At 42.0% G+C, this 243,268-nt stretch overlaps 1 protein-coding gene across 1 annotated transcript; it reads left to right on the top strand.

Moving 5' to 3' along the window:
- Positions 1 to 40,106: 40,106 nt before the first annotated feature.
- TMTC1 (transmembrane O-mannosyltransferase targeting cadherins 1) lies at positions 40,107 to 219,449 on the top strand. The gene is given in 21 exon segments (XM_032221138.1): positions 40,107 to 40,552; positions 62,320 to 62,497; positions 68,472 to 68,545; positions 69,953 to 70,129; positions 78,408 to 78,614; positions 112,532 to 112,613; positions 113,702 to 113,805; positions 120,427 to 120,616; positions 135,855 to 135,976; positions 155,066 to 155,230; positions 158,208 to 158,321; positions 179,293 to 179,436; positions 198,220 to 198,328; positions 207,799 to 207,874; positions 207,877 to 207,900; positions 212,260 to 212,395; positions 213,266 to 213,410; positions 214,043 to 214,180; positions 215,480 to 215,602; positions 217,188 to 217,265; positions 218,229 to 219,449. Coding segments are annotated over 21 exon segments (2,817 nt in total). The 5' UTR covers positions 40,107 to 40,256; the 3' UTR covers positions 218,364 to 219,449.
- The last annotated feature ends 23,819 nt before the right edge of the window (positions 219,450 to 243,268 follow it).

The following is a 243,268-nucleotide window of genomic DNA, read 5'->3' as shown; positions in this document are numbered from 1 at the left end:
ACTATTCTGATTCCTAAGAGTGTGGCATGCGATCACGCAAACATGCTATCAAAATAATCTTGTCAGTTTTCTGATGAGCTTTCTTCTCTAACTGCTTTGTTTTGCTTGTCCAAGCGCACACAAGATTGACAATCAATAGTGAGTTTCTTTGCAAAACACTTATGTAAAGCTCTATCAAATATGTTTTCCCGATACACACAATCATTTTTGTTTTGCACCAAGAAAACTCTGGCACCTTGCCCTCCCTTAGGAGTAATCAAAAACCATTTGCCCTCCTCAGGAGTAATCTAATGCTTTTTCTTTTGAAATGCTCATCTACTCACTGTGCCTATACTTTGTATGCAACGAAATTTCATTTTAATGGATGTTGATTAGTGTACATTCAAAGTGACAATGAAGGGATGTGGTGGCTCAGTGGCTAAGATGCTGAGTTTATCAATCAGAAGGTCGGCAGTTCAGGGAACTGAGTCGGGAACGACTAGCACATATGTGTAAGGGGAACCTTTACCTTTACCTTAAAGTGACAATAAAGTTAGACTAAGTCAGACCAGTTCTGGAGAACCGGTGGAGGAAATTTTGAGAAGTTCAGAGAACCGGTAAATACCATCTCTGACTGTCCCCGCCCCCTTCTATTCTCTGCCTCACGAGTCGTAGCTGATCTGGAAGAAATGGGAATTTTGCAGTAACCTTCCCCCGGAGTGGCCAGGGAATGGAGATTTTACAGTATCCTTCCCCTGCCACGCCCAACCAGCAATGCCTACCTAGCCACACCCACAGAACCGGTACTAAAAAAAATTGAATCTCACCACTGGTCTAAGTCTCTAAGTCCCAGTGTTTCTCAATCTCAGCTATTTTAGGGACTTGAACTCTAAATTCCCCAGCCCCTGCATCTTAAAGTTGTTGAAGTTGACAAACACTGCCCTGACCTAATGGAATTAAAACAACCCACCTGACCCAACCAGATTAAGCTTGCAGATAGCAGCCAGCAGCACCTACATATACACTCTTTCATTTTCCTTCCTTTCTTTAGGTACTTAGGCTCAGCAAGGCAACTTTCTTAGAGACAACTGATGGTTAGATGGTTAGACATAGTCCTCAACTTACAACCATAACTGAGACCAGAATGTCTGTCATAATTCATTACAGTTGTAAGTTAAATTGGACTCAATTGGGTGACATGGCGGTCCTTAAACCAATCCCATCTTTTCCAATCGGCAAAAATGGTCGCAGATCACAATCACAGGATCGCTGGACTCTGCAACTGGTTGCAAATGTAAGCGGATTGTCAAGTGACCGAACTGTGATCACATGACCATGGAGCGGTACAACAGTTGTAAGCACGAATGCAGGTTGTATGTCACTTTTCCCCGAGGCCATCATAACTTTGAATCATCCTCAAATAAATGGTTGTGCCAAAGACCACCTGCACAGGGAATCTCAGACATTTTATTTTGACTTAGGGCTTCCCAAAATCATGAGGCAGACTCCTTGTCCCGACAAAACCCCTTTTTATTAAGCTAATGTGAATTCCTCTCATTCACATCCAGCAAAGTCCCGGCAAACAGTCTTTCAAAGGTGAATTTACAACCACAGACCTTATCAGACTTGGAGAGCTGCCAGGCTGATATCTTCCAAACAACACTGTACAAGAAAATACTTGGTAAGGTGTCTCTGAGAGTCACGAACAAATCTTCACACTAAGTAAATGAACAAGTTGTCTCCTGCAAACTCCTGAAAAAAATCATAATAAATTTCATATTCATAAAAGTGAGTGAGGGTGGGGGGAATCCCTACATGAGTAGAAACTTTGGTACAAAATCCTTTTTTTCCTGGCCCAAGAGGCTTTCTTGTATTAAGGCTACGCCTTGGGTTCACATTTCATAACTTTCTTTTTATCAAGATGGATTTGGCACATCCTTCAATGAAATAAGAAATGCATGTGTTTTTTTGTTGAAAGAATCAAAGAAGCAGCAGCACATGATAAAATTAGAGGAATTGGCTTTTAAGATTCCCAGTGCTGGAAGTAATTTAGCATACAGACGTATTATCAACATGAGTTACTACTGAAGCAGACTGAAAAACTACTTTATTCCCTATGTGGCAGAAACCAAGATCAAGCTTTGTGTTCTTGTGCATGTGGGATTAAGGGTAAGAGAAAAGGATTTTTTCTGATATGGCCCCAGAAATCTGATAAGCCCACCTCAAATCAGTACACTTTTCCTTCTGATTCAGTCTCTATCCTGGCTTTTCAGCAAGAAGAGAAATCTTAGTGAAGGTCTGAAGGTCTTCAGAGCTAGTCAGATACAATTATTTCACTTTATACCTCAGCAGTCCACCCAAAGTCTTCTCAAATTGCTAATAGTTTGAAATATAAATCAAAACCCCAGAAATCCCCACCCCACCCTCTATAATTAAATCCAGTCCAAAAAGCTTGAGTAAAAAAGAAAGTTCTTGGCTTCTATCTTGAAAGCAGGAAAACTGGACTAACCTCGATGTGAAGGATATGCATTCCATACCTTGACGAAGTCCCTGGAATGTTCATTCGATAATGTTCCGATGACAAGTTTATTTCTGACATTGCTGCCTTTGTTTAAAAGAACGAATTCCTTCAGAAGGGTTTTCCGCAACCATTTCAACAGGTTGAGTTGGAAGAAGTGCAGGAGCAGCTTGACTAACTCCTCCATATGGTATGTTTCAGCTCTCTTCAGAACAGAAGGGTCATCTTGGCGGCCATTCCAGCTGCTCAATGACAGAACAATTATAGAGTTTATAATTGAGTTGAAGTGCCTGAATATACTTTGGGCTTTAAAAAAAATATATCCTAAGAATAACTTGCCTTTGGTCTTTCTCAACTGTGCTTCCTAGTAAGTGTTTCATCAGGCTAGCTAACCGAATCTCTGTTTGTACAAGAACAGTAGAAGCCTTTATTTATTTAGTTAGTTATTTACTTACTTACTTACCATGTTTTCCCCAAAAATAAGAGAGGGTCTTATGACCCCCCCCCAAAAAAAAATAATCGCTTCGCCTTATTTTCTTATTATTTTTGAGTTGCAGGAGGTGGCGAGCATGGTCACCTCTGGCTACTGCTGTGTTGCAATATTTTCAGGGCAGGGCTTATTTTCAGGGGAGGGCTTATTTTAGTGCATGCACTCAAAAGCCCAATTAGGCTTATTATCCGGGGAGGTCTTATTTTCAGGGAAAGGGTACTTATTTATTTATTTATTCAAATATTTATTTATTAGAATTTGTCAAACAAAAACGAGAACAGAAGAACAAAATAATAAAATGACAATGACAGGGACGTCCCCTCTACTGACCACTTAAGTACGAAGTAAGGTCCACGGAAGTCAATTTGCGACTGAAACTGTGAAAATGTGTAGCTGAGACAACTGAGTCAGGTAGGGCATTCCAGACTTCGACAAACTCTATGACAGAAATCATATTTTTACCGGCAAGTTTAGAACCATTTGAATTGAGCTTAAAGTTGTTCTTCACGCGCTTATTATTGCAATTAAAACAGAAAAAGTCATTTACAGGTAAAGCATTAGTACATATATTTTTTTATGCAATACCTAGGTCATTTCATATTTCATTTCATTTCCCTTTATTTTTATGCCGCCCTTTTCCCTGGGGGGACTCAGGGCGGCTCACAGTTCAAAAAGGGGGGGGGGGAAGGACAAACAATTTTCCGACATGAAGACAGTACAACATATTAAAAGAAAAAACAACAGTCACACAATTCGGGTGGGGTTAGAATCTTAATCCCAGGCCAGCCGGGATAGCCAGATCTTTAAAGCAGCGCGATCTGACCACAAGCGACACAATTCTAAGTTATCCAAACAGAGAATTTTAAGCCTAGTAGCATAGGTCAGGGGTCAGCAAACTACGGCTCTGGAGCCGCATGTGGCTCTTTCCTCCCACTGCTGCAGCTCCGTCACCAGTTAGTGCCACAATTTTGAGAGGAGCTTCCGGTGGAGGGGGGGGAGAGAAGCACAGTGCGCCAGGAGAAGACTCTATGGCAAGGGGAGGGGTTTTCCAGTTGTCTCCACAATTGATAGGGCTTTCGGTTATGACAGGTAGAGGAAAAAGTACATCATGCTAGAAGGAGACTCTATGGTGGGGAAACTGAACTTCCGGTCACCTCCAGAATTGAACAGGGGGCTTCCGGTTAGGACCTTTGTGTTTTCTGTGGGAAATGGGTCCAAATGGCTCTTTTGAGTGTTTAAGTTTGCTGACCCCTGGCATAGGGAATTCTATTGTGTACAGAAGAGTGCAAGACTTTTCTCGTGAAATACTTCTTGATTGTACTGATGTCAGATGAGATTTTTATTGGGCAAATGGCCTATCCTATTTACAGAGTTTTACAGCAGATCCAGATGCGTGACAGATGCGTGATAGTTCCATTGCTATTGTCACAATTATTTCTATTTTGTTCAGCCTACTGTAGATGATTGGATTCACACCTTGTACTAAACAACAATATGGATTGTTTCATTAATCACTTAGAGAAATGACTGCAACTATCCACTGGAGCTTGAAAATCGCATTTAGTGCATGTATCTAAACTGGATGTTCAGTGATTAGGTAATAAGATGCATGAGCCAAGTCATCATAAATAACTCTTACATGACATAATTGTCTTCTGTCTACCAGGATATTGAAAATCAAAGTTAGTGACAACATTCAGAAGGGAATTAGGGTTAACTTAAATAATGCAAAATTGATGTGTTTGTATTGAGCATCATGCTGTCCCCCTATCTTACAATATTAGGAATGGGCAATTACCCAACCATGAGCGAGAGGAAAGTCTTAGTGTTTCATAATAATTGACTTTGGCCTTTTGAGCAGGACACTATAATCCTCTCAGACTTCATTATTAGGCATTGACTCTCCAGCAACTCAGTCCTACATTCACAAATTTAACAAGGTTAAATATGATTTGCAAACTGTGTATGACTGTGTGTATCTATTTCTCTCTCCCTCCCCCTCTCCTCTCTCCCTCCCCCTCCATGCCCTGTCCCCCACTCTCTCGATGGATGATAGATAGATAGATAGATAATAGATTGATAGATAGATAGATAGATAGATAGATAGATAGATAGATAGATAGATAGATAGATGATAGAGAGAGAGAGAGAGAGTGAAGAGAAGCAAACACATCCCCCTACACAAGATCAAGCCCTATAGATACATAGATACAGTACATGCATACACACAAGTCAGCCGTAGAATTTAAATCTTAAATCTTTTCCTCCTACTTTTTCAAGTACCGGTAAATAGAATTCTGATTACTCTTTTTCCTTGCCTTGAGATTCAGACTTATCTGCTCAATGTTTACATAATGGTTTTGCCCAGTGATGGGTTTCAAATTTTTTTTAGAACCTATTCTGTAGGTATGGCCTATTTTGTGAACGTGGCTTGGCGGTCATGTGACCGGGTGGGAATGGCCAACTTGTAAAATGTGGTGAAACTCATTTAACAACGCTCTTGCTTAGCAACCAAAATTTTGGGCTCAATTGTGATCATATGTTCTCTTTCTTTTTCTTCCTTCCTTCCTTTGTTCCTTCTTTCTTTCTTATATATCACTCTCCCTCTTTCTTTCCTTCCTTTTTCTTCCTTCCTTCCTTCCTTTCTTGTGTGTCTCTCTCCTTCTTTCTTTCTTTCTTTCTTTCTTTCTTTCTCTTTCTCTTTCTCTTTCTCTTGTGTTTGACCTGGACAATGCTGGGGTGGGCGTGACCGAGGTGGGTGTGGCCAGCTCAATGTCTCTCATGTCGGGGGCACCTGTGGTGGCCAGGTGGGGCTGGGAGGATTCTCTGCAGCCCTCTGCCATTGAAAACTGGGCTCTATTTTTGGGCTCCGTTTTTGTTCGTGACAGTGTCCTCCAGCATTCTGCCAGCAAAACCAGCGCTCAGGAGGGCCATGTGCACCCCTCCCGAGGTTTGTGTTCACTGGCAGAGGCACTGTGGGCTGGTCCTTCGTTATTTCCAAGGCAGACCCACAGGCCAGACCTAAGCACCTTGTGGGCTTCATTCCGGCCCTTGGGCCTCGAGTCATCCAAATGCCAAGACTCATCCAAATGCAAATTTACAAAGGCAAACAAATAGGTCTCATGCTGGTTGTCATAACTGTCCATTTCCCCCCTCCTCCAAATGATTTTTAGCATCTTTAGCATTTTCCTCACCTGCTGATTTTTAGCAATCAGAACCTTGTAAACTGTAGCTTGATTATTTTTTTCCTACAGGATTTAATTAGTTCTCATAAGATTTCAAGGCAGGCTGGCTGTGCTGCAAGGTTGTCTCTCTAGTTGCTTTAGTGCTTGTGGCACATAAAATATTGTTGTATAAAAGAAGCTGTTGAGAAAGAAGTGACATTGTTCATCTGGATAAATAATTCAATGTAATCACTTAGACCTGTTTCTTATATTTCTGTCACCATAGTAGCAGCTGATTAAAAAAAGTGCCTGCATGGTTAGAGATTGTAACTTCACATTTACCGGGGTGGCAAACTCACATCATCACGTGACGTATCACGACGTTTCCCCCCTTCGCTAAACTGGGAATGGGCGTGGCCAGCATGTGATGCATCCAGCTTGTGGGCCGCGAATTTCACGGCAATTAATAGAAGATGTTGGTTCCTGACTGGCTTTGTGATATGCTCTAACCTTTGTGGGTGTAAACCCAGAAATCTTGGAAGATCTCTTAAGAGTGAAAAATTGATTATGCTCCTGCTGCAACACTAAATCCTCTCCTGATCTGGAAATCCATTCCTTTTCCTTTCGTATTTCTACATAGCAATAGCAGTTAGACTTATATACCGCTTCATAGGGCTTTCAGCCCTCTCTAAGTGGTTTACAGAGTCAGCATATCGCCCCCACAATCTGGGATGGAAGGCTGAGTCAACCCTGAGCCAGTGAGATTTGAACCGCTGACCTGCAGATAGCAGTCAGCTGAAGTGGCCTGCAGTACTGCACTCTACCCACTACGCCACCTCGGCTCTACATGTGTATGGCTTGGGGGAAGGCATGGTGTAGTAGTCATTTTTTACAAAATAACATTGATCCCTTCAATCATCCTGGAGGGCAGATTCCAAAATATTCCAAGATTTTAGAGGACTTCTGCCTTTTTTTTAAATTTTAAGATGACAGCTATTCTTTTAAACAAAAAGTCCTCGTGAGTCATGCAGAATGATTATATGTAAACTGCCTTATAGCACACAGCTACAGCGCAATCACCTCCTCCTTGGAAAATGTTTACTCCTTAGAGACATAGAGATGCAATGAGAAGAGCCGAGGTGGCGCAGTGGTTAAATGCAGCACTGCAGGCTACTTTAGCTGACTGCAGTTCTGCAGTTCGGCTGTTCAAATCTCACCGGCTCAGGGTTGACTCAGCCTTCCATCCTTCCGAGGTGGGTGAAATGAGGACCCAGACTGTGGGGGCAATATGCTGACTCTGTAAACCGCTTAGAGAGGGCTGAAAGCCCTATGAAGCGGTATATATGTCTAACTGCTATTGCTATTGCTAAGAGCAACATCATGGAAAAGAAAGTGTATCTACTTGCTTACACATGAACATTTATTGAATGTCTTATTATGCATTAGGCCTGATGATATTGGATTGCTGGTAAAGTTTTGTTTTGATTTATAGCAATAGCAGTTAGACCAGGGATGTCAAACACAAGACCCAGGGGCCAGATCTGGCCCATGGGGCCATCCTGGAAACAGTGAAGGACCGGCCCGTGGTGCCTTTGCCAGTGAAAATGGAGTTTGGGAGGGATGTGGGCAGCCCTCCCAAGCTCCTTTTCATTGGCAGAGGGTTGCAGGAGCTCAGGAGCCCATTTTCACTGGCAGAGTGCTTGGGCTGCCACAGGTGCCCCCTACATGAGTGATGTCGAGCTGGCCATGCCCAACTTGGCCAAGCTCACCCCAGCCCCCAAGGTCAAACACAACCCTGATGCGGTCCTCAATGAAATTGAGTTTGACACTCCTGAGTTAGATTTATAGATTGTTTCACAGCCCTCTGTAAGCAGTTTACACAGTCAGCCTATTGCCCCAACAATCTAGGTCCTCATTTTACCCACCTCGGAAGGATGGAAGGCTGAATCAACCTTGAGCCTGGTGAGATTCGAACTGCCAAATTGCAGGCAACTGACAAGCAGCAGAAATAAACTGCATTACTGAATTCTAACCACTGCGCCACCATCGCTCTTATATATGTAACATTTATGTAACATTTGAATAAAGAATTAAATGTATTTCTACTATACAATTTTTAAAAAGTCGTTTCCCCATTCTACTACTTATGTGTTGCTTAATCCTTGTCGTTGCTTACAACTATATCAAGGCCTGAAATGCACAGACAAAAAAAGACATGCATTTTTTTTTTGCAATAGATTGAAATTGTTAAAATGATATGAAAATAATAGAATGAAGCAAATCAGTGGTGGGTTCCTACCGGTTTGGCCGAACCGGTACTGGTTTGGCAGCCTGGGTCGCTGGAACTGGCAGTGACCCAGGCCTGCCACCCCCCCGAACCGGTTTTCTGGGTGGCATCATAGGTGGCGCCATCTTGTTTTTTGCTTTTGCGCATGCACAGAACTATTTTTATTGCACTGTGCATGCGCTTACAGCGCACCCATGAGCAAAGCAGTAGTAGTGCCTGCCAGAACCCACTCCTCAACCCAGTCCTCCAACTCCTCATTTGGAAAAAATAGACACTCAAATGGGCAGGTTGGTTTATGGCTATTTTCTCTCTACATCAAAATATGCAAGTAGTAAATCTTGGATTATTTTACTTCCATTCAAAGCATTTTTTTTTCAAAATAAACTTAAGCATATTTTTCTACTATGATTGAATAAAATTTGAAGTCAATTTCAGATGGCAACCGCTTCCAGGGTAAACTTTGCTTTTTAAAATTAAATGATCATAATTTTAAATAAATGAAGAATAAATTAAATGTTTAATTTTCTCTTAATTTAAAGAGAGCCATTGACTTTTGATAATCCCGCTAGTCACAAATGAAGACAAATGAAGGATTCCTCTAATCATTTAAAGAACTGTAAAAAGATAAGAGATAACAGTATATATGTCCAGTTCAAAGCTAATTAATCATCAGAAAGGAAAGCAGGAATTTACCAATTATCCACCAATTAGTACAGATAGCCCTCAATTTATAACCATAATTGGGACTGGAACTTACATCGCTAAGTAATATGGTCATTTAGTGAGCCTGATTTTACAGCCTTTTTTTGCCAGTTGTTAAGCAAATCATGTGGCTGTAAGTGAATCTGTTTCCCCCCATTGACTCTGCTTGTTGGAAGCCACATGGGAAGGTCACAAATGGTGAACATGATCTCAGGATGTTACAAATTTCCAGCTTCTGGCCACCTCTTTCTCCAAGCAATAATCACGTACCAATTATGAGCTGCAATATGTGAAAAAGAACTGAATTTGATGAGCAACTCCCATAATCCTGCTGAGAGTTGTCTTCTATGAATTCTGGGAATTATAATCCCTATATATTCAGAGGGCAGTTTCTGGGGGAAGATAGCCATATAATGCTTACTGATTACATAGAATGGAAGTGGGTCTCATGTGTAACCAGGGGTGGGCTGCTCCAGGTTTGCCCGGATTTGGGCGATCCTCTAGGCGAAGACTCTGCACAGTTCAGTGAACCCCCAAATCCCACTCCTGGCTGGCCCCACCCACCCCTCCCCTCCCAGGAGTCTCCATGTGGCCCATTTGGATAGGTAAGTGCAGGACCCACGCGGAGGCTTGGGGAGGGTGAAAAATGGGCCTCCTCGAGGCTCCGGAAGGCTGGAAATGGGTCTGTTTCCGGCCTCCAGGGAGCCTCCGGAGCCCGGGGAGGGCAAAAATGCCCCCCTGCCATGGTGCAGAAGGCTGACTAAGCCACACCCACCATGGTCATGCTCACCCAGCAGCGAGGTAGAGAACCCATTGCTAACATTTTTGAAGCCCACCCCTGTGTGTAACATCTATTTTGGCTCCGGATATCAGATGAATTTATATGGCAGATATTTCCCTTCTTTGATACACAATCCCACCACAGAATGCTTGGCCAGTGAACCTTGGAGAGCACTGCAATAATTTCCACAGATCTAACATTCATGTTTAGGCTATTTTGTAAGAACCAGGTGGATTTTGTGTTGTCTTGGCAAATGTATAGCACAGCTGAGGAGGCCTCTCCTATAAGAATGCTTGTTATGGGGCAGTGGGGAGAAGGTGGGGTGGAAGTCGTCCCTGCTGTAAAATATCCAGTAAAATATCCTTGTTATGTTTCATATGTTTCCATTATAACATGAACATTACAGCCAAGAAATCTGAAATGGTACCCAATGGATTCTGCAGCTTTGAAGCACACTAGGTCAGTGATGGCTAACCTTTTCCGGACCGAGTGCCCAAAGCGTGCATATGCGCGAAACCCCAAAATGCAATGTGCGTGAGGCCCCCATGCATGCGCTCCACCCCCGCGCATGCACATACAGCCCCACACATACCCCCTACACCGTCCACGTGCGTGCACAGGTCCCCTTCCACGGCCCTGCACATGCACCCCATGCCCCACTCATGTGTACATGCCCCCCCTGCATGCCCCCCACCCCTCATGCATACGCAGCCGAGACCCGATGACCAGTTGGCCGGCAGAAGGCAGCGCGCATGTGTGGTAGAGCTGAACTAGGGCAACGGCTCACATGCCTAGAGAGAGGGCGCTGCGTGTGGCACGCATGCTATAGGTTCACAATCACGGCACTAAGTCTTCTCAGTTGGTTCTTCCCAAGGCTGTTCAACTTCTGCAAAGGGTCATCTCTTTCTCTGAACATGTTCAACTTCTACACATTGTCATTGCTATTTGTTCACCTGCCTTCAGGCTGGTTTTACCATTAGGAAGGTTGGAGGTGGTTGCTCCTGCCACTGATTTAAGTGCCCTAAAAAGGGCTGCCTTTGTACAGGTAGTCCTCCAGTTATGACTACACCTGAACCCCAAATTTATGTTGCTAAGTGAAGCATTTGTGAAGTGATTTTGCCCCATTTTTACGGCTTTTCTTGCCAGTGAATCATTGCATTTGTTAAATTAGTAACAGGGTTGTTAAGTGAATCTAACTTCCCCATTGATTTTGCTTGACAGAAGGTCACCAAAACTGATCACATAACTCCAGGATACTGCAACCGTCATAAATATGAGCTAGTTGACAACATCTGAATTTCAATCATGTGACTGTGGGGCAGAGGTGGTATTCAGTAGGTTCTGACCGGTTCTGGAGAAACAGTAGCGGAAATTTTGAGCACTTCGGAGAACCGGTAAATACCACCTCTGACTGGCCCCGCCCCCATCTATTCTCTGCCTCCCAAGTCCCAGCTCATTGGGAGGAAATGGGGATTTTGCAGTAACCTTCCCCTGGAGTGGGGAGGGAATGGAGATTTTACAGTATCCTTCCGCTGCCACACCCACCAATATAGCAATAGCAGTAGACTTATATACCGCTTCATAGGCCTTTCAGGCCTCTCTAAGCGGTTTACAGAGAGTCAGCATATTGCCCCCAACAATCTGGGTCCTCATTTTACCCACCTCGGAAGGATGGAAGGCTGAGTCAACCCTGAGCCGGTGAGATTTGAACCGCTGACCTGCTGATCTAGCAGTAGCCTGCAGTGCTGCATTTAACCACTGCGTGGGTATAGTATAGCCATACTATACCCACCAAGCCACGCCCACAGACCGGTAGTAAAAAAATTTGAATCCTACCACTGCTGTGGCCATACTGCAATGGTCGTATGTGTGAAAAATGGTCATTACACAAGTCACTGTTTTCAGTGCCATTGTAACTTTGAACCATCACTAAGTAAACTGTTGTAAGTTAAGGACTATCTGTATTAAATTTTACTTATTAAATTTCTATACTGCTCATCTCAGCCAAATGATTGGGGGGGAGAAGATTATTTATTTACTTATTTGTCACACTTATATGGCTATCATTAAAGAAAAATCTGGAGCCAACATAATTTTTTCCGCAGCTGAAATAAGTACAACTTTGCCCCAGGAATAAGAATAACTGTTGCTTTACAAAAACATTCTAATCTGGTTGTTGTTTTACAAGTAGTTGAGGCATGCATTTGGAAAAACAAAACAAAACAAAATCAAACAACAGAAACCATTAGTCATGGTTAGATATATTTTTTTCCTGAGGGTGACAAAAGCTGGCATTTTAAGAGAGAGAAAGAAGGGGATGCATCTCCCATTTCTGCATTTCTCATTTCATTTTAACTGCCGCACCAGCTTTTATTTAGCAGTCTTTTTCCTGTATATTTTCTTTTCTGGTGGGTGGACCTGATTTTTATTTTATTTTATTTTAATTTTGGGGCAAACACAGCATTCAAAATGTTAATAAAAGCAACCGAGCAAAATACGCCGAATAATTTACTACTCAGTCATTCACTAAGTTTCCTCTTCATCTTCAGACGTTTGTCATTTTCTCCTCGATGAATCTTTTCTTCTCCTTAAATGAACAAAAAAGGCTCTTGCTAAAAAAAACAGGTGGAGAAATTATTTTGCCAGTTATTCATGTGGGCGAGATGAGATTTGGAATGTGGGAGAGAGAGGCTTTGGGCCTGCTCCCTCTTGAACTCATCTTGGCCCACAAAGTTTTCTGGGGTCATATAAAAGGGCAGCCATTAAAAATATACAAACCCTCTTTTTAACATTTTGCTGTTCCTGAAATTATGTAGTCTGGGGGGGGGGGGGGGGCGGGAATTTACAATTTGGTAAATAATTTAAACAAGGCACATGTGGATTTTAAACAGACACGTGTTTCCCCAAAAATAAGATAGGGTCTTGTGGCCCAGCAGGAGCCGTTGGAGCTGCCACCAGACTCCGACAGCGAGGGGCCCTATGAGTTGGCCCTGGAGGATGTGGAGGACCTTGAACAGGGTTCTGAATCTGAGCAGGGCGCAGAGAGACTGGTTGGCCACCAGGTGGTGCCTGAGCCTTGGATCAGTGGGGAGGAGACAAGGGAGAATGATCCAGAAACCAACAGTGAGTTGTTCCAGGATGCACGCCGTTGAAGAGCTACTCGGTGTCAAGAACAACTACGTAATTACAGGAGGTAATTACGCACAGCTCATGGTCATTAGGCTCCTCTCCACACTATAAAAGAGACTGCTTGTGCCATGCCCTTCTTGCAGAAGTCAACGCTTGGACTAAAGAGAAACTAACTTGGCAGGTTGGATTGCTGCCAGAGTTAGTCTGAATTGCTGCCAAGGTTTGTCGGACTTGCTGCCAAGGTCCTTATCTGTTTGTTTATTTGGCTTTCAGCCACCAAGATTCTGGTCTTGTTATTAAAGGACATTCCATTTTATGCTTGTCTCGGCTTTCGTTACTGGACGGAGGAGTGGGTCAGAACAGGGTCTTATTTTCTTTTGATCCCTGAAATAAGTGCTGGCCTTATTTTCAGGGAGGTCTTATTATTTTTGAGGTGCAGGAGGCAGCGATCGTGGTCACCTCATGGCTGCTGCTGTGCTGTGCGTCATTGAGCCTGCTGCTTTTTTTGCAGTGGCCATAAGGAGTACGGTGGCTAGGGTTGTGGGCGCGGCCGTTAGATAAGGGGATGTGGGGTGCATGGGGCATGTTCCCCCCTCCCTTCTCCCCTTCCGGCTGTGCATGCATTTAAATAATTTTGGGGAGGGCTTATTTTAGCACATGCACTCAAAAGCCCGATTGGACTTATTATCCAGGGAGGTCTTATTTTCAGGGAAACGGGGTATTATTTTTCATATTCTTGCTTGCAGTGTATCCTGAAAGGCTAATAGGCATATAAATAGCCTTCATGTACACACACACACACACACACACACACACACACACAAATAGCCTTTGTGTGTACATACACACACATTTATATTTACATTTTTATCTTTCTATTGCAAAAATATTGCTTGTAATTTCTGGCATCTGAGATGATAGTTGCCAGCTAAATGAAGATTAAATCTTTAAATGCCTATATGAAACCCAAAGCAAAGTAATTCTATTTATGCATTAATAGTAATGTAATTAAGAAAAGTAGTGCTAATAAACCTGGTGGCATTAACAGTTTTACATCTCACCGATTCATATATCGCTGTATCCTATCCTCTGTTTATTTTTGCAGTGTGACTCAGCAAAAGACACAAAAAATAGAAATTAAAGATTCGTTGCAGTCGGAAACAAATTGTATTCCTGTTTTTGTTCCTTCCCATTAAATTAATTTAATGTTTACCTTTTTTTGTTAATTCCAGTTTACAGTTATTATCTCTTTTATTCATTAAATATGAAACTCAGCCAACTGACCATTTAAAAATTTATCCCAAATATCATTGATTGGCTCTGAAGGTTGATACGGCTTGCTGCAAGCATCCTAGGCAGTGGTGAAATTCATTTTTTTTACTACTGGTTCTGTGGGCGTGGCTTGGTGGGCGTGGCAGGGGAAGGATACTGCAAAATCTCCATTCCCAGTTCCCAGTGCCAGTTCTCCGAACTACTCAAAATTTCTGCTGCCGGTTCTCCAGAAACTGTCAGAACCTGCTGGATTTCACCCCTGATCCTAGGTACCAACCAAGTATCTTCTTAAATTGTATGTTGTTCCTTTTTTTTTTTTTTAAATATATTTTATTCATTTTCACATTCCATTTTACAATCACTTATATACAGGGTATTTGCTATAAGAAAAAAAATAAAAAATAATAAAAAAATAAAAAAGAAAACACAACTCATCATTCACAACCCCACCTGACACTTCCATCCTCCATACACCCCATCTACCCCCTCCAACTTTCCTTTCCTCCCTCTAACGCTCCCCTCCTACTTCCCTTTCCCCTCAAACCTTCCTTCTCCCCTTACTCCCAACACACCCTCCTTACATTCCCCTTACTCCTTCCTTACTCCTCCCTCCTCTTTCCCTCTACCTCCCTCCTTGGTGTATTCCTTTATTCAAGTGTTGTTTATTATAATCTGATAAAAAGTAAAATAAACCAAGGAAAAAAAAATATAAAGAAAGAAAAGAGAAAAAAAAGGGAAAAAAAGAACAACCGTATATAAGTGCATTCTTGTTCTTATTGAGACTATATTAACACCCACCCACCCCCCTAAATCCCCATCCCTACTCCTCCCGACTTCCCAGGGCCCACACCTGGCACTGCCTTCTATCTAAAGTATCTTATGTTCGTATGGATTAAAAATAAAAGTAATATATTAAGAGAAAAAAAAAAAAAGAAAAGAACAAAGAAAAAAGAAAAAAAAAGGAAACTCTTTGTGTTAAGCTCAGCCCCCCATCTTTATCTATGCTTAAATAGTATAAATCATTCTATCTATATTTTATTCTCGTCTCTTGCTTCTTTGTTATTTACCCCGACCTCCTGTAGACTCTCCCATTCCTCTTCCTTAACCTTGTATTCAGATAAACATTTATCCAAATTTGTATAGACATCAATATACAATCTAGCTCAAAAATAATCCCTTCTAGTAAAATTTAAGCAGCGTGGATCATTCCACATATTCAGATATTACTTTACAGAAGAATAATCAAACTTTCCCTTCTAATAGGATTTAAACAGCGTAAATAATCTTTCTTAACCTTAATTTCAAACAGTAATTCAAAATAATCTGACCAAACTTTCCCTTCTTAGTAAAATTTAAGCAGAGTGGATCAAGTATTACTTTAAAATGATCCCGACCAGCTTTCCCTTCTAATAGGATTTAAACAACGTAAATCATTCCGCATGCATTTTGCCCTCATCCCTTGCTTCTCTGATATTTACCACTATCAAATTTATGCAGACATTAGTTTAAAATTTAGCTCAAAATAATTTCACCAAGCTTTCCCTTCTAATAAAAATTAAATAGCATAGATCATTCCACATATTCAAATAATACTTTCAACAAGAATCAGTTTACCTTCTATTTTAAAATAATCTCTTCAAACTTTCCCTTCTAACAAGATTTAAACAGCGTAAATCATTCTGCATGCATTTTACATATATACATTCAGTATCACCCCACCAATAAATTCCGCTTTTTCTACCGGAGAGAGGTCGCAAACCCCCATTCAATCCACAACTTTGGCGAATATTTTAGAATGTCTAAATCCTCGAACTCCGCTTTTCTGCTTCTCCGAGGGAGGGGGAGCTACCCCCTCCATCTTGCAGCCATGTGATCTGTTGCTTGCCTTCTCCTTCGGCTTGTCTCCTCTTTTCCAAGTGAATCAGGAAGTCCCGCCTTCAAAGTCTTGTAATAGAGATCTCGAGCCTCCGAAACAGAATTGAGACGAAGTCTTTGATTCTCAAATGTGACCGTAATGCCGGCTGGGGCCTCCCATCTATATTGAATCTGTTGATTTCTAAGCTCTTTAGTTAAAAAAGCATAGTCTCTTCTTGCTCTCAACATCTGGAAAGGTATTTCTTTGAAGACAATCAAGTCCTGGCCATCAACTCTCAAACTATTATTGTAAAATTTTTGCATGATCGCGTTTCTGGATTCTTTTGTGGAGAAATATATAATTATGTCCCTCGGGAGCTGTCGCTGTTCCGCTACCAACGAATTCTGGCGATAGATTTTCCGAATCTGCCAATCAAAGTTAAGTCCCGGGCTTCCCACCGCATGGCTGAGGGCTTCAACAAAGGTCTGTTTCAGATTCTCTCGCTCCTTTTCGTGGAATCCTCTGACTCTTATTGCGAATGCCTTCTTATTAAAGTTTATCATAACGAGCTGTTCTTGAGTGTCTCTAATTTTTTGTTGTAATATTTGAATATTAGTAGTCAAATTAGAATTAGCCTCCTCCAAGCTTTCCAATTTATTCTCTATTTCAGCGGTATAATCTGACAGGGCAGACACGGCTGCAAACGTATTCGCCTTCATTTGGTCAATTTTAGACTTTAAATCACCATATAACTCCAATACAAATTCCTTAATTTCTTGTTTAAAATCATTAAACATTTGAAAAAAAAATTCCTGTGTTAAGAATTCTCCAGTAGAGGGCGTAGGAGACAAGGGCTGCGATTCCAGTGTAAATTCTTTAAGTTCATTCACAGATTCTTTAGGCACATTTGTAGAGAGACGCTTCGATTTTGACCTGGGTGCCATTATAAATAAACAAATAAACAGTGCTTTTGCTCCCCTCTGTTTCCAAAAAAACCAAAAAAAATTATTTTGTTAAGGAGCGGTCTGCAGGAAGGTAAAACCGGCTACGCACATCCCCTATCAGTCACCAACGGAGAGAAATCGCCATTTTGAAGTCCGTTTAAACAAAGAAGCCTCTAAGACAAATGGTGCTGGTATTTAAGATAGTAATAAAAGCATAAATCTCACAGGAGTGGGACCCGCCCGTATTAATCCTAGCTTCAAACAACTTTGCTTTGTCCTGGGGGGGGGGGGGGAATCGCCTGTCTAGGGCTGCAAAAAAAAAAGCAGCTGAGAAGAACTGGCTGGAGATAAATGCTCCGCTCACGCTGGATCTAATCTCTGTCCACAGCCAAAAAAAAGAGAAAGGCTGTGAATTACGAATAGACCCTAGCACACAGAGCTACTCCCTGCCCCTTTATAGCCAAAAAGGGGTGATATCTATGATCTTATTTAGATATACAGACCAGATCTCTGAGAGGAGCTCGGTTGAGCCCTCCTCGGCGACAGGCTCCGCCCCCCCGGAAGCAAATTGTATGTTGTTCCGAGTAGCACAGTCTTTTGCAGTTCCGCTGGTGCTACAGCAGGAAGCTGCAATGTATTGATGTGTTTTGTAAAATACTTGCACCAAATGCCCCAATGATAATGGGTATGAACTGTTACATGTTTCATCTATAATTGCGTCGTTGATTTTTTTCCAGTTCTTTTTCTTCAACTCGGGTATCTCCTGGTACAGCAATGTAAATAAATTGTACATTTCAGTTTTCGACCACTGTGATATCTGATATGTTATGTTCCAAATAACGATCCGTCTGTATTCAAAAGTCCCAAAAGATCTTCACCTTCTTATTTTCAACAACTTTTTCCATTTTATGTTCCCATGACTTTTTGGATATTATTATTATTGATGATGATGGTGATGATGATGATGATGATGATGATGTCACTGTTGAAAGATCAACATAGTTGAGCAATGATAGACAAAGTTGCTAGAGGTTTCGATGAGAAGAGTTTTTTCTCGATGGAATGCCAAGATATCCACCCCAAATTCTTTTTACGTGTCTCATGACTTTGTATCACATGGTAAAAAATTCACAATTGTCAATTTGGCAACATGTTTTTTTACAATCAAGAAAAGCCCTAACGGAGCCGATTTAGTCCAAGACAAGTGTACAATAGGAATGAAATATATTGCAAAAGCCAGATCCAAAACAATGATTAATATTTGTCTAAAAAAGTATATAAACACATAGATCATACAGACATAGGGGCAGAGAGGGGGGGTGGGTTATTCAGTGTTTGTTTATTAACCACAAGTCAAAGCCTTGTGTTTGTTAACCCAAATGAACAGTCTAACAACTCAGGCGAGTATAATGTGGGAACATAAAATTAATATGTTCCCTCATTATGTTTGCTTGAGTTATTAGATTATGGCTAGGTTACTGAATAAATCTACAGTTCTTTCTTTGTAGTTTCATTACTGATCACCATAATGTTTACAACAGTTGAGCAAGCAACTGCCAAATTTGCACACTACTATTTGTTATTTGCTTTAGACCAGGGGTGTCAAACTCGATTTCATTGAGGGCTGCATCAGGGTCGTGTTTGACATTGAAGGGCCGGGATGGATGTAGCCAGAGTGGGTGTGGCCTGCTTGATGTCACTCATGTTGGGAGGGCCTGTGGCAACCTGAGTGCTCTGCGAGTGGCAACAGGCTCCCCTTCTGGCTGTGAAGGCATCTTGCAACCCTCTGCCAGCAAAAACGGAGCTCGGGAGGGCCAGCAACTTCATTATATCATTATGTGAAGGCCGTGTTCACAGCCGGAAACAGAGCTCGGGAGCCCATTTTCACTGGCAGAGGCACTGCAGGCCGGTACCTCACTGTTTCCAGGGTGGCCCCGCCGGCCAGATCTAAAAGATCCATCATGGTCTGGATCTGGCCTGTGGGCCTTGAGTTTGACATCCTTGCTTTAGACCATTCCTTGTGGGTAGTTACAAGAAAATATATTGATTTATAACACTGAGTCCAAGAGCCTGCTGCATTATTTTTCTGGATCCTTGAGTGAACAAAAGCTTGAAATCTCAGGGTACTGATTGAGGAAGAAAAAGTTTCTCAATTGTGGAAATGTTAAGATGCATGGACTTCAACTTCTAGAACCCATGCTGGCTACGGCAATTCTGGGAGTTAAAGTCCACTCATTTTAATGTTACTGAGACTGAGAAATACTGCTCTAGAAGCTGTGCAAAGGAAAGAATAAGCTGCCTTTGTCTGGAAGTGGAGGTAATCACAGTCAGTGATGGTGGTAATGTTTGGAGACCCCCTACCAGTGGTGGGTTTCAAAATTTTTAGAACCTCTTCTGTAGGTGTGGCCTGCTTTGTGGGAGTGGCTTGCCAGCCATGTGACTGGGTGGGTGTGGCCAACTTGTAAAATGTGGTGAAGCAACGCTCTTGCTTAGCAACCAAAATGTTGGCTCAGAAACTCTGGCATTTGAAGCACGCAAGTCTTAAAGCTGTCAAGTTACAAGACTGTTGGACCCCTAACTCTTTAGGAAAAAAAAACCAGGGATGTTCACACTTGACAGCTTTAAGATTTGTGGACTTCAACTCCCAGAATTCCTCCTCTCGCTCTTCATCTTAATGATGTGCGGACAGGCGGGGGGAGGGAGCTGGAACCGGTTCTAAACGGCACTGCAGATTTGTGGAACCTCTTCTATAGAAGAGGTTAGAACTGGCAGGAACCCACCCCTGCCCCCTATCTAGAGGTACATATTCAGGCGATGATGGAAAGATTCCTGAGACTCCTTTCTGGACCAGATTAAAGAATTTTCAAAAAAGAGAAATGTACTCAGGGAAGCTATCATGCAAATAGACCTTTCGAAACTGATGTGGTGGGAAGGGAAAAAAAATTATGAAGAACAGTTGAAGACATTAGATAAATGTCTTGGAAGGTGAACTCTCCATCAGGTGGATGTTCCTTTGTTCAGAATATTCTACCAATAGTAGATTCCTATATCAGAAAAGCAGTTGGACAATATTATCTTAAAGGATCCTTCCAAATTTTAAAATCTATTGTTTTATGAGTCGATGTAATCCTCAAGTAATTATATTTTGGACAGTCTTGGGGAAAACCATCCAAGCTACTCTGTCTTGACTCTGCCATACTTGTCAAATAAGTAGTTCCCAAAATTCACATCTTGACTGTTCAGTATTATGCAAATTTAAGTACTGTAGTAGCTCGTCTTCTAGACAATCCTAAAAGCTGTCTAGATCCAAATGAAATATCCTGCAGAAGAAAACAATATCCTGCAGTTGTAAGCGGTGGTTCTTTCTTTCTCCCTAAATGGTTTTGAATTCTGAAAGCTTCAGTCCCAATATATCTGAAGACCATTATGTTAGAAAAGTTCAGAAATAAGATAGACATGAAGAAGTTTGAAAAAGTGAGAATATAAAGTTGGCAATGTTTTATGGAGCAGTAGACAACATACCAAATTTTAGATGAAGCTATTGAAATAAAATTATGCTAGGAGCTATTCATTATTATTTTTTGCTTAACCGAAAAAATTCTCAAATTCTCTACAAGTCACAAAAATAGAGCCTCTTATTTTATGACTCTTCTCTGCAGAACTGGATATAGTATTGAAGATAAGGCTTAGCCAAACAGTAAAATGGGGTGAACATCTCCTAGGATTTGGACATTATACTTAACAGAATAAGAGAATAACAGAGTTGGAAGAGACCTTGAAGGTCTTCTAGTCCAACCCCCTGCTTAGGCAGGAAACCCTACACCACTTCAGACAAGTGGTTATCCAATTTCTTCTTTAAAACTTCCAGTGTTGCAGCATTCACAACTTCTGGAGGCAAGTTGTTCCACTGATCAATTGTTCTAACTGTCAGGAAATTTCTCCTTACTTCTCTCCTTGATTAGTTTCCTCCCATTGCTTCTTGTCCTGCCCTCAAGTGCTTTGGAGAACAGCTTGACTGCCTCTTCTTTGTGGCAGCCCCTGAGATTTTGGAACACTGCTATCATGTCACCCTTAGTCCTTCTTTTCATCAAACTAGACATACCCAGTTCCTGCAACCGTTCTTCATACTCTACATCTTGTAGAGTAGATGAAAGCTAAAACTAGATTTTCCTTTTGGGCAACCGTATCACACTTTTGGCACCTATTCAGTTGTGGGCTCCTTGGTGCTCCCTGAACTTGGTTGTTTTCTTGCAGACATTTCATTACCCAACTAAGTAACATCATCAGTGCACCAAGGACCCCATACAGTTCAACCCTGAACTACAAATATTCTCTTTTACGGATACTATATTCAATATGTAGTTCAGGCTATTCCAAAAACTGTTTCATAAGTATTGCTACCAGGCCGGGTATTCCAATCACGTTAATTTATTTTTATTACTAAATAAAAAATGATGGCCCCAATTAAATTTAATTCCGTTACTTTCACCCATTGCCTCCATTTATCCAAGTCATAAATGAAGATACGGAAGTGTTGAAGACTCGAGATTGAACTTTGTGGCATTTCTCTCAATACTTCTCCCCAGTCCGCTGAAGAACTCTTGATGAACTCTGCTTGGATATGATTTTGAGCCAAGTACCGTATGTTTCCAGTTCATTGGCAAGCTTTCCAGGCCACCCTTAACTAGCTTTCTAACCAGCATGTCATGGAAAGCTTCTCATATGTTTTCATTTGAAATCAAGATAGATGCCAGGCTTCCCGATGGAGAATCTCCTGACAGTACAAGGTTTAGCTTGACCTCTTGGCTTGATGTGGCAGAAGAATCACAGACACAGTCTGGATAGATTAGAATCTGACTGCAAGAATGAAGCCACGGTAAACAAATCAAAACATCCTAAACAAATTAACTACGCCAGTGAGTGAGAAGATGTAAATGAATTTTATACCCTTAAGAGTTTAGGCCAGTGTTTCTCAACCTTGGCAACTTGAAGATGTCCGGACTTCAACTTCCAGAATTCCCCAGCCAGCATTCGCGAATGCTGGCTGGGGAATTCTGGGAGTTGAAGTCCCGGACATCTTCAAGTTGCCAAGGTTGAGAAACACTGGTTTAGGCTCTTGGCTTCTTTCTTTAGCCCCTTCCAATTAACATATAATTATCATGGTGATTGATAGACTGGAAACCAAGCAGTTGTTGTTATATAATTATATAATGGTCTTCAAACTGCTAATTTCCATATCAATCTTCTGTAACTGTCTGGTTTGGTACAGCAGCTAAGCAGGATGGCTACAGTCTCCAATGGATAGTTAGAACTGGACATGCAAATTTTTTTTTTACTATCAAATGGGTAGTAATTGCGGCTGGAACAGGTAGTAATGGTGCCCAGATGTGGGGTTTGCTTTTAATTTATATCAAGGAACTGCCAAACAAAGCTAACAACAACCAAAGAACTTCTAAGACTACTCCCATCAACAATGACAGGACAAGCCACTAGAATATAAACTAGTGTTTCCCAAAGTATGGTATACATACCCCCAGGGGTACGGGAAGAGTTTGGTGGGGGTACGCGTTAAGTCGAAAAAAAGGAACAGACTATTGGACGTGGAACTGCATCTCAGATTAAAATTAACAACCAGGGAACCAAATTATGATGATCTGTCATCTCAACATAAACATTTTCACCCTTCTCATTGAATCAAATAAATGTTCTTTATAATATAACTTTCGTTTATTTTGCGTATGTACCAAAAAATAAATAAATAAATATATTTTGAATTTTATTAAAGCACATGTTTTTTATGAGGGGTACTCAGCGTTACAAAAATTATAGAAGGGGTACACATACGTCAAAAGTTGGGAAACACTGATATAAACTGAGAGCAAACCCCACTAGCCCTGATGATGTTACCTAGTTTGGGTAATGAAACGTCTGCAAGAAAATTACCAAGCTGAGAGAGCACCAAGGACCTCTCATTCCTGTTACTTTCATTTTCTCAACTAAGTCTTCCCTATTATTAAATATCAGATCAGGGTTAGCTAAACATCTTAAGCTGCCTCTGAAGAAAAAACAAAACTGCCAGCAAGTCAAATTTGGAATTTCCTGGAAGAACCATGTTTTGGCAGAGTTTTATTCCAACAAATGTTGGAATAATTTAAAATTGAAAGATTTACAGTTTGCTTTAGAACGCATTGTCTGTGCTTTGGCATGTTAGGTTAGATATCACCTACAATGGGGCTTTCATTTGTCCATCCGTTACTTCTTTACACAAGCAAAGTTACATAGTTTAATGTATGTTTTTAGCACATGTGTAACTCCTCCCTTTGTATTAACAATTAGCAATTGGCATCCTGTAAGGGTCGCGGTGGCTCAGTGGCTAAGATGCTGAGCTTGTTGATCAGAAAGGTCAGCAGTTTGGTGGTTCAAATCCCTAGCGCCACATAACGGAGTGAGCTCCTGTCACTTGTCCCATTTTCTGCCAACCTAGCAGTTCGAAAGCATGTAAAAATGCAAGCAGAAAAATAGGAACCGTCTTTGGTGGAAAGGTAACAGTGTTCCATGCACCTTCAGCATTTAGTCATGCCAGCCACATGACCACAGAGACGTCTTCTGACAGCGCTGGCTCTTCAGCTTTGAAACGGAGATGAACACCACCCCCTAGAGTCAGGAACGACTAGCACATATGTGCGAGGGTAACCTTTACCTTTACCTTATCCTATAATGGTTTTATTCTAGTCATAGGAACCAACCCAATCAGGTCTCTGTTATACCTATTAAATCATATTTGTTTTCTGTAATAAGATATTAAGCCCATCTTGTTTTATTTCCCATACTCTGGGCATTAATTTACTGTGCAGATAATGAAAGACACGAACTTCATAAACCATTTTACCAAATTTCTTACTTTCTACAATCCGCAAGCTGAGGTCCTTTTTTTCAATATATTCATTTCCAGGAGTCACTTTAAATCCCTTCTGATTAAGGTCGGCATGCTTTGGCCAAACACATTTTTATTATTCTATGTGAGATGAAATTCCTCTGATGTCATCATTTTGATAACTCAAGCTACTGCCCCAGGAATCAAAACACTCCTGGCAACAAAATTTGTGTAGCCAGCCATTGTCTTGCATTGTTGTCTTTCCCTTCCTGTACTTCTACCACAGACTGGAATAATGAAACAGAAACAGAATACCTACAACCTGGATCTTAAGCTTTGTTTCTAGATGTTCAAAAATGTAGGATAAGGCTCTATGTATCAGCTGAATTAAAACGATGTGGTGGCTCAATGGCTAAGTCGCTGAGCTTGTCGATCAAAAGGTTGGCAGTTCGGCGGTTTGAATTCCTAGTGCTGCGAACAGGGTGAGCTCCCGTTACTTGTCCCAGCTTCTCCCAACCTAGCAGTTCGAAAGCATGTAAAAATGCAAGCAGAAAAATTGGAATCACCTTTGGTGGGAAGATAAGTGTTCCGTGCACCTTTGGCATTTAGTCATGCTGGCCACATGACCACGGAGACGTCTTTGGACAGTGCTGATTCTTCAGCTTTGAAACAGAGATGAGCACTGCCCCCTAGAGTCAGGAACGACTAGCACATATGTGCGAGGGGAACCTTTACCTTTAACTTATCAGCTGAATTATAATTTGTCCCCATATATAGAAGAAAAGGAAGTTGATGGTAAGCATGGTAAGTCTTGAAAATTGATCTGTTGTATGCCTGATGCTGGCTTCTGGCAGACTGCATACTTCATTGGGTGAAGGGACCAGATAGCATATATTTGCCTTGAATCCCTAAGTCCCATGACTCTTCTCTTTAATTTATTATTGGGCAGACTTCCATTCTGTCTGCCCTTTAGAAATCTACCACTCTGTCTCCTATTCTTCATGGGAACAAGTAGAAAAAAGGAAGGAATAAGAATGCACATTTAACTAACTGAAATAATTATGGGCTACTTTCCAGATTACTGCTTCAAAGATAATGTAGGCATGTGATGATGCAAACTATTAAAACTATGGATGAATAATAGTTCTATAATTTTTGCTTTTGAAAAATGCCGCAAATGTTGGCTGCAAACTCTTAGAACTGAGGCAATGCAAGAGTTCCCATTTAAAAAAAAAGATAAAAGAGTTGCTAGGAAGTTTAAAAATAAATAAATATGACATGATCAAAAGTTAGAATAGAGATAGAAATAAGAGAAATGAGGAATATTAGTGTACACATTTTTACATAATAAAACAAAAGCAATAACAAGAGGGAAACTTAGAAATTGAATGGCGGTATTATGTATGATTAAGTAATATGGTGAGTGGCATTAGAGCAATATATTAAAACATGGAATAATTAAATAACAATAGACTATAATTTAATATAAATGTATATTATTAGAAATATATTAAGTTGATGAGTGTAATAACTATGATCAATTTTACTAGTTCTATTTGTATAAGAATGTATTACATCCAGATGCCACACTGTTCACGCATTGATATGTATATGTCAAATAAAATAAAACTTGAAAAAAAAATTGTTTGGGCTTGCTGGAGGCTTATCCCCCCACCCTCTTTCCTCAATAATTCTGGTGCACCCAAAGGGTCTCCCATCCAAATACTAACCGGGACTGATTCTACTTAGCTTTTGAGCTCAGTCATGGTCAATCAGCAGCTGTCATCTGCCATGGCAAATTGAGACTATCCAGCAACAAATATACTCAAGCCAGAAAGCTCACCGGTTGCTTGGGCAACTGATTATCCTTAGCCTAACCTATTTCACAAGGATAACAAGGAGAAGAGACTCGTAAAAGCTGCTTTTGAGCTTCTTGGACAAAAATTAAGACAGGCATGTAATGAATCAGACAAAACAGTTGCTGTGTCATTTCATGAAGGCATGAAATGAATTTTTCAGAGTACCAGATTGTAACATCTATGGGCAACCTGCACCTGATTTTTCCATTTAAATTTCTCATTCATCTATTAAGGTACATGCAAGCTGTTCTTTATGTTATCCTTAGTGATAGTGTTTGTTTGCCAAAGCTCTAATTCTGGATGGTTTCAGGACATTCTTAGCCCTACATTTCAAAAGAGAGCACTCAATTAATCTGTTTTCCATTCCTTAGAAAATATTTCTGGTTTTTCTTTAACGAATAAGAAATATGAGAAAACGCAAGAGTGTTCTAAACAAGAGGAAAAGTCATTTAAACACCATATCAAAATTACTTGTCTGAATTTGTTTGATTGTTTACTTGCCTATTTATTTATTTAATATGCCACCCATCTCACTATCCAAAATGACTCTTTGGTCAAAAAACAATTGCAAACACTTCCATTAGAAAGCAAAGAACAGTTCTAAATGTAGTATATGAAAGAGAAATCTAAATTACAGGTCTATCTTAATTTTTCTCCAAGAAGTTAGGATGACTGCACAATATAACTATCTTCTGAAAGTATCCTCTGGGTCAAAGTTGGATAATTTTATATTACCAAATCAAGATTCCCCTGATAATGTGGCTCAATCAGCTGTATTGTTTTTTTCTTCTTCTCTAAAAATCGACTAAATAAACACACTTCTGTCCTAAGAATTTGCAATGGCCCTATTTCAAGCTCATTCCATGCTTGTGCCATATCAACCAATGGTCTAGTGCCAAGGGTACAGGAGATGTCTTTGGTTTCCCCCAGCAACATCAATTGGCACAGACCTTTGATGAAAAGCACATATGGATGTACTCATGTTTCTTCCTTCTAAAGCAGTCGGTCTAGGCTTTTAATGAAGTGTATGGAGCTTCTCAAGAATGGTGAGGGTGGACCAGTGGTGGGTTTCAAAAATTGTTCGAACCTACTCTGTGGGTGTGGCCTCCTTTGTGGGAGTGGCTTGCCGCCCATGTGACCGGATGGAAGTGGCTTGCCACCCATATGACCGGATATGAAGATGCCGACGACACTTGTCAGAACCACCTTAAATTACCTCACACACAGCACTGGCCTGCATAAGAATATGATGTAAACTTGTTTTTTAAAAGGCATCTTTGGTTTGCGTTAAAACAACTTCAACACACGCAATGTTCTGATTGCACCACAAACGCAGTAGTCATCCTTACCTTTCACAGAGGCACTGAGTTTTATAAATATGAGCATGATAGTGTAGAATAATCATATCCAAGGACCAGTGGTGGGTTTCAAAAAAATTTGGAACCTCTTCCGTAGGTGTGGCCTGGTTTCTGGGTCCACTGGTGGAACCTCTTCTAATTGGTTCGGTAGATTTGACAAACCGGTTCTACCGAATAGGTGCGAACTGGTAGGAACCCACCTCTGGGGTGGACTGAGAAAATATGTAGGAGACTGAGCTTTTAGAATTAATAACATTTATAATTTTGTTTTTAGTCATCAGGCAAATTGTATGGAAAAAAGATGTCCCCAGGAAGAAAAAAAATACCAAATAAAAAAAATATCTTTCCGCCAGAAATACTATTTTAAAAACCCAGTTGTCAAAACATAATCAATTAAAATCAATTTAACATTAACAGTGCAATCCTTAATGGGCTAACAATATGGACACACATTTTGGAATGTGGCATATTAAGCTGAATTCCATTTTATCCCGCAAACCAACGAAGGAATTTTGTAATATCAAAAAGACCAACAAGGCACACATAAATTGTGTATATATACACAATTGTACTTTTTAATATCCACAGAAAACATGCAAACGTATAGACAGAGAGGCAATTATAAGAGAAAGGGTAAAATCAGGGCTAGTGGTAGCATAAAATCCCAAATCATTTGGCTTTGACAAAATCAGCATCATGCAATAGTAAAAGGCAGATTTACTGGGAACAGCTTACACCATTAAATATCAACATCTGGCTATCCCAGGTCTTTGGGAAGCACTCAATAGGTAGATAAAAATGCCCAATCCAGTCTAAATATCTGGCTCACTGAGCGAATCATTACATTCTACAATATCTGCCTTCCAGCAAATCTGGGTGGAGGTTTTTTTTTGTAATGTTTTGTAATATTCCCAATCAAATATAATTCTTTACTACAGGTATTCCCAACTCTGGGACTCACGAGTCATAATTACTTTTGCATAGGGAGTGAACATTATTTGAACATTTCCTAAGTTTGTGCGGCATAGAAATGTTTGGGAACCTTTGCTTCAATGCTTGTAATCCATATCTAAGAGAATCAGTTTGGGGTACTGGTTAAGGCACCGGGCTAAAAACTAGGAGAACGTGACTTCTAGTCCCTCCTTGGGTACAGAGCCAGTTGGGTGACCTTGTGCCAGTCCCTTTCTCTCAGCCCTAGGAAGGAAGCAATGGTGAACCACTTCTGAAATCTTGCCAAGAAAACTGCAGAAATCAGTCCAGGCAGTTGACTAATTCGAAGATACACCAACACACACACACACACACACACACACACACACACACAATTATTTAGACATTTTGGCAGAGCAGAAAGTTTAATTACTTTTTGGGAAGATGCAATGCACACCGAGTGACACAACTATGAAAAGTAATTTTCCTGCTTACATGTTTTTTCCTGTCTGATTTGTGCAGTGTGGAGGAAATCATAATCCATTTCCAGCTCAGTGAACGCTGTGATTTTCTTCTCCCTTCAAGAAACACGGAGAAAAAGAAGTATCTACATCAAGAGCCTTGTGATGATTTTCTCAAGGGATCTTTACCGAATGGTATGACTCAGCTTCCCCAAGGAGTCCTTCTGATGGCCTCTTGTGAGGCTGAGTGTAAACTGTGAGAAGCACATTTAGTCAATGGAAAGAGATGCAAATATATCAAATGACGACAGAGCCAGACAAGATGTTAAAATGCAATACATGCTCATTTTCTTCCCCTTCCTTCTCTGCAACGTAGTTGTGGGGTTTTGTGTCAGCACCAGAGGACCCTGTGTGGTCTAGTTGTTGTCTCATCATGTCTGTGCAGATGTCACACATAGTGATAAAGTAGCAGTCGCTCTACATGGGGCTGCCCTTGAAGAGTGTTCGAAGACTTCAGTTAGTCCAGAATGCAGCCGCACGAGCGATTGTGGGTGCACCTAGGTACACCCACGTCACACCTATCCTCCGCGAGCTGCATTGGCTACCCATTAGTCTCCGAATCCGCTTCAAGGTGCTGGTCGCTACCTATAAAGCCCTACATGGCATCGGACCTGGGTACCTGAGAGACCGCCTCCTGCCGATTACCTCCCTCAGACCGATTAGATCTCACAGGTTAGGTCTCCTCCGGATTCCATCTGCCAGCCAATGTCGGCTGGCGACTCCCCGGGGGAGAGCCTTCTCTGTTGCAGCTCCAGCCCTCTGGAATGACCTTCCCGTGGAGATCCGGACCCTTACTACCCTCCTGGCCTTCCGCAAAGCCACCAAGTCCTGGCTGCTCCAGCAGGCCGAGGGGCTTGTGAAACACCCAGCCCCACGGAAATTGTGAATGTTGCATCTTTTTTTTTAAAGTGTTGTCTTGTCTATTTATCCCCTTTCCCTTGTCTGTTGTGAGCCACCCGGAGTCCTCCGGGAGTGGGCGGCATACAAGACAAATGAAATGAAATGAAATGAAAGTTGGGTGAAAATTATTTCTCCATCTCTTCTACTGGTTACACCTTTCCTGGTCTAAAATATTTGCCTTATTTTGCTCTGCTTGTAAGACAGATGCCTGCATAATGGATCAATAACTCTGAAGGCTAAATCTTCACCTGAGCAAATAATGCAAATAAAAAAAATAAATAAGTGGTAAGGAAGTAAAGTGAAACTGAACCACAGCTTTCCATCCCTTAATATTAGAACCCAAAATATTCCAAGTTCCCCATGCTTTGTCTGTCTCGGTTACTACATTCCTGGCAAATAGTATTTCCCACTTAGGGATAAATGATTTAGAAGAAAACTGTTTTTCCCAAATAAAAAATAAGCCTGTTTTTGAGACTGATCTCTGTAAGTCAGATGCATTGGAATGGTTTAGACGTTGCACCAAGCTACAATATGACTTGTTTCCTTTTTGGCTTAGTGTGATGCAGTTTCTAAGTCTCAGTGTGAAGACAAATAGTTGTGATTTCTTCAAATAAGCAAGGCTAAAGAAGGCAAGGCTTAACACAATGTGTGAACCATGTCTTTAAAAAGACATTCATTACTCTTCTAAATAATGCCAGAAGCAGAATAACAGAATAAAAGAGCTGGAAGGGACCTTGGAGTTCTTTTAGTCCAACTCCCTGCTCTATTATTTATTTATTGATTGATTGATTGATTGATTGATTGATTGATTGTCTGTCTGTCTTGTATGCCGCCCACTTCCGGAGGACTCCGGGCGGCTCACAAAAGACAAGGGAAAGGGGGGAACAAGACAAAGACAACATATTAAAAACAAAACCAACATTCACAATTTCTATGGAGGTAGATGCTTCTCAGCTCCCCCCAGCCTGCTGGAACAGCCAGGACTTGGTGGCTGTGCGGAAGGCCGGGAGGGTAGTAAGGATCCGGATCTCGACAGGGAGATCGTTCCAGAGGGCTGGAGCTGCAACAGAGAAGGCTCTCCCCCGGGGAGTCGCCAGCCGACATTGGCTGGCAGATGGAATCCGGAGGAGACCCAACCTGTGCGATCTAATTGGTCTGAGAGAGGTAATCGGCAGGAGGCGGTCTCTCAGGTACCCAGGTCCGATGCCATGTAGGGCTTTATAGGTAGCGACCAGCACCTTGAAGCGGATTTGGAGACTAATAGGTAGCCAGTGCAGCTCGCGGAGGATAGGTGTAACGTGGGTGTACCTTGGTGCACCCACAATCGCTCGCGCGGCTGCATTCTGGACTAATTGGAGTCTTCAAACACTCTTCAAGGGCAGCCCCATGTAGAGCGCATTACAATAATCCAGTCTCTATACCAAACCCTGTAGCATTTCAGGCAAATAGTTGTCCAAGCTCTTCTTTTAAAAAGACCTCCAGTGATGGGAGCACCCACAACTTCTGGAGGCAAGTCATTCCAGCGGTTAATTATTTTAACCATCAGGTGAAATGTCTCCTTAGTTCTAGATTGCTTCTCTCCTTGATTAGTTTTCATCCGTTGCTTTTTGTCCTGCCTTCAAGCACTTTGGAGAATAGTTTGACTCTCTCTTCTTTGTGGCAGCCCTTCAAATATTGGAACACTGCTATCATGTCACCCCCAAGATCCTTCTTTTCATTGTACTAGACATACCCAATTGCTACAGCCATTCTTTACATGTTTTAGCCTCCGGTCTCCTTAATCATCTGTGTTGCTCTTCAGGAAGTGAGTGAGTTGTGAGTTGATTGCCAAGTCCCAGGACAGAGGTTAGTGCCGAGACTCCCATGTTTAGCTGGCAATGTCCAAACAGACAATATTGCATGCCACTTCAACTGCTATCGTGTCACCTGCAGAGCAAGCAAGCAAACAAACAAAAGGATCAACCCAGGCTTCTGTGGATAGTTTTGAATAGCTGCTTCCTACATTGTGTATAGGTAGGGATGGCAGACAACCAATCACCATGAGAAAGAGATTGGAAAGAATATTTTTGACAGTTCCAGGGGGAAGCAAAGCTACAGTATTGTCCTTAGGTCATAAAACACTTAGCTTATCTTAAATTTTCTTTTTAAGGGAGTAAGAGGTATGATTGAATTACTGTAGATAACTATCCCTCAGGAGTACCTGAAAATGAGGTTAGTTGGTTCTAATGAAGGATCAGTAATGGACACCTTGATCTGCCAGAAGGCATCTTGGTGAGGAGTAGGCACACCTTTTTCATATATTGGGGGATAAATCATTCCCATATTAACTGCTGGCTGAGTTTGCATATTACAGTATGATGCAGTTTGCAATGCAAATACATTTCTTTCATAAGAGCAAAGGTCCATGCACCCCAGAGGACTATCCAATTATTAGTATACCATTAGAAGAGGGTGATAGGACGGAGGTGGCTTTGATATTGTTGCAAGGGCCAATCAGTCAGCAATCTAGACCAGTGATGGCTAACCATTTTTTCCTCGGGTGCCGAAAGCTCTCATGCCCACACCCATAATGCAATGTCCCTCCCACATGCCGCTGCACATGCACGTGACACCTCCCGTGCTCACCTCCCCGTGCATGCGTGGGCGACCCCCCCATTTTGGCCTCACATCCAAAAACAGCACCAGGGAGAGGGGGGGAAGCCTCACATCCCAAAACAGCGCTGGGACTGGGAGGGGGAAACAACCTCGCGTCCCAAAACAGCGCAGGGGGAGAATCTCTGGGAAGACATGGGCAGAAAGTGAGGAGAAAGGTAGGCCTCCCCGCCCCCGCATGCGTGCATGAATCCCATGTATGCACGCATGTCTCCCGCATACAGGGCAGAGACCAGAAAATCAGCTGGCCGCTGTGCGCATGCGCAGTGAAGCTGAGCTGGGCGACAGCTCACGTGCCTGCAGAGAGGTACCACGTGTGCCATAGGTTTGCCATCACGGATCTAGATTGCTTGCACTGCCTTTTACTAGAAATAGGAGGAAGCAACTGCTGTTCCATAACTTGAGAAACTTAGAAAGTTTACATGTTTTTCTCCCAAAAGCAGAAAATGCATATAGGACTGCAGTAAACCAGCGTTTCTGAAACTTGGCAACTTTTAAGATATGTGGATTACAACATCTATGCTGAATGGGGAATTCTGGGTATTGAAGTCCATACATCTTAAAATTGCCGTGTTTGAGAAATGCTGTGGAAGATCTTTGAACGGTCTGCTGAATGATTGAGTGGCACAAGCACTTAGACAACATAAATCATACAATCAAATTTGAGCCTAGTTGGAGTGGTTAGTTTATAATTCAATGTATTTATTTATATCACTTTTTAATTTTTTTACAAATAACTCAGGGCAGCGAACATGCTGTACCCAGCACACCTTCCTCCTTCTATATTCCCCGTAACAACAACCCTGTGAGGTGGGTTGGGGTGAGAAAGAGAGTGATTGGCCCAAAGTCACCAAGCTGGCTTTCATGGCCAAGGGACAATTTGAACTCACTAGATTGGTGTTTTTAAGCACTAGACCAAACTGGGTCTCCATCCAGTTGCATCACACAAACCCAAAACATTGAAGTAAGCAAACCATGGTTCAGTTAACCATGAATAACCATGTTATGGAAATAAATCGGCAACAATGCGCTTGCAAAGCCCTTTGAGGGTAACTTCAGAGTTATTGGATAAGCAGAAGGGCCCGAAATACCATCTAATGTGATTTTTTGGGGGGATTTTCAAATGTTATAGCTTGAGGAGGTGAACAGAGTTGATTACTCGCATGGCGAACCTTTGCCACTTACTAAACACTAAGAGTTACCAGTCCGGCTTCTTTTATAAAAGCTTTCTGTCAACTTTTAGTGAAGAAACATAGTGCAGTCTTTACACTATTTTATTCTGCTGTGACATTGGCTCACACAAGCTGGATATAACTCATTCCCCAATTGGTTCTCCTGCACCTCTTTTCCCCCTCCGTGCTTGTTTTGTTTTTACGCGAATGATCACACATTTATTTTTAAACCTCCATTCCAGTTGTGGAGACTCATTCATTTTCAATAGATCTATAATAATAGTTTTGTAAGCTAACTCAATGAAATCCGCTTGGGAGACTGAATTCATTCAATCTTACTGGGGAGGTTCTTGAGCTAAGGCAGGGAGACTTTGATGCTTGCACAGCATGGCTTATTACCGTGTGCACGCTCCCGCTACAACTAGCCATGATAAACCACGCGTGACCTTTCTAATGCCTTGTTCTTTTTTTCTGCAATTGGAACACTGGTTTATTTGTGTGGAGCGCAGCCTTGTATTATAAACAAAAAGGATCAAAAATAGCTCCCATTCTATAACGGGTGGCCATGGAGCAGCATTTGCATTTGGATAAATTACCTCCCTTTTCTTTCCTCAGAAACAACAAGGCTTCCACCTGAGACCATCATGGATTCATATACTGTGGGTTTATTGCTCATCTTGTGCAAGTAAAAAAGATCATTTCTAAGCAAACCACATGTAAATGCAGTCAATATTTTACATGTAGTACTCAGTAATGGAGCCTGCCCATCACAGCTGTGAGTCATGACAGTCACCTACATAACCCATCTGATTTTTTTTGTGGTAGGAGTTAAACAAACACAGCTAAAATGACCTCCATTGTTGCTAAGCAAACCACCTGGCTGTGGCTGCTGGAACTTTGGAACTTGGTCATAAGTAAGGGAGGTCTGTTGTAACTTGGAATAGTTGCTTAGCGACTGGTTGTAAGTTGAGGATTACCTGTGACCCTTTTTTTTTAGGAAAATGAAGCCGCAGGGGTGTCAAACTCGACTTCATTCAGGCCCGCATCAAGGTTGTGTTTGACCTCAGGGAGGCGGGGTGGGAGTGGCCAGCTTGATGTCATTCATGTCAGGGGCGCCTGTGGTGGACCGAGCTCTCTGCCAGCGAAAATGGGCTCTTGAGCTCCAAGAGCCGAGGTGGCGCAGTGGTTAAATGCAGCACTGCAGGCTACTTCAGCTGACTGCAGTTCAGCAGTTCGGCTGTTCAAATCTCATCAGGCTCAAGGTTGACTCAGCCTTCCAGCCTTCCGAGGTGGGTAAAATGAGGACCCGGATTGTTGTTGGGGGCAATATGCTGACTCTGTAAACTGCTTAGAGAGGGCTGAAAGCCCTATGAAGCGGTATATAAGTCTAACTATTGCTATTGCTATTTTCGGCTGTGACAGCCTCCTGCAACCTTCTGCCAGTGAAAATGGGGCTCAGGAGGGCAGCAAGGGGGCCAGCCTGTTTCCAGGGTGACCCTGCAGGCTAGATCTAAACATCCCACAGGCTGGATCTGGGCCCTGGGCCTTGAGTTTTACACCCTTGTGATACAGCTATCTATGTTAAGCAAATAGTCCAGAATGGTTCGCAATAGAAAATGATAAAAACAACAACAACATAAACTCAAGTAAAAATACAAACAATAACAAATGCAAAAACCAATAGCCAAGCCACCTCATTGCTTACATTGGGTCTCAAACTCACCTACGTGAGGCTCTACCAACAACCTGGCTCTATAGCTGTGACAAAAGACAGGTATTACAGCCTTCTGGATGTGCAGCATGCTCAGAGTCATCTAAATCTTAACAGGCTTGCATAACATTTTTTTTAATATTCAGAAGCTTTACTTTCAGTGGTGAAATTCAATTTTGTTATTACTGGGCGTGGCTTGGTGGGCGTGGCAGGTGAAGGATACTGCAAAATCTCCATTCCCTCCCCACTCCAGAGGAAGGATACTGCAAAATTCCCATTCCCTCCCCACTCCAGAGGAAGGATACTGAAAAATCCCCATTCCTTCCCCACTCCATAGGAAGGATACTGCAACATTCCCATTCCCTCCCCACTCCAGGGGAAGGATACTGCAAAATCTCCATTCCCACTTTATTCTGGAGCCAGCGGGAGGTGGTATTTGCCAGTTCTCCAAACTACTCAAAATTTCCGCTACCGGTTCTCAAGAACCTGTGAGAACCTGCTGAATTTCACCCCTGTATTATGCGATTCCAGCAGTGGTTTGGAAGTTTCAGAAATAAATCCTGAAAGGAACCAGTTTGCTCTATTAGTTAAAAGAACCAGCATACAAACCAGGAACCTGTGAGTTCTAGTCATGCCTTAGGAATGAAAATTATCTTGGTGCCTTTGGGTCAGTCACTCCCCCTCAGCCCCAACCCCCCTCACAGGGTAGTTATTGTGGGGAAAATAGGAGGAAGAAATATTGGATATGTTCACATTCGTACATTATTTATAAAAAAATTAAAAAAAAATGGAAGTGGCTTCCACAATATAATATTTAGGATGAAACAGTCAATCATTAATGGTTGAGTGACTTCCCGCACTGTTGAAGAAACAGAGGGTGTAGATGAAGTATGCCAAACTTGATTTCATTGAGGGCCATATCACGGTTGTGTTTGACCTTCGGGTGTGTGTGTGGCCAGGATGGGCGTAGCCAGCACAATGTCACTCGTGTTGGGAAGTGCCTTTGGTGGCCCAAGCGCTCCGCCAGGCTCCTGAGCTCCATTTTCAGCTGGGATGGCCTCCTGCAGCCCTCTGCCAGCAAAAATGGAGCTTGGGAGGGCTGCATGCAGCCAGGGCCGGATTTAGATGAAAAGAGGCCCTAGGCTATTCCACTTATGAGGCCCTTTCACCTCCCATTTTTAAGTTTGTAAATTACATGAGAGACAATAAAATACATCATTACTGTGATATATCAATATATATCAATATATATAGCTGGCCTCCCGACGGAGGGCGGCTCTGCTCTGCGGCAAAGGCAGCGAGGCCAGCCGCCTCCCCTGCTGCACTCAGCTGCCCGGCTCGGCCCCCTCACCCTCACCTGCCTGGCCGCTGGTGGGCTCCGTGTCGACGGGGCGGCTACTGGGAGCGGCCGCGCCTCTCGCCCGACCGCCGGTGCCGGGAACGTGGGCGGGCTCCCCAACTGCCACGGCGCTGGAACGATCTTAACCAATACATTTTTATGTTTGTTTATTAGTCATATGCGTAGAATTTCTCCTTATTTTCGGTTCAGTGTTTTAGTGTTCACTGTTTTTAGAATAGTGTAATTTTAATTTTGCTAACAATTTGAATGTAGGCCCCTCTTGATCTTGAGGCCCTAGGATGAAGCCTAGTTAGCCTATAGGAAAATCCGGCCCTGCATGCAGCCCTCATGAATTGTTTTTGCTGACAGAGGCACCGCATGCCAGTACTTCGTTGTTTCCAGGGCAGCCCCGCGGGCCAGATCTAAGCACTCTGCGGGCCAGATCCGGCCCCCGGGCCTTGAGTTTGACATCCCTGATGGATGTTGGAGATTGTTCTAACTGTTATTTGGCATAGAATAGAATAGAATAGAATTCTTTATAAGCCAAGTGTTATTGGACACCCAAGGAATTTATCTTTGGTGCATATGCTTTCGGTACATAAAAAGACAAGATACATTCATCAAGAATCATAAGGTACAACACTTAATGATAGTCATCAAATAAGCAATCAGGCAACAATCAATATCAATATAAATTGTAAGGATACAAGCAACACAGATACAGTCCTGCAGTCATATGTGGAAGGAGATGGGTGATAGGAATGATGAGAAGACCAATAGTAATAGTAATGCAGCCTTAGTGAATAGTTTGACAGTGGTGAGGGAATTATTTGTTTAGCAGAGCGATGGCTTTCGGAGAAAAACTGTTCTTGTGTCTAGTTGTTTTGATGTGCAGTGCTCTATAGCATCGTTTTGAGGGTAGGAGTTGAAACAATTTATGTCCAGGATACGAGGGGTCTGTAAATATTTTCATGGGCCTCTTTTTGACTTGTGCAGTATACAGGTCCTCAATGGAAGGCAGGTTGGTAGTAATTGTTTTTCCTCCAGTTCTAATTATCCTCTGAAGTCTGTGTCTGTCTTATAGGGTTGCAGAACCAAACCAGACAGTTATAGAGGTGCAGATGACAGACTCAATAATTCCTCTGTAGAACTGTATCAGCAGCTCCTTGGCAGTTTGAGCTTCCTGAGTTGGCGCAGAAAGAACATTCTTTGTTGTGCTTTTTTGATGACATTTTTGATGTGAGGTATCTATTTTAGGTCTAGCCTGGAGGACTTCGACTCCCAGAATTCCCCAGCCAGCTTTGCTGGGGGAAGTCTGCAGGTTTAAAGTTGCCAAGGTTGGAGACCTCTGGTCTACGGGGAAGGGATGGGCAAAGTCAATTCCAAGTAACAGCTTTGCTGGCTGGGGAATTCTGGGAGTTGAAGTCTGCCAGGCTTAAAGTTGCCAAGGTTGGAGACTCCTGTCCTAGACCAATGTTTTCTCCAGCTGAGCAACTTTAAGATGTGTGGACTTCAATTCCAAGAATTCCCCAGCCTATTGAAGTTGAGCAATACTACCTCAGACCTTTTAATATGGCTTGTTTAAGGACACCCTGCCATTTTATTTTACAGCTTAATGTAGCTTTCCTGTGTAGCTACTTAATTTGCTTACAGTGGAGGTGGTAGGATGGGGGTCCAACACATCTGGCAGCACATCTGGACTCGCTTTTAAAAGCCGAAAAAATGGGATGTCTTTAGGAAGTGCCATCCTCACCAACCACAGTGACAGTAACAGCACTGGTGGCTTAAGTGCCATCAGGTCAGTGGCAATTCTTAGCCAGCACATTACTTCTCTTCTACTTTAGGTTGCTGCTCAAAGGGGCCCTTCTAAGGATTAGGAATTGTTAATCAACAGAATTGGATCGCTTCCCTTTCTCCTCCAGAGGAAAAGAAAAGGAATAATGTCAGCCCTAACATTTCAGGAACGAGCATTTTACAGATTTTCTGGAATGGTTCGGTCAATCAATCAGGATAGAGTTGGGGGGGGGGCCTTCAGGTCCAACTCCGTTCTAGTCCAGATCTATACTATTTCAGACAAATGAATGTCCAGTCTCTTCTTAAAGATCTCCAGTGAAGAAGTACCTTCAACAGTGATGGCGACACCTTTTTTGGCTCGCGTGCCAAAAGCAGGGGGAGCGGAGGGGGGTCGTACGTGGGTGTGCCATACCCATAATGCTTTGCGCATGACTCCAGCGTGCATGCGAGCAGGACCAGTGCTCCCCCCATTTTTGGCAGGCTTTTTTCACCCTCCCCAGGTTCCAGAGGCTTTATAGGAGCCTGGGGAGGGCAAAAACAGCCTCCCCAGCCCCCGCCCCCGCCGGTCCTCCAGAGGCTCCAGGAGCTTCTTTGGAGCACGGAAAACCAGCCCTACAGGCAATCCGGAAGTTCAGGAAGCCTCCTGAAGGCTCTGGAGGGCTAAAACCGGCCCTACGAGCAAACCCAAAGTACATTCCCGAACGTCTGGTTTGCCCGTAGGGCCGGTTTTTCATGCTCCAGAAACTTCAAGGAAGCCTCCAGAGGGCAAAAAATGGCCTCATAAGGACAGGGCAACACCTCGCATGCCCTGACAAATGGCTCCGCATGCCACCTGTGGCATACATGCTATAGGTTTGCCATCACGTACCTACAACTTCTGAAGGCAAACTGTTCCACTGGTTGTCCCAAAGGTGCTTTGGAAAAAAAATGAGCTTAGATGGACTCCAGAGAATGATAGAGGACAGGAAGGCCTGGAGAAACATTGTCCATCGGGGTTGCAATGGGTCGGACACGACTTTGCAACTAACAAGAACAACACAAAGAAGAGGGGGTCAAGTTATTTTTCCAAAGCACCAGAAGGCAAGACAAGGAACTATGGATGGAAACTAATCAAGGGGAGAAGCAACCTGGAATTAAAGTGAAGTTTCCTAACAGTGAGGACAATTAAACAGTGGGACATGTCTATGGAGATTCTCATCATCCAGGTCATGTTTCTTCCAAAGGTGTTTTTGACCCCCTGTTCTTTGTGTTGTTGTTGTTGTTGTTGTTGGCTGTGAGGTCGTGTCTGACTCATCACAACCCCATGGACAATGTTCTTCCAGGTCTTCCTGTCCTCTATCATCCTCTGGGGCCTCTTTAAGCATAAGCTTCTTTGTGGCAGCCCCTCAAATACTACAACACTGCTATCATGTCATTCATTCCTAGTCCTTCTTTTCTCTAGAGTAGCCCTATCTTAATCCTGCGATTGTTCTTCATATGTTTTTGCCTCCAGGCCTTTGAACATCTTAGTTGCTCTTCTCTGCGCTTTTCCCAAAGTCTCAACATCTTTTTTTGCGTGTCTGTGTGTAACCTGGTGACCAAAACTGGCTGCAAAACCTTTGGCTTAGAAAAGCAACGCTGACCGCCTGGATTGGATTTCTATTTGCTGGCATCGGTCCAAAGGGAAAGCAGCGAGTCTGAACTTTTTTGGGGGGGGGGAGGGGGAAAGCGCCGGTCACCCCGCCCCTCCCGTCCCAGGTCCAGCTTCCAAGCGGGGGGGGGGACGGGACGACTGAGCATTACGCGCGGAGCATGCGCGCAGGGGGAGGAGGGAGGGGAGAGGGACGGAGCGGCGGGAGGGGTGGGTAGGTGGGAAAGAGGCGGCCGCTGTTTATTTGCAGCCGGCCAGGCGGAGCAGCGGCAGAGCGCGAGCGGCTGCCTCGCCTGCCTTTCGGGGCGATGCAGGCGCGGGGCGAAGATGAGCACGGGGACCGCTCGGCGGAGCAAGGCACTTAGCCGGGCGGGTGTAGCGGCCGCCTTCACGGGATGGGGTCGGCGAGCGGGAAGCGGAGCAGCCGAGCGCCGCTGCCCCAGCCGCGGTGGTTAGCTCGAGCTGGCCGGCCCGGGCGCTGCGGGGCTGCGGCGCTTTTGGCCGCCCTCTGCTACTGGAACTCGCTGCAGGGCGAGTTCGTGCACGACGACGTGTGGGCGATCGTCAACAACCCGGACGTGAGACCGGGAGCCTCGCCGCTGGCCGCCTTCTCCAACGACTTCTGGGGCAAAGGCATGGGCGAGAACACCAGCCACAAGTCTTACCGCCCGCTCTGCATCCTCACCTTCAGGTAAGCCGGACGCCGAGCCTCGCAACGCACCGCGGGTCGTGGGAAAGGCTGAGGCGCTGCAGACACGCGAACTCTCCCGCGAAGGACCTTACCCAGCTCGAATCGTCGACCGGAGCCGAGCCTTACATAACAGCCTCCGTCTCTTGCAGTTCAGGGTATGGTCAACGCTGACCCGACTATCTGCTCCGGGACAATCAATCCCTCCCTCCTGGGATGCGTGTTTGGGTCCCGATTTCTTAGCAGGTTGTCTCACTAGACTGTGAAGTACTTTTATTTTATGTATTTATTTTGGGCTGTCAAGCATGTAGGAGAAAACAAGTACAAGTATGAATGCAACATATAAACACATAAGTATAAGCAGGAGTACGTCTATACATAAGAAATGAGTACAAATAAATGGGGACAGTAGGACCGGGACCTGTAGGCATGCTGGTGCGCTTATGCATGCCCCCGCTTTGCGGATCTCTTAGGAACGGAGTGAGGTTGACCACGGAATGGAAAGACAGAGAAGAATCTGAGTATTATGAAGTTTGGAGTATATGGTGTAAATGGCTAGATGTAAAACTACTGTATCAGGATTATGTAATAGCTGCAATAATACAACAATATATTTGTAAAAATTATTACAACCTAAATGTCTATATAATATAGAATATTAAACTATAGAAAGAGAACTTATGTAAATATGAAGGACATGAATACTGATACAGAAAGGCTGTAATGAGTGGAAATTTGTGTTTTGTTTTTTAATGTTTAAATATGTTTAATATTTTTTTTTTAGAAAGGAAAGGGGTGTGGTCCATGGTAGACAGTTTAAGGTTCAAGTTTTGGGGGTTTGAGGATGTAACGACAGAGTCGGGTAGAGCATTCCAGGCGTTGACCACTCTGTTGCTGAAGTCGTATTTTCTGCAATTGAGTTTGGAGCAGTTTACCTCGGGTTTGTATCCATTGTGTTTGCCCGTGTATTATTGCGGTTGAAGCTGAAGTAGTCATTGACAGGTAGGACATTGTAGCAGACAATTTTGTGTACTAAGCTTAGGTCAGATTGTAGGCGGTGCAGTTCTAGGTTGTCCAGGTCCCAAATTTCAAGCCTGGTGGCATAAGGGATTCTATTGCGAGCAGAGGAGTGGGGTACTCTTCTCACCATCTACTTGGTGGATAAATACACCCTGCCTCCCAACTTTTAAAGTCTTTTGGTTTTGGGGTCTTCTCTTTAAGACCCGCCTAGGAGGTAGCTGACACGTGTCAGCGTAGAGAAGATTTGGAGCCTGGGAATCACTCAGTTGCTGTCTTGCCAACTTCATTCCTAACAGCGATTTCTGGAATGTTTGCAAAGAAAGCAGGGAGTTCCCTTGGACACATCGACCCAGCAAATCACCACAAACTTCTCCATCCTTGGGTTTTCTCAAGGGAGGTGCACTCTGCACATGGTTGGGGGGGGGGGGACTGTTTTCTTCAGCCTGCTTTGCAAATCTTCCCCCTTCTTTTCCCAACACTAAATGGGCACCAGGAATGGAGAAAGTGAAAGGCTTGTTGGCTTTGCACAATAGATCAACTGGCATCAAAGCACCTTGTGCATTTTTTAGGTGCAGTTGAAAAATCCCTACCTAAAATTGGGATTGGTCATTATGGATACTCAGATGAGATGGGAGTGGGATGTATAGGATAATACGTTCTATGCAAATGTATAAAAACATTGTGTACATTTTACACAAATGTGTAGAAGAGTCTGGATGGAGTAACATAAGAGGGGTGTGTGTATGAAAGGAGGAGACGGGTCTATCTGGAGTAAGTCAAGAGTAGAAAATGTTGACTGCAGAAAATGAAAGGAAGGGCATGGGGTCAACTTTGTACCTGGCCATTGGGATCACGAGGTTTGCTAGCATAGAAATTTCTGTCTTGCTTTGAATGTAAATTGGGAAAAACACCCTGAGTGGCATAGAAGAAGTGCCTTATGGATGCTATTGGCACCCATAATATAAGGTTGGGCCAAGGGCAAGCTTAATGCCTCTCCCTGATGCCTCTTAGTCGATCTTCCTGTAGGTTTATTTGCTGCCCCAATTCTGTTGTTTCTGACTCCCCACAACTCAATGCTGGTGTGAGGGGTAAGACCTTTGCTATGCTCACAGAATACAGCTGAACCACATGCCGTCTAGTTGTGTTGTGTGAACCCAGTGTACATGTTCAATCTGTGCTTTTGTTTGTACAACACACTAAACCACAAATTATCCAACCACATTTTTGGTCTACATGCAAACACTATTCCAGAGGGTCCATATGTACTATACAAACCCAGAAAATCGTGTTTGGCATATCTAAACATGGCTATGATAGTGATAGGTGAAAATGTCATGTTAAGGCAGCCTCTGCTTCACCCAGACTTTTAAATTGGATAATAACTTAATAGCTTAAGAGGGCTGGAGTTTTGGGTTTTTTTGCTCCCTCTTTATTCTTTGTTTCTGTCCCAGGGTTGGATAAAGAAGTGTTCTTTTAAGAAATGTGGTGACCTTTTCAGAAGTATTGTGTGGCCTTGAATATTTTTCTTTGGGGAGGATTTTCGAAAAGATTAATGTCATTGTTTATTTTTTCTTTGTATAAAGATTCTTATCCATTTCCCCTTAATGCCAAAGGAGCCCTTCCTTTCCCTTAATTTCCATGGCTTACTGCTTGTGCCTCAGAGTCTCTGATCTGTTTTCCATTTGTCTTCTGGAGTCATAACATCTAAGCATAATATTTTTCTGCCATTCTTGGACCCGTCTTCATTTTTAACACTTGCCCACAGCTGCCTCTAAGGGACGTGGTGGCTCAGTGGCTAAGATGCTCCGCTTGTCGATCAGAAAGGCCAGCAGTTCAGCCGTTCGAATCCCTAACGCCGCATAATGGAGTGAGCTCCCATTACTTGTCCCAGCTTCTACCAACCTAGCAGTTCGAAAGCATGTAAAAACGCAAGTAGAAAGATAGGAACCACCTTTGATGGGAAGGTAACAGCGCTCCGTGCGCCTTTGGCGTTTAATCATGCCGGCCACATGTCCATGGAGATGTCTTTGGACAGTGCTGTCTCTTCGGCTTTGAAATGGAGATGAGCACCGCACCCTAGAGTCAGGAATGACTAGCACATATGTGCAAGGGGAACTTTTACCTTTATCCTTTTTTAAAAATCTATTTTTCGATTGCTTTCCTAATGATTCCAAGCCTGGAATTTGATTCTTTTACCGCAGTTACACACTGGATTGATGGTTTCATTGAACTGTCCATTGTAATTGTAAGATTCTTTCCAAGCTGTTCATTCCCAGCTCGGATTCTATCTATAAGAATACCGCATAGGTGCAATTTGCATTTTTGCGCCAACATGTTTCACCTTGCATTAGGTTCCTCCGAACTACATTTGAAGACCACTGATCTGGTTTCAAGAGATACCAAAAAGATACCCTTGTTATCCTTTCCAACACCATAAAATAATGGGGGGGGGGGGGAGAAACATTTAAAGGAAGTGGAGCTGGATCAGGCCAGAGGGTTCAGGGGGAAAAAAATCAAAACGATTCCCATGGACAAGATATTTGGGTAAAAGTTCAAATGTACACAACTGATCCGTTCTATGCTCTTCCTCCTCAGCTCCATGATGCAAACTGAAATGCTGCAGGGTGCGCATACAGGGTTTTTTTGTTTACTGACTATCTTGTTCCAAAGGTGCTTTTTCAGGAGGCAAATGGGCTTTCTTGTTTTTCTTTGAAGGCATTTCACTTCTCATCCAAGTGGGATTCGAACCACCAAACTGCCAACCTTTCTGATTGACAAGCTCAGCATCTTAGCCACTGCAACCTCTAAAACAGAGGTTCTAAACCTGTGGGTTGCAACCCCTTTGGGGGTCGAACAACCCTTTCACAGGAGTCACCTAAGACACGGGCGCACACTGCCCTCTTCTCTCTGACAGCCGCCTGGCTAAAAAGCCATCCCCCGCAGTGTTTTTCCCTGGGGGGCTCCGCAGAACATCCCAAGACCGATGCCACCACATCTGCCCTCTTCGGGGACAGGTCCTCTTCAGAAGAATGAGGCCCCGCTGGTCCCCTTCGCGTTCCTCGCCTTCCAGCCGTGGCCCCACATCGTGGAAAACATAGGAGCGTGCACGCCCCACACAATTACAGCCTGGAGCAGGACCAAAGTCCCTCTCCCAACTGGCCCTTCCTCCCTCGGAGGGCTTTGGTGGGGGGAAGCTTCTGCAGAAGCCCGGGTGAGTGAGAACAAGTCCCCACCGTTACGAAGTCTCTGAGGCTGTTAATTGTATGGGGTGTGTGCACGTGTCTATGTTTTCCACGGCGTGGAGCTGCGCCGAGGCTCTGGGTGGCCAGTGATGACTCCGGAGCCCATCTGCAGGGGATGGGGTCCCCCTCGCGTTCCTCGTCTTCCCAGATGGGCTCCGGGGTCATCGCTGGCCACGCAGAGCCTTGGCAAGGCTCCACACCATGGAAAACATAGGCATGTGCACCCCCCCACACAATAATAGCCTCGGAGTCTTCGTAATGGTGGGGACTTGTTCTCACTCACCCGGGCTTCTGCAGAAGCTTCCCTCCGAAGCCCTCCGAGGGAGGAAGGGCCAGTTGGGAGAGAGGCTTTGGTCCTGCTCTGTAATTGCGCAGGTTGTGCGCGTGCCTATGTTTTCTATGGTGTGGGGCCACGGCCGAAAGATGAAGAACGCGAGTGGGACCAGCAGGGCCTCGTCCTTCTGAAGAGGACCTGTCCCCGAAGAGGGCAGATGTGGTGGCATCGGTCTTGGGATGTTCTGCGGAGCCCCCCAGGGAAAAATGCCACTGCCAGGTACTTTTAACCATATGTTTTGGTTCTATGACTGCAGAATGTTGCAAAAAATCATAAATACAGGCCAGTTGTTGAGTGTTTCAAATGTGATTTGTGAGAGAGAAAGTGAGTGAGAGAGAGAGACAGAGAAGGAGGGAGGGAATCAGAGAGAGATGGACAGACACACAGAGAGACAGAGAGAGAGACAGAAGGGCGGAAAGAAGGGAGAGACACACAGACACACACACACACACACACAGACACACACACACACAGAGTGAGTGATTAAGTGAGTGAGAGACAGACACACACACACACACACAGAGTGACAGAGAAAGAGACACACACACAGAGAGAGGGAGAGAGGGAGAGAGACAGAGACAGACAGAGAGACAGGCAGAGAGAGACACACAGACACACACAGAGTGAGAAACACACATACCCACAGAGTGACAGAGATGGGGGGAGGGAGGAGAGAGAGAGAGTGATACAGAGAGAGAGAGAGACAGACAGACAAACAGAGAGAATGACGGATAAAGACAGAGAGGGAAGGAGGGAGAGAGAGAGACAAAAGAGCCACAGAGAGAGAGACAGACAGAAAGAGAGAAAGAGAAAGAGAAAGGAGGGAAGAAAAAGTGGGAGAGATGAAAGAAAAAAAGAAAGAAAAAGAAAGAGAACTTATGACCATAATTGAGCCAAAAATTTTGGTTGCTAAGCAAGAGCGTCGTTTAGTGAGTTTCACCACATTTTGTGCAACTGTGCAACGAGTTGGATGCGCCGATCAATGTTCTGCTATTTCACATTGCGCATACTGTCGCAAAATGTAGCAATGTAGTTTACTATTGTTATATTAAGACTGTTACCCATGCTTCAAGACAAAATTTCATTTATTTGTAATTAGAAATAAATATTTCACAATATATAGTTGCATATTGTTTTTGTGATTAATCACTATGCTTTAATTATGTTCAATTTGTAATTGTGAAAATACATCCCGCATATCAGATATTTACATTGCGATTCACAACAGTAGCAAAATTACAGTTATGAAGTAGCAATGAAAATAATTTTATGGTTGGGGGTCACCACAACATAAGGCACTGTATTAAAGGGTCGCGGCATTGGGAAGGATGAGAACCACTGCTCTAAAAAAGGATAGTAGAGAGCTAAAAAAATACAGCGCTCAACCAAGATGATTAGGGGACTATCCTATAAGGAAAAGAATACAGCAGTTGGAGCTCTGTAGTTTGTTACAAAGGGGAAGCGAAGGAGAGATAGTGGTGTGTAAGTGAATGCATGGCATAAATAATGAGAGAAGTTGTTCTTTTTACAGGGTAGGTCAGAGCTGGAGATCATACACTGAAACTCAGTGCGGGGAGATCCAAGGTTGAGAGAAGGAAGGGTTTTTACACGCAGCAAATGTGGCTGTGGGTACTCTACTATATCTGGGGATTTAGCATCTTTGGTTCTGGATGGCATTGCACTGCCCCAGATGGACCCGGTACATATTCATGGGGTCTTCCTGGACTCACAACTCCTGTTGTTGTGAGTGTATTTTGGACATAGTGATAGCTTCATGCAGAATCAGCTGCAGAGTAGCAGTTTGCTCTCTGGTGGCAGATAGAAAGCCTACTCTACCTTGGGCAGCAATAGGCAGGGCTAGTAAAATCATTTTGTAAAAGTGCAGGTAAAGGTTGCATTCACTAGATTATCGTTGAGACGGATATGAGTCCTTCAATCAACATGGCTTTGTCTCTACTTCAGTTTCAGCCTATGCATTTTGAGCTCACTTAGTTTTTTTCCCCATCAGTATCTTCTCTCAGGTACAGATGGGTTCACTTGTTAGAAGAAAGGGAGATACTTTGGCTCTACAATCATATTTTCACAAATGTTGTATAGGTGACTGTTCTTGTCTCTTAGACCAGTGGTCTCCAACCTTGGCAACTTTAAGACCTGTGGACTTCAACTCCCAGAGTTCCTCAGCCAGTTGAGGAACTCTGGGAGTTGAAGTCCACAAGTCTTAAAGTTGCCAAGGTTGGAGACCACTGTCTTAGACCACTTGCTATATATTTCATGGTTCAATTGTGAGCAGACAAATGGGTTTAGAAGCTGGTATCTAAGCTAGCTGGTTACCTTTCTTTTTGAATTACTAGACAAAGTTATTGAGTTCTGGGACCTTTAACGTTAACAGAGTAACAGTTGGAAGGGACCTTGTAGGTCATCTAGTCCACCCCCCCAAGCAGGAGACCCTACACCATTTCTGACAGATGGCAGTTCAATCTTTTCTTGAAAGCTTCCAGTGGTGAAGCTCCTATAACTTCTGAAGGCAAGCAGTTCCATTGGTTCATTGTTCTCACATTTCTAGGTTGAATCTCCAGCAGTTTCCATCCATTGCTTCTTGTTCTGCCTTCAGATGATTTGGAGAATATATTGATCCTGTCTTCCTTGTTGCAGCCCCTCAAGTATTGGAACCAGTTATTGTGTCACCCCTAGTCCTTATTTTCACTAGACTAGACGTAACCAATTCCTGCAATCATTCTTATGTTTTAGCTTCCAGTCCCCTAATTATCTTGGTTGCTCTTTTCTATACTCATTCTAGAAACTCAACATTTTTTTTTTATAGTGTGGTGACCAAAATTGGATGCGGTGATCTAGGTGTGGTCTTACTAAGGCTTTATAGAGTGGTATTAATACCTCACATAATCTTGATTGAACCTCTCTCTTAATGCAATTTAGGAATGCAATGGCTTTTTAGGTTGCCGCTGCAAACTACTGGTTCTTATTTAATTGGTTGTACACTAAGACTCCAAGATCCCTCTCACAATTACTGCTATTAAGCCTGATTTCTCCCAATCTATATGTGTACTTTTGGTTATTCTTGCCTTAGTGTAAGACTTTGCTTTTCTCTACATTGAATTTTTTTTCGTTCGTGAATTTGATAATTTGATGTGAGTTTACTGGATGTTTGCATAGGTTTAACCTAGATCATTTGTTGTCATGATCTGGGAAAATTGTAATCATACAAGTTTGCTAATGATAGGGTTTCACAAAATCAAAAACTTGTCATCTTCTTCTTTGACCTGTCCCATTCATTCTTTTTCTTAAGTAGATTTCCTCAATCTGTTCTTCTCAAGATTCTTATAACCTTCAGTCAACATAAAGGCTGAGGATTATGGGAAATTGGGATCCAATAGATTTAAAGGGGATCAGATTGGAGGCAGCTGGTTTAATGCATGGACAATTTGTACTGATGTTGAATTCTAATCTATGGCTTTACTTTTGTCCCATTGGTATCCCAGAGAGTTTGTACATTTGTCTTTGATGGTTAGGATTCAGATTCTCTGGTTTAATACATCTCTCATTTTGTCTTTTGGACAAGCGTATCCAATGGCAGATTGCTGCTTTTGTCACACTTTTTGATAAATGCACAATAAGAGTAAAATCAGATGTAGAGTTTTAGCCACAGGCAGTGCCAGATTTTCCTATAGGCTAACTAGGCTTCAGCCTAGGGCCTCAAGATCAAGAGGGGCCTACATTCAAATTGTTAGCAAAATTAAAATTACATTATTCTAAAAACAGTGAACACTAAAACACTGAACCAAAAATAAGGAGAACTTCTACGCATATGACTAATAAACAAACATAAAAATGTATTGGTTAAGATTGTGGCAGTTGGGGAGCCTGCCCACGTTCCTGGCACCGGCGGTCGGGCGAGAGGCGCGGCCACTCCCAGTAGCCGCCCCGTCGACGCGGAGCCCACCAGCGGCCAGGCAGGTGAGAGCGAGGGGGTCGAGCCGGGCAGCTGAGCGCAGCAGGGGAGGCGGCTGGCCTCGCTGCCTTTGCCGCAGAGCAGAGCTGCCCTCCGTCGGGAGGCCAGCTATATATATTGATATATATTGATATATATCACAGTAATGATGTATTTTATTGTCTCTCATGTAATTTACAAACTTAAAAATGGGAGGTGAAAGGGCCTCATAAGTGGAATAGCCTAGGGCCTCTTTTCATCTAAATCCAGCCCTGGCCACAGGCATTCATGGAGTAAAATGTGACTCATGACATCATGACCCAAACTTCACCCCTTACATATCTGGATGTGACATCACAAAGCAAGTAGGAAGAAGTGCATTGTGATGCTATCATTGTGTTGGTATCATTGTGACTACCTGCGGAGGTTTCTGGTTTTTAGCATTAGCAATAGCACGTAGACCAGGAGTGTCAAACTTGATTTCATTGAGGACTGCATCAGGGGTGTGTTTGACCTTTGTGTGTGTGTGTGTGTGTATGTGCAGGGTGGGTGTGGCCAGCTCAACATCACTTGTGTTGGAAGCGCCACGCAGCCCTCCCAACCTCCGTTTTTGCTGGCAGAGACACCGCAAGTCCTTCACTGTTCCTGAGGCATCCCTGTGGGCCAGATCTAAACACCTCACAGCAATAGCAGTAGACTTATATACCGCTTCATAGGGCTTTCAGCCCTCTCTAAGCGGTTTACAGAGAGTCAGCATATTGCCCCCAACAATCCGGGTCCTCATTTTACCCACTTCGGAAGGATGGAAGGCTGAGTCAACCCTGAGCCGGTGAGATTTGAACCGCTGAACTGCTGATCTAGCAGTAGCCTGCAGTGCTGCATTTAACCACTGCGCCACCTCGGCTCTCGACTCACAGGCCTTGAGTTTGACACCCCTAACTTATATATCACCCAGGGGTGGGTTTCTCGCCCCGTTCCAACCGGTTCGGCTGGAACGGGGCCGGCGGCGTCCTCGTGCATGCGCGCAGTGCACGCATGCGTACTAGCACCTGTGCAATGCTCCAGCTGCTCCTAGAGGATCGCGCAGGCGCTGTATGCGTTCTGCGCATGCGTGGAAGCGCAGAACTCGTCAAAACAGGGTAAGAAACGCGGGCGGGCGGGTGGATCCTTCGGCGTTCCCGGAAGTTACTTACTTCCAGGTTCGCCGACCAACCGGTTCGTGGGGACTGCCGCGAACTGCCTGAAACCCACCCCTGATATCACCCCATAATCCTTACAGTACTGTTTGGGCAGTTTACAATGTCAGCCTATTGCCCCCAACAATCTGGATTCTCATTTTACTGACCTTGGAAGGATGGAAGGCTTAGTCTACCTCAAACTCCTGGCTGTGGGCAGAGTCAGCCTGCAATACTGCATTCCACTCACTGTGCCACCTGGGTTTTATTTAAATAATTGTGTATGCATTAATTATATATTCAAAGATATTTATCTTGTTTCTCCTGCTGTTTTGGGTATTACCATCAAACATTACCACTGGAAGAACTATTGCTTTAACAAATCTTTTGTTTTTTTTGTCATTGAGATATCCTTACCTTTCATAATTCTGTTTATGTTTGGTATTACCTTTATTCCTAGGATTAATTTCTTTTAATTATTCACTGCAGTGCCCATTTTTATTTATTCCTGAGCCCAAGTAATCACTACCTTCAGTTTTTTTTGGTTTTCAGCTAAAAATCTAAGGACTAAATGTTCAGGTTAACATTTATTTATTTATTTATTTGTTTGCCAAACATGTACAAGATAACAAGTATAGGTAGGAACATAAACATGAACAAAGGAAGTAAATACAGATAAATGGGGACAGTAAGACAGGGACGGTAGGCACGCTGGTGCGCTTATGCACGCCCCCTTTATGGACCTCTTATGGGGTGAGGTCCACAGTAGACAGTTAGAGGTTGAAGCTGTAACAACGGAGTCGGGTAGAGCATTCCAGGCATTGACCATTCTGTTGCTGAAGTCGTAATTTCTGCAATCGAGTTTGGAGCAGTTTACCTTGAGTTTGTATTGATTGTTTGCCCATGTATTATTGCGGTTGAAGCCGAAGAAGTCATTGACAGGCAAGATGTAGCAGAGAATTTTGTGTATTATGCTTAGATCGGACTTCAGGCAGTGCAGTTCCAGATTGCCCAGGCTCAAAATTTCAAGCCTGGTAGCATAGGGAATTCTATTGTGAGTAGAGGAAATACCTCTGGACCCACTTAGTCGTGTTAATAACATTACCCTTGTTTCCTTAAAACTCAGTTGGAAAGGATGTTTTCTAAAGAGGCTGATCGTTTAAACCACTGGCCCCCAACCTTTTGGGCACCAGGGACCAGTTCCGTGGAGAGATATTTTTCCACGGACCAGAGGGAGCATGATTTCATGTGCTGCCTGCATCCCGTGGATGGCGCTTCACTTGGTTGCACGACATGGTTTCTGGCATCCCCCAGACTGGTGCAAGTCCATGGACCGGGGGTTGTGGACTCCTGATTTAAACCCTATCTTACATTTCCCACAGTTCTCCAGGACAGCAGTAGACATGAGAAAATTAAAATGGTGGCTCTAATAATTGGTACTTCTCAGAGGGGCAGTGAGGGGCATAATCCTTGGCTTCTGGAATATGATGGTGTCTGTCATCAATCCACAGTTGGTGGTACAGTCTTCAGATTTATTGAAGAAGGGAGGCTATATTGGTGTTCTTGCAGTTAATTGATCATGCCTCTTGAATTCATTTGTTAACAGGACTAGAACTTTACCAGTAATTAGCAACTGTGTCAAGAACGCATAGAAGAATAAAGGGGAGGCAGATACAGGTAGTCCTCAGGTTACAACCATTTGTTTAGTGGCCATTCAAAGTTAAAACAGCGCTGAAAAAGGTGCCATGACTATTTTTCACACTTAACAACTGTTGTAGTATTCCTATGGTTACATGATGGAAATTTGCACGCTTGGCAACTGGTATGTATTTATGATGATTACGGTGCCCAAGGGCTCACCTTTTGTGACTTTCTGATAAGTAAAATCAACAGGGAAGGCACATTCACTTTACAACTGTGTTATTAACCTAACAACTGTGGAAAGAGAGGTTGTAAAAAGGAACAAAATTCACTTAACAACAGTCTTGCTTAGCAAGAAATATTTGGGGCTCAGTTGTAAGTTGAGGACTCTGTGTGTGTGTGTTTGTGCATGTGAATGTGAGAGAGAAAGAAAGAGGGAGAGAAAGAGACATAGAGAGAAAAAGGGAGTGGGAGATTTAACTGGAATTTTTCATTTCTCTGATTTATTTTTTCTTATGCCTAGGGAACTGACTGTTTATTTTATTTGTTGGCAGGAGAAGGAAGGCTATTATTTTTTCCCCTACACCATGTACTAATTACTATTTCTCTTTCTTTAAAGGAGAATTGGATTTCTATTTTTGGCATCTCATCAGACTTCTTCATCCTGCCAAAAAAAGCATGCTGTTTTTTAAAAAAATACATGATGTGCACATTGAGACGTCTTTCTGTAGTTTCAGCACCACCAGGATAACATCTGGGCAACAAGAACCTGACTGGCCATTTGTACCAAGGTTCACTGTGTACAATAAAAAGCAAGAAAGATACCACAAAAAATCTTAGGTCAGAAAAGCTAATAGCAAGAGATTGGAGTTCTCTGTTTCTGATTGGCTATTTGGCAACTCATTTGCACTGTGACCATCTTATCCCCAGGAAGTTTTCTGGAATAAGAAATGTTTTTTCCCCCTAAAATACGTCACTGTGTGACAAGAGCTTCCACAGAACACCGTGTCGCAGTATCAGTTGTTGGGATATAAATAGAATACTCATCTGAATGCAGTCTAAAGTTTGCAATCTTAATTAGGAAGGAAGCGCCATTAATTTCACTGAAACTCATTTCCTATTTTCCTTTATCTTAACTGAATTTAAAGTGCAATTTCGTGGGCTGTCTATTGTGCCTCTTGATTTCTTTCCTAGCTTCTTCTTTGGTTTGTTTTGATTCTTAGCAGGTTTTTCAGCACTCCATCCATTTGCTCCTTTTCACGTTCTCCTGTGTCTCTTATGAAGCCAGGTTGCTAAAACTTTCAGATCAAGTTCCTTACATGGGTCCCAGTCAAGGGTGGGTTTCTCGCCCCGTTCCAACCGGTTCGGTTGGAACAGGGCCGGCGGCGTCCTCGTGCACGCGCGCGGTGCACGCATGCGTACTAGCGTCTGCGTGACGCTCCAGCTGCTCCTGGACGACCGCGCAGGCGCTGTATGCATCCTGCGCATGCGTGGAAGCGCAGAACTTGTCAAAACCGGGTAAGGACCGCGGGCAGGCGGGCACGCCCTTCGCCGTTCCCGGAAGTTACTTACTTCCAGGTTCGGCGACCAACCGGTTCGCAGGGACCGCCGCGAACTGGATGAAACCCACCCCTGGTCCCAGTGAATATTGTTGGTTCTCTGCAAAATACATGGCAAACTGATGTCTTCTTAAAGGATGTGAGAATTGCCTTAAATGTATGATTCTTCCAAGACCCAGACCATCTTCCTCAATCATTTTATTTTTGTCCAGTGTGAAGTATCCCCCACCATTTTCCTCTGTTCCCTTTCTTTCTTCCACTAAAACACAACTAGGAGACGCGGGGCTTTAATATTATGGCGATAATTTTGAACCAAGACAGTAGTGCTAATTGAATAAACAAATGAGCCATCGTTTTGTGCGATCCAGCCTATTTAGCAATTTTGGATTGAGTTTCTTTTAGTAGTTCCTCTTTACTTCCTCATTTGAAAATTAAAAGAAAAAGATTGATTTCTGCATCATTCCCAGAAAAGAAAATGAAATAAAAAGATTGTAAAGGAAATTAGTGTCTATGTTTGTGTATTTTTCAGATTTCCAAGATTTTGTCAATGCAGCTTTATAATAGAGTTAACTTAGGCAGTCCTATTTTCTGTGTAGTCTACCTGGTGAGGGTGACAGAGGTTATGAGTTCTGATAGTAGTTCTGTCAGGTAAATCAGATTTAATTACAATTGTCCTTGGTGCTCAACTGCTTTGAAATTCATTGAATTTGGTACTCAACACATTTTGACGTGAAAATTTTGTCCCGGTACTCATTGTTTGTTTGGTACTCAACGCACAAGCTAGAACTTGTTGATGTTGGCTGCCTTGTGGCTCACTAGATTATTTCTTATGGGAAAAAAATTGTTTAGTATTCATTGCTTTTGGTATTCATTGTGCTTCCCGGAACCAGTTAATGATGAGTACTGAGATAGTCCAAAACAATAGCATTTTGGAAGAGCATTTTGTTTAGCTGCAATTCTCTATCTTCTCACGTTATTCACCACATCCATCACATTATTTCCGAGCATAGCAGGAATTAAGAGCCTTTTTCATTAAGTGCCAGGAGAGACAGATTTCATTCAGATTTTGCAGAAACAGCATGGAAACAGCTCCTGGCTGGACTAGGCAGGATTGGACCTGGTTAGTACTTGGATGAGAAACCAATAGAAAATGCCAGAGCTGTGGATTAGTTGGAAAATTGAAAATCATCCCAGAAGAAGGCAATGCCAAGATACTTCCTCTGGTTGCTGGATACGTCCATGTAGTTGTCAGGCGCTAAACTTGACTTGGAGCCTTTACATTCAAATGCAAATAGGATCCATTTCTTATTAGTTTAATTTAAAACCTTGTATCAATTACCTCCCATCATTCTATGCAATAGAATACCCAATTAGACACCCAATTTATGTCCAGGTATATATTTTTAGGACAAACCTTAACCCTCTGTTGGTTATCTTTGAGAAGTCCTGGTGAAGCGGGGGAGTGTCAAAACAGGAGAAAAGCAAAAATGAATCTCTTCTTCAAGAAAGAGAATGAAAGATCCCTCTAATTACCCAACAGTGAACTTATCAACACCTGGAAAGATGTGAGAGGAGATAATAAATTAGCCAAATTGCCACACCTTGTTTGAGAAGGGTACAACTGTGATGGACAAGTGGAGTGGGTGGATAAAATTTAATTTGATTTCAGCAAAGCTTTTGACAGAGTTTCACATGGCATGTTCTCTTACAACCTGTTAAAATATGGTTTAACTAGTACTTCAGTAAAATAGATCCACCACTGGTTTGCTTTTGAGAATCTGTCCTGATGCCTCAACACTGTCGCCCCCACCAGCCCTCCATAAGCCTCCTAGAAGCTATGCATGTAATTTTTTTTACAAAAATCGGGCCCGTTTTTGCAAAAAACTGGCCATTTTCTGCTCATTTTGGGGGGGGGGGTAGATTTGGAGAGTGCAAAAAATCTTTTTTTTTTTTTAAATTTGCCTCTTCAAAACCTTGGTCTGTTTTATACTCCAGTGTGTCTTATACTCCGGAAAATATGGTAATTTCCCTTTTGACTTTTGAGATGAAACTTGATCTCATCTAGGGCAGCAAATGGTGTGCAGCAAGACTTTCAAAGTGCCCCTTGTTTGTGTAATAATTCAATAGCGGGATCCACAGAATACTAGAATTGTGAAGTTGAAAAAGACTGATTGAATAACTGGCCTATTAACAATTTCTATTGTTTTTGAACTTATTTCCCTATGCAAAGACTCCTGTTCTTCCCAACAGTTCTGAGGATACCTGACAAGAATAATAAAGATATAATTCATTTCTGTGGTAATGGAAGCCATATATTGATTTTATTCTTTCATTCTTTTTGGGACTACTCTGCAGGTAATCCTCCACTTATGACTGGTTGTTTAGCAATGCTTAAGAGTTTCAACAGCTTCAGATGGGGCGTTTTATGGCCTCACGTAAAGTATTGCAGAACCCTCCCTGTGGGTCACAGTATCACATCCCAGGTGTTTGGCAATCTTCACATTTATGACTGGTTGCAGTATTCAGTAGTCGCATCACCAGTGGTGGGATTCAATTTTTTTCACTACCGATTCTGTGGGCGTGGCATGGCTTGGTGGGTGTGGCAGGGGAAGGTTACTGCAAAATCCCCATTTCCTCTCGATCAGCTGGGACTCGGGAGGCGGAGAATAGATTAGGCCAGAGCCAGTCAGAGCAGTGGTGGGATTCAAATAATTTAACAACCGGTTCTCTGCCCTAATGAACGGCTGGGTGGACGTGGCTCAGTGGTCATGTGACTGGGTGGCCATGGCCAACTCAAAGTCACTCATGTCAATGGGTGCTTCGTCTTAGCAGTTACAATGTAATAAGGGTTAACGGGAGAGGCAGTTTCTCTAAGCAGGGCAATAAAGATTAGGCTAGAAACAACACCAAAATGTTTCCTTCCTGCCTTCCTTACAGGATTAGCCCTGTAAAGTGGAAAGAAACAAAAGGAGATTTTTTTCCAACAACCGGTTCTCCAAACTGCTTAAAAAGTTAACAACCAGTTCTCCCGAATAGGTGCGAACTGGCGGAATCCCACCACTGAGTCAGAGGTTATATTTACCGGTTCTCCGAACTACTAAAATTTCTGCTACCGGTTCTCCAGTCAAAACCTGCTGAATGCCACCTCTGCACATGACCACAATTTATTTTGCTGGGTTTTGTTGTCGTTTTGCTGGTTTCTGCCAAAATCTCTCATTTATTTAGGAGAATGTGTTGCACTTATTATATGGTCATAAAATCAGGTCTGGTCATGTGAGAGCCTTGACTTGCAACCTTCATGACTTACCTCCCGAAATTCTGGTCCTATTTGTAGTCGTAAGTCAAGGACTTCCTATATTCAAAAAGATTTTCCCAAGCAATTGACCTTCAGATGCACAGAATTTCAGTGCCTGTAATTCAGAACTGGAGTTCTCTTCTGAATTCTTTAGTGAATAGATCTAGGTAGTTTTTTTTTTTAAAGTTGCTCTACAGCTGGAGGTTCTTTAATCAGGAAGATCATGTAAATATTAAGCCACTGTTTTGTTTCAGTTGTTTTGCTAATCTGCAGTCAGATGCAAGTTGACATTGGCTGTGTACTAAGTCCAGTTTGTTTAGCAATGATTTATTTCAGAGATGTTCACACTGAGTTCCAAATGCTGTAAGCTGCCCTTTAAAGTCTTAAAAATTTAATTTCTTTTTCTTAATATTTTTTTATTTTTCCCTTTCAAATTCATTCACAAATATACATTCTTATAATTGCTATTTAACCTTTGTCTATTCATCATTAATCTCTATAATTATTTTTACAAATACAGTATATACAATATATTTTGGGTCACTTTCTTGCCACCCCGTGCCTCCATCATATTTTGCAACAACCTTGCTCCTTCTATCTTCTCAACCTCCCTTCCCTGCCTTCTTTTTTCTTCCTGTCCTTCCTCCTTTCTTCTTCCCCTCTCTTTCTCCCATCTCCTCCTCCTCCTTACCCTCTCTCCTACTCTTAATTCCCCACCCTTACTTCCTCTGCTTTCCCCTTTCTTCCTTTCCCTCCTCATCCCCCCTCTTAAAATTTTAATTTCTAATGTGGCAAAAAGATGGGAATATAATCATATTAAATATATTTAAATTTAGATACTTATAGAATAAAATAAGAATTAGCCTTTATTGTTGCCCTATTATATATATATTTTGATGGGGGAGGAGGAAGGCGATCTTTTGCATGTCAATCAAATATCTCAAGTATGCCCGTTAGCCCAGAAAATCTGGCCATTCTTGGTCAGTTGCATAAATCATAATTGGCTGGCTTCATATAACATTTTAAGTTGTTAAGTTAAGTTGTCTAAATTATAGTGTCTCTGTTAAAAATCATATTAAACCCAAGCCAGATAGAACACACTGTGGCTTAGTGAGATGATTAAATCAGTCATTTCAGCAACCTAAACAAGGTTCAGGGCGAAACTATCTTTTCTTGCTTTTTACTCATAGGGCTCCAAAGAGCTACCTTTTAAGACAGCTTGAAAATAAATCCTTGGGAGCCAGAACTGTCTTGCAATTCCCATCCTTGATCTTGTCATGTCTCGTTTATTTATACTTGCAGAGTTCTCTGTCTCTGGAGAGTAGGAGCGCATATCAACCAATGTGCTGTAGTGCTTAAGAATTTGGACTGAAGCCGAGGGGAATGAAAGACCACCCTCAGTTATGGAAAACATTTGGATGAATTCTGGCCAGCTATCGTCAGTCCATGAGCTTTATAAGTAGGGGTGACTTATGAGTAGATTTGACCTTCAACGAGACAACTACTTGGTGACCAATGTTCCCTCTAATTTTTTTTTCCAGTGAGTAGAAAAATATAGTGTTTGAGTGGCATATTTTCACGCCTGAGCACCTGAATTTTTTTCACATGTCACCCAAGACAACAACGAAACCAGTGTTATTTGAAACTCAAAGTTATGTTTATTCAAGGCACCCACTAAATTAAAAGTGTTATATAATATCAGTATCACTTATAATACTGCAAGTCTGCAATATTAAAATACTTGTATAGTGTTTACGGTAATGTACACTGTTATTCACTAAAATAAACCTTCTGAATTTCTTTTCTTGATACAAATCAGCCCTGAGTTGCCTGTCACCATGGTGTCGTTCCTTGCTTTGGCCTTACTGCACGTTGTTCTCACTTTGCCCCTCTCTCACTGTATTGTGTCCCTCCACCCCATTTCGAGGTTCTCCCCACTTTCTTTCCACCCACCAGGTCTGCCTTTACAGATCAGCTGCAACGCTTCGCCGGAACGAAAGCTCGGCAGGATCCCTCCGACGGCGTGTAGCCAGAGGAGTGAGTGTGTGTGTGTGTGTTAGGGTAAGGGGCAGTGAAGAAGCTAGATATATCTGAGGCACCAAGATTTGGAAGAGGTAAATTAAAAACAAAGTTTTTTTGCATTCAGCAGGCCTCCCAAACCCTCTGCACATCTCATTTTTTTGTGAAAAATGGGGCATGCAGAGTGTTTGAGAGGCCTGCAAAGTGCTCCTGGGGGCTGGGGGGGGGCGGGAACGAGCAAAAAACAGCCCGTTCTTTGCAAAAATGGGCCCGTTTTTTGCAAAAATACCAGGGCATCATAGGATTTGGGAGGCTTGTAGAGTGCTCCTGGGGGCTGGGGGGGGGAGTAAAAACGAGCAAAAACTGGCCTGTCTTTTGCTCATTTTTGCCCTCCCCAACCCCCAGGAGCACTTTGCAGCCCTCCCAAAGCCTCTGCACATCCATTTTTGCAAAGGGGGCGGGGTTTCAGGAGGCCAAAAGTGCTGTATTCGGTGTATAACACGCACCCAGATTTTCACCCTCTTTTGGGGGGCGGGAAGGTGCGTCTTGTACTCCGAAAAATATGGTATATTGTGGAGAAAATTGTGCATCACTTGCACCCCTGGACGAAGGGATGAAATAACAGTAAGCCAGAATGCACTGCAATACGCCATAATAAAGTTTGTCTGGTTTGAGCTTAGTGAAATGTGAATCCAATCATTGTGATTTGTTCAATAAACCATCTTCGGAAATGTTAACATGATATTTCAATCTTCTCGGAACCTGGGAAAGACCAGTAATTCCCTTTCTTCTTCAATAAATCTTCGTGAAAATTTTGTGTTCTGATACTGAAGGTTGTTACTACTATCCAGAGGTGGATGCTTTCATTTTTAGAATCTAGTTTCTTGGAGTTGCTGAGGGAGAGAGTTCTTATTTCTCTTGCTGTCCAACCTTTGATGGACAGGAGAACCAAATGGTCCATTTCCTTGATAACAGAGTAATATGCTGATGTTTAGTGCTTGCTTTGTTTTTCAAAGTGCCTTCCTCTGTCCCATGGTCTTTTTAGGCTCTTCAGTGCAGCTATCTTCAAATAGAGGAGAGTAAAAAAAAATCCTGCCATGGGAAACTGCTAAATAACAGTTCATTAGGACATGCAGTGTGGCACCTTCAATTGGATTTATGTATTTAATAAACACTAAATGTTTTAATCAGATCACATATCACTGTGCTAATTCAGGCACTAATACTCTCCTGTCAATTTCTGCAGTCACTACCATATTTTTATTCCAACATCATAGTCTAGCCGTTTTCGCATTTTGTCCTTTTCATTTCGCAGCCATGTGCTTATGCTTGTACTGCCTGGTTAGCAACTATTAAAGATACAACAGGGCATCAAATTGATTTACTAAAGATAGATTTGGGGAAAGGAGTTTCCAGACAGGGTTGGTATTTCAATAGCACATCAGAGATTCGGGGAAGAACTGAATGTCCCTTACTCCATCCCAACCCTTTTTGTCTTAATCGTCAGCAGGGGCATCTCCAGGAAAGTGTCAAAAATTCACGAAGAAGCTGACAGCCATGTGAACAAACCTCGCCCCTTCTTTAACCTAGATCATAACACTCATGTCTTCCATCTTGACTTTTGTTGATCTCCCTCACACACCTTGCTCTTCAGACGTTTAGGCCAAGGTACAAAATCTTTAAGCCAAAGCTGTATGCTTTCTCTTGATTCCATACTCTCTTCCTTCAACTGATGAGCCTCTCCTGTCCTCTGGATCCTACTACAGAGAGAGATGGGCTGCTGGGCTCACTTCTCGACAGAACTGAATGTTCTGCTTCTTTGGCTTCGCTCAGCTTCATCCACAGAAACAAAGGAGTCATCCCAGGGGAAATCATAATTATATCATGCTCATTTGTAAACATTTGTTGCTCTGCTAGCCAGGGTGGAGCTAAAATTAGTTCCATGTAGCCAAGAAAAAAGTACTTGTAAACAGAAAAGGAAATAACTTTTCCTCCTCCTTTCTATTTCAGGCTGAGGATTGGCAGAAGTGATTGATACAGAAAGGAATGAGATGATGTAGTACAGTGATGGCTAAACATTTTTGCCTCAAGTGCCAAAAGTGGGAGGAGAACAGGGCGATCGTGCACGGGCATGCCACACCCATAATGCCGTGCTCATGACCCCCAGCGCGCATGCATGCATGACCATAACCCCCCTCCGCTTTTGGTGTGATTTTTCATCCTCCTCAGGCTCCAGGGGCTTTCTAGGAGCCTGGGGAGGGTGAAAACAGCCTCCCCCCGGAGCCCCTCTGGAGGCGTCAGGAGCTTCCCTGAAGCCTCCGGAACATAAAAAACCAGCCCTATGGGCAAGCCGGAAGTTCAGGAACAGACTTCCAGTTTGCTCATAGGGCTGTTTTTTGCCCTTCAGAGCCTTCAGGGAAGCCTCCTGAAGGCTCCTGAGGGCAAAAAAACGACTCTACAAGCAAACCAGAAGTCCATCCCTGAACTTCCGGTTTTCCTGTAGGGCCAGTTTTTCGCGCTCCGGAGGCTTCAAGGAAGCCTTCAGTGGGCGAAAAACGGCCTCAAAAGAAGCTGTTTCAAAAGAAGGCCGAAGTCAGCTGGCCAGCACAACGCCTCTTGTGCTGACGAATGGCACCGTGTGGCATCTGTGGCACGCGTGTCATAGGTTCGCCATCACGGATTTAGTGGTAGAGAACCAGTAACTTGCACCAGGAGTAGTAATCACTTACCTTCCCTATTGGTTCGCAAATGGTGCGTGTGCCACGTCTGTCCATGCACTCCGCGTTCTGTGCATGCGCTTTGCCTAAAAAAAAGGCATAAATGGGATGCCATAGTGGGCGGAGCCAGCTATTATTTCCACTACGGATTTGGGCAAACCAGCCCAAGCCAGTAGAATACCACCACTGACTTGGACTGTACAAATCTCCCACAATTTTCAACCTAGACCCAACTACTTGCCTGATTAGACGACCCTTCGATAGGCAGATCAAAATATGAACCAAAGGAATTTCATATATTTGTAAATATAGTGACCCATCTCTAAATATTTGCAATAAACCAATGACTCACCAAGTCATTGTTTTAGAGATATTTCCTAACCTAAATGGAGAAACAGAATAACTACAAGTGGGCAAAGAAGCAACTTCTTACTTCCTGCCAGCTTCCCCATTAACTTCGCCTGTAGGACGCTGGCAGGGGGCATTGGAAGCGATGATCCCATGACCACAGTTGACTTCCCTGAACCAGCCACAGCTTTGCCAAATTTCAATCCCATGGGAATCATGGGCCCCAGATTTTGGATTCATTCTGTAAGTTAGCCTATTTGAGGTACATTGATTCAACAACTGTGGTCCTGTGATGCACCGTTTTGCCCAAGTAAAGGTTACAAACAAGCAGATACGGGTTTTAGCAGAATACAGAATCCCTGCGTGGGTTAATTTGAACTGGTTGTGAGTGTGTGTAGATGGAAGTTTCTGTCCTCTCTAGAACTGCATTTTCCATTCAGTATCCATTACAATTCTGACTTTGCTTTCTTACAGGTTGAACATACTGTTGGCTGGGATGAATCCCTTCTACTTCCATGCCTTGAATGTAGTCCTGCATTGCCTTGTGACGCTTGTGCTGATGTATACTTGTGACAAAACTGTTTTCAAGGATAGTGGCCTGGCTTTTGTCACAGCTCTATTTTTTGCTGCCCATCCCATTCACACTGAGGCCGTAAGTATGCAAGATCACTTTAAGCTACAAATACAATCCCGTTTCCTGGAAGTTTAGATCATCCCAGTTATAGTCTCTCCTGTAAAGATAAGTGTAATATTGGCTTCATTAAAAAACTTAATATCTTCTCAATATTTGTGATAGATCTTTGAGAGCACTTAAGACTTTAGATCCATTCTAATGTAGAGCAACTTTTCTTAGAAATAAATCCTATGTATTTCAGTGAGACTTTTTTCATACCAGTTTGCCTCCACACTTTGAAAATAATTTTAATTAACTGCCTCTATCAATATTGTATAAGGGACAGGGTGGCTCAGTGGCTAAGATACTGAGCTTGTCAATCAGAAAGGCCGGCAGTTCAGCGGTTCAAATCCCTAGCGCCGTGTAACGGAGTGAGCTCCCGTTACTTGTCCCAGCTTCTGCCAACCTAGCAGTTCGAAAGCATGTAAAAATGCAAGTAGAAAAATAGGAACCACCCTTGATGGGAAGGTAACAGCGTTCCGTGCGCCTTCAGCGTTTAGTCATACCGGCCACATGACCACAGAGACGACTTCAGCTCTTCGACTTTGAAAAGGAGATGAGCATTGCCCCCTAGAGTCAGGAACAACTAGCACATATTTACTATCTTTACTATCAATACTGTTAATAAAAAAGGCCAAGTGTTTCATGGAAGAATAACGAGAAGTTTAAAAAATAATCACACAGTGTTTTTTAAAATGTACTTTAAATGAAGACGTGCAAAATTAAGTAACATGGGAATAAACTGTTTTGGAAATTCTGAAACTTTCCACGTGATGCTGTATCTGAACCTTGCTTTTTCCCAGGAGTTGGTTTTGTGGTTTCTGGGAATAAATTATCTGAAGAAATGGCTCACGGTATACTAGATATAACATTTCAGATAAAACAGGCCTATTTTGAAGCTAGATCTCATCCAGGTCATCTTGAATCACATTTGCTTTGGAAAATCTTTAACTACCCAAAATGGCCTCCCTTAGTTAGGTTTTATTTTGGGAAAAATAATCTGTATTATAGGTACCATACAAAATGTTGGAAATGTTCCTCACACAGATGGATTTATAAATCTTAATTTTAAAAATGATTTGGCACTACACGCTTATATCAAAATATAAGCATACTGAGCAGTTACATAATGATTTTTAAGCTTATCTGAAATCAAATCTCTATTAACTCAGCCCTATTTTGTTAGAGGATTCAGAATAGGCTATGTAGTATATACAATGATCCTGTAGAATAGGTTAATATTATGATTGAAGGAATGAATCAAGGAACATGAACGTCAGCTGGGTGACCTTGGTCCAGTGGTGGGTTCTGGATCCCATTGCAACGAGTACCCTGAGACGGGGCCAGGCACACGTGCTGTGCATGCATGCACCTGCCACCGCCCTGCGACGCCCCAGCTGCTTGGTGGAGGTTGCGCAGGCGCCGTATGCTATGTGCACATGTGCAATTGGCCCGCTTCCCTCAAAAAGCGCTAAGGAATGCGGATTGGCGGGCCAACGAGCCACCATTCTGGTATGGTAGCTGCTGCTCCCAGCTGCCACCGGTACACCCGTATCGGGCCATACCACCCGGAACCCACCATTGCCTTAGGCCAATCACTCCCCCTCAGCCCAACCCATCTCACGGGATTGTTGTTATGAGGGAACTAGGAGGAGGAAGAAGTGCTGGATTATGTTTGCCACATTGAGTTATTTATAATAATTATAAAGGCAAGATTAAAAAAATATTTAAAAAGAGAAACATTTGCATACGGCCATGTAATGAATTTATTTTGAGGATGATATTTAAATCACAAAGTGATTTAAAACATAGGGTTTTATTTAGTACACTAAGCCCTTACTAAGATTTTGTTATTTTTATCCAAGGAGGACAAGAAAGCGGGGAAGTCAAATTCCAAAACAACCAAATACATTTCTGGGAATTCTGCCATGTTTTTAGGAGGGAGTTTCGCTTTGGGACTTAATCCAAAATTGTCTGTCAGGCCCTTCTGACGTGCCAGAAGCTGTGAATTCATGCATCTATTTCAATGATGGTTGAGCCGAAGAATCTGTTGGAAGACTGCCTCCTTATTAATCCAGAGTTTTTCAATTTGCAGCTAGACAGCAGGCATCCGTGATTCAAGCAAATACTTGAGCTGTGTCCACAAATTTGGTATCCCTTTTTAGCAAACCGTAAATACACTTAACGATTCCTTTTGTTAACACAAACTGAGTATTGATTCCTCACTTGTTTTTTTAAAAAATTAAAGGAGTATTTCCTCCAGTCCTTAAAAAACAAATACAAGAGTTGCAAAGTTTCTCTTCTTTTCCAGTCAGGCAATAGGTAAGACACAATTGGACATGTTGCAGTATGCATTGCTTCTATTGGGAATACCAACCTAAATGTGTTTTCTAGGCCAGGGGTTCCCAACCTTGGGGACTTTAATTCTGGGAAATGAAATCCACCAGTCTTAAAGTTGCCAAGGTTGGGGACTCCTGTTTTAGGTTGATATATAATCCTGGGATGAGAGAGAGCTATGGGGTTGGACTAGAAGACCTCCAAGGTCCCTTCCAACTCTGCTATTGTATTGTATTGTAGTCTAACCCGCTGCTCAGGCATTATACCTATACCATTCCAGACTGTCCAATCTCTTCTTACGATTCTACTATAGCATTTTTGGGAGAACAGAAACTTCTTGTATCTGACTACTGGTACTTTCTAGCTCTCTTCTGCCCCGACTTAGAGTTTGCCTTTAACTGTTTTGAAGATAATTAGAAGATATTCCTGTAAATTAGAAGGGATGTTTGCACAGATGTTAATGAAACACTGCAAAAGGCTAATTGATATTTCTGTTGACTGGTGCTTGGTTTGGAATGCTGTGGTGGCAGATGTGGGCTAATTGTAATGGTGTAATGGTTTGGGAATGAGGGATCCCTAAAATGCCTAAAATTATGTACTTTTGGGAGGGTGAAATCAAACTTTTCATTACAAGGAAGTCTTGAGTTTTCTAAGTACTTCCCGGGATTAATCAAGCAGCTTTTACATTCTCCCACTATTTAAATAGGATTAAGTGGGTGCTTATGTGTGTATATCATTAGATTTGGGGAAAGTCTACAGAAGCGTTAGTTGGAGAATACAGCACACTTGGATTTTTTAAAAATCAAAATGAACAGAGTCCAGAGGGAAGACAAACAAACTTTAGCACAAGCCAAGTTTCAAAAGAAGTCTTTGGCGTTCAAGACACTTAAGGGAATTTATAATAAAGTGAATAAATGGTTAAGAAATTCACCACTTTGGGGGACACTGACAAAACTCTCAAGTCAGTGTAGTCATGAACAGTTATGTATGATCTGGGAAATGCTTTATCTTTCATAGGGAAGCATCTGCAGAAAACCAATCAAAATGGCCACCACCCTGTATGTTAGGACCTCCCCCTTTTCCATGCGTTGAGTGTAAGACGAGGAGGGGCTTCCAACATAGAGTTGGCATTTCTGACTGCCCCTATAGCCGGGATGGGGAACCTATGGCGCATGTGCTGGGAGTGGCACGAAGAGCCATCTCTATGGGCATGTGAGCCATCACCTATTGTTCTTCTGGGTTCCGGCATGCTGACCAGCTGGTATTCAAGTGCACTGGAAACTGGAAGAGCAGCCGCGCGGTGTGCAAGCATGTGCCGAACAACTGGTCTTACGGTTTCTGGCAAGCATGCACACACGGAGACCAGCTGGCCAGTGCTCATGCGCATGCCGGAAACCAGAAGATAATCTTCCCAGCATGCACATGCGCACCGGGTGGATGCTTTTCCGGTTTTCGGCACACGTCTGCGCGCATGCGTGCTCCCGTTTTGGCATTCAGTGCCGAAAAGGTTCACCAACACTGCCCTATAGGGAAGTGTATCATAGAGAAGAATTACTGGGTTCACTTATGAGATCCAACCATGTCTGTATTTATTTACATATTACATTAGAAGAACACTCGGAACTGTTGTATGACATACGATGGAACTTATTGTTCCTATGTTGTTTTTAATGTTATGTGTTTGTTTTTGTTGATGTGTTTATGTGTTTAAAATAAAAAAAAAATTTAAAAAAAAAGAAGAACACTTGGAATACTGCATCCAGTTTTGGTCACCACAATGTAGAAAAGATTTGGAGACTCTAGAAAGAGTGCAGAGAAAAGCAACAAAGATGATTAGGGGACTGGAGGCTAAAACATATGAGGAACGGTTGCAGGAACTGGGTATGTCTAGTTTAAGAGAAAGAAGGACTAGGGGAGACATGATAGCAGTCTTCCAATATCTCAGGGGTTGCCACAAAGAAGAGGGAGTCAAGCTATTCTCCAAAGCACCTGAGGGCAGAACAAGAAGCAATGGGTGGAAACTAATCAAGGAGAGAAGCAACTTAGAACTGAGGAGAATTTTCCTGATAGTTAGAACAATTAATCAGTGGACAGCTTGCTTCCAGAAGTTGTGAATGCCCCAACACTGGAAGTCTTTAAGAAGATGTTGGATAGCCATTTGTCTGAAACGGCATAGGTTTCCTGCCTAGGCAGGGGGTTGGACTAGAAGACCTCCAAGGTCCCTTCCGACTCTGCTATTGTATTGTATTAACATTGGTAAATATTCAAGGTTTCACATCATGCTTTACAGTTAATCCTTGACCTACCACAGTTTGTTTAATGGCCGTTCAAAGTTGCAACAGCACTGAAAAAAGTGACTTGTGACTGTTTTTCACACTGTTGCAGCATTCCCATGGTCATGTGATCAAAATTCAGATGCTTGGCAACTGGCTCATATTTCTGGCAGTTGCAGTGTCTCGGGGTTATGTGATCCCTTTTTGTGACCTTCTGACAAGCGACCTCAGTGGGGAAGCCGCTCTACTTAACAACCGGGTTGCCAACTTAACAACTGCTGTGATTCATTTAACAACTGTGGCAAAAAAGATCATAAAACGGGGCAAAGTTCACCTAACCACTGTTCCGCTTAGCAACATAAAACGTTGTGGTCATACGTCGAGGAATATCTGTACTGAAAACCACAAGGGTTGGATAAAGATGATTGAGGTAAGCATTTATAAAAGCCTTCTCTAGAAAGCTACCTGAACAACCCCACCTGTTCTTCTTTTGGATGGCATTCGGAAGAATAGTTTCTGCATAAAATATTCTACAGATTTTTATCGCTATGACCATACAGTAACTTCACTAAATACCTTGGCAGTATTTATCCTATAGGTGGTCCTTGATTTATGGCCACAACAGGGACAGAAAATTTGATGTTCAGTGATATGGTCATTAAGTGAGGCAGTAGATGACCGCTTCCGATTTTACAGCCTTTTTTGATGGGGACATTACACAACTCACTCTTGGTCATTAGGCGAGATGTCACATGACTGTGGCTTGCAGTCTTCCCTGCTGGCTTCCCCATTGACTTTGCTTGTGGAAAGCCAGCTGGAAAGATTACAAATGACGATCACATGACTGCAGGACACTGTTGTAAGTGCAAGCCAAACACCTGGATTGTGATCACATGACTGCAGTGCTGCTGCAACATTCATAAGTTACTGTAACTTGTAAGCCACTTATTTTATTGCTGTTGTTACTTGGAATGGTTCCTAAATGAATGGTCATAAGTTGAAGACTATCTATAATATAGTCGGGGTGGTGCAGTGGTTAGAGTGCAGTACTGCAGGCTACTTGTGCTGATCACCCGCTGCCAGCAGTTTGGCAGTTTGAATCTCACCTGGCTCAAGGTTGACTCAGCCTTCAATCCTTCCCAGGTGGGTAAAATGAGGACCCAGATTGTTGGGGACAATAGGCTGACTCTGTAAACTGCTTAGAGAGGGTGGCAAACCACTGTGAAGCGGTATAGAAGTCTAAGTGCTATATGTACACATTATTCGCAGGAGCTTTAACATTTAGTCTTGTTGTTTGATTGCAACTGCTAACTTATTTTGCCTTTCTCTATTTTTTTTTTTAGGTAACGGGTATAGTCGGCAGAGCAGATGTTCTGGCCTGTCTATTATTTCTTTTGGCTTTTCTCTCCTATAATAGGTACCTGTCTTTTATCTTAGAATTCTTGCTGCTTTTAAATAAGACATGCGAACCTTTTGGATCTATTTTATGTTGACAACCCCAACTCCTTCCTTCATGGTTCCCCCCCCCCCCCCCGCTTTCGTTGAATGACTGGGGAAGTAAGGACAACTGAATTACATTATACCAAAACTTTGATTTAACAGACCCACGGGGTATCTAGATCTGGCCCATGGGGCCACCCTGGAAATAGCAAAGGACCACCCTGCGGTGCTTCTGCCAGCGAAAACGGGCTCCAGAGCTCCATTTTCATCTGCCACGGCCTCATGCAACCCTCTGCCAGTGAAAATGGCAGCCCTCCAGAGCTCCATTTTCAGTGGCAGAGTGCTTGGGCCGCCACAGGCACCCCTCCCCCCGATATGAGAGATGTCATGCTGGCCATGCCCCATGGCCACTCCACACTCTCCCCCAGCCCCCTGAGGCCACAGCCCTGATGTGACAGGGGTGTCAAATCGAGTTTGATACCTGTCATTGAAGATATATGATACAGCCACATTTGTATCATAATTGCCCATGGTATATATTCTTGAATATCCGCAAAACTTGAAAGTTTACCCCTAGTCACCCAGAGTTGTCCTCCTCTTCTCTACATCCTGATAGTCTTTGAATAAAAATTACAGAAAGGAAAAAAAAATAATCCAATTTTAATGGGAATGGATTGTAAGATAATAACACGGCAATAGAGAGGAAACACAATTCCTCCTTGCCTATTTATACTATGTTCCAAATCTAACCCAGCCACTGATTTATTTATTCAATTTGTAAAGCCACCTTTTTGCTAGACGACTCTGGCCAATTATATAAATTCTTACAGACAAGGAGAGTTGGTTTCTGGGTTCAAATTTTTCATTTCCGTTTCTATTTAGTTTAGATTAAGCCTGTAGGGTTTAGGAGTTGTGGTGGTGCAGAGATTAGCATGCAGTGTTGCAGGCAAACTCTGCCCGCAGTCTGGAGTTTGATCCTGATGGTCGAAAGGTTGACTCAGCCTTCCATCCTTCCAAGGTCAGTAAAATGAGGAGCCAGGTTATTGGGGGAAATATGCTGACTCTGTAAACTGCTTAGAGAGGACTGTAAAGCACTGTGAAGCAGCATATAAACATAAGTGCTACCCTGTTTCCCCCAAAATAAGCCCTCCCCTGAAAATAAGCCCTCCATGAAAATATTGTAACACACCAGCAACTATGAGATGACCACACTTACCGCCTCCTGCACCTCAAAAATAATAAGACCTCCCTGAAAATAAGGCCAAGCGCTTATTTCGGGTGTCAAAAGGAAATAAAACCCTATCTTATTTTTGGGGAAACATGATATTGCTAGAGCGATAGTAAAGTTTTCATTTCACAATTGGCTTTTCCTTCTGCCTTGCAGGAGTTTGGATCAGCTTTATGTTGGGGAACATTTCCCTCCCACTGCCTCCCCGTCCTTTTTGCTGCTTAGTTTATTTCTTGGGACTTGTGCAATGCTGGTAAAGGAAACAGGGATCACCGTATTTGGCGTCTGCCTGGTGTACGACGGCTTCCTGCTTTCACCAAATGGATCCAGATTGTGAGTAGAGTGTGTAACATACTATTCTGACATTTTTTTTCCTTTTCTTGCGGAGACAGATGAGCCTATTGCCAAATCTGTCCAGTAGCATGCATGCCCATTTACATGTATGTCATGTGTTTTGCTTAGATACAAGATGCATGTGGTCACACATCATATAATGATCCTAAGCAGCTCACAACAATCCATAGAAAGAGGACTATCCTTCTCTCCGGCACCAGACTAAAGAACCTTCCAAATCAGTTTTATTTGTTAGATTTATATCACTTTTTTCTCTCAAGAGCTTAAGGGAATTCACATGGGTTCCCCATTCCTTTTATCTCCACAACAATCCTCTGAATTAAGTTGGGCTGAGAGAGTGTAAGTGGCCCAAGGCCACATAGTGACTTGTCATGGCTACAGGAGGACCTGAACCTAGTTGCTCTGACCGAGGCTTCCCAAGAGCATGAAGCAAACTCCTGGTCCCGACAAAAACCCCTTTTGTTACTTCACTGTGAATTCGGCTCATTCACATCCAGCAAAGTCTTTCAAGGGAGGATTTATGGTCACAAACCTTATCTGGCTTGGGGAGCTGCCAGGTCGATATCTGCAAAACTTGGCAAGGAATCTTGGAGAGTCACAAACCAATTAAGCGAGCTAATTGTCTCCTGCAAACTCCACTCCCCTTTTGCTCCTCTTTTATTTCCTCTGGGAGGGGCCATTCATCGTCCACCTGTGGCCTTACTCTCAAGTTTACCCCTGTTCTTTAGCTGTTCCCTTCATCTGGCAACCCTGCCCATGCGCACACTGGGAACAGGCTCCAGCTGTTTGACTGCCTCACTGATGTCTGACTCTGAAGGCAGCTGATAACCGGTATACGGCTCTGCCCCCCCCCACTCTGTCTCCAGCACAGAGCTCTCATCAGAGCTTTCCCCAGACTCCAGGACTTGTTCCTCCCCAACCTCCTCGCTGTCCAAATCTGCTGCCAGCTCTGCTGACCACTGGCAGGCTGCAACACTAGTTCAGCATTCAGAAATGGGGCCAGAGTATGGAGTGACCCTGTCTCTAAGGGGCATCACAGCATATTGATTTGTGTCCTCGGTTGCTGAGTGGTTTTTTCTTCGTTCCCTGATTTGCCTTGTGAATTGAGCAGCTGTACAAGTTGAATAGGGCATGGCAGCTCAGCAGTTAAAGACACTGGGCTTGTCAGCTGGAGAGCTGGCAGCCTGGGTTCGAGACCTGAGGTCCATGCAACAGGGTGAGCTCCTATTCCAGTGATATGCACGCGTGCCTACCCCCATAATTTAATGCTCCCCACGCCATGCCCCCTGCGTATGCACGTGTGACACCCCCCCTGCTGCCCTGTGCATGCGCGCATGGCTTTCTTGGAGCTGGGGAAGGCAAAAATGGCCTCCCCCACCACCCCCAGAGGCCGGAAACGGCCCGTTTCCAACTTCTGGTGGGCCCAGTAGGTCCGTTTTTCGCCCTTCCCAGGCTCCAGAGGCTTTCTATCAGTTTGAAAGCGTGTAAATGCGCGCAGATTATTCGGTACCACTAGAGTGGGACGGTAACAGTGTTCCATGAGCCTTTGGTGAAAAGTCATGCTGGCGATGTGGCCCGGGAAATTGTCTTTGGACAATGCCTCGGCCAAAAATGGAGATTAGCACCATGCTTTAGAGTTGGATATCACTGGAAAGTGAAACCATTACCTTTACGTTAACAAGTTCAATGACCAAACAAGCAAGCAAAACCTACAACATACTGGCTCTCTTAGGCATCTTGATAGTGTTGGAGATAAAGGAAACCCCATTCTTTTGTGCAGTGATGAACAGATACTTGCTGAACAAAAGCTTAACACGTTTCCATACATAACAATATGTATACAATACAACACGGTGTGGCAAATATAAACATTTACAGCTTGGCTTCTAAAAGATTCCGAATGCATAAAGACATCATAAATTAGCAAAAGCACAAGAAGTGGGAAGCCAGAAAAGCTTTTAGCCTTGTTTTCTTTCTTTTCATTTGTTGCCAACTTTGCTTTGTGGTATGCACAAATAATAGGTAACAATAAGATAGAGAGCTCAGGATCAAGTTTAAGACAGAAACCTTCATTGTACAACAACAGTTCACTATTTATTAAGATTATATTCAACTTTGAACATAAAAATGTATTCAATTTTACATTTATTGGCATTGACTTTCCAAATTATAGTTAATATTGATATAATGCCTTTTCTTTTTTCTATCTTCAAAAGTCTCAGTTGAACATTAGAGTATTAATAATCTCTACTCAATATTGTATAAATGTCGCTATATCAAAATAATATAATATATTACATATGTCTTACAATTTCACAATTTTTTTAAAAAAAGCTTATATCGAATCCCTACCTTTAAAGTATAAGAAAATCTTATTACCATCTATCTAAAATGATACATTTCAATAAATATTTTAAATTTTATCTCCCCCCCCTAGAAGCGGTCTTGATATTGAACATTAAGTTCAATATTTTTGGACTTGAACTATAGCTTTGAGAGACCCATACCAAACTAAATCAAAGGCTATCATTTTTAGAACAAGTATTATACATTTAATTATGGTCGACCTCTTAGACAATTACATATAGCTCCCAAAATCATAAACTTGTAGAAATTACTCATTTCCATTTTCACGTTTATCCCTTTGTGGAGCAATTCATATGAAGACTGAAAAGTGAAGATCTTACTTTTGGTAGGTTCAGTGCAGAGGTGGGTTCCTGCCAGTTCTAACCTCTTCTTTAGAGGAGGTTCCACAAATCTACAGTGCCGTTTAGAACCGGTTCCAGCTCCCTCCCCCAGTCCGTCCACACGTCATCAAGATGAAGAGCGAGAGGAGGAATTCTGGGAGTTGAAGTCCACAAGTCTTAAAGCTGTCAAGTTTGAACACCCCTGGGTTTTTTTTTCTAAAGGGTTAGAGGTGCAAAGGTCTTGTAACTTGACAGCTTTAAGACTTGCGTGCTTCAAATGCCAGAGTTTCTGAGCCAACATTTTGATTGCTAAGCAAGAGCGTTGTTAAGTGAGTTTCACCACATTTTATAAATTGGCCACGCCCACCCAGTCACATGGCAGCAAGCCACTCCCCCAAAGCAGGCCACACCTTCAGAAGAGGTTCTAAAAAAATTTGAAACTCACCACTGGTTCAATGAAAGGAAATAGAAGTTAAAGATGTGTTTTTTAATACCTTTGAGGATGACCCTACAGTTTTGTTGGCAAGATTTTTTGGAAGTCATTTGCCCTTTCCACCTTCCTAGGTGACTGGCCCCAAATCGCTCAACTGGCTTTGTGTCTAAAGCAGGATTAGAACTTGCCATCTCTAGCCCGATGCCATAAGCACTGCACGAAACTGTCTCTCGGAAGTTAAAGTATGAGTGGGAATAAGATTGGAGAACCTTTACAGTCATCCTGAGCAATTAGAAAACTGGTGTGATAAAAATGAAATAATCTATAATTAGCACAATGAGGGAGAATATAATGCTAATGATATTCGTGTTGGGTAGGTAAAGATAAACGTGTCTAGTGATTTCATGCCCATGAAGTCACCATAGCAACAATATGGATGTGGTTTACACTGTGTTCTTTCAAGTTGGGTCTAGCTGCAGGATTATAGGGTGATGCCCCATTCAGATTACATCCAGACCTGACCCTGCTTAGCTTCCAACCCCTGATATAAGGTTAGTCCCATGCCATCACCTGCTAATAATTTAGCAACGCCCTAAATAATAATAATTGAATACTAATTATTATGTCTGATTGCTTCAGGAACATCTGGTGCCCAATATCTGGACAATAGGACTTCTAGAAATAGGCTTACGTGGCCCTGACAAGCTGTATCTTTGTACCTACAGTAAATTGTTATCAATTACAAGAGTTGTAATTTATTCAGTTTAATACATATATGTCTGCAGAAGTCCTTTTTATTTTTGGGTGCTGATTTGACGAGATGGGTTTTCTCACCATTTTTAAACAAAAAACACTGCTACTATAGTCCTAACAGTTTAGACTAATAATGCAGTACTGTCGGAAACTGCAGCTGTCATCAGGGAGGATCAATGAAATAAGAACAAAAGAAGATGAGCAACAAAATATGAACGAAAGAAAGAAAGCCCGTGTTCTCTGTTGCACAATAATAAGCCAAAAGCATTTGGGAAGCTTCTAAGTGGAGAATGATAGTTCCTTTCAGCTGTTGCTTCCTAAGATCCAGCATTTACAATATGTTATATCATTCTGAAGAGAGTAAACACCCATCAATGTTTAGTTTTAATTGCTATTAGGAACGATTAATAGCTGTTAGAATTAGCTGCCACCACTACAACTAATAATGCAGTACAGTGGTGGGTTGCAGGCAGTACGCCCCGGTACGGGCGTACTAGAGCCTGCCCGGAGCACCGGATACAGTTCTGGTACGGTGCTCCAGAGGTCTCACCCGCCCGCCCGAGCTCCTTACCTGTCTTTTAAGTCTTCGGCACTTCCGTGCATGCGCACAGCATGTACAGCGCCTGTGCGACCCTCCACTGAGCAGCTGGAGCATTGCGGAGGCTCGCGGAAGCAGTAAGATGCATGCATGCATGGTGCGCGTGTACATGCACGCTGCGCACATCCATGTGGACGACATCGGGCCCTTTCTAACTGTATCGGTTAGAACGGGATCCAGAACCCACCACTGATGCAATAGCATACACAAAGTATAGTTGTAATCAAGTTCTCATCAACATTCCCTTGGAGGTGCAGATTCCAACTGGATTCGATCAGAAATGTCAAATTCGTGTTGTCACGTTGTTGTGACATGACGTATTGCAACTTTTCTCCTTTTTGCTAAACTGGGGGTGGGCCTGGCCAGGACATGATGCATCTGGCCCATGGGCCGCGAGTTTGACACCCCTCGAATAGATGATCAACCAAAATGACATACGGCTTAAGAGGTGATAACCAGCACTATGAATTGTGCTTGTAAACCTACCAACTGTCAATGGAGCCCCCATAGTAAGAGTTTTGAACCAGCTGAAGAGCACCATCATATGGAATGAATTATAGTCACCTAGACAAGAGGAGACAAAATTATGAACGATCATCAGTAACATCTCTCACTTAAGGAAAGCCCACACCTGGTTGCATATATCAGAACTGTGTGAAGACTAATCTGACCAGAATTTCCATTTGCTATTCCAGCAGGAACCATGAATTAGATGGTGACTTTGTTCTCTGCAGAGGAGCCCAATTCCAGGTAGAGTCAAAGTGGGATTTCCTCCAAGAGTTAGAAGGATTTGAGTCCACAACCATTGAGATTAAGTCTTAAATCTATTTAACTCCATCCAGGCTCCGGAGTGGGCTTTGACTATATTTCCTGATCAGCTTGAGGTTGAGCTAGGAACAATCAACATACTGATGATTCTTTGCTCCATAGTGATGGATGACTTCTCTAGCAGATATTTAACAGTAGGGGACGCAGCCCCAAGTTCCTAGGCACCTGGCATGAAAATTCTTGAGAATTCAGCGTTTTCTCCTAACTTGAAATCACCAAGGGAGGAGGAGAAACCACTGCAGGGACAATGTTCCCAATTACCAATCCCCACAGATGGTTCAGGAAGATGATTAGGGGACTGGAGACTAAAACATATTGCAGGTTGCAGGAACTGGGTATGTCTAGTTTAATAGAAAGAAGGACTAGGGGAGAGATGATAGCAGTGTTCCAATATCTCAGGGGTTGCTCCAAAGAAGAGGGAGTCAAACTATTCTCCAAGGCACCTGAGGGTAGAACAAGAAGCAATGGGTGGAAACTAATCAAGGAGAGAAGCAACTTAGAACTGAGGAGAAATTTCCTGACAGTTAGAACAATTAATCAGTGGAACAGCTTGCCTCCAGAAGTTGTGAATGCTCCAACACTGGAAGTCTTTAAGAAGATGTTGGATAGCCATTTGTCTGAAACAGTATAGGGTTTCCTGCCTAAGCAGGGGGTTGGACTAGAAGACCTCCAAGGTCCCTTCCAACTCTGCTATTGTATTGTATTGTAAGATACCATGCATGGTGATACCGAAGCAGTCTCAACCCCATGCCTAGACCTGAGTCCCAACTGAAAAGGGTGCAAATAATTTCTTTCATCCAGAGCCCTCTGTAACTGCTATTTCACTACCTTCGGATCAGTTCACTTTTCCGTTCCTTTCCTAAGGTTCCATGCATAGATTCTGGGTTTTTTTTAAAAAAGTTGTTACAAAGTGGGTCGACATTTTTATCAAACGGTCCATTGCAGTGAGGGCTAACCTTTTTGTGGTCGCATGCTGAAAGCACACGTGTGTGCTCACACCCATAATGCAATGTGTGTGTGACACCATCACCCCGTGCATCCCGCAACCACAGCACATGCACACATGACCCCCTGCGCTCCCCCCCAAGAATGCACGTGCGCTCTGTTTTGGGCCTCCCTGCAACCTCCTGGGAGCAAAAGCAGGCCGCATGGGGTGGGGGCTGTGCCTCTCCCCCCGTGCATGAACATGCATGACTCCCACACATGAGCATGCGTGACCCCCATGATGCATGTGTATCTCCTCCATGCACCCTGTTCCCCTGTGCGTGCACGGCAGAGACTCGAAAATCAGCTGGCCGGTGGGAGGTGCATGCGCATGCACTGTGGAGCTGAGCTGGGCGATGGCTTGCATGCCATAGGTTCGCCATCACGGGCCTATTGTGATGGCAAAATCTCTTTCCTCATGAATTTCATTAATGTATCAGTGAAGAATGCTTTTTTGAGGTCAACATTCATCTTTTTAAATTTGCATACTCTGAATCAATCACCGTTGCCTTTTTGAATGCATTCAGCACTTTCGGAGAGATCCTTCTGCAACTCTTTCATAATCTCTTTTTAAAAATATATATATATTTTTTTACTACCTTGAATGACAAACTCCACAATGCTGATCTACAAGTCAAAGGCACCAGCTCCAATGCCAGTCCTCGGAGGTCTCATTTTGTGCATCTTGGTGTGAGATCTGCTCTTTTCTTCCCATTCTCTGTCTCCTTGGTAGCTGAGCTTTGTCAGTGGCTTTTGATAAGGGGTTTTGTCAAAGGCGCTTTGAAAATTCTGGTTGTACAATATTTGTTGAGTCACTTTTACCTGCCTGGCTGTTGACACCCTCAAAAAAGGTTAGAAATGTAGTAAGACAAGACTTAACCGTTGTAGAAGTTTGCTTGATTCTTTCTTTTTTAATAGCAAATTTCATTTTTCTATATGTCTGCTTGCTTTTTGTTTAATGATAATTTCAACCAAATAGTTAGATAAATGTTAGTGTTTGGGGAAATAAATGGAAGGGGAAAATGTGTAACCAAAAAGGATTTTTTAAAATAACATTTTACTTCTATTTTATTAGTCATTGTCCATCTTCTATTTTGTTTTTTATTATTTTTGTGTCATTTTTGTTTAAATAATCTGCTAAAGCACATGCAGTTAGACATACCAACATTGTTTAATAACATTAACATTGAGAGGGTACGTCTTTCAATAGTCTAATTAGCTTTTTACTATTCAGTCCAGTCCCGGTGGGAGGTGCACGCGCATGCGTAGTGGAGCTGAGCTGGGTGATGGCTTGCATGCCTGTGGCACACATGGCACACTCAACCTAGGTTGAGAAATAGTCTTTCGATTAATTTGTGTTACCTCTCACATGGGTAGTATGCAGTGGTGGGTTTCAAAATTTTTAGAACCTCTTCTCTAGGTGTGGGCTGCTTTGTGGGAGTGGCTTGCTGGCCATGTGACTGGGTGGGAATGGCTTGCCAGCCGTGTGACTGGGTGGGAGTGGCTTGCCAGCCATGTGACTGGGTGGGCCTGGCCAACTTGTAAAATGTGGTGAAACTCACTTAACAATGCTCTTGCTTAGCAACCAAAATGTTGGCTCAGAAACTCTGGCATTTGAAGCACGCAAGTCTTAAAGCTGTCAAGTTACAAGACCCTTGCGCCCCTAACCCTTTAGAAAAAAAAACCCAGGGGTGTTCAAACTTGACAGCTTTAAGACTTGTGGATTTCAACTCCCAGAATTCCTCCTCTCACTCTTCATCTTGATGATGTGGGGACGGGCAGGGGGAAGGAGCTGGAACCGGTTCTAAACGGCACTGTAGATTTGTGGAACCTCTTCTATAGAAGAGGTTAGAACTGGCAGGAACCCACCCCTGGTAGTATGCTAAACAAATGTTGTTGCTAAGCTTTTTCTCCTTGAGAACAAGACAGAATTCTTTCTTACTAATGCAAGTTTCTAATTCCTTTGTTTATTAGAAAAGATGGAGGGCTACATGAGAAGATGGCTCGGCAACCCGCAGTCTCTCTACAAACCCCCTTACATTTTCCATCGTCCAGCCGGGAAAATGGGAAGCACCGAGTGGCTCACAAGGGGACATGGAACTCCTGCCATCCTGCCTCACCCGAAGAACAACAGGGCAATGGCCATTCTGTCTTGAGAAAAGCTCCATGGGCTGTACTTAGGTACCAGAGACACATAATTGTTTAGAATATAAATGTATGCAGAATGGTAAAGAGGTGTATAGGGGTAGGAGAAGGAGAGCATGAGTCAGAGTTTTTATACTTCAGGAACGGGGAGCGATAAGGCAGGAGCGTAGGGCAGCACTCCCCAATCTTTCTGGCTTGGTGGAGTGGCAGGATGGAGAGGGGATGGTTCCGTGTGAATGGCAGGCAAACTGAGTCTTTTGCGCGCCAGCGTGATGCCTGCTGCGCATGCAGATGGAACTGTGAGCACAAGCACCCGCTCTACTCCAGTTGCGCGGCCCGATTCTGAACAGGTTGCAGCCCGGGGATTGGGGAACCCTGGCGTAGGGGATGTCAACCTGGATCATATTTTATGGGTGTAGAGAATAATGAAGAGGACCATGACAAAGATGTCTCCAGGGTAAAGCATGTCTGAAATCCACAAAAGAGAGAGAGTGTTTGTAAGCAGTTGAGATAGACATCTCATGGAGGAGTCCTGGTGGCGCAGTAGTTAGAATGCAATATTGCAGGCAATTCCTGCCCAAAGCCTGGAATTTGATCCTGGCGAGACTCAAGGTTGACTCAGCCTTTCATCCTTCTGAGGTCAGTAAAATGACGACCCAGATTGTTAGGGGCAATATTCAAATAATGCTTCTACCTTGTAAACTGCCCAAAGAGTCCTATAAAGCACTAAGAGGCTCAGTGTTTAGACTGTAGTACTGCAGGCTACTTCAGCTGACTGCTAGCTGCAGTTCAGTAGTTCAGATCTCACCGGCTCAAGGTTGACTTAGCCTTCCATCCTTCCAAGGTGGGTAAAATGAGGACCCAGATTGTTGGGGGCAATGTGCTGACTCTGTAAACCACTTAGAGAGAGCTGTAAAAGCACTATGAAATGGTGTATCAGTCTGAGTGCTAAGTGCTAAAATTTATTGCTATTTCTATCTCCCTAATTCACTGAAGTATAAGAAGGGAAAGAGGTACAGCACAATCAAACTTGCCTCACTAGATAGACCAGACCAAGAAAACCTATTCTATTCTATTCTATTCTATTCTATTCTATTCCAAGTTTAAACCTTTAAAGGCCTTCTAAAAAGCAAGTCATCAAATACAATAAAGCAAAGTGGGTCTGGTTTTAATTGTACTTGACCAAAGCCCAACCTAGTTCCATAAATAGGAGTACTTATTACACTCACTTTTAATGGGAGGAAAATTTCTTATAGCTAGCTATGAGACATTTCATACTCTGGAGAGATGCCATTAAATATATATTAACAGACAGTATTCTGCACATGTACAAATACAACCTTGCATAGCAAGAAAGGCAAAAGCAAGGTGTTATATTTATTAAATGGAGGGAAAGAGATGAAGACTTGCAAGATTCCATTATTATAACCAATCTGAATAATAGTAGTTGTAACAGACTGTGAGGATAACTTTTAAGAGAAAAGGAAGAAATGCTGCAGCCTCCACAAAACTCTGATAAGAGAAACATGAATCCAAAGCAAGAATGGGAGTAGAGAAAGCATTACAGCATTAATTACCTCCCATAGACCGATCAGATCTCACAGACTAGGCCTTCTCCGGATTCCATCTGCCAGCCAATGTCAGCTGGCGACTCCCCGGTGGAGAGCCTTCTCTGTTGCAGCTCCAGCCCTTTGGAACGACCTCCCCGTGGAGATCCGGACCTTTACTACTCTCCCGGCCTTCGGCAAAGCCACTAAGTCCTGGCTGCTCCAGCATGCCGGGGGGGCTGTTGAAGTACCCAGCCCCACAGTAACTATGAATGTTGTGTATTTTAAATTGTTGTTTTGTCTATTTATCCCCCTTCCTTTGTTTATTGTAAGCCGCCCGGAGTCCTTCGGGAGTGGGTGGCATACAAGACCAATAAACTCAACTCAATTCAACTTAATATCCCTAGTCCTCTGGAAGCTTTTAAAGGCAGAGCATCTCACCGAAGTCTGAAGGACTTTCAGAATTGCAGGATTCTGTTATTGTGATGGTTCAATACTAATATTAATATTTTGGGCAGAGATTCCCTGGTTTGTACTACCTTAAAGGGCTAACAATAAGTTTAGCCTTCCTGTGGAATAGAATACAAATCTTTATTGGCCAAGTGTGATGGGACACACAAGGAATTTTTCTTTGGTGCATATGCTCTTAGTGTACATAAAAAGATAGGATACATTCGTCAAGAAGGTACAACACTTAATGATAGTCATAGGGTGCAAATAAGCAATCAGGAAACAGTCAATATCAATATAAATCTTAAGGATACAAGCAACAAAGTTACAGTCCTGCAGTCATAAGTGGGAGGAGATGGGTGATAGGAATGATGAGAAGACTAATAGTAATAGTAATGCAGCCTTAGTGAATAGTTTCACAGCGTTGAGGGAATTATTTGTTTAGCAATAGCAGTAGACTTATATACCGCTTCATAGGCCTTTCAGGCCTCTCTAAGCGGTTTACAGAGAGTCAGCATATTGCCCCCAACAATCTGGGTCCTCATTTTACCCACCTCGGAAGGATGGAAGGCTGAGTCAACCCTGAGCCGGTGAGATTTGAACCGCTGACCTGCTGATCTAGCAGTAGCCTGCAGTGCTGCATTTAACCACTGCGCCACCTTGGCTCTTGGTTTAGCAGAGTGATGGCGTTCGGGAAAAAACTGTTCTTGTGTCTAGTTGTCTTGGTGTGATTAGTTAGTGTGATACACACAAACAAGTTGCCTTAAATACGATGATAGACCATACGGAGTGCAATTTTGTGGTTATACGTCTTTATTCCTGAGAGAATGGTCAATTTCAGCATTTTCTAATTTTTTAAAATTTGATTGGGTTTGAATAATTATCCACATAAACACACAACCGCTTAGAAGAACAGGATATTCATCTTGCAAACTTTAGGTTCTTCTTAGATTATTTCCTTGTTTTAAAGCAAAGAATGGTTATAGTATCGTAACATATCCAGCAGATTGCAAAATAGATTATTCAGGTTTAGATCTACCCTGGTTCCCTGAAAATAAGACCTCCCCAGATAATAAGACCAATCGGGCTTTTGAGCACATGCGCTGAAATAAGCCCCCCCCCAAATATTGCAACACAGCAGCAGCTATGAGGTGACCACGCTCGCCGCTTCCTGCACCTCAAAAATAATAAGACCTCCCCGAAAATAAGGCCAAGCGCTTATTTTTGGGGGGGGGGGTTCAAAAGAAAATAAGTCCCTGTCTTATTTTCGGGGAAACATGGTATGAGCAATGAGATTTTTATTTTGTTTTGCTTTGTTTTATGCCTTTGGTCACAATGTTAAATGTTGCAAGGCTATAAAACTGATGTCTTTGTTTAACCATTATTCAAAGACTTGACAATTTCAGTGCATTTGATAGATGCTGGGTGAGCTCCTGAGGTCAAATATTGTTTATATTGTGCCTTTTTGTCTCGGGGGCCAAAAGATAGCAAGACATTGCTATTTTTGCTCTTTGGCTAATGCTGGAACCAGCAGAACAAAAGGTTAGGAACAAGAAAGCTCTGTGGGGAAGCTGTAAGATTCCTTGTAATTAAATGTCCAGGATTCGCCAGTTTCTGCCTGCTTGTATAATTTGTGTAGAGACTCAAAGCCTCTGCAGGATACAAGGACACAGAAGGTCTTTTCAGCGCAATTGTGGTACAGGTAGTCCTCCACTTATGACCTGTTGCTTAGTAACAGTATAAAGCACAAAGGCCCCCCCAAAAAGATTTATGATTCAGTTTTGAAATTCTGATTGCCTCCCCCCCCGGTCACATGATTATATTTTGGACACTTGGCAACCAGACCGTGTTTGCAGCAGCAGTGGGATTCAAAAATTTTTTTACTGCCTGTTCTGTGGGCATGGTGTGGCGTTGTGGGAGTGGCTTTGTGGGTGTGGCAGGGGAAGGATACTGCAAAATCCCCATTCCCTCTTCACCCCACCAACCTGCTTTCCAACTCTGTTCTCCTGTTCAAGGCAACAAAAGAAGATCAACTGGCAGGCAGCAGGGACGGGGCCAGCCTATTTGCCGGTTCTCCGAACTACTCAAAATGTTCACTACCGGTTCTCCAGAATCTGTCAGAACTGGCTGAATACCATCTTTGGTTTGCAGCCATTTGCAGCATCTAGCAGTCACATGACCGCGACTTATGACATTTTTTTTTTTTTTTTTAAGAGAACTTTTTTATTATTTTTCTTTAAAAAAAAACAAACACAAATATGTCATCATTTGTCAATCATTAAGACATTGAAATACAATTTTTTTTGTTGTGTGTACCCCTCCCTCCCTCCACCCCCCCATCCCCCCTCCTCCTTCCCCCCCCGACTTCCCAGAACCCGTACACGGTATGGATTTTAACTAACACAGTCTAAAATCTATTGAGAAAAAAGAAATAAAGAAATTAATGACATTCTAGATTGAACTTAGCTTCTTCTTACTGAACTAACTTTTAACAGTTTAAATCATTTCTGATCTTAAGCATAGGCTAACTGGAATTTCTTAGTCCCGTATTTATTTTGTATATAGTCAATCCATTTTTTCCAGTCTCGTTTATATCTCTCATTTGAATGATCTTTGAGATATGCCGATATTTTAGCCATTTCAGCTAAGTTTGTTACTTTCAATGTCCATTCTTGGATTGTAGGCAAGTCTTCCTTCTTCCAATATTGCGCCACCAACAGTCTTGCTGCAGTTATCAGGTGCAGAGTCAAATTGGTCTCTACCACTGTAAAATCAGTACATATACCTAGTAAAAATAACTGAGGAATAAACTTTATCCTTTTTTTAAAAACATTTTGCATGACCCACCATATTTTTATCCAAAATGCCTTAACCTTTTGGCAGGTCCACCATATATGATAATATGTAGCATCGAGAGAACCACACCTCCAACATTTAGGCTGTACATTCGGATACATAGAAGCCAACTTTTTAGGATCTAAATGCCATCTATAAAACATCTTGTAAAAATTTTCTCTCAGATTTTGAGCTTGTGTAAATTTCACATTTCTTACCCAAATTCTTTCCCATGTATCCAACATTATTGGTTCCTCAATATTTTGAGCCCATTTTATCATACAATCTTTAACTAATTCTGTTTCCGAATCCATCTGTATTAATACATTATATATCCTCTTTATATGCATTAAGCTTTGATCTCTTATTTGTTTAAACAGATTATCCTCAACTTGAATAAAGCCGATTTTTTGATCTATTTTCCACCTAGCCTGTAATTGCCCATACTGGAACCATGTTTGAACTACCTTCTCCTCTTTTAATACCTCTAAAGATTTTAATTGTAATACCCCCCTTTCCGAGGTAAGAAGCTGTCTGTAAGTAAATCTATCCTGTTTTTGTGCTGTATTCATATTTTCAATTGCATGTCTAGGAATTGCCCACATGGGTATCTTGTCATTTAATTTATATTGGTATTTCTTCCAAACCCGCAATAAAGCATTTCTCAAAATATGACTTTTAAAGTTCTTATCCAATTTTTTGTTGAATAACAGGTAAGCATGCCAACCAAATACCAGATCGTGTCCCTCAATGTTCAATATTCTATCATTGGTTAAATGAATCCAATCACTAATTACAGATAATGCCACTGCATCATAATATAGTTTTAAATTAGGTAGTTTCAATCCTCCTCTCTCACGTACATCTTGCATTATTTTCATCTTTACCCTCGGCTTCTTTCCTGCCCACACAAATTTGTTGATACCCTTCTGCCATTCTAAAAGGTTCGCATCTTTTTTAAGTATAGGTAACATTTGGAAAAGAAATAAAAATTTTGGTAAAATGTTCATTTTCACTGCCGCTATCCTGCCCAGCAAAGATAAGTGCAATTTCTCCCATTTTTTCATCTCTGTCTGTATGCTATGCCAAAGTGGTTCATAATTATGCTTATATAATTTCCCATTTGAAGTTAAAATGTTAACTCCAAGATATTTGACTTTTTTAACTACCTCACATCCTAGCATCACTCCTAATTCTTCCTTTTGTTTAATATTCATATTTATAGCTAATATTTTGGTTTTTCCTAAGTTTATTTTAAAGCCAGACACTTGACCATATTGATTAATCGTATTCATTAAAACCATACTGGATTCCTGCGGTTGTTCCAATATTATGACCAAATCATCCGCAAAAGCGCGGACTCTATATTCTTGCTGCCTAATCTTGATCCCTTTTAAACCATCCAAGCCCCGTATTTTATTCAACAATACTTCCAAAGTTATAATAAACAATAATGGGGACAAAGGACAACCCTGTCTTGTACCTTTTCCAATTTGAAGAGAGTCTGTTAAACTTCCATTGACTATGATTTGTGCTGTTTGCTGTTGGTATATTGCTTTAATTGACTGTAAAAAATTATCTCCTATCTGCATTTTTTGCAATATCTTCAGCAGAAATTGCCAGTTAACTCGATCAAAGGCCTTCTCAGCATCCAAAAATATAAACGCAGCAGGGATCTGGTTGTTCTTTCCCAAATATTCTAATGCATTAATAATTAATCTGACATTACTTTTCATCTGTCTCCCTTGTATAAAACCTGTTTGGTCCGTATGTATCAATTGTTGAATGACCAACATTAACCTATTTGCTAATATTTTAGTAAAAATTTTATAATCTACATTCAGTAATGAAATGGGTCTATAATTTTTGGGTTGAGTAGTATCTTGATCTTCTTTGGGTATCAAAGATATAAACGCTGTCTTCCAAGATGGAGGGACTTTACCTTCCGTTTGAATCATATTAAATAATTCTCTAAGAGGTTCTACCATTTCTAACTGTAAGTTTTTGTAGTAAACCGCTGTCAAGCCATCTGTACCTGGTGCTTTCCCTGGCTTTAATTGCTTAATTACCTGCAGGATTTCCCCCGAGGTTATTGGTTGATTCAATTTTTGCCTGTGTTCTTCTCTAACTGAAGGTATTTTCTCCTTGTCTAAATATTTGTCTATGTCTAAACCATTAATTTTATCCCCTTTATACAGTTCTGTAAAAAATTCCCAGAAAGCCTTTTGAATCTCTTCCTGTTGGAACACCTCCTTCCCTCTGTAAATCAGTTTAGATATATTTCGAGTTTTCCTTTTTTTCCTAATCTGATAAGCTAACCATCTGCCAGGTTTGTTTGCATTACAAAAAGTATTGTGTTTTGCATATAATAAATTAGTAGCTACCTGGTCAGAGATCAACATGTCAAATTGAGATTTTAATATGTTAATAGCTTCCTTAACCTTTGTATCGTCTGGTTTCCTTGTTAACTCCAGCTCTTTTCTCTTAATTTCCTCTTCCAGTTCTGTTCGTTTTAGCCCTTGCTTATTTCTATGTGTTTTATTTATATTCATCAAAACTCCTCTCATATACGCTTTGCTTGCATCCCATACAAATTCCATAGATGTACCCTTATTCATATTCAAAACAAAATATTCAGATAGTAATTTTTTACAATCATTAATATAGTTTTCATATCTAAATAAATTTTCATTCAGTCTCCAAAACCTTCTTGCCTGCACTACCCTTCCCAACTCCATCCAAACTGGGTTATGGTCCGAAAGGACTCTAGCTGCAATCTTTGTTTTCTTGACCCTAGAAAGCAAATCATTAGTGGTTAGAATAAAATCGATCCTTGAAAGGGATTGATGCCTGTCCGAGAAGAAAGTGAAGTCATATTCCTCTGCATTTCTTTCTCGCCAGATATCTCTCAATTCAAAATCATCCATAATGTCAAAGAAAGATTTGGGTAACTTTGCTCGCATCTTGGTATTTAGGCGGGAAATCTTCTTATCTCTCTTAGTGTCTATCACTCCATTCCAGTCACCCAATAGTATACAGGAACTATAGTCCCACTGTACTAATTTAGCATGAAGATTTCTATAGAATCTATCTTGCTGTTGATTGGGAGCATAAATTCCCAAAAGTAATGTCTTTTTCCCTTCTAAGATTAAGTCTAAAGCAATATATCTTCCGAAGGGATCTGCTTCTATTAATTCAGCTTTCATATCTTTTCTTAAGTATACAACTATACCATTCTTCTTTTCCATAGCAGAAGCTGCAAAATGTTGACCAAGTTTTGAGTTGATCAAATATTTTTGATCAGTTGACTTGATATGAGTTTCTTGCAAACAAATTACATCGTTCTTAAACTGTTTAAGATAATGAAATATTTTCTTCCTCTTCTGTGGAGAGTTCAGTCCATTGACATTCCATGTTAAAATCTTAGTTGTCATCTTTGGTTGGTTGAAGCATTTTTAGAGCTTCCTGCACGGCCTGTTTAACCTTAGGTCTAGCTCCTCCCACTGCTTCCAGATTTGTTGTTGTAGTTCCTTGATCGATGGCCGATGATTGTTGATGCTGTTGCCTCTTAGCTTGTTTCTCCATACGTCTAGTAGTCATGCGGCTAGGTCTTGGTTCCATAGCACCTTGCACTTCTAGAGAAGAGAGATGCTCCATCTTGTCTGGTGGTTGTGTAGTTTGCTGTCTATCCTGTCCTTCTTGTGATCTTTCTCTAGGTCCAGATGGTGCAGGGTGTCCGGCCTTCAATATATTATAATAAAAATCTCGGGCTTTCCATACAGAGTTGAGGCGGTACCTTTGCTTATCAAATGTAAATATGATGCCAAATGGTGCATCCCATCTATACTGTATCTGACGATTTCTGAGTTCTTCGACCAAAAAAGCGTAGTCTCTTCTGGCTCTTAACATTTGAGGTGGTATCTCTTTCAAAACAGCCAGGTCTTGACCGCCAATTTGAAGCTTAGTGTTATAAGACGCTTGCAGTACCATATTTCTGAACTCTCTTGTAGTAAAATATATAACGATGTCTCGAGGAAGCTGCTTCTGCTTTGCCAGCCAGGAGTTAACGCGGTAAGCTTTGTCAATTTGCCAGCCTTGGTTGGTCCCTGGTCTTCCCATCAGGCGGTCAAAAGCTTCCGATAGGATCTGTTTCAGGTTCTCCTGTTTCTCCTCACGCAGCCCCCTTACTCTTAATGCGAACTCCATTTGTCGGTACTGTATCATAATAATTTCTTTTTCAGCATTTTCCACTTTTTGTTCCACCACCTCTGTTTTCAATGTCAAGTTAGCATTGGCATCATTAAGAACCTCTAGAGTATCTTCCACTCCAGAAATATGTTCTGTTAATACAGTTACAAGACTCAGCATGTCGTCTCTAATTTTATCAACCTTAGCCTCAAATTTCTCATACAACTCCTGTTTAAGTCCTTTTATTTCACTTTTAATTTCACTTTTAATTTCTTCTTTCATTTCTTTTATTTCCTCTTTTCTCTCCTCTCTATTATCTCTAAATTTATCTTCCATTTTAATTGTCTGTGCATTAAAAGCCTCGCTTAGATTACTCAGAAAAAATTCTTTCGTTAACACATCCCCAGCAGGGGGCGTAGGAAGTGGAGGCTGCAGCTTTGTACCAGGCACTGAGGTTGTGCCCCTGGAAGTAGAGGGTGACGACTTCAAGTTAATATTTGGTTTTGAGGCCATTTCAAAATTTGTCTGCCTGCAGTTAATAAAACTCTATTGCCTAAATATACAGCTTTAAGTAAAGAGGCTTTTATTTTGAAATTTAAGGCTTGGCAAAAGTTTCAGTGAGTAAACATTGTAACAAGACCGTTCAACAGATTCATCACCGTTTAACTTCCAAATAAGCAAAGTTAATGAAGGAGTAAAATTCTTCTATTGTGAAACCAAAACATGTGATAAGCTATCTCTTTTGTTTTGAATTCTTTTGAAGTCTTGTGAGAATTAGCAAAAAGTGTTCGTTATTACCGGAGAAACCAGCCTGCTCGGCGCCATTTTAAAAGCCTCTGAGTAAATAATTTTTCGGAGGAGAAAAAAAAGAAGAAGCTAAAATGTTGATAAGCAATTATTGTCCTCGCAGTAAACGGATTCAGCTCGTGATAAGATTAAATCAAACAAAACTTAGAGCAGAGTGGGAGAGACCTACTTTGTCCTGCACAAGGCAGTTTGAAGTTCCCAGCACGGACAGCCGTTCTGCCTTGGGCTAGCCCCCCTTTCCTTGCAAGCACAAAAGCTGCAAAAATCGAAGAGCATTTGCCAGCAAAACAGTTTCTTCTTTCCCTCTTGCCTGAAGGATAAGAAAACCTGATAAGACGTCAGATGGAAGATCCTCTAATCAGGTACGTAGCCAGGAATTCGGAGGCAGCTGATTTTTTGCTGCTTCCACCAGTAAGCTCCTCCCAGGAAGTCGACTTATGACATTTTTGTGAACGTCATAAATACAGTACGTCATAAAGTGAAGGGAATTCACTTCCTGTTTCCTGCAAAACCTGCCTCTGAGTGAACAAGGCGTTCATTTAACAACTACAGTGTTTGCTTAATGATTGCATTTGCTTTACTGCCGCGGTGTTTGCTTAATTGCTTAAGAGCCGAGGTGGCGCAGTGGTTAAATGCAGCACTGCAGGCTACTTCAGCTGACTGCAGTTCTGCAGTTCGGCTGTTCAAATCTCACCGGCTCAGGGTTGACTCAGCCTTCCATCCTTCCGAGGTGGGTAAAATGAGGACCCGGATTGTTGTTGGGGGCAATATGCTGACTCTGTAAACTGCTTAGAGAGGGCTGAAAGCCCTATGAAGCGGTATATAAGTCTAACTGCTATTGCTATTGCTATTGCTATTAATTGATGCGAAAAAGGCTGAGGAAATTGTTACCTGATGACCCACTTTACAACTTGTGATCTCAGTTATGGTCCTAAATCGAGAACTGCCTGTATTTTCCCATGATTGTCATGTCAACCTAGTCTTCTCTGTGTTAATTGGCTTTCAGCAGAGATGGAGAACTTAGAGCTTCCTAATATGGCCAGGAATGGTTAGGGCTCTTGAGCCAAAGATCTTTTCCCCCCTCAGTTTATATCTTCCATTATCTACAGCTGGACATGGAGTACTGGCATAGAAACAGCAGTTTGCTAACGCAGTTGAATCTCCTGAATGTTATACTAACTTTTCTTGACATCTAGGAAATAGACTTGGTTCATGGATTGCTTGCTTAACAATGATTGACTGAATAGACGATGATTGGCTATAAAACTGATATTGCACAAACCAAAAACAAATGTTTAAAAGTCAGAAGGTGAGAGGAAATGATAGGCCAGGACAGAAGTAGAAGTACAAACAGTTTTTTTTTTCCTGAGATGTGTTCGGGACAGGGGTGGGTTTCTGCCAGTTCTAACCTCTTCTATAGAAGAGGTTCCACAAATCTACAGTGCCGTTTAGAACCGGTTCCAGCTCCCTCCCCCCGCCCATCCACACATCATCAAGATGAAGAGCGAGAGGAGGAATTCTGGGAGTTGAAGTCCACAAGTCTTAAAGCTGTCAAGTTTGAACACCCCTGGGTTTTTTTTCTAAAGGGTTAGGGGTGCAAGGGTATTTGGTATTTGGTATTTATTAATATTTGTATGCCGCCCTTTTCCCTGGGGGGACTCAGGGCGGCTCACAATTCAGAAGGAGGGGGAGACAAACCAAGTTACATATAGGACAGTACTTCATTAAAAAACACAACATTCATACTATTCGGGTACGGTGAGGTCTTTAGCCCCAGGCCTGTCGGGACAGCCAGGTTTTAAGGGCTATGCGGAAGGGTCTTGTAACTTGACAGCTTTAAGACTTACGTGCTTCAAATGCCAGAGTTTCTGAGCCAACATTTTGGTTGCTAAGCAAGAGCGTTGTTAAGTGAGTTACACCACATTTTACAAGTTGGCCATGCCCACCCAGTCACATGGCTGGCAAGCCACTCCCACCTGGTCACATGGCCGGCAAGCTGCTCCCCATAAAGTCACATGGCCAGCAAGCCACTCCCACCTGGTCACATGGCCAACAAGCCACTCCCACAAACCAGGCCACACCTACAGAAGAGGTTCTAAAAAAATTTGAAACCCACCACTGGTTCGGGAATTCCTTTTTTGAGCTTTTCTAAGCAAGGCCTCGGAATTTCTTTTGTGTGTTTGTTAATTTGTTTATTTAACAACATTTATATATGTCACCTGGCCAGCTCTGGGCAACATATATGAACAAACCAAGGCAGATTATTAGAACAATCCACTAAACAATAATATGTATATGTATATGCCAAATAATAATAATTGCTTAGATCATCCTAGGGTCCAAAAACCTGTTGAAAGCAAATTGGTTTAAAGACATTCCTGAATATCCCCCCCACAACATTTTGATTTGTTAAAATAGTGATACATAAATGGGTGTACATGAAATAGTGAAGGAGAAAACCCTTATGAGGGTTGAAAGAAAAGTAATGCCTCCAAAGTTGCCAACCAATGGCAGTATTTTTGCGCAGGAAACTTTGATATGTTGTTAGCATTTGTTCTTTCATTCCAGTTGATGGGAAGTTGCTAGTAGAAACAGTTGTGTTGCTCATGTCTGTGCAATGGAAGCCTGCAGTAATACTTATAATTCAGAGGTGGGTTGCTCCCGGTTCGGCCCGGATCAGGCGTGAGGCTCCACCCACCCACCCTCAAGCGCGCCGCACCGGTAATAAAAAAAAATTGTGACCTACCTCTGTTATCAGTGCATTTTAAACATGTTTGTAGGTTGATTGCTGATTTCCAGTTGAAATCCACTGCTGAATGCAGATTGTTTATGATGAGGATGTTGATATGAGTAATGTGCATCACTGCATCCAAAAATGTACAGTGGTGATGTAGGAGATGGCTAGGCTGAGCCCAAGAGAGGGGTCAAACACAACATCAGTTACAAGTCCAGTGGTGAGATTCAATTTTTTTGCTACCGGTTCTGTGGGCGTGGGTTGGTGGGTGTGGCATAGCTTGGTGGGTGTGACTTGGCATGCTGGAGAAAGATACTGCAAAATCCCCATTCCCTCCACTGGGACCCGGGAGGCAGAGAATAGATGTGGACGCGGCCAGTCAGAGGTGGTATTTACCAGTTCTCTGAACTACTCAAAATTTCCGCTACTGGTTCTCCATAACTGGTCAGAACCTGCTGAATGCTGCGTCTGCACGAGTCCCTTCATGCCCACAAGATATCTAAATCCAGCCCGTCTTGAATTCTGTTGACTCTCATCTATCACCCGTTAGTAGTTCAGATTCTTGTAGAGAGTTTCAGCGTACCATAAACCTATATTCATTTGAACTGCCTGGACTCCTGATTTCCTGCGCCCAACAGGTGAACTAGGAAAAGCTGACTGGATGACCTTTTGACAGCAGCTGATAGCTTTTGCAGAGAATGGCTGATGAACTGATTGAGACAACTGGAGGTTCACCCAAGAAGAAATTGTTGCTATGCTTGGCATTTTGTAGACATATAAGGGTTGCATTATTGATATTCTTCCATATCTGAAGGTGTGTGTTAGATAGGTTTCTTGCATGCTGATGGCAAGGATGACAGCTTCAGGAGTTGAAATTTGGCAGCAGTTACAAAAATAAAGGTGAGGAATTTCTTCCCACATCATGACAGCTGTCGAAACATCAGCTTATTATTATGACCTAAAAATTTAATGGCAGTTCAAAGGATATCCACACAGTTTCACTTGGGAGGGGCGGGGGGGAGAAGAATAACAAAAACTGGCTCTGGCAAGAAAATTCATGATGACAGTTTGGGGGGAGGATGCAGATGGTGTTTTTCTTATGAGTTTGCTTCAGCTTGGCACTCCTGTCACCTTAGAGCATTACGCTGTACACTCAACATATTGAAGCAACTATTAAGTGGAGCTTGGAAGCCCAAGAAGGAATTGCTGCTGCAACACGACAAAGCTAGGCCTCACACCTCCTGGGACATCCAAGAGGATGTCCATCTAACCTTGAGAAGTTGGATATCACCATCCTATCCAGATGTGCCCAGTTTTGTTGCCATTCCATGTTTTTCCAAAATTGAAGGAATATACTCAATATTTCTATGATGCGAAGAGGTGGAAAAGAGCCTGAGTACCTGATTGTAGAGACTTGGTGGGTGTGGCAGGGGAAGGATTCTATAAAATCTCCATTCCCTCCCCACTCCAGGGGAAGGTTCCTGCAAAATCCCCATTCCTTCCCAATCAGCTAGGACTCAGGAGGCAGAGAATAGATGGGGGCAGGGCCAGTCAGAAGGTGGTATTTACCAGTTCTCCAAACTACTCAAAATTTCCGCTACCATTTCTCCAGAACTGGTCAGAACCTGCTGAATACCACCTCTGGTCCATTGTATCGTTGAATAGTCGCTAAATAACCAGTTGTAAGTCGAGAAATACATGCACAACAGAAATAAGTTTAAATTTCTATTAAGCTCTTACTCTTAAGTTTACAACATGGCTTTCAGTTTTTCTGTTATTCCAATCAACAAATCCAGGTATCATATTTTCATCTTTCTCATTTTATGGAAAGAGTTGGGAAGAGGTTTTCAATCAGCATTAAAGTTAAGGTCTTTTCTCTAATTAAAGCTAGCTTGCCATCTCACCCAACTCCCATCAACTTCACCAAACTTCCATTTGAAATATAGTCAAATCTTTCCATTGTTGTACATATCAAAGTCTTGCTGCTATTATAATAAATAACAACAAAAGTTCCATGAGTCGTGTCCCCCCCTGTTTGTCCATGAGTCCCAAAAAGAATATTTCTGGTTTCAATTTTATTTTATAGTCTTTAATATATTTTTTAATTAATGTATGAATTTGAATCTAAAATTACAGTGTGGCATTCTTTTATGATTGCTTTTAGAAACATGTCGATTGTTGGCAAAAGGGTGTAGCATATGGTGGTGATTGATTATGTGTTCATGAAATCATTTCTGGTCGTCAGTACAGTTCAAAGAATATTCAGATTGTTTTGAATGTAAACTTTGTTGCTGTAAATAACTTGATATGATTCATCTATGGGATTTCTAGCATATAACAAAAGTGAACCCACAACCATCTGTTCCAACTGTATATAATGACAGTTTCTCTCTTTTGCTGCAGCCAACGCAGCAATAGATCCCGTAATAAATGCCTTAAATGCATTCTATCATTTTAGGGTGTTAATTGAATCCTGATTAATTTCTAAAAGGCACAATTTTCCTTGTTAATATATTCCACAGGAAGAATATCTTTACAGAGAGAAATAATTCAAGAGCCACCTGCAATTAAATAATTAATAATTATTAATTTCCCAAGTTAAAGTCATGACTTGGAATTGCAACATAGAAGAGCCCATAACTTGATCCACCAAAACAGAGGAAATAAATAATAATAATAATCTTATCTAAACCCTAAAACAGTTTTGAGGAGCATATGAAAAAAGAATATGTTCCATGTTTTTAATTTAAAGAATGCCAAATATCTACTAAAAATTCCTTCCAGTTTTGAGAAAAAGAAATTGCTTTGGAATCTTTCTGTCTAACTGAAAATCTTGAATTTGGTTAGAATATGGATTATAAGCAGAAGACAATTTTGTGAAACAACCATATATGAAATATTTCAGTGGGTATTTAGTAGGGCAACAACAACAGTTTCCCAGTGTACTTTTATTTTTATTTTTTTTTCCTTTCTTTTTCTTTTTTTGTTTTCTCTGCTTTATATTCCTGGTACTCCTCAATTTGATTGCTTAGCAATCTTTCAAAATGATGATGGACCCTGAACAATGTTATAAAATTAGAATAAATAAAATAAATAAGATGTTCTAATATCCAGGAGGCCTGCAGTCAATTGACCACATTCTGGGTGCTTGGCAACACCCCACATTTGCCATGTGCATCATCCTGTGATCATATGATTATGATTTACAACATTTTTCCGGATATCATTGTTTACTTCCTCTTTCTGGCAAAAAAAAATGTTGCATAGTAAATAGTGGATTTGCTTAACAACTGTGGCATTCACTTAACCACCACAAAAACATTGTAAAATTGGACATGGCCACAAGATGATCCGCTTTATAACTGTTATGACTTATGACAGAAATTGCAGGCTCAATTTTGGTTGTAAGTTAAGGACTATCTGTAGTTTGTGTTTATCACCTTTTTTAAAAATTTTAATAAAAAATTGTTTTAGAAATAAGGGAAATAGTGTGATTAGATTCCTTAACTATAAAATATATACTTCACTTGTATAGTGTTTATATTCCACATCAATTTTAAGATTCCTGTTCAATATGATAGCTCTTCCACGTTGTTTTATTTCAATATCCACTATAGCAATAATAGCAATAGCAGTAGACTTATATACCGCTTCATAGGCCTTTCAGGCCTCTCTAAGCGGTTTACAGAGAGTCAGCATATTGCCCCCAACAATCTGGGTCCTCATTTTACCCACCTCGGAAGGATGGAAGGCTGAGTCAACCCTGAGCCGGTGAGATTTGAACCGCTGACCTGCTGATCTAGCAGTAGCCTGCAGTGCTGCATTTAACCACTGCGCCACCTTGGCTCTTAATAAACTAATATGTTTGTCCATTCCAAATCCTATAGCTAGCAAAAAAAAAAAACATTCATTAGGTAAAATGTGTATTTCTTGCAGCCTAGTATAGTACTATAAGATCACAAATTTCTAAGGCTTCTCTTTAGAAAATGCATTTTGCTTTTATTTTGGAGTGCAAATTTGGTAACCAGAAGGACATATTGCAAGAATCCATTGTTTTCCTAACTGTGATTAAATTATGATTTAGCTGCATGAGTGCACCAGACTATACACCAAGGTTTACAAACCAGTATAGTTGAGTTCACTCAATATACTCAGTATAATTCATTCAGTGTAAGACAAGGGTGTCAAACTGGATTTCTTTGAGGCCTGGATCAGCATAGTAGCTGTCCTCGGTGGGCCGGTCGCGGGAGTGGGAGCAGGGGGAGACTGGATGGTCTCCTGCAGCACCCTGCCAGCCAAAACGGGGCACCGGGGGAGCACATGTAGCCCTCTCCTCCCGCTGTACCCCATTTTCGCTAACAGAGGCATTGCGGGCCAGTCCTTTGCTATTTCCAGGCTAGCCCCATGGGTTTCACACCCCTGGTGTAAGAGAATTGTGTGGTCATTAAGAGAATTTGGCTTCTCTCGTTAACTTTGCTTGTCGGAAAGGTTGTTAAGGCCACAAATAGCAATTATATGACCCTGGGACACTGCAAGTATTGTAAATGGTTGCCAAGCATCTGAAGCTTGATCAGGTGTCGAGGGAATGCTGTCACTGAAATGAGTACAAGGACCAAGTCATAAATCACTTTTTTTCAATCCTCTTGTCACTTCACACAGCCGCAAAACAAATGGTTTTAAGTTGAGTCTAGACATAGTTAGTACAAGGAATCCATAGTTTTCTCTCTGACCTGAAGATTTGTGTTGATTTGCAGGTTTCATCCAGTTATGGTTGCAGTCTTGGATCTGTGAAACATTTGTTTTTAATTTCTCATGCTTTCCCCTTGTGGGGATTAATGTAAATTCATTCATCAATTCAATTGTTTAACCTGTGCTAAGGATATTCATAAGCCTTGTCAGATGAGTCATTTCTATTCTTGTACCTCAGCACAAATCTGCATTCCAAATTGTAGCTACTTTGAAATTAGTTTGCTACTAATGGCTTCTCTCTTCTCCCCCTATCCCCCAAACTAGAGGAATTATCATTTTGTCAGAATTAGAAAAGTGTTTTATTAAGTGTTTTATAATGCCTTGGTAAGGCCACACTTGGAATACTGCATTCAGTTTTGGTCACCACGATGTAGAAAAGATGTGGAGACTCTAGAAAGAGTGCAGAGAAGAGCAACAAAGATGATTAGGAGACTGGAGGCTAAAACATATGAAGAACATTTGCAGGAACTGGGTATGTCTAGTTTAATAGAAAGAAGGACTAGGGGAGACATGATAGCAGTCTTCCAATATCTCAAAGGTTGCCACAAAGAAGAGGAACTCAAACTATTCTCCAAAGCACCTGAGAGCAGGACAAGAAGCAATGGGTGGAAACTAATCAAGGAGAGAAGCAACTTAGAACTGAGGAGAAATTTCCTGACAATTAGAACAATTAATCAGTGGAACAGCTTGCCTCCAGAAGTTGTGAATGCCCCAACACTGGAAGTCTTTAAGAAGATGTTGGATAGCCATTTGTCTGAAATGGTATAGGGTTTCCTGCCTAGACAGGGGGTTGGACTAGAAGACCTCCAAGGTCCCTTCCAACTCTGCTATTGTATTGTATTAACTGTCTTCCCACAACTTTGTCCTAAGATGTTGTTCTTCTATTCTCAGAATGTTTAATTTAAGGAAGCGTTAACTGTTTATTGATAAATGTTCTATACTTCAGTAGTTAAATGGGGGAAATTAGTACTTTCAAATTAATACTTTTAAATCGATTTAAAAGATGAGAATTGTAAATTAGCTGAGGAATTTTCCCTTCTTCCATATTTATGCAAAAGAAAGATGTTTTTATGTTATTTTTTATTTATTTATCAAATTTTGAAAACTCCCTCAATAGAGAGATTCTGGGCAGTATGCAAATGAAAATGTTAAACATTTTAAAACTGTATATAAAACTTAAAAGAGACAACAATTATTAAGATTCAACATTAAATGTTAATTAAAAGATGAGGGTGTGACTGGCTTTAGGGAATGGTCCTTTGGGAGTCCCAAGCAAAACAGCAGAGCCATGTTTTCAAACTTTTCCTAAAGTCCAGGTAAGTCGGGGCCTGTCTCACCTCCGGGGAGGGGAAAATGTTCCACAAATGGAGGGAACAGGAGTCCAGTCTTCCTGGACCCTGCCAATCAAAGTTATTTAATTTATAGGGTCTGCAACATACCTTCCCTACCTGACCAGGTGGGATGGGCTGCTGCAATGGGATGAAGATGGTTCCATAGATAACCTGGCCCCATGGCATGTTGAACTTTTAAGGTCATAGCCAACCCCTTGAATTGAACCTGGAAATAAACTGGTACTCATTGCAGCTTGTGCAGCAAAGGTGTGGCATCCACTGTTCTTTGGGTGCTCAAGTTAAGGAGATCACCGAGAAGAAGAAAAATTGCTGGTAAAAATATGTAGTGTATTTATCTCTTTTTCTGGATGAATAGAAGTTGATCTCTCTCATTTTAAGATAAATAAAAGCAATGGCAATAGCACTTAGACTTATATATTGCTCCATAGTGCTTTTCAGTGCTTTCTGGGCAATATATACTGTCAGCATATTGCCCCCCCTCTCCCCCCAAATCTGGTCCTCATTTACCAACTTTGGAAGGATAGAAGGCTGAGTGAACCTTGAGCTCCATCAGAAATAAACTCCTGTCTGTCGGCAGAGTTCGCCTGCAATTCTGCATTCTAATCACTGAGTCACCACGGCTCTTAATATCGAAGTGAAATATATTTTCTCAGGCTAATATGAACTTTGCTGCACTGAAGATGCATTGTGTTAAAACTCCCATCATAACTATTACAGCCAATTCTGCTATTTATTATTTATAATATTTTCAGTGTAGAGAAATATGTACTACAAAAGACAATTATGTCGTGGCACGACAAAACCGCGAAGCCCTTATCCGCGGAGCCATAAGCGCGTCGCTAAAGCCGTGATGTCATCACCGCGTGTCATCACCGCCGCGACAACAGCGCGGCAACAGAAGGGCGTTTTAAACGGTGCTGCGGCAGAAAGCCGATTTCAATTAAGGTAAGGGTTAGGATTAGGTTTAGGGGTTTGTTTTAGGGTTTGTTTTAGGTTTAGGGTTAGGGTTAGGGTTAGGTTTAGGGTTAGGTTTAGGGTTAGGTTTAGGGTTAGGTTTAGGGTTAGGTTAGGGTACTGAGTGCTTGGAAATACGCGGATTGCCCTCCGCGATTATGTCATTGCGGTAGGGTCGTGTTTTTCCTTAGCACTTTGAACGGCGCGAATTAGTCTTCGCGCTATGTCTCCGCGGATAAGGGCTTCGCGGATTTTTGGTGGAACCCAATTATGTATATACTCTACTTATTATACCTTGCATATTCAATCATGAAAGTTCTTTTTTCAACCAAATAAACTACAGGGTCTTATTTTCTTTGGATTCCTGAAATAAGCGCTTGGCCTTATTTCCGGGGAGGTCTTATTATTTTTGAGGTGCAGGAGGCGGCGAGCATGGTCACCTCATGGCTGCTGCTGCGTTGCAATATTTTTTGGGAGGGATTATTTTGGGGGAAACACGCTGCTAAGTAGTAAGAATTTACAAAATAACATCAGAAATAAACTATATCATAACAATGGCAACATGACAAGAATAGAGCAAAGAAACAATGAATGCAACTGTAGGAATTCTAATCCCTGTGTTAGGGTGATAAATAATAATTAGATTTAGTTTATATAAAGCCTGGTTGTTTCTATCTATTTCAGATGTGATAAAGATGCAGTAGAAGAACATTGCTTATTAAATTGGGTGCCATTGAATTAATATGTCTTATTAACTGAAGCGGAACACCAATATTATTGGTTTAGAAGAGCTTCCTTAAAAATCATTTACTGAATTTATGGCATGATGATTGCTTCTAGCTTAGATGAATATTTAATAGTGACTTGTTTTGACAATTGGAGGCTGAACAATATGTTTATAGGGTGAATTCATTTGTTAAAGATGACAGGTAGTCTTTTTTAAAGGTTTCTTTATTCCTTCCCAACTTCTGTCTTTCCATTTATTTCTTTATTAATGAAACAGAATTATGTGATCACTAAAGTTGCTCTGTCCCCCTTAAAAAACGAAATAAATCATAATGATTTTTTTTTCCTCCTCCGTATCAGGTTTTCTTTTGTCTGCTTATCTTTTTCTCGCATTGCAACGTGACTGTTTTATTTGACTACATATGGAAACAGGGTGGGAAAATTATGTTTTGTATACAGCGGGTATAAAAGCAATACAGAATTGCATTTATCTCTAAAGGAACCTTTTAGTGGCCCTCAGAGCATTTCAGGAAACTAGGGATGTGGTTAAGAGATAAAATCTGACCCTTAAAACTTTATCCACCCGTTTAACCTCCTTTTCCTAATCCTAAATCTAATCCTAACTTAAATCTAATCCCTCCCAGTCAGATTGATTCCTCCCCTCCCCCCAGTTTGGAGGGATGCACAAAGTAGATGCTGTAAGGTTTGAGGCATCCATTTTATCTCAGAATTCATCTTCTAATTCCCACTTCCCAAATTAGGGGCTGAAAATATCAGTCTAGTATGAAAATTTCATCCAAGCATAATCTAAGTGTGCTAGGACGGAGCCAGGGGTCTACAGGTTGGGTGGGCAAGGCATATCATGAACTTCATCATCTTATTGGAGCAATGATATCATGGTGCATATGATGTCATGTTGATGGTTTTTACAATGTCTAACTGAAGTGTAATGCAGTTTCTACTAAAAATATCCAGAAGCTCATGGGCTAAATTCACTATTATTTTATCAAGCGGAATAGTCATATAATTTGACCTGGATAGGAGGGATGCGGGGGACCCCCTGCAGGGTAAGGCTGAGGAGTATGTCCAGTTCTTAGCGGACAAGGTTGCTCGGTTTCGGTCGGACTTGGACTCCACCTCTGCAGATCCAGCCGAGGACACAGGGGGATAACTTGGCAGACCATCTCTGGGTTGAGTTCCAGGATGTTGCCTCAGGGGATGTGGACAAGGCCATACGAGCTGTGAGTGCCTCAAACTGCATACTGGACCCATGTCCCTCCTGGCTGGTTGCCAACAGCAGTGAGGTGACACGAGGCTGGATCCAGGCGGTCGTTACCGCCTCCCTTCGGGAGGGGCACTTCCCCGCCGCACTTAAGCGGTGGTGGTGAGACCCCTCCTGAAGAAACCATCCTTGGATCCAGCCGTTCTTAACAACTACCGTCCAGTCTCAACCTCCCCTTTGTTGGGAAGGTTGTTGAGAAGGTGGTGGCCTTCCAGCTTCAACGGTCCTTGGAGGAAGCTAGTTACCTTGACCCCTTCCAGTCCGGCTTCAGACCTGGTTACAGCACAGAAACCGCTTTGTCGCATTGACCGATGATCTCTGGAGAGCCAGGGATGGAGGCCATGCGTCCATCCTGGTTCTCCTTGACCTCTCAGCGGCTTTCGATACCATCGACCATGGTATCCTTCTGCGACGACTGCGGGAGGTGGGAGTGGGAGGCACTGTTTTACAGTGGTTCTCCTCCTACCTCTTGGACAGGTTGCAGTCGGTGTTGGTTGGGGGGCAGAGATCGTCCTCGAGGCCCCTAACTTATGAGGTGCTGCAGGGCTCGGTCCTTATCCCCCCTACTATTTAACATAACATGAAACCGCTGGGCTGAGGTCATTCGGAGGCACGGGATAAAATACTACCAATACACGGACGACACACAGTTGTATCTGTCCGCCCCGTGCCAACTCAATGAAGCGGTGGACGTGATGAACCGGGGCTTGAGGCCGTTAAGAACTGGATGAGAGCTAACAAACTGGTACTCACCCAGACAAGACCAAGTGGCTGTGTGGTTTCCCTCCCAATAATTTGGCCAATGTTCCATCACTCAGGCTGGGGGGTCAAATTTTATACCCCGCAGACAGGGTTCGCAACTTGGGAGTCCTCCTGGACCCACAGCTGACTTTCGACCATCATTTGTCAGCTGTGACCAGGGGGCATTTGCCCAGGTTCGCCTGGTGCGCCAGTTGCGGCCCTACCTGAATCGGGAGGCCCCTCACAACAGTCACTCGAGCCCTTGTGATCTCTAGGCTGGAATACTGCAATGTGCTCTACATGGGGCTGCCCTTGAAGAGCATCCGGCGACTTCAGCTAGTCCAGAATGCGGCCGCGCGAGTGATTGTGGGAGCACCGCGGTTCGCCCACATAACACCTATCCTCCGCGAGCTGCGCTGGCTACCTGTTGATCTCCGGGTGCGCTTCAAGGTGCTACTTACCACCCATAAAGCCCTCCATGGTAGTGGATCTGAGTACTTGAGAGACACCTTCTGCCGATTACCTCCCTCCGTCCCATCAGATCGCACAGATTGGGCCTCCTCCGAATTCCATCCGCCAGTCAGTGCCGAACTGGCGACTACGCGGAGGAGAGCCTTCTCAGTAGCAGCTCCGACCCTTTGGAACGATCTCCCCGTGGAGATTCGTACCCTCACCACCGTCCAGACCTTCCGCACAGCCCTTAAGATCTGGCTATCCCGTCAGGCTGGGGATAGATCCTAATCCGCCCCCACTGAATGCTGAATGAATGTTGTGTTTTACTGTTTTATTTTATTTTATTCACATATTTTATGTTTTGTCTTGCACTCCTTCCCACGAATTGTAAGCCGCCCTGAGTCCCCTCAGGGAAAAGGGCGGCCTATAAATGACAAATAAAACTAAAAAAAAACTAAAACTGGATGCTTGCAATTTGGCAAACATTCTCTTCTCTATCAACTTTCAGATGATGTGATAATGGGACGATGATGAATTTGGTTTTTACCCAGCCCTCAGGACAGACTTTGCAGAAGAGATCATTACTTTTCCCAAAGGTGCTTTTTGAAAAGACACCTGGACTTCTTTTGTTTTTCCTTGAAGACATCTTACTTCTCATCCAAGGACCTTCTTCAGTTCTGACGTCTGACTTCAGTCAGAACTGACGTCTTCAGGAAAGTCCAGGTGACTTTGAAAAGGCACCTTTGGGACAATTATGACTTGGATGATTGAGAATCTTCACAGATACTACAAAACCATTATTTCCTTCTCTTAAATACCTGGTGACAATTGAGGGAGCCTGTACATGCTGGCTGTGATCTTTCATATAAATATTTCTTATTAATATTGGTGGTAACAGGGATTAATTCAACAAAATGCCTGGCTGTTAGGATGAGTGTCGTTGGTTGTGTGTTAGAAAGAATATCTACACCCCAAGTTTTTGTTTCTCAAGGGTAAGGAGGTTTAAATAAGACATAGTACATATGTCTTATTAAGGTTCAAGAAAGTCAGAATAGAGTTCAGAAAGCACTGTCAATATATTCCATGCAATTTATACACAAGAATCTGGTCTACTAACAGTCAAAGCAAATTGATACCAGATAAAGAGTCAATGGATTTCAAGGGGGTTGGACTTGCAATCTCTTTTCAAATGGATGATGTATTGGATCCAGCTGTCAAGCTCAGCTTGGTCATCTCCTATACCTGTGATGGTGAAGAGATGGAGCGTGAGCGTTGCCCCAGTTCAGCTCCGCCATGCATGTGTGCACACGTCCCACTGGCCACCGGGTCTTCGGTTCTCTGCCGTGCATGCATTTGGGGTGGGGCATGTGCAGGGGGGCACACGTGCATGTGCAGGGGGCGTGTGTTTGAGGCCATGCGCATGTGCAAGGCACATGCAGGGGGCATGCATACATGCATGGGGGTGGGTGCATCCATGGAACGCACGCATTGCATTTGGGGGTTCAAGCATGCATGCACACATTTGCACAGTTGCACGCGCACTTTGGGCACTCGGTGCGGAAAAGGTTAGCCATCACTCTCCTCTGTCGTATTCGTACATGTACAAATAACATATATGTGAGGGGCAACATAGTCCTTTCTGGGTGTTTAAAACAATATAAACCCAACCTAAATCTTTGTATAGCGTAGGACAATATTGCAATCCATTGTTTTCAGGTTCTTGTCATTCCTAATTGCTGTGCTGTACTAAACACCCACCCTGATCACTATGGACAAGAAAATATTTCTCCATGCCGAGTATAATAATCCAGCCAGATTTCATATATTGCCTATTTAGATATAGATGCCAGTTTGCTTCTGAAGAGAAAAGAATAAATGGAAGGAATGTGGCTCAGAATGAACCATTCAGTTCTTCCCATAGAAAGTCGAACATCAAAACCTCAGGCAGCAGGTATAACACTTAGTTTGCCAGGTTTTGGAAATTGTCTGGATGTTTTACTTTATTAAAACTAGAAAACTTTCCCAAACTCATTCTCTGATTCTTTTTAAAATCCTCCCAAAGGTTGTGAATGGGATCGCACCTCTCATTAAAAAATGAGAGGAGATTCCTAAAATGATATCAAAAATACCAAGTAAGAAGAAGCGGGGAAGCTGGTTAATTGTTTTCTTTTAAAATGCAGCCGTGAAGTGAATGCAGTGTGTCTTTCACATTGCAGTGGGAATTATTTTGAATACTGAGTGTAGATTCGGTGCTTTTTGCTCCTTTCACAAAAAAGAACGAAGGTGCTGCTTCTGTAATGGATTTGGCACAGGTCATTGTTCAGCTATGGATATTGATATGATAAAATAATTTGTGACGTAGGCAGAACTTCAACCAGACATTTCACTGAATCAAAGGCAGGAAATACAGTGAGACCTTGGGTCACAAATGGCTCAGACCACGACCAAATCGTGGTACCAACCAAAAAATTCCACTAAATGTTTCATTCAGGTCATGGAATACATCCTTGGGTGCCAATCAACACAGCTGCGGGGATTTTTGTGTGTGTGTGTGCGTGCATGCGCAGTCAGTCTTACTTCTGGTCACGACCAAATTGGGTTGCCGACCGAAGTCCTGGAATGGATTACAGTCGGAACCTGAGGTCCCACTGCAAAATGACATGCAAACATGAAATATTACCAAGTAGGAGATGATCAGACACTTCTAGTATGTTTTCCGGCAAACTAGCCCCCCCTGGTTAGATATTTAGAATGAATGGAATGGAACCGGAACGGAACGGAACAGAACAGAACAGAATAGAATTATTTATTGGCTAAGTGTGATTGGACACACAAGGAATTTGTCCTTTGGTGCATATGCTCTCAGTGTATATAAAGAAAATAAAATATATTTATCAAGAATAAATAGATACAACACTTAGTGATAGTCAATGTTACTAATAAGCTATCAAATTGTACTAGTAAACAAATAATAAATATAATTGAAAGATACAAGCAACATAGTTATAGTCATAAGTGGGAAGAGATAGGTACTAGGAAGGAATAGAAGAATAATAGTAATATAGTCTTAATGAATTATTTGACAGTGGTGGGAATTAGTTGTTAAGCAGAGTGATGGCAATTCGGGGGAAAACTGTCCTTGTGTCTAGTTGTTCTGGTGTGCAGAGCCCTATAGCGTCGTTTTGAGAGCAGAAGTTGAAATAATTTATGTCCAGGATGAGGGCTATTTAGATATTTTCACAGCCCTCTTTTTGACTTGTGCAGCATGAACCAGGAAGACTCACTTCACATACATTGCTAATTCCAGACTAAACATGGTGCATGAACAAATCATAATGACCTGGTTTGCACATAGCATTTAACTCTGGTAGATGGCTTCATACATCTTGCTACGCCCCGAACCCAGTGTGCTTAGCCATCTTGAATTCACATAGTCTGCTTCTTAGTATTGTGCTAATGTAGCTGGAGTCTTTGTGTTCTGCTTACAATTCAGAACGGCTTGATTTACAAACACATGAAGCATAATTTCAGTTTGTTTGGTTTGGAGCCTAGCGTTCTGTGACCCAAGCCACTTTGGCTTGTAAATCATGATTTATAATGTGACTTGCTCTGCAAACTCAGCCAATTTGGGTTTATTCAATAAAGCATAGGTAATATGAGCAGGCTTAGCATGATTTGTGAACTCGGTTAGAATGCGGGGGTAAAATAAAACCAGATATGCTGCTCACATATCTCTTCAGAGTTGAACATTGGTAACAAACAAGGTGGAAGCAATGGTATCATAGCCTCATTTTTAATAAAAATGAGAAGATTTTTTCTTCTTGGTTCCAAGTGGAGAAAAGCTACTTAAATTAATTTTGCAATGTTTTCCAAGCCATTTATGTGTGCATACATGGTATATTTCATTATGAATTCATTTATGGATGTTTTTTATTGTTAACCACTCTGGAATAGAGTTGTATGAAAGACTGTATATAAGTAGCTATAAATAACTGGAATTTCATTATAAGTAAAGGCAAACACATTTGGGGCCTTTTAACTTAGAGTTATAGCATAATAGAATTCAGAAACAAGGCTCATTAAGTTTAATGGCATTTACTCCCAGGTAAGAGAGTGTTATGAGATACTTTATATAATTTTTACTGGCTATTAAGATTTCTTTTTTCTTTCTCATAATAGTAGAATTTGGAGTCAACACATCAAATTGTGCAGTATATGTACGTTGTGATATGCTGAAAAGTAAGAATATGAGACTCCCTTTTCTCAAGATTTCATTCATTGCAAACACATAATAATATTATTTTATGTAAACATTTCATATGCATCACAAAATGTGGACAAATGCAAAAATTGAGAGATTACTACAGCATGCTTTGCATGTTAGACAAAAAGTAGAAATAATATTTTATTTTAAAATGAAAACCGGAAACAACATGCTCTTGAAAATTAACTTGCTCAAAATGAGGTTAAAAATATTCACACTATTTTTGTTTGAGCTTGAAAAGACAAAATGATCATTTTCACCCACAAAATACATGATGTCGAATTAAACTAATAATCCTGTGAAAATTCTCAAATCTTACAGTAAAGCTCAATTGTGAAAATCAGACTTAAGTTGTTTTGCATCCTGGTTAGGTTCACACAAGGACTATTTTTTTTAACCTTGCTGTATTACTTATTTCATGGCTTATGTGTTGTGCAAACCTAGCCAATTATAGTTTATTCAATAAACCTATTTGGGTCATGTGAATGAACACCACTATATCCTTTTGCTGAGTGCTGGTCTTCTCTATCCTGCTGATTTGATGATATTTTAGATCTCTTTCTCCCACTTAGAAGTCTGTTGCTGAAAGTTCACAGGCCCATATCCCCAAATTTTGTATCTTTTGTGTTTCTAAAATTATGTATAAATTCCAGAATCTTTAGTTTTGTGTTATCCCTGCACCTTTCCCTTTCGCTCAGTATCATGCAAAAGAGAATTGATATCTCTCAACCATTAGATTTTTCTTGAGGCCCTAGGATTCATTCAGAACGTAGGTAACCAACATTTGCTTTTCATGCCTTTCTGGTCTGAATGTAGTATTACTCTGTGGCCTCATTGCCTATAGATCATAGATTATAAATAGATAATAAACAGCCCATCTTTTATCCCAGTTTTGAAAAAAAAAATTTTTTATTTTTTGTGCCTTTTGATCAGTTGGGATTAGTTATACATAAAGTGTACATAGAGACTATATTTTGCTTCTGTTTCTTGTGTTGGAATTCAAGGCTGTGATGGCCTCCATTTTACCACGTTGATGATGGCTAGTTTAACCATTATTAAGCTTTGGTCTTTTTCTTTGGCTTCTTTGCAAACTATCTGTAATCACCATGTTCATGCATTCTGGTTTATAAAGACCGGAACAGGCAGGAATTTGGAGTAAGAGTTCAGAGTTCCTGCTTCAAAGAATGAACTGAAGATGTAGTTCAGCCACTTTAATGCTTTTGGAAACCTATGAAATAAGGTACTGTGTCTCCAAAACAAGATCTTAAGTCCAGAGTGTGATATTATCTGAGTAATAGGTGGTTGATTGGGATGACCTCATCTTTCTTTAAAGGCCTCTCACTTTTCATTTTGACACAGATAAGGTGTCTTGTTGTCAGAGTTGCTGATTTACACAATTCTAGGCAGACTAGAAACTTTAACACCACTGTAAAATTCAAGATCTTAAATTTATTTGGCTATCTTCTTAGATGTCTTCGGTAATAAATTGAGTTCTTGGAACAATAAATTATCACCACCCCCACCATTTGGGGATAATCTTTAAAGAAAAGTTACATTTCTTCATATTCCCCTTGTGTTGAAATCTCTTTGTGTTTTGTATGGTCTCTATGTATGTGGTGCTCAGTGGCTAAGATACTGAGCTGTCGATCAGAAAGGTTGGCAGTTCAGCGGTTCTAATCCCTAGCGCCGTGTAACGGAGTGAGCTCCCATTACTTGTCCCAGCTTCTGCCAACCTAGCAGTTCAAAAGATGTAAAAAATGCAAGTAGAAAAATAGGAAACCACCTTTGGTGGGAAGATAACAGCGTTCCGTGCTCCTTCGGCGTTTAGTCATGCCAACCACATGACCACAGAGTCGTCTTCAGCCAGCGCTGGATCTTTGGCTTTGAAGATGAGCACTGCCCCCTAGAGTCGAGAATGACTAGCACACATGTGCGGGGGAACTTTTACCTTTACTTTAATTTGTGGAAGTATAAGTGAGGTCCTTTCCTTTTTCATTCTTTGAAATTCCTTTTCAGGTTTTTTTGTATATTCTTTAATGAATATTTCATTGTAGAAGTACTTACCATGTTGTTATAATGACCATTAAATATTTTTGCAATGCTTATCTGTGAATTAGCTGTGAATTAGAGATGCTAAAATATGGGGAGCAGACTGGGGTCTTGGTACTAGCGCTGGATGTCAGAGAGAAAACCAAAATACTGCAAGATTGAGGCAGGTAAATACAAGAAGATCAATGTTGCCTCTAAGCTGCATGGATGCATGGCTGGCACGTAACAAGAAAACACTGCACAGAAGTTTCAAACTGACGCACAGTGTTTTTTAAAGTCTGAAAATATGACTGAAATCAAGGAAGACTCTGCCCGGAGACCCGATGACACTGCAGAAGGGAGAATTCCCATAGGTCCTCTGGGCTACGTCAGTTTCTGGAAAACATGATTTGCTGGTTGTAGCCTACGTTTCTCTGCACATCCGGGATTTCTCAGTCATTGCATCGTCTGAAGTTCTAGGCTCGGCAGTCTTTCTGCGATCCCTTCGCTTTGCGGAGAGAGGGAAGCAGCATTGAGTTGGACTGCCTGAGCCAAAGGGGTCCATGGGATCTTGAGACTTGATTTTTGAGCAGTACCAATCCTTTCCACTCTTTCCTTTCCCTTTCTGTTCTTCTTCTATCTTCTTTTTCCTTTTCCTTTCCTTTTTCCTTTCTTTTCTCTTCCTTTCTCCTTTCCTTTCCTTTTCCTTTTTCTTTTCCATTTCCTTTCCTTTCTCTTTTCCTTTCCTTTCTTTATTTCCTTTTCCCTTCTTTTTTCTTTTCCCTTCCCTTTCCCTCCCTTCTTCATCCTTTCCTTTCTTCTTTCCATTTCCTTTCCTTTTTCCTTTCCTTTCTCTTTTTCCTTTCCTTTTTCTGCCTTCCCATTTCCTTTCCTTTCCCTCTCCCTTCCTTCCCTTCCTTCCTTCCTGGGGGTCTGAGGGAGAGGGAGGGGATCCTTTTCCTCCTTGCCCCCTACCCAACATCTGCTCTGATGACAATTATGGCTAAAATAAATTTCAGGTGTTCAGGCATGAAAATGTGCCGCTCAAACACTGTACTTTTCCGCACACACTGAAAAAAAATTAGAGGAAACATTGAAGAAGATCAGGAATTATTTGTGTGCATAGTACTAAATCTGCCTGACACAGATACTGTATCTTGCCTGCCTATCGCAAAGGCCTGTGCTACACATCCTGCTTTTTTCTATGAAAAGGACTCAGAGTAAGATATAAGGGGAAATACTTCCCCCAATCGTCTTTATCTGCTACTAACTCTCTATCCCGTATACAATTACTTTATTACTCCGCTTCCATTGGCCCAGTGGACATTTTTAACAAGCTTAGCTGCTGCATTTCTGAGACGCTGAGATTTCGGAGCAAAAGGATTTTCAAAGTCTTCCTTTGAGGAGATGGAACTAAGAAAGCTGCTGTGGATCATGCCAGGGATTGATTCACTAAACCTTAAGACTCTGGTTTTCCATGTGAATGGCCTAAACATACCAAGGTGTGAAGATCTAATGCAGTGATGGCGAACCTTTTCGCCACCGAGTGCCCAAAATGGAACGGGTGTGCCAGAGCCCCGGAAACAGCATGCAAACTGGCCAGCTGGTCTTCAGGCTTCCGGGGCTCCGGCATGTATGAAGATCAGCTGGCCAGGGTGCATGCGCATGCCAGAAACCGGAAGAGCAACTGGCGATGGTGCACATGCCCACAGAGAGGACTCTGTGTGCCACAGGTTCACCATCACAGGTGTAATGTAACTTCCTCTTTTGAGAGACAATAATCTGCCACACTTGATCTCTGCTTGGGGTACTTGGTTCCCAGAAAATGCTTTGAATATTCAATGCAATAGTGAGTTTCACATAGTAGTACGCCATAGAGCGTAACCAGGACACTAACTAGATTTCAGGAAACTCCAAGGCATTTATTTGTAGATTGTATAATTAGAAGAGAATGTTACTCAGGTCATACGCAAGCTAATCTTTAGGAGAGAGGCAAGGCTGAATCCCACTCTCGTGTATCTGTAGAGAACCCGAGGAGTTACCCGATGCTTAAGAAGGGGATAAGATTGACCGAAACAGTAGAGAACATTTCACAGTACATTTTCAACTAGGATAAATGGACAGAACATTTTGCAATGTGTCTCATTCACTTCGTTCCTTTCCCACTTACAATTCTGATAGGATACAGTCAGAATTAGTTCTTGTAAGAGAAGCAACCTAGAACTAAGGAGAAATTTCCTGACGGTGAGACAATTAATCAGTGGAACAATTTGTCTCCAGAAGTTGTGGGTATTCCAACACCGGAAGTTTTAATTGGAAAGCCAATACGTCCCATTCTGTATAGGGTTTCCTGTCTGAGTCGGGGGTAGGACTAGAAGACCTCCAAGGTCCCTTCCAACTCTACTATTCTCTTATTCTGATTGCTGATGTCATAAGGTTTTACAGAATACACTTTATTTTGGGTGGCCATTTAAAAAGCATACAAAAAGGAATCTGCTCAGATTGATTCCACTAATAACTCTGCACCAAAACAGTAAGGCTTGCTAGAAATAATGTTAAAACGGGAGCTATTGATTGTCTGACAAAAACAGACTTTTGATTTTTGCAAGATAAGAGCATTTTAGTCTAATCAGGTACTTGACAAAGGTGCCAAGAAGATCAAATACAAACATGTACTGTAATATGATGCTTAAACATTGATTCGTTGTAAGGTATCTGTGTTTTTCTCTAGAATCAGGAATCATTTGTTCAGCATCAGAACAAATTCAAGGTATGCTACCCAGTCGTTGCAGGAGACTACCAGTAAACTTTAAAAGCTTTGTTTTAGCAACCTAAACATATCGCATTTTCTTTCTTTATCTCTCTGTCATTCAAATCTCACATACTGTATATCAGAGGCTCTTCTTTGGATTGGCCAGGTGACAACAGGACATGGGGAAATCCCTTGAGAGTGCTATTTGAGATGAACCTTTTTTTAAAAAAAAATATTGTTTTTATTAAAGGAAAACACACAAAAAATCATCTTTCATTACATCTTGTAGAAAGCGTATCCATTGGTTACAGATATATTTCATGCGTTTCTTCCACAATCACATATTTCATTCAGTTTAAATTGTACATTTTAGAATTTATACATATTTTACTATCACTATTCCACCATTTTCATTTAATAGAGTTTTAAGGACACAACCACCTACTGGCATTGTTAAAAAGATATCTAACATTCCCTCTCCTTCCCCCCCCCCCAAACTCACAAATTAACGCTTCTGTCCATTTTACTTTTACTAGTGGATCGCACCTGCTTGTATCATTGAATATTATCTATTAACATTTATTTGTTATTATTGTAGTTAGCTAAAGATTATTTATTATTTATTAATTATTTATTTTTTTCATCTCTCCTCTCCACAGGCCCCGAAGGAGATTTACCTTTATAACCATCTCTAAACAGAAACTTATTAATAAGTGTTAACAAAATAACTATTACGATCTAAAACAGTCTAAAAGATATTGACATTTCTAGTTAATAATCACCAAAAGTATGCATTAACATTTCCTTCTTATTATTATAGTTAAAGAAAAAAAACCAATTGTTTACTGTTTATAATACGTCTCCTCTCTTCTGGTCCAAATTATATATATACCTTCATAACAAGATCTAAACAAAAATTTATAAGGTTTATAAGTCTTTTTGCCAAATCTATTTGAGATGAAACTTGATGGAGTGGAAGATGGAAGCCTGGTTCCCCCCCCCCCTTCCTTCCTTCCAGCACTACTTTTATAGCTTCAGTTTGATTGCTGGGTTATCTCATACACCCAAGTGATGAGCATTTGGTAGTTGTTCATTACACTAAGATATTCTGTCCCATAACCATTCTGTGGCCGAAGGAATACAAGAATTTTATCAGAAAAAAGGCTTTCAAAGAATTTTCAATCCATTCCTAACTTGACCTGGAACATTCCAGATCTAGATACAGTCTTGTATACAAACACATTCTTCTCCCGTTTAACCGCAAAGATCAGAACTGTGCAAACATGATATTTTCTTATGATACTCTTTGGGAAACAACAGTGGTGTGGTGGCCTTAGAGGTGGAGCTCTTGCCTCGCAATCAGGAGGCTGTGAGTTCGATCCTCGGTAGAGGCAGATATTTCTCTCTCTGGGCACAACCGAGAATATATCTGCTGGAAAAAAAAACAAAACCCTCCGCATTGGTGACAGGAAGGGCATCCGGCCAGTAAACACTCAGCTCTATTCAGTTGCCCAGACTCCACCTCTCAAGGGATTATGGGGTCGTTAGAAGAGGAGGATGACTCTTTGGAAGCAAAAGTTGGACTTTGAAGAAGCAGAATTATTTATTTATTTATTTAGCATATAGCACAAAAGGCCAGAGAGTTTACAATATTTACACACTTCTAAACACTTCTGAGAAATACACTTCAATTAACGAGCGAAAACTATGATACACACAGCTGAACTATAGACACTGTTATATGGCTGCTGGTTCTGCCTAAAGATTCAGATTGTCTGAGGTACAATCTGAATGCTTAAAGAGGTGAGAAGAATGAGCACCCAGCCATCTGGTGGGTATTAATTGCTGTTTGATTCCTTCACACTTTGAGAAACTGTCTTATGTGTTGCTATGATAATGAAGACTCCTCCTTTTTCTTCTACTTACGTTCCTTTATGTTGGCCTGAAAGCCGTTATTTTAAAGTGTGAATACAGTTCACAGGGGTCAGTGGAAAGGCCGTTTTGTAAATAAATTAGCCAAGTATTAATGTCCACCAATACTGAAATTTATTAAAAAAATCATAATCTTCTTTTTCTCCCGCTCTATTTTAGTTACCTGACCGCGAGTAAGAAGCAGAAATTCTTATATTCCACAAGACCTTTTCTGAAGAGGGCTGCCTTGGTACTTACCTATGTAAGTATTGCTATACATCATTCTCTTACTTCTTTAATGTCTTAGGTGAATTATATTCTATCAGTCCCTGAGTGTGAAGAATAAACTAATTCAGCAGTCATAACTAATTCAGCAGTCAGGGCAGTCATAACTCAAAAGATGTGCTGATTAGAAACAGGTTAAGATGAAGGTATTTTCAGCATCACAAATCTTTTTGATCAACAGAAGCTCAGGTAAATGTCGATGGAGATTCACAGTCATCCAGGTCATGGTTGTCCCAAAGGTGCTTTTTCAAGAGGCAACTGGACTTTCTGTTTTTTCTTTGGAGATGTTTTCGCTTCTCATCCAAAAAGCTTCTTCAGCTCTGAGTGGGTGGTGAGGAATGGAAGGAGAGAGCTGGACATTTGCATTCTTTTAGCCGGTCCTTAAGGTCACCTGGAGATTTATCTGTGTCATCAGGGCCACCTGAGTGTCATCTGAAGAGGCCATCTATGTCAAAATTGAACAGCCCTCTCTCAACAGAGGGGGTGGGATATGACATTATCTATCTCCAATCTACAACACAGTCCTTTCAACAGTTCCAAGAAGGCTCCACACCCATTTGCACCACTCAAGTGATCCTGATGACCCAGATTAACCTCCAGGTAAACAAGGATGCAAACGACCAGCTGTCTGCAAGGAGTATAAATCCTTCCATTCCCAGCTATCCAGTCAGCGTTGAAGAAGCTTCTTGGATGAGAAGTGAAACCCAGTTACCTCTTGAAAAAGCACCTTTGGGAGAAGCTCAGGTAGAAGCTTTGCTAGCTGACCAAAATGCTTAATTGTATTATATCCAAACTTTGTTCCAGTCTAGAAACAGCTCATTAATTCACCCAATAAAACACATGTACATTTATGAATGATAAACCAGCGTTCAAATTATCCCTCCCCTTTATTTTTGTATTTTGTAGATAATAAAGAATCATCATTTCAGTTTGGAATGATAGGTTATCGCTTGATGCAATGGGATGACCAGTAACAATGAAGTATTGTAATAGATATAGATTTGCTGGCCATGTACAATTGAGTTTCTCTTTAATAATCCAAGAATTTACTCTTCTTATCTGAAGGTGATCCTACTTATGTATTTTCGCCTATGGATAATGGGAGGTTCCATGCCAGCCTTTTCAGAGCAGGACAATCCAGCTTCATTCTCACCATATCTTCTTACAAGGTATTCAACTGGGGTTTACTTCTTTTTGACATAAACCAAATATAGTCTATATGCCTTGTTGCCTTTCCCCTCAAAACTGTGTTTAATAGAATGAACTTAGGAGTTCTGTTACTCCTCTGAGTTAAAACTCATTGCCATTAAATCATCTCAATGTAAATATTTCAGGAACTCTCCCAAAGATGATGTTTGGAGACTTTCACATGTGAATACTTCCAGTTCCAAAATGTATCTTGAATGCTTCATAGCATTCATAGATTACCTAGTATATTTTGATAAGGTGTTTAATGTGGTTAGCAGCCATCTGTTGCTCCTACTGCAATTATTTGTTTCATTCCAATTTAGCCTTCAAGAATGGACTGTGTGATCCCCCGCATCACATCATTGGTTTAACAGTTTTTTTTGAGGATTCTTGGATGCTTTATATAAAGCAGAGGTTCCCAAATCCTTTTGGCCTGGCGGTTGTTTTAAGAGCATACTCTGAATGTCTCCAATTCCAAAACTTTGATTATTCAGAGTATTGAGTAAGCTTTATAACAGATCTGCAGATCTGATGTTCGAGGCCATCCAAATATTAATCAGGATCCATCCTGTTTATCTGCCAGATTTTGAAAAGGTCATCTGGGTGCTGTTCCTGCTAAGTGATACAAGACATATAACCACCATCAGCTTCAGTGATTGGATTAAAAATGTTTTACTACGGGTTCTGTGGGTGTGGCTTGGTGGACATGGTAGGGGAAGGATACTGCAAAATTCCTATTCCCTCCCCACCCTACTAACCTGCTTTCCAGCTCCGTTCTCCTGTGCAGGGCAACAGAAGAAGACCCAGCCAATCACTGGAACTCGGGACGCAGCGAATAGCTTGGGGGCGGAGCCAGTCAGAGGTGGTATTTGCCAGTTCTCCGAACTACTCAAAATTCCTGCTAGAACCGGTCAGAACTGGCTGAATACCACCTCTGATCAGCTTGGATAAATGTTTAATAAGTATGCCTTTTTGCTGTATATTTGTGCGCCACTGTCTCCCCCCTGGAATTCAGAGAATAAAAAGCAGAGCTATTTCACCTCTTCAGAGCAAGCCAGCAATACAGTTAGCTATGATTGCTGCAGTGTGGGAGGAAACTATAGCAAAAACAATTCCTCCCCCCTCCCAATTTGTAGCAGCCATTTGTAAACTTAAAAGAGGAAGCAATGTATGCCAAAATACCTAAGAGAATATTGAAATTGGATCTCTAGAGAAGAAACAACACATCTTTTTCCTGATCTTTTCCTTACCTTTTGGGTTATCACATCAAAACCATGCAGCTGCTGGTTTTGTTAAATACCCGTCAGAATTCCCCTCAAAGTGGTGTTTTACGAAGTGGTCTTGTTAGGTCCTTGTTTAAAATAGGCAGTTTCTTTGGAAGAAGAGAGAAATCCGTGTTGAGCGATCATGTTTTAAATTTGCACTCTGTAAAAATGATCACAGGGAAACCTTTAATGCTTCTAATACAATTGAAGCCCCATCTTTGGAAGACAAAAGGCATTACAATGCAAACCTTCAGTATTCTGAATTCTTTGACCTGATCTGACCAGGTTTGTCCCTGAGCATGTTTGCAAGAAGCTACAGCAGACAAGCCACCATTCGAGAGAGTGGCCCAGAGAAACAGCTCTTTGTGTCTTGGCAGAAGAGTAAACTCGGAGCCTCTGGAGAAGTAAAAGCCCATTTTCCCAGGGGGCGAGTAGAACAGAACAACATGGCTAAGTTTGTGATCCATTATCCATGTGTTTCGTTTCTTAGATAACCAACAGAATGTTCATTCTACCTAAACACAGGAAGGCTGCTGTAGTGGCTTTCAGTCAGAATAATAATTTTTTTTTCTTTGCCACTTAACACTGAGAGCTTTTTTCTCAGGAGTGTTCTCATCTTTTGCATAGGCTCTAAATCAACTGCACCCGATAAAGCACTTTATAATAAGGTTGTAAAGCACCGTGGCTGCAATTGTAACCAGGGTCTGTTATTTATGAGCTTTCTATCTTAGCTGAATTGGTTTATGTCGAAGCATTGCTGTTAGATCACCCAGCTTTCTCTTCCTTTGGTATTGCTGGTATACCTGTCTTGGTCAAATAAATCATTTTCAAAAGTTAATCATCATAGCTTCTCCTGTACGTGTATGTAGCTGTGGATATATCTGAACTGGTAAATTATTGTACTCTTGTTCTGATAATCTGCATATAGACACCAGGGGTGGGTTTCTCACCCTGTTCCAACCGGTTCGGTTGGAACAGGGTCGGCAGCATCCTCATGCACGTGCGCGGTGCACGCATGCGTACTAGCGTCTGTGCGATGCTCCAGCTGCTCCTGGAGGATCACGCAGGCGCTGTATGCGTCCTGCGCATGCATGGAAGCGCAGAACTCGTCAAAACCGGGTAAGGACCACAGGCGGCGGGCGGGCGGGGCCAGCCAGTGGGATTTGGGGGTTCTCCGAACTGCACAGAATCTTAGCTAGAGGTTCTCTCGAACCCCCAGCAGCCCACTGCTGACAAGTACATACCGGTAGGAATTGATAGGAAGCCTCTTTTTTCTTTTTTTTAATCTTAGACTTCTATTGTTTTATCAATGTATAAATGCAAAGAAACATAAAAATAGGAAATTAAAGGAAGAAAAAAAGGGGGAAAGAAAATATGAAGTATAAGGGAAGAAAGAAAAAGGCATTGACTTCTGACTCTTTTTAGCACAGAGCAAGATAACATTACAGCCTCAACTTTTATTTTTACACATTAGTACAAAGCTAACCATTTCTATCTAAATATCATAACGAAAGTCAAAGTTTCATTTTTTTTTCATTGCACAAAATCCAAAAGTGATATCCAAATAACAAAACATAAATGTATTCTCCTTTTTAAATAGAACAATCAATTTAACCATTTCTGCTTTATCTTCCTTGCCATGGAAATAATATGTATTTCTATTTGCACTTGGGATCTAATTTCCATTGCTGAGCAAAACAACCGTTAAGCGACTCATGCCTGATTTTACGACCTTTTTTTTTTTTTTGGCTACAAGTTATTAAGCAAATCACACCAATTGTTAAGTGAACAGTACGGCTGTTAAGTGAATCCAGCATCCCCCCATTGACTTTGCTTGTCAAAAGCCAGGTAGGTAGGAAGGTTGCAAATGGCATTGCTTGTCAGTTGCTGAGAGCCAAAATCTTAATCATGTGAGGATGGGATGTTGTGATGGTTGTAAGTGCAAGAACTGATGATGAGTCACCTTTTCAGTGCAGCTGTATGAATGGTCGCTAAAAGAATGATCATAAGTCAAGGACTACCTGTAATCTTTATCAGTACAGGTTTCAGGGTATTTGTTCAAAGGCTCTTTATCACCTGATTCTGCATTACTCAGCAGTTTAAAAAAACCCACCCATTTAAATACATAAATGCATTCGATCTATATTCCGCATTGTTGAATAGATATACCTCCAAAATATTTTTAGAAGTATTGGGGTAATGTTTTCCAAACCAATAAAGACAGCCCAGTTCGAGACCTAAGCTCTGCACAATGGGGTGAGCTCCTGTTCCTGGGTTCAAGACCCAAACTCTGCACGATAGGGTGAGCTCCCATTCCGGCCCAGCTCCTGTCTGCCTAGCAGTTCGAAAACATGTGTTGGAAGAAATGTCCATCTGGGTTCAGTTCCAAGTGGGAAGAAAGACACTGGAAACATGGAGACTGCTTGGAAAGATGGTTTAATGGTGGATAGGATCACATGGCTTTTTTTGGGGGGGGGGCACTTTGCAGCTTCCTGTTCCTGTACAAGAAATGTATTCCATTGGCTGCCAGGTGGGCGGGAGTCTTAGCTAACCTTGTAGGCTGTCTGTGTCCTAGGCTTGGTTGAGTCTTGCTGGGTGATGTAATCTTCCCAGGAACCATGTGGTGAGATGGGTAAAGGACTAATTCTATCATGTCCTGAGGGCCATGTCTTAATCAAATCACCCTGGAGCTGCAGGAAGTTGCTTTGTACTTAAAAACATGTTTCTCCTTTTCTCATCCAGGGAAACATAATATTCTGCCTTTCTAATATTTCCTAGAATATTTCGTTGTTCTGGGAGAGGGTGGGTGCTAACTTCCTACACTTGCAAATGTAAATAGATTAATAGGTACCACTTCTGTGGAAATGTAACAGCATTCCATACACTTTTGCTGTATAGATGTGGTTGCCACACAGTGGTGGGTTTCAAAAATTGTTCGAACCTACTCTGTGGGAGTGGCCTCCTTTGTGCGAGTGGCTTGCCACCCATGTGACTGGATGGGAGTGGCTTGCTGCCCATGTGACCGGATATGAAGATGCCGACAACACTTGTCAGAACCACCTTAAATTACCTCACACACAGCACTGGCATGCATAAGAATATGATGTAAACTTGTTTTTGAAAAGGCATCTTTGGTTTGCGTTAAAACAACTTCAACACACGCAATGTTCTGATTGCACCACAAACGCAGTAGTCATCCTTACCTTTCACAGAGGCACTGAGTTTTATAAATATGAGCATGATAGTGTAGAATAATCATATCCAAGGACCAGTGGTGGGTTTCAAAAAAATTGGAACCTCTTCTGTAGGTGTGGCCTGCTTTCTGGGTCCACTGGTGGAACCTCTTCTAACTGGTTCGGTAGATTTGACGAACCGGTTCTACCGAATAGATGCGAACTGGTAGGAACCCACCTCTGTTGCCACATGACCATGGAAGTGTCTTTGGACAATGCTGATTCCCTTAATCAAAAAATGGAGATGAGAATCGTGCCCTAGAGTCAGATACGTCAGTCAGTCAGAAACCTTTACTTTTTACAAATAAAAAGGAGCAAAAAAAGCATCTCTGGAATATGTAACCCAACAGTGAAATTTCTCAAGTATCTGTAGCTCATCCCAGGAAATAATAGCTTAAAGCTTTCTTCTCTCTTATTCTCTCTATAGCAATTAGTTTTTTGTGTTCCTTGCCAGAGGCAGATGGGAGTATTCAGATTTGATATTCATATAGATGTGTTTGCTATTTTTCATACCCAATTATAGCCCTGTGTCCTTAGTAGACCCCGGTTCATTGTGTTTTTTTTTTTTTTTTTTTTTTTTTTTTTTGTTTTTTTCCCCTTATGGTTTTTATATCAGTGATACTAAATGCATTAGCTGTGGAGATATGCTTTTAAGTCTTCAATATGTTTTACAAAGCAATGGAAGAGCCACTAATGAAAGCCTCATGAAATAATTCTTAGGATCATGATTTTCTGGCTCTGTTTAATAACTCTTGTTGTAGGCGGTCTTAGATTTTGATCCACCCCAGCGGGAAGGTAGTTCACAAATGGAATCCATGAGTTTTCAAACTGGCTTGCAGTGAATCAATATGAGCTTTCTTTGGTTCCTACTGTGATGTTTGGCAAATCAATTCTAAACTGTTCAAATTTAACGAGAACTTTCATTATTTGGCAAAAAGTAATGTAACCAAGAGATTTCCTGTTGTGATGAGCTGAGATGTGAACCAGACAGTTATGAGCAGTGTGTGATGAATGTTTTAGAATCTGGGAAATAAGTCAGTCAACAGAAGTTGACAGATGGTATGAGAAGAATTTAAGAGGTCCCAAGACCCAACAAAACAATGAAAAGCCATTGAGATGATATCCATATTTTTCATGTTTTTTGTTAAGTACAGTTTCCGAGAAGATGTCAAAAGTATTGAACAAATCTAATATCCCTTTTCACAAACAATGGGAAGAGAAGAAATTCTGGATATCACATTTTTATGTTTATGACAAATATAAAGACGATTTGCAGAATCTATACACTTGCTGGCTTCACACAATGTAGTGCATTGTGTTGTCTCAATTATATTTAAAGTTTTAATCACTTTCTCTGGTTTCTTAGTTCCTGTAACGATTCCCATATCTTGCTGGGGTTTAACATTGTAATCTTCGCTTCCTCTTCAGTTTGCACATACTGTATTATCAGAGCATATAAAATTGGTTTTTAATATAGAACATAAGTAGCCTAGCTAGCCCACAAGAAAAACAATCCAATGTTTATGTGTTCTGGCACCATTTCTAATGCTCAATGAGAAGAGGAAACCCAAGGAAGGCCTGGGTTGCTAAAGAACTCAAGATAACACGTATCTTGAGTGATAAATTGGGCACTCTCACCACTGTCTGTCCTGTCTGAATGGGACAAGAGGTTCCCCGTGTAAATATACAGTTTCTATTGCTTAAAATTGCTTTCTATTGTATTGTAATTGTGGTATCTATTGTTTATTATTTCTCTGAGATCTCCCCTGTGGTGATTCCTACCCTCAGATTGACAGATTAACAAAGTTGGAAGGGAGCTTATGGGTCCGTGATGGAGAAACTATGGCATGCATGCCACAGGTGGCATGCAGAGCCCTCTCTGTGGGCATGCACGCCATCACCAGCTGCTCTTCTGGTTTTCGGCCCCACAAATCGCCATAAACAGCCAAAAACAGGAATGCTCATACCGGTCAGCTGCTCTTCAGGTTTCCAGTGCTCCGGCACCAGCGAAGACCAGCTGGCTGGTGCGCATGTCGGAAACCCAAGACCCAGCTGACAGGTGCGGGTATGCCAGATTGTTTTAATTTTGTGTTTCTTTTTGCAGGTTTCTTACTTATTCCTACCTCCTGGCCTTCAACGCCTGGCTTCTACTGGCCCCAATTACGTTGTGCTACGACTGGCAGGTTGGGAGTATTCCTCTGGTGGAATCAATTTGGGATCTGAGGAATTTTGCTACCCTGATCCTGGCCTTCGTAATGCTTCTCCTTTGTCTACATTGTTTCATGGCGTTTAAGGTAAATAAGCTTTTCTCCACACTTAAAGTTTACCTTTGTGTTCCAAAGACATGTATTATGTTCTTTCTATGGATGTTGGCTAGACCAGATCCTTGGTTCATGCTAAACCATGCTGGTTCATGCTGTCTTAGCATACTGTATGAGTATAAACACTACATTTTATAAGCCATGATTTATGACTTATTGGTTTGCCCAAATAATTGTAGATTATTCAAGAAATCTCAATAAATTAGTGGGAAGGAGCTATCAACTAGTTCTTTTTTTGTTTGTTTAATTTAAGGATAGGAATAGGAATTTGAATGCAAACATTCAATTCCTCCTCCAAAATTTAGCAGCTGAATTACGGTGACGTGACTTGGAGTCATGGAGATTTGCTAGGGTGAAAATGATAGTGCATGTTTATTTACCCATTTAAGTGAACTTTGGCAGAACCCAACTCCATCCTGATGCTGGGTGGCCTACTATGTAAAAATAGTGTAAACACAACCAATACATAGAAATTTAGCAATAGAAATAAACAAACTAGCAACCCAGATAACTAACATCAGTATTAATCCACTCACATACCCAAGGAACTGAATAATACCTTTCTTCTTTGAAATAAATTTGTTGAAAAAGCTTTGATAGAAGTTGATTGCATCAGTTTTTAATACGTCCATAAAATAGGACCCTGTGGATGTGATATTTCTGCAAAACCAATTTCAATTTTTCCTGGACATCTAGCTGTTGGGTATTGGGGAGAATATGTTAGAGTTTTGCTTGACAAGACAATTTTTATTTATGATTGTGCCTAGGATCCTACTTGATTACTTAACCCACTGCAATTTTAATAGAAAACTGGCAAAAAATCAACTTGCTCTTCCTTAGGATCCCTCCATAACCAAATTGATAGGAGTATAAAAAGAGAGGAATGAGTGGGTTAAAAAAAGAAGTAAGAATAGTGTATTAGGATGTGCCCAAGGCTTTTTAACTTATCATAATGGAAGACTTGGACTTTCTTACCATATATTTTCAGAGTATAAGACGCACCCTTTTCCCTCAAAAAGAGGGTGAAAATCTGGGTGCATCTTATACACAGAATACAGCATTTTTGGCCTCCTGAAACCCTGCCCCCTTTGGAAAAATGGTCGTGCATAGCCTTTAGGAGGCTTCCAGAGTGCTCCTGGGGGCTGAGGAGGGCAAAAATGAGTGAAAAATGGGCCATTTTTTGCTCGTTTTTGCCCCTCCAGCCTCCAGTAGCACTCCATAAGCCTCCTAAAGGCTATGCCCTTTTTTTTTGACAAAAACGGCCCATTTTTGGCTTTTTTTTGCCCCCCCCCCAGCCCCAGGATAACTCAACAAGCCTCCTAAAGGCTATGCGTGGCCTTTTTTTGTCAAAAAAGGGCCCATTTTTGCAAAAAAACCAAGCTGTTTTGGGGAAGTCTGCAGAGTGCAAAAACTTTTTTTAAAAATTTGCCTCTTCAAAATCTTGGTGCGTCTTATACTCTGAAAAATATGGTAGTTTCATCTATTCTGATGGGTTTTTTCCTCTAAAACATCTTTAAACTCTTCAATCTTAATCCTTTTCCTTGTAACCTTAAACTTACTTGCTTAGAAATTACAAAGCAAGTGTTCACGGAATGTTTTCCATTGTTAGAAAAAGAATGTTATTTAGAAAACATCTGACAATTTAGCCTACACACTGAGTGCAAACACACTCAGAATCTAGTGTTGGCAATGAAACTTGGAAGATGAGCTGTGTGTAAATTTAATCATGAGTACTTTATAATGCTTTAGAGACTTGGATTACACAAAGTAACACAAATAGCAGTTCAAAATATTATGAGATATTATAAAGACAAAGGAGTTGCTTGTTCTTAGACATAAAGCAAAATGCTCAGGTGGCTTTTGCTATCTCCTGTGTGGGAGAATGGGTTGTGTTTCTAAAGTATTTTATATCTTGCTCCAAAATCTGCTATGTTGCCTTAAGCTCCAGTTGGAGAGGTGCCCATATAAATCAAATAAGGAACAAAAACATTTTTTTTTTTTTTTTTGAGTGGGCAAATCTATATACAGTATGTCTTTTTACAAAACTGTATTTCACTGAATTAGTGTCATTCGTTCTATGACAGATTTACAGATTCAAACTTCCCCTTCCCCATTAAAAATAAGAATTCAATCAAATTTAACCTGCTACTGTGCCTGCATCTCTGCAAGGCCTATAGAGTAGGAGGTGTCATTAGAAGTAATATAATGCTTTATTTGAACTGTACATTTGAGTTTTGATCAACCATTGTTCAAACACAACGGAAGCTCTAATTAAGCACAATAGGCTTTCTGAATCATATTTTGCCATTTTTCCTAGTTGGAGACAAAAAGATATGGTTTGACTGACAAGTCAGCGACTGCAATTACACATACAGATTGAAGCGTAAATCACAGTTAACTGGTTCTCACAGTGCATTAAGTTAGAAATGATGTTTTACAAACACAGCAGCTGGATTCACACATAGCGTTATACCAAGGGCGGGCTTCAAAAATGTTAGCAAGGGGTTCTCTGCCCGGTTGCTGGGTGGCTGTGGCCATGGTGGGCGTGGCCTAGTTGGCCTCCTGCACTACAGGAGGGGGGTTGCCCTCCCTGGCCTCCGGAGGCTTTCATTGAGCCTCTGGGAGGGCAAAAACGGCCTCCCCAGGCTCTGGAGATCCTCTGGAGGCCAGAAATGGGCCCATTTCCGGCCTTCCCAAACTTCTGGTTGGCCTGTTTTTCACCTTCCCTGAGCTTCTGTCCGTGCCTTGCACTTACCTGCATCCAAAATGGACCCCGTGGGGACTCCTGGGAGGGTGGGCGGGGCCAGCCAGGACTGGGATTTGTGGGTTCTCCGAATTAAACAGAATCTTAGGTAGAGGTTCTCCCGAACCCCTGCAAACCCCTAGCAGCCGACCCCTGGCACTATACCAAAATCAAGACAATCCCATTATCCCTTGGTGCAAAGATGCATCTCAGTTTGATGATATTATCTATTCAGTCGTGTCTGACTCTTGGTGAAACTATGGGCCAAGTCTTCCCACATCTTTCAGTCTTGCACTGCTTCTTTGAGTTTTTCTATGCATTGGCTGGTGTCAGCTTTGATGGTGTCCAGCCATTGTATTCTTTGACAGCCTGGTTCCCTTTTAGTGCTAACTTTCCCCCACATAATTGCTTCCTCCAGTGAGCATCCCAGTTTAGTCAGAGTAATTTCATACCTGTAAAGAACTCATGGTTAGGCACTGTTCTGCTATAGCTCTACTCCAGTTAGGTGAAATTAATCATGCAAACTATCCTTATATTTTAAAGCACATCCAGATTTAGTGCTACAAAGAACCAATTTTAAGAGTTTGTACAACAATTAAATATTTCTTAAGCTGTACACATGAGAGGTTGTTTTCACACATACTTCAGCTCTGCAAAGGTGGCACAACACTCCCTCTGGGATAAATGAATCCCATAATGCTTGGGGCATATCATGTTTATGAATTGAGAGAACATTCGTGGTATGAAGTTGGGGGTCTTAGATTGGCTACGTCTGATGAAACAAACAAATGTTGAAGAGTTTTGGTATTTATGTAGTTACTTACCAAGCACATCTATAGTATAATAAAGTAACCAAAATATCTTTACAATCCCCAAGGCTTGTCACAACTTTTGAGCACCCCTAATGTTTTTGAAATTGAAAGTTGGAAAACTTGACATGCCCTAGGAATAACCAATAAGATGCATGCATTAGAATCCAGTTGCTGGAACAAACTCTCTTTATAGCAGTATTTCTCAGTCTTTGCAACTTTAAGACATGCGGACTTCAACTCCCAGAATTCCTCAACCAATGCATGCTGCCTAGGGAATTCTGGGAGTCGAAACCCATACTTCTTAAAGTTGCAGAGGTTGAGAAACACTGCTCTACAGAAATCACTCTACCATTATTTCCCGTGTCTCAAGAATGCACTGATTCTTTCTCTTTTCTTAAGAATCTTAACATTCGGAGTTGATGTTTCATTGAGTGTTAGATGGGCCGAAGCATTGCAAGGAACAGCCTGCTTCTATGATTCCCATTACAGAAAAATCATCTGGGTAGCTGTGGTGTCGCTGCCGAATTTTCATTTGTGTGAAGTGGTTTTGTCATGTATTAAAGTGAGCAAAGGAAAAGCAGGAGTATGACTCGGGAATAACGAATGGAACAATTCACACAATTAAACTGACAAATTGAAAATGTACAGAAAGTTATTCCAGAGAGTATTCAGTGTGGATGATTACAGCTGGGTAATTGCTGAACCAGATGCATAACTCTGCATGGAGCCGTTCTGACCCTGCTCTTAACTTGTCAGTGCAGTTGTATGAATTTCTCTTAAATCAGATGGGGCTGATTCAAGGCATCAGTCTTCCTGTATTTCTCATTCCATTGGTGCCAGCCAGGGCTTTTCTCACAAGAAAACTTAGGTATGGAATACTTTTACAACGAGAGAGAGAGGGCATAAATCTTCTCTTCCTACTTATGCCAGTTGCATTTCTCTGATTCAGAATGGGACAACTCGCCATGGGCAACTCGCTGCAGGAGAATTCGCAACAGGACAATTCAACAAATGCAAAAGTTAAGTTAATTTCAATGGAACTGTTGCCAATAATAACAATATAAGAAGGTCAATCCAGAGATAGAAAAGTTACTATAATTTCGATGAAAACGTGGTCCCCAATAATAATAAAAGTAAGTGAATGAAGGAATTAATGCAGCGTTGAATTGTTCCTCAGTGACTTGGCCATGGAGAGTTGGCCATTGTTGACTTGCCCTAGATCAGTGCTGGCGAAACTTTTTGGCATGGAGTGTTGAAACGGGAGTGTGCATGCGTGTCCGTGTACTGTATACTGGAAGAGCAGCTGCTCGGCATGCATGCACGTGCCAGGAAGATGATCTTCTGGTTTCTGGTGCCAGTTCTTCCAGTTTCTGACATGCATGCATGCATGAAGAGCAGCTGTATGGTGCGCATAGCGCACCAGACAGCTGCTCTTCCAGTTTCCAGAATTCCCATGCACGTGAAAACCAGCTGGCCAGTGTGCCAGACCCGGAAGAGCAACGGCTTGCGTGCCTTGAGAAATGGCTCTACAGTGCCACTTCTGGCATGCATGCCATAGGTTTGCTATCACGTCCCTAGATCCTTTCTGATTAGCTCTCCAGAATCAGCTCCTATATTTGAGAGACTGAGAAAGTCCATGTGTTTTGTTTAGTTGTCTGAACTGGTTGGGACACCGGAAACACTTTTTGACGGTGAGGGTATGATTGCCATCAAGCCATTGAAAGGCTGTTGCCACGCAGCATTCTACATCATAATGCGATTTGATTGGTTTTTAGATTATTATGTCTTATGAATGGCAACTTATTCAATAAGCCATGTCTAAAGCAAACCATGGTTGAACTCAGAAATGCGCAACAGCAGACCTTCTCTAATCTGAAAGCGTTTTTTTAGAGATCCCCAGATTCAAGTGTGACTGTGGTCCATGAAAATTGGTAGATTTCCTTCCATTTTGAAGAGAAAAGGGCCAGAAAACAATGGCATAAAGTACATTTAAAAATAAATGTTGTTTATCTCTGGAATTTATGAAGAAAAAACAGAAATCATTTACAACATACAGTGTAAGGACTACCTCAGCCATTCTGTACGACAAACAGGGAGAAGACTGACAGGTGGCATCCATGAACTAGCAGAAAACATAATGAAAACTCCTTAGTTTTCATTATGACTTAATTATACTTTCAGCTGGGAAACTGTGACCATCCTAGATCAAGCAAGCCCCAAAATGCTTGGGAATTCTTGAAAGCCTAGCACTCTGACCAATCAGCCATCAATGGGCACATAGAAATAAATAACACCTACATAGCATTCAAAGGATATAATCAACAAGCCAAAAAGAGGAAAAGAGCAAAACGTCCTTGCATCAGCAATCAACCTGGAGGAGCATAGATTAACACAAGATTAATATCAGGCCAACAATCAAGAAGTAAACAATACAGGAACTACCAAATAAGCTAACAATACCACCAAAGCAGAGTTGGGTTCTTACCAGTTCGCACCTATTCGGTAGAACCGGTTTGTCAAATCTACCGAACCAGTTAGAAGAGGTTCCACCAGTGGACCCGGAAAGCAGGCCATACCTACAGAAGAGGTTCCAATTTTTTTTGAAACCCACCCACTAGTCCTTGGATATGATATTCTACACTATCATGCTCATATTTATAAAACTCAGTGCCTCTGTGAAAGGTAAGGATGACTACTGCGTTTGTGGTGCAATCAGAACATTGCGTTGTTGAAGTTGTTTTAACGCAAACCAAAGATGCCTTTTAAAAAACATGTTTACATCATATTCTTATGCATGCCAGTGCTGTGTGTGAGGTAATTTAAGGTGGTTCTGACAAGTGTCGTCGGCATCTTCATATCCGGTCACATAGGTGGCAAGCCACTCCCATCCGGTCACATGGGCGGCAAGCCCACTCGCACAAAGGAGGGCCACACCCACAGAGTAGGTTCGAACAATTTTTGAACCCACCACTGCACCAAAGTATCACCAAATCCATTCCTACCAACACTGACAGGGCAAGCGACTAGAATATGAGAGCAAACCTCACTCCCTACTAGACTGATGATCCTAACTAGTTGGAAAATGAAACATCTGCAAGAAAACTGTGCTCCGAGAGCAGCAAGGACCTCCCATATAGAACATATCTACTGGATTGATTCCTTTGGGCCCAGATTGTTGGGGGCAATATGCTGAACTCTGTAAACTGCTTAGAGAGGACTGTAAAGCACTGTGAAGCGGTATACAAGTCTATTGCTATTGTTATTGCTTTCCTGTCAATAGAAATTGAATTTGATAATAATTTCTTGTTCACTGGTAATTTGGATAATTGCATTGTTGGAAAGGGTCCACAGTGTTGAATAAAAGACATTTGAGTTATGAAGATGGGTGGCTTCATTGCATTGCTGAGGATTTCTGCATTTATGTAGATTAGCTATTCTCTCTCTCTCTCTTTGTTCTGACCTAGACTTTCACAGCAGCACGATAAAACCCTTTTATTTAATTGACAGTAAATTCCTTTCCAGCAAAGTCTTTCCTCTCCCACTGTCTTTCAAGATAGTCCACAATTACTGACCTTTATTAGACTTGGAGAGTGGCCAGGCCAATACCTTTCAGACACTGCAAGAATATAGGAATGAACTAATTGTCTCCTGTAAACACCCCTCCCCTTTATTCCCCATGGAGGGGCTATTCACCGTCACCGGTGGCCTTACTCCCAAGTTGACCCCTCATTCCTTAGCTTGGTTACCCTTCGTCTGGCAGCTCTGCGCATGCGCACACTGGGGAACGGCTCAGCTGTTTGTCTGTCTCACTGATGTCTGAATCCAAAGGCAGCTGATAACTGTCTGATGGCCCTTTGCCCCATCTCTGCCTCCGATGCAGAGCCCTCGTCAGAGCCTTCCCCAGACTCCAGGACTGGCCCATGTTCCTCCCCAACCTCCTCACTGTCCGAATCTGATGCCAGCTCTGCAGCACAACACTCTCTTCCCTCCCTCCGTTCCCCCCCCTCTAATTTTCCATCTTTCCTTTTTGTTTTCTTATGCTGTTCTTGAAACAGACATGAGCCCTTTTTACTAGAAGAGAGGAAGCCTAGAAGGGAAGAACAGTTTTCCACTATTATTGCTTTGCTTGTTTCAGGAAATTATGATGCTCCTGTTCTGTATCTCCTTGTTCTTTTTGAGATTTCTTTTCTCATAATGAGGGAAACATACCGTTCATTTCCCCGCAGCCAGTGTAGGCATCCTAATTAAGCCATTCTCCGAAGTTCCATTCCTTCTTTTATATGGGTCACGATTCTTGAGAATACTGTACATAGTTTCTTACCAACTCATAAGAAGCAAAGAGAACAAAAACAAGTTTTTTTTTTAAAAAAAAAATTCCCTGCTTTGGTTTTCAAACACTGTTAAATTAGATTAACAGGTTGGCTAATATGTAAAATAATTAGAATATTTTGCATAATAATTGTTAATTAATTCCACACCTGCTACAAAACCATTAAGTTGACAGATTCTAGTACAAACCTCTATCTTGTGCCTTCGGAAACAAGCTTCCAAGAAATGAGTATCAATTGTTACCTAAGTTCAGATGATGTACAGGTAGTCCTTATTCAGTGACCATTCAAAGTTACAATGACATTGAAAAAAGTGACTTATGACTGGTTCTCACACTTATAGCCAATGCAGCATCCCCATGGCCACGTGATCCGAATTAAGGCACTTGGCAACTGGCATGTACTTATGACAGTTGCCGTGTCCTGGGGTGATGCGATCCCCATTTGTGACCTTCCCAGCTTGCTTCTGACAAGCAGAGTCAAGGGGGAAGCCAGATTTGCTTAACAACCACGCAATTCACTTAACAACTGCAGCAATTTGCTTAATAACCATGGCAAAAAGGTTGTAAAAAGTGATGCCATTCACTTAACAACTGACGTGCTTAGGAACAGAAATTTCGAGCTCAATTTACAAGTAGTTTTTGACTTACAACCACAATTGAGCCCCAAATTAAGTGAGACATTTGTTAAGTGAGTTTTGCCCCATTTTACGACCTTTCTTGCCACATACGTTAAGTGCGTCACTGCAGTTGATCAGTTAAGTGAATTTGGCTTCCCCATTGATTTTGCTTGTCAAAAGGTTGCAAAAGGGGATTTATATGACCTTGGGACACGTCAGTGATCATAACTACGAACCAATTGCCAAGCATCTGAATTTTGATCACATGATCATGGGGCTGCTACAATGGTCATAAGTGTAAAAAATGGTCATAAGTCCCTTTTTCTCTCCTTTCAGCCTTGCAACTCATGAGATTCAGCCAATCATTGTTTCAGCTTTTTCCAATTTGGAATGCTGCAGATATGTTGAAGCAGTAGCTCTCATGTTTCTCAGTCAAAGACTGTTCTGGCTATGCCAGGGCTGTCAAACTCCTGGCCCATGGGCCGGATTCATCACATGCTCGCCACGCCCACGCCCGGTTCAGCAAAGGGGAAAAAAAGTCCCGATATGTCACGTGAAGCCACCGAGACCACCTGAGTTTGACACCCGTTGGCTATGTATTTTGAAAATTACATACCTGGCTTACTTGGAGAATACTTGCTTAGAAAAGATTTTAGTGCCTTAGCATAACAGAGGTCAGTTTCATTTAAGGCGGCGGGCTCAATATTGAACAATTGTATGCAAAATTGTCTCTTCTAAAAAACCTCCAGTGTTGGGAGCACAATTTCTGCAGGCAACTCGTTCCATTGATAATTGTTCTAACTGTCAGGAAAGTAGTCTAACACTTTGATCTTAATTCTGTCTGTCTGGGATAGATCATCTTGCAAGTCTCTTCCCTCCCTTGCTGTACTCTCCTTTGCAGTAAATTTTGTTTATTAGACTTTTGCTCTTCGTCCTCTCTCCAAAACATCAACCCTACATGCCGTTACATGAAAGAAAAAAGTCTTTTTTTCATGTCCCCCCTTCATACAATTAGATTGCAAGCCCTCATTAGTTTTAACTGATGAAAAATTCTGCTTCATGTAACTCTTCTAAGGACTCTCAAAACAAAGGGAGAGTGAGAATTAAATCATGAACTATGATTTAATTAGAAATCATGAACTATGTGCAAGGAGTTGTTCTTATTTGGCAAAAATGTGGATATACTGGCAGAAGAAAGATGGAAAATATCTTCTGAAGACCCTCATTGATTAATTATTATACTCGGGTCAACTCCTCTGCAGATGTAATGCAGAGTTAGTGAATTGGAACTTAAGCTCCACAAAGTTTGTGGATTGTGCAGTTGCACAAACCATGGTCTGGTACCTTCACCAGTGGTAGGATTCTTTTTTTTTTACCGCCTTTTCTGTGGGCGTGGCTTGTTGGGCATAGCATGGTGGGTGTGGCTTGATGGGCGTGGCAGGGGGAAGGATACTGCAAAATCCCCATTCCCTCCCCACCCCACCAACCTGCTTTCCAACAAAAGAAGACCCAGCCAACCGGCTGGGACACGGGAGGCAGCAAATAGATCAGGGGCAGCCAGAGGTGGTACTTGCCGGTTCTCTGAACTACTCAAAATTTCCGCTACCGGTTCTCCAGAGCCTGTCAGAACTGGCTGAATGCCACCTCTGGCTTCCACTTCAGTCAAATTATTCTTACCTGGAGGCATCAAATTTTACACTCAAGTCAGAAGCACCGAGGCGCATTTCAATCCAAGTTGAAAGGATTATCCGATGACTTCACCTTTGCCCTGGGGATGTCCTGTTGGGTGCTCCTTTCATATCTCCGCAGGAGCTGGAGGGAAGGATGAGAGCTCATCCCTGCCCCACGGCAGCTCTCGGGTCTCAAACATGAGTTTGCTAACCTCCTGCTTAGCGTTCCAACCGTTTGAACCACATTCCCAATGCATCAAATGAGCTGGCTGCATTTGTGTAGCTTCCGTCCGAAAGTAAGTTGCACTTTTTTTTTCATTTTGTGTGAAAATTATTTCATTTTTCATATGAAGTCATTTTCATAAAGATCCATTTTGAATGCTTGGCTTATTCAAAGTCCCTTCTTTACATTTCCTGAAGTCTGTTTGATTTGCTGTGTTTGGGGTTTTGTGTAATGCTGCTATTGCATTAATATTTCCTAAGGAAGGGAAAATGGTATAGTAAATCAAACTCTCTGATTGGTGAAAAGGATATTGCTGTTTAAACTATGTGTTTGATCTGTTAATTGCCTTAAAAGAGAACAGGAAATGCTTAGATAATCTTTTGCCATTGTTTATTGCAACTGGAGAAGATGCAAGTCTTCACTATTGTCTGTCTTCGGATGGAGTAACAAACCCACAAGATTAGATTCAAACAGTTTTCCCCTCCATTATGCTTTCTGCCTTTAATCAGCATTATTTCATATTCCTGCTTATGTACAACTTCCATTCCATCATTTTCCTTTATCTTCTTATGTAGGTTCAAATTAAAAAAATTAAATAAAAATAAAATGGCTAGGAAAAAAGACTGTCTCTTCAGTGTGTTATCTCAATAAGGCTATTATGTCATCATTCACATTTTGTTCAGCAAGATTGTCAAGAATAATTAAAACCTGTAAGGATTAAAGTTTATAACATCAAAGCAATTCTTTGTACTGCTGCTAAAAAAAAAGAGAGAGAGACTCGACAATCCAAGAATGAAGTTAAGGCTCTGATGAATTGATGCAACGTATATCTTGATGAGAAGCTGATGAGATATCATAATAAAATATTTTCCTAACTGTTGACAATTTACTGCTGTTTGACACTGAATAGATAGAGGTATCTGCGTTGTAGTAAGGCTACCACAAAGAAGAGGGGGTCAACTTATTTTCCAAAGACAAGAAACAATGGATGAATGAATGAAAGTAACCAAGAAGAACAGCAACCTAGAACTAAGGATAAATTTCCTGACAGTGAGAACAATCAAACCATTGAAACACCTTTCCTTCAAAAATTGTGGCTGCTCTACAGTGGTGGGTTCCGGATCCTGGTGCAACCAGTATGGTGCAACGGGGCTGTGCGTCCACCACATGCATGCATGCGGCATGCGCACAGCGTGCAGCACGCGCATGCGTACTTACCACCTACAATGGCTCTGAAACAGCTCCAGCTGCTCGGCGGAGCATTGTGCAGGCTCTGTATGCTCCGTGCGTTGCGCAAAAGTCCTGATCGGCTCAAATACCGGTAAGGCGGGCAGGCGGGCCCTCTGGAGCACCGTATCGAACGGTGCTCCCAGCAGGCACCGGTACACCCATATGGGGGCGTTCCGGTCGTATCCCACCACTGGTGCTCTATCACAGATCTCTTTTAAGAGGAGACTGGCAGCCATATGCCTGGAATGGTATAGGGCAGTGATGGCGAACCTTTTTGGCAACAAGTGCCCAAACCAGAATGCACATGCAAGCATGTATGTGCACTAGAGTGCCCGAAAACTAGCTGGCTGGCATGTGCATGCCTGTTTTTTGGCCATTTTTGAGCCCTTTTCAGGCCGTTTCTTGGGCTGCTTTAATGTCATTTTTCTGGCTGTTTTTTGGGCCGTTTTCAGGGGAATGGGGATTGATGGGGAAATTCAGTAGAGTCGTATAAAACAGTGGCCCCCAACCTTTTGGGCACCAGGGACTGGTTCCATGGAGAGAGTTCTTTCCAAGGACCGGAGAGGGCATGATTTTGCATGATGCCTGCATCCTGTGGACGGGGTTTCACTTGTTTGCGTGGATCGGTTTCTGGGATACTGTGGCTGGGGTTCAGAGGCCCTGGTATAAAACATAGAAATTCCCTTGTCAAACTCAGTTCCTAATCTAATAATTACATTAAAAGTTAGGATTGAAAGTGCTTTGGTTAGTGCAGTAGTCCTTAATAGATAGTCAGTGCAAATTCAAACATAATACAAGAGAGAAGAATTTTTCCACTCCCTTTCTCTGGGTTTTAAAAATATTATTATTATTTCCAAGTCTAAAAATTTAACCCTAGTGGTCTCCTGTCAAAATACTAACCTGGACCGATTCTGCTTAGGCTTTTTAAGATCAGCCTGGCTGGTTGCTTAAAGCCATCTGCTGTGATGATTGGCGACTACATGAACAATTTTTGATCACAACAGAGAAGTTGTTTGTTGTTGGTTTCTTCTAAGATATCTTTCAACTCCTTAGTCTAATATCTGTTATTTAGATTGGAGATTTGTGTTGCAGTTAAGTCTTTTTATGTATATATTCAATATATCTGTGAGTGTTAGTACTTTATACCAATGATGAAATGTGGAACAATTTATCTTGGGAGTTTGAGGGCTATAAAATGCACTGTAGGTTGAAAAATGCTCATAAAAATAACATTGCAGTTTCGTTTTCAAACTGCTTAGTGATGCTTGTCACATCTTTACTGGGCATCAAATATGTGTTGGGAGTTCTCTTGAGAAGACCTAAATGTTCAAGAAGAGGATTGATCGTAAGAAATTCTTGAACTAATAATCCATTATAGTAGGCTTTATCAATCCGAAGGACAGCTAGTTAAGTACTGTGGCTGAAAAGAATGAATTTTGGATTGCTGTTAAGGCAGGTAGTGGCAAATTTAGCAATGATCATTGATCTTTAAGCCAGCAACTAAATATTCTAGTTCTGTTCTCTGCAGTGGAAATTGAATTGCATTTTTCACAATATCTTTTGTTTTATGAACAGGAAGGTAATTTTAGGGGAAAACTGTTGTTATTGTTTACAGATGGTTTTTCCTGAAGTTATGTGGATGTAATATCAGAGAAGTGTTAAATTCAGTACATGCAAACCAAATTTAATTTATTCTTCTGACTGTGGCAATTTATCTCCACAACTCAGAGTGTGTTGATAAGAAAAATCAACATGATAAATACAATTGTGTTGATTTATAGATTTGAGAATCACGAAAGAATATCATTGAAATGTATCTTGTAAATGATACTGCTACCTGTTTTTCCATTCCCATCCTTCCTGCTTTTCCCTAGACATTTGGATATGCTGAATTTCTCAGTTCCTTTAAGTGGCATCTGATGACATATAGTAAAAAAAGGCCATTCACTTAGAACAGCTTTTCTCAATGTCGGTTACTGTAAGATGTGTGGATTTTTAATCCCCAGAATTGAAAATACTGCCTGGGGAATTATGGGGTTTGAAATCTATACAGCTTAAAATAGACAAGGTTGAGAAACAGTTTAGAATGATTAGAGAAAAGTGCCTATTCTCTCTCTGGAGATATTCCAGGTTCAGTCTATTATTCTGCACAAGAGTTTGGGATCTAGACTCAAAGCAAGAGCGAGATACCTATTAAAAATTGCAGTTGGATGATGTGATGCAGATTTAAGTGTCAAACATTAAAAAGAGTAGGAAGACAGATATCTAGTTCCATCCAAAATTAGCTTTGTCCTTCACCAAGTGCAGCAATGCTTGTAAACACAAAATAAAAAGTATGTAGTTAATCTGTCTACTTGTGTGCTTCAAATCTCAGAATTCCTGTTTTAAAAACCAAATACAGCCAATAAGGGAGAATATTTGTACCTCAGGGTTGAAATGAGGGGTCCTTGGTGCTCTTTGAGTTTGCTTGTTTTCTTGCAGATGTTTCATTACCTAACTAAGTAACATCATCAGTGCTCGTAAGGAGTGCTGTTTGTAGTCTGTTTATATTCTGGTGTCTTGCCTGTCTGTGTGGGTGATGTTAGAGATTATTTGGTTGGGCTGTTTACTGATGGCTCTTTGGCTGTTTCTTGACTGGGGTATTGCTTACTTAATAGTTGGTATGAAGTTAAACTTTGAGTTAATCTAAGCTGATCTGAGTGCTGATTACTGAATACTACATAAAACAAACCAAATAAAACTATATTTCAGAATCAGAATTGAGCTGGAAGAGACCTTGGAGGTCTTCTAGTCCATCCCCCTGCTCAGGCAGAAGTTCCTATATAATTTCAGACTGGACAGTGACTGTCCAGTGTCTTCTTAAAAACCTCCAGTGATACAGCACCCACAACTTCTGAAGGCAAGCTGTTTCACTCTTTAATTGTTCTCACTGTTAGGAAGTTGTTATTTTTAAACAAGTAATTACAAGAAATGAATTTCTATATATCTAAGGCATAAGGTAGTCCTTGACTTGCAACCATTTAATTAGTAGCCGTTCGAAGTTACAACAGCACTGAAAAAATGTGACTTATGACCAGTTTTCACACTTATGACTGTTGAAGCATCCTCACATTCAGGTGATGAAAATGTGGGCACTTGGCAACCTGCATGTATTTACCTCAGTTGCCATGTCCAGAGAGGGGAAATTTGATTGCCATTTGAGACCTTCTTAGCTGGTTTCTGACAAGCAAAGACAATAAGGGAGGCTAGATTTAACCACATATTTACTAACATTGTGTAACAACCTTTAAAAAAAAGATTGGGGGCGGGGAGTTATTTAACAATTACCATTGGCTTTCCTTAGCAATGGAAATTCTGATCTCAGTTCTGGTCATAAGTCAAGGACTATCTGTATTTGGGCTGATGCAAAAATTGAGCCACCCCCCTAGATTCAGACAATCTTTTTCTGAATCTAGGGGTTTGTTCAGATTTTTGCGTATGAATAACTCGCGACTACTGTAATCTCAGAACTGGATCTCTGATCTTGCCTTGCCTGATTTCGGCATTATTTTTCATCTGTGTATCTTTAATTATTATTTTGTTACAGAAACTGGAACACAGAGAAGTTCTAGTTGGCCTGTTGTTCCTGATTTTCCCCTTCATACCTGCTAGCAACCTCTTCTTCAGGGTGGGATTTGTTGTGGCAGAACGCATCCTGTATATGCCTAGGTAATATTCCTACATTTAATTCTTCTATGGTGCAATACTCAAGCTTGAGTTTTAAAATCATGGTCTTTATTACGTTGTTCTCCACAAGCTACCACTTCTGAAATGTTCCAACATGTTTTTTTTAAAAATCAGGTAAATACCATGTTTCCCTGAAAACAAGACAGACTCTTATTTTATTTTGACCCCCCAAAATTAGCACTTGGCCTTATTTTAGGGGAGGTCTTATTATTTTGAGGTGCAGGAGGCAGTGAGCGTGGTCACCTCATGGCTGCTGCTGTGTTTGCAATATTTTTGGTCTTATTTTCAGGGGAGGGCTTATTTTAGCGCATGCACTCAAAAGCCTGATTGGGCTTATTATCCAGGGAGGTCTTATTTTCAGGGAAACAGGGTAGTAAAACTTTTCCCAATTTGAGATATTTTGTTCTGCAAACTCCCATTCTCTGAAGCCAAGATAGATCAAAACATTCATTGTGGCAGGCTGCCGTAATAATTTCTTTAGCCTTATGTGGTCGTTTCACATAAAGCTGTTCGTATATTGCGTCTTGTCCCAAAGGTGCTTTTTTTCAAGGGGCAACTGGACTTTCTTGTTTTTTTTTTAAGGCGTTTCGCTTCTCATCCAAGAAGCTTCTTCAGCTCTGACTGGATGGTGGGGAATAGAAGGATTTATAGTCCTTGCAGTTAGCTGGTCATTTGTATTCTTTTAGCGAGTCATTAAGGCCACCCGGAGGTTTATCTATGTCAGGAGTGTTAAACTGGCAGCCTGCGGGCCGGATGGATCATGCTTAGGGCACGCCCACCCCAGCTCTGAGAAGGGAAAAACTGTCACGCTGCGTCATGTGACAGCACTGTGACCCAGCGAGTTTGACACCTGTGATCTATGTCGTCATGGTCACCTGAGTGGTGCAAAGGTCTGTGCAGCCTTCTTGGAACTGTTGAAAGAACTGTGTCGTAGACTGGAGATAAGATGATGTTGTATCCACATCTTCTGTCCTTCCATTCCCCACTATCCAGTCAGAGCTGAAGAAGCTTCTTGGATGAGAAGTGAAATGCCTTCAAAGAAAAAGAAGAAAGTCCTGTTGCCTCTTGAAAAAAAGCACCTTTGTGACCTGGAGGACCGAGAATCTCCATAGACATATATTGTTTCTTCTTTTTTAAAAAATAATCTAGACTCACCAAGGGTTAGAATAATCTATGGGTTGAGCTTGAGTTGACCACATTCTCTAGCACTTCACTGAAATAGGTGTTTCATGGACACTAATTCTTAAATGGTTCACCTGAATTTTCAGTTTGTAGAAACCTGATCTAGGCAAACCTTTCTGGATGGACAATTATTTTCTATAAACCAACCTTCTCTGAAAAGAGTTCAGCAAAAATCAAATATGTTGCCTTGGGTTGTAATTATTGGCTTAGCGTATGTGTAATGTGTGTGTATTTAAAAGAGAAGATTAAAAACCAAACTAACCAATTTAAAATAAGAAGAAGAAAAAAGAGAAAGCAAGAAAAGAACAAAAAGTTGAGAAAAATAGAAAAGAAAGAATAGACACAAAGAAGTGGCTTTTGATATTCTTCACAGCAATTATTGATTTTTTCCAGGGTTTGTTTATATGGAAAATGTGTGAGTGCACAAAGACCCACATACACACAGAGTCTACTAAGAAGAAATTGATTGATCTAGGACTCTTTGTCTCTCACCAAAAAAACCCTGCCAAATTAATAAAATCCTAGACATGTAATCCTAAAGATGTCAGGACTGACTCTGTTTCATATTTTCTTGCCCAGAGCTTATTAAGCTTTGGTTGTTTGATCTACTAATGAAAGCCTGCACTCCTCTTTCATAATGTACAATAAGACTTATTTTTCTCATGTTTCACGTTGTGTAACAGTTTTATTGAGTGACAGAAGTGTAGCTGTCCAGGCAACTTGGCAGCGTGCTTCAAAACACTTACCAATTCAGGTTCCCTTAACAACTGGCTCAAGATACCCGGTGATGTTACAGGAGAACATTTAGTTTAAAGGAAGAAAAATACTTTCTTCTGGGAAGGGGCAATGTAGGTATATATTACCATACTGCTAACCAGAAGAGAAGGCTAATTTAGAGGTACTTGTAGTTGTCAGCCTCCCCTGCTGATAAGCAATAAACCACTCATCTATAGTTTTATTTAAAGAGGAAAGTAAAATGAAAACAAACAATGGGCTACAATTTGAGGTAGGACCTGACCCAAAAAAAAGAGTCAGCTGCTATCTCAAATTGTAGTCATTGCCTGTTTTTATTTTGTTTAAGATTATCATCTGAAGTGTATCTTCCGTAATTTTTAGCATGCTGCTTGGAGTTTGAAACTTTTTATCTTTGTCATTTGATAATTTGATTCTGAATTTTCAACTATAACAATTGTGCTGTGGGTTCAGTACTGTAATTTAAATCTCAGATGAAAAAGTACAAGGTCTAATCTGTAACATGAGGTAGTTCTTGTGATTTTTTTTTTAAAAAACAACTCTTAAGGCCTTTCTGGTACATATTCTAGTAAAAAAAAACAGGAACATTGAGAGAACTAAATATGACTGCTTTCCAAAATATAGAATACTGCTAAATATTCTGTCATGTTTTTCAAATAATGGTGTCTTGAATCTTCCATCAAGGAAATATAACCCTTGGCAAATGAAAATTTTCTCCTCCTCCTCCTCCTCCTCCTCCTCCTCCTCCTCCTCCTCCTCCTCCTCCTCCTCCTCCTCCTCTTCTTCTTCTTCTTCTTCATCAACATCTCCTCTTTCTCCTCCTCCTCCACATGCTGTGATAAAATCTGTGTTGGGTCTGATTTATCTGCTTTATCAGTTTGATCATTGTGGCAGAAAGACTTAACTGGGAAATTCTGAAAGCACAATATCGGGCAAATGGTTATTGTTTATAGCAAGGAATACAGTAATTTGAGATTCAGAAGTAGTTTTGAAAAGAAAAAGTACAGGTAGTCCTTGATTTGCAACTGTAATGGAACCTGCCCATTACAGCTGCAAGTCCCAATGGTCATTTGTCAGATCACCTATTTGACCAACTGGATTTTATGACCTTTTTTTGAGGCAGCCCTTAAGTGACTGCTGCAACAACAGTTGTTCGCCATGGGATATTTATGCCAAACACTGGTTGTAAATTTCTGTTTTCTGCAAAACCATTTCAAAATGTAGTCAGGTGACTGTGGAATGTGGCAAATATCCGTAAATGTGTGACCAAGGGTGAGGCGGCTAAGCAACTGGTCATATGTCAAGCACTTCCTGCAATTTTTAAAAAGACAGAACGAGAAGTCTTGTATGTTAGAACCAATAAAGTTATTTCTGTCTTTGCAAATCCACCAATATCTGGGCAACTACTACGACATAACTAGGATTTTAGCAACTACCCAGGGCTATATGTATTTGTATTTATTTGTCTTGTGAGACCGTTTTTATGCTACTACCCAGGTTTTACAATCCTAAGCATTTTTATAAAGAACTAAATTTCTGTTTTTTGAGACCATGAGTATAATGATGTGGAAATCCATTTAGGACTCAGCTTTCTCAAGACACATGAGATATTTCCCCAGATAATACACAAGGGATGAGAAATTTCACAATAGAGGATGATAATTATTGGTCACCACCACTGCATGTTTCAAAGCATCAGCAAAATCCATGCATATTATCTGCTATTCCTCAAAAGCTTCGGAGGAAATTGCTTAGAAGTCACAGTATGTTATTATGCACTGGCTAGAAGCTGGGAGACACTTAAATTCTCAATCCCACTTTAGGTATGAAAGCCGGCTGGGTCACTCTCTCTCAACCTATGAAGCCAGTTGGTCAATTTTGATCCAAAACAATGGATCAACCCTTCGTTAATCTGGAAAAAGAAAGCGGACTCTGCACTTGTGAGAAAAGCTCTAGTAAGAAAAAAATTAAAATTAAAATAGTCAGGTTTCTCTCTCTCTCTCCCTCTCTCTATCTCTCTCTCTCTCTCTCTCTCCCTTTCTTTCTCTTTCTTTTTCTCCTCTACTATACAGCCCAGTATTTATTTTAGAGAATATATTATTATTCTCTTGTTTTCAGTGTTATTTTCCCCCTTTTTTGTTTTCTGTTCATGAACATTATTTGATGCGCTCTAAGCCAGATTTCATGGGTCATGGTGGCTCAATGGCTAAGACACTGAGCTTGTCAATCAGAAAGATCGGCAGTTTGGCAGTTCGAATCCCTAGCACCGTGTAATAGAGTGAGCTCCCGTTACTTGTCCCAGCGCCTGCCAACTTAGCAGTTCAAAAGCATGTAAAAATGCAAGTAGAAAAATAGAAACCACTTTTGATGGGAAGGTAACAGCGTCCTGTGCGCCTTCGGCATTTAGTCATGCCGGCCACATGACCACGGAGACGCCTTCAGACAGCCCTGGCTCTTCGGCTTTGAAACGGAGATGAGCACTGCCCCCTAGAGTCGGGCACGATTAGCACATATGTGCAAAGGGAACTTTTACCTTTTATGCCAGGTTTCATTCCACGCTATTTTATTTAATGTATCAATCTTGAAGAATTTCTATTGCTTAGCCATAGCAATTGGTAATCATATAGATAGAACAAAATCCCTATGTTTATTAGACTTCATGCCGGCACAGCTTCCTTGAGCCATTGGTTTCGTTCTGCGCTCAGCAACCTCCTCACAGCAGAATCTTCCCTTAGCACAGTCTGCTGAAAGCTTTATTGCAATGTGGAAGAAGTTACGGTTATGCAAATGATTTTTTATGACAGATCGCTGGAAGGCAGCCACATCATAAGTTATAGTCAGAGCTATCAGTTTCCCAGTGGTAATGTACGGTTGTGAGAGTTGGACCGCAAGGAAGGCTGAGCACTGAAGAATTGCATGCTTTCGAACTGTGGTGTCTGAGGAGACTCTTGAGAGTCCCTTGAACTGCAAGGAGATCAAATCAGTCAATCCTAAAGAATCAACTCTGACTGTTATTTGGAAGAATAGATACTGAAGCTGTAGCTCAAATATTCTGGCCACCAAATGAGAAGAGAGGACTCATTGGAAAAGATCTGATGATGGGAAAGACTGAAGTCAAAAGGAGAAGGGGAGAGGATGAGATGATTAGATAGTGTCATCAACACAATGAACATGAATTTGGGCTAACTCCAGAAGACAGTGGAGTCAATAATGGTTACCTCTTATCTTTGCGACCAGTTCAAAACTTGGAGCGTGTGAATGCGCGCGCTTACTTTGCTCGCATGCGGCACTTCTGCGCATGCACAGAAACTTCTGCACATGCGCAGAGCGTTTGTGATGGCATGTAGGCGGAGCCGCCTGCCGCCGCTACCGGTTCACCCGAACCGGGGCGAACCGGCAAAATACCACCTCTAAGTGGAGAACACAGGAGGCTGGTGTGCTGTGGTCTATGGGGGATCACAAAGAGTCAGATATGACTTCGCCACTGAACAACAACAACAAAGCCACATAATGTTTGCTTATGTGTCAGTTACCAAGGTTTAAATTCTCAATTTCTTTCGTTCTTGCCCAAGTTGTGATAATTGGTTTTCTGCTGTACCTTTGCTAGTTCAGAACTTGGAAACAGCCATTATATAAACACTTCCTAGTAGACCTTCAAGGTCCCTTCCAGCTCTATTCTGTAACCATTTATATAATAATCTTGCCTGGATTTTTTGCTTCACATTTTGCTAGTCTCAGTCCTCATAATATTAGGAAAAGTTTGTTTGATTATTGGGGCTTTTTTTTTTTAGCCCTGCAGCTCTACTTGTTTATATGCAGTAGCAATTTTCAAAGGGATAACTGCTTATATCAGGACAGGATTTGAGAATAGCGGCATTATACAGAGATGTTCAATATTAGATAGTTTTTTTACTTTAAAAAGTCGTAACTTACCATCACATGACTGTAGTATGCTGCAAATGGTGAGTTGCAATTGTGGGTGAGTTGCCAAGCACCTAGAATACAATCATGTGACCATGCTATTTGTGTGTGTGTGTGTGTGTTTGTTTCAGAATCTGGGTTGTAAATAGTTTTTGAGGAGATCTGACTTAATTTCAAACAATATCTAAATGATCGGTCATAAATCAAGGATATGCATGTTTCTTTTGGAAATGGCCAGGATTCAATTATTGAGGAATATTGTTCAAATCCAGTTTTCAGTTATCTGACTAAAGATGCTAAAAGGATCAACCCAGAGGTGGGCTTCAAAATTGCAACGGGTTTGCTGCCCCGTTGCTGGGTGGGCGTGGCCATGGTGGGCATGACCTAGTCAGCCTCCTGCATCACAGCGGGGAGGCTTTCCTCAAGCCTCCGGGAGGGCGAAAACTGCTTAGCCCAGGCTCTGGAGACTGGAAACAGGCCAGTTTCTGGACTCCTGGAACTTCCGGTAGGCCCGTTTTTCGCCCTTCCCAGGCTCCGGAGGGTTTCCTTGAGCTCCGGGGTGTGTGAAAAGGAGGCCCTCCAGAGAGGGCCCATTTCCGCACTTCCAGAACCTCCGGAAGGCCCATTTCCCACCCTCCCTGACCCTCCACACGGGCCCTTACCTGGCATGATGAACAGGCCATGTGGAGACTCCTGGGTCGGGTGGGATGGGAGGGGTGGAGTGGGCATGGCCAGCTAGGGATGGCATTTGGGGGGTTTGCTGAACTGAGCAGAATACTAGGTAGAGGATCGCCCGAACCTGTGCGAACCCCCAGCAGCCCATCCCTGGATCAACTTAATGAGATAGTAGAACTGAAATGATCTCCCCTTCTCTCTTTTGGGAGGACGGCCTTTGTTTATTTATTTACCTACTTGTTTATCAAATTTGTATAACCATCAATCTCATAAATGGGATTCTGGTTACAATAAAAACATACGATAAAATATATTTCTGAGTATACTTTTGGCAGACAATAAAAACAGAAACATAACCATAAAACAAGAAACATGCATATAACCCTGGAGAGAGTTTAAAAACTGAGACATAGTGGGATGAAGAAACATATCTTTTGGACAATTTCTCACTGAAGGATGAGCAGGAGAGAAAGGCCTGAAACCTCACTTACCCTGAAGGTGACCTTCCATTGAAGTAAAAGCCAGCAAACTGATTACATACATTCTCTCCTATTAAAATCAGCTGCCTAGGTTTATCAAGATACTGTTATGGGCAACTGCACTTACAGTAGCCTCTTTTGTACATAAAATTCATTTTGCCTCATTATAGATTTCTAAATGGCTGATTACAGTAATTTTAATGGGTCATATAATCAATACAGGTCATCCCTAATAGTATAGCCTTTATTGTCATTGCACCTCATGTATACAATGAAATACAATGGACTGGTGCAATCCATGATAACAAATGTAAACAACATAAATAGTATTCAGAATAATCCCTGTGCAAGTAATTAGGAAAAGAAAATGAAAAGAAGAAAAACTAGTCATATGTTTCCCCATGTAAGTCTTCAAATTACAATCACAATTGAGCCCAAAATTTATATTTGCTAAGTGAGAAATTTATTAAGTGAGTTTTGCCCCATTTTGCGACTTTTCTTGCCACAGTTGTTAAGTGAATCACTGCGACTGTTAAATTAGTTACATGTTTGTTGAGTGAATTTGACTTCCCCATTGACTTTGCTTGTCAGAAGGTTGCAAAAGGGGATCACATGACCCTTTTGTAACAGCGATACGTCACTTTTTTCAGTGCAGTTGTAACTTTAAAGCAGTGGTGGGATATGACCGGTGCCTGCTGGGAGCACCAGGTACCGTTCTGGTATGGTGCTCCAGAGGGCCCACCCGCCTGCCCACCATCCTTACCGGTATTTGAGCCGATCGGTGCTTGCGTACACAGGGCCTATGGCGCCTGCGCAACGCTCCGCCAAGCAGCTGGAGCATCACAAAGTGTCGCAGGCGGTAAGTACGCATGCGCACACTGCACGTGTTCTGCGCACATGTTGTGCACGTGGTGGATTCCCAGACCCATTGCACCATACCGGTTCCCACGGGATCCAGTACCCACCGCTGTTTTAAACGGTCACTAAATAAACTGTTGTAAGTTGAGGACTATCTGTATAAAGTGCTATAAGCCTATAGATTTGTTTCTTTAGTTATTTAGTTTATTTAGTACATTGCCCAGCTCAAAACAGCTCCAGATGGTTCACGTGGTTAAATGTACTAGCTGTGATCTAGTCTTGCTTTGATAAATATAATTTCACCAGCCTCTCTACAAGGGATCTGCTGCCTGATCCTTTAAAATGGGAGATTCCAGAGGTTGAAGATTTGGAACTTCTTCCTCAATACTTTCATTTTCTGTGCAACTGCTTTGAGGCAATGCATTTCCATAAGCTATTTTTATGGTGCCTGAAAAAGCTGTTTCTCATTGTCATTCCTGAACCTACTGCCAGTCACCTTAATTAGATGATCCTGAATTCAAGTATTGTGTAATTGGCAGAAAGAAATATCGTTCTCCCAATCTTCCATGTCACTTGTAATTATATAAAACTCTCATATTCTCTCCCCCAGAGTCACTTGTTTTTTATGCCACCTAGAGACACTGCCTCAGCCTGTCAGTCACTGTCAAAATTAGATGGTCTCCTTCAGGATTAACTGTTCAATACAGACTACTGCCATAGAGTACTTCTGTCTGAGATGGCTTTCCTGCCCCAAGGTGAGGGAAAACTATTTCTGTGGTTCCATAAGAAGGCAATTCAGTTGCTAAGCAAGGAAGAAATGCTTTAGAATAGAATAGAGTAGAATAGAGTAGAATAGAGTAGAATAGAGTAGAATAGAGTAGAATAGAGTAGAATAGAGTAGAATAGAATAACAGAGACCTTGGAGGTCTTCTAGTCAAACCCCCTACTTAGGCAGGAAACCCTACACCAGTTCAGACAAATGGTTATCCAACATCTTCTTAAAAACTTGCAGTGTTGGAGCATTCACAACTTCTGGAGGCAAGCTGTTCCACTGATTAATTGTTCTAACTGTCAGGACAATTTCCTTAGTTCTAAGTTGCTTCTCTCCTTGATTAGTTTCCACCCATTGCTTCTTGTTCTACCCTCAGCTACTTTGGAGAACAGCTTGACTCCCTCTTCTTTGTGGCATCCCTGAAATATTGGAACACTGCTATCATGTCTCCCCTAGTCCTTCTTTTCATTAAACTAGACATACCCAGTTTCATGCAACAGAAGTATCTTTCAAGGGATTTAGCTATCGCTGGCATTTACACATCCCACCACTGACCAATAAGGAAAGGGCTATTTTGGCTTTATCAGGATTGTTGAGTGGGAAGCTTTTAGGAAGGAGGAACTTCAAACTTCTTTCTGGAGATTTGTGGGGAGAAAAGGTTAAATTAGGGGCCCATGTTGCTCTCTGAGCTTGGCTGGTTTTTTGCAGATGTTTCATTAGCCAAGTTCAGTGCACCAATGATGTTACCTTGTTTGGGTAATGAAACATCTGCAAGAAAACAACCAAACTCAGAGAGCACCAAGGGCCCTTCATTTCAACCCTGAGCTACAATCATTCTCCTCTAGAGGTTACAGTCCAGCTCTTGGAGAACTTGGTAAAGAATGGACGAAAAGCTTAATCTTGAATATCTATACAGGACAGAGGTGGTATTCAGCCAGTTCTGGAGAACTGATAGCGGAAATTTTGAGTAGTTTGGGGAACCGGCAAATAGGCTGGCCCTGCCCCTGCGGCCTCCCAGCTGGTTTTCTTTTGTTGCTCTGAAGAGGAGAACGGAGCTGGAAAGCAGGTTAATGGGGTGGGGAGGAAATGGGGATTTTGCAGTAACCTTCCCGCAGGAGTGGGGAGGGAATGGGGATTTTGCAGTATCCTTCCCCCTGCCACGCCCACAAAGCCACACCATGCCCACAGAACCAGTAGTAAAAAAAATTGAATCCTACCACTGCAATCGACTATATAATTTCTCACTAGTTAAGTACCAAGACTGTAAGGTTAAAAAAATGATTAATTCCTGCTATTCTGCATAGAGCGATAATTAGGTAAACTAGTGTTTTGGGAGGAAGCAAGGGAAAGAGATAATGAAATGGGTCTTGATATCAGCACACAAATAACTTACATATTTTCATCAGAGGTGATAGTATCGTTATAATCATTTATATCAGGAGTGTCAAATTGGTGGCCGGCGGGTCGGATGCGTCACATGCAGGCCACGCCCCCACTCCACAATGTGGGAAAACATCGTGAAATGTCACGTGATGGCAAAGTGATGTGGGGAGTTTGACACCTGTGATTTACATGATGTGACAAATGGATTGTGATTTTTGATGTCATCACAACTGGTGAACTGGTAAGAGAGCTTGGGAGAATCTTAAGGCTGGGGATGCTACAAAATATCATCAGAAATGTTCAGGATTATTTTAGGACTCACTGGTCCTAAAATGGCGTCACGTTTTGCAAAGTTTCTCCCATTTGCGGAGCCAGAGTGGGCGTGGCCTGCGCGTGACACATCCGGCCCGCAGGACACCAGTTTGACACCCCTGACTTAAGGAAAAGCATGACATTATTTTAATTTCAATGCTGGGTTTGTTGGATTATAGGTTTTACTAACTCTGCTTTGTTAGTTTTTTTTAAGCCAGTTATGCATTGCGCAGAAATAAAAATTTAAAAATGTAATACTATACTTTTGAACTACTATACTGTGTTCAATGCCAGTATTGTGTCTGAAAGCCTTTGTGCACCATGCTAAACCAGTTTTTGTTGAACAAACCACCGTTACCTGTAAAATGATAAGTTACAAACTATGGTTTCAAGCTACAGTGGATAGATTCGCACATCACCCAAAATAAAGGAAAACAAGCTTATTCAGCACAATGTAAACCCCTGTTGAGGAGAATAGAATAAACCTGTCTGGAAACGGGATGATGGTGGAGCCCTCCGGCGAGCAGCTCCTGAGAGTAATTGACAATGGCTCGCCAGTCAAGGTGGTGAATATTTATCCACATTTAGATGTGGCATCCGCTAAGCATGTCCCTCTGGCAGTTCTTTTAAAATCTTGTTAAGTTCTGAAGACTTGCTGATTAGAGCTGGGCCTTTTCTACGATTTATTATTTAAGGCATAGTCAATTCTTCTTTTCAGCCAGGGGGAGAATAGAAAGATTTAACTCTTCAGCGCATGAGCTCAAAGAAAGTTACAAGCTGTCGAACTAGGACATGCAGTAATACAGCTGGGAACATTTCTCTGCACCAAATGTCCCCCCAATAGACCGTAGTATGACGTGGCATAATCAAATGTGGTCTGATGGAGCAGCCATGAGTGCATTTCTGCTTGATTGTCGGCTACGCGGTGTTATATACAAGAGTATTCAAATGTAATTGCATGGAGTATAGAACCCTTCAGCAGATAGCAGTAAAGCAGAATTGATTTGCTCACATTAAAAAGGAAAAAAAAAGAATTGACATTAGGGCTAAATGCTTCCTCATTCTATGCTCCAAACCAGTGATGGCGAACCTATGACACGCGTGTCAGTGCTGACACGCGTAGCCATTTGGGGTGACACGCACAGGATTTCATGCTATTCATCCTCGGCTCCTGCACGGCCGCCGAGGATGAAAGAATCTGTGCTGGAGGAATGGGGGGGGGCGGGACGTGTGATCTCCCCCGCCCACACTCACTTACTGTATCGCCACCGCCCCTTTCTGAGCGCAGGGGCTGCTGGTAAGGCGTGTGTGCCGTGCGCACACACGTCATCAGCGCGGCGAGGGAGGACCCGCAGGAGAGGAGCGCGAGAACAGTGTGCGCCTCTCTCCAGTCAGGCCGGCACAGAGAGTCTACTCCTGGGACTGTCGGGCAGGGAAGTAGTTTAAACTATAAATTGCGCAAAATTATGTTTTTGTCGAAGTGACACACAACGCGAGTTATGCTCGATTTTTTGCCGATTTTTGACACACCACGCCAAAAAGGTTGCCCATCACTGCTCCAAACAGACAAATCAGCGTAAATTGCAAAGACTTTTTCTTGTAGATCCTTCTTAGCTAAGGTGACCAGATTTTCAGATTGGAAAAGAGGGACGCCCTTGACCCGGGGGGGGGGGGGGCTTGATTAAAAAAATTTTTTTTTGTCAAAAGGTCACCCCAGGACACTGAAACCAGCATAAATACGAATCTGTTGCCAAACAAAATTTTGATCACGTGACCATGAGGATGCTGCAACGGTCGCTAAGTGTGAAAAATGGTCGCAACGGTCGCTAAGTGTGAAAAATGATCATCAGTCACTTTTTTCAATGCCATTGTATCTTCCTGATTATTAAAAGTGCAAATTCACTCAATGTCAATCATGACTCCTGAGTCCATTTCAAAGTATTGTGCATAGAAATTTTAAAAATGGCTTGTTTCAATTTATTTTGGATAGAATCTTTTTTTAAATAGTTTAAGACAATTTAAAAAAAGAATCAACACAGAATAACACTATTTTTAAAAATCATATGCACAATAAATAAAATATTATTTTAAAATACATTAAAAAATAAAAGAAAAAACCCAGCTCACTTACCAGCAGGCAGGCAGAGTCAGCAGATCTTCGTAGGGATGGATGGAAGCACACAGGGAGCCTATATATACGCAACTGCAGTAACAATGACAATGATGAAGGATTGGATTGAGTTAAAGAATAAAAGAATTCTGATCTTAGAAGGCCATGACCTGCAGGCAGGCTGGCATAATTTCTTATGGAATGAATGACAAACATAAAACGCACAAATACTTTCAAAATCATTTAATTAGAACTTTACTGCAACAATGGCTCAAAATCAAAAAAATCCACTATGTGAAAACCCCAAATTGGCTATCACCAACAGAAAGAACGACACACCCAAATTTTACAGATTGGAACAAAATTCTAAGATACAGAGATCTAATTGACAGACAGGGAAATTTAAAAACAATTGAAGAATTGGCAGATCAGAATATGAAAGGTGACTGGCTAACCTACCTCCAAATTAAAACTAAACACAATAAAGACAATAAAATATATGGTATTGAAACAGAACCACACAAATTGAATAAAATTATTCAAAGTCTGGACAGAAAGATGATAGGGAAAATATACAAATTCCTCTTGAAGTATCAAATGGAAGAGGAAATTGGAAACTGTAAAAGAACCAATGATAAAATGGGCACAGAACTTTGGCTATAACATTGAACTAGACAAATGGGAAAAATTTTGGGGAATAAATTTAAGAATGACACTATCAATCCCATACAAGGAAAACCTTGTTCTTTCAATCCTTCCAATATTTTTTTCCTTCATTCCCTTGTCTGTTTCAATATTAAGTACATTTCTTCCTTTCTTCCTATAATTTTTTCCATTTTCTTCCTTATATTCTTTTCCATTTCAACATTGTCTTCCTTTTTTCCTTCCTTCCTTCCTATACGTCTTTCGATTTTCTTCCTTATATTATCTTTTCTGTTTCAACAGTCTTTGTTTCTTCCTTCCTTCCTTCCCTTCCTTCCTATACTTCTTCTTTCATTCATTATATTTTCTTTTCCATTTCAATATTAAGTGTAATTCTTTGTTCCTCCTTCCTTCTTTCAATCCTTCCAATACTTTTTCCTTCATTCTCTTTTCCTTCAATATTAAGTGCAATTCCTTCCTTCCTTCCTTCCTTCCTTCCTTCCTTCCTAAGTTATTTCCATTTTCTTCCTTATATAATATTTTCTGTTTCAACATAAACTGCCTTCCTTCCCTCCCTCCCATCCCTTTCTTTATGTTTTCTTCATGCTTTCTTTTCTTTTTCCTCTGCTCTTTTTAAATCCCCCCCCCTTCTTCTCCTCCTCTACATTTAGGTTGGATTAGTTTGTACAGCGTCTGCCGCTGCCACGACCTCTCTTCCTTCCGCGGCGAATCCCATTGATTCACGAACGGACTCCACAGAAGGAGGAGAGGTCGGGACAGCAGCGGGGAGCCCCAGAAGCGAGGGGACGTTCTCTGCTGGCGTCTGCCACTGCCACGACCTCTCTTCCTTCCGCGGCGAATCCCATTGATTCACGAACGGACTCCACAGAAGGAGGAGAGGTCGGGACAGCAGCGGGGAGCCCCAGAAGCGAGGGGTCGTTCTCTGCTGGCGTCTGCCGCTGCCACGACCTCTCTTCCTTCCGCGGCGAATCCCATTGATTCACGAACGGACTCCACAGAAGGAGGAGAGGTCGGGACAGCAGCGGGGAGCCCCAGAAGCGAGGGGTCGTTCTCTGCTGGCGTCTGCCGCTGCCACAACCTCTCTTCCTTCCGCGGCGAATCCCATTGATTCACGAACGGACTCCACAGAAGGAGGAGAGGTCGTGACAGCAGCGGGGAGCCCCAGAAGCGAGGGGACGTTCTCTGCTGGCATCTGCCGCTGCCACGACCTCTCTTCCTTCCGCGGCGAATCCCATTGATTCATGAACGGACTCCACGGAAGGAGGAGAGGTCGGGACAGCAGCGGGGAGCCCCAGAAGCCAGAGGACGTTCTCTGCTGGCGTCTGCCGCTGCCACGACCTCTCTTCCTTCCGCGGCGAATCCCATTGATTCACGAACGGACTCCACAGAAGGAGGAGAGGTCGGGACAGCAGCGGGGAGCCCCAGAAGCGAGGGAACGTTCTCTGCTGGCGTCTGCCGCTGCCACGACCTCTCTTCCTTCCGCGGCGAATCCCATTGATTCACGAACGGACTCCACGGAAGGAAGAGAGGTCGGGACAGCAGCGGAAGCCCCAGAAGGAAGCCCTAGAAGCGAGGGGACGTTCTCTGCTGGCGTCTGCCGCTGCCACGACCTCTCTTCCTTCCGTGGCGAATCCCATTGATTCACGAACGGACTCCACGGAAGGAGGAGAGGTCTGGGCAGCACGCACAGAGCGGGAAAGGCAGCACCAAAGCCTGGCCGCGAGCGAGGGAGCACGTGGCGAGCAGCGATGCCGGGCTGCTTCCTCCTCCTCCACCGCCGCCGCCTTCACTACCCAGCAGACAAAAGCGAGGGTGGCCGGCGGGGGCTACGTTCGCCGCGGCTGTCAGTCCCGGCGAAGGCCGCGCGTTGCTTAGCCGCCGGACCCGTCCTAGCCCTTCTGGAGAGCGCGGCGCATTTGCGGGAAGGTCGGAAGGAAGCACAGGCTGTGCTGCGCTGGAACGGGCGGCAAAGGAGAGCGAGGGAGCAGCTGCCCGAGAACTTCCACGTGGTTCCAGAGCTTTTGCCGCTGGCACGGGCGGCAAAGCTCTGGATGGAACCACAGGGGCTGGCTGTGAACTCCGCAAAGCCAAAGGGGGAGAAGGGGGCTGTCTCCTCCCCCCAGCGCCTCCCGATTCCCACGGTACCAAATTAGACAATACAAAACATGATTTACTCACCACCAGTGAGTAAGCGCAGCTGCCCAAAACAAAGACGAAATAAAATGGAGACTCGCGCATGCGTCCTCAGCTAAGGAGTCCAGCCAATCAGTGAGCTGGTTGGCCAGCTCACTGATTGGCTGAAGTCCAGCCAATCAAATCAGTGAGCGGCAGGCTGGGCTCGCTTAAATTTGTAGGTGGTAGCATAGAACAGAACGATGAGCCAGCCCAGCAGCTGATGGGCGGGAGCTGCGAGCGCCAAAAAAAGCGTGCCTTTTAAAAAAGCGGGCGGGACGCGGGAAAATGCATCAAAAAGCGGGGGTGTCCCGCCAAAAGCGGGACGTCTGGTCACCTTATTCTTAGCCAAATTTCTTTCCTTTTCTTTTTCTGTTTGCATTGCGTGTTGCCCAAATCTAGCTCTCTGCAGAGAAATCAGTAAAAGCCTTTATATTCTATAATTTTATTAGCAGTTTTAACAAGGAAGATTAAAAACTAATACAAACTAATATAAAATAAGAAAGAAAGAAAATCAAAGAGAAATTGCAAGATAGAAAAAGAAAAAAATGGAAAGATACAAAGAAATGCTTCTGATCTTTTTTAAGTACAATTATAAAAATATCTCTTTCTCCTACATGTCTGTGTTTCTTCTCTCCCATTTCTTCCCTAATCTATTCTACCTAATCATCAAAACATCAATACGTTCATTTTTATGGAGTCTTTGGTGTTCTCTCAGCTTGGTTTTTTTCTTGTAGATGTTTTTTTACCTGAAGAGGTTACATCTTCAGATAGAGTAACAGGGTCTGAAGCTAATGAAATATAGAAGGAAGGAAGGAAGGAAGGAAGGAAGGAAGGAAAGAGAGAGGGAGGGAGAAAGGAAAGGAAAGGAAGGAAGGAAGGAAGGAAGAAAAGAGAGAGGGGGAAAGGAAAGGAAGGAAGGAAGAAAAAAAGATGCTCGGAGACCATCAAGGACTCCACAATTCAACTCCCGAGCTACATATATTCTCTTCTATGATAAGTTCATTTTTTTTCTCTTTCACATAAAAAGTCCATAAAGGTTTTCCAGTTAGCAATGAACCTTGATAATCTACTGTTCTGACCCCCTCCTCCGTCAATTAATGAATGCCGAGACAAGCTTAAATGCAATGTCCTTTAATAACAAGACACCAAAACCTCGATGGCTGAAAGCCAAGCAAAACAAACAGATAAGGACCTTGGCAGCAACTCAGACAAACTCAGGCAGCAATAAACACAGATAAGGCTTGGCAGCAATCCAGCCTGTCAAGCTCCCAGTACTGTCCTCTGACATTCAATCCTGCGTTGACTTCTGCAAAGAGGGCTGTGTGCACAAGTAGCTTTTTATAGTCTGGAGATGAGCCTAATGACCACCAGTTGAGTACAATCACCTCCTGTAATTGTGTAATTGTTCCTGACACCTAGTAGCTCTTCAATGGCGTGCATCCAGGAACAACTCACTCTCCGGCTCACTCTCCCTTGTCTCCTCCCCACTGGTCCAAGGCTGGTTGGCCTCCTGTTGGCCAACCAGCCTCTCTGCACCCTGCTCAGTGTCGGAACCCTGTCCAGAGTCCTCCACATCCTCCAGAGCCAACTCATAGGGCCCCTCGCTGTTGGAGTCTGGTGGCAGCTCCAATGGCTCCTGCTGGGCCACAACAATCTACTGTATTTTCTCTAATGAAGGAAGGCAATTTGGCCATCTCAGCATCTTCCATCATCTTCACCAAGCATTCTTCTGCTGTAGGTATTGCCAAATCTTTCCAACTTTGTGCATACAATATTCTTGCTTTTTTAAAAAGAGGTTTGTTTTTTTAAAAAAAAAGTATTTTTGCTTTTATAGAAAGCCAAGATCTGAAGAACAAAACAACAAAATACCCATGTATGGCTTGGTTGATATCTGATTAATGTAGTTATATAAAAAGCCAAGGAAATTTAGGGAGTAAAAGCATGTTGTTGTATGCTACTTTATAGCTTTACCAAATAGCAAACTGATCCTCAGGGAAGAGGAAAAACAAATTATATTCTGGCTCTGTTGGATAGGGTTGATATTTTAATATGTTTGAAGACACAATACTCTTCCCAGTTTAATACTCTGTGGATTTTTGTAATTTTGAAAAAAAATTAATGTTCTATAAATGTGTTAATTTGCAACTGCCAGCAGTTAAGTGTGTGTATGTGTGTGTGTGTGTGTGTGTGTGTGTGTGTGTATATATATATATATATATGTTTTCTGAGGTTTTCGCGGGTGTTAGTATGTAGGTCTCTAGTTGTTCGGGTTTTCTCCCGCGTAGAATTGGAGATGTCTTGGCGACGTTTCGACGAAGTCACATTCGTCATCTTCAGGCTGCTGCTGACTACTTCAGGTTTGGTGTTTCCAGGAGTAGTGTGGTCCCACACTACATCTCCAATTCTACGCGGGAGAAAACCCGAACAACTAGAGACATATATATATATATATATATATATATATATATATATATATATATATATATATATATATATATATATATATATATATATTTATTTTAAAGGATTCTCTGAGTAGCATGGAAACATGATTTCATTAGTTAGGTTGATGAGATTATTTTAGATAATTATGAGTTTATTTATTTTGATTGTCGTATACATTTTTCTTAATAAAACCAAAGCAATATACTTAAAAGAAATGAAACTTCCAGACTAAGTTAAAGCTGTGACATTAAAAATTTAATATTTTTAATTAAAGCTATATCTAAACCATTTAGAAGAAAATTACTTTGGATGGAATGATTTTCCTCCAGAAGTTGTGGATGCTCCATCACTAGAGATTTTTAAGAAGCCATTTGTCCAGGATGGTATAGGGCCATGATGGCAAACCTATGGCACATGTGCCACAGGTGGCATGTGGAACCCTCTCTGCAGGCGAGCAAGCCAGCTCTGCTCCACTGTGTATGTGCATGTGCCACCCGCTGGCAAACTGATTTTCAAGTCTCTGCCATGCATGTGGGAGATGTGCGCATGCGTGGGGGAAGGGGGGTGGGGTGGGAGGAGCAGGGGTCACATGCATGTGCAGGGGAGGTCATGTGCATGTGCAGGGGATGCATTGCATTATGGGTGTGGGCACGCCTGTGCTTTCAGCACATGAGGACAAAAAGGTTAGCCATCACTGGTATAAGGTCTCCTGCTTGAGCAGTGGGTTGGACTGGAAGACCTCCGAGGTCCGTCCCAATTCTGTAATTCTGTAATTCTGATCTCACAACCCCGAGGCTTTGTGCTCATATTCATGTAGTTCTCTGAACAACAATATAGAAGTGGTGACTCTGCCTTTTTCCAGGATCTTTCTTTGACTTCTTGTCTAGTTTTCAACACTGATGATCTCCCATCCTGTACGAATCAGATCTGACCTAATTACGGTGTTTCCCTGAAAATAAGACAGGGTCTTATTTTCTTTTGACCCCTGAAATAAGCGCTTGGCCTTATTTTTGGGGAGGTCTTCTTATTTTTGAGGTGCATGAGCTGGCGATCATGGCCACCTCATGGCTGCTGCTGTGTTGCAATATTTTCAGGGAGGGCTTATTTTCGGGGGAGGGCTTATTTTAGCACATGCACTCAAAAGCCTGAGTGGGTTTATTATCCAGGGAGGTCTTATTTTCAGGGAAACGGGGTAGCTTTTTGAGATCAGCTAGAAGATTGCCACTTATCCTCTCTTTAAAACAAATTAGTTTATCATTAGATTATTAGGAAGGCACACTATCTGTTGTACTGTCTGTAGATTGAAGTATAACATCTTCCCTATCCCTTTTCTTCCCTTCCAGTATGGGCTACTGCATCCTCTTGGTCCATGGCTTAAACAAGCTTTGTCTGTGGCTAAATAGATGGGGGATCACCGCAATGTCCTTCTCGGCTTTGCTGCTGCTTCTGTTCTCTTGGAAAACAGTGAAACAGAACGAAATCTGGTTGTCAAGAGAATCTCTTTTCAGGTAGGACAGCTTTAAAAGAGCCAGTGGATGGAAAAGGCATGTTGGGTTCGTATGAGTATTCCAATGTGTTGCTCTTCTGTGTATGTTTTTGAAACTGAAAAATGATTTATTGGATTATGAACTGGACAACATGTATTTTGATGCCTGCAATATCCAGTCTGGTACAGTGGTTAAAGGCACCAGATTAGAAATCAGGAAATCTTGAGATCTCTTAGCTGCAAAGCCCATGTCAAATTATAGATTATATCATGGGTGGCTATAAGCTGAAGGTATATACCGGACCAGTATCTGATTTTTTTAAATATAAACAATGCTGCACTTCAATGGTTAGAAGGACTAGACATTGGTATTTCGACATAGATGTTTTTAACATTTATATTTTAATAGCTGATAACCTGACGCTGCCCGGATAGTTATTTATAGGGGGGAAATGTCTGGACCAAATGTAATTTCTACTGTTGGATTTTCCCCTTTACCAGAGGGACCCCCTTGTGGAGTACTGTAAAGCCATTACCATGGCAACTCCATTTTACAGAACAACAGGCTGTCTCTTAATAGAACACACACACACACACACACACACACGGAGGGTTGTTAGGGGTATCTTACCCCCCACAGTATTTGTCTCCAGAGAGTAAGTCATCTGTGTACCAAGTTTGGTTGAAATTGCTTGAGGCGTTCCAGAATTATGCTGGAACAAACACACACACACACACACACACACACACACACACACTTTTATAGAGATAGATTGTGTTCTACTAGATGAAATTTAGTATATATTGCTAGTCCACCTATGATATGCCATATGCTAAATAAACACTTAATTTCATCAGGTCCGCCTACTTGTTGAAGCACTAACATTTCTCTTAGTTCTAAAACGGGAGCTCTATTGGAAGCTGGAAATTTGTACTCTGTGTGGACAATCTGTGTCCTAAAAAATAAAACATATTCTTGACTCATAGAAGTTTCATCTCAAGTGCACTGTTTATGCATGGCACTGAATTATAGGTTGATCTGTGAGAAAGAAGGAAATCATATTGTTCTCAAACATAGTATAACCATGGGGTTTCCCCTCTTTATTTCCTATTCTCAACTAGTTCAATTGTTATATATTTTCTTCAGGGAACAATATCGGATTTTATTGGGCAAGTGTTCATGGAAACTATGAGTTGGACTATTCAACGAGAAATGGAAAAAACTTTTTGTTATTGTTCCTCGCATTTCCCTTCGTGGCTGTGTTGTGCATACTTATTATTTCCTATTTTAATTAGAAAATGGTTTTCCAGGTAAATCTGGCACCAGATTTCAAGCTTTCCAGGACAATTTTGGCAGGATACTGTACTTAGAAGTTTCCCAAACAGCAAAATGTCAGATTTTGCTTGCATTGATTACCGTGAAGAATCTATATGACGAGCATCATCAATTTTAAGTTTTAAATGTAGATCTTCGATTTTTGAGAGTTTTTTTTAAATAAAGCTTTTTATTTTTTTCATTTTCATGCAAATAACCACATTTATACTGTTATATAACCAACATTATTTTGTATTATTAAATATTTATGTCAATTTGTCTTACCATCAACCCCAAAAAATGATTATTGGCTCTTCTGCTCTCCATACACCATATTTGTACCCTATCCGTCATTTTCTTTTCCCTCTCTCCCACCCTCCTTTCTTCCCTCTATTATCCTTCTCTTTTCTACTTCCCCTTCCTCTCTCCTTCTCCCGGTTTTTGAGAGTTATTACAGCCCTTCTTGAATGCAGTTTTTTGGACAAAAGTGTACTGAAGTTTTATTTCGTCCTCATCTCCATCTGTAGGATGTGTATAACAGTTTTCTTGTTCTTTTCAGTTTCACATGTACTTTTTTGATGTACATTCAGAGTTGTCTCTGTTAGTGAATTGAAGGGAGGAGTTTCTGAGTTTAAAAAAGCTGTATGGATACTATTTGGAAAATATTCTAGAACAGCATTTCTTAACTTTGGCATCTTTGAGATATGTGGACCCAGAATTCCCTAGCCAGCATGATGGAGAAATACTGCTCTAGACAGATTTCACCAAAGTACAGGCCCAAGCATTAATGAAAGTAGAAACCTTCTAACTTGGGAGTATTTTTATTCAACCTCTTTTTGGAAAAGTTGAGCCTTGCTTTTCTCTCTCATTCTCCGGAAATCTCAGTAGTTGGAGATTCTGCAAAAAGAAACCTAAGAACCACCCCAAATGCCACCTTCCTCTTCTACATCACCATCACCTCCCCATTGATTATACATGCTTTGCTTTTTGTCAGACATTTCGTAGTTGTTAAACTAAGGCCTTCTTGGCCTGTTGTCTGTGAGACTTGGGGTTCACTGTCCACAGCAATATTGATCTAATAGTTGTTCTAAGGAAGTTTGTTTGTTTGTTTATTTATTTATTTATTTATTTATTAGACTTATATACCGCTTCATAGGGCTTTCAGCCCTCTCTAAGCGGTTTACAATTTTTTTAGCAAATTGAGTCAGCAACTTGTCCCCACAGTCCGGGTCCTCATTTCACCCACCTCGGAAGGATGGAAGGCTGAGTCAACCTTGAGCCAGTGAGATTTGAACCGCTGAACTGCAGATCACAGTCAGCTAAAGTGGCCTACAGTACTGCACCCTAACCACTGCACCACCTCGGCTCTATAGTTCTCAGTGGAGAGAAACAGTCTTCATTAAGATCATCTTATGCCAGGGGTGTCAAACTCGATGACATTGAGGGCCCCATCAGGGTTGTGTTTGACCTTGGGGGGATGGGTTGGGCGTGTCCAAGTTGGACATGGGCAGCTCGACATCACCTGTGTCACATGATGTGTTCTGCATGATAGCATCCTTCCAGGTATTTATTTTCGAACAGGCTTCTTTCTCAATTGATGTTCTTTGAGACAGAATAACAAGGTAGTGAAATCTTTACACCAAGTGATTCACACTGCTGTTCCTGTGTGGTTTGTCTTCCATAGATCAGGAGTCCAAACCCTGCCCCATAATGCCAAGGTGCACTACAACTACGCCAATTTTCTGAAAGACCAAGGCCGGGATAGAGAAGCCATCTACCACTACAAAACGGCGCTCCAGTAAGTTCTCAGAAATATCCATAATGTTCATTCGTCTTTCTTCCATCAGGGAAAAAAACCCTAGCCAGATAACTGGGAAGGCATAATGACATAGGACTGATTTATCCAATGGGTAAAATGCAAGGGAAATTTGCATATATCTCATGGGCAGGGGTGGGCTTCAAAAATTTTAGCAAGGGGGTCTCTGCCCGGTTGCTAGGTGGGTGTGGCCATGGTGAGTGTGGCCTAGTCAGCCTCCTGTACCACGGCGCGGGGAGGGGGGGGGCTTTTTGCCTTCCTTTGGCTCCGGAGGCTTTCCTTGAACCTCTGAGAGGCAAAAACAGAGGGCTCCAGAGGTGCGCTGGAGGCTGGAAACGGGCCCGAATTTCCGTTAGGCGCATTTTTTGCCCTCCCCCAACCCCTGTGGATGCCCTGCACTTACCTCATTCAAAACAGGCCGCATGGGGACTCCTGGGAGGGCGGGGTAGGCGGGGCCAGCCAGGAGTGGGATATGGGGTTCTCCGAACGCACAGAATCTTAGCTAGAGGTTCTCCCGAACCCCTGTGAACCCCCAGCAGCCCACCCCTGTTCATGGGGCTACCACTGAGAAGTCCTATAACTTTCTAATCTTCATGAAGAAGGGAGACCGTTAATAGACCTTCTCTAGATGAGTTGCACCAGCAGACTCAATTGTGTCTGCCAAGGTGCCACCTGAACTGTGCTGGTATTGAACCATGTAGATTGTTAACAAGCAGTAGTTTGAATGGGAAACCCCAGAAACCACATAGAAAGAGACATTAAGATTGGCATTATGTTACATTGGAAAGACTTTCCCACCTGTAATTTTTCCAGTAGGGACTCGGTGGCTCAGTGGCTAAGACGCTGAGCTTGTCGATCAGAAAGGTTGGCAGTTCGGCATTTCGAATCCCTAGCACCATGTAACAGAGTGAGCTCCCATTACTTGTCCCAGCTTCTGCCAACCTAGCAGTTTGAAAGCATGTAAAAATGCAAGTAGAAAAAATAGGAACCACCTTTGGTGGGAAGGTTCCGTGCGCCTTCGCTGTTTAGTCATGCCGGCCACATGTCCATAGAGACACGTTTGGACAGCGCTGGCTCTTCGGCTTTGAAACGGAGATGAGCATTGCCCCCTAGAGTCTGGAAGGACTAGCACATATGTGTGAGAGGAACCTTTACCTTTAATTTTGCCAGTGCATTTTGCACCAGTTACAGTTTCTGGATCATATCCAAAGGCAGCCCCACATAAGTAGAGAAACACATGTTCTGTTGTTTTTATGTGTTCAGAGCCACAGGGGCATTTTCTCTTAGGGTAGGGAATGTTCTTTTATAGCCTTCAAGGACAGCTGAGGGGAGGACATAACATCATGGCTCAGTGGTTAGCATGTAGTATTGCAGGCAAACTCGCCCACTGCCAGGAGTTCGATCCTGATGGGGCACAAGATTGATTCAGCCTTCTATCCTTCTGAGGACCCAGTGAAATGAGATCTCAGACTTTGGGGGGCAATATGCTGACTCTAAAACTGCCCTAGAGAATGCTGTAAAGCACTATGGGGCTTTATATAAGTCTGTTATTGCTATGACATCCTGCCAGTGTAAAAGTCCTCCAGTGAATTGGTACCTTGAGATTGTTTAAGTATGACATGGGAGAAGCAGAATGCAAACTGAATTCACTAACAATAAAGGCTGGAGACCTGGCTAGGTCCATTTGGCATTCTGTGTCTCCTCTGTGCTGTTTAATGAGAGATTTGGCCTGATCATATCCCATATTGAGTAGGAGATGGTAGAGAGAAACCCAAGCATGGGATTTTTAGACATCACTGCTTTTTCCCATGTGAATTGAATATCATCTGTTGTAGTCAGCATTGCAACATCAAGGGGAAAAAAGGACAGGGGTGTCAAATTAACCATCCACGGGCCAGATATGTCACACGCAGGCCACTCCCACCCCAGCTCCGCAAAGGGAAAAACCGTCGTGATACGTCACATGATGGCAACATGATGGCGCGAGTTTGACACCCGTGCAGTACTTGAACATGGTCCCACACTTTTACTTCTACTTTCAGGAGACCTGTCTCCAATCTCTAGAGTAGATTTAGACACACATTTTGGGATCTGAAGAGTCAATCTTAAAAATTTGAATTGAACAAGTTCTAATGGGTGTAGAGTTGAAGAAGGGACCCAGCTGGGCACCATAAAATAATGCTCTATTGTTTTAGCTTTGAATAATTTGAGTGCTGAAGGGATATAGTGGCCATCTCTTGTCTTGAGGAATTTGACAATGGCAGATGAGATACAGATGGATATTTCCTTTAAATTAGCCAGTTGATCAATTGCCATATTTTTTGAAGTATAAGATGCACCAGAGCATAAGGTTTTGAAGAGGCAAAAAGTTTTTACACCCTGCAAACCTCCCCAAAATGGTCCGTTTTTTGTGAAAACGGGCCCATTTCCCCCCCCCAAAAGGGCATTTTTTTGCTCATTTCTGCCCTCTGCAGCCCCCAGAGCTCTCTGATAGCCTCCTAAAAGCTATGCATGGCCATTTTGGTGAAGGGGCAGCGTTTCGGGAGGCAAAAATGCTGTATTCAGTGTATAAGATGCACTCAGGTGTTCAGCCTCTTTTTTGAGGGAAAAAGGTGTGTCTTATACTCTGAAAAATACGGTAATTCCCAGATACTTTTACTTCGTGGATTGGAATTCATATATTCTGTTAGGTAAGCTCCCCATGGGGAGACTGAGTGCGTTCAGACAAGCGTTGTGAGAGTGGTGTTGGAGAACACACAAACCAGCATACAGAGACACTGCAGTTTAAATAGGCTTTTACTTTTGTGGAAATAGAGGTATCAGAATCCATCAAACAGTCCAAGTCATACACGGTTAAGACAGCCAGTTATCAACATCTTTCAGTTAAGGGATAATCCAAATAACATAGTCTATAATCATACAAACAGTCCGATACACAAAGTTTGCTAGCAGTTCAAAATTTACAATAGCTCACGCTGATCACTATACGGGACTTCTAACAGCCAGCTTCCAAACACTCAGATCAGACCAGCATCTAACAGTGATTCTGGCTCCATCTTATGGCTAATTGAGGAAACAGCAACCAATCACATTTACAGCATGATTTAAAGAAACAGATACAGCATTGTTACATGATTTATATATTGCCAACCCAACCGTTAGATTATATTCCTAACATATTCCTTTGGAGAGAGCTTATGATAAATGCACTTTCTTGTCAAAACCTCCATGCTTCTTGTCAAAGGATGTCCAGTTTTCAACCAGCCTGGTAAAAGGATGCTGTTTATGATTAAATATAGCATATTGGCAAAGCTTTGCAGTTGTGGTTCTATAAATACATATGTAATGCTATCAACATGCATAATCATTGCCAGTAGGCATTTTTATGTTTCTTTAGAGGTTGCTTTGTAGGCAAACAAAATATACAAATGTACTGCATTGGAAACTGAAAACTAACATCAGCAGAAAAGAGATCATCAAGAAAGCGAAGAAAGGGGAAACATTTTTCTTTAGTCTATTCACCTACTCAAAAGGTGGCTCTGAAAATAATTTTCCAGCTCCAACAGATCTCTTGTGCATGTTGTGAAAAGCTGCAATGTAATTTGATTTTGGCCTAGTGGATTATTTTAATGCAGCCATTATTGATTTATAAATAATAATTTATGACTTTGTCATAAATAAAATAAAATAAAATTGGGTGTGATTCACTTAAGAACCACCTTGCTTAACAATGGAAATTCTGGTTCCAGTTGCAGTCCTAAGTAGAGGACTACCTGCACCTCTCTTTGTCTCTGTCTCTCTGTCTCTCTCTGTCTGTCTCCTATACTTTTATCTGTCTGTCTGTCTGTCTATTATTACTTCTAATATATATATATATATCTCTTAACTACATCTGTCTGTCTGTCTGCATCTAAACTACATCTATCTCTATCATAACTATATCTATATCTATCTATCTATCTATCTATCTATCTATCTATCTATCTATCTATCATCTATCTATCTATCTATCTATCTATCTATCTATCTATCTATATCTCTCTCCCTCTCTCTATCGTAACTACATCTCTCTGTCTCTCCTCCTCCCTCTCTCTCGTAACTCCATCCATCCATCCATCCATCCATCCATCCATCTATCTATATTTCTTAATTACATCTCTCTATCAGAACATGTCTGTCTGTCTGTCTATCTATCTACTTCTCTATCGCCATCTCTGTCTCTTTATCGTAACTACATCCCCCCTCTATCTTGTAACTCAATCCATCCATCCATCCATCCATCCATCCACATCTCTCTATCAGAACATGGCTGTTTATCTATCTACCTCTCTATCTCTCGATCTACATCTCTGTCTCTCCATCGTAACTACATCTGCCTTGCCTGCCTGCCTGCCTGCCTATCTGTCTATCTGCAATGCTAGATAACAGCAAGAGGACTACCTATAGATGAACAAAGTTGTGATTCATGTAGTAAACCGTGTGTAAGGAAATCTGCAATTTTCTTTCTCACAGCGTCAAAGCCCAACCACAAAACCTCTGCCTTTTCTCTTGTAGGGAGAAAAACATCTTGAAAAGATTTGACCAACTTGCTCTCTTGAGGTTTCTGGCTTTGAGCTTATTGTAGCCACCGCCTGGGCCATCTTTCAGCCACCTTTGGGTTTTCCCCACACTTTTCAGCTTTCCAAAATGCCAAAGTTTTAAACATACCAGGACATACCAAAAAGGGAAATATGTGACAGGCTCACAGGGGACTGAATTTGATTAATGCAAATTGAATTTAAGTAAAACCTACAGGAAGTTTAGTCTTGCCCTGTTTGGTTGATTTTATAGCGTGTGGCTCCTGCATGGAAGGGGTAGCCACTGCCTTCCCTTGGGCTATTAAGCAGAATGGAACCAATTTGGAGACAGGCTGTAACCAAGGGCAAAGCCTCTGCATAACTGGGTTTGCCACGTGTTTTCCTTTCCAACCAATTCCTTGTAGTACTCCTTTGTTTGCAGTATAAGCTCCTGAGGACATAATAGATTCAGAGCTGGCCCTCGGTTACAATACCATTTTTGTCAGCTGATTTCAGGTAACTTGGTCCATTGTGGCATTTATTCTTGTATTTTTACAGACTAGGAGGCAGAGAGAGAGATGCATCTCAGGAAGTTCTGCTTTTATAATTGTTGGAAGAAATGTCCATCTGGGTTCAGTTCCAAGTGGGAAGAAAGACACTGGAAACATGGAGACTGCTTGGAAAGATGGTTTAATAGCAGACAGGATCACATGACTTGAAGATGTTGGGTGAAGGGGAAAAAGGGGGAAGAGATGCTGAGAGTCCCTGGGTTTTATGCCCTCTCTGGGCTTTTGAATTTGAGCTTGTATTCTGATTGGTTCTCAGACTCCCATGGGGCCATGCAGGGGTAACGTTGTAGGTTGTTTGTGTCCCAGGCTTGGTTGAGCTTTGCTGAGTGATGATGTAATGAAAGGGCTTTGGGCAATTCCTACTATGGCTCTGCCTGAAGGAGGTAGATTTTTGTTATGTAGAATAGACTGCCCCAAGCCTTAATGGCCCCTAAACAAAGGTGTGTTGGGGGGGGTGAGTTTCTGCCTTCCTTTTAGGGGAAATATTCTGCCCTTTTCATATTTCCTAAAATATCTCATTTTCCTAGGAGAGGGATGGTGCTAGCTTCCTACATCCTCCAAATCAGACCCGGACATTTCACAGCTTATATTTTGATCAGGAAACTTGGGAATTGAAGCCCACACATCTTAAAGTGGCTAAGGTTGAGAAACATTATTATAGATGCATTATTATAGATGTTTTTCATCGAAATTATTTTAACTCTTGTATTTCTGGAGAGGCTTTCTTTCTTTTATTACTATTGGCCACGGTTCTGTTGAAATTAATTTAACTTTTGTACTTGCCGAGTTTCCCCATGTGGCGAGTTGGCCCCATTCCATGGTTCAATACAGTTAAAAATAATAACTGAGAGGCAGCTAGCAGGTTTTCTTGATTGAACAGCTTACTGTTGAAAAATGCAAAATCTCTATTATCTGTAGACAGGAACAGACAGCCCTTTTCCACTGGCACTTAAGCTCAGTCAATTTGTTTGGGAATTAGGCTAAGCACCCAGTAATTGCTGTCAGAGACTTTCTCCTCCAGCCCCACCCCAACTCCATAAGCATCAAGTGGCTGGGAAGAGCTTTAATTATAAAGAAGGTTGTTTTTAGGATTGATTTGCTAGGAGGGTTAATTAAGCCTCATTAGGTGTATAGACTAGAGCAAAAGCTCTAGCTTTTTCAGAGCTTTTGCCAGCACCATTGAAGGTAGGAAGGACTGGCAGTGAATCTTCTAAAGTTGCTGCTAGCTACACTTAGGGATTTGTGGTTGCTTGGCAACTTGGCAAATTAAGTTGTGATCACCTTGGTCTGATCTGTCATCTTTTCAACTCCAGCAATTCAGGTGGGTGAAACTAAACACGGCTTCATGTTAGGGCATTGCTCCTTTTGCTGCTATAAGAAAAATCTTTGGATCTAGGCAAGGAGCAGGTAGCACTTGTCTCTTTGATACGTTGAAAGAAATGTCCTTCTGGGTTCAGCTCCAAGTGGGGAAGAAGACACTGGAGACATGGAGGCTGCTTGGAAAGATGGTTTATTGTTGGACAGGGCCACATGGCTTGAGCCCTGTACAGAAAAGGTGATCACATGTTTCAATGTTGATGGAGAAGAAGAGAGAAGGGCTGAGGAAGGGGCTTGCTAGGCTTTTTATACCCTGTTTAGTCCCACCTCTCTGTTTCCTGTTCCTGTGTAAGAAATGTATTCTGACTGGTTGTCAGACTCCCATGGTGTCATGCAGGGGGCTACTCTCTAGGCCAGTGTTTTTCAACCTTTTTGTGCAAAGGCACACTTTTTTCATGAAAAAAATCACAAGGCACACCACCATTAGAAAATGTTAAAAAAATTTAACTCTGTGCCTATATTCAATATAGGCGGGTGTTTTTCCCATGGCACACCTTACACTATGTCACGGCACACTAGTGTGCCGCGGCACAGTGGTTGAAAAACACTGCTCTAGGCTGTGATGAGTTCTCAGTTGCCTTGTGGTCAGTTGAGTAATATCCCTTCCCCCTACAGCTGCAGTGAGGAGAAGTCTTTATTATGTAAAGTGGGCTAGCCTGGCCATCTTAATGGCCCATTAGCTGGGGATGGGCAGAAAGCTATAGGCAACTATTCTGTCTTTTGAAACATGTTTCTTTTCACATCCAGAGAAATATTCTGCCTTTTCAATATTTCCTAGGATATTTCATTTTTCTGGGAGAGGGCTGGATGATAACTTCCCACAGATAATAAGCAACGAAATATCCATACCGTTTTTTTTAAAGAAGATGAAGATGGAGGAAAGTTAGTCAGTGCTTTACTTGAAATGAGCATGTGATCTTGCCCAGAAAAAAACATAAGGGAACACGAGGGGGGTGCAGGGGGCAGGAGGCTAGAGAAAGGGACAAATAATTTTCTGGGGCTTTGCAAGTGATGATTTCCACATACAACCATTTTGGAGATATTTCCCTCCAGTTTTATTGCTATTGGAACACCATGTCACGTCTTTAAAATTCCAAATGCATCTCTTGCCCTTGAAAGGATCCCAGGCCTGTATATTTTCCATGGTGACCAGCACAGAAATAATTTTAGGGTGAAAAATGCCAGGTTGAGACAAACAGGAAAATAGGACATTCTGGTAAATAGTGCTTTGTGACTGGTTATGCTCCTGTTGGAAGAAATGTCCTTCTGATGTTCAGTTCCAAGTGGGGAAAAAGAAGCTGGAAACATGGAGGCTGTTTGGAAAGATGGTTTAAATGGTGGACAGGATCACATGGCTTGAGCTCCTGAACAGAAAAGGGGGATCACATGCTTCCAGGTGTTGGGTGAAGAAGAAAAGAGAGAAAAAGGGGCTTTGAGAGTTCCTGGTTTTTTTTATACTTTCTGTTCGACCCGCCCCCACCCCCACCACTCTGTTTCCTGTTCCTATGTAAGAAATGTATTCTGATTGGTTGTCAAACTTCCAGAGGTGGGGGGATGGGGTCTTAGCTAACTTTCTAGTTTGTGTGTCTTTTGAGTCCCAAGCTTGGTTGAGTTTCCAGATGCCATGTGGTGAGTTTCTGTAGAAGGCTAATTCTACCTGTGTTATGTAGAGTAGACTAGCTCAGGCATTATAATTGAGATGAATGGGAAAATGGGACATTCTGATAAATAGTGGTTTGTGACTGGTTATGCCCCTCTCTAGTTATTTTTTTTTTGTGAATGGGGATGTCCACCCCCAAGAGATATTTTCTATGCATGCCCCTGACACGATTTTAAAATTGCATCCCCCCTCTCAGAAGCACTGAAAAATTAGTAACACCTACAGTAAGTAATGCTATAAGGCAGTTTTTCAAACTTGGCAATTTTAAGATGGGTGGACTTCAGCTGGCAGCGGAATTGTAGGAGTTGATGTCCATGCATCTTAAAAGCTGCCAAATGTTTAAAAAATTGCTGCTATACATCAATTCTATATGGGAGAAAGGGCAAGGAGGTAAGTCATGAAATAATAGGAGAAGTGAAGTCACCAGATATCCAGAGTGTGAACAATAAGGAAGAAGCTGAGATCATCATATAGATCAGTGATGGTGAACCTTTTTCGCCTCAGGTGCCAAAACCATGTTCGTGCATGCTAATGCATGCGCATGCTAATGCGCGTGCATGCCCACCCCCATAATTTGATGCCCCTCCATGTTGTGCCCCCTGCGCATGTGCATGTGCTCCCCTGCTCTGTGCATGCACGCACAGCTTTTTTGGAGGCTGGGGAGGGCGAAAACGGCCTCGCTCGCCCCTCCTCCCCGGAGGCCCTCCGGAGACTGTTTTTTGACTTCCGATGGGCACAGTAGGTACATTTTTTCCCTCCCCAGGCTCCAGAGGCTTTCTAGGAGCCTGGGGAGGACGAAAAACAGCCCAACACGCAAAACGGAAGTTTGGGAAAGGAACTTCCGGGGTGCCCGTTGGGCCGTTTTTCTCCTTCCGGAGGCTTCAGGAGGTTTTCCTGAAGCCTCCGGAGGGCGAAAAACAGCCCAATGCGCAAACCAGAAGTCCATTCCCAAAACTTCCCGTTTGCGCATTGGGCGGTTTTTCGAAAAACAGCCGAAAATCAAGGCCAAAAATCAGCTGGCCAGCGCACACATGTACGCTGGAGCTGACAAGACAACGCCTCGCGTGCCCTCAGCACTGGCTGAGGAATTCTGGGAGTTGAAGTCCACAAGTCTTAAAGTTGCCAAAGTTGGAGACCCCTGGCCTGGCATATTATGCCAACATTAGGTCAATATGCTTTGGTTCCTGTGTGCATAACTTCAGTTTTGGCAGGAATCTTAGGCAACTTAAGAGAGGTAGAAGGATAGATGACATTAATATATATATACAGGTTCAAATCCCAGTAAGGGTATGGCTAGCTGATGAGAGCTAAATAGCTTGAAATAGATCTATACTAGTCTGCCTTTATTTATTTATCAGCACAAATGCAACACAAATGTAACAAAGGCAACAGTAAAAATAATGGCTTTCTGTCGTGATGGTCTCTTGTGACGAGCCGATAGACAGAGAAAGGAAGCAGTCTGCTTCCTCCCATATTTGGGCATACCAGGGGTTGTAACACTAAATACATGCATGCATGCATGCCTGCATACATACATACATACATACATACATACATACATACATATGTTGTATTTGTGCTGATAAATAAAGGGAGCCTAGTATAGATCTATTTCAAGCTATTTAGCTCTCATCAGCTAGCCATACCCTTACTGGGAATCGAACCTAAATCTAAAATACATACATACATACATACATACATACATACATACATACATACATACATACATATTTAAAAAAACATTTTTAATAGTAATGTCTCCCTTGATTTGAGCACAATTCCTGACACCTCCATGTTATATTTATGTTGTTAAAGAGCATCAGAATAGTTTGACATCCGAGGGAGATGGAGGTTTAAGAAATTTGAAACATAAATAAATTAATGAGCATGAAGGTTTATTCTCTGAATTTGTGGGTTGGTGTTCGAACATTTCGTTACTAGGCTAGGTAACATCTTGAGCAGACTTTCGGGGATCCTGGTAAGGAAGTGTTTGGAAACCAACCCACGAGCTCGGAGAACGAACCTACACCCAAGATATAGATATTGCCACTATTGCAAATAAATAAATATAAATAAATCCCAGGCACTCTGCTTCTCAGTCATGACCTTAGGATTTGTACCATCCAAGATTAAGGTAAAGGTAAAGGTTCCCCTCGCACATATGTGCTAGTCGTTTCCGTCTCTAGGGGGTGCTGCTGATGAGCCAGCGCTGTCCGAAGATGTTTCTGTCAGGGGTGGGTTCTGGCAGGCTCTACTGCTGGTTTGCTCATGCACGCCTTGCGCACGCATGCACAATGCAATGAAAATTCTTCTGCTCATGCGCAGAAGTGAGAAACAAGATGGCGGCACCTATGGCGAGCCAGAAGAACCAGTTTGGGGGTGTGGCATGCCTGGGCCGCTGCTGGTTCCAGTAATCCAGGCTGCCAAACCACTACCGGTTCGGCTGAACCGATCTGAACTGGTAGGAACCCACCACTGGTCTCCGTGGTCATGTGGCCGGCATGACTAAACACCGAAGGCGCACGGAACACTGTTACCTTCCCACCAAAGGTGGTTCCTATTTTTTGTACTTGCATTTTCACATGCTTTCGAACTGCTAGCTTGGCAGAAGCTGGGAAAAATAACGGGAGCTCACTAGCGCTAGGGATTTGAACCGCTGAGCTGCTGGCCTTTCTGATCGACAAGCCCAGCATCTTAGCCACTGAGCCACCCTTCATCCAAGATTACTTCAGCCCAAATTTGCTAGGAGTTTTCAAGATCAACCAAGGCGCTTAAAACTTTCTGTGAAGTTTGAGGTACAGTACATTCCAAGAAGTGCGATGTGCATACTAGTATTCCTCTAGAATTATAATATATAATATAGAAATCCCATCTTTAAAAAAAAATCACAGCAAGAATCTTCAGGGGGAAAAAATCACTCTTGCTCAGCAGTAACTCTCAAGCAGGGTATTTCCAAAGAGGAAAAAAGTGTGTCCCAAATGATGCATTGATGCCTGTATCAGCCCTATTGTAAATTGCAGCCAGACAGCTGACCATTTCCACAGCCAGAAGCCGGTGGGGGGGTGGGGTGGGGGAGGCGGTCATAAGCAAAATAAAATAAACTTCTCTATTTGTCTGGGCAGAAATTCTTTTCTTTTTGCCAAGCACAGATGGAGGACATTAACCTTCATTTGAAAGGGTCGTTCTTTTGAGGGAAATGCAAACTGAGCGGTATCTGTACCAGAGTTCACGAGCGATTGATATTCTGGAATGGTGATAATGTTTAAAAACCTTTAAGCATACTTGCAGCAAAGCAATAAAGATAAATTGCTACAACAGAGATCTTTGGAAGTGGTCCAGGCATGTTGGAGCCGAGGGCGGGGGGGCGGGGGGGGGGGAGTCATGCTGCTTGGCAGAAGTGTTTTTAGGGAAATCAACAGAAAAAAAAGTAAGACCCTTGATATTGCAAGAGACTGGTGATTATGGAGAGCCGAAGTTTATCCCTAGAGGTTTAATTTTAAAATATTTGCCATTAGAGCAGAATTGCACTTTCCATGAGACATGGAGCTGGAGGAAGGAATATCAAAGAATGTCAATCTTGCTTATTATTGCTACAAAGACATATTAATATATGGGAGTTACAGCAGGAATATTGGGATATTTAGTTTCCTGTACTCTATTTAACATGGTGGCTCAGTGGCTAAGGCTCTGAGCTTGTCGATCAGAAAGGTCGGCAGTTCAGCGGTGCAAATCCCTAGCGTCGTATAACGGAGTGAGCTGCCTTTACTTGTCCCAGCTTCTGCCAACCTAGCAGTTCGAAAGCACGTAAAAATGCAAGTAGAAAAATAGGGACCACCTTTGGTGGGAAGGTAACAGCGTTCCATGTGCCTTTGGCGCTTAGTCATGCCGGCTACATGACCACAGAAACGTCTTCGGATAGCACTAGCTCTTTGGCTTTGAAACGGAGGTGAGCACCGCCCCCTAGAGTTGGGAACGACTAGCACATACAGTATGTGCAAGGGGAATCTTTACCTTTACCTTCACTCTATTTAATGGCCTGTTAGAGTCTGTCTTATTAAAATGTACACATGTGCTCTCTTTTTTCTTTTTGAAGGTCAGGGTTCCTAGTCAGCCAAATTTATTTTGCTTTCTATTGTTTGCCATTGCAAAGCCTGTTTCTTCAGTCTCTGGTTGCCCCTGGTCTTGTTTAGTGGTTATTCTTCAATGGTTAGAAAAAATATTAAACATGCTAAAGGCAGCCAGGTGTTTAACCCGCAAACAGCACAGGTTGTTTGGTTTTAAAGGGTAAAACGAAGTGTAGCATACACTACCTAATTATCCTAACATGTTCAAATTTTAAGTTGCCTTTACAAATTTACAATTTATAGCAGTTAGCAATAGCAGTTAGACTTATATACCGCTTCATAGGGCTTTCAGCCCTCTCTAAGCGGTTTACAGAGTCAGCATATTGCTCCCTACAACAATCCGGGTCCTCATTTTACCCACCTCGGAAGGATGGAAGGCTGAGTCAACCCTGAGCCGGTGAGATTTGAACAGCCGAACTGCAGAACTGCAGTCAGCTGAAGTAGCCTGCAGTGCTGCATTTAACCACTGCGCCACCTCAGCTGATTTGAATGGGTTACCTAATACTATAAAATAGTTAAATAAATGGTCCATGTGAGCAGTAACCTTGACGAAGCCCAGATATGTTAAACATTGTCAGACGAATGAATGTACCCCAGTGGTGGGATTCAAACTTTTTTTTACTACCGGTTCTGTGGGCGCGGCTTGGTGGGTGTGATAGGGGAAGGATATTGCAAAATCCCCATTCCCTCCCAATCAGCTGGGACTCGGGAGGCAGAGAATAGATGGGGGCAGGGCCAGTCAGAGGTGATATTTACCAGTTCTCCGAACTACTCATAATTTTACATATTTATTGTTTTAGTTTTGTCGTATGCTGCCCAGAGTCACTTGCTTGTGAAATGGGCAGCTAGATAAACAAAAGACTTTATTTTTGCATGGAGCACAATTAATCTATCATTCTAGATCATTATGAGGTCTAGAATTGCAACCTTAAAATATCACTACACTGAACAAAGTGAAGATTCTGAGTAAAGGTGTTTTGGTTGTGCCTGTTAAAATGTAAGAAATAATATTTTAGTGAAAATGTTGATCTATGGTTCTACACGTGCCATTTCCATATATTTTTCTTGCTCGTGCCATTTCCACATATTTTTCTTGCTCCAATAGGCAGTCTTATTCCAAGTAATTGAAGCAGTGGATAATGTATCTCTTCTACCTCTAGCCAAAAAAGGAGATTGTGGAATTTCAGCTCTCTTATGTACCTACAGTATATTGATGCCAACACACCAACATTCTGTGTGTTTTCAATTCTGGGATAAATGACAGAATTTAGTCAGATTTGGCTCAAGTTATCAGCCATTTACACTCTTCCTGTGTAGCTATCCAGAGTAAAGAGCCAAATCTCCCTGGGGTTTCGCTGCAGTCACTAAAATGCTGTGTCATGAACATTCATAGCCAACAATCAGTCCAGAAATGAGCAAAAGAGCTGCATATTCTTAAATAAATACAGCAACAAGGAAAACATTCTAGGAGGTAAGCAATTCCATGAGATTTTGACACAAACCATTTGAAGAGCTCTTTAGGGGAGGCCTCCTCATTGGGTTTGGATAAGGTGACCAGATTTTCAGATTGGTAAAGAGGGACACCTTTGACCGGGGGGGGGGGGTGTTGATTAAAAATTTTATACAGAGCAACAAAAATTTTCATACAACGCAAAAATAGTATTGTAATATTTTTTTTTATTTCAACATAACTACAATTTACAAATATAAATTGTAACTGTTGCCAAACATCAAAATTTTGATCACATGACCATGAGGATGCTGCAACAGTCGCTAAGTGTGAAAATGGTCGCTAAGTGTGAAAAATGGTCATCAGTCACTTTTTTCAATGCCATTGTAACTTTGGTCACTAAGCCCATTATACCACCTTTCTTGCCACAGTTCTTGAGTGAATAACTGCAGCTGGTATTTTGTATTTTGGATAGAATCTTTTTTTAAATAGCCTAAGACTATTTAAAAAAAGAATCCACACAGAATAAATTGAAGTAAAAGCCACGTGTTTCCTGGAGCTCTATGGTACTTGGTCATTTTTTCTTATAAAAGTGAGTAAAAGGGGCGCGGGGGTGGGTGGGTCCGTTTTGTTGCTTTAACGTTTTAATATCTTCAATGAAAGTACTGAGACAGAGACAGAGAGGGATTAGACAGGGTGTCTTTTGTCTTGCCCTGGTTAGGATTTCTTAAGCAAATCCACTGGGCTTTCAACATGAAGCCAGAAAATCGGGACTTTTTTAAAACGGCCCGGGACACGGGAAAAATTGTTATAAAGCATGATTATCCTGCTGAAATCGGGACGTCTGGTCACCTTAGGTTTGGAGATTCTTGAGATGAACAGATGATCACACAAAAATTTCCCACCCTTTTTCTACTCATTTCTTTTTGTGTGTGCATATACTTACAAATTGTAGTATTTATCATTCACTAGCTGTTAACCTGGTGTTGCCTGGGTATTTATTTATCCCAGTCCTGTATTAGCAACATAAGTGTGGAATGAGCTGTCCTCTCTCCTTCCATGAACATCGCTGTAATTCCTGAAGAGGCGATGGTAAGAGCAACTTTTCCCTGAACCCTGATTTCGGCGACAAATTATGTCGATAAAAATGTTTTCCCTGTGCCCCCAGAAGCGTAATTTCTAATGTTGGATTTTTCCCCTTACCAGAAGGAGCCCCCTTGTGAAGTTCTGTGCCATTACCATGGCAACTCCACTGCGCTGTAAAGTAGAAGCCATTTTAAGCCAGTACAGTAGAAGCCATTTTAAGACACAACAGGCTGTATCTTAACAGAACACACACCCCAGGGGGTGTTAGGGTATCTTACCCGACAGTATTTTTTTCCAGAGAGTAAATGAACTGTGTACCAAGTTTTGTTGAAATATATATAGTGTCACAACCCCTGGTAAGCCCCAATTATGGGAGGAAGCTAACTGCTTCCATCATCTGTCAATCGGCTCATCACAAGAGTCCATCACGACAGAAACCCAATATTTTTACTGTTGCCTTTGTTATATTTGTGTTTTATTTGTGCTGATAAATAAATAAAGGGAGACTAGTATAGATCTATTTCAAGCTATTTAGCTCTCATCAGCTAGATAGGACAGTGATGACGAACCTATGGCACGCATGCCACAGGTGGCACGCAGAGCCCTCTGTGGGCATGCCAGCCGTTGCCCCAGCCCAGCTGTACCATGCATGCGTGCACGTGCCTCCTACTGGCCAGCTGGTCTTTGGGTCTCTGCCGTGCATACGTGGGGGGTAGGGTGCATGCGCGGGACGCGCACAAACATGTGGAGGGGTGCATGCGTGGGGGTGCTTGCTTTGCATTTTGGGGCCTAATGCAGTGCCCCTGTGCCCCATTTTGGCTTCCAGATTTGTGCAGAGGCCTTCTAGGCCCAAAACAGGGGGAGGAGCACACGGGGTGGTGGTGGTCACGTGCGCATTGCATTATGAGTGTGGGCCTGTGCGTGCTGGTGCATGCGCATGCACACGCACTTTCGGCACACGACAAAAAGGTTAGCCATCACTGTGATAGGATACAGGACTACCGTACGGTACTGATTGTGGAATGAATAGGATAAAATCTTTTTTCTTGCTGACTGGCCCCATGAGAGGGGTCAGAAAGGAAAATGATGAGTTTAAGTTAGAGTTATTACCGAACATAGCATTGCATACACTCTGCCTCCTCATATTTTAAAGCAATACCCACGCAGCTGTGGTGGGAAATCAAGTTTCCTTATGATTGCTTATGAATTTATTTGTATGTAAAACATGCAGTGGATTCATTGAAATTTCATTAAATTGAACTCCGGCTACACATTGTTCACATCTCTCCTGATATTTGCAACATTGAACAGGAGATGGGGGGGGGGGATGCATGCTTTTCACAAAGCACAAACTGGTTTCCTTGCTCTTGACTTTCCCTTCCAGTGGCAATTCTTTTGTAAAATAATCTCTCAGCATCTTTGTCATGAGAGTATAGGTTTTTTTTTTTTTAAATGCATCATTGACATATACATGGGGGGAGAACAACGTGATGGGAAGCCAGAAAAAAAATGCTGGTCCCTCGTGGCAGTACATATCTTTATATGAAACTCGGCTGAGATAGTATCCTTTTTATTTTTAGTATCAAGTGATAGGCTGTCTTCCTTTTCACAGATGTTTCAGTGTTTTTTTCCTCCAGTGTCTATGAAGATTCTAGATCAGAGTTTCTCAACCGTGGCAGCTTGAAGATGTGTGGGCTTCAAATTCTGGGAGAAGATGTGTGGCTGACAAATTCTGGGAGTTGATTGTCCACACATCTTCAAGCTGCCAAGCTGTTCATAGAATTATTAATTTAGTGGTCCCTGAAGTCCGAAAGATTGGTGGCCCCTGGCGTATACTTTTCTTTTTCAATAGTAAAAAGGATAGGTAACATCTCTACCTCTTTGTATGTTGAGCCCTATCTTTTTAGCTAACACACCTAGAATAGCTATATTTATAGTGCCCACTCTGTGTGGAAAGTTGGAGTCCTCTTGCACCAGGTTACAGTACATTTATTTTATTTGTTTGTTTGTTTGTCAAACACGTATAAGATAACAAGTATTGTTATGAACATAAACATGAACAAAGGAAGTAAATTCAGATAAGTGGAACAGTAGGACAGGGATGGTAGGCACACTGGTCGGCTTATAAATGCTCCCTTATGGACTCAAAGAATGAGGTGAGGTCCATGGTAGACAGTTTGAGATTGAAGTTGTGGGGGTTTGAGGCTGTAACAACGGAGTCGGGTAGAGCATTCCAGGCATTGACCACTCTGTTACTGAAGTCGTATTTTCTTGAGTTTGGAGCGGTTTACCTTGAGTTTGTATCGATTATTTGCCTGTGTATTATCGTGGTTGAAGCTAAAGAAGTCATTGACAGGTAGGACTTTGTAGCAGACAACTTTGTCTAGATTGAACCGTAGGCGGCACAGTTCCAGAATGATCAAGCCCAAAATTTCAACCCTGGTGGCGTAAGGGAGTCTATTGTGAGTAGAGGAGTGGAGTACTCTTCTCGTGAAATACCTCTGGACCCGCTCAAAAACATTATGCTGAATGATAATTGTCAGCCTCTGAGAATTGCAATTTTAAATCCCACAGACCACTAATATGAATTAACAACAGGATGGGGTCCTTCAGGCACTTAGCTCGGCTGCCTATTAGTGGAGAGAAGTGCCCAGGGTCAACCCTAGCTTTGCTGCCCATTGCAGCTAGGAATCTCAAATAGGACCAAGAATGAGCCCAAATAAGGCCAAAAATGTAGCCAGCCCGGAAGCTAGATCAACCCCCTGCAAACTCTATCTTTCAAGGAGTCTGGCTGAAGTTTTGTGCGCCATTCGCTGAAGCGCCTGGAGTTCTAGGGAGGGAAGTAAGGGCTAGAGCTACTAAACAGGTGGCCAAGCTAAGTGCCTGAAGGACCTCATCCCGTCAGCAAATGGGATTAATTGCTCTGATGGGCCGTATCCGGCCCAGGGGCCATAGTTTGAGGATCACTGATTTAATGCAATATCAAAAATGCAAAAATGCAAAGATTTTTCAATGGACTACCAAAATTTTCTCATGGACCACTAGTTGGTGACCGCTGATATAAGCCATCTGTTGGGAACAGGGAAGCTCTGAACTAATGTTATGATCTCTCCTTTGTTTCTCTCCTAGTCTCTTGTCTAGACTAGTACCTTGGAGGAGGGATTTGGACAAGGACTATACTGAGGCTAAAGGCTAACCTATCTCTACCAGAACTTTATTTCATGGGGATTGAGAAGGGATGGCAGATGGCACCTGTGTGCCCTTTAACAGAAGGACAGCAATGTCGGTAAATTCCTTCTGTGGCGGGACCCCACCGCCTCCATTTGCAATTTCCTACCTGAGTTGTTAGCACCTGTTAGAGGTTTCTACCCCAGCTTATTATTTCATTCAACTTGATTTAATTTCTGCACTGCTGATTTCTACCTGTTTCAGGGAGCACCTTCAAAACCCGTTGGCCTAAACAGCCTCTAAAACCGATGACCTTGTAAATGTCTCTGTTGGACTTGGTCTCAGCATAGAATCTGGACTTTAATTCTCATAGGCTTTGATTGCCAATTGCACACCCATTTCATTTTACGTAGTTTCCTTATCAACTGACACTCTTAGTGAAAGACAAGAGTGTAGCCTCGGGTAACAAATTCCCCCTTCCACTTTTTCCTCATGTGTTTTTACTTGATTATTGAATCGTCTTGGTGTCCCTCAAATAACCAGTGAGGTTTAAAGGCCAAGAGTGTTTAGAAAAAAATGTAAGTGTCTCAAAGATAAGGTCGGTTATACTTCTCTTGAAATCCATTTCTGCCTTCTGTTTTTGTATTGAAGCCATGATTAATCTTTTGCCATGTTTTTTAGAAACTCTGATTTTATTATGTAATAGTTGAAGACTTTTTCTAAGCAAGGGGATATAGATAGATAGAGAGACAGACAGAGAGACACACATGGTGGGATTCAACATTTTTACTACCAGTTCTGTGGGCGTGGCTTGGTGAGCGTGGCAGGGGAAGGATACTGTAAAATCTCCATTCCCTCCCCACTCCAGGGAAAGGTTACTGCAAAATCCTCATATCTTCTTGATCAGCTGGGACTCGGGAGGCAGAGAACAGATGGGGTCGGGACCAGTCAGAAGTGGTATTTCCCAGTTCTCCGAACTACTCAAAATTTCCGCTACCGGTTCTCTAGAACTGGTCAAAACCTGCTGAATATCACCTCTGACAAACATACATTTTTAGTTCCTATCAGTTTTGTGAACAGCAGTGTAACTATAGCTTTTCATTGCTTTCTTCAATTATAGCTCTGATTTTCACAGGATATCTTTCACCCAAGAAGTTAACCATGCCTGACTCTGCTTAGCTTCCAAGAAGACTTTGTTACAGACTCACTAGCAATTGGGCTAATCTAATAATATTTCTGAGGAATAAAAGGGGAGGCAGTAATTTTGCAAAGCTGAGCTACCTAAATGGGTTCCGACTATTGAAGAGACACTGTTGAAGGAGTCCTTCTGAATAATTTATTTGATCTCCAGAAAACATCCGGCTTCTTATTTGAACAAAAATCAAAGCCAAACTAAATGTATACTTCCGTTCTCTCTCTCTCTGTCTCTCTCTCTCTTTCTTTTTCTATTCCCTCCTCTTTTTGGCAATTTGAATCGAGCTGTTTCAGCTTTTTTGTATAATTATGAAGGAAAGGCTACTCTTCGTAAAAATGCCTAGAATTTTGGAAAGACGGGAACATTGATCATTAAAAAAAAAAAAAGAACCTGGCAGCCCTAGTGAGAGTTTAATGAAATTCAGTTTTCTTTCATAAATAATGCAGTAGTTGGCACTTGATTAGGTGAAGCAAGGAGGGCTTGGTGGTTAATGAGATGCATAGCGGGAGAGATATTGCTTGCAGATGGTTGCCATTTCAAGTGACATGTGTGTTTGTGTGTGTGTGTGTTTGCATGTGTGTTTGTGTTTGGGCCTATGCATGGGCTTTGTAAGAGAGACTCCAAACTGGAAGGCTGTGTTTTATTAAAAATCCAAAACAAAAATACCCCCGTAAGATTAAATGCAAACAGATTTCTTAAAATCTCTGTTTAAACGCTAGTATTGTTTACTGGATCAAAGACTGAACTCTGCACTTGGATTGGATTTCAACATACATAAGTAAAAAAGGTGAAGAATGCTCAGCACATCCCCCTGGGAAGCTGCAGTCAAAGGAGAAGTGGGGCAAGCTGGGGAGTAGAACCATATCTTTTCCTCTTGGCTCCTTTCCCCCTTGGGTTTGAGATGCTTTCCCTCATAGATTTGGGGGTACAGACCAAGCAAAGGGGGCTGGGCATTTGCCTCTTCTGCTGCCCCGGTACAGAATTCTCCCTGCCTCACTTCCAGAGGAAGGTAGCATTCTGTGGGTGTATATTTTTAATCCAGAGGCCATGGGTCAGCCCCACGGATTGTTGAAAGCCTTCGAATAGAGGCCTATTGCTGCTTCCTAGGGGTCCAAGTCCCTTCATGAAGAAATGAAAGAATTAAACCTTGCCATAGCAAAGTCTTCAAGTTTTATAAGAAGGAATGAACATGAAATGGTTTGGATTTTTTAATATTCAGTAAGATAATCTAATCTCTCTCTCTCTTTCTCTCTCTCTCTCTGTCTCTGTGTATTTCTTTTCTTTCTTTCTTTCTTTCTTCTTTCTTTCTTTTTCTTTCTTTCTCCTTTTCCTTCCTTCCTTCCTTCCTTCCTTCCCTCCTTCCTTTCTTTCTTTCTGTCTCTTTCTGTGTATTTCTTTCTTTTCTTTCTTCCTTTTTCTTTATTTCTTTCTCCTTCTTTCCCTTCCTTCCTTCCTTCCTTTCTTTCTTCCTTTTGTTCTTTCTTTCTCTCATTCTTTTTCATTCTGGCTCTTTCTGTGTATTTCTTTCTTTTCTTTTTTCTTTCTCCTTCTTTCCCTTCCTTCCTTCCTTCCTTTCTTTCTTTCTGGCTCTTTCTGTGTATTTCTTTCTTTTCTTTTTTCTTTCTTTCTCATTTCTCTCCCTTCCTTCCTTCCTTTCTGTCTCTTTCTGTGTCTTTCTTTCTTTCTTTCTTTCTCCTTCTTTCTCCTTCTTTCTCTTCCTTCCTTCTGTTCTTTCTTTCTTTCGTTCTTTCTCTCTCTCTCTCAACAGGTTATATCCACGTCATGCAAGTGCCCTGAACAACCTTGGGACATTGACCAAAGACATGGTGCAAGCGAAGGAATACTACAGTAAAGCTCTCCAGCTGAACCCACAGCACAATAGAGTCCTCTTCAATCTTGGAAATCTTCTCAAGTAGGTTTCTGGGCTCCTTCAAGCATTATACAGTGAGAGTTGAGATATAGCTACAATATTTATAATTTTGCTGCTTTCAAGGAAGTCTAGTGAAGTCTTGCCTAGACAAGTCTCTGCAGTTTCTCCGGCAAGATTTCAGAAGTGGTTTGCCCTTGCCTTCTTCCCAGGACTGAAAGAGACCCCAAGTCCCCTGGTTTGTATCCAAGTGCCTTTACCTAGTATATAAAACTAGCATGTGTATGTTTCTATGTGCATGCATTCATGTACAGTACCAGAGGTGGGTTCCTACCGGTAACTCGGCCTGCCACGCCCCTGAACTGGTTCTATCGCCGGCGACACCATCTTGATTTTCGGTTCTGCCCATGCGTAGAAATTGCAAACATTTATTTTTTTCCCCTTTTCTAACCCACCCCTGTACAGTACATATAATTAGTGATGGCTGCTGCCAGTTTGGACTGGTTCAGGCAAACCAGTAGTTCTGTCTATCAACTGGCCCTGCCCCTCCACCCTATCCTGTCCTATATTTCCTTCTTTCTGGCTCAGCTGATTCACGCGGCACAGCTGATTTCCGCGCCTCCACTATTCTACTTACCAGGGCTGCCTTAGAAGGTAAGCAGCTGAGCTTTGGATTGCTGTATTTTGAACGCTGCATGCAAGCAAATTAGGCATCCAATCACCGAAGCGCGCGATCACCGAACCAGTTGTTTAATTGGTTGCAGCCCACCACTGCATATAATCCATCACACTGGTCCAATTCTGAAAATTTTTCAACTTTCCAGTGTATAGTAGAGAAGGACTGACCAAAGTCACCTAACCAGTTTTCAAGGGTACGGAAATACCAGAACCCTCACCCAGCATTTAATCTCATTGCTACAGTAGCTCTGAGAGAGAGAGTGTGTGTGAAAGGGAAAGAGAGAATTAATCCAACAGAGATCTAACTGACAACTGTTTAGCTTTTGTGATGCAGAAACTAAGTCCTTCCTTGGTCCCTTCCATTGTTTCAGAGTGCCTTGCTTGGTTTTTTTGACTTAGTGTTATGTGTATGGCTTAGCGTGAAAACAACCACATAGATATTTGAGGCTTTGCAATAAAGTATTTTCCATTGTGATGGGTATGAACAAAAGCTCATTATTTGATTGAACACAAATCAACCTACCTTATGGATTATGAGACTTAACAAGAAACCATTGTTAGGATTAACAATGTCAATCTCAGTTTAGCCGTCATGTTTAACTGTAGCTGATCAAGAATTAGAGTGAAAGTGAAATCTCCTTGTTGCCATGCCAAGAAGCATGAGAAACAGAATGGAAGGCAGGCTAAAGTTTGTTTCAGTTAGGATAAACTGTAGCTTGAGCTTTCTTGTAATATCAAAACTGAGCTAATGTTAGAATTAACTACAGAAGTAAGAGAAAAATTATGGAAGTGTGTAATTATAATGGTTCTCAGATACAGTAAAGCATTTTATTATTTTTTAATTTTTTATCCTATCTATCTCTCTATCTCTGTCTGTCTATATCTGTCTGTCTATCTGTCCATCCGTCCATCCATCCATCCATTTATCTATCATCTACCTACCTACCTACCTATATATTATCTATCTATCTACCTCTATCCATCTATCTATGTATCTAACTATCTATCTATCTATCTATCTATCTATCTATCTATCTATCTATCATCTATCTACCTATCTACCTACCTACCTACCTATCTATCTATCTATCTATCTATCTATCTATCTATCTATCTATCTATCTATCATCTACCTACCTACCTACCTACCTACCTACCTATCATCTATCTATCTATTTCTATCTATCATCTATCTATCTATCTATCTATCTATCTATCTATCTATCTATCTATCTATCTATCTATCTATCTATCTATCTATCTACCTACCTACCTACCTACCTACCTACCTACCTACCTACCTACACACACACACACACACACACACACACACACACACATATTTAGAGTCACAACCCCTGGTAAGCCCCAATTATGGGAGGAAGCTAACTGCTTCCATCATCTGTCAATCGGCTCGTCACAAGAGTCCATCACGACAGAAACCCAATATTTTTACTGTTGCCTTTGTTATATATGTGTGGTTTTTTTTTTTTGGTGGCTCAATTGTTAATACATCTGCCTTAGAGGCAATACAGCACAGGCTCGATTCCCAGTAAGGGTATGGCTAGCTGATGAGAGCTAAATAGTTTGAAATAGATCTATACTAGTCTCCCTTTATTTATTTATCAGCACAAATTAAAACACACACACACACACACACACACATTAGATTTTACAACCCCCCGGTATGCCCAAATATAACATACATACATACATACATACATACATACATACATACATACATACATACATATATATATTATATCTATCTATCTATCTATCATCTATCTATCTATCTATCTATCTATCTATCTATCTATCTATCTATCTATCTATCTATCTATTATCTATCTATCTATCTATCTATCTATCTATATATTATCTATCTATCTATTATCTATCTCTATCTATCTATCAATCATCTACCTACCTACCTACCTACCTACCTACCTACCTATCTATCTATCTATCTATCTATCTATTTATTTATTATCTATCTATTATCTCTATATCTATCTATCTATCATCTATCTATCATCTACCTACCTACGTACATATCTACCTACCTACCTACCTACCTACCTACCTACCTACCTACCTACCTACCTACCTACCTACCTATCTATCTATCTATCTATCATCTATCTATCTATCTATCGTCCTTAGCTTACAACCATTCATTTAGTGACTGTCTGATATTAAAAAGGCACTAAAAAAAGTGACTTATGACCAGCCATCAGATTCATGACTGTTGCCTTATCCTCATGGTCACATGACCAAAATTTAGATACTTGGCAGCCAGCATCTATTTATGATGATTCCAACGCCACAAGTCATGTAATTGCCATTTGCTAACTTTCCGGACAGCTTCTAACTGGTGAAGTCAATGGTGAATGCCTGATTCACTTAATGACCACATTATTCACTTAACTGCAACGATTCACTTAATGGCCATGGCAAAAAGGTCATAAAATTGGATGTGGTCCTATGTCAAGGACTGCCTCAGTGGTGAAATTCAATTTTTTTACTACCGGTTCTGTGGGCTTGGTAGGCGGGCAGGGGAAGGATACTGCAAAATCTCCATTCCCATCTCACTCTGGGGCCAGCCAGAGGTGGCATTTGCCGGTTCTCTGAATTACTCAAAATATCTGCTACTGATTCTCCGAATTACTCAAAATTTCTGCTACCGGTTCTCCAGAACCTGTCAGAACCTGCTGAATTTCACCCCTGGACTACCTGCGTCTGTCTGTCTGTCTGTCTGTCTGTCTGTGTCCTATCTATCTATCTATCTATCTATCTATCTATCTATCTATCTATCTATCTATCTATCTATCTATCTACCTACCTACCTACCTACCTACCTACCTACCTACCTACCTACCTACCTACCTACCTATTTATCTGATGGTGTTGCTTCCCATGAAACAGCTAGATTATGCTAAATAACAGCAGCTTTGTGCAGCTATCTGTTATCTAGCTACTCTTTGATATTGAAGGCACGTTATTCTGTTTCTTCTAAGTAATAAATCATCCTTGATATATAGTCTTTAATACAAGGTTCATGTAATAGAGCTATATCATCTAAACTCCAATATCAGCTGCGATTAATCATGCCCATCAACTGTTTTGTATACTTGCCTACAAAATGTGAGGTGAAATACATTAATATTCAGAAATCCAATTAGAATCATACTGCTTATCCATAATAGCTGCTACTTTTTGAAGGCAGCAAACATAATATGGTTCAAGCCACTCTAAACAATAATAGAAAAATGGATCTAAAGACAATACCAGGCAGACTTTTAATAATGCAAGTTTTGGGTAGATATACATGGCATCTTAATTTATTTGAATGGCTGTAATCTGACTATGTGAAAAGAAATGTTAACATAATAAACATTTCAAATTTCCAGACAATATAATAACTGGACAACCCTTGGCAGTTGTGTCATCATTTCAGAGTTATTTCATTATCTAAACAGAAAACCAGAATGACCACAGATTGGCAAAAAAGCAGTAGTAGCGTGAGCGACTTTTCATTTTTTGCTGGCTTCCCCACTGAGTTTCCTTGTGGGAATCTGGCCAGGAACATCAGAAATCTCCTCTCCATTCCCCTCCCCTCCCCTTCCCACAGGTAAGTCACCACTGCTGAGTGGGAGACTAAGGGATTATGAGACTGGCTGGGAAACTGTTATGGAACATTGAAAATGAAGATCACATGACTGTAGCAGAAGCATAACTGTAGCCAATAATACTGAAGCAACCACATTTCCCCCAAATTTCATTGAGTCATGGATCTTGGATACATTCTGTAAGGTAGCCCATTTGAGATACCTTTGTTCAAAAATTGTTGCCCTATGATGTACCAGTTAAAGGTCATAACAATCAGTGCTTTAGTGTTATATAGACAGATTACAATCATAACGTAATGTAATATTCCAAATATGTTTTTTCAAAAGGCAGCTGGACTGGATGAGAAGATGTTTTGCTTCTCATCCAAGAAGCTTCTTCAGTTCTGGCTGAATGCTAGAGGATGGAAGGATTTATATTCCTTGCAATCATCTGGACTTTAGCATTCTTTCTGAGAGTCATTTAGGCCCCTTGGAGTTGTATCTGTGCCTCAGTGATTCTCAGAAAGAGTGCTAATGAACAGATGACTGCAAGAACTATAAACCCATCCTTTCAGCCAAAACTGAAGAAGCAGCTTGGATGAGAAGCGAAACGTCTTCACGGAAAAACAAACTCCAATTGCCTTTTGACAAAAGTATCTTTGGGACAACCATGACCTGGATGACAGAGACTCTTCAAAGACAAATGTAATATAATGTAGTAGACCCAACTTCTTCTAGGCTAAGCGCTGTTTTTAGCTTTTAAGGTCTGCATTGTAAAAATAATGGGTAGAGCCAGAACAAAAGCTGAACGTGATTTCATTTACATTTTATGAATGTAGTTGTATTCCATTTCCCTTGCTCTCCTCCTTCCAGCTTATAGGTAGCTGTTTTTTTCAGATTTGAACTGCACGGAAACAATTTAGTTTGTGTCTTTTTGCACTTCTCAGAAGAACATTTTCTTTCACAAATAAGTGAGTGTCGCATTCAAATAGAAAGAGTCTTCTAATCTATTTACGATGCACATGTTTATGATGCTATTTATTTAGTCTAGCCTATGAATGAAGTACCAGTGAAAGGATGATCAAAGCATACATGCATCACATCTAGCTATGGTTGCATTTTTGTGGGTGTCCCAAATGTTGTAGCCATTGCTATAAAGCAGCACTTCCCAAACTCGGATAAAATTACCCCAAATTGGGTAAAAGTAGTTTTTTTTGTAATGACCCATAAATCCATTAACAATCACAAAAGGGGCTTTTAAATTGATTTCTGTAGATTTCTATGTGTACTAAAATATATTCATAAATCTCAAAAAAAATACTTTAACTAGTATTCCTAGTTAAAACAAAAATCAATAAAATTACCAATGGTAATTTGTTTAAAAGGCATAAAGATCATTCAATAATATATATTTTTATAATACAGGTAATCCTCAAGTTATGTCAATTTGTTCAGCGACCATTCAGTTACGAAGGGGCTGAAGAAAGGATCTTATAACCAGTCCTTCCAGTTTGATAAGACTTTATGATGAGTGGTTTGGGCTAGATGAAGGAAAAGGTTTAGGAGAAACTGCTATTGAGTCTAGACAACTTGAAATTTTAGGGCTGAGCTGGTCTGTGCTTTTGATTACATTTTTCATATTTGTCCAGATAATAATCTTTCATAATGAAAAATGATTCCAGAGAGAGTTGTTCATTGTCATTAAATTTGTTTTTGAGCCCACAAAATAAGATATTTCCGGCTGCCTATATTTTTTTGACAAGCAAAGCAAAAACCAACAACAATTCTTCTAGCTTTCTATTTAGCCAGGGAGACTATTTATGAGTTTCACTTGATATCACATTTTGATGGGAGCCATGTAATGAATATTTGATTTGTTTTCAGTTTTGAGATAGCATGTGTTATAACTTTCCTTGTTTTTCTCTATATAAAAATAGGGCAGTGAGACATAGAGCTGGTGCAAAATATTTTTGTGCTGTATAAAAGTAGGGCTCTTCTAGATGATAAGACTGAGCCCAAGGTGGGGGCAATTGTGCCATCATTTTGGAGTTCCCACAAGAAACCTAAGTCCAATACCCAATGAATTGACTCTTAGCTAGCTGTGGGCAAATAAATGCCCATTGTCTTTATTTTTGCTTTTACTTCAGCTTCATCTATACCAGTGGTGGCTAACCTTTTTGTTGTCATGTGCCAAAAGCGAACTCCCCCTGTGCATGCGCGCACAACCCCTGCGCCCCGTTTTGGGCCTAGCAGGCCTCTTTGCAGCCTTCTGGGACCAAAATGGGCTGCGGGGGTGGGGCATACACCCCTGCACTCCTCCTGCCCCCCATGCATGGAAGCGCCACCCTCCCCGGCCCTCCACGCATTGCGTTCAGGTCTCCTACATGCGCCCCACCACCCCAAGCAGAGACCTGAAAATCAGCTGGCCGGCAGGGAGGTGCACAGTGGAGTTGAGCTGGGGCGACGGCTCAAGTGCCCACAGAGAGGGCTTCTGCGTGCCACCTGTGGCATGTGTGCCATAGATTGCCATCACGGATCTATACAGACAAGCCAAACAATATGGTAGCACACTTATGCTTAGCTTGCCAAATGCCTGCCAACCACATTTAACAATGCCGTTAAATAAATTTCCTTTAGTGTATCACTTTCCATTGAGCTCTGTTGGCCAAGTATATGCAGTGGTGTATTATCAGATTTATATTTTTCTTCCTTTGGTGATTTATTAACAATAACCTGGCTCTTTCAGATTTACTACCTGTATGTCTGTCAAAAAAAAAAGGCAAGATGGTGAAGTGACATGCTGATGGAAGCCTAGTCCATTTTCTATGATTGCACAAAAAGGAATGAAGCTTACATCACAACACTGTTTCTGTCAATTGTCCTCTCCTGACACACCCACACACTCCCCATTCTGAACATAAGAAAAAGCTCTAGCTTAGCCCTACCCATTTCTTTCATTGAACTCAGATTTGAAAGGGATTTGGGAGGTCTTCTAGTCTACTCCCCCTGCCCAGTCTAGCCTATATTCTTCTTTCTCATAGCTGCACTGGATGAGAAAGAAAATATGCATCCTTCCAATCCCTATTATTTAGACCTGCAGTGGTTAGAATGCAGTACTGCAGGTTGTTTCTGCTGTCTGCCGGCTGCCTGCAGTTCGGGAGTTTGATTCTCTTCCGGCTCGTTGACTCAGCCTTCCATCCTTCCAAGGCCAGCAAAATGAGGACTCGGATTGTTGAGGGAAACATGCTGACTCTGTAAACCACTTAGAGAGGGCTGTAAAATACTGTGAAATGGTATATTAGTGCTATTGCTGTTGCTATTACATCCCAAAACATGCAAGTTGCAAACCTTTCTTTTCTCAATCTGTCTTCCAATCAATACATTGATCTTTTTTTTTTTTAACTGGAACTGTCTTCATTTTTAACCAAAGAAGTTGTTACATATGATCAATGCCATTTCTTCCCATCTAACACTGAACCAGGGCCAAAATGTTATTTCTCTCCTTGGATCAAGTCGCATATACAATTCAAGCTATCATCTACAAAATGCTATAATCATTTTATTATCTTGACAAAATCTGCACATCGTTCTCTTGTTTTTTTTTTTAAAAAAAACCCTAATAGAAAAAGGAGATCATTGATGCTGTGAGTAATGAAAAGTATTTATTGCTGTTGCTGAATTGATTTTATTTAATGTTTTAACTGATACTTGCGTTTCCTTTAGCCTTCCTAGATTCTGATTGTTTCAGCAGTTTTTTAGGTTCTAAAAAATAGGTACTAAAATCTAGTATTCAGGAGAAGTTCAAACGTTCTGTAAATTCATAAATTAGCTGACCTTTTGCTGCTGAGACAAAGCAGGGGAAAACATGGGGATTTATGGTTACTGCTCTTTTATATTAATTAAAGTGTTGGCATTTTTGTCTCCAAAGCAGAACTGTTTGTTTCCCCTTCCTGCATGCAGAAAAACATGTTCCAGTTGCGCAGTAGTCCAATATTTGCTGGGAGCACATTTGTTGAAATTGACAAAGCCACAAATACCGTGTTTCCCCGAAATTACGACATGCCCTGATAATAAGACCATGCCATATTTTTCCTGTGGGCAAAAATATACGCCCTTCCCCAATAATAGCCCCTGGACACACACACCCCCAGCCAGGCAGAGCACCACTCACCAACCTAGCGATATCCTAAAGGCGCAAAGCCGCAGGAACCGGGGGGGGGGCAAGGCGCTCATATTGCTTGACGCCTTTGGGATACCACTAGGTTGGTGGTGGCACTGTGCCCAGCTGGAGGCGGGGGGTTGCTAGGCAGCTGCTGTCATGAGCAGCTGCCCGGCAATGCCCCTTTCCAGCCGGGCAGAGCGCCACTCACCGACCCAGTAATATCCCAAAGGCGCTAAGCCACGTGGTGCTCTGCCCAGCTGGAAAGAGAGGTTGCAGGAGCACTTGTTCTGCCTCCAGCTCGCGTGCCTCCCTGTCTCACCATGCCCAACTCTCCCTGCAGGGCTGGGCCAGGGAGGCACCACCGCTGCTGCCCTGCCCGCTGCCGCCACTGCTGCCCACCCCACCACCACCACCCGCTGCCTGCCGCCGCCACCATGCTCTGACCATAACCGGCTTCCAACTCCGGAGATCCGGTGCCGAGTCAGCAGTGGATCTCCAGAGTTTGGAAGCCGGTTATGCTCGGAGCATGGCGGCGGTGGCAGTGGGGCGGTAGTAGCGGTGGCACCCTTGGCCCAGCCCTGCAGGGAGAGTTGGGCATGGTGAGGCAGGGAGGCACGAGGCTGGAGGCAGAACAAGTGCTCGCACAACCTCGGCTTTCCAGCTGGTAGAGTGCCACGCGGCTTAGCGCCTTTGGGATATTACTGGGGTCGATGAGTGGTGCTCTGCCCGTCTGGAAAGGGGCATTGCCGGGCAGCTGCTCATGAGCGTGGTCACCTTATGCGGCTTTGTTGCATTGCTGCGACAGCGCAACACATCCGTTTGCCCCTGATGGCTGTGCCCGGCTCTTCAGGCGCCTGCTTGCAAGAGAGCACCACCTGGCAACCCCAAACCAATAGCTCCCCCGCCGATAATATGGCCCAAGCAAATTGGGGTGGGGGGGGTCAAAAGAAAATAAGACCTTGTCTTATTTTCGGAAAACACTGTATGACTTCCAAATCCCTCATTTTGCCTGCTGCCACAAGCACCTCCATTCCATGCGAGCTAAAACATAAAATAATACAGATTCTTAGCTGCAGCCAGGATTTTTGATTATGCCCTCTTTAAAAGTCAACTTTTCAGATTGCTTGCATTTTGGAATTCTGCCTTTTTAAATGGAAACACTCCAAGTTCTCTTCTATAACTTTGGAAAAGTCCTTTGAATTGTTCAAGGTTCAAACGTGCAGCCATTGTCATTCCCTGGTTTAATTGGTGAGAGATTGTATCAGTGGTTTGCCTGTTTAGGAATGAATGTAAGGAGGGGAAGGGGGGCTTCTTCTAATTTGATGCCGACAGATCTGAGCCTGGTGGCACAGTGGTTAGACTGCAGTACTGCAGGCCACTTTTGCTGACTTCCAGCCACCTGCAGTTTGGCAGTTCAAATCCCACCAGGCTCAAGGTGACTCAGCCTTCCATCCTTCCGAGGTAGGTAAAATGAGGACCCAGATTGTATGGGGCAATAGGCTGACTCCGCTTAGAGAGGGCTGTAAAGCACTGTAAAGCAGTAAGTCTAAGTGCTATTGCTATTCTGTAATCATACTCAAAATATATATTTGTGAAAGACTAAAGCCACTTTAGGAATTAGTTGACAGGGTTTCATTGATTTTGCTATTCTGTGGATGAGACTATTTACCAGAAAAGCCATCCAGAGGAGGAATACAAACGCTGTAGTATTGTAAGCCTGGGAGATTTTTTTTTAGAGTGTCATAAAACAAGATGGAAGTTATTTTCTTGGGATCTAATATTGAATTGGGAGTCCTCTGAACAGTTTGGGCCCTTTACCTAATGGTCCAGCTTTCTTGAATATTGATTTAAACACTACAAGTCTTCTAGTATAAAACTAGGTGAATTAAGATCCATAGGCTCTTTCATCATAGACTGTTTAAAATAGCACACATACATCTCGTTCTTGATTCACAAACACATTTGGGACCCAGAACTTCTATTGTCAAGCAAGGGCAGTTTTTTAAGTGATTCACACCCAATTTTACAATCTTTCTTTTGCCACAGTTGTTTAAGTAAATCATAGCAGTTGTTAAGTGAATCATTCAGTCATTCAAAGAATGACTTCCAGCCTGACTTGGCTTGATAGAGGCTGGCTGGGGAGATCATATGACCCTGGAATGCTGCAGCCGTTGTAAATGTCAGCTTCGGAGAGCCCACAAGCCCGGAGCTGCCATTTTTTGTGGGGGGGGGGAGCTTGTGGGAGCTGGCCAGGAATCATGCTTACCAATACAATATAATACAATACATAGCAGAGTTGGAAGGGATCTTGGAGGTCTTCTAGTTCAGTGTTTTTCAACCACTGTGCCGTGGCACACTAGTGTGCCGTGACATAGTGTAAGGTGTGCCGTGGGAAAAAACACTTTATATACGTCAATATAGGCACAGAGTTAAATTTTTTAACATTTTCTAATGGGTGGTGGGCCTCGTGGATTTTTTCATGAAAAAAGTGTGCCTTTGCACAAAAAGGGTGAAAAACACTGTCTAGTTCAACCCCCTGCCTAGTATAGGAAACCCTATACTGTTTCAGACAAATGTTATCCAACCTCTTCTTAAAGACTTACAGTGTTGGGGCATTCACAGCTTCTGGAGGCAAGTAGTTCCATTGATTAATTGTTCTAACTGTCAGGAAATTTCTCAGTTCTAAATTGCTTCTCTCCTTGATAGTTTCTACCCATTGCTTCCTGTTCTACCCTCAGGTGGCTTGGAGAATAGTTTTGACTCCCTCTTCTTTGTGGCAACCCCTGAGTTATTGGAAGACTGCTATCATGTCTCCCCAGAGTCCTTCTTTTCATTAAACTAGACATACCCAGTTCCTGCAACCGTTCCTCATATGTTTTAACCTCCAGTCCCCTAATCATCTTTGTTGCTCTTCTCTGCATTCTTTCCAGAGTCTCAACATCTTTTTTACATCGTGGCGACCAAAACTGAATGCAGTATTCCAAGTTGGCCTTACCAAGGCATTATAAAGTGGTATTAACACTTCACATGATCTTGATTCTATCCCTCTGTTTATGTAGCCTAGAACTGTGTTGGCTTTTTTGGCAGCTGCTGCACACTGCTGGCTCATATTTAAATGGTTGTCCACTAGGACTCCAAGATCCCCCTCACAGTTACTACTATTGAGCAAGGTACTACCTATACTGTACCTGTGCATTTTGTTTTTCTTGCCTAAATGTAGAACCTTACTCTTTTCACCATTGAATTTCATTTTATTAGATAGTGCCCAATGTTCAGGGTTGTCAAGATCCTTCTGTATCTTAGCCTGTCTTCTGGAGTGTTGGCTATTCCTGCCAGCTTGGTGTCTCCCTCCACATGCAATCCAGCTGAGAATTCTTCATAACTGATAACTGACTGAGAACAAGCCATGACTGATTGCCAGGTGGTTTTCACTCTGGGTCACAAAGTGATGGGGTGTGTGTGTACGTGGGAGTGGGGTTTAGCCTAAATTCCAATAAATACAAAAGGTGGGGGGGAGAACCGATGTCAGCTTTGACAATTTATTCATTGCCTTAGTGCTTTGTTGGTCAGTTTGTGCCAGAGGAAGATAAACTGCATTTTCAAACCTTCTCTGTGTTGGCCGTTTTCCTTAACCCTTTGGAACCTGACAATCAATACATGCTAGGACCTGAAGTTTGATCTTGTGACTATGGGGACGTGGCAACAGTTATAAATGTGACTACAGGTAGTCCTCAACTTACAACCACAATTGAGGCCAAAATTTATGCTGCAAAGTGAGCAATTTGTTAAGTGAATTTTGCCCCAATTTTTCTTCCCACATTTGTTAATTTATCCCTGCAGTTGTTAAATTAGTAACCCGGTTGTTAAGTGAATCTGGTTTCGCCATTGACTTTGCTTGTCAGAAGGTCGCAAAGGGATCACATGAGCCCAGGACGCTGCAACCGTCATAGATATGAGTCAGTGGTCAAACATCCAAATGCAAATCACGTGACCATGAGGATGCTGTATTAGTCATAAGTCTGAAAAATGGTCATGAGTCACTTTTTTCAGTGCCGTTGTAACTTTGAACGGTCACTAAGCCAACTGTTCTAAGTCGAGGACTACCTGTACTGGTTTTGAGTCATTTTTTTCACTGACGTCGTAACTTTGAATCCTTGCTATAATGATGGTTGTAAGTCAAGGATGACCTTATGTGATGGTATTATTTCCCACCTGCATTTCCCTGACCCTTTTACTCAGTGGTGGGATTCCAATAATTTAACAACTGGTTCTCCACCCTCATGACCCAGCTGCGTAGGCGGGGCTCAGTGATCAGTGACTGGGTGGGTGTGGCCAACTGAATGTCGCTTACATCGATGGGTGCTTCGCCTTAGCTGTAACAATGTCATAAGGGTTAACTGGAGAGGCAATTTCTGTAAGCAGGGCAATAAAGATTAGGCTAGAAATAACACCAGAATGTTTCCTTCCTGCCTTCCTTACAGGATTAGCCCCGTAAAGTGGAAAAAAACAAAAAGGAGATTTCTTCCAACAACCAGTCCTCCCGAAAAGGTGCAAACTGGCTGAACCCCACCACTGCTTTTAGTATTAATTGAATCTTACTGCTTTTTTTCATCATCTTCATCAAAATTAGACAAAAGGGAGTCCTCTCTCTCTCTCTCCCTCTCTCCCTCTCCTTCTCCTTCTCTCTCCCTCTCCCTCTCTCTCTCCCTCTCCCCCTCCCCCTCTCTCTCCCTCCCTCCCTCTCCCTCTCTTCCTCTCCCTCTCTCCCTCCCTCTCTCCCCCTCCCCCCTCCCTCCATCCCTCCCTCCCCCCCCTCTCCTTCCCTCTCTCTCTCCCTCCCTCCTCCCCCCTCTCTCTGAAATACCATGTTCCAGTGTTTTCAGTTTATAATATGAAAATGATGGAAACTGCTAATAAGTGACTTTATTTCAAAGCACAAAGTTCCCACAGGGAAAATATTACCTTAATTGGTGTTTCTAGGGAAGCTTTTCATTAGCTGAACCATCTTCAGTTGTTACCGTTGCGGTCCATCCTCCCTCAGCTATTAATATTTCATCTTCTTGGGGAGCTACGAATTCCAAGTCAAATATCATCAGCGGTTATCATTTTTTACAAAGCAAATTTGGAGAAAGTATTATTATGAGTATTGATAAGGTCTGCATAATAGAGGCATGCATCCTGGAGAACCCTAGAACAGAGTTCAGAATAACAGAGTTGGAAGAGACATTGGGGGTATTCTAGTCCAACACCCCCCCACCCCGGACTCAAGCAGGAGACCCTATAGTAGTGATGTCTAGGCATCCCAAAAGCATGCCAAAAGCATGTGGGTGTGACCGTGCGTGCCCACACCCAAAATGCATGCACCACCCCCAGGCATGCACACACAACTCCCTCTCCGCGCATATGCGCAAGCCTCACTGAATCCTCTGGACTTCCGGGAGGCCCGTTGAGCTGTTTTTTGCCCACCGCAGGCTTCACTTTCTCTTCTTGTGCTCTGACTACTATACAAGAAATAGCACCTGTGGGTGGACTGGAGGCGGGGGGGGGGGGGCAGGAATCAAATGTGAGAGGAATGTCCTGTTTACTGTCAACAGCAACAAATGTTTTTCTCTCTGTTTGAAGTTCTTCCGCTCAGCAGTGTTAATGGACATTTCTCCTGTCCGTGAGTTGGCAGATAAGTAGGCCACCCTAAATTGCTTCACCTCCTTTGCCGAGCCCTATTCTCCTTGAATAGCGAAGCCAGGCAGAAGTGTTCTTCTTCTATATTAAGAGTGCAGAAGATGAAAGGACGTTCGACTCAGCCAGTACTTTGGGAAGTGAGTTTGAAATGGGGTAGATAATACTGGCTTGGAGACCTTTCTCCGCCTAAAAGATACTGATTTTGAACACTCTTTAGTCCTTGTGATAGTCATTCTTAGTAAGAGGCAACAGCGTTGAGTGGTGCTCTGTACTCTGGGCTGTGTAGCTGACTCTGAAGCAGGTTTTGATATATAATTTTTTATGTGGCTCTCTAAAGTAGCTTCTCATTTCCACCCATCTGGTCTAGGAATAACAGAGGTGGAAGGGACCTTGGAGGTCTTCAAGTCCAACCCCCTGCTCAGGCAGGGAAACTCTATAGCATTTCAGTCAAACGGTTGTCTAATCTCTTCTTAAAAACTTCAGTGTTGGAGGCATTTACAACTTCTGGAGGCAGGTTGTTCCACTGATTAATTGTTCTAACTGTCAGGAATTTTCTCCTTAATTCCAAGTTGCTTCTTCTCTCCTTGATTAGTTTCCACCCATTGCTTCTTGTTCTACCCTCAGGTGCTTTGGAGAATAGGTTGGACACTTCTTCTTTGTGGCAGCCCTGAGGTATTGGACCACTGCTATTGTGTCATCCCTAATCCTTCTTTTCATTAAACCAGACATAGCCAATCCATTCTTTATATGTTTTAGCCTCCACTCTCCTAATCATTTTGTTGCGCTTCTCTGCATTCTTTCTAGAGTCTCAATATCTTTTTTATAGTGTGGTGAACAAAACTGGTTGCAATATTCCCAAGTGTAGTCTTACCAGCACGGACCTTCATTCTATTCCTCTGTTCAAAACAGGTTAAGTCAATGGATCCTGCCCACCCTTGCCTCAGCAGTACCAAGGAGGCTGCACAGTGTTGAAAAAACCATGGTTACTAATAGCAGTATCACTTAGACTTATATACGACTGTCACGGGGCTTTACAGCCCTCTCTAGCAGTTTACAGAGTCAGCCTATTGCCCCCAACATCTGGATCCTCATTTTAACTCACCTTGGAAGGATGGAAGGCTGAATCACCTTGAGCTGGTGAAATTGAACTGCTGGCAGCTGGCAGTCAACATAATTAGCCTGCAATACTGCATTCTAACCACTGCGCTATCCCCAGTTCTTGTTGGATATGATGAGATGCTGCTCTCTTACACATGCATGCAAAATAATTTTTGAATATCATAAAACAAGTGACAGGAGCTTATATCCTGTGTCACCTTTATGGTATTTTCTACTGTGCCATTTCAGGATTCATTCCCCTATGTTAATTGAAATTAAGATATTTGCCGTAAGCGCCTAATCCCGTTGAAACTTGCTATAGGTGTAAGAGGGCATAACATTGGAGCCTAGGTTCAGTAACATGGTGAGTAAAGTACAGGCAAATTAATCACTTGAGCTTTGTCTAGGAAACTATTTCTAAAGTGGTAGATCCCTGGCAAGTGTAGACGAGCTGATTTTGCTCTTAATATCCACTGTTTTCTTAGGGTGCCTGACTTAAGCAGAATTCAGATCGTGAAGAACTTTTGAACTGCTGGTAACTCATAATAAACTTCATTTAGTACCTCTTGCTTTTAAAATAATGAAAACCTCATTCATTGTAGATCGAATAAGGTATATATGCCTTCACGTGTCTTAAAGAACCAAAACATGTAGGTATAATTGTGGTGAAATTATAGCATAGCTTTTAGACTTATATGCCACCCCGCTGTGCATTTTATAATGTCGGTATATGGCCCCCAACAATCTGAGTCCTCATTTTACTGACCTTGGAAGGATGGAAGGCTGAATCAACCTCAAATCCCATCAGGTATCAAACTCCTAACTGTGGGCAGAGTTAGACTGCAAGTCTTCATTCTAACCACTGTGCCACCAGAGCTCTTCGAGAAATTATGGTCATTCATAAATTTTATTATTTGAGTTGCCATATTTATTGACTGTGGTTTTCAAAATGTGTTTAGTGATGTAAAACGAATGGAAAGGATACAGCTGTAACAGAGGCAGATACCTTAAACAACTTAATTTGTTCGTCTGTAACTGGAACCAGTCCCCCAAGATATGTAGCAAAACCAAAGTGTTCCTATCCACTGTCACTTGCTTCTCCTATCTGAAAATGCCAGGGATTCAATTCGAAGCACATCTCTTAACGAGTTGTGGTTTCTTTCTCTGTTAACATCACACTATCTTTGCTTAAGAAGTACACAGTGAAGCACACAATCTACTTTTTTCATTGATTGGGGTTGATTTAGATTGAAAGGTACTGACTTAAGAAAAAAAAAACCTATAAAATAAGTATTCTGCAGTTGTTGCTCTCCCAGTTGTTTTACATCATATAGGTGCTTAATTGTATATTTCTGAAACAGAAAGTTGCAGGTAAAAGTGAAGTCCATCATCTGGCTGTTGTTAACATATGAAATAAGAAATAGTGAAATTATTTCAAAATGGTATTGATGAGCAAAATGCTCATGACTTTTTGCTTTCAGTTATCCTGTTCTACCAGGGTCCCAGAGGTTCGCTTGTCATTACCCGTGAAAAACTTATTTTAATAGTTTCCAGTGCCTTGTTGTTACAGAGTTAGCATCCATTCGTGGAAAGATTTATTTTATTTTAATTCCATGTATTTGTCAAATTACTATGCCCATCACACTGTCAAGGGTTCCAAGTAATACATCCCATTCAATAAGTTCCTTAAAGAACATTTTATTAGGATATTTCAAATTCCTGGTGGAAAACCGGCTCTAAGTTGGCGCCAGTTTTCCTCCCCGAATTAAAAGTAAAACTTCATCACTTCCTCCCCCAGAGTCTCAGTCACATGATTCAATCAGCATACAGTCCAGTTGCTACTGTGTTTTCCCCAAAAACAAGGACAGGGTCTTATTTCTTTTGACCCCCAAATTAAGCACTTGGCCTTATTTTCTGGGGGGTCTTACTATTTTTTGAAGTGCAGGAGGTGGTGAGCATGGTCATTTCATGGCTGCTGCTGTGTGCAATATTTTTGGGGAGGGCTTATTTTCAGGGGAGGGCTTATTTTAGTGCATGAGCGCAAAAGCCCGATTGGGCTTATTATCCAGGGAGGTCTTATTTCGGGAAAACAGGATGACCTCAGTCTCCAGTCACTGTCCTGTGGACACCGGCACAAATGTCCTTGATTCCCAGGGAGGGGAAATAATTTTATTTAGACTACAAAGTCCCAGCTAATCTCTACAACTCCTCTCTGGCCCCTTCACTCCAGGCTGGGTCAGCCCTGAAGCCGTGAGAAAAGAAACAGCAGAGAAGCTCTAGGTAGAATAGCAGTAAACCCTTTGATGAAAAATATTCAGGCGTCGTGGCATGGTTTTTCCTTGTGACACTCTCTGGAAATAAAAAGTTGGACTTTGCGAAAGTAGGATACAAAGATTACAGTATTGATGCTTTAGAATTCGGTGTGGTGAATGGACTCAGTTATAGCAGCAGTGGATACCCTGTTGAAAACTAAAAGACCCGTTGGGAACTGTTCTGCCTGGAGAAAATCTCTCCATGTTGACTTAAGTCCACGTTGCTGGGGCTCATGCTCCATTGAGCTAAGAATCAACATTGACCTCGATGACACATTGTCACCAATGAAAGATATTTTTGCATGATTGTATTCTATTCCAGCATTGTTAAATAATGCTGTCTGTAGCATTTTGAAGGTTAGGAGAATGACTTTTTCTTTGTTCTTGGAGCACCAGACAGATTGCTTGAGAACAAAAGATTTAGATAAACTACTGAATCTCTCAAGCAAAGTCTCTCTCCCTCTCTCTCTCTTCCTTTTCTCTCTTTCTCTCTTTCTCTTCTCTCTTTCCCCCTCCCTCCCACTCCAAATTCCTCTAGTCTTCTGTTTGGACTGAGATTCTCTGAATCTAGTTTGTGTTGTCTGGTTTAAAAAAAAAGGAAAACAAGAGTTGAAAAGCAGGAAAGGGGATTTTGTGAATATTTCATAGGCCCATGATGGTGAACCTATGGCACACATGCCAGAAGTGGCATGCAGAGCCATCTTTCTGGGCACACGAGTCATCGCCTGTTGCTCTCCAGCATGCCAGCCAGCTGGTCTTCACGTGTGCGGGAGCGCTGGAAACGGAAGAGTAGCCGCCCGGTGTGCATATAGGCGCCGGGAAGATGATCTTCCAGTTTCCGTCATGCACATGCGCACCAGCCAGCTGTTCTTCGCGCATGCATGTGCCAGAAACCGGAAGATCAGGTGGCCATTTTCCCAGCGTGCAAAAGCACACCAGGCAACTGCTCTTCTGGTTTTCGGCACGCGTGTGCACGCTCAGCAATCTGTGCCGAAAAGGTTCACCAACACTGTCATAGGCGATCCAACAGAAGGGAACAGAAGCATTTGCCAACAGGTGCCAGGGCACAAAATATTCACGTATCCAAGCACCTCTCACCCATTCACCCATCCAGGATGTGGAATCTAATACTGTCCCAATAGACACTCAATAGAAGAAGTTAATTATTTAGCCTTTTCTGAAGAGGTTGTTTTGAGTATGTTAACTGTGTGATTTAATCAATAGGCAAGCTGAGTAAATTATTAAAAGTGCTGTCTTTGCTATCCACTCCCTGTTATTTGACTTTCAGGAATCAAGGGAAGAAAGAGGAAGCAGTTCTCCTCCTGAGAAATTCCATTCAGTATGGACCAGATTTTTCCGATGCCTATTCTAGTCTTGCTTCACTCTTGGCTGAACAGGTAACTGAAAAGATTCAGAGCCATCTTTTACCAGTTTGAACTTTCCTGATATGCTGGACTTCCATTTTCAAGATTTCCATTGTTTATCACATTGTCTAGAAGTTAGTGGAGCAGAAATCCTATGCCCCTGAAGGGCACCGGATTGGGAAAGCTCATCTAAGCTATGCCTTGTTGATACAATATGAGTCACGTGGCACAGTGGTTAGAGTGCAGTACTGCAAGCTACTTCTGCTGAGTGCTGGTTGCCTGCAATTTGGCAGTTCAAATCTCACCAGGTTCAAGGTTGACTCAGCCTTCCATCCTTCCAAAGTGGGTAAAATGAGGACCCAATTTGTTGGGGGCAATATGTTGACTCTGTAAACTGCTTCGAGAGGGCTGCAAAGCACTGTAAAGTGGGTATATAAGTCTTAGTGCTATTGCATTCTGACTGTGCATTTTTGTACTATTGAAAGTGGACCTGCAAAGGAAGAAGTATCCTCCATAGGAGAAAGAAAATAAATAATCACATTTCAGATTTAAAAAATCACACACACAAAAATGGAATTCTCCCCTCCTCACCCCATTCCTTCTCAACAGACATGTCAATGGCTGCTGCTGGGGGAAAGGGACTGAGGGATTGCACGATTGACTGGGAAATTGTCACAAAATGTTTAAAATAAATATCATGTGACTGCAGCAACAGCCCAGGCACATAGCAGCAACCAGTAGTACTGAAGCAGCCACAACCTATCCAAATTTTATTCCTATGGGAGTTAGGGATCCTGGATTTTGGACACATTCTGTAATTTAGCCCATTAGAGGTACCTTGGTTCAGGAATTCTTGCCCTGTGAGGTACTGTTTCGCCCAGTTAAATGTCTTTCTCAATATAAAATATAAATAGAAATAAAGACAGTGGTAAAATGGTAAAAGAAGGGAATAGGGGAATAGGAGGAAGGAAGAAAAAGAAAAAAGAGATAAAAAACAGTGATTTCTGACTTTTTTTGATCCAGTAAGTACATAGTAAAGTTATAGTATCAACTTTTAGTGAGGCCAAATAATAACACCAGCCATTTCTATAACGGTAAGCTACTTAATTGTCAAAATCCAATCAAAATTTCAGTTTTTTTATTTCATTCAGAAAGTCCAGAAGCTATTTAACCACAAAGCTATTCGCATTCTTGTCCCTAATTAATCAGGTTCACCATCTTTGTCAATTCCATCATCTTTTCAGGTCATTCCTCCATTGGGACTAGGATCTGATTTGTAAAGAGTTACAAATTATAATATCTATGTTTCTGCCCTGAAATAAGCAACTGGATAATTATAGATTCTAGATTTATCCTTGAGAAAAAAGGAGGAACTTTTTTTATGTTTTACAGACATCCCTATATAGTATGTTGTCCTAAACTATCTTAAGAATCTACAGAATACAGAATAACAGCGTTGGAAGGGACCTTGGAGGTCTTCTAATCCAACACTGGAAGTTTTTAAGAAGAGATTAGACAGGAAACCCTATACCATTTCAGACAAATGGTTGTCCAATCTCTTCTTAAAAACTTCCAGTGTTGGAACAATCTCAACTTCTGGAGGCAAGTCGTTCCAATGATTAATTGTTCTGTCAGGAAGTAAATCACAGCAGTTGTTAAGTGAATCATTCAGTCATTCAAAGAACCCACTTTGACTTGGCTTGACAGAGGCCGGCTGGGGAGATCTTATGACCCTGGAATACTGCAACCGTTGTAAATGTCAGCTTTGGAGAGCCCACAAGCCCGGAGCTGCCATTTTGGGGGGGGGGAGGGGGGCTGTGGGAGCTGCCAGGAATCATGCTTACCAATACAATATAATACAATAGCAGAGTTGGAAGGGACCTTGGAGGTCTTCTAGTTCAACCCCCTGCCTAGGCAGGAAACCCTATACTGTTTCAGACAAATGGCTATCCAACATCTTCTTAAAGACTTACAGTGTTGGGGCATTCACAGCTTCTGGAGGCAAGTGGTTCCATTGATTAATTGTTCTAACTGTCAGGAAATTTCTCCTCAGTTCTAAATTGCTTCTCTCCTTGATCAGTTTCCACCCATTGCTTCTTGTTCTGCCTTCAGGTGCTTTGGAGAATAGCTTGACTCCTTCTTCTTTGTGGCAACCCCTGAGATATTGGAACACTGATATCATGTCACCTCTAGTCCTTGTTTTCATTAAACTAGACATACCCAATTCAATCTAAAATGGAAGGTTGATGGCCCTGGAATTAAAAGAAGCCCATGATTAATGTTCTTTGCTCAAAGTGGTTGAGGAAGTGTATGTAATGACCTTGTCCTCCTCATGGAGGGTGATTTCAAGTCACAGCAGATTTTGAAAAAAGAATAACTTTTAATATAAACTATGGTAGTTACTTTGGTAACCCAAGAGTTAATCAGAGGGCTCTGGTGGTTTAGATAATTTTGCACCTTTCATCAGTCTATTTTGTCATGCTGGCAAATTGGCTTGTCATTCTTGTGAGCTTCAAAGTAGCACTATAAAATTCTCCTTTAAAATGTTTACTGTCTCCTTCCTAGGGAAAAATCCTGTTTCCATGGAAATGCTTAGGAGACTCAAATGTTCCAAAGGTAGCTGTTGATTTAGTTGTATGTTTGATGTAGCTCATGGACTTTGTGCCAGGTTATGTATACAGTAATCCTCCACTTACGACCCCAGAATTTCTGTTGTTTAGCAGGAAGCTTTCAAATGATCCCCGGGGAGTGTGGATATGTTGTATTTTGTAGTGCCTGCCTGTCTTCCCAGCACTTGTCTGTGCAGAGGTGGGTTCCTACCAGTTCGCACCTATTCGGTAGAACTGGTTCGTCAAATCTACCGAACCGGTTAGAAGAGATTCCACCAGTGGACCCGGAAAGCAGGACACACCTACAGAAGAGGTTCCAAAAATTTTTGAAACCCACCACTGACACATACACCCACACACAGAGACAGACAGACTGACACAGAGAGAGAGAGAGAGAGAAAGAGAAAGAAAGGAAGAAATAAATAAATAAAGAAAAAAGGAAGAAAAAGAGTGAGAGATGAAAGAAAAAAAGAAAAAAGGGACAGAGACAAAAGGAAGGAAGGAGAGAGAGAGAGAGAGAGAGAGAGAGAAAGAAGAAAGAAAGAAAGAAAGAAAAAAGAAAGAAAAGAAAGAAAGAAAGAAAGAAAAAAGAAAAAGAAGAAAGAAAACACATGGCCGGCAAGCCACTCCCACCAGGTCACATTGCTGGCAAGCCACTCCCACAAAGGAGGCCACACCCACAGAGTAGGTTCCAAATTTTTTTGAAACCCACCACTGTGTCTATGGCACCAGCCTCACCCACCCATAGTTCTCAACCACCGGCCTGCTTGGCTGGAACATGGTTTCAGTGCTGTAAGCAAGTACTCCTGGATTTCCACCTCTTCCTACAATTGTGGTCATGTGAAGCCCTCGCTTAACAACCCACATAGTCTTTGCTTAACAACGGCAATGGGGACTGGTGGGATTGTCATTGGTAAATGATGTGGCCACCTGATTTTGTCCTTTATGACCGCATCCTTTAGTGATGGAAATTCTAGTCCCAATTACCATTGTAACCTGAGGACTATCTCTTAGATGACTGAAAGCAGCTCTCCAGACACCTGTTCGGAAGCCTTTCTCTTCACCTGTAGCTGTAGGCACTAACAATTGAAGATACCATGTTCAAAAAGCATGGTCTATTGTTGATGGACAACATTTCAGATATCACCAGTATAATGATTGTAAAGCAATTGGGTGTGTGTGTGTGTCAAGAAATGCTCTTTGCTCTTTCAAAAGCGTCACAAAACTGAGAGTGGGCCCAAGAACTGCAAAACCCTGAAAGGAAGTGTGTTGCTTTATGAATTGTAATTGATAAGAGTATTGGAACCTGATTATAAGGAATGAGGCAGGAACCAACATTAGTTCTGTTGTGCTAGAGAGAATGTTATGCCAGCATAGATCAGGTTTTCCAAGGTCTTTAGGAGAATGGCCAAATTCCATTATCTTGGAAACATGGAAAGCAAAATCCTAGGATTTAAATCCAGAAACATAAGATATATGAGGACTTTGATTTCTTGCTTTATGTGCTTCACTAGCTGAATACCTGTGCTCCGCTACGAAACTATGTGACCGGGCTTGATAAATCGACACTTACAGCTTGAAAATTAATGAGTAGTTACGATTGGTCTCTCCTCTCCCCTTTTCTCCTCAGGCTTGCCCCACAGAAGCCCCTCCTCTCCTATCCCTCTTCTGTCCCTCAGGCTGGCCCCATTGATCCTCTCCTCTCCCATTTTTTCCCCAGGCTTGCTCCACACAGGCCTCTCCCATCTTATCCCCTTCTCTCCATCAGGCTGGCCCCATTGATCCTCTCCTCTCCCCTTTCTCCCTCAGGCTTGCCCACACAGGCCTCTCCCATCTTATCCCCTTCTCTCCATCAGGCTGGCATCATTGATCCTCTCCAAACTCCCAGCTCACAGGCTGGATGAGTCATGCACTCAACGCCAAGTGGCAGTTGGAACAGAGTTCTTTTTAGGTGGGAAGGGTGGAGTAAAACATCTTAACTTCTTAGCATCAGAGCGTGTTAATAATATTATAAGAAATACTAATGATCTGATGTCTTTTCAAAAAATCCTTCCTTATTGAGGACCTAGACACCAAGAGGAACATAAGTGCCAAATTTCAAGTTTGTAGGCTTTATGTTCTGGAGCTTTCATGAAGTTGTGTGAGTGGCAATTTGCTTTTATATATATAGATTCTTGTTTTAAAGAAAAAGAACTAATTTTGCTAAGTTGTTCCATGACCCTTTGCCAATTAGGACAATCCTTGAGTATGGAGTAAAGTATTCAGAGAGCTAGGTTTTACAATTGTACCTGATGGAAGCCTGATATTAACATTCTCCCTTTTCTGGGGAGCAACTCAGAGTTAAATGCACTTCGTTGGGATAAGTGAATCTCACCCATCTATCTTGTCTTCATTCCTGGTGGCTTCTGAGACACATCCATTTTGGCAAGAGAACATACGTGGTTTGCCATTACCTTCCCCCAGGAGATATTTTCCCTCCGACTTCTCATTCTAGTCTACTGATCTGGTATTCCCTGAAGATCTTCCATCCAAGTCTTATCTACGACAAACCCTGCTTAGTTTCCAAGTTAAATCTTCCACCTGGTGAGACTTCATGAGTTTTAATGAAGAGTGACTTGACATCATTCTGTTCCTTCAAAGCTTCAGAATGGATTGAGGGAGACAGAACAATCCCATCCCAAAAATTGAATTGCATTGGATGTTCAGGGCAGACTTATTATTTCCCAGGCCCTGTTCATTGTCAGCTGACTGTCATGGTCTTCACTTTTGCCTCTTTTCCATCCACTTCTGGTAGAACTTTGCTGCCAAAAGCTACTCAAACTTTTTATCATTTTAACCATGTCATCCTTTTCTTATATACCAGTGTTTCTCAACCTAGGCAACTTCAAGATGTGTGGACTTCAACTCTCAGAATTCCATGCTGGCTGGGGAATTCTAGGAGCTGAAGCCTTTACAGCAGGAGTGTCAAATTCTATTTCATTGAGAGCCGTATCAGGGTTGTGGCCGGGATGGGCGTGGCCAGCTCGAGGTCACTCGTGTCGGGGAGGGCACCTGTGGCAGCCTGAGCGCTCTGTCAGAGAAAACGGGCTCCTGAGCTCTGTTTTCGGCAGCAATGGCCTCCTGCAACCCTCTGCCAATGAAAATGGAGCTTGGTAGGGCCGTGTGCCAGTCCTTCACTATTTCCAGGGTAGCCCCACGTGCCAGATCTAAGCACACCATGGGCCGGATTCGGCCCCTGGGCCTTGAGTTTGATACCCCTGCTTTACAGGCTTTCTGCCTTTTTCCAGAGCATGCAAAGTTTCCAAAAGTTGACCTAATTAATTTACGAGCCTCGAGACAAGTTCAAAAGAAATCCAGTCATTTATTAGGATCAATATTTTGGCATGTTCTTCTGTGGAGCCGAAACTGATTTTCGCTTAATTTAATTTTACCCCTGTATCCCTCTTCTGTCTGTGTCATAAATCACATCCACCAACAAGGTGCTGCGGCAGGCTATGAACATGCTCATTTCACATGCCAGCTGTAGGAATATGAGACCTGTCTCTGGCCAAAGGTATGCATGGAATTCCCTCCCTTTTCCTTTGTCAACTTGATAGTCATGGAAACGCTTTACAAGTTGACACGTACACTCTTTCCCTGTGTTCTCCCCGCCTTGCCTTACCTTTCTGTACTGAAAACCCAACACATCGCTTTTTCTGACCTTCCCAACTTTAATCATGAAGGTCTTCTTATTCCATGAGGTAATCCCTCATTGTTCCTCCCTGAATGATGTCTCCATATAACTTGCCTCTCTTGCTTCCTTTTTGTCTTTTCTCTATCCCCGCTGTGTGTCGGAAGCTCACTTTAATGCTTGTGCTTTATGATATAAATGTGTAATTGAAATTCTCTCTTCCTGCACAGTTGTGGGGGGAAAAAACTTACTCTCTATATCAGTAGTTCTGTAACATTTATAAGGTCTGCATGTGTGTCATGTAGAAATTAATAGGAAAGAGGGAGAGCCAGAATTCTATTCCAAACAGCCAGTTATAGTCCCGAAACTGTAATAATGTTAGACTAATGATGCGCTGGGCACCAGGTTCAGGAAGCATGATCTAGATTACTGGAAGCATATGTTTATCTTAGACTACGGTTCTCTGTTGACATCCTTTCATTTTCTACCATCAGAATTTTGTTTCCACTGCAGACGTCCAGCAGATAAAATCCCATGCTTCCAGGGCAATATGTAACCTGGGTTGGTTGATTTTCCACTTGGCTTTTAAAAGAGTCTTTTAAGTAACATAAATCAGCAGCAAATTGGCATGCATATTTGCTCCTAACAATGGATGCCTTGAAGCCCCATCAAGGACCTTAGTGAACAGTAAAGAATACAAAGGGGAAACGAGTTTTATTTCTGCTAAATGGGTGTTTTGCACTTGTTTTGTGTGTGTATCCTTGATCTGAAGCCTACAATCAGTGCCCCTCTATGTTTTCTTAGCTAACCCAGCGGTCCTATTCCTGTTTACCTTGTGAAGTATTCCTTTTCTGCAAAAGCCACCCTGGATGTTAACCCTGCTTGAATTTGGATGCACACGTTCCCGTTAATGTCGATGATTAATTTTTTGCAAGCCCAAAACATAAATTTAGCCTTGTTTGGTCAATTTGGGAATATTTGTTTTCAAAAAGCAACTTTGAATTAAATCAGTTCAGAATAGGTAGCGGTGTCACAGTTTTGGAGATGAACTCTTACAGAATTCTAAAAAGGCCCTTGCTTCTTAACAAAAGCGACCAGATAGCTGTAATCCTAAATACATTTACCTGCGGTTAAGTCCCACAGAACTAAATCGGTTTCACCATAGATAGAGATGGGATTGCCTTGTGAAAGGTGCAGATTACTGCAGTTGACTCCACATGGGGTTTTGAAGGTTACTCAGAAGCTAGACATGCCCAGAATGCAGTGATCTGTTTATTGGCTGTATAGCCTGACACATTACTATAGCACATTATAGTGGTGGCTCAGTGGTTAAAGATGTTGAGCTTGTCAGCTGAAAAGCTGATAGGCCTGGGTTCGAGACCCAAATGCCACGCAGTGGAGTGAGCTCCCGTTACTTGCTCCAGCTCCTGCCAACTGCTCCTAGCCGTTTCAAAGCATGCAAATGCAAGTAGATAAATAGGTACCACTTGGTGGGAAGGTTGTTCTGTGCCACATGACCATGTAAGGTCTTCAGACAACGCTGGCTCCCTCAGCCAAGAAACAGAGATGAGCACTGCCCGTTAAAGTCGGACATGATGGGACAGGTGGAAACCTTTACTTTTATGGCATATATTATAGCACATTGCTTTGGCTCCTTATCAGCTTCTAGGTACAATTCAAATGGAGTACGTTTCCAATAATTTCCCATAATCAGTTGTATTTGTACCGTTAGTCCTCGATGAACAACTGTAATGAAGCCTGCCTACAACATTGAGCCTACAGTCATAAATTGTGACCATCGTAAAGTGGGTCATGGACATGATTGATCAGATTTTATTACCTTTTTCTGGGGTTTACTATGGGGCATTTTTGTCCAAATCCAGAGATAAATACTGGGTTTTGGCAAAAATCGCAGTCATGTCACCAGTTGACTCTTTGCCATATAGGTTTATGGCAGGAATATATAGTGAAGCATTCTGACAGTTGTAGTCAAACATTGGGTTTTGAAAGTCAGTGGATTATAAGAAAGTTGGAGTAGAGTGAAAGAGGCAAATTCAAGTCTGTTCTTACCCATGGATGCTCACAGACTGACTTTGGGTCCGTGTGTATGTCTTGACTACACTTATCTTACAGGATGCTGGTTGGTGTGAGAATTTAATTAAAGGAAAGAGTAGTATATGTGCTTCCTTGAGGTTCTAGAGCAGGGGTGTCAAGCTTGACTTCATTGAGGGCCTTATCAGGTTTTACGTGCGGGGGGGGGGCGACCTGGGGGGCGTGGCTAGGGGACATGACCAACTTGATGTCACTCGTGTTGGGGGCACCTATAGTGGTTGAACGCTCTGCCAGTGAAAATGAGCTCCCGAGCTCCATTTTGACAGCTCCAGTTCGTTTTTGCTGGCAGAGGTACCGCAGGCCAGGGCTTTGCTGTTTCCATGTCAACTCCGCAGGCCAGATCTAAGCACCTTGCGGGCATGGATCCAGCCCCCGGCCCTTGAGTTTGACACCCTGTTCTAGAGGAAAGGCAAGGTATGAATTTGGTAAATTAATAAATAAAATATTGTAAACTAACATTGTTCTGGAAGATTCCAGTTTAGAAAGAGGGCTTAATGGTTTAATTTTGCTTTGCTTCAATTATAGAATGTATCACTTAATTTTTGGTTATTCTCTGGACCTTCTAAGCTGGGCCTGATACATAGACAGCAGTTTGCATAATTTCTAAGCCTGTCACGTTAAGGGATCGGAGTTCACTATTTAAAATTAAAAGAGTGTTTCTCAGGTACATGTATTTAGATATACATATAAGTATATATTTTAAGGTGAAGGTTGTTTCTCTAAGCTTGTAGGTTGTTTGACACTAACATCTCCTAAATTCTGCTGAAGAGGTATTTAGCATGGTAACGAAACACTCGGAAACTAACCCGCAAGCTCTCGACAACAAACCGTCACCCATATCCTACACCCGAGCTACAGATATTCGCCACTATATTCTAATTTATTCACTTTAACTATGTCTTCATGCAGTTATTTGTTTATCAGATGTATGTATGCCTTAGGGAGCTTACTATCTGCTTGCTTCTGCTGCCATATTACATGCCTCAAGGTCAGGCTCTCAGGCCGGAGTAAAGCAATAGCCTAATGCCAGGGTTTGTGGTTGATGACCACACATCATTTAAATGGTGGCTGGCTACTGAATAACAGCATTTCTCCCCTTTTTTTGCCTTTAGGAACAGTTAAAAGAAGCTGAGGAAGTATATCAGGCTGGCATCGAGAATTGTCCCGAAAGCTCTGATCTGCATAATAACTAGGGGTTTTTTTAGTCGATACTGGTAAGTAAAAACAAGGCAAAAGAACTACTCTGGACAAATTAAAATGATTGCCCATCGGAGTTGCTAGTCCAGCAATTTATTTCAAGGCTGCTCTGGAGGATTTTTTTCCTCCTTATTTTCCAAAGCTCCTCTCCATGTCACATTGTATGTGGCATAATTTTTATTATTTACTATTTGTTGTTATTTGCGATGCACATTGAAAAGCTGTTCTTCCTCTCCTAAAACCACATTTCTGGTTCTCAACACTTTCAACTGCCAAGCCCTGATATCAGCTACTCCAAGATGAAGAGCTTTAGCTCCCACTCTGGGCGGCTGCAACAAAGCAAGGGAAGAGGCTGCAGAACCTGAGGTCCGAATGCATCACGAGTTCAGGTGCAAAGTACTGTACACACACTAGAGCGGAGGTGGTATGCTGCCGGTTCGCACCAGTTTGGGCAAACCATAGTGGTGGCAGCGCAAGGCTCCGCCCATCCAACCTCATGTCATCAAGGACCTTCTGCACATGCGCGCGCGCTCCTGCTACGGAACCGTAGTGCAAAATAGAATTCCATCTCTGCACCAGAAGCATCCCAGGCTGGATATCTTTGAGGGTACAAGGACTTCAATTCCAAGAATTTTTGTCCATGGCCATGATGGGTTGGGAAATCCTAGGAAAAATCTGTACATCGGAGGTCATCCAGGTTGTGAGAAGGCTGTTAAGAGCATGTAGATAGGAGGATCCCACGTTAGATGTTGCTGTTATTACAGGTTCTTCCATTCAAATATGCTAAGAGCGGAGGCAGACTTTAGTTATTGCGGAATTATCTTAGATGTGACCATGCAAGTAAATTCCAGTTCAAGGGGCATACTGGTAATCCTTGACTTGTGACCTTAATGGAGCCTGCCATCATCGTTGCAAGTTATGATGATCAAAAATCAGCTCGCCCATGTGACTAACCCAATTTGATGGGTCTTCCCCACCCTCCCAGTGGTTGTTAAAGCACATGTGGGCATTAAATGAAACAACCGTTTGCTATTTTTGCCAAACTTCACCAGAAGTAAATGTTTTCAGCAAAACTGTTACAAAACATGCTTATGTGATCATGGGATGGGTAACTTCCCCCTCTCCCAAGGGAGGTTTGTTATACCTTTGAATGATTGCTAAGCAACTAGTCATGTTGGAACTACCAGTATTTCCAGGAAATCTGCACAGGTTTCCAGTCTTATTTGTCCAGCAAAGTGGCAACATCCTAAGCCTGAAAAGGTTTAATAGCAGTAGCTGTGAAAGGGATCTTGGAGTCTTAGGGAGAACCAATTAAATATGAGCCAACAGTGTGTGGCGACAGCCAAAAAGCCAATTCAATCCTAAATTGCAACAACAGAGGGATACAATCAAGGTTAAGCCACTCTATAAAATCTTAATAAGACCACATCTAGAATACGGCATCCAGTTTTGGTCACCACACTATAAAAAGATGTGGAGACTCTAGAAAGAGTGCAGAGAAGAGCAACCAAGATGATTAGGGGACTGGAGGCTAAAACATACGATGAACAGTTGCAAGTACTCGGCATGGCTAGTCTAGTGAAGAGAAGGACCAGGGGAGACCATGATAGCAGTCTTCCAATACCTGAGGGGCTGCACAGAGAGGAGGGAGTCAAGCTATTTCCCAAAGCCCCAAAGGCCAGACAAGGAATAATGGATGGAAACTGATCAAGGAGAAATTCATCCTAGAAACAAGGAGAAATGTTCTGACAGTGAGAACAATAAACCAATGGAATAGAAGTTGTGGGAGTTTCATCACTGGAAGCTTTCAAGAAGAGACTGGACTGCCATTTGTCAGAAATGGTGTAGGATCTTCTGCTTGGGCAGGGGTTGGACTAGCCTGACCTACAAGACCCCTTCCAACTCTGCTAATCTGTAGTAATAATCTAGTTTGTTTCAGATGATCTTGAATGATTTGAGCAGGAGAGCAAGATCAATTTGAACGTGGCTAGACTTTAATCCATCAGCCAGGGATTACTTCCTTTGCTTGAAATAGATACATGGTGACTTTGGAAAGATATTTGGACATTTTAAAACCATGTAAACTAGCAGCCAGCAAATCCCCCCTCCCCTCTTTGCTATGCATCTTAAATTTAAATTGTAGTTATTGTTAACTTGGGTTTTATTTGCATTTCACATGCAGATTGCTCTACTCCGCTGTTCCGGGATATATGTGAATGTGTGACACACACAGTGGGTGCTGTATAAAATTTATCTTAAAAGCTGTTTGCTTTCCATTGCTAGCAATCTGTCACTTTTCTCAAGGATGAAATTAATTGTCAACACATTGATCGTTGTTTTTGCTTAACATACGACATCGACAAATTATCCTACTTAATCAGTTCCCACAGCTTGTACTTCTCTCTACTTTCTTATCATGGATTGTTCTGCCTTGTATGTACGGAAAATGTAATAGACCAGCTCCATCTTGTGGAAAAAGAAATATCACATTTGCTATTTGGGTTGGTATTGATTTTAGATCATGCAGGTCTCTCTTCCCCTTATTTAATGTTAATGGGATTACTTTATCTGGGCTCAGTGGCTAAGATGCTGAGTTTATTCGATTAGAAAGGTCAGCAGTTCAGCGGTTTGAATCCCTAGCTTCCGCATAACGGAGTGAGCTCCCGTTACTTGTCCCAGCTTCTGCCAACCTAGCAGTTCAAAAGCACGTGAAAAATGCAAGTAGAAAAATAAGGACCACCTTTGGTGGGAAGGTAACAGCGTTTAGTCATGCCGGCCACATGACCACAGAGACTTCTTCGGACAGCGCTGGCTTGAAACAGAGATGAGCACTGCCCCCTAGAGTCAGGAATGACTAGCACATATGTACAAGCGGAACCTTTACCCTTTACCTTATCTGGGCTGCCAAAATTCTAAATGACTTACTACTGCCATCTAGTGGTCATCTGGATATTTTACTGTCTCTGTCTGTCTGTATGTATGCATTTACATTAATATTAATGCTTTTAATTTTATGCCTGTAAAACTGCTGGAAGCATCTTTTGAGACATATGGCATATATTTTTGAATTCTGATTAGAACTAATCTTAGTTCCTGCCATACTTGAGAAAATAATTCCCTTTTCCCTAGCTCTTCAAAAGTAAATTAGGGAATTCATTTATTACTGCAGCCCAGTGAAAAATTTGTTAAATGAATTTGTCCCATTTTTACGGCTTTTCTTGTCCATTTGTTAACCGAATCACTGCAGTTGTTAAATTAGTAACACGGTTGTTAACAAATCTGGGTTCTCCATTGTCTTTGCTTGTCAAAAGAAAATGAACCCGGAACACTGCAACTGTCATAAACATGAGTCAGCAACTGAATGTAAGTCATCACCATGGAATGGTTGCAATGGTCTAAGTATGAAAAAATGATCATAAGTCACTATTTCAGTGCCTTTGTAACTTCGAACAGTCAATAAATGAACTGTTGTAGTTGAGAATAACCTGTACTTTTTTAGCTTGCACATTGCAAAGTAACCATGGCTGGTTGATCCTGGGAGTATTTGTCTGTATATATTTTTTATAATTGTAGATATGTCTCCCTTTGCAATGAACTTGAGCTCTTCTTGAATGTTCTGTATGGCAGGGGTCCCCAACCTTTCCAGCTCTCTGGACCAATGGCCGGAGGTGATGGAGGTGGGGGGTGGAGGGGAGATGGTTTTGCCCAGTAACCAGGCTGCAGACTGGGGGTTGTGGGCCCCTGTTGTATGGGATTGTCCATCCTGTTTCTGTCAGCATTTGCTGCAGAAATCAAATCTAGAAAGCACCCACGGGTAAACTCATGCAGCAGGATTCATTAACTTCTTTATACACATAATAACACATAAGGCATATTATTATAGCCAATGGCTAGTTCTTCCAACGTGGTAGAGAGGAGAGATTGGCTTCCAGTTTCAGTTCAAAGCTCAGACTAGTTCTTAGCTTTTGCACAGACTCAGAGCTACAGAGCTAAGCCATGCCCAGGCTCCAAAGTGTTTCAGCTCCCATTGGCTGACCTTGTTGCTATGCCCTATTCATGAATATACTCTGACAGTTTTCATATGCATTTATTTTTTCCAGATATTTATTAAACTTGTATGTATGCTGATTCCAAATCTCTCTCAAGCAGCTCATAAAATACTTTCAGAGATACTAACTTTGAATGGCCTTGGTCGATCTTGGGTCAGTCACACTCTCTCAGTCCATCCCAGGGTTGTTGTGGTGGAGAAAATATGAAGAGGAAGGTGTGTTGCAGATGTTCACTGCCTTGAGTCATTTGTAAAAATAATAATAATAACGGGATACAAACAAGAAATAAAAGTTTGAGCAACCCTAACCCAGCCTTCTTTTTTCCAGGCTCTCCAGAGACTGCTGTCTCTCACTACCAGAAAGCCATTGAACTCAGCCCCGGTCATCATGTGGCCATGGTGAATCTGGGCAGACTCTACCGCTCCTTGGGGCAGAACAAGGATGCTGAAGTTTGGTACAAGCGGTAAGCATCTGGGCATCCGGTGGTGTTGTGGCCTGCCAGTGGCCAGCAGAGCTGGAAGCAAATTTGGACATTGAGGAGGTTGGGGAGGAACATGGGCCAGTCCTGTGGTCTGGGGAAGGCTCTGATGAGGGCTCTGTGTTGGAGGCAGAGAGGGGGCCAGAGCCGTATGTCAGTTATCAGCTGCCTTCGGAGTCGGAGATCAGTAGGGCAGAAGAAAAGCTGGAGCCTGTTCCCAGTGCGCGCATGCGCAGAGTTGCCAGACGAAGGAAACAGCTAAAGAACAGGGTTCAGCTTGGGAGGAAGGCCACAGGTGGATAATGAATGGCCCCTCCCAGAGGAAATAAAAGCAAAAGGGGAGCGGAGTTTGCAGGAGACAATTAGTTCGCTTAATTGGTTCGTGACTGTCCGAGACTCCTTGCCAGGTTTGCAGATATCAGCTTGTCAGCTCTCCAAGCCAGATAAGGTCCGTGACTGTAAATCCTCCCTTGAAAGACTTTGTTGGATGTGAATGAGAAGAAGTAAATTAATAAAAGGGTTTTTTGTCGGGACCAGGAGTTTGCTTCATGCTCTCAGAAAGCCTAGGTTAGAACAGGTGGTTCTTGGCAAGGCAACAAGAATCCTTGGCTTTTAAAAGGGAAATAGCGCTATACTGTGTGGTTTTTTTAAAAGGGTTACGCTATCATTTTATGACCATTTGGCTCTGGATGTTTACTGCAAAGGAAGAATTTGAGTTTTATCTGAATTCTGGGGTTTTTTTTTAGTAAGGGCTGGGCATAATGGGAGAGGACAGGGTAGAAGAAAAGATGAGGAACTGTTGGAGAACTTTAATGAGGTATTGTACGTAACTTATTTTGTCATTTTATTATTTAGGGCGCTTAAAATAGCACGGAAAGTTGAAATCCTGTCCCCGCTCGGAGCGCTGTACTATAACACAGGCCGATATGTTGATGCATTAAAGGTTTATAGGGAAGCTGCCTCATTACAGCCATCCAACAAAGAGACTCGGCTGGCTCTGGTGAGTTCACACGATTCCTCTTCAGGCCTTGCACATTTCTTTTTGCCTGCAAGTGTGAGAACTTGAAATTGGGCTGTATGAGAATAGTGAGTATGAGATTACATTGAAGCTGCTTTAACCTAAATGGAAGAGGCAGGTAGGCAGAGAGGACACAACTCAGGAATCTTGACAAAAAGATCTTCAGAAGGTAGTTAAGAAAGAACCACGTCATTGAGGATCAACGGAGAAATATCAGCAGAAGATAAGCAAAGGAGGCTGACCAGACTGTTGGCAGGGAAAAAATGCTTTAATAAGCTGGGGTGGAAAAGCTTATGATGATGGGCAGCTCATAGCTGAGCCACGTGATCATCAGAAGCTTTTTTTTTTACTACCAGTTCTCAGAACCAAGGACAATTGTCCATACCGGTTCGGCTGAACCGGGCCGAACCGGGAGGATTTCACCCCTGCCTCCCTAGCTTCATCACCCCCTCAAGGCAGCTTTTTGGCTCCTTTTGGAGCCCACTAACAGGGAGAAGCCAGCATAGGAACAGACAGAGGAACAGACTGCCTTACAGAGGGAGACCAACTGAATATTCCCCAGGATTTTAGGAGGAAGAATTGTTTCCTTTACTTTTTTTCCCCTCTCTTTATAGGCTCAGGTTTTAACAATGATGGGACAAGCAAAGGAAGCAGAGCAAATGTTGAGCCACATTGTGACCGAAGGAGCTGAATGCCTGGAGTGCTACCGCTTGCTATCTGCCATCTACAGCAAGCAAGAGGACTACAACAAGGTATAGATACTCCTCTAGTAATCTAAAAGCTGTCATCTTCCTATATCTGGAGGGCCAATGTTGGAAAAGGCCATGTCAAAATAACTGTTGATTTACAATAGGAGTTTTTAAAACAGTTAGGCCCTTTTAATAATTTAAACAATACAGTCAAAAGATGAACAGAGGTAGATGCCATCATTTCATATTGACTCATCAGTACCTACAGTACATTAACACGGTTGCAAATCAGCCTCAAAAATAAGATCTAGCAAGAGCATGAATTAAGCCTGCAAAAGTATGCAAAATAGCAACCAATGACAAGCCTTACGCCCACAGGAGGCACAGATTGACTTAAAAACAACCAATGACAAGCCTTACGCCCACAGGAGGCATAGATTGACTTAAAAACAACCAATGACAAGCCTTACGCCCACAGGAGGCATAGATTGACTTAAAAACAACCAATGACGAGCCTTACGCCCACGGGAGGCATAGATTGACATAAAAACAACCAATGACAAGCCTTACGCCCACAGGAGGCATAGATTGACTTAAAAACAACCAATGACAAGCCTTACGCCCACGGGAGGCATAGATTGACTTAAAAACAACCAATGACAAGCCTTACGCCCACGGGAGGCATAGATTGACTTAAAAACAACCAATGATGAGCCTTACGCCCACAGGAGGCATAGATTGACATAAAAACAACCAATGACAAGCCTTACGCCCACAGGAGGCATAGATTGACTTAAAAACAACCAATGACGAGCCTTATGCCCACGGGAGGCATAGATTGACATAAAAACAACCAATGACAAGCCTTACGCCCACAGGAGGCATAGATTGACTTAAAAACAACCAATGACAAGCCTTACGCCCACGGGAGGCATAGATTGACTTAAAAACAACCAATGATGAGCCTTACGCCCACGGGAGGCATAGATTGACTTAAAAACAACCAATGATGAGCCTTACGCCCACGGGAGGCATAGATTGACATAAAAACAACCAATGATGAGCCTTACGCCCACAGGAGGCGTAGATTGACATAAAGCTGGTTCTGCATGCATAAGGGAGGCTTGAAACGGTTAATGGCAACAGCCTCAGCAAAACCCAGGAAATGAGAGTTCCTGTGGCATAGTAAAACTTTAGTAGTAAAAGTAAAACTTTAAACGCAGAATTTGGATCCACCTGATGGCCCATAGATAGTAAATGTCTCGTAGTGGCCGAATAAGGCATTTTATGGCCATGATTTGCTGCTGTTGTTGGATAGGAGTTTTGTTCGTCTACATTTATTGTGTCTGTCTGTCTGTGCAGGCACTTGAAGCAATAGACAAAGCTTTACAATTGAAACCAAAGGACCCCAAAATCATATCAGAACTCTTTTTCACCAAAGGAAACCAGCTAAGAGAACAAAACCACCTGGACAAAGCTTTTGAGGTACTCACTTATATATGAATGCATGGATTGCTTGTCTCATTAAACCCAAGAGAAGCTCTTCAGGTTGCTTATTTGAACACACGCATCGGAGGATCCTAGAGCAACAAGGCTGCCATAGGAGAAATCTATTTGGATGAATGTATAGTTAGATAGATGCGGTGGCTAAGGCGCTGAGCTTGTCGATCAGAAAGGTTGGCAGTTTGGCGGTTCGAATCCCTAGCGCCGTGTAAAGGAGTGAGCTCCCGTTACATGTCCCAGCTTCTGCCAACCTAGCAGTTCGAATGCATGTAAAAAATGCAAGTAGAAAAATAGGGACCACCTTTGGTGGGAAGGTAGCAATAGCAATAGCACTAGACTTATATACCGCTTCATAGGCCTTTCAGGCCTCTCTAAGCGGTTTACAGAGAGTCAGCATATTGCCCCCAACAATCTGGGTCCTCATTTTACCCACCTCGGAAGGATGGAAGGCTGAGTCAACCCTGAGCCGGTGAGATTTGAACCGCTGACCTGCTGATCTAGCAGTAGCCTGCAGTGCTGCATTTAACCACTGCGCCACCTTGGCTCCTGGTAACAGCATCATGCTAGCCACATGACCACAGAGATGTCTTCGGACAGTGTTGGCTCTTTGACTTTGAAACGGAGATGAGCATTGCTCCCTAGACTCAGGAACGACCAGCACCTTATAGCTTGATAGCAAAAGGATATTTTCCAGAGAAACTTAATCTATTTTGCACCTTAAAATTTAATAGGCAACAATATGCTTATTTCCAGGGATTATGATCAACTTTTGCTATGTTGCCAAAGTTCCCAGCTTCTTAATTTGGAACAGCAGTTTCTGCGATTCATAATACTCAGCTCATATCCAAGAGTTCATCTCCATCTGAACTGTATTCCTTTTACTTTCCCTCTCATTAGAATATTTTCATTAGCTGGCTCTCTCCAAGATACCAGCTCTAGTTTCCCCTCTTACCCCCCCCCTCAATTTTTTTAAAACAGAGAATAGTCTTTCAAATTCTTAGACATATTGATTGTTCTAAGAAAACTACAGTTATTACAGTGGTAGGATTCAATTTTTTTTACTACAGGTTCTGTGGGCGTGGCTTGGTGTGATTTGGTGGGTGTGGCTTGGTGGACATGGCTTGGTGGGCCTAGCAGGAGAAGGATACTGTAAAATCACCATTCCCTCCCCACTTCAGGGGAAGGATACTGCAAAATCCACATTCTGTCCCAATCAGCTGGGACTCGGGAGGCAGAGAATAGATGGGGGTGAGGCCAGTCAGAGGTGATATTTATCTGTTCTCCGAACTACTAAACATTTCTGCTACGGGTTTTCCAGAACTGGTCAGAACCTGCTGACCAGTTATTGGGAAACATGTCATTAACATCCTATCCTGTCCATCTCAATTTGGGGCTCCCATGTATGGTTAGGTTACAATACCCAACCTTCTTCATTCAGTAAATTAGTAATCTAGAATATCTAAGAACCCAAGTGTGGGAAAAGCTATTCCTTGTATATGCACACAACATCTCCACAATATAGATTCAGGTCTCCTAATGTTGAGTTTTCATTTTCATGTTAACGTAGAGCTATAAAGTGTCTGTAGACTTCAATCCAGAGCAAGCACAAGCATGGATGAATATGGGAGGCATCGAACATATCAAGGTAAGAAAATAGCAGAAATTATTTGTGTGTTTGCTATTAAAATATTTTTTATTTTAATAAAATATGAGTCATCTGTGTGATTGATAATCCTTTGGTACATAATGTGCGGACACCGGATCACGTTGGATTGCATGATGTTGGATTATATAGGTCGCCTAAGTCTCCTTAAAACAATATTTATTATTCAATATTTAATTAAATAGTAAATATCAAAAGTTCTTTACTTTGTCCAACTAAAAGCATTACAAGCTACAGTAGACTTCCCAAGTAGGGTTGTTTTTTTCTAGTTTAATTGGAGCTGCAACAAAATGTATCTGGAGGGTGCTTTTAACTTAAACATCTTGTTATTTTAAGTTATTACTTAGAGAAGCACAGGAAACTGTTGACTCTCCAGATAACCATTGAACCAATGGTTATCTCAGCCTCAGTCAACAACTTATAACAGTTCACTTAGTGAACTTACTGTTCAAAGTTATGCTGACACTGAAAAAAGTGACTTACGGCTGTTTTTCACGCTTACTATCACTGCAGCATCACTGGGGTCATGTGATCAAAATTCAGACCCTTGGACACTGATTCATATTTATGACGGTTGCCGTGCCCCGGGGTCACATTATCAGCTTTTGTGACCTTCTGACAAGCAATGTCCACGGGGGAGGCAGATTCACTCAACAACCAGGTTACTAACTTAACGTCTCCGGTGACTCACTTAGCAACCTTGGCAGGAAATGTCGTTAAAATGGGGCAAAAGTCACTTAACAAATGTCTCACTTGGCAACATAAATTTTGGTCGTAAGTCGAGGAATCCCTGTACTGCAAAAACAAGCATCCATGATGACACGAAGCTTGCAGAATTTTGATATGTGAATGAAAACTGTAGGGCCTGCCTGTGAAGTTATAAAAAAAGTTTTTTAATTCCCACCCACCCCTCTTGTTTCACATTCTTATTTTTTTTTTTTGCAGGGTAACTATTTCACTGCGCGCCACTACTACGAGAAAGCTTTACAGCTGGTTCCCAACAGCAAACTGCTGAAAGAAAATTTGGCAAAACTGGATCGCCTCGAGAGACGGCTGCAGGAAGGGCGGGGAAGAGGGTAGCAGGACTGGCAAGGCAAATCACACACCTCTCGGTGAATGACTGCATGTTGTGGAAGCCCCAAGTTTCCCTCAAGACAAAAGCAAACGGAACGGGGCAGCGGGGACCCCAAATAGGAGGAGTCTGCGTAGGGATCGCAGAAGAATTGCCAAAGCTTCAGGAGTCCTCCTGGAGGTGTTATAGGAGAGGTGAAATCCTAACCTTAATCCAGAGAGGATGCTTCAAAAATGGGCTAAAATTAAATGCATTGCTGGGATGATTGTTGGAAGGCAGGCAAGGAGTTATTTTAACAAAAATCAGAGGGAGCATTCTTGCAAGAAAAATGCTCTTGAAACCTGGGGCCGGGTTAGCCAAGAATAAAGCTGCATCAGTCAGTGAGGAAGTGAGAGAAGAGACAGGGACAGCTGTCAAGGAGGGAAATGCCACTCACCTGAGGCAAAATCTCGGTAATAAATCTTGAAGAAGAATTGACTGTTATCTCAATGAAAGCGATGTAGCTCATTCTCCTCTAAACACAGATCCTGAGAATGATTTCAAGGGGGGGGGGGCATTCTATGAAACATTTGTGACAATTTTCACTCATGTTATCATAGCATTAATAGGAATGGAGATTTGCCAACATGATTAATGAAAATGTGATTAACAAAAAGAGCTTAAAAACAAAAAGATGAATGGATTTGGGAATATTAAGGGGTCAGAGTTGTTCAGAAGTGCTGTTTCCCCCTAAAATTTCCCTCCATGGTTGCAGTGGATTCCATTTGCAAATATCTCTGATCCTATGCGATCTCAGAGGATGATTTAAGAGGATCTGCAGTGCTGATTGTCAGGAATTGGTAGAAGGCACTGCTGCGTGAAGGAAGTGCCTCAGAATGCTTTCTAGAACTTCCTTGAATGATGCCTTTGAATCTTGGCTAAGAAGACACCTGATATAGCTATATCTTGCTGGGTCCAAAGCTTTTGGACTTGCTAATGTTTTGAGACTTGGGAAATGAATAATTTCTGAGGCATTTTTTCCCCTAATGCAACTTCTAGAAGTTTCGCTTCCTTTTTTTTTTCTCTTCTCAAATGAGGAAAAAAAAATCAGGATTATTAAATATGACAGAAAAGAAGAGAACTTCGAGGTGGCGCAGTGGTTAAATGCAGCACTGCAGGCTACTTCAGCTGACTGCAGTTCAGCAGTTTGGCTGTTCAAATCTCACCGGCTCAGGGTTGACTCAGCCTTCCATCCTTCCGAGGTGGGTAAAATGAGGACCCGGATTGTTTTGGGGGGCAATATGCTGACTCTGTAAAACCGCTTAGAGAGGGTTGAAAGCCCTATGAAGCGGTATATAAAGTCTAAGTGCTATTGCTATTGCTAACTCATGTCACAGATAGCGTTTATTTCTGAATATTTATTTGGCATAACCAAAAAATAATTGAGTTTCTTGTTTTTCCGGCATTAGATGGCTTGTATCTGTGGTTGTTATTTTGATGAAGCCAAATATGATAGAACTTCTAGGGATGGGGATGATACTCTAAGACAGGGGTGTCAAACTAGATTTCATTGAGGGCCGCATCAGGGTTGTGTTTGACCTCAGGGGACTGGAGTGGGAGTGACTGAGATGGGCATGGCCAGCTCGATATCAATCATGTTGGGGACGTCTCTGGTGGCCTGAGTGCTCTGCCAGGGAAAATCGGCTCCCGAGCTCCATTTTTGGCTGCAACCGCCTCCTGCAACCCCATGCAAGCAAAAACAGAGCTTGAGAAGGCTCTGTTTTTGCTGGCAGAGGGTTGCAGGAGGCCGTCACAGCCAAAAACGGAGCTCGGAAGCCTGTTTTCGCTGGCAGAAGCACTGTGGGCCGATCCTTTGCTATTCCCAGGGTGGCTCTGCGGGGCAGATCTAAGCACCCTGAGAGCCAAATCTGGCCTCCAGGCTTTGAGTTTGACCCCCCTGCTCTAAGGGTAGTAGGTGCCTCTGAGTAGAAAATATTCTCCCTAGGAGAAGGAATGTGGACCTACCATGGGATTGAGTTAGAAATAGAATTATGGGGCTGAAAGGGACCTTACAGGTCTTCTAGTCCAACCCACTGCCCAAGGCAGGGGGTCCTTATTCCATCCTGGACAAATGGTTGTCCAGTCTTTTCTTTAAATCTTCCAGCAATGGGTCACCTTCAATTCCAAGGCAAGCTGTTCCATTGACTAAGGTGTTCTCAATGTTAAGAAATGTCTTCTTAGTTTGATTACAACTTAGTTCCGTGATAGCAAATCTATGGCATGCGTGCCACAGGTGGCATGCGGAGCCATTAGTTAGGGCTTGCGAGGCATTGCCCTGTCCGCTCCAGTGCCACCTGCGCACTGGCCAGCTGACTTCGCCCTTCTTTTTTGGCCATTTTTTGCCCTCCGGAGGCTTGCATGAAGCCTCTGGAGGGTGAAAAACAACCCAATGCGCAAACCAGAAGTTCGGGAACGGAATAGTGGGCATAGCATTATGGGTCTGGGCACACCCGCGTATGACTCCCCTGTGCTCCCTCCCGCTTTTGTCACGTGATGGCGAAAAGGTTAGCTATCACTGGCTTAGTTGGATAGCAGCTTTTGTATCTGTTTGGTTGAGTTATTAAGGGTAAGCTCTGCTAACACAAATCAGCCTTGGGCTCAGGCCTACTGTAATGTGAATGGATGGGGATCATGGCGATAAATTAAAAAAAAACCCTGAGCCATTGTGCCTTGGAAAAGCAGTAGTAATCCCATGATGGCTGCAATAGTACATTGGATAATATACTAATAACATCTCCAGCTTGGTAATCCAGTTTGATTCTGTCTCTCCTTAGTCTTGGATCTATTGTTTGGACTTGCCTTACCACATTGACTGATGGGAGCTGTCAAGCAGGAGGGAAGATAGACCATCATTTCCAAAAATGTGGGGAAGAGTAAATGTTCCTAGCCATTTAGCTCAGGGATTGGCAACCTTAAAAACTCATGGAGCCATCCTAACCGGAAGACCCCTGTTCAGTTCTGGAGCCAACCAGAACTCTCCTCCTAGCATGGTGTCCTTTTTCCTCTACCTGTCCTAACCAAAAGCCCTATCAATTGTGGAGCTGACCGGAAAACCCGCCCCTTTCCATAGAGTCTCCTCCCGGAGCGCTGTGCTTTCCCCCCTTCCCAACCAGAAGCTCCTCTCAAAATTATGGTGCTGACTGGCGACAGGGAGCCACAGCAGAGGGATGAAAGAACCACATGCGGCTCTAGAGCCACGGGTGGCTGACCCCTGATTTAGGCTAGACTGGGGTCTCCAAACTTGCCAATTTTAAGACTTGTGGACTTCAACTGCCAGAATTCCTCAGCCAGCCATAAAGTTCCAGGTTTGGAGATCCCTGAGCGAGACAATAACTATCCATTACAAATAGTTTGGCATCTAGCTAGAGCGATTTATCTGCTGTTGCTACAGAAGATCAATTTGGGGAAACTTGATGTAAACGTCGAATGGTCACAAAGAAGCAGATCTAAAGTCTTCGCTTTAGTGGAGCAGTTGCCCATTTGCAGAAGCCCTTTTGGTTTCTTTTTATAAACATCCCACGTTTTCCTATTTGTTCTTATTTGTTAGTTTATTGCACAGCATCCATTAACAAGGGAAAGGCATAACAGCTCTGCAGCATATTTTACATAGTAGAATTCAAATCATCTATAGGTGTTATTCGAATTATAACCATTTGTTCAGGAAGTTACAATGGCACTGAAAAAAGTGACTTATGACCGTTTTTCACACTTATGACCAGTATAGCATCCCCACGGTCACATGTTCAAAATTCAGATGTTTGGCAACTGGTTCATATTTAGGACAGTTGCAGAATCCCGGGGTCATGTGATCACATTCCCCAGTCACTGGGGAAGCCAGATTCACTTAACAATCGTGTTACTAACTTAACAATAGTAGTGATTCACTGAACAACTGGGGCCATAAAGGTCGTAAAATCGGGCAAAACTCATTTAACAACTGTCTCACTTAATTTTGCACTCAATTACAGTCAAAAGTACAAATTTTGTACTCAATTGCGGTCATAAGTCAAAAACTACCTGTTATCTGGAAGCTAGAGAATTATTATTTTTTAAACACATAGCATATATAATTCTGAGATTGCATGGAAGGGCCTTTGATTCAAGTCCCATTTCTTCTTTGGACCTGGGCAAGTCATGAAGAAAGTGAATGCCTATCTGTGAAATGGCATGATAGATATTTATATTAAGATGATGGGAAGTTAAGATTTTAAATGCTGAATAAGGCAATGAAGGATCGAATGACAGAGTAACAGATCTGACTATACAAGTGGCACTTTCTAGATAATAAGCTCTTGTTATCATCCTGAACTTTCAGGGTGTGGTAATACAGAAATCTGAGGCTTTTAGTCATTAAATGTGGGCCCTCAACAGCTCTGCAAGCAATAAATCAAAATTTATTAGCCAGCTGTAGATTTTTTTTTTTTAATCTTTTTTCCTGATGGATCAACATGGCTGTGATTCAGGGCTTTTTGGAAAAATGTAAGCCCATCGAGAATAAATATTTACACTAAAACCATTGTGCCAAATATATTATAATCTACCAGGATGAAGTTTTTAGCATACCCAATTGATGCGTTTAGAGGGACATGAAGCAGGCTGAAGTCCACATCTAGAGATCATCTGGTTTGGGAAAGCTATCATAAATAAGCACATTTTAATCTTGTGCCCACCAGTGTGTTCAGATTTGCACAGCTATGAATATTTCACATACTATTTCCTCATGAATAAATGTATGAAGGTTGCCTCAACTGTTTCATCCATAAATATTTCCATCTTTGTTGAAAACAGCGTGTTCAGGGTCAGGTTTTATTAATGTCATAGACATAGACCATGATTTTCCTTCGCTTCTCAGTTCAATGAAACTGACATAATTTGTCTAAGGGAGGTTCAACTCTTGTCAATTTCATCAATGCTGAAGAAATTCTCTACTAATCCTGACTTGAAGAGAAAACTGGGAATTTCTGATTTCTCCCCCTTCCAAAGAATATATATACATAACCAGATTTACTTGTTAGTTTTAATGAAGAATAGCAAAGAAAACGGTGCAGGAGAGTGGAGTTATATCTGCATCGAGTTGCAAATCTGTAGAGCAGCAAGAAATAGGAGATTATTCTCCTCTGCACAAGCTGGAGGAGCTGTGGTGTCATTTATAAGAAGAAAAATCTCATTTGTGAATGTTGAAATGTGCATCAGCTGAAATGAAGGAACACTCTGAAATCATAGATTTGTTTTAAATGCTTTAAACGCATGTGTTTTTGACCTTAGGCATAAATGAGATATATTGAAAAACAATGCAACAAATTATTTATAACCTTTCAAGGGAAATTGATCACAGCCAATTGAGCTGAAAATGCTCCTTAGTCCATTAGAGAATATCACAAATTGGGACTGACTGAATCTCAAGCATTGATATATGATATGGTAAAAATATCTTACAAACTTAATGGCAGCATAAATTTGTAAATCTGGCTACATGTGATCATTTAGGATTATTTATATCATCTTTATGGATTTAAAAATGCAGGTGCTGAAATTTACCGCTTATTTTTCGCAATCTAATGAAGAACATGTATACATTCTGGAAAATTAGCCTTTGAACTGAGATGATAACCAATTATCTGACAATGACAGTGGTTGAAATACTATCATATTTAAGTAGAGTTGACATTTTTTCTTACTAAGAAACTATTTCTTCAAGTATTTACAGATTTATATTTGCTGGGCATTCAAGGAAGCAATGGGGAACGAAGTGACAATGAGTGGATAGATAAATCAGGCTGGCTGATTTATTGGGTGGATTTGAACACAGGGGCATTCTTTACCCATTTTTGATTTCTATATGTTTGAACTGAAATGCACTCAGGAGGAATGGGTCATGACTGAAAACTCTTCATGGTTGCCTATATCAGCCACCCGGCCTTCATTTTTAATAAATTTTAAATTTGAGGACCAAAAAGCACTTCAATTCCAGCTTGCTCAGGACTGGTTCAATTATTATCATTATTATTATTATTATTTTAACTCCTGTCCTTGAAAGTGGGCTGCATTTCAAGCCATGTTTTTCCCCCAGGCAGCATCTAAAATTTGAGTTTAGAAAAGAAAATAGTTCTCATTCCTTTTTACTTTCCCCTTCCCCTCTCAAAAATCCAGCATTAGCTGGACCGTTCCTCTTTCTGTGAGTAGCAACTTGCTGAGGTAACTTCAAGGGTGGAATTCACTTACCTTCCTGTTGTGGCCCAGCAGGATCCGTTTGAGCTGCTGATGGACTTGGATAGCGAGGAACCCTATATGAGTCAGCTATGGAAGATGTGGAGGACCCTGGGCAGGGTTCAGACTCAGAGCAGGGACCAGAGAGGCTGGTTGGCCACCAGGAGGCACCTGAGGCATGGTGCAGTGCGGAGGAGTCAAGGCAGTTTGTTCCTGACACCAGGCAAAGGAGGGCGGAGAAACGGAAGCAGCAGCTGCAGAGGCAGACTCATAAGAGATAATCAAGCCCAGGTGGTTGTGGCTTGGCCCTTCCCAAGAGAGTATATAAGTGAGAAATTGGGAGGGGTCCTTTTGTAGGACACAACTGTTCGTAACAGTCTTGAGGAACTCTTGTCTGGTCTGTTTTGTATTTCCGTTCCGTTTGGTTTGGGTTGCTGGCAACCCTTCTTGCATGAGAGTATCTGTCTGGGCTTTCAGCCAATGGAGTTGTAATTCCTGTGAGTAAAGAGTGGCAAATAGCCAAGCCTGTGTCTGCGTTACTCACAGGCCGAAGGGGGAGTCAGAACACCTTCCCTATCGGTTCGCATATGTGAGTGCATGCACTTTGGCTTTTAAAAAGGACCTAAATGGGATGCCGTAGAGCAGTGTTTCTCAACCTTGGCAACTTTAAGTCCAAGTTGCCAAGGTTGAGAAACACTGACGTAGAGCCAGGTTTCTGCTACCAGTTCAGCCGAACCATCAGAACCGGCAGAATACTATCTCTGGGTAACTTCCGGTATTGCACACTTGTGCAAATGCAGACAATGTGGGTCCTTTTCAAGCTGAATTAGGCTCATCTTGGGGAAGAGCTGGTCTTAAATTTTCCAGCGTGAGCATGTGCGCCAGCCAGCTGACCGTGCACACATGGTAACCGCAAGACTAGCTAGCTGGTGCACATGTGCGGGCCGGAAACTGGAAGTTCATTCATTCTGCTCCTCTTCCGGGTTGCATTCCAGACGAGTGCGCCATCACTGATCTATACAAAGGATCCAGTCCATTGAAGTGCATGGGGAAAACCTGAAGTGCAGGAGCTCTAGAAATATTGTTAGGCATGATAAGTTATTCTACTTCTAGTAAAAACTTATGACTGTGTTCACAATTAAGATATGCTTATAGTTTATTTGACTGCTTTATAAACCCCAGTGGTGAAACTCATGTAATATGACAAGACAAAGTAACTGAATAGAGCCTGCCATTAGCTATTGTCCCTGAGTATTTCCGTTCATAACAATACTATATATTATGATTACAAATATGTACCTTAGCATCTTTGGTGAACGCAGTCAGCAGTGGTTATTCAGAAAACTATAGTTTAACATGGAGCATGAGCAGATCCATTTCCACACAGCGCAAAACTGAGCACTTTGCCGAATATTTTGTGCAGTTGTTTCCTGGTGATCAACAACGACCTTCTTTTAAAGGCAGATTTTTTTTAAAAAAAAAAGTCATTGTATTAACATAATTTGCTGTCAAACTGCAGTATTCAGCATACTTTTTAGAGGTTTGTTGGAAGGTTATGAATGGATCTTTGAAATGAAGCCGAGGGAGATAGAGGCGCACACACAGCTGAATGCTGGGCATTTCCCTAACTCAATTCAGGAATTCTCTTCATCAGGGGTGTCAAACTTGATTTCGTTGAGGGACGCACCAGGGTTGTGTTTGATCTCGGGGGTGGGGGCATGGCCAGCTTGATGTCACTCATGTCAGGGGCCCCTGTGGTGATCTGAGTGCTCTGCCAGCAAAATGGGCACCTAACGTCCGTTTTGGGCTGCGATGCTTTTCTGCAACCCTCTGCCAGCAAAAACGGAGCTCGAGAGGAACTGTGGGCAGCCCTCCTGAGCTCCGTTTTCTCTGGCAGAGGCACTGCAGGCTGATCCGTTGCTGTTTCCAGGGCAGCCCTGTGGGCCAGACCTAAGCACCCTGCAGCCCAGATCCAGCCTCCAGGCCTTGAGTTTGACACCCCTGCTCTACATCAACACCCCACAATCTTTTGGGCACTTAGGGAATGGTTCCACGGAGAAATGTTTTTTTTCTGTGGACTAGATGCGGCGTAGTTTTGCATGCTGCCTGCATCCTGCAGATGTGCCTTCACTTGTTTGCTGGGCCCGGTTGCTGGCATGCCATGGCACGGCCCGTTGCCGGTCCACGGCTCAGGATTTGGGGAACCCTGCTCTACATACTGGAACATCTACTTTCCATGCTCATCTGTGTTTGATGGTTCTGCCTTGGATAGCCCCTGTGTATCAGAGTAGGCAATATTGGGTCAGCTAGCCCAACAAATAGGTTGAGTCAAGGAAACTTTCCATCTTCCTTTCTTTACAGTGGATTTGTGATTCTTTTTAGAAGCAATTTGTGCTGTAGAAGAGAAGTCAACATCTTTTGCTCCCAAGTTGCATATTTTGCAGTCTCTGGAGTCCCATCTGGCCACAATTGCTGAAAATAAATGGAATATAGAAATATATGTAATATACTAGGGAATAGCAATTCCTTTGCTGGAGGAATGTGCTGGAGAGGAGGGGCACCACTGCTGTCAGAACTACAAAAGTGATTACTTTGTGTTATTTCCCTTGTTTCAAAGACTGTTCATATACTTATACAACAGTGGTGGGTTTCAAAAATGTTCAAACCTACTCTGTGGGTGTGGCCTCCTTTGTGGGAGTGGCTTGCTGCCCACGTGACCGGATATGAAGATGCCGACGACACTTGTCAGAACGACCTTAAATTACCTCACACACAGCACTGGCATGCATAAGAATATGATGTAAACTTGTTTTTTAAAAGGCATCTTTGGTTTGCGTTAAAACAACTTCAACACACGCAATGCTCTGATTGCACCACAAAAACAGTAGTCATCCTTACCTTTCACAGAGGCACTGAGTTTTATAAATATGAGCATGATAGTGTAGAATAATCATATCCAAGGACCAGTGGTGGGTTTCAAAAAATTTTGAAACCTCTTCTGTAGGTGTGGCCTGCTTTCCGGGTCCACTGAACCGGTTTGGTAGATTTGACGAACCGGTTCTACCGAATAGGTGCGAACTGGTAGGAACCCACCTCTGTTATACAACCATGTGGCAAGTGCCTCTCCTTCACATGCTAAATAAAAACAGAAAGTTTGGGGTTTCAGCATTGCTTCAAATATTTACAAGCATTATTTAGATCAGGTGTGTCAAACTCACATTGTCACCTGACTTATCGCAATACCCCCCCTTTCGCTACACGGGGGGTGGGCGTGGCCTGTACGTGACGCATCTGACCTGTGGGCCGCTGGTTTGACACCCCTGATTTATACGATTATAGCAGAGGTGGTATTCAGCAGATTCTGACCAGATCTGGAGAACAGGTAGCAGAAATTTTGAGTAGTTCAGAGAACCGGCAAATACTACCTCTGGCTGGCCCTGCCCCCTTCTATTCCCAGCTGATCGGGAGGGAATGGGGATTTTGTAGTTTCCTTCCCCTGGAGTGTGGAGGCAATGGGGATTTCGGTATCCTTCTCCTGTCACGCCGGCCATGCCATGCCCACCACGCCTTTGAATCCCACCACTGGATTATAGGAACCTGCCTTATTCCAGTTTGATCATCAATCTGGGCAGCCCAGTATTGTCCATTACAATCCCAATTTATTTCAAACCGTTTTTCACCATCTGTTATCTAATCTTTGCTTTAACCAAAGTCTGAGTTTGGGATCTTTTGCATGTAAAGCATGCATTCCGTCACTGAGCTTCAGTCTTTCTAAACGGGGATATTGACAATTACATGCATTCGCTTAGGATGCCAGCAATGATCAGACTTCTGGGGATTAAGGATAATTAAATATGACAGTGTATGAAAATTTATAAAGCCTTACCAGACCGGGGACCACAGTTGGAGTCATGGAATTGCAATTACATGGTTCAGATTGTTTTCTTAACAGCCGCTCTGATCTTAAATTTGAAAGCCTGCCAAAATCCCTGCACACTTTTTACAGTTGCACTATGTGTTTAGCTTATTGCTTGCACGCTTTTCCTTTGTGAAAATACAGCCCCGTAGGGCTTTTTTGCCTAGGGTATGTGCAATAGTTAGCAGCTTGCTTCTACGTACACAAGGAGCAACAAGAAAACTTGGGGTTTTTTTGGGGGGGGGGAAATGTCAACTTAGATTATGGTAATCTCTGAAATAAAATATGTGCCAATGTTCTCTGTGGTGTAGATCTGAGTTCATTGAAAAAAATCTTTTTTTTCTGAGGACACTGATTGTAACTGATGGCTTCTATGAACATTCAGAATTCTCTTTGCCAAATCTGGATGCTATTTAAAATTCTACCAATTGAGGCTAATTGCATAGATGTGGAATTTTTCATTTTCACTTTTGCCTTTCTTAGTTTTGAGATATTGATTTTCGTTCATTGGATTTAAATGCACAATTTAGCAGTGTACTGTATGCCAGTGGTAACAAGATTTGGAAAGATCCTTTATTTTCATTGTCAAATTACGGATGGATTTTTGACCTCAGAAATTATTATCAAAGAAGTCTTGGGACAAAGCAGATGTATATAAATGTCTATTTTATATAAAAATGATAAAGCTACTGGTGTTTTTTTTTCCTTGAGTGTTTGCTTTGGAATGTGTGTGGTGCAACTTAATCTTTCATTTTAGTTGGTGTGTTTCTGTGCATTTATGGAGAAGCATTTCAATGTGCCGAAAGTAATAAATCGCAAAATAGAATAAAATATTATTAACTCCCAGTAAAATGAAAAATAAACTTCATAAAAAGAAGGAACTTCTAAAACAATTTTGACTCCTGAGCGACCATCATTCCAGAAAAATTTGCTTTCTAAGCCTTTTCAAGTAAATCTGGCAAACGTTGAATGCATTTTTTACAACACAAGCATAGTTTATGAATTAATCCGTTTTCCAGCTTTGCACCTCATACCTTGAAATTAAGCAGTTGGGTTGATGTCATACGGCAGGCTAAAATGCTAATAAACATTAACACCAATAACCATAGCATGTTGCATAAATGCAACTGACCTGGTTAACTCCGTTGTGTGAACAATCAAGGTTCAAGGTTCAAGGTTCATTTTATTTATATGCCACCCTATTCCCGGCGGGACTCAGGGCGGCGCACAAACCCAAAGGAGGGGAAGGAAACACAAGAACTACAACAAAAAAGTACAGGGAATTTAAAACAACCAACAGCCACACGATTCAAGAGGGGAAGGGAACTCATCGACCCCAGGCCTGCCGACACAGCCAGGTTTTAACGGCTTTTCAGAAGGCCTGGAGAGAGGTGAGGGTCCGAATCTCTGCGGGGAGCTCATTCCAAAGGGCCGGAGCCGCCACAGAGAAGGCCCTCCCCCGGGTAGTAGCCAGATGGCATTGGCCAGTAGACGGAACCCAGAGGAGGCCTAATCTGTGTGATCTAATGGGTCTTTGGGAGGTAATTGGCAGCAGGCGGTCTCTCAAGTACCCAGGTCCAATACCATGAAGGGCTTTATAAGTGACGACTAGCACCTTGAAGCGTATCCGGAGACCAATCAGTAACCAGTGCAGCTCGCGGAGGATAGGTGTAACGTGGGTGTACCGAGGTGCACCCACGATCGCTCACACGGCTGTATTCTGGACGAGCTGAAGTCTCTGAATGCTCTTCAAGGGCTGCCCCATGTAGAGGGGCACAAGGTGGGGAGATACTCAACTCAGATTATCCCCTAGCAAGTGATAACACTTTAGAAATCCTTTACAGCCATGATGACGAACTATGGCACGTGTGCTACAGGTGGCACGCAGAGCCCTCTCTGCAGGCATGTGAGCTGTTGCCCCAGCTCACGTGCACTGCGCATGTGCTCGCACCTCCCGCTGACCAGCTGATTTTCGGGTGTCTGCTGCACAGGCACTGAGAGCGGGCTACATGTGCGGGAATTGCACGTGCATGTGCAGGGGACAAAGCACATGTGCAGAGGGTGGAGTGCACATGCGGAGGTCACACACCCAGGGGCGGGGCACATCCAGAGGGTCAGACGTACATGCATGGGGGGTGGGGCACATGTAGAGGATCATGTGCGCATGCATGCAAGGAGGGGGGAGCACAGGTGGGTCATGCACACAGGCGTGGGGGTGGGGTGCACATGGGGGGTTGCGTGCGCATACGTGGGCAGCAGGCCATGGAGGGGTCACACGCACGTTGCATTATGGGCACGCGCGCTTTCATCATAAGATGACACAAAGTTTAGCCATCCCTGCTTTAGAGCAAGGGTGTCAAACTGGCAGCCCAAAGGCCAGATGGGTCACGTGCAGGTCACGCCCACCCTAGCTCTGAGAAGGCGGAAAACGGTGTGATTCGTCACATGATGGCAACGTGGCGCCGTGAGTTTGACACCCGTGCTTTAGAGAATATCCTCAATAGATGTAACTCACAGGCTGGCAGCATACGGAAGGGAAACAGTCCAATTTAGCGTTATAGTAGTTGTTCATGTAATAATGTATACCGTGGTATAGGGCATCAGCTACCTGATGCCTTATACTACAGGTAGTCCTCGACTTATAGCAGCTCATTTAGCAACCGTTCAAAACTACAACATGTTCTGTCCCGTGATTCTAATGAATATGCAGACACAGGCTTGGCTGTCTGCCCGACTAATGACAGAGATAAAGCCACCCCTTGGCTAGGAGCCTAGAACGCTATCTTCAAGAAACCAAGATTAGGCTTACGGAATGTTTTCTCAACGGCTAGTAAAGTGGACTGTTGTTTCCTGCAAAGATTCCCCTCCCGTCGCTCCACCTATAAGCTCTTTGGGAGAGGCCACAATAGTAGCCACCTGTCCCTATTCCCTTCTATGATGTCTTCTCCAAAGCTGCTCCCTTCTCAGCTCTACGCACACGCATATCAGGGACAACCTTCCTCTGTTCCTCCTCACGGCTCCCTGACTCAGATGCCACCTGGTGCCAGTGGGCCTCTCTTGTCCCTGCTCTGACTCCAAACACACTCCAGAGTCTTCATCCTCCAGAGCAGTCCCATAATGGTCATCACTGTCAGAGTCCACCAACAGCTCAGCCAGCCGCTGCTGGGCCACAACACAACAGCATTGAAAAAGTGAGCAATGACCATTTTTCACCCTTATAACCATTGCAGCATCCCCATGGCTGTATGATCAAAATTCAGATGCTTGGCAAAGGGTTCATATTTATGACGGTTGCCACGTCTCTGGGTCATGTGATTTCCTTTTGTGACAAGCAAAGTCAATGGGTTAACAACCATCTTACTAACTTATACAAACTCAATGGTTCACTTAACACAGTGTTTCTCAACCTTGGCAACTTGAAGATGTCCGGACTTCAACTCCCAGAATTCCCCAGCCAGCATTCGCTGGCAAGAAAAGTCGTAAAACTCACTTAACAAGTGTTTCACTTTGGGAACATAAACTTTGGGGGCAATTATGGTGGTAACTCGAGGACTACCTGTATAAAACTTTCCTATTTGAAGTAATGTCAGAAAACATATTAATTGGAAATTGCAAGGGATGCATGAAAATTACAGTCTTCTGTAGAAAAATTTAAATGTTTGCATTTCAGACTTGATATAGTCTGAAGATCAGAGTGCCAATAGCTCAAATAATGGATCAAGCTAATGGCTATTTAAAGAAAAAAAACTAGATACAGCATATGCGCAGTCATAATGGGGAAAGTTGATATGCTAACTTGCCTATGAACCCTGACTGTCGGTCCAATATTTCCATAGCTGAAGCCACAGAAATATTTGCAGCAGAGGTGGGTTGCCCCCGGTTTGGCCCGGATCAGGTAGTGGCGGCGGTGGGGGGCTCCTCCCACCCACCCAGACTTCTGCACGCATGAGCAAACCGGTAGTAAAAAAAACTGGAAACCCACCACTGATTCACAGGAACACAAAGATCAGTAGGGAGAACTGATTCTAAATCCCAAAGTATTCAAAGAAAATATTTTGAATAGAGCTGCAAGGCCAAAATGTTAAATTACCTTCTCTTGAACTTGTGCTGTAGGGTCATGTTTTGGAAAAAAAAGGAGGGATTGTGGAAAGTTATCACCCAGCCCTCTCCCAGAAAAATGAAATATCCTAGGAAATATTGAAAAGGCAGAATATTATATTTCCCTGGATGTGAAAAGGAAGAACATGTTTTATAAAGAGAGAATAGCTCCCTGTAGCTTCCTGCCTCCACCCCCTTTGTCAATGGGCCGTTAAGAAGGCCAAGCCAGTCCCTTTACATAATAAAGGGTTCTCCACTTCAGCTCCAGGGGGATGGGATTAAGGCATGATAATACTGGCCCTTTACCCAACTCACCACATGGCATCTGAGAACTCAACCAAACCTGGATTCAAAACGCAGCCTAGAGAGTTGCCCCTGCATGGCCCCATGGTAGTCTGACAACCAATCAGAATACAAGCTCAAGATCAAAGGCCAGAGAGGGCATAAAACCAGGGACTCAGCATCTCAGCCTCCCTTCTCTTTTTCTCCACCAAGCATGTGATCACCTTTTCTGTTCAGGACTCAAGCCATGTGGTCCTGTCCACCATTAAAACCATCTTTCCAAGCAGCCTCCATGTCTCCAGTGTCTTTTTCCCCACTTGGAGCCGAACCCAGAAGGACATTTCTTTCAACAAGGGTATATCAGGCTCTGTTATCAGACTATACAGGATTCTTATACAGTACGTAGTAAGATTATGATAGTGCTACAGTTAGGAAGTTCCCGACCACAAAATATTCTTCCTCCTTGATAGTTCTTGACCAAATGATTGTGTTTGGATATGATTGGGGAACTGCCAACTGATGCTAGTCTGAGCTTAGCTAAGCATAACAACAAACAGGAGAGCCGAGGTGGCGCAGTGGTTAGGGTGCAGTACTGCAGGCCACTTCAGCTGACTGTTATCTGCAGTTCAGCGGTTCTAATCTCACCGGCTCAAGGTTGACTCAGCCTTCCATCCTTCCGAGGTGGGTGAAATGAGGACCCAGACTGTGGGGGCGATATGCTGACTCTGTAAATCGCTTGGAGAGGGCTGAAAGCCCTATGAAGCGGTATATAAGTCTAACTGCTATTGCTATTGCTAAACAACAACAAAAGAATGATTCAAAACTTAGGCTGAATCACATGTCTTAATCACTTATTTTAATCACAATATCTTGAATACTTTACCCATTGCAAAAGCTAGGCTCGCACAACACGTTAGGCCACAATCATGTTTTGGTTGAACACACAGCTTTTCATCATGTGGTTGTCTTCCAGATATATTTATGTAAACACCCAGAACTCTTGGAAATGGCCCTGGTGGGAAGGAAAAAGAAGAAGGAAAGAGGGAGGGAGGGAGGGAGGGAGGGAGGGAAGGAAGGAAGGAAGGAAGTATGTCCTGCTTTAGCAATTGGCCATCGGCAGCCCTGCTCCCCTTTCACCATCCCCTTGTCCCTTCCTCCTGACCTCTCATGGTGGTCTCCCATCCTATTGCTGAGGATGCTTTGGTTACAAAGCCAGGTCTCCTTGCGTGGAGAGGGAGTCGGCCTCCCTCTGACCCACACACTTAGCCCTCCCGCACACACCATGAGCAACCTGGCCAAGGAGAGTAAGAACAACAGCAGCTGCCTTGAGGAGGAGGTAAGCTCAGCCGGGCACCCCCTCGGAGAAGTGGAGCTGGGCTGAAAGTTCCAACACTGTCTTGGTGTAAAGAATGCCACAAGCTTAGTTATCCAGAGGAGGAACTTGGAATCTGCAAATTCAAAGCAATTAGAAGGAAACTGATTTCCCTCGTAAGTATATCAAGATCTTGTAACTACTTGTACATTCCGTAGGGCTGTTATGGCGAACCTATGGCACGCATGCCACAGGTGGACCGCAGAGCCATTTGTTAGGGCGCACAAGGCGTTGCCTTGTCAGCTCCAACGCACATGCGTGCACTGGCCAGCTGACTTTGGCCTTCTTTTGAGGCCATTTTTTGCCCTCCGGAGCCCCCAAAACAGCCCTTTGAGCAACCAGAAGTCCATTCCCAAACTTCCGGTTTGCACATAGGGCCATTTTTTTGCTCTCCGGAGGGAAGCTCCTGAACCCTCTGGAGGGGCTCCGGGCGGGTGGAGGCTGTTTTTGCCCTCCCCAGGCTCCTAGAAAGCCTCTGGAGCCTGGGGAGGGCAAAAAAATCGCACCAAAAGTGGGGGGAGCACTTGTCATGTGCATGCACGCTGGGGTTGCATACATAGCATTATGGGTGTGGCACGCCCCTGCATGACCCCCCCCCTGCCCTCACCCTTCTTCTGGCATGCAAGCCAAAAAAGGCTATCCATCACTGATCTAAGAAAATAAAGAGAAAATGCTTATTCAGAAGGGAGGAAAGAATAAAGGGAGGACATGTATAGACAGAAATTGTTGGATTCTACTGATGCAATGTTAGAAGAATTCATTGAATGGAGCTGAGTGTTTATGCCCTTCCTGTTGCCAACGCGGAGTTATATTCAGCAGATCTATTCTCTTTTTTTAAAATATTTTTTATTAAATGTTTTGATCTTTAAAAACAATAGGAAAGACACAGCAAATCTATGATCTATTCTCATTGTGCCCACAGAGAGAAATATCTGCCTCAACCTAGGATCGAACCAACAGCCTCCTGATTGTGAGGCGAGAGCTCCCCCTCTAGGCCACCGCACCCCTTGTTAGAAGGATTCATTAGAGTACAGTAATAATTTAAATAGAAATACAATATTGCAGCAAAGGAGTTCTGGCAAACTACGAGCGCTTAACTCTTGCACCTGCTCAGACTGTATTCCTGGGGCTGAAGATTGGGCAGTTTTAAGTCCTCTGCTCTTCTTCAGTGTTTAAATTGGACCTGAATCTGAGGAAGCTTGAAATGGAGCACCCCTCCTCATTCTGGAGTCCCCAGGTGTGCCAGACTTTACTCACAGCCCTTCCGTTGACATGGCCAACTTTCGCTTTTCTTCTCTGCATCTTCAACCCCCACCCCCTTCATGTGCTCAGACTACTCCCACTCTTCGATTGAGATCTTTATATTTCCCCATAGAAACCAATGACATCCATTCACCAGCTAGATTCATGCACTCTGCTTAGTTACAGTTTGATGACTAAGATAAAATTAGCTAAAGTTTATCTAATAGGTTAAGCCCCAAATCATGCTTCACACACTACAAGAACTGTGTTCATACATTCCTCCAAGCGGAATTTAAACCCATCCATTTAGGTTTCTTTTTTTTTTTTTGAAGAATTTTATTGTTTTAATTAAACCAAAACACAAAAAAAGAATCATCTTTCGTTACACCTTGTAGAAAGCGTGTCGATTGGTTACAAATACATTTTGTGCGTTTCTTCCACGATCATTACATATACTTCATTCAAATTGAATTGTACATTTTAAATCAAATTTTTTTATGAATTTTACTATCACTATACCACAATTCTCATTTAATTACAATTATTTAGATTTGTTTTTATCTAAAATCATTTGTATTTAAAGACACAACCACCTACTGGCATTCATTTGCAATTTCAATAAACCTCCAATAACATTACACCTTTATAACATATTCTGAAACAAAGTCAGTTCATAAAATATCTAAGCATTTCCCCCGCCCTTTCCCCCCCAACTCACAATTTAAAGCTTATATCCAATTTGCTTTTACTAATAATATATATCTGTGGCTCAATGGTTAACACATCTGCCTTAGAGGCAATACAGCACAGGCTCGATTCCCAGTAAGGGTACGGCTAGCTGATGAGAGCTAAATAGCTTGAAATAGATCTATTCTAGTCTCCCTTTATTTATTTATCAGCACAAATATAACATATATATATATATATGTGTGTGTGTGTGTGTGTTTTGTTTTTTTTAATTTGTGCTGATAAATAAATAAAGGGAGACTAGTATAGATCTATTTCAAGCTATTTAGCTCTCATCAGGTAGCCATACCCTTACTGGGATTCAAACCTGTGCTGTATTGCATCTTAGGCAAACATCTTAGCCATTAAGCCACAGGTCTCCTCCTTATCAGCTGAGTCACAACCCCTGGTAAGCCCCAGTTATTATATATATAATATAATTAAACATTATCCATTAACATTTCCTTATTATTATTGCAGTTAACTAAAAAGTATTTACTATTTATATCACCTCTCCTCTCATCAGCCCCGCCCCTCAAAAAAAGTTTTACAACTTTTATATATAGCAAGCTCTAAACATGAATTTATTAATAAAATGTATAGGTCTTTTCCCTAAGTCCCAATTTACAATTTATATCCAAGTTATTTTTATCAATTAAGGTTATCATTTCATTATTATTATTGTAGCTAATTATATGTTAACGAATGAACATTTAATAACAATCTAAACCAATCTACAAAATACTAACATTCCTAAATGACAATTAATCATTTAGTCCATTTAGGTTTTGATTTAGTGTGAGGGGTTCAAACATTACACTAAACCCTGATGCTGTTTCTTTCATTTTTAGCTTCCTGTGCTGTGAAAATTCACATATGTAATTTGTAAATCATGGTTATAGATTAGTCCCATATATTTACAGCTTAACTAACAAAAACATTTTCTTCAGTAAATCATGGTTAAAAGCACTACACTATATGTGCACCCAATTACTTATATAGTAGGAATGTTTTCTTTTTGATGGTGTAAATGTTAATATAGAACGTATAGTTACAGTACAGTGATATCTGTACTGATTATTAACTTTCTAATATTTACATCACTTGGAGTGTTGAAGATAAAAAAGGATTATCAATATTAATGACAATTTAGGATGCCAATGTCAATGAGCATTAGTCTTTTTTTAAATCCAGAATTGAATATATTGAATATAGCAATATATTAAAAAAAGATTGGGTCATTGTATTTGTTGAAGAATAACATTTTCCAACTTAAGCTGATCACTTAGCATAAGTTTTCCGTTGTACTGCTGCTTAATGTTTTTTTTTACATGGGACAAAGGAAAAAAGATAAAGCAAGTTTAAGAATAATTTAAATAAATAAGAAAGAAGAAAGAAAGAAAGAAAGAAGAAAGAAAGAAAGAAAGAAAGAAAGAAGGAAAGAAAGAAAGAAAAAGAGAAAGTTTCTAACATCCCCTTTTCTGAACACCTCATTTAAAATATTTGTAAGAGTTTTAGGGATAATTCATTCACTTCTCTCCCCAATGAATCTTACCTAATAAAATACCTGTTTGTGCCTTTTAAACTACAATTCCCATATTCCCTTGGAAAAGGACAGGTATTAAATCATTAAGGTCAAAGTGCTAAATTGTCCTATTTCTGCAAAGGGGACCTTGACTAAATACAGCAGGTTAACAAGAATCTTTTCTTCATTTCTCCTTTTTCTTGAACAACGTGGTGGGTTGTAGAAAAAGTCTTTTGAAGCCTATTTTTGCTTCCATCCTTTCTTAAACTCCCACTTGCTGCTAAAAAGGATTGTTTGGTTGTGATTTACACAAACCATGCAAATATCGCAATGGTTCCTCTATCCCGTTGTCTGTCTCCATCTACATAGTAAGTGTTGGGGAATACCCTCCCCCTCCAAAATTGGGTGATTATGTTGGTTTGTTTGCAATTATTGTAGCCACAGGAAAGTATTTGATTTGGCTTTTTAAAAATATTCTAAGGAAAGGGAGCTCTTAATGAGAGAACCAGGGTTGTGTCTAAAATGCCTTTCTGAATTTCCAGGAGTATTGTGTTGAATGTTGTCCAAACTGCTCTTTTTTTGAAAGTAAGCTCTATCTAACACAGGAGGCCTTACTACTGAGCAATATGCATCCATGGTCCTTTTTACATAACTGGCTTTGTTTAGGAAAGAACACCTCCAATTCTGGGGAGCAACTCACAAACAAACCCACTTCCCCCTTTTCCTATAACTAACCCAGGGATCAGCAACTTGGGGCTCTGGAGCCACATGTGGCTCTTTCATCCCTCTTCTGCAGCTCCCTGTTGCAGTCAGCTCCACAATTGATAGGGCTTTCGGTGAGGACAGGTAGAGGAAAAAGGATGCCATGCTGGCAGGAGACTCTACAGTGGGGGAACCGGACTTCTGGTCAGCAAAGGAAAAAGGACGTGCTAGGAGGAGACTCTATGGTGGAGGAACCGGACTTCCAGTCGGCTCCAGGATTGAAAGGTGGGCTTCCAGTTAGGGCCTTTGTGACTCTTTGAATGTTTAAGGTTGCCAACCCCTAAACTAGCCAAACATCAGTATTCCAGAGGGATTAGTCAGTCTTCCTTAAGGAACTGAAAAAAGTCCAGATGGCACGGAATAAAAGGAGTCAAAATGTAAAATTTGTATTTTGAGTCCTCTTGTCTTTAAAATGTCTTTTTTCCCCCATTAAAACTATAGGTAAGCATCTTTTTAAAAGGTTTTGAAGGACTTGAAGGATTCTTGCAGGACTTCTGTTTTTACATTTCTCTTTTTACATGGCTTCTGTTTTTACATTTCTTGCTGTGTGTGGTCTCCCCAACTGCCAAGGGAAAGCTCTTGACTCTCGTTGTTTATAAAATGGCTTGCAAAATATCGATTTTTTTGGCATCATAATGGCTAAAAGGCCTTTCACTTTCCCTGACCCTGATGGGTTTTCCCTCTCAAAAGCAACTCTGAATTTATCCCAGTGGTCTTTCAATTATTGTACTACAACATGTTTACGATTTAGGTAACTCAGGTAGTAGTTGTCTCGTTCCCTCCTAAATGCCCAGCAAAAGCTTTGCAAGTGACTAACCCCGACTCTTCTGAGTCTTTAAATTCCCTTTCACCGGTGGTGGGATTCAGATAATTTAACAACTGGTTCGCCCAGAGTCGGATTGGCTGTCGTGGAAGGTGTGGCCCATCTCTGTTCTCCAGCTTTGCCGCACATGCAGGATGAGCCTCCTGCGATGGCCAACCTGACTCTGGGTGAACCGATTGTTAAATTAACCACCACCATCACCCCGCTATCAAAGTGGATCCTGCACTGCAATGGAGAAACAGGCAATGCAGCAGCTGGCACAAGGGAAGGAGGAGGAGCAGGGAGAAGAAAGTGAGAAAACTGCTTTCTCCTTCCCTCATGCCGGCCGCTCCATTGCCCATTTCTTCACTTTGATAGTGTATGTGTGTGAGGGTTGTAATTTAACAACCGGTGCAAACCGGCTGAATCCCACCACTGCCTTTCACCCCATGGACTCTCTTGCCAGTTATCAAAAGCATCTTTTACATCTGGAATTCTGAGTCACCTGATATTTCTGGAGAATACAGGTAGTCCTTATTTAGTGATCACATTTGGGGCCAGCAGCTCACTTCATTAGGCATAGCAGTCACTAAGTGAAACTGCGACTGTACTTATGATCATACTTCAGCTTTTCTTGGCTTTCTACAGACCTATGAGGGTCATAAATGTAAGAATTAGTTGAAAACTTACTTTTTCATCACTATAATTAATTCTGAATGGTTGCTAATGGGGATTACCTATATCAGTGGTGTCAAACTCAATTTCATTGAGGGCTGCATGAGGGCTGTGGTGGACTTTGGGGGGCCAGGTGGGCATGGCTAACTGATGTGTGTGGCCAATTGTGGGCATGGCTAACTGGTATGTGTAGCCAATTGTGGGCATGGCTAATTGGGTGGGCATGGCCAGCTTGATGCCACTCCCGAAACTGTTGGCATGTTTCCTCTTTACATTGGGTAGACTGGGCCAAAGCCATGCAGGCCAGATGTTTCCTCTTCACATTGAGTAGACAAGGGACGCAGGTAGACTGGGATGAAGTGATGCAGGTAGGCCAGGCCGAAGCGATGCGGGCTGACTCCTTATATTTTCCAGGATGGCCCCACAGGCCGCATCTGGTCTGTGGGCCTTCTGTTAGACACCCCCGACCTGTATGTTTAAATGACGACACAAATTTTTTCAGTGGATTTTGCTTTGTCCAGTGAAATTTAAAAAGTTCACTAAACCTCTTGCCCTACCTATTTTTTTAAATGTACTTTAATTAAAAAATGAATAGGATGTTGCCATTTTGTGGCCCTAAACCCTAGCCTCAAGCACAACTTATTATTTCAGCAAAGTTTCTGGGTCCTACATAAATATAAACTTTTTTTTTTTATTAAATGTTTTTTAATTTTAGTTTAAAACGGGTACAGCATCTTTCTTAATATATCAATCAATTACAGATAAGTTTTGGTACATCTCCTCCACAGTCAACCAACATAACTCATATTAACTCAAGCATTATTATATATCCATTTTCATTTAACTGTAATTATTATTTAGAAATATTGGTAGGAGTAATAATCTTGAACAATACCTACCCACACCGATGGGAAGGGAGAAAAAGAAAAAAAAAGAAAAAAGAAAAAAGGACAAATAGAAAATAAAAATTAAAATAAAAGATAGTAGATAATACAAAAAAAGACAAAAACGACAATCAGGAAAACAAAACAAAACACAGGTGTCTATTATGGAAAAAAAAGAAGTATATCAACTGGTTACAACATGTTTTGGTGCTTCTCTTCCGTTAATTCATATTAATTCAAATATCTTAACTCGAATATTTACCATATCAACATCATTATACCTCCAGTTTTAATTATTATGGTTATTTAAACATCCTTCATCCTTAGCTATGCTAAAGAATTAATCCATAACACATGCTGGCAATTCATTTACTTATTTGTAAAATCCTCTATTATCATCAAATCCTCATATCCTATTTTAGCTAAACATCCATAATATTCAATTATATCATATATCATAACATTTTCCCAGTATTGATTAACATTTGATTGTATGAATTTTATTTAGTTTTTTAATAGTGCTAATTATTATAGTTAATACTCTTTATGTATAATCTAAAGGTGTTTTCTCATATCCAATTGTTAGTTATCATATCAACTCCACATTATATACATTACTATCAATATCAATTATTATTCAGCAATATCTGTTACAAGAAAAAGCAATTAGGTTTAACTAGTTTTCAATTGTATTCATCAATCTATCAGCCAGTTCCAAATTATATATATTGCTATCCATATCAGTCATTATTCAGCTATATCTATTACAAATTGAAGTAATCCGATTTAGCTAATTTTAGGTTGTATTGTCCCATCTGTCAGCCTGTGTCCCTCCAACACCGAGATTTCCTCAGTCCAATAGCCATTCGTTGGATAAATTTACCAAATGTTTCCATAAGCAAATCCAAACAGAAATATTTCGGCACCTTTGGATTCTGAATGTCGGTGATGAAATAATAATGTTGTCCTAGGCTTATAAAATTTCCCAAATTAACTTTAATTCTCAAGGGTGGATTCTCCATTCCTCCTGCACTCTGTCTCTTTAAATGAGTCGTCTTTATAGCTCCCCCACTTCTCTCTTCCTCTGAGATAGACCAGACACCATTTCTCACATTTTCCATTTGTGTTTCAGGAACATTTAAGCATTCAACGATCTCAGTTTTAACTTCATATTTTAGAATCAGTTGATCCAGTTTTCTTTCCAGTTTTTGATAAGAATCAAAGAGTCCTCTACACGCAGAGAAAAGAGCCTGAAATGAAATCTTAGAGGTATTTTGGGACGCCATGATGTGTCGTAGTTAAAAATTAGAAGCTCTCTTTTTTTTTCCCCACAGGCTTCGAAGCACTTTTTTTTTAGTCTCTTACAGGCTGTCAATCTTATCTAGTTGTAAACAGAACTAGGTAGTAAAGTAATAAAAATGTCGAATCGTGACGGGCTAATTAGTAGGAGATAAGTTTTACGATCCACTTAGGGAGATTCAGAGGGGGGAGGATGTCGCGGAGTTTCTTGAAGCATTTAAGAAGTAAAGTAACCACCAGTCATAAATCCATTAGAAAAAGCCAATTCGCCGCTAAATCTTCCTGTTCTTTGGTTTCAGTTAGCTTAATTTTTTAACACGAACAGTCTCTCTTGGATAATAAAATCAGCTTACCAGATGACATCACTTCTTCCATTCTTAGGGGCAACCTGCAGTTTCAGTTAGCACGCAGCTAATCCAAAAAGGAATTGGCACGAGGAGTTAATACCCCCCCCCAGAGATTTGCGGATATCTCTGGGGTCCTGGGTCTCTCCCCACCTTCACTGTCGTCTACGGGACAGCTAGAGTTCAAAGAACCCGTCCAAAAATCCTTCGGTATAGAGGAATTTCAGGAGTAGCCTGAAACTCCATCTTCTCACTGCTAAGCCCCGCCTTCTTCCCACATAAATATAAACTTTAGATGTGTTCTTAGAAAACAGCATGGTGGCTTACTGCAGCCTAGCCAGATTTGCATGTCTTCTAGAAGATGCATGCTTAATGATTAGTCTCTGTGATCAACATTGTGTGAAATTACTCATAATGTTGTGGAAGATTGCTTTACATTCTTACCTTTTGAATCTTTGTTTTTTAGGCTGAACCATTTTCAGACATTGGAAACATTTGTTTCCCCGAATATAGGACCCAACTGGAAAATAAGCCTTTGCATGATTTTTCAGGATGCTCATAATATAAGCCCTCCCCCCAAAATAAAGCCCCAGTTAAGATTGTCAGCCAGATGCGTGCATTTCAGGGGTGGGTTTCTCCCGGTTCACACCGGTATGTCAGAACTGGTTCATGAAATTTAGCGTACCTTTTGGAACCTGTTCCAAAAGGAAGGAAGGAAGGAAGGGGGAGAGATACACACA

Source organism: Thamnophis elegans, chromosome 7 (genome assembly GCF_009769535.1).
Source record: "Thamnophis elegans isolate rThaEle1 chromosome 7, rThaEle1.pri, whole genome shotgun sequence".
Classification (NCBI taxonomy): Eukaryota; Metazoa; Chordata; class Lepidosauria; order Squamata; family Colubridae; genus Thamnophis; species Thamnophis elegans.
Note: the sequence above shows the minus strand (reverse complement) of the source record. Positions and strands in the feature narration are given on the sequence as shown.